General features: G+C 35.4%; 2 protein-coding genes across 5 annotated transcripts; both read left to right on the forward strand.

Moving 5' to 3' along the window:
- Window positions 1–20218: 20218 nt before the first annotated feature.
- On the forward strand, window positions 20219–135741 carry ITGAV (integrin subunit alpha V). 4 transcript variants are annotated; one of them, XM_072612595.1, is made up of 31 exons: window positions 20378–21005; window positions 40546–40673; window positions 67571–67662; window positions 75176–75290; window positions 82539–82600; window positions 91264–91309; window positions 95659–95784; window positions 99375–99419; window positions 101035–101078; window positions 101166–101222; window positions 104672–104724; window positions 105241–105443; window positions 109648–109839; window positions 111718–111763; window positions 112629–112736; window positions 115566–115624; window positions 116825–116979; window positions 118522–118659; window positions 119432–119499; window positions 120291–120438; window positions 120937–121029; window positions 125104–125183; window positions 125748–125828; window positions 126512–126617; window positions 127214–127372; window positions 128621–128734; window positions 132957–133070; window positions 133169–133276; window positions 134116–134238; window positions 134684–134756; window positions 134854–135741. In XM_072612595.1, the coding sequence occupies exons 1-31, from the start codon at window positions 20773–20775 to the stop codon at window positions 134868–134870; spliced, it is 3186 nt and encodes a 1061-aa protein (XP_072468696.1). In that variant the 5' UTR covers window positions 20378–20772; the 3' UTR covers window positions 134871–135741. The 4 variants fall into 4 exon arrangements, with proteins under 4 accessions (XP_072468698.1, XP_072468696.1, XP_072468697.1 ...); XM_072612597.1 differs by having other exon boundaries at window positions 20219–20415; window positions 134684–134913; XM_072612596.1 differs by lacking the exon at window positions 134684–134756.
- A 27322-nt stretch (window positions 135742–163063) lies between these two features.
- Window positions 163064–251780, forward strand: FAM171B (family with sequence similarity 171 member B). The gene is made up of 8 exons (XM_072612598.1): window positions 163064–163541; window positions 235303–235536; window positions 238547–238639; window positions 240993–241151; window positions 244914–245084; window positions 246302–246418; window positions 249908–250031; window positions 250339–251780. Exons 1-8 carry the CDS (start codon window positions 163310–163312, stop codon window positions 251687–251689), a joined length of 2481 nt encoding a protein of 826 aa, XP_072468699.1. The 5' UTR covers window positions 163064–163309; the 3' UTR covers window positions 251690–251780.
- Window positions 251781–288358: the final 36578 nt, after the last annotated feature.

Raw genomic sequence — 288358 nt, forward strand, 5'->3', positions numbered from 1 at the left:
TAAATAAAAAAACTTTTCTGCAAAAGCCAGCTAAAGTAATACTTTATTAGGCTTTTGCAGAATATTTCAATTTTAGTATAACATTTTCCTTATCTCAGTACCTAACTTTAAAAGGCAATTCGATTCCATTCAATTAGTGTTTATTAAGCATCAGGCACTGAAATGGGCACAGGGTATATAAAGACAAAAATTAAATAGTCTATGCCCTCAAGGAACTTACATTATATTGGATGGAAATAACATGTAACCAGATGAGCAAATAGAAAATAAATACAAAATAATTTTATTTTGTGAAGAACATTAACAACTGAGGGAACCAGGGAATTCTTTTTGTAGGAAGTGAATTGTACCCTGAAAAGAGGTAGTGATCCCAGGAGGGAAAAGGAAAAGTTTGTTCAAATGCTGAAAGATGAAAGTTACAGTGTCATGTTTGGGGAGCCAATTTAGCTTTAACATAGAGTACATGAGGGAGAGTAATGTCAAATAAATCTAGAACAGGCCTGTACAACGTATAGCCTGTGGGTTGCTTATGGCCGGCCAAAGGATTTCAGACAGTCAGTGAAAAATGTAGAGGATATAAAATAAAGTAAAGATGTAATGAGTACTTTGTCTATGCCCTGCTTAATTTCGCCTTCCACTAGACTGTTTTGCTCATCACGTAACTTGGTAGATGGGTTGTCATTGCACACTCTCTTCTGTTTGTCATGAGATCCATGGCAGCCACCCATCATCAGTCTATCTCTAGTCTGAGAGGAATGAGAATTGTATATTTTTGCTGTGTTTTCAGTCATTACTGGCACTGAACAGGGACAAAGTGAGTTCAGCCTCACGCCAACACAGCTGACACCTGCTATGTGATGAATGGCAATAATGAGAGGGCATCTTCCCCTCCCTCACCGTGTGACTGTCCTGCAAGTTACATGAGCGTTTGGTGCTCTCTTCAAGGTCAGGCACTCAGTTCAATATTTCTTTGTATGTGAGCAGTTGCTGTGGAGACTTTTGGGGGGTGACTTTCTAAAATGGGGATAATAAGAAACAGAAGATCAAATCAGAACATTGAGTGTTTAATCTGGAGTGGACAAATAGATATTTGTTTACTTACATGAGAAACAAAATATTGTGCCTCATTTCCTGAGAAGTAATACCCATTCTGAAGGAATATGATCTTCACCATTTCAAATCAAAACATCTTGATTTAAGCAGATTGGACACCACTGAAAAACAAGAGTCCAATTTGTTGGAAAATCTCAGCGGGGAACAATGGTTTTTCAAGAAAGTAAACTCAGAAAATGAGGCAGATTAGTTTTCAGATTCCTAAAGAAATTGCTGCTGCTAGGAAGCCTTTTGCTGAAGGTGACTTCATAAAGAAATATTTGCTGATTACAGCTTCTGGATTATGTCCCAATTTTTAAAAAGCGTTTTTGAGAAATAGTTTAATCAATTAATTATACCTTTGCGTGGAAAGTAAGTTACTAAAATCCTCTTTGTAGTCTGAAGATATTTAGCCTATTTTAATTTTGGCCCCTACCTACTGCCAAGTTGTGTAGGTCTGATCTGAAAAGATAGGTTGGCTCTGGACTGTAAAGGACTTTAAAGAAGAAAAAAAATGACTATTTCATCTCAGAGGATACCATCAAATCTTATAGGGATGGGAACCTGCAGCCTGAAGCCCATATGTGACCCTCTATGTCCTCAAGTGCAGTCCTTTGACTGAATCCAAACTTCACAGAACAAATCCCCTTAATAGGATTTGTTCTGTAAAACTTGGACTCAGTCAAAAGGCTGCACCCAAGGACCTAGAAGGCCATATGTGGCCTGGAGGTCTCAGGTTGCCCAACCCTGTTAATAGAACAAATGAATGACATGGCAAGACAAATAGAGATGCCCCAGATAGAAATTATGCTAAATAAAGACTAGTTCAAAGAACTGTGGATGGTTAAGCAGTGGGGATAATGATAATCAACATTCCCATAGTTCTTTAAGGGTTCTAAAATGTTCTTCATACATTACCCATTTATTTATCATGACACTTGTGTGGGACAGGGACTGAAGGGATCATTGCCCTCATTTTACAGATAAAGAAACATAGGTCAGACAAATTAAGTAATCTGCCCAAGATCACACAGAGAGGACAACTCAAAGACAAGATTCAAGCTCAGAGCTCCCCTGACTCCCTGTTCAGGGGACAATACCTCTTCTAGGATCTTGGAAGAACCCAAATCCATAGACTCCAGAAGTATCTCTACAAACAGCATACACAAAAGCCTGAAGCTTGGAACAATGCCCTGCCGTTCCTCAAGGTGAACAGAGCCCAACTTTTACATAAAATTCAAATTCAAGAAATAAGCTGGGAAAATGAGCAAACAACAACAACAAAAAGAACCTGATCACAAAAATCCACTGTGGTGACAGGGAAGATCAAGTCACAAATTCAAAAGAAGACAACAACATGAAAACAGTTACAAGCAAAGCCTTAAAGAAAAATTGCAGCGTGGACACAGCCCCAACAAGAATTCATGGAAGAGTTAAAGATAGGGCAAAAAAAATTTTTTAATCAAATAAAAGTGATAGAAGAAAAATTCAGAAAATAAATGTGAGTGATGCAAGCAAGTTATGAAAAGTGAATTAACAGCTTAGTATGACAGGCACAAAAATACTAAAGAAAATAATACTTTGAAAAAGCAGAATTTGTCAAATGGTGGAAGAGGCACAAAGTTTCATGGAAGAAAATAGCTCCTTAAAAAGCAGAATTGGTCAAATAGTGAAAGATGTACAAAAGTTTACTGAAGAAAATAATTCTTTAAAATTAGTTATACAAATGAAAGCTAATGACTTTATGAGATATAAAGAAACAATAAAACAAAGCCAAAGGAGTAAAAACAAAAAAAGAAAAATGTGGAGGAATTTACCGGAAAAACAACTAACCTAGAAATAGTCTGAGGAGTGATAATTTAAGAATAATTGGACTATGGAAAACCATGATAGAAAAAGAGCCCAGACATCACATTTCAAGAAATTACAAAAGATTGCCCAATATCTTAGAATCAGAGTACAAAATAAAAATTGAAAGTTTATGCTGATCATCCCCTGAAAGAAATCTTAAAATGAAAACTCCTAGGAATATTACAGCCAAATTCCAGAGGTCCTTGGTCAAGGAGAAAACACTGAATCCGTTCATAAAAAAAAAACAACAACAGCTTTCAAATACCATAGAGCCATAAATAGGATTACACAAAATTTAATATCTACCATGAGTGAAAAAGGAACAAAAACTTGGCATATGATATTCTGGAGCTAGTCTTACAACCAAGAATCACCTACTCAGTAGAACTGAGATGATATGTAATGTTAAAGAACTTTATCATCATTAGGGCACTTAGAAGGAGTCTATATAAAGGGCACAGGTGTGAGTTATGTATGTTGGGATGATCTCAAAAAACTGGAGAGGTGAGAAAGAGGGATGGACTTAGAGAAAGAGGAAGGAAGAGGTAGAATGGGGAAAATTATCTCATGCAAGGAAGAGTTTTTATAGTGGAGAGGAAAATAGTGAAGGGGGAGTGGTCAACACTTGAATCTCAGTCTTCTCCAAAATAGTTCCAATAGAGAAGAATATTTATACACACTCACTTGAGTATGGAAATCTATCTTATCTAACAGGGAAGTAGAAGGGGAGATGGAAAAGATAAAGGGAGAAGGTGATAAAAAGGAAAGCAGAGTAAGGGAGGCAGTGGTTGGAAGTAAAACAGACTTTTGAGGAAAGACGCAATAAAAGGTGAGAGAGAAAGAAGGATAGAGGACAAATAGGATGGAGGGAGTTATATAGTTAGTAATCATAACTGTGAAAGTGAATGGGATGAATTCATCCATAAAGCAGAAGCAGACAGCAAAGTAGATTTAAAACCATACTCTTAAAATGTTTTGTTTTGCTTGAAGGACACACACACGCGCACACACACACACACACACACACACACACACACACACAAAGGTAAAGGGATGAAGTAGATCCTACTATACTTCAGCTGAAGTAAAAAGTCATTGGCAACAATCATGATCTCAGACAAAACAAAAGCAGGAATAGACAATTAAAATAAATAATCAGGGAAACTGCATTTTACTGAAAGGTACCATAGACAATGAAATAGTACCAATACTAAACATGTATGTACCAAATGGCATAGCATCCAAATTCTTAAAGGAAAAGTTAAATGGCTTATAGGAGGAAATAAACAGTAAAACTATGTTAGTGGGAGACTTCAATTTTCCCCTCAGAACTAGATAATTCTAAACATAAAAATAAACAAGAACATAAGGAGATGAGTAGAATTTTATGAAAGTTAGCTATGACAAACCTCTGAAGAAAATTGAATGAGAATAAAAGAGAGTATGTTTTTTTTTTCCCCTCTTAATTGCACATTGCACTTCCACAAAAACTGACTCTATATGAGGGCATAAAACCTCATAATGAAATGGGGAAAATCAGAAATACAACCATTTTTGACCATAATACAATAAAAATTGCATTCAATAAAGGGCTTGGAAGCACAGATTAATAATTAATTGTAAACTAAATAATCTAATCCTAAAGAATGAATGGGTCAAAGAATAAATCATAGAAATAGTTAATAATTTCACTAATGTTAATTACAACAATGAAACAACATATCAAAATTTGTGGGACACAGCCAAAACAATACTTAGGGGAAATTTTATATCTCTAAATGCTTAATAAAAGCAGAGAAAGAGCAAATCAATGAATCATGTATGCAACTAAAAACACTAGAAAAATAAGAAACTTATAATCCCCAATTAAACACAAAACAGAAATCCTAAAAATCAAAGGAGAGATTAATAAAATTAAAAGTAAGAAAATAAAACAACCTTGAACTAATAAATTAAACTAAACTATTGACTAATTTGCTTTAAAAAAAAAAAAGATGGAAGAAAACCACATTACCAGTACAAAAATGAAAAAAACTGAATGAACCAGCAATGAAGATGAAAATATTCCTAACTATTGAAGATATCTCAAAGTGGCATGGGCTGTTTTGGGAGGTACTATGTTTCCCCTTACTAAAGGTCCTTATGTGAAAGCTAGATGATTACTTCTCAGGTATACTGTAGGGGGAATTCTTGGTCAGGTTTGGATGGTTTCTGAGGTCTCTTTCAAATTTCAGCTTCTATACAAAGAAATAGTACTTAATACTTCAAAATTATGCAAAGAAATGCGGTTAAATAGTACATTCCTTTTTGTTTCTTTTCTTCCTTCCTTTTTTAAAAAACTACTTCCTTTGTAGCTTTTAGAAATTATTTATGCTCATGTTTTTAAAACGAGGTTCAGTGAATTAGTTATCTATGTAGTGTTCTTTCAGCGCATAAGCTGGTTGGCCCAGTGTCATATTTTCCCCCTAACATTTAGTTTAAACTTTTTTATGCTTGCTATTCAGGTTTCTAGGAACATGGGAGGAATTTCCCATCTTCTAATAGCATATGATTAACCACTGTTGTGAAAGTATAAATCACTTTACCTGGTAAATGATAATTTATAACATTTCTTCAGTTCATTCCTTAATTTTTTTATTGGTTTCAGTTTTTATCATGATAAGCAGTGAATAATCAACACATGATAATTCAGCCTGGTGGAGTAGAAAGAATATTGGAATAGGAGTCAGTCCTGGTTTTGTCACTATCTTCTCTCTCTGCATTTCAGTTTCCCTGTCTGTAGAGATAATAATATTAGCCTTATTTATATCTTATGGTGGTAGGGAGGTTCGAATGATTCTTTTGAGTGGTATAAAGTACTGTACAAATTACCTTATTGCTGTAAGAGAGATGATAACTTAGTAGTTGATTATCTAAGCTCTTTGTTTTTCTTCATCTGCTTTTCAGAATTTGACCAGACATTAGTATCATTATAAAAGAGAAAGGAAAGCTGAAACTCAAACTAATTCTTTTCTTTCTTGTTAGTAGATTGATCAAAAATTATAATGCAATGACTACACATGTATAATCTATATCAAACTGCTTGCTTTCTAAGGGAGGGAGGAACGGAGAGATTTTGGAACTCAAAGTGTTAAAAATAAATGTTAAAAATTGTTTTTACATGAAACTGGGGGAAAATAAAATATTAAACAAAAGTTAAAAAAATGTACTGCAAGTAATATTTTCAAGAAAGGATGGTGGTTCCAGAAGCAATGAAAATGATGGTTAGAGCATAGAAAAAGGTGACTGACTAGTGAAGAATCATGGGAAAGGAGCAGGCGATGCTGACACATAAGCAACATGTTGAGATTTTCTCAATAGGCAGCAATTTATTTCTTCTCAAAATATTATTTTTTTCAGCAGGTATGCAAAAGCAAAACTTAAGGTAAATACACAAAATGTAAATTGTAGATTCAGATTTTTGTAGAAAGGAACAATTTAAGCAAAAAATCCACTTGATCATGTTCTCAGTATTTCCCCCATCTTTAAGGTATTTTTCAGTCATGTACCACATCCTCATTCCACTTGATCACAACCTCGTGTTTATGACATTAATGTTACCAAAGAAAAACCTGATTCATCAGTTCAGCACTCTGACTTGAGTACATGATCAAACACCAAGTGGAAGGAGTGAATTTAGCTGAAAAGTTCATGTGTATTAGAAAAATAGACAGACAATAGGAAACATTTTTGTTTAGTTCTCTCTGTTGCTTCTCCTTCCTGACCCTCATTTGTTGGAAAAGCAAGAAGTCTTCTATTTCTTCTTTATGATGCATTTGGTTTTTATGAAGCATATCTATTTTCCTCTTCCTATAAGTATTTGCATTTCTATCAAACTGAGTCTGCTTTAGACAACTGGAAGGAAGCAGACTCATAAAAGTTTCTCCAAAATCCCTTAATTATATTTATAATACATAATATAATAATAATATATAATATAATATAGTATATACTGTCAACTCAATAATTTTTTCAAAGTTTTTTCTTAATATCTCAGTAAGTTTACTTTTCAAATATGTGGGTTGGTTTGGGGTTTTTTTTTTAAAGTCAGAGGGATTAGTATTTCTCTGGAAATGAATGCAAATTGTCCAAACAGCTGAATGGATCTTATTGGATGAAACAATTCATTTTGCAATCCTGATTTATATTTTTACATAGGTCCCTCCCTGGCATTGAATGGACTCCCTGTGGTGAATTTATGTCAAGCATGAACAAGTTACACAGGATGAAAAAGTATGGATGGATATAATGTTTCATTAGATAGTGTTCTCACATCAATGAGATCACAGACCCTTTGACATATGAAAACCTATGCATAAAACAGTAGGCTGTGTGACAAAATCATAATAACAACAATGTAACATTTATGTAGTGCTTAGTATGTGCCAGGGACTCTAAGCGCTTTATAATTATTATCTCTTTGGATACTCACAACAACCCTGGGAGGCAGATGCTATTATTATCCTCATTTTATAGATGAAGAAACTGAGGCAAGAAGAGATTAAGTGATTTTTCCCAGAGTCACACAGCTAGTAAGTGCCTGAAGCTGGATATGAACTCAGGTCTTCCTGAGGACATTATCCACTGTGCCACCTAGCTCAATTTAATCCAGCAAACATTTACACACACGCACATGCATACATACACACACACACACACACAGATACACGACACTATGCTGGATGCAAAGACAAAAACAGAACTTCCTCTTTTTCAAGGAACTTAAATTCACTGGAAGCATGTTAAGACGTGAACATGAGTCCAGGTCTAGAACTATAACCTTTCGAGGGTAGATCAGGAATGGTCCATGAGGAAGGTGGCATCTGAACTGTGTTGTGAAGGAAACTTGGAATTCTAAGATATGGAGGTGAGCAGGGAGTACATTTCAGACTTACACAGAGTGGGAAATGGATGTCATATATAGAAGAATATTAGTAGTACACTGTGACTAGAACAGGAGGAAGGTGAGCTAAATGAAAGAGGTAAGGGAAAGCCAGATTTTAGCAAGATTTAAATTTCAAGCTTAGGAGTTCTGTTCTGTTTTGTTCTTTTTTACCTGAGAGCCAAAAGAGAAAGGCATAGAAGATTTTTGAGCTGAGAAGTGACACGACTGGATCTGTGTTTTAGGAATATAAATTTAGTAGCTGTGCAGAGAACATATTGGATAGGGGAAAGACTGGAATCAGGGAGATCAAATAGGGGGCCATTGCAACAGTGTAGGTGAGAGGTGGTGAGGACTTATGCTAGGGTGAAGGCTATATGACAAAAGAATAAGGGATGAATGAGAGAGCTGTTATGGGGATCACCAAAATTTGCTTATTGCTTGAATGAGGTAAAGGAGAAGGAAGAGTCAAGGATGACTCCCAGGTAGTTATTATTGTTATAGCTAATAACAATAATAATGATAGCTCACATTTAGCTGGTGCTTTAAGGTTTACAAAGTATTTTACAGATGTTTCATTGTTGCTAGCAATAACCCTGAGTGGGTAGGTGCTAGTATTATCCCTTTCTTATCTATGAAAAACCTGAAGTGAAGTGAGTTTACATGTGTCTGAGGCAGGATTTAAATGCAGATATTTCTGATTCCAAATTGTGTGATCTATTCAACACACCATCTTGCCTTTTATTTTATATGTGCAATTACATACATACATGTGTGTGCATGTGTGTATAGACATATACAGGGTCTAAGACTGGGGACATTTTATATTATATACACACATATACACATTAATCAATATATGTATATATTGATATATGCATATATATAAACATACATATAACACTTTCTTATGTGTATATATAAACATATTTATATGTAAATATGTATTAAGGCTCACTGTTTAGATCATTTTGGAAATATGAGGCACATCTTTGTTTCTATGTAGTCTAGTAGTAAGCAATACGAAGTGGACAATCTTATTTTCCATAATAATGTTCATTGCCACTATTATCATTTGAAGCAGATTATTTTTATTTTAAACATCTGGGAGTTTTTCATCCTAAACAATGTTAAATTTTTTATTTATCTCTTAGAGCAGTTTTGTAGGGTCAAATTCTAAGTAGTTACAGTTGCCTGGCATGACCTCTGCCTTCCCTCCTTTATTTTCTTATCCATGCCAGAGGAGGATCTTTCTTTGTCACCACTATTACCCTTATCTCCTACATTATTTCTGCTTGACCACTTTCCCTCTCTCTTGAGATTTCCTAGGCAACCTCTTTTGATATATTGTTTGACCTCTCAATCTGGCTCAGTGCTAGAGTGTTGGTCCATATGTAGAGAATCAAGAGCTAAGGAAATTGTCCTCAGGAACAAATGTTGCTGTTTTATTCATATTAGGGTCTGACTGGAATTTATAATACTCCAAGATCCACATCTGTGTTCTTCACATCTGGCTAGCTTGTAGAATAATGTGCTCAAGATACTTTTGATGCTTTTTCATTCATTCAACATCCTAGATGCATTTATTAAGGTGAGCTATTTCCAGGGAGGAAGTTATGTTTTTGCCTACAATACTGGGACTAAACTATGTTTGTTTAACTCATTTTGTTTAAACATTAAAGCCAAAGAGGTAATAAATATGGGATGATGCTGATTTAAAAGTGCACTATGCTTTCCTCAGGAGGACAGATAAACACTGCATTAACTTCATGAGGTTACTGGGTCTGTCTGGCCAAAGTCTATAATCCTTTAAAGTATACATTTGTTCTCCTTCAGTTCAGCATTACTAAGTCCTCTAATGGCCTGAGAAGGACAATTCAGCATTCTAATCTTACTAAAACTCCAACCTAGGCTTGGATTATTAGGATAATTGATCCATTGTTTGCTTGTAGAATTGCTGGTTTTGTTGAAAATTTCTTGATATGTAGGGCCAATCAACAGAAAAGAAAATGTTAGGAAACATGACCTAAAACAATTCATTTATCTACAATGCTTTAAGGTTTACAAATCCCTTATGGCAATCCTGTCAGATAAGTAGTACCAATGTTGGAATATTCATTTAGCAGGTAAGGAAATGCAGGATTTCAGAAGTTAAATGACTTGCCTAGAACACACAGTTAACTAGGACCTAAGGTGAGGACTCCACTTAGTTTTCCAATTCCAACTCTAACCTGATGTTTCTTACACTACGGTACCAAAAAGGTAGGGTTTTGTTATATAGGGAATGACTCTTCCTTTTAAACTTTTAACAAACCCTTCCTGAGGATAATGGTTTATAATTTTGTCAAGCACAAAGCTGTTGAGTTTATGCTTTTCTTGATATTCTTTCTAAAATGTACATGGGTATGTATGTAGAGGGGCTATACATATAAATGTGTCCATAGGTACATGTACAGTTCTGTGATACGCTGCCACATGGTACTCTCACCATTTCTCTCACTCCTAAAAGGAAATCAGATGGGGGTCTTAAGTTGGATTGAAGACTTTCAGGATGCAGAAGTAGAGAATCAAAGCTAAAGAAATTATGTCCTGAGGAATAAATGTTGCTGGGTTATTCTCAACAGGATCCGACCAGAATTTGTAATACTCCAAGGTCCACATCTATCTTCTTCATGTCTATCTAGTTTGTAGAAGAGTGAGCTCAAGATATTTTTGTTGTTTATTCATTCATTCAACATCTTAGGTGCATTTATTAGGTAATTGTTATGGGCAAAGATCTGTGGTTATAAAAAGAATATGAAACATTTCTTGCCTTCAAGGAACTAACATTCTACTAGGAGGAAAATAAGTTTTAAGTGGACAAATACAAAATATATTCAAAATAAGGTCTGAGGTTGGGGGGAGAGGAGTAACTATCTTCTGTTCATGTGGGGATCATTTAATTTGGAAAGGTGATAGGGGAAAAAGGGTGTAGTTCAGAAAGGAAGAACTTGACCGAGAGGAATGTTGTGCTCCTGTGATTACTTTTTGTTTATCTCCCAACAAATGGATCAGGGACCTCGGCTTGAACAACTTGACACAAAAGATAATTCTGTGTTCTGTGTGTTTGACTGGAAGGTTGATTGTAGCATACCTGGTGGAGTACTGTGCCTCTGTCCTGACCATTTAAGGAAAACAACTCAACGGAAGGACCTTGATATTTTAAAATGAATAAATAACTCTCTTATGGGCTACTTGTCAGAAAAAGCTCCTGACCCAATAGATCTTCCCACCCTCCTTTTCTCTATTCTCTTCCAATCTACCAAATATACCCTGAGTCTTTGATTTCTCCTCAGAGAATCCAAGAAGAGTAGGAAGGTGGATGGCAAACACTTGGCGTCTGAAGCATGTGAGGGCTTAGGCAAGCCTGAACATGGATTCTCTGGAGGTCATTTCTGCTTTATTTTTTCCTGAGTATAGGTGACCGAATGTGAGATTAATTTGTCCAGTCTCGGAAGCAATCTTGTGAATATAATAAGTCTGGAAATCCTAGGACCTTTGGTCAGAGAGAGAATTGACAAAGGGAGAGAATTTCAACCTATGGCTGGGTTTGCCAGTGGAGAGAAAACCGGTGGGGAAACCGTTTGGGACAGTGCCAAAGGGAAGTAAAATGAAATATCCTTATTCAACAGTTCTGCAAACTGCTTCATGTTCTGAAGTTTAAGTCTCAAACTCTTGAGAAGTATGACAGTATTTATAAATATTGTTTCTCATTTATGTTAAGCATTTTTTTATGGAAGTAGAGGAAATAAATACCTGTCCTAGACCTGATACCATGCCCAGCTCCTTTTGGACAAACTCTAAAAATAAGTTAAACTTAACCTTTTAATGATTTTCAACAAGAATCCAGGTTAGGGGATGTAAAATATCAAAGACAACGAGAACAGCCTGATTATTTTCTTTGGGGAACAGGCACCTCTAATTTCAACCCAGCCATGATTAAATCCAGAGTTGAGAAGAACTCCTTAGTGAACGGCTCTAGGGCGATCAGTGCTGTGGTTCTTGTACTTAAGGACTTAGTCAGATGGACTGATTCCAATCAACTTCATTACTTTTTGGTAGTTAGGTGGTCCATTAGATTGAACTCTAATCCTGGAGTCATATCACTATCATCATGTTCCTTCTCCTCCTCCTCTTCCTCATCATCTGGGGCTCATCTGAGTGTATTTACATTCTTTTTGAACTAAGCCTCCTTACTCTTTTAACAGATGAGTATGGACTATTTTACATATTTGCAGAAATCCATTGGAGAAAAGTGGGGTGTCTTGTGAGTTTCGGAGACACCAATAAAAATTTTTTTTCCATAAACACCATCTGAATGACCTTTTGTGATGTCATGGGATCAAACAGGGAAAATGTATGGGTTTAACCTATATATTTCAGTGAACTGTGGAAGTTTTTTTTTTTTTTTACCCAGGATATTTTGGTTTCTCATCTGAGGGTAAGGAGAAGACTTCTATTGAACTTTAGGTCCCTAATCCCTGTGGGGAGAGCCCCAGGGGTTCCTCTGGGACTACAGCTTCTCTGAGAGGGGAAGTTTGTTTTTATTTCCTTTTTTCCTATTTGCTTGGTTTGGAGGCCCTAAGAAAGACTAAGACCGCAGTTGCCTCTGATAAATTTTGTAACAAATTGTTTATTGAATTTGCACCACTTTGTACGTAGGAGGAGATTGCAATCTCGAGGCCTACCTGGTATTCTAGGCCTGGGCTCTCCCTAAAGACTGTCCCTTTTAGTAATGTCAAAGAACTATGCCATTTGAGATTTGAGATCATTTGAGATTATTCAATGCAAGGCACTGGGTGGATGCATTTGAAAGGACAATCTTTGAGTTTGAACAGGACTTCCAAAACACTTTACATAATTGGGATACATGGACAAATGTGTCAGTTGCTCCCTAGCCCTTTGATTTTAGCAAACATTTAACCAGTGGAAAAGTTTAACAATTAAAAAACTTCTGTTGAACACAGGGAACTGGTGGTGGGTGGGAATGCTATATGCTCACCCTCTCAAGATTCCTCTAGCAGTTCTGTACGCAGGCATTTGTGGATGATGTTCAAACCTCAGGTAATCTGACCTCCAAAGACAGGATAATTTTTTGCTTGTTTAAATGACTAGCTCATAGCTCCAGGGAAAATTACTTAAAATCTTAGGTTTGGGGTCATTTCTACAATCCCCTCCAAAGTAGGCATTAGAAAGGTACTTAATGTATAATGTGGATCAGGATAGCCACATTATATTTCCATGTAAAAGAAATATTAAGCACAAAAGATATACAAAGACACATTAACAAAAACTAAAATAAGTAGCACTGGTAACATAACTATTATACTTTCCCATGGGATTGATGATTAAAATATCAACACATGATGCAATTTGAGGGACTGCTAAGTAGGAATTTTACATTTTACCTTGGCTCACTACTGTCCTAACAGTCTCACCAGGTCCATTTCTTCTGGCAAACCCAGTCGTGGGTCAGCTCCTTTCCTTGGTCCAGTCAGCGCCAAATAAGAAACTAAAGTTCTACAAGCAATCTCTCAAATTTACATTGTTGGACATTTCATCTTGGGATCATCTGTTCCAGGGGTGTGCTGGTAATGTTTAACAACCATTTTTCTGGGGAAAAATGGTAAACATGCCCAAAAGACGATTTTAACAGTAATCTACAATATGAACATTTCCCCCCATCAATTTCTCAAATCTAGACAAACAAGAAAATATCAAGTCAAACGTGGTTTGTAGCATTGCCAATTTCAGAGGTGTAAATGCTCACATTGAAAACTTAATAATACTTACAGCTGGCTCCAGCACACCCCAGGCAATTCTATCACCTAAAAATATACCAAAGAAAGAAAATATAAAGAGGCAGCTAAGGAGCCCAAAGCCCAGACTCAGTCTTTCCTAAACTCACACAAGTCTTTAAGCTGTCGTGTACTTGCAATTCAATATTTCTCCCCAGGGTAGGGTGAAAATCACCAGATTTCTTCCCCTACCCCTCCAAGCATAGGCTTGAATATTTTTGACAAGATCTATAATCAGGAAGAGAAGAAGTAGAAAAAGATAAGTAATTTGCTTTGAAAGATCTCTCTTTGAGTCATCTATTCTTCCTGTTTAGTGACCAATAAAGGTTTTGCTTCATCATCTCAAAGTGAGAGCACTGTGGTGATAAGCTCTGTAGAGGCGCAGGCTCAGCACGCCATGGTGAGGGTGGAGTAAATCAATTTAACCCCCACTGTATGTGGGTATGCATTTGCATAATGTATAATGTGTATCAAATTGTATGTAAAATATATAAGTATATATATACACACATATATACTATTCTGAAGTCACATATTTAAAGCTGCATGAAACCTTAGATATCTAGTATATTTTACCTACCTACATTTTATACCTGAGAAAATTGAGTTCCAGAGAGTTTAAGTGACATGTGTAGTAAACAGATTCAGGTTTTAAAGCAAAATCCTCTGACTTCAAATGAAGTAATATTTCTACAGCATCATGCTGCTTCTCTCTATATAAAGATTCTCTCTGAATTTTTAACAGAATTAGGTCTACAATTGTGAGAATATTGTTGAGAATTTACATATACAAGTCAGGAAGTCAATTATCAGTTGCTATAGGAACCAAAACATAAACTTTTCTAGATTATTTGGATAGCATTTTGTAAAATCACTCATTGTAATTACATTTACAATGTAGAAAAATAATCACTACTTTGTGAAAGTAATTGGACTTCTGGTTCTAGTGCTTATAAATATTAGAATATTACAATGAATATGTATATCTTAGCATGTGACAACAAATTCTTCAGTAGAAACACAGGAAGTCAAGTATATGTTAGTAGGATCATAGCTCTAAGACTGAAAAATTACCTTAGGGATATATAAAAGAATCTTACAAATGAGGAAATTAAGGTTCAGAGAGTTTAAGGGTATAAAACTGTGACATTTTCAGCCTTGAGGAATCCAGAAATCCCAGTGTCTGAGTTATTCAGTGAAGGTTTCAGGATCTCTTAGGTTACCTTGGATCCATTACAGAGTAATCTGAAATCAGAAGATAAAATAAGAGAAGGAAGAGAATCAGAAAGGGGAGGCAGTATAGCCTAGTGAAGGGAGACTCACTATTGGATCTTAGGCAAGTTATTTAGCTTCTCAGTACAATTAGACAATTCTCTAAGACTTTAAGTTGTAGAGAAGGTTCTGACCTACATTGGTAAAGGGAGTTTCCCCAGAGCTCACACCAATGAAATTCTAAGTCTAGTCTCTAAATGTGTGTGTATGTGCGTATGTGTGTGTAGAATACATACATATATACACAAATATATATATATACAATTGCTGTACATATATAATATAGATACTTATTTGCTATGAAATAATTCATGTTAATATGCTTAAAACATTCATGTATCTATCTGCCCAACAAATATTTATTAATACTTATTTCAGTGCTCTGAGGTAAAAATAATTGTATAATGTTCAGATAATGTTCTAACTCTAAGGAATTTAAAACTTAGTTGGAGAGATAAGACTAATACACAAGAAATATTTAATCTTACTAATAACTAGAATTTATATAGTGTTTTAAGTTTGCAAGGCACTTTAGAAACATTATCTTATCCTCACAACAATTCTGGGAGGTAAATGTTATTATTATCCACATTTTACAGATGAGGAACTGAGGCAAACAGATGCTAAGTGACTTACCCAGGGTCACATAGTTGGTAAATGTCTGAGGTTGAGTATGAACTCAGGTCTTCCTGACTCCAGGTCCAGTGCTCTAGCCACTTCACCACATGGCTGCCTTAACATACAAAACCGAATAGTAGAGAGCATGGGGATTCATAGAAGGAAAAGATCAACGTGGTCACTTAAGGAAGGTTTCATAGAAGAGGGAACTGTTCAGAAGAGAGGATACAGCATGGAGAAAAGCAAAGAGTAAGGATGTACAAGGGACAAGAAGGAGACCAACCTGCTTGGAGCAAAGAATTCACACTGGAGTGTAGTAGGAGAGAAGTTCGGAGAGCTAGACTTAGGGGAGACTTTATGGAGGGTTTTGAATGTCACTGTTTTATTGAGCAAACAAAAATAAAGTCAATAAGAGATTTTCCACTTGAGACTGACATTATAAAAGTAGCATCAAAGGCATAGCTCATTCCCCACACCTCTTCTTAGCAAAGTTTTAGCTAGGTATATAGACCACATCATTTAAAAATATTTTCATTGACATTTTCTAGTTTTTTTATTATGGGCATTTTATTATCTCTGGGTGTTTTTTTTTACATCACCACAGTACTCTCTTCCCCCGCCCCTTCCCCAAGAACATCCCAGATGACAAAGAATATTTTTTTAAGAGAGAAAAAAAAGAGCACAATTGATTGACACATTGAAAAAGCACAAAAATGCAGTGGATAACACCTGTGGACCTCCTACCCCCATGAAGGAGTAGGTTGGGGGTGCCTTCTCTAGAGTACCATTTGATCTTTATAATTTTGTCACATTTATTTTTGATATTTTGGTGAGTCATTCTTTCCATTTACATTATTGTAACTACTGTCTATCTTGGATTTCATTGAAAAGTTTCTCTATTCTTCCAGGGCTTGATGTCATGATGTAAATGGCAAATAGAATCTTTTGGAGAGCTTCACCCTATGTAGGGAATTCTCTTCCATTGAGGCATTGTACAGGACATCTTCCATGAAGTGCTTTATGCCTTTGACAAAGGCATCTTCTGATTTTGTGCATCACTTCATTCATCAGATGATCAAAGAATAAAGTTATCCCTGTAATTGTCTCTATCAAGGAATATTACATGATGATAATGAAGACATGAAAGACGGAATAGAAATTTTAGGACTATATTCTATTTTAGTCTTTTTTGGGGGTAATCAACATACAATAAATTCTATAGTCTTTATCCCTGTTGGTTAATTGCATGATAAAAGGTAAGATAGGTTATAGAAAATCATTATAATTTCATAAAGGACAACCTTCACATACATACACATACAAACACACACATTTTTTAATAAGAGTTTTCAGGCTGACTTCATTGTATGCCTGTGGAACCTGAAGAGTATGCTAGCACCATGCCAGGAAATTGCATCTCTTCCATTTGAATGGTCTTAGAAAGACCACCTGAAGATCACCTGGCAAGATAAGGCATTACAAACTGAGGTCCTTTCTCAAGCTCAACAGCCAAGCATTGAAACTCTACTTCAGTAGAGTTCAGTAGGCTGGCCATGTTGTTCAAATGCCAAATGTATGTTTGCCTAAAAAAACCCAAAAAACTAAACCTATTTTATGGTGAAAGAAAATCATCTGCTGCTGAGTGAAGTAAGTAGAACCAGGAGAACAATGTATACAGTAACAGCAACATTGTGCGATAACCATCTTAGATAGACTTAATTCTTCTCAGCAGGCAATGATCTAAGACAATTGCAAAAGACTCATGATGGATAAATGCTATCCATATTCAGAGAAAGAACTATGGAGTCTGAATGCAGACTGAAGCATACTATTCTCTCTCTCTGTCTGTCTGTCCGTCTGTCTGTCTCTCGGTTTGTCCCTTATGTTTTGATTCTTCTAAAGTGGAAATGTATAATATGATTGTACATATATAGCCTATATCAGATTTCAAGCTGTCTTGGGGAGAGGGGAGAAGGAAAATTTGGAACTCACAATCTTATAAAAGTGAATGTTGAACACTAAATAAATAAATAAATGAAAACCCTTAAAGTGACAAAAAAAAAAATCACCTGCAAAGGCTTCTTTTTATAGTTTCATAAAGGATATCTTTCACATACAACCTTTTTTGTAATGAGTTTTTTAGAGATGAAGGAATAGGTATATGCTTCAGTAATTGCTGATGTCTTCTCAGTTACATTCTGGAGGGTTAATAGTACCTCTGATTTTTTATTATAATCCAAGAAAGATGCTTTATGGGACAACTCTGAGAAGACAAGTCTCTTAGTAATGAGTATTTCTATGCGTTGCAATGGTTGTTTCCATGAAGGCTGATACTACACTTAATGGCATTCAGTAGGAGAATGCATTTGACATTTCACCCCTTACCCTTTGAAGTACTGAAGAGTGTCAGGATATTGGTGAATGGTACAGATCAGTTTCATTCTATGTAACCTCATCATTTTTACTGTTAGGTTTGTATGTGGTTATCAGGAGTTGATGATTACTGCACTGAGAGCTGCAGAAGATGGAGTCAGTCTCCTACAGAATAACACATGATCAGTACCTTCAACAAAGATACAGTACCTTACATAAGAGATGTGCAAAATGCCATGTGAGATTCAAGGGGCTGGGATATCATTATCAATTTGGTAAGGTGTGCAACTGGAAGGGAAATCAGAAAAAGCTTTTAGGAAGAAGTGGGTGAGATTTTCAACAAGAAGAAATGCAAGGAGGAGAAGTGAGGGAATGACAGCCATAGGGTCAGTGATTACAGTGACACAACATGAATCACAAATATGTTCTCCAGTCCAGCTGAAGATTTGGACACACTCAAAGTATAATACTGGAAAGGTAGCAGTATACAAATGGATGGTAATGTGATTTTTGTTTTGATGAACACTATGAAGTAGCCTTAGCAAAACCTGTGATTGATTACTATATTAAGATAAGCCATTTAACTAGTGAATAAGCTTTCTAGTATATTTTCCCTATGAGCCTAAAACTGGAAAGTTCTCCTGGTAGTGAAATAGAATAACAACTAGCTAGCCCACACAGGTGATATTCAAAATCAACATTATTAGTTGTGCCCTACAAAGAACTAGCTCTACTGATCAGCAGAGTCACCTGTATATCACAGATATCCTATTTTGTAGTTAAGTTTATAAGTAAACTTTGGAAACTTCCTAGTTGTGTGACCTTGGGCAAGTCACTTAGTCTCAATTTGCCAGTGGAGAAGGAAATGGCAAGCCACTACACTCTCTTTGCCAAGAAAACTTCATGACAGAGGTCTACTGGGTCATAGAGTCCAACAAAACTGGAATGACTGAATGACAAAAATAAAACAAAAAACTTTGGAAAAAAGGAAAGGACATCAAGACTCTGAAGTTTGGGAGTTACAAGTTGCTTTGGATACATGTTTTTCCCTGCATGTATAACTCACAATCATGTGTGCTCTAAATTCATGTCACTTTTCTCTCCACCCACTGTACGGATTCTGTATGTATCTGTAGGAGGTTGATTTTGTTGGTAGGAGTGATTTGTCATTTGACCACCTTTGCTGAAGAATGTTTACATCAGGTGGGAAACCTGAGGTCTTTAGGCCACATGTGGCGCTCTAGGTCCTCAAGTGCAGTCCTTTGACTGAAATCAAACTTTATAGAATTTGTTCACATTAGTTCATAGAATCTGTTCTGGAGTTAACACCTATACAGTTCCTGGTACAAGTAAACGATAAATTTTTTGCATTTTGCTTAAAATAAAAGGAATGCTACATTTGGAAGCACAGTAGGTGATACTAGGAAAGATCCCTGGCTCTAGGGTGAGAGGATCTGGGTTTAAATTCCACTTCTGGTATTTATCTGTGTGACCTTGGACATGTCACAACCTCCCTAGGTCTCAGTTTTCTTCTTTTTAAATCGAAAGGATTGCATTAGATGGTCTTTGAGGTTCCATTCACAGGTTTGACATATGATCCTATGACCTAGGCTTGAACAGTCATATTACCAGAACAATATTGGGTAAGTTATAATCTCTCTGGACAAAATGTGGTGGATTGGAGTCTTACAAAGGTCTTTTTTAGCTCTATATCTTCTTTGTCAAACATTTAAAGCATACTGATGATCATAAGGCTACTTATGAAAAATAAGATAAATAAATTGATAGGATATAGCGTTGGTTGGGAAGGCAAAATTTCTTGTCTAGGTTATTAATCAAGTCTAGGTTATTACTCACACCTTTACAACTGCTAGCTTGTTTGTTTTACCCAAGTTCTCTTTATTGTAGCAAACTCTTCCGGATTTAAACACTAAACATCTAAAATGGTTTTATTTGTGAGTTTCTTGTCATCACACCTTCTGGGCTCTCGTGGTACAGAAAATCCAAGGAGGTGGATGAGCATCCTCAGCTCTTAAACACTAGGGGAAAAATGTGTTCACTAGGGTCATCTTGCCCTGCCACCACTCTGCTCTCCCCCCCACTTCCTTCCCAAAGCCCTCGCTTGTTGACCCTTCAAAGCTCGGAGAACAGCCGTTCTCCTCTCGTATCCCGTTTCCAGTTCCTCCTTTGGCAGCCGCGCAGCAGACGAAGGCCGGGCGAATTTGGAGTGCCCCAGCCAAAGCTTGGCTAGGTTAGAGAACACCCAGCGCTCGGCACGGAAGTTTGCAGGGCTCTTGCCAGTCGGATGACGGCCTTCCCTCCCTCCTCCACTTCCTCCTTCTCCCCGACATCTCAACCGCCCCCGAGCCATCAGCTCCTCCTCCTCTCCCTTCTCCGCCTCCTCTTCCCAGTCGAGGTTGCACTAAGGCCGGGATGTCCCTCTGTTCCCAGGTCAGTGCCCCGCCAGCAGCAGAGAGTTAAGCACCCGGCTCAGCTCTGGAAGGCCGAGGGAGACCGGATTAAGGGGGAGGGATTGTGGGAGGGAAAGAGGACGGGCGTGGAGAGCCGGCCAGAGCTCCAGCCCACGCAGCGATCCCAAGAGAAAATCGTCCCCAGCCGGGAGAGTCTCCCTCCCTAGCGGACGCCACAGCCGGCTCTGCTCTCCTCCCTCCCTTCCGTGGCTGGGCCGGTCAGAAACTTCGTCTCCGCTAACTTGCAGCAAGGGGCGCCGGTGGGCGCGGAGCAGCCGCGGCCGAGGAGGGGGTGGCTGGGGGCGCTAAGACAGGCGCCGAGCCGCGCACTTCAGAGATGGCCCCTTGGCTGGGGAGGAGGCGGCGGCGGCGGCTGCCGCTACTGCTTCTCCACCTCCGGCGCCGCTGCCTCCACCTCCTTCTCCTCGGCCTCCTGCTGCTACTGCTGCCGCCCCTGCCACCTCTCTGCGGCGCCTTCAACCTGGATGTGGATAGTCCTGCCGAGTATTCTGGCCCGGAGGGAAGTTACTTCGGCTTTGCGGTGGATTTCTTCTCCCCAGACCCTTCCTCGTAAGTGGCCGCAACTTAGCTGGGAGTCTTCCTTCCTTTTTTCCCCCCTTCTTTCTGCGCACTCTGCCTTGGCTTCTGAGCAGGTCTACGAATCCTGTCCCGACTCTTAGGGGTTGACGAGACCGTCTCCCACAAAGGGGGATGGGAGGTGAGTGTAGGTTAGATCTCCTGGCCCCAGCTTTTACACTGGAAAAAAAGTGAAAGTCCAACAAAGACTTTCTAGTTGGGCTCACCCTCTGCGCCCCTTCTTCCAGTTGGAGGGACTGGAATTACTTTCACACTCAATCCCCTTTTTCACTTCACCAGCCATCCCTCTCCTTTTTACTGTGTTCTCAGACCTGGGGTTCCGTGCTCTTTTCCCCTTCCCGTTTTTGCTTGCTAGGGTTCTTTTCTGGATTCTCTTTCTCTTTTCCATCCCTCTCCCACACTGTCAGGCGTCTCACAATGGCTACATTGTTACACTAAGTACGCGGTGCCTTATCTCTAGAACTCGCAGGGTTTTGCAGATTTGAGCTTGGGCAGATGTATTGAATACACAATTTGGAGTCATTGTTTTGAAAGAATGTGGCTACTTGTTGAACTTTCTCTCTCTGGGAATTTCCTGAATCTTCCGGGATTCGAGAATTTAATTTTGTTTCAGCTGTTCTAAATTCATCGTGACGAGATTTTAGGCGTTGTAACTGATATTATCAGTAGTTAATAAAAAAAAAAAAAACAACTTTCTTTTACAAATGCTTATTGATTGGTAGGAAAACCCTGCTCTGGATATTCGTCTGGAAGTACTGATTTTATAAGGACATACATTTTTTCATCCTTTAAATCTTTAAATCCAGTTTATAAACGGATAACTGTGTTTAGGATTCTTTCTGAAACTTTGTTAATTACATCAGACATTTTTATGTCCATTCGTTGTTTTCTCTCCTGAGAGTACTGCTTATGTTATTCCAGTAGGAATATTCATATTGAATTTTAATTTGCAAGAGATAATTTTAAATAGGTTTGAGGAAAGGCCTATTTTATTATTATAATATATTTGTAGCCGATTTGATGATGTTATGCATATTTTACCATAGCCTAATAATTAAGGTTCTTTTTCCCGTTGCCTATCATATTATTCAAAATAAAACAAAACACCTACTTTCCCTAAGTGCCACACTGGAGTCATTCCACTGAATGTAATTTATTTAATAAGAAATCTGTTCAGTAGACATTATAAAAACCTAGGTTTTTAAAAAGAAACAGAAAAAAAGAGTCTTGTCCTCTCTTCTGCTTTAGTTTCTTGTTTTATACCAGTTTTAATTAAATCTTTTTTGAGTTTGGAATACAGGTTACCTTTGCTAAATGACACAAATAACTTGGGCTAAATTGTGAAGCATGTTTGTATTCTTTGTTTCTACTTTCTCTTTTGATTCAATATTAGTCATCTTTATCTCTTATTTTTGTATCAAAAGATTTTCATATTTATCTCAATGGTGTAGTGTTTTATTGTTGCCAAGAGATTCCTCTTAGATTCACTTTGTATAGAAATTCCAAAAATTTAGAAAGTACGTAGTTATCTACTACTACTACACTGGAAACACTCTTTAAGTTAGAATTTAAATTCTCCAAAGGAATGGAGTATTTTGTAAATATTATTCTCTTGATTTTCTGGCAGGTCCTGCAAGGTAGGTGAAAAGATAGGAGAGGTTGATAAAACTTTGTGAGCTTTTGAAAACTTTTATTCCCATTTGAAATCTGGTAATGTTGAGCTGTTGACAACAATGACAATGTCCAGATATTTTAGCTGATATTTTAGCTGTTTGTTGAAATATTCTGCTTGCCACATGGATTCAAGGATCTTTAAACCTCCTTTCCAACTTTAAAGTTATGATCAGATGATTCTACTAAAGATGTCTTCAAGGGTGGAGTGAACTTGAATTTGATATATTTTTTGCTGATTGACTTACCTCTAAAATTGGCATGTTGTGAAGATCAAATGAGAAAGAATATAAGAATGCCTTGGGCCACTTTATAAACATCGTTGTACACACACCACACCTCCTAAGTCTTAAGAGAGAAAAAAATTACTATAAAATAATATACTCCTACAAATTATAATAAAAATTATTTCTTAATTTACTATTCAGCAGTGAAGTTTTAAAAAATACTTTTTCATTGAGTTAGCAGAGGGATGCTGCAGAATATTGTTACTGCTTTTACAAATTTACCGAATAAATGAACTAAATCTTGGGTAGTCTTAAAACTATTAACATGAAATAAAAACACATCTACCACCGGTGGGAATGGAGGAATAGAGATCCCATGTATTCCTAAAGTTTTTTTATCTCCAGAAAGAAAACAGACTGGATTAGTTAGGAAACTAAAAGGAACTATAATTCTGACCCCAATGCTTTATACTAAATTTTAATCCAAGCTCTACTGTTGTCTATTTGTAATACCCAACAAGTCACAGAATTATTCTCTGCTAGACTTTTGCGTTTGGTCATGATACTCGTGATGATATTTTGAAAGATATAGTCATAGAAATTGAAAATATAAGTACTAATGTAAAAACTTTTGAGAGAGCATAAAGGAGAAGGAAATTTTAAAACCTCATAGAGCTCTAGGAATAGATTCTGATATACAAATAAAGTTAATAAAAACAGTGATATAATTGAAAAAAATTATTGATGGAAGGAATTTTAAATTAAGTTGGTTTATATTTCATTTTCTTTAAAATTTGTGACTTTTAATATTAGATTGGTAAACAGTGTCAAACTTGTCCAATGTCAAAAGAGATGTGGCCATATGCTTGGTGCTAAGATATGTAAGAGCAAATAATTCTGCAATTTACCAAGTATATTCTTTGTGGGGATGACTATGTGATAGCAAGAGTTAGAAATTAAAAGTATTTTTTTCCTATTCAAACCTTCCACTTAGTGCTGCAATAAAACTAATAAAACAGTTGATAGAATTATAAAATCATACTTTTAGAGCTGAAAAGAAAAAAAAGAATATCTATATCATTCTATCTCTCTCTCTATATGTGTGTGTATTTAACCCTCAATTCTTAGTGCAGAATTTTGTACCTGGACAATGCTCAATTAATAGTTAATTTATTATTAATTTATTATTCCATTATACAGTACCCTAGAGCAGTTTTTTCTGTCTTCAGATTTTCTTGAATTTCTTTCCAAATATAGCATAAATAATCTGTAATAAGGCTATAGACAAGCAATCTTGGGTACTTGATCACCTTGAAGAATTTGGAGAGTAAACTGGAGAAAAGTTCTCTTTGGGGCAATGGGAAGAACTTTTTGATACCTTCTAGAGCCCAAAGAGAAGAATTACACTCTATGTTCTTATGGGTTAGTGTCAAATAAGGGAAAAGAAGGACTATGTAAGGCTTAATTCAGTTTGTGCCATGTAATTTCAGTAGTCAAACAGAGGAGTATATAGTAAAAGTCAAATGTTCTTTATATTTATAAGTGGAAGAGTCTGTAGGGATCATTTAGTATAACTTCTTAATTTCACAGATTATGAAACTATGGTTGAAACATCATGTTTATTGTACAGGATCACAGGTAGTCAGTAGCAGAGTTGGGGTTCAGACTTGGGTTCTCTGATTCCATATGCAGTATTCTCACCATATTATGTTTCTATTAAGCAATGCTTGTTTGAGGTAGCTCTTTGGATAGAGGGCTGAGTCTGTAGTCAGGAAGACCTGAGTTCAAATGTGGCCTCAGATACTTAGTAGCTGTTTGACCCTGGGCATGTCACTTAACTTCAGATTATCTAATCCAATGGAGAAGGAAATGGCAAACCACTATGTTATCTTTGCCAAGAAAATCTCATACTGGGTCATCAAGAGTCCGACAAGACTGAGCAACAACTAGTTGTTTACTTCATAGAGAGACTTTGGAGAGAGTAAAACTTGAAATCTTGACTCAGACATACATTAGCTGTGTGACCATGAGCCAGGCACTGAATCTCACAGTGCCCTAGTCAACTGTAAAGACTGAAATTAGTGAGGAGTTGCCATCTGCATTAGGAGGAAATTTCCAACAATATTAATTCATGAAATTAGGCTTTGTGATATATCATGGTGTAGCAGGTGTATATTTTATTCACTAAGCTGTGATAAAAAGAGGACAGATGACCTTTATCTAAAGCTAAGTCAGTAATATCTAACTATTTGATCAAGGGGTAACATTTCCTCTGAGATAAACTGCAACCCCCATAGCCTTTAGGAAATTTTTATACGTTGCTTTTGTTAAAAAAGAAAAATCTGTCACCTGTTGGCAAACTTTCTGGTGAAGGAGCTCTCACTATTAGCTAGGCAAATTCTTGGACAGTACATATTGTCTGGAACTTTGTCTCTCTTGATTAGTAGGACCTACTAAAGCTTCTCTTCTGCTGGGAATAGTGTTAAAGACTCCAGGGTCATTTTCATACCCTGTAAGAATTGGAGTGAGATTAAAATGACAAGAAATTGGTTGACAACATTTATTTTGTAAATTTTTGATTTGAAGCTGTAAAAACAAGTCCTTGTTGATGATTATTGACCCATAGTGCAGTTCCATCTATAATCAGATTATAAGGTGGGACAGGTATCATGGCTTCACATTTTTGTATGATCCTAAATTATAGGTTTAAAAATAAAGTTTGCTGGAACCACTCTGAGAATATAGGAAATTGTGAGTTATTTCTCTGCATAAAGCTTGTGTGTATGTTATATAGTTTGTAGGTTAGAGATCCTAACAATGCATCACAACTAGAGCGAGAGGTAATAAAATGCTAAGCAAAATAAAAATGCTGGCACAGCCCAACTGCATTGGAATGTTTTCACACTCATTAAAGAGATGACTAGGGAAAGCAACCTGGAATCTTTCATATTATATTACAGTGTGTTATATTTTTGACAGAAGACATCATGGTTGATGGTAAAGAAAACAGTATCAGACTTTACTGCTGGAGGCAAAACTTAGAGACGATTGAAGGTATAATTCCTTTGTTTTATAGGGAGAGTGTCAGAGATATAAAATGTTTTTTTTTTTAATTTTAAAAAGTGATGCTTTAAATCCTCTCCCTCTTGCAGCAAAGGAGACTAAACAAAAACCATTAGCCTCATGTGAAAATGTGTGCCTTGTTCCCCACCTATTGTCTACCTCTGTTGAGAAGCAGAAGGCATTTTTCACCATTAATCCCCTAAATTTATGATTTATTATAGCTCTGATTAGAGTGCTAATGTTTTTCTCAGTGTAGGCACTTAGGTGACCTCAGTGGATGTTACTGAGTTCAAATCTGGCCTTAGGTACTTAGTAGCTATGAAACCCTGGGCAAATAATTTCATTTCTTGTATAAATACACAGAAAATTTAACAATTGTATTATTAGGTTTTTTTAGCCATTATATTATTATGTTCATTACATAAATTATGAAAGTTTCTCTTTTAAGGTCCCACATCCTCTTAGTGCAGAGCCAGGACTAGAAATATAACCCTTGAGTTTCAGCCTAGTTCTTTTACTGTGCCATATTTACTCTTACCTGATTATTATGATCTATTTTGTTGGTAATTTGAAAAAAATCAAACTCTAGGCCTTTTAAATCTTTAATTTCCTATAAAATCTGTTGCTCAATATAATTTTACAGGGGCAGCCACACTTTTGTTCCCTACATTTGGTCCATGGTATATTCTAACTAGAGAACAAGGTTTACCTTGGCAGTTTAGGCCCCTTAGTAAATTTATTTTCTGGTCTAAAGTATCTATCTTATGGTATACTTTTTCTATATATAACATAATAATTTAATATATAATATAAACCTTGAAGGTATGTAAGGCTTAAATATCTACTTATAATCAACTTGGAGTTGGAAAGGACATTAGTGTTCCCTTGGTATCTAACATAGGCATACCAAAGAGAATAAGAAGTATGATGACTAAGTTTGCTAAAAGAAAATGCTAAATGGCAAGGTTGCTCAGTGGATAGAGCACTAGGTCAGGCGTCAGAAAGACCTAAGTTCAGATTTAGCCTCTGATACTTAATAACTATGTGATCTTGAACAACCTTGGTTTGCCTCAGTTGCCTCAACTGTAAAGTGGAAATAACAGCATCTATTTGGTGGTAGTGTTGTTGTGAGGATCAAATGAGACAGTTGTTAAAGCACTTAGCACAGTGTCTGGCACAAAGTCAGCACCATGTAAGTGCTACCTTCCCCAAATGTTAAATGCTGGCCAAGCGGGCCCTTATGTAGCTCCCATAATGATTTCGACTAGCATTAGTTTGCATTTTGAAGATATGGAGGTTGAAAGATTGTATGGATACATGTGTTTCTCTGCTATAAATAGGTGTCAGATGTATGTCAGGAGAGATGGAGAGACTTCAGAGGAAAATCCTTGTTTAGATATTCTATTATGTACTTGGTAAGTTTCTTTCTAGAGTAAACACTTACTTGACTTCAGTTTCAAAGAGTAAAGTTGTTGGCTTGTTTTCCATGCAACCAAGCAGCAGTAGGCTTTAGACAAAATTTATGCTAATCAAAGCGTACTTCAAACAGCTTTCAAATGCTCTTGCTATTTTGTATGTGATATAGAAACATTAAGTTTCTTTAAAGTTATATTTTGTCTAAAATGCAGTGGCTCGCTGAAGCATAAAATAATATTTCCCTGCCTAAATCACCTGTAAAAAGGGAAAATTCCAACATAGTATATTGTCATAGATTCAGAGCTGGAAAGGACCACAGTCTAGTTCAACCCTCCCTCATTTTACAGTTGAGGAAACTGAGGCATAGAGAAATTAAATGACTTGCCAAAGGTTGCACAGTTGCTGGAGGTGGATTTAAAGCCATATCCTCTGACTTCACTGCCTATGCTCTTTCCATTATACCACTCTGTCTTATATGTAAGTTTATAAATAACCTTCATTTTAGGAAGGGTTCAAAGTAAATAATCCTGTAACATGGACATTTGAGCTCTTTATTGATTTGGTGTTGTTAAAGTCTTGTTTTTATTCCTTTGGTAACATGGTGTGTGAGAGTATCTTGTACATTTATGACCATCCATAAAGCAAATATACTAAGATGGTTATCAGTGACAATTGCTACTGGTTTAGGCCTAAAATTTATAGAGCAATTTAGATGAGAAGACAACGTACAAGTATAACGTGCATCTGTCTGTTCCTGTGACATGATATTGTCTGTGTATAGGTATTTGTACGCTGTCTATGTGATCTCCTTGAGGACAATGACAGTTTTTGCCTTCTTTGTATCCTCAGCACAGTGCTTGGCACATAGTAGGTGCTTGATAAATGTTTGCTGTTATTTTTACTGATTTTTTTGTTAGCACTTTTTTGGGCCTCCAATAAAATCCCACTGCGATGTTTCACTGGTATGGAGATGACCCTGGCTTCTAGAACATCCAAATCTATATCTGAACACCTACAACATCTAAATATAATCTCTATCAGACCCTGCCAATCTGTAAAGACTTCAAATACAGACCCTTTGACAGGCTGTGTGACTCTGTTGTCCAAGGACCAACCCAGTTAACCAGAAGATAGGCCACTAGGTGATGAAATTTAAATCACAGTAAGTCATAAAATGGTCTTCTTAGTCCCAGTGGGATCTTAATGTGTGTTGGTACATGAAGTATCCACACTGACAAGATTTCAGAGATCTTCAGTCAATTAATCCACAAACTATTGTTAAACATCTCTATCAAATGCACTGAAAAGAGAAAGACAAATGTTAGTAGTCTCTGCCCTCAAGAAACTTTAGTCTCACTTGGAGGAGAAAACATATATAAGTCCATAAGTATAAAGAAATTTGGGAATTTGGCTCTGACAAGTGACAGGATCAGAAAAAGCTCCATGGAGAAAGTAGTGCTTGAACTTGTAGAAAACTACAGATTCTAAGAAATGGAATTAGGGAATGAGTATGTTCTAAGCATGGAGAATAGCCAGGGAAAAGGCACAAGGCAGGAGATGGGTAAGAAGGTGAGTTTGATTGGGTTATGGGATGGGGGAGTTAGAAAGTAAAAATACAGGACTCAGAATTCCTAACTCTGCTTCTTATTCTTTTCTCTCTGTTCAATTTTTTCTTCTTCTGGCATATACATAATTATTATCATTCTGCCTTTTAAAAAGATGTTGACCTTCTCTAGGTTTGTTGGTTAATAGAGTCAGCTAAACAGCTCAAACATACTTTATCTAGGATGTGCTACTACTGAATAATTTTGTTTATTTGCAGAGTTTGAAAAAAATGACTTTGTCATTTTTCAACAAACTTCCTATCCTTGGTAACAAAGTCACATTCCTAAAGGTTTTGCATTTAAAGAGGACCTTGGGATAGGAAACTGAGTAGATAGACATCCTGTTAGTTTTTGTATCCTCTTCTCTAATTCTCCCTCCCCTCTTTATTCTCCATTCCCATGGAGCGATGGCAGGCAGTTTGGTTACTCAGTTTCCTTCTTTTCCTGAAAATTCCCCAAGTACTGTTACCAAGAATCCTGACAATGACAGTAGTCATAAGGCATAGTAGAGTGCATAGTTATTAAAGGGAGGTAAGGCTGGTTTAAGGAAAGGGAGTGAATGGGGGGCTTCTGCCATTCTCACAGCCGTTGGAAGTTGTCTTTATTATACCTAACATCTACATGCCAAACTGCCACCATTGATGCTTATGAGTACTTGATGGTTGATAATTTTTTGCATTTTTTTTTGAAGTTCTATTTACTTATCAATCTCGTTCGATACTGTTCTTTTGGGAAGACCATATAAAGAAAGTCTCTTGCTTCAGCAACTTTTTAGCATTTGCAATCTCCTATTTCTTCAGAGAGTATTGATATTATTATTGGTTTTGTTATTAGATAGTTAGGATATTTGTACCAGACTACTGATGAGTGAGCGCGCGCACACACACACACACACACACACACACACACACAGTCACAGAGCAAGTTGTAATGGCAGAATTAGTACTAAATCTCAGACCTTCTGACCCTTAATCCTATTTTTTTTGAACAATGCTGCAGTTGCATATTTTTTATTTAAACTTTTGTGGTTACGCCAATTTATAGGCCTTAAATCACTCTGATTTAATGAGCAGGAGCATTCATTGGACATTGTGAGGAGTGGACCTTATACCCAGATTCCATAAAATTAAATTTGTGTTTGATTTTCTGGTACATTCAACAAGCACAGCTTGTGGTAGCCTGTTTTGATTTGCATTTCTCAGTACCCTCATATGTCACCATTGTTCAAAGAGCATTCATTCATTTAACACTTTTAGTGAGTACCCATTTTTGTGCAGGTCACTTTGATGGCTACCATTTCTTCATCTTTCTCATTTATTTATGCATAGAAATTTCCTTCCCTCTTTCAGTCCTGTATTTCTTTCTGGCTTCTTCAGTTCTTGGCCACATTATTTCATTTTCTCATCCATTCTTTCTCTTGACTTGTTGTAAAGCCTGTAAAAAAATATTTTCTTGAGTCTTAAATAAAAACGGCTTCTCAAAAGACCTGGTTGGCTTTTGGAGCCAATGAACGTTCTTCCTCACTGTTTGAACACTTAGCTTTTGGAAATCAATAATGTTCCAACATTTTAAAAACTCATTCTATTTTTAGCCAAGTTCCATCATTTCCTGCATCAGCTAAATAGGTCATGAGACTTCGCATGAAGGACTTTGGGAAAATGTTAATGATTCATGTTTGTGACCTAATTATCATAATTTCATGCTTGTCGTATGCTTTTTGGGTGCTTAAAAGCAGCAATGATGCCCTCACCTCACATGTAAGTAGTTCATGTTGTCAGAAAAGTTCTGTTTTCAATTGGATAATATCCTCTCTTGAACTTTTTCAGTCTTTGATGAACTCTTTGTTCCTAACAATTGTCCTATTCCTGTTGCTGTTCTCTCTGATATGTAGTAGCAAATAAAAAAGGTACCTAAAGCCAGAATTAAAGAAACTTTTTAAAGATGCTTTGTGTAAATCCAGTCACTTGAAGATTATTTAGATGTTAGAAAAATCTTATGTTTAGGGATTGGTCCTTTTGCTCTTACAGTTGCATATTTTGCAATAATCGCATGGGATTGTTTAAATGTGAGGGTCACCCGGAACTGCCTTGTAAACAAAGGCAGACATTTACTCAATTGAACTATCCATCCTGGACATCGTTACTTTGTTAAGAAGAACTCAAAGGCAAACATCTGGATTCAGACTTTTATTTTTCCACCTTATGAAAAAACTCTAAAAATTATTTCATATTACAACAAAACTAAGCATATGTGTAATATATGTTAGGGCTATATGGATAGAACTATAAATATCACTTTGCTAATGGAAGAATGATCCAATGTTTTCTTAAAATTATTTAGCCTTGGCAAACAAGTTAGTGAAAAATAGCTTTCTTTTCTAGTCTTAAAAGTATATAACACTTTTTTCAGACTTAGTGTGGAAGTTTTAAGATTATTGTAACCAAATTTCTTATCTCTTCTTAGGTGGGAATAAAGATTTATCTAAATTATGACTGTTAGTTACTCATTAATTGTACAACTGTCATGCTTTAGATAGAATACTAGCAATTGGGGAAATCAATCAATAAACCAACAAACATTTATAATGTGTCAGGAATTGTCTTAGCTCTGGGGAAACAAAAGCCATAACAAAGTCGTTCTGTCCTCAAGGAGCTTGAGTTCTATTTGAAGGGAACAGCATATAAGTACATAAAAGTTTTTGAGAGGGGAGATCAAGATAGGTTTCATGTAGAAGAAGGTGGTGGTTGACCTGTGCTTTGAAGGGAGCAAGGGCTTCCAACAGCTGGAGGTTGAGAGGAGGAGAGGGGAGGAGAAGAGGAAGACAGCTTGTGCAAAGAAATGAATATGGGAGGTGGAATGGTATGGACCAGGAACAGTAAGTAGACTAGCAATGATCAGTAATACACCTGGGAAAGTAAGTTGAATCCAGATTGTGAAGAGCTTTAAAGGCTAAGCAAAAGAGCTTGAATTTGACCCTAGAGGTAGTTAGGAGCTCCTGGAGCTTTTAGAGCAGGAGAATACATGAGCAGAATGGTATTTTAGGAATAGTGATTTAGCAGCTGTGTGGAAGATGGACTAGAGCGGGGAGAGAGTAGAAGTAAGGAGACCAATTAGGTTGATATTGTAACAGTCCAGGCAAGGTGATGAGAGCCTAAACTAGGATGTAAACACCATGTGAATGAAGTATAGAGAAAATGCTGGATTTGGAGTCAGAGGATATGGATTCAATTTCCTTATCTGCTGCTTACTTCCTGTATGACCTTGGACAGGTCACAACCTCCCTTGGCCTCAGTTTCTTTTTCTTTAAAAAGAGAGGTCTGGCCCTGATGGCCTCTAACTTCCCTGTGGGATGCTCCAATAACTTTCATCCTATCTGGGATGTAGGAAGTGTTAACACTGATAAGAACTGTATGCAAGGTTAGTTTCAGGCACAGTTGGTCAAGAAATCTTTTATGTAAATTATGTAAAATCTTTTATGTAAATGCAAGATTATTCATTCTGCAATTATAGGATCGAACTAAAGAGAGACTAAGAAATCATTGAGACCAACCCCTTCATTTTTACCGAGGTTCCAGATTTCCAGAGAGGTGAAGTGATTTTTTCCAACATCACAAAGCTTTCCATTAGAAAGATGGAGCATTTATTAAGTGCCTGCTATGTGTCAGGCCTTGTGGTAAGTGCTAGGAATACAAATACCAGCGAGCAGGACAGTTGCTATTCTCAAGAAATTTACATTCTTTTTTTTTTTCCAGGAGACAATCTATCAGTTCTCTGTATTGGCACTCCCCACTCTCCACGCCCTGTGTCCAAAGGTCTAGGCATCTTTCTTGTGTTATTTCTTGCATTATGATCTGGTTTTTTGACTTGTGATGTTCTTTTGGGAGACCTATATCTTAAGTTGTTTAGGTGAATCTTGTCTTTGAAATCAATGTTTTACTTTTATAAAGATCAAGTTTCTTTTAAGATTATTGCTTTTTCCTTCTTTTCCTTCAGATCATCCTTCAGCTTCTTCATATTTTAATTCCAAAGAATTGTTCACTCCTTTGATGAGATTTGCCATTGGTCATTCAAGCTTTTATATTTTGCTGATTATTTCTGCTGTGCAGGCCACTAATTATGTTTTCACAATTCTGATTCCTCTCTTGATGAAGCATTTGGGAGCCTCCTGTTCTGGTTCCATGCTCTTTTGAGAATCCATAAAATCCTGTCATCAGGTATTGCTTAATTTCCCTTTGTCTTTAAATATTTATTTAGAGATATCTGTTGTTTAGCCGATTTGGGAGCCATGTTCCCTTCTGTTGTTAAAATCTTTCCCTGCTGATTTATCTGTATGTGTTCATGGTTTTTAACTGACATTTCTTCTGATATATTTGGTAACTTCAGACTTTTTTTTCTTTATTTTTCTATCATTTACTTCCTGACTTCTTCCACTTTGAGAGCAGTTTTCTGGAGTGATGGACCTTAAAACTGTCTTAGCCTCCTCCTCTCCTAGCATTTCACTATTCATTGGCCTCGGTTTCTTTTCCAAGTGCTAAGATAGAGCTGGTGTCAGCTGGATGCTAGTTCTGTTTCCTTTAGGCCAGGTGGAACCCTACACATGCTGACACCCTGTCACTGTTTCCTCAGTTCTTTAGTACTGTGGCTGAACACTACTATGGTATAATGTGTTGCTGAATTGTAATCCTGAATAGGGCAAGCTTCCCACTTACTTCTACCTCTGCTTCTGTGCATTGGGTGGGAGTAAAAGAAGAGGGACAGAATTGGGTTCTATTACAAGAAGTGTTGCCCCCAGAGCCTGGGGGATGGTGGAGGAAGAGAGGGAGCTAGGCAAGCACTTTAGGGATTAGCCTTCTTTGTTGTTAATTCATCTGGTTGCTACATCCTTAGGATTCCTGGGGGCTTAAACCTTGTACAGCTGCAGCAGTTTTATCTGTTAGGTATAATTCTTATTTTGGAGAGGTTTAAGAGGTCCTCTGTGTGCCCTGGAAGTAGAAGTTTACATTCTAATGGGAAAACACAACACATAAAGGGGAGTTGGAAAAGGGAGATGGTGGCAACGGATAAGATGGTATAAAGATGGCCAGGAAGTGGGATGGAGGCTTGGATCTAGGCAAAATAAAGAGAAATTACCTATCACAGTCTGAGGTTGCATTGGTGGGAGGAGGGGAGAGATGAGTGATGCCAAATATAGACACCCTGGTGAGGAGATAGTGGGGAGATGACCAAAATGGAAGCATGGTTCTGGGAAAAAGGGGAAAGTTCATCTATCATTATGCCATGGATTCAACATTTGTATCCTGATGAGAAAGTTTTGAAGTCTCAAACTGTAAATATGTTTGCATACAACTTAAAAACTGTGCTGGGTTTTGGTTAGTGGCTTTGTCTTTGTTTTCTGTTTTTGTCCATTTTAAGATGAATAGGAATTTGAGTGTAGGAGGTGAATTCAAACTCAGAAGACTTCCAGTAACTTAATGATTCATGCAACTAACTATTAAGTATTCTTGATCAGTTTCTGACAAATTCTGCCCACTATGAATGCATTTAAAAGAGATGAATATAAAACAAAATTGGATTGATTCTGGTTTGTTTAGATCTTCCTTTTTTCAAGTGAATGTGCATAACAATTTTATATGCTTCCTTTGGTAAAAAGATTTAAGTGAATTATTTCTCTCTCTTTTTTTTTGGCATATAGAAAGTGGGCTTTCTCCATGAAAATTTCAGCTGAATTGACATTCCAATTTAGGTTGGTCAAATTCAAGTAAACAATTGTAGATAAATTTAGATAAAAGATAACTAGCGGGTCTGCTTTACAGTCAATACTTGCCTTTGATATAGTTTGCTTATATGTCCATGGGCACATTACTTAACCTGACAGTGTTCTAGGTAATGTTATAAGAGGATTACAGGTGTATTGTTGCTCTGATCCAATGGAGACATTTCTGTTTCTGGAGTTCCTCATACAGAAGAAATCACAAGTCCAGACACACACACCGCTTACACCAGCCCTACATTTTAAATCAGTTTTTAATACTTTAAATTATCTTTTTCAATCATTAAGCATTTATTTTTTCTTCTTCTCCCTAAAAATAATAAAGATATGCTTAGTCAGGCAAAACAAATTCCCATGCTGGATATATCCAAAACGTCATGTGTCATTCTGCTTATTTAGTCCATCAATTCTGTGCAAAGGCGGGAGGCATTGCCTATCATTGGGTCCTCTGGAATTCATGGTTGAGCACTGCAGTGATCAGAGTTTCTAAGTCATCCAAAATCTTTATTTTTGCAAAGTTGTTTGTAGCATGCAAAATATTCTCTTGGTTCACTTTGTATTATACCATTTCATACGAATCTTTCCAGGTTCTTTAAACCCTCCATCATTTCTTATAGAGTAATAGTACATTAATATACCATAATTGGTTCAGCCATTCCCCAATTGGTAGGCACCTCTATAGTTTCCAATTCTTAGCCATCACAACAAATGCTGCTATAAATAGATATGTAAGTATAAACATAGGACATAGTTCCAAACTGCACTCAAAAATGGTTATAACAAGTCACGGCTTCACTAACAGTGCATCAGGGTACCAGTTTTCCTTTAGTTCCTGTCAGCGTTTGTTATTTTCTATATTTTGTCAGTTTTGCTGATCAATTTTTTACTTTCCATTTCTCTAAATTATTAATGTTTTGGAACTTTTTTCATATGCTTTGGTTAACTTGGATTGCTTTCCTTTAAAATTGATTGTTTTGGCCATTTAACAAGGAGGTTGGTTCTTAGTCTTGCAAAATTGAATCTGTTCCATATAGATGATGGAATTGAGAACTTCATCAGAGAAATTTGTTTAAAAAAATCTCCCCAGGTCACTGCTTCCCTTAAAAAAATTTTAAAATGAAATTTATTTCAATAACATATTGTTTCCTTTCCAATCATTTGCTTATACAAAACCTTTTTTACTTTTATGTAATCAGAATTGTAAGTTTAATCTTTTGGGATCCTTTTTATCCCATGTTTGGTCATGAACGGTTCCCCTGCCCATAGATCTAAAAGGTAATTGTGTGCTTCCTCCTCTAATTTGTTTAAAATGTGACCTTTTATTTTTGGGTCAGGTATCCATTTGAAACTTATCTTGGTATATGGTGTGAGCTACTGATTTGAACCTAATTTTTGTCAAACTGATGTCCAGTTTTACAACCTTTTTTGTCAGATAGTGAATGGGGTCTTTGGATTTCTTCCAAACTAGGCTATAAAGGTTTATTTTTTTGCTTTTGCATGTTATGGCCCTAATCTGTTCCTCTAATTAATATTTCAGTACCAAACCATTTTGGGGCATTTAGGTAGTACAGTGTATAGAGTACAGGAACTGGTCAGAAAAATCCCACTTCGTGAATTCAAATCTGGCCTCAGACACTGTGTAACCCTGTGAAGTCACTTGACCTTGTTTGCCTCAATTCCTCATCTATAAAATGAACTGGAGAAGGAAATGGTAAACCACTATTGTATTCTTGCCAAGAAAACCCCAAATGGGCTCACAAAGAGTCAAATGTGCCTGAAAAACTAAACAGCAAAAAAATCATTTTGATGATAACTACTTTGTAGTATAGTTTGAAGTCTTTTTTTTCATCATTTCCCCTTTGAGATTCTTGACCTTTTCTTATTCTACATGAATAGTTATTATTTTTTCTAGTCCTAGCTCTCTCAAACAATGCTTTAGTAATTCTCTATGACAGGAATAAGTAAAATAATTTAGGTAATACTGTCATTGGTGTTATATTTCTTGTAAGCAGTTTTTAAATTGGAGACCAAATTGAAAATACTAACAAGGAAAATTTTTGGCTTCTCAGAAGTCTTCCTTGAATAAGTTTTCCTCAGATATAAAACTGACAATCCAGAAACTGACTATAATGAGAATAGCCTAAACCTATTATGTTAAGTGCATTTTTTTCTCTCAGCTGGCCTCTCTTCATATTTAAGTAGAAGTACCAGGTGAAGAGAAAAAAATTTTTTTTGATAAGTTAAACATCAGATGTTCTAAAAGTGAATATATGAGTGTTATTTAAACTTACAACAGTTTTCTGAATACAGAGGGTACTCACATGAATGATTTTTTGGCTTCTATTATGAATCTTTTCTGGTTAATTCAGAGCATCACTGCTTAAAAATGTTTCTTTTTTTTTAAAATTTATTTATTTTAAGTTTTCAACATTCATTTCCACAAAATTTTGAATTCCAAATTTTCTCCCCATCTCTCCCCTACTCCCACTCCAAAGTGCCGAGTATTCTAATTACCCCTACCACCAATCTGCCCTCCCTTATAACATCCCTCCCTTCCCTTATCTCCATCTTCTCTTTTGTCTTGTAGGGCAAGATAAATTTCTATATCCCATTACCTGTATTTCTTATTTCCCAGTTGTATGCAAGAACAGTACTCAACAATTGTTACTAAAACTTTGAGTTCCAACTTTTCCTCCTTCCTCCCTCCATCCCCATCCCTATCCCCATTGGGAAGGCAAGCAATTCAGTATAGGCCATATCTGTGTAGTTTTGCAAATGACTTCCATAATAGTCATGTTGTGTAAGACTAACTATATTTCCCTCCATCCTATCCTGCCTCCCATTTCTTCTATTCTCTCTTTTAACCTTGTCCCTCCCCAAGAGTGTTTTCATCAAGAATGCTTGAAAGTCCTCTATTTCATTGAAAGATCATTTTTTCCCCTGAAGTATTATACTCAGTTTTGCTGGGTAGGTGATTCTTAGTTTTAGTCCTAGTTCCTTTAACTTCTGGAATATCATATTACATACCCTTCGATTCTTTAATGTAGAAGCTGTTAGGTCTTGTGTTATTCTGATTGTATTTCCACAACACTCAAATTGTTTCTTTCTAGCTGCTTGCAATATTTTCTCCTTGACCTGGTAACTCTGGAATTTGGCCATAATGTTCCTAGGAGTTTCTCTTTTTGGATCTCGTTCAGGAGGTGATCGGTGGATTCTTTCAATATTTATTTTGCCCTCTGGTTCTAGAATATAAGGGCAGTTTTCCTTGATAATTTCATGAAAGATGATGTGTAGGCTCTTTTTTTTGATCATGGCTTTCAGGTAGTCCCGTAATTTTTAAATTGCCTCTCCTGGATCTATTTTCCAGATCAGTTGTTTTTCCAATGAGATATTTCACATTATCTTTTATTTTTTCATTTTTTTGGTTTTGTTTTGTGATTTCTTGGTTTCTCATAAAGTCATTGGCCTCCATTCTAATTTTTAAAGAACTGTTTTCTTCAATGAGCTTTTGAATCTCCTTTTCCATTTGGCTAATTCTGACTTTTAAAGCATCCTTCTCCTCATTGGCTTTTTGGACCTCTTTTGCCAGTTGAGTTAGCCTATTTTTCAAGGTGTTATTTTCTTCAGCATTTTTTTGGGTCTCCTTTAGCAAGTTGTTGACTTGCTTTTCATGATTTTCTTGCATCTCTCTCATTTCTTTTCCCAATTTTTCCTCCACCTCTCTTACTTGATTTTCAAAATCGTTTTTGAGCTCTCCCATGGCCTGAGACCATTGAATATTTATTTTGGATATTTGGGATACAGAAGCCTTGACTTTTATGTCTTTCCCTGATGGTAAGCATTGTTCTTCCTTATCTGAAAGGATGGGAAAAGATATCTGTTCACCAAGAAAATAACCTTCTATTGTCTTATTTTTTTTTCCTTTTGGCATTTTCCCAACCAGTTACTTGACTTTTGGGTCCCTTGTCAAGAGGAGGGTATACTTTGAGGACCTGCAAGTTCTCAGTTCCTCTAAGGTGGCACAATCAAGTGTGTACACTGGTCTGGGAGCAACAAAAAACTTTTATGCCCAGAATCTGTGTGTAGTAGAGTTTCCTCTCCACAACCACCTGGCCTCCAGTTTCACCAAGCCAGCACTGGAGGCTGAGATTCAGATAAGTTGCTCAATTCCCCCAGGGGCTATAGGCGGGGGGCAGGACACCATTCAGTGTGAGATAAAAATCAGCTGTTCAGTTCCCCCAGGAGTGTTACATGGTGCCACACAGGGTTGAGGTAAGGATCAGCTGCTTAGGTCCCCCAGGGGTTTTACAATCTAACAATGGATACAGGCTGCTGTGGGAGCTGCTACTGCCTGACGCAGCCTCTGCCACCGCTGCCGCTGCCTGTGGCCAGAGCTATGGGAAGACCCTGCTCCCTTCTTGGACAGTTGAACAAACCCCCTCACTGACCTTTGGTGCCTGTGGGTTGAGGGATCAGCAAAGTGCCGCTACTGCTGCTGGGAATTCCACCTCTGAGGCCTGCTTGGGTCCTCTTCTTGGCGCCATGCCGTGCAGCCAAGGCTGGGCTGGGCTCTGCTCTGAGTCCAGTGCAACAGACCTTTCCCATCAGCCTTTCAAGTCACCCTGGGCTGGAAATCTCCTCCAGTCTGTTGTTCTGTGGCTTCTGCTGCTCTAGAATTTGTTGAGAGTCTTTCTTTACAGGTATTTTATGGGCTATAGGGGAAGAGCTAGTGTATGTGCGTCTTTCTACTCTGCCATCTTGGCTCTGCCTCTAAAAACATGTTTCTTAACAAGTTATTTGACCATGATATTTCTAGGCATCAGCTTTCTCTTTGTAAAATTAGGCTCCAGAGTTAAAATCAGTGGTTGCTCCTCCATTTCTGTCATTTCTCACCCTTTTCTGACTTCTTCCTTTTCCGACTTCTTCTTTCACATATATCAAGCAAATTTGTTCTTGGTTCCTTTTGTTGAATTTTTCCTTTCCAGTTTGCACCCTGCTCTTTTGCAGGAGATTTGCACTTCCCAACCTTGCCTCTCACCCTCTTAGCTTGTTGCAGTTGTTTCTCAGTTCTCTTTTTTATCTCTTCGAATCTCCAATTTTGTATTTTTCAGGAAGCTTTCTTACGCTTAGGAAGGTAGTTTGAAAACTTTTGTTTTTCCTCAGAAAAGTATAAACCAGAATAATTTAATAAACATCTTTTAAAATCTTGAAATGAGTCTGAATCCATAATCAGTACAAATCTGTTAATTTTCAGCATGATAAAATAAATATTGTGTATGATATATTAGATATATATGCCATAGAATTCTAGCGAATAGAAGAAAAGGGCAATATTGCATTGTGATATAGTATCTAATCAGCAGAGTGTTGCAGTGTATAGAGCACTGGGCCTGGAGTCAAGAAGATCTGAATTCAAATCAGGCCTCAGATACTTACTAGCTGTGTGACCCTGGGCAAGTCACTTAACCCCTGTTTACCTCAATTCCTCATCTGTAAAATGGAGACAAACTGGAGAAGGAAATGGTGAACCACTCCAGTATCTGTCAAGAAAACCCCATGGACAAAAAGTCCATGGAGTCATGTGAGTTGGACATGACTAAACAACTGAATGACAAATAGCATCTATCAACATTTTGGTTACTCCACATTTAATATTTGATAAAGTTGTCAAAAGAATACTGCACATTTCATTATTAGAAAGCTTTATTATAATTTGTGGGATGTCAAGTCTTGAATCCTTCTGTGTGTGTGTTTTTTTAAAGGATGTTCCTTCTGGTTGGAGCTCCCAAAGCAAACACTACCCAACCGGGCATTGTAGAAGGAGGACAAGTGCTCAAGTGTAGCTGGTCTTCTAATCGAGTATGCCAGCCAGTGGAATTTGACTCAACAGGTAAATATGAGATAATTAACCCTCCATTTAATATAATTCAGCTGCTAGATTTTAGTAATTATCTTAAATTGAATAATTAATCCTTATAAATGGGAATTTTTCCCCTTGAATGTTTCTGAATTTTAAAGTGTATTAAAATACACTTTATTCTCCTATCCCAACTAATATCCTAGGAGGTTTTAAATGTTCAGGTGATAATTCTCACTGAACTTTGAAAAAATCTGAAAAAAATTCATGTTCCCATAGTATTTTTGGTCTCCATTCTGACCAAAGAGTAAGTCTATAGGCAGAGCAAAACATTATTTTGGATTCTGTGTCTGCCAATTTAAAGTATTCATTCATCAACTACTAGTAAAAACCAAGTTCCAACAGGTATGAATCTTTCAAAACTTGGTTTTGTGCTACCCAAACCAGTTAGACATCTTTTTATGTTACTCAAGAATATTTTTGTGATTAAAAAAGAAAGTTTTTAAGGCTTCAAAAATGTATGTCCTTCTTCTAGTCCAAAATTTTCTGGGAAATTGGAATTCTGTTGTTCTCATGACATCAGAGTATAATAATCCATTGGGACAAAGCTCAGTGCCATTATTGTGGAAGTGTAGAATAAGGTGGGGAGGGGGGATAGAAAAATGATAAGTAGTAAAGCTCAAATTTCACCTTTTCTTGGCACTTGTAAGCAGCAATGTTTGATGTAAAAGAGACATAGAAGTACAAACATGTAGGATTCAGTGTGCACTAGTAGGACTCAGTATATTAGAAAGCTTCATGAGCCTCAAACAAATATTGTAATATTTCTATGAGACTGGAATTTTAGTAATTAGTTGTCAAAGTCTATAATAGGATTCGATATGATTGTCAGCATCCAGCAAGAGGCCTAAGTAAAAAAGATAACCCATGTTTCTATTTGAAGATGATTCTTTCTAGCTCTAAAATTCTTTGTGTATATGAACTAGAATTTAGGAACTAAAAAGGACCATGTTAAAGAGAACACTGACTTTCCATTCAGAACATTTTGGTTCTAACCATAGAGTCAATATAAGTTGACCATAGATCACTAATTGATATTTTTATTCTATTTGGGTGTGTACTCACCTACAAAATTGTTTTCCACTAGTTTTGCTGTGGTTAGTGGAAAACACAGGAGATTTTTTTTTCCTCTACTTGAACCCATCTACATTAAATTCTTTTTTTCATATCTTGCTTTAGGCTAACAATCGGAAAAACCCAACTGTGAGTGAGTAGGCTAAGTTTTACAGCAAATGGGGAAACACCTGTGATTCAGAGTGTTACAGGTCGGAGCATGTGTGTCTGCCAGAAGAACATGTATACTTTTAAAATGAAGCACACCACATTTCAGTTTTGGCAGGCTGGACTTGTTCAGATATGTTTGTTTATTTGGCTTCAGAGATTACAGTGCAGCACACAGTAATATAGGGACTATTCTTTCAGGTATTTGGCCCAGTGTTCATTCAGTGAACTCACAGTTCAATGAAATGTGAATCTGGAAACAATCATATTTTAGTTTCTTTATGTTATATTTTCAAAATGTAGTTTCAGCAATTGAACATGTTAGTTGTTATGAGTTCTGAACCTGTTGGCAAGCAGGATTAAGTGCATTTGAAAATAAGTTTTTACTCCAGTGTTTGACAGTATCATGAAGTGATGGACCACTTCTCAGAATAGTACTTTTAAATGCCTAGAATCACAAAGGAAAATAACTATCAAAATAGTTTAAAAAAAAAAAAAAAGCCAAGTTGAATGATCGTAGGTTTAAGAACCCCTGATCTCGAAAGGATTAATTTTGTCCTTTCCTCTAAAATAAAGAAAAAAAAATCAAGTGAGCATGCAGAGCCAACTAGCAGTATGATCAGAAATTTTGAAACTTTGTGTATAGTTCGATATTACATAATGATTTTAAATCTAAACAGTTTTCAAAGACTGGTTTCTGACCTCTAAGAATTTATAACTCAAAGAAGAGAAGTAGAAAAAAAATGTATAACTACTAGATAGGATATTTCATCCCATGTAGACTTGAAAATTTTCTATTTCTAATATAGGAGAATGTTTATATTTAGTTTGTTGCCTTGCCTTGCATAATTAAGAAGAGCCTGGGTATAAGCGGAATAGAATTTTTAACAAGGCAGAGAAGTCACAAAACACTCAGAGTAGTGTGAAAGATGAAAGGAGACTTGGAGGCGTCAGACATTTAGGAGGAAGGGAAAAGAAACCATACATTAGCAATAAAGAATGTACATCTGTTGTGATGATCAACAGTTTTATGGATCAGTTTATCCTTTGAATGTTTACATGTGCCCAGATGTTAGACTTAAGTATAAATCCTAACTAAGCCATTTTCCCGCTGCTTGTCTGAGCACATTGCCATGCACTGTTGCTCAAGGAAAATGTACTTGGTGTTTTTGTTTTGACAATACATAACATTGTTTCTTGGACTTTTAAAAAGTTAGTTGAACACTAAATGATTTCCCCTCTTGATTTCAGAGACTTTTTATTTTTAAGTCTTGTAGGAACTTTATTTTAGTTTTAAGAACCATTATACATTTTCATTTTATTTTTGTATATACCAATCAACAAGCATTTAAAATATAAAAGTGATTTTTTCATACCAAAGTGGTTTTTCTTCATTGAAGTAACAATTTTATGCATTCCCCCCACTTCCATTTGAATAGTATTGTGTGGTAGGTTCCATTCCATATGAACTATTCATGAGATTTTGTCATAATCGTTAGGTAGTGATTACTACTTTTGGTGTTCTCTAACCCCCTCCCTCTTTAGGGTCCTCACTTCATGTTTCATATTTCAAGCCTTCTCTTTCCTTTTCCCATCCACCAGAGCTTATCTCTCATGTGTTCCAATACTTTTGAGACAAAGGTGGCAGTGGATTAATCAGAAAAATAAGTTGTATTGATGTGTTAGCTGACTGTTATCTTCTCTCTCAGGTAATTTAACCTGACTACAATGGACTTGTGGACTTATCAGTGTGAGTACTCTTTCTAGTACAGACTCCAATCCATTCATAGTTTCTCATTCTATGTGATTCTTGTTTATATCTTGCCACAAATTCTCAATAGAATGTCTACCTAAACTTTGAGAGCTTTCCTTTGGGTCTTCTGACATTCTATAGATAACACTGCAGGATGCAAGTTGACCATTGGTTATTCTTTCCTTCCTTTTATGAGCAACCCACCTCAATTCTGAACATATATTTATTTGACTGGGCACACATATTTCTATGCTTACCACAGAGGTAGCTCTTGATTACTCTTTGGGTCACCTGTGATTTTATTCTTCATGGACTGTAATCACCCCTGTAATTTTTTCAGCCAAAGAGAATGACTGTGTGAATAATAATGTTTTTTTAAATTAATATTATGCTGTATTATTTAATAACCAACATAACTTCATCATCCTTTTTCTCATTTTGTCAGACCACACATCTGAAAGGCTGGCAGTTTCTGAAAGGTGTGATCTAGTGATGTGATTGCTCCCAGCCCCCAAAGCATCTGCTCATTAACCAGCTTAGACTTGGCCACTCCCAAGTGGGACCCTCAGTTCTGTTTACCCCATAGACAGAACCACTTTGAGCCTAGGGCACAAGTCTCCTGTCCTTGCTTTCTAATCAAAGTTAAGGGTGATTTGGTCTTCATGGATAGACCAAATGGGAGAAACCTGATTTGGAGATGGCTTCTGTTTTTCTAGCCAAAATTGCTAGAATCAGCTGGGTCTTATAAAGCAACTAGCATTCCTTAAGTGTTAGAGAAGGGTATAATCAGCCACATCTGAAGGCCAGTCCACTTTTCCCAGCTGCAGACTAATCCTATCACCTGAGAATTAGTTCTCCCCCTGCCCTTCCCAAGATGAAATAATAGAGAGGAGCTGAGAACTCTTAACCCACCTCCTCATTAACATGTTTGCCAATTGAGATTGCCTTGCCTTTGGCAGGGGAGGTCCAAATGATGTACTGTCATGCCACTCAAAAGGAAGACTTACGTTTAAAAGGCCCTATTATCCCTCACTCTGGCTCTATCCCTCACTCCTTGAGAAAGAAATGACCCAATGTATAGGTTACTGCTATCCTAACTAATTGATCATTCTTGGAACTTTGTCTCAGAATTTCTATCACAACAATCATCTTTTATTATCAGATAACATACCCCTGTTAATAAAAGATATTGTGCTCAGAGAATTGCCTGAGTTTATACTTTTGTTGCATTTCATTCATGACAAGGTAATTAAAAGGAATTTATAGTTTCACAGATATAGTTCCACCTGCTCTCTGCTTGCTATTGTTTTACCTGTGGTAGAGATTTCTTGTCTGTGTACTTCCTGAAGTCTAGAAGTTCTTGGTAACTTCATAATCTTAAATATTGTTTCTACTTTCTCATGTGACACTTCAGATGCTGTGTGGTTAAGAGTCTATACTCAGAAGTTTTACTGTAATTGATAATAGTATAGAAATACTGGCAAATCTGTTCCATATGTTTGTTACCCTCTTTCTAATTTCATCTCCAAATAAGTAGGGATGATCTGGCATAATTGGGTCACATTAAAAATATTTTTTCTAATGAAATTTATTTATTTTCAGTTTTCAACATTCACTTCCACAAAATTTTGAATTTCAAGTTTTCTCCCCATCTCCACCCTCCTCACACTCTAGGATGGCATGTATTCTGATTATTCTTTTCTGCAGTCTGCCTTCCCTTCTATCACCACTCTACTACTCCCACCCCTTATCCCTTTCCCTTCTATTTTCCTGTAGGGCAAGATAGATTTCTGTACCCCATTGCCTATATATTTTATTTCTTAGGTGCATGTAAAAACAATTTTTAACATTCATTTTTGAAGCTTTGTGTTCCACATTCTCTTCCTTTCCCCCCTCCTACCCACCTTCATTGAGAAGGCAAACAATTCAATATTGGTTATACATGAGCAGTCATGCAAAACACTTTCACAACAGTCGTGTTGTGAAAGACTAACTCTATTTCCCTCTATCCTGTCCTGATCTCCATTTATTCTTTTCTTTCCTTTGAACTATCCCTCTATAAAAGTATTTGCTTCCAATTACCCCTTCCCCCAATCTGCCATCCCTTCTAGTGTCCCCCCTCTCTTATCCCCCTCACCCCTGCTTTCCTGTAGGGTAAGATAAACTTCTATACCCAATTGAGTGTGCATGTCATTCCCTCCTGAAGCCAAATCCAGTGAAAAGAAAGCTCACTTATTCCCTCTCACCTTCCCCCTCTTTCCCTCCATTGTAAAAGCTTGCTCTTATCTCTTTTATGAGATGATTTACTGCATTCTACCGCTCCCTTTCTTTTTCTCCATTCTCCATTTTTCTACATTCCTCTCAACACTTCATTTTCTTTTTTAGATATCATCCTTTCATATTCAGCTCACTCTGTGCCCTCAGTCTCTCTCTCCATATATATATACATACACATACATATATACATACATATACACACATATATACATTCATACACACACACACACACATTTATTCTTTCTGACTACCCTAATACTGAGAAAGGTTTCATGAGTTACAAATATCATCTTTCCGTGTAGGAATGTAAACAGTTCAAATTTAACAAGTCCCTTATGGTTTCTCTTTCTTGTTTACCTATTCATACTTCTCTTGATTCTTGCATTTGAAAGTCAGATTTTCTATTCAGCTCTGGTCTTTTCAACAAGAATGCTTCAAAGTCCTCTATTTCACTGAAATTCCATTTTTTCCCCTGAAGTATTATACTCAGTTTTTCTGGGTAGGTGATTCTTGGTTTTAATCCTACTTCCTTTGACCTCTGGAATATCATATTCCAAGCCCTCTGATCCTTTAGTGTAGAAGCTGCTTAATCTTATGTTATTCTGATTGTGTATCTACTGTACTGGAATTGTTTTTTTCTGGCTGCTTGTAATATTTTCTTCTTGACCTGGGAATTTTGAAATTTTGTTCCTAGGGGTTTTCCTTTTGGGATCTCTTTCAGGAGGTGATTGGTGGATTGTTTCCATTTCTATTTTACCCTCTGGTTCTAGAATATCAAGGCAGTTTTCCTTGATAATTTTTTAAAATTAATTAATTTGTTTTCAGTTTTCTACAATCACTTTCATATATTTTAGATTTTTTTCTCCCTCCCTCTTCTTCTTTCCCCTTCCTTCCTTGAGTTGGCATACAATCTTATATAGGTTCTACACATACATTCTTATTAAATACATTTTCACCTTAGTCATGTTGCATAGAAGAACTAAAATAGATGAGAGAAACCATGAAAAACAAAGCAAAACATAATACAAGAGAAAACGGTCTGCTTCATTCTGAGATACAGTTCCATAGTTCTTTTTCTGGATGTGGAAGGTACTTTGCCTCAAGAATCCAGTAGGAATTCTTTAGGTCCTTGCATTGCTATGAAGGTCTAAGTCTACCAGAAAAATTCCTTGCACACTGTGGTTGTTGCCGTGTACAAAGTTCTCCTGGTTCTGCTTCTTTCACTCAGCATCAGTTCATAGAAGTCCTTCCAGGCCTCTTTTTCCTTGATAATTTCTTGATAGATGATGTCTAGGCTCTTTTTTTTGATCATGGTTTTCAGGTAGGCCAATAATTTTAAAATTGTCTCTCCTGGATCTATTTTCCGGGTCAGTTATTTTTCCAATGAGATATACTTTAAATTGTCCTCTCTTTTATTCATTGTTTGGATTTTGTTTGATAATTTCTTAATGTCTCATAAAGTCATTGGCTTCATTTGTTCCATTCTAATTCTGAAGTTGTTATTTTCTTCAGTGAGTTTTTGGACCTGTTTTTCCATTTGGCTCATTCTACTTTTTAAGGCATTCTTTTCCACATTGACTTTTTGGATCTCTTTTGCCTTTTGAATTAGTCTAATTTTAAAGGTGTTATTTTCTTCAGCATTTTTTTGGGTCTCCTTTAGCTATCTGTTGACTCATTTTTCATGATTTTCTTGCATCACTCTCATTTTCCTTCCCAATTTTTCCTCTACTTCTCTTACTTGATTTTCAAAATCCTTTTTGAACTCTTCCATGGCCTAAGACCAATTAATATTTTCCTTGGAAGCTTTGGATTCAGGAGTTTTGACTTTGTTGTCTTCTTCTGGTTGTGTGTTTTGATCTTCCTCATCACCAGTAACATAAGAAAATGCCTTTTCACCGAGGAAGTAAGAATCTATAATTTGTTTTTTTACCTTGTTTGCTCATTTCCCCAGCCAATTACTTGACTTTTGAGCTCTTTTTTTAAGTGCAAGTCTCCAGAAGCAGTCACTGCTTTGGCAGTGGCTGCCACTGCTCTGGGACTGGGGCTAGGGCTGGGGCTGAGGCTGGAGCCAAGGCCAGGGGCCTGACCATGCTGACTTCTCAACTGAATGAGAGACCCTTCCCAATGACTTTGGCATTACTGGGTTGAGAAGTCTGGAAACCACTCCCACTGCCAGTGAGTCAGTTCATTAAGGTCTGCTCCAGCTCCATCTGTGCTGGTGTGGTCTACGGGGAACTGCATTCTGCTCCCAACCTGGTGTGATAGACCCTTCCTGTCAATCTTCCAGGTTGTCTTGGGCTTCAGTCTGTCATTTTGTGGCTTCTGCTGCCTTAGAATTTGTTGAGAGTCATTTTTTACAGTTTTACAGTTTTTTTGAGAGGTTTGTGGGGAGAGCTGTTTCTATTCTGCCATCATGGCTCCACCCCACTAGTGAATCTCATTAACAACTTTGCTGGCTTCTTTTTCCCCTCTTTCTTAAGTTCTTGGAGAGAGGCAATATTATTTGTAATCTTCTACCATCCTTCTGTAGTTTGACAGACTGTCCTGTGCTCTAAACCAGTGTTGCCCCAAGGCAAAGGTACCATAAGTTTCTCTCTTAAAATGCATAAATCTTTAAAGTGCTCTCAATGAGCAATCTAAATTATGGGAACTTAAGATATCATCTTTGTGAGATTTCCATGTGTTGGTCTCTCAGATCATACTGATAGGTGACATTCTCTTTACTCATAGAGCCAGGCCTATTCTTTCAAGGAAAGGGCTAGTTTAACTCTTTATAACATGCTGAGTTTCTTCAGTAGAGTATAAGAAAGAGGAGAAGAATGTAATGTTTTCATTTCATAGATAAGAAAGTGTAGGCCCAGGAAGAATCATTGACTTTCTCAGTGTTATCAGAGGCAATTAGTGCTTGGGGTATGTGTGGAAGACAGCTTTTTAATCTCCCAATCTAGTGATCATGCCCTCAAAACTAGATTTCTAGGAATATTTGCCTAAGGTTTGACTATTTGATTTTTAAATACAAGTGATCCGTTTAGTTTATGAATGCAGGGAAGAAAGGTAAACCAAACCAATGGTTAATATTAATCATTTCAGTGGTAGAAGTTTCTGGTTTTTGGTTTTTTTTTTACTTCTCTGAATTATAATTCATTAAAATACTCTTGCTAATTTTTCTTTTTCTTGATTTTGTCTTCTATTTTCATTAGTATATGTGATATTTTTTATGATAGTGTTTCTTGACCTTTGGTCCAGATTTTCTTAGATTTTGGAGATTCTGGAATGTGGATAACAAAAAAAAATTACATACTCATTTTCAGTAACTTCTAAGTGAAATTATTTATTAAAAATTATTCTGAAAATGAGTTCAGTGTTTCACCAGACAGCCAAAAAGATTTCTAAACACAAAAAATATTGACCCTACATTTAGAGAAAAGTTTGAGCCATAGGGTTCTTTAAAAACAGCAACAATAACTATATCTATAATCTGTAGAAAAATCCATCAAAGATTTACATAATAATGGAGTTTGAATGACAAAAGAGGATGAAGGACTGAGTGGAATGATTTTCTTTTTGGTATAATTTCTTATCCCCAACCCAATCCTGAATTTCCTTGCTGATTGGTTACCATTCCAGAGAAGGAATTTGGCAGAAAGGAAAAGCTGGAGAGGGTGATGTGGAAGGTGTGTGTAGGTTCTCAATTATGTGAAATGGACTGAAAATAAAGTCCTTTCTTAAAGGGCTAGGGATACTATTCTTTCTTTTCTGGCACTACAACTCAGTGGTCAGTTAGTACATCAACGAGCATTTATTAAATACTACTTTGTGCCAAGAACTCTGTTAAAAGCACTGAAGATGCAAATAAAGGTACTCCCAAGGAACTCACAGGTTTCCTCTTCTATGTTGCCACAATAATGCTAACTTATCCAATCTTTTTTTCTAAGGAAATTAATTCATTTAATGACCATTTAATCCTCATCATCAATGTGACCCCTGGGTTAAATTTTTTTCCTTTAATTTTGATTTATTTTTAACGTTGATTTTAAAACATTTTTGATCCCAAATTATCTCCTTCCTGCCCTTCTTTCCCCTTCCCATTGAGAAGGCAAACTGTATAATAGCAATTATACATCTGGAGTCATGCAAAACATATTTCCATATTAGCCATGTTGCAAAAACAAAATAAAACAAAAACAACAAGAAAATAAGGTAGAAAAAAAATCCTTCAATCTTCCCTCAGAATTCATTAGTTCTCTCTCTGGAGGTAGATAACATTTTTCATCGTGAGTCCTTTGAAATTGTCTTGGATCATTGTCTTCAGCAGTGTAGCTTCATCTTTCACAGTCGATCATCATTACGTATTGCTGTTACTGTGTACAATGTTCTGGTTCTGCTAACTTCACTTTTGCATGACTTCATGTAAGTCTTCCCAGGTTTTTCTGGAAACATCCTGTTTGTTATTTCTTATAGCACAGTAGTATTCCATCACAATCATATACCACAACTTGCTTATCTGTTCCCCAATTGATGGACATATCCACAGTTTGCCATCACAAAAAAGAACAACTATGATACTTTTGTATATATAGGTCATTTGCCCTTTTCTTTGATTTCTTTTGTGTAAAGTCATAGTAGAGATATTTCAGAACCTTTTGGGCATAGTTCCAAATTGTTTTCCAGAATGGTTGGAGCAGTTCACAATTCCTCCATAATGGACCTATTTTTCCACATCCCTTCCAGCATTTATTATTTTCATTTTCTGTCACGTTAGCCAATCTGATAGGTGTGAGGTGGCACCTCTGAGTTGTCTTAATTTGTATTTCTCCAATCAATTGTGATTTAGAACACTTTTAAAAATGTGACTATTGATAGCTTTGATCTCTTCTGAAAACTGCTTCTTCTTATGCTTTGACCATTTATGAGTTGTTAAATGTCTCGTAGTTTTGTAAATTTGGCTCAGTTTCCTACATATTTGACATATTAGATCTTAATCAGAGAGACTTGCTGTAAACTTCTATCCTTCTAATTTTGGCTGCATTTCCTCAATTTTGTCAGCTGGTGAGTGCTATCACCTTTTACGTCTAAATCATTTATCCATTTTTTTTCCAGGCATGATTAATTTATTAGGATGGCTAGCAAATACTATTAAATTGGATTCAAGAGTGCCCAGTAGTCAAGGATGAATCTGACAGAGTAACTTTTCCTTATAGTATTTACACAGTGACTCTACAGATACATATATTTTTTGGGGTTTTTTTTTTGGTAGTTTCTTTTTTTTAATTTAAATTTATTTATTTAAGTTTTCAACATTCATTTCCACAAAATTTTGGTTTCCAAATTTTCTCCCCATTTCTTCCCTCCCCTCACCCCAAAATGCCAAGCATTCTAATTGCCCCTATCACCAATCTGCCCTTCCTTCTATCATCCCTCCCTTCCCTTGTCCCCATCTTCTCTTTTGTCGTGTAGGGCAAGATAACTTTCTATAACCCTTTACCTGTATTTCTTATTTCCTAGTGGCAAGAACAATACTCAGCAGTTGTTCCTAAAACTGCTTTGAGTTCCAACTTCTCTTCATCCCTCCCTCCCCACCCATTCCTTTGGGAAGGCAAGCAATTCAATATAGGCCATATCTGTGTAGTTTTGCAAATGACTTCCATAATAGTCATGTTGTGTTAGACTAACTATATTTCCCTCCATCCTATCCTGTCCCCCATTGCTTCTATTCTCTCTTTGGATCCTGTCCCTCCCCAAGAGTGTTGACTTGTAATTGCTCCCTCCTCCCACTGCCCTCCCTTCCATCATCCCCCCCACCCTGCTTATCCCCTTCTCCCCCACTTTCCTGTATTGTAAGATAGGTTTTCATACCAAAATGAGTGTGCATTTTATTCCTTCCTTTAGTCGAATGTGATGACTTCATGTTTCATGGCTTCATGTTTCCTTTATCCATTTTGACCTTATTTTGATATACGATGTGAGATGTTGGTCGTTGCCTAATTTCTGCCAAACTGCTTTCCAGTTTTCCTAGCAGTTTTTGTCAACTGGTGAGTCTTGGCTACCAAAACTTGGATCTTTGGGCTTATCAAACACTAGATTACTGTGGTCACTTACTATTGTGTATTGTGTACCTAATATATTCCATGGATCTACAACTTTATTTCTTAGCCAATATCAAATTTATTTTGATGATTGTTGTTTTGTAATGTAGTTTGAAATCTGGTACTACTAGGGCATTTTGGCTTATATTGTTACAATAGATGGCTTGGTACTCTCCTCTCAATGTAAATGTAAGGGGTTTTTCTCAGTTCTCACATAACTTCACATATGCAGCTGCTAACTAGAGGTGGGGGACCCACAGAAGATTGCTCTATTAATAAAATAAAAAGGAAAAAATGATAAATGAGGAAAGACATGCAGAGAAGTTTAAGAAATTAAACAACTTCTCCAATATTTGTCAAGTTCATGATAGGGCCAGATATCTACTTAACAGTCCCAATTACTTATACCATAATGCTGTCAAATGTTTAATGAAGGAAGGAAGAAAAAGTCAAATGTGAAATATTCTAACAAATCAGAAAATCCTGAAATGGATCCAGGGCTTTAGATACTTTCATATGATCCACATTCTGTCATTTGTCCAGTATTCCCCTTCTTGTGCTTCATAGTAAGTGTTATTAATATTCTGCATGTTTTTCTTTTAGCATTTGTTTCACCCTAAGACAATGCTGTATTCTGTAAGGGACATTTTATATTAAATTTAATTTTAAAGCTGGACACAACTTTATTTTCAGCCAATTGGGAAGGCTTTTAAAAATCCTTCTAATATAAATATTTAGGGAAGTATTCATTTTTGTGACAGGTACTTCTTCCAGAGATGCCTGTTTCAAAGACTTTCAGTATGATCTGTAGTAATGTGAGGAACACTGATGCTTCCCATTCCTTTAATGGTCTGCTTTTTCATGTTATTCCTTAGGAATCTGACTTATGACACATTTGACAAATCAGCCAAGACAATGATGTGATAGGACGTGTAATGCTCTAGAAAAATGCCAGTGATAAGCCTGAACAATTTGAATGCTCCTGGATGTATGAACTAAAGTTTCTTTGTGTATTAAATATAAGCTCCAAGCTATAAGCACTGTGGGAACTTAAAACCTTATTTTTAAAGACATGTATGTCTTTTTTTTTTTTTTAATAGATAACAGCCTACACTGGTTTCCTTTTCTATAGCACTGAATAATCCAAAAGACTAAGTGATTGTAGAAAGGCCGTTATCTTTGACCTACAAATACAAGAGCATTAAAGCCATGATGAGCTGCTCCAGCTCTGTTCACTGGTGTGGAAAAGAAATGATTCAGAATGTGAACTGCAAAGCCAGCAGCCCTTTCTAACTTGGTGGTGTGTAGTCAGTAAGAACAGAGATTCATAGCAACTTTTTGTGAACATAAAAATAAGAGAACCTATTTTTTCCTCTTAGAGTCTATCTGTGCTGGCCCTGGAGTCAGGAAGATCTGAGTTCAAATCAGGCCTCACTTATAAGCTGTGTGACTCTGGACAAGTCACTTAACCCCAACTGCTTTAAGAAAAAAAGGATATATATATCTCTAAGTTCCTGAAGAATTTGGGAAGTGTAAGGAAAGGATAAAAAAAAAATAGAATTTTCTGACACCTTCTCCTTTGCCATTGCACTTCTAAGCTTTGGGACACATGACCTAAAGAAAAAAATATACAATTTGCAGCTTCTTCAGCAGATCCTTGATTTCTTGGTTTTGGGTCCTTTTCTCCTTCTTTGTGACTTTTGTCCATGCCTCTTGTAAGTTCATTACAGTGGGTCTACTCAGTCTGCTGCTAGTCTTCATCTAGTTTTCTTGAGGCTTGTTATTCAGTCATTTCAGTCGTGTCTGACTCTTTTTGACCCCATTTTGAGTTTTCTTGGCAAAGGTACTCGAGTGGTTTGCCATTTCCTTCTCCACTACATTTTGTAGTTGATAAACTGAGGCAAATGGGGTTGTGATTTGCCCAGGGTCATGCAACTAGTAAGTATCTGAGGTCAGATTTTTAGTTTGAGTTTTCCTGGCTCCAGGACCAGTGTTTTAGCCACAAGTTGGTTAGTTTATTGGGGCTATCACTTATCACTGTTTTCATTTCTCTCCCTGGAAAATCTCAGATAGTGTCATCACAACTCTGTAAGCTCTATCATGCTTTGAATTTCTGGTTAAGCCAGACTTTTGATATGATTATTAAAAATTCTTAAAGTGTCTCTGGCTCTCTCTTAAGCAGCAGTTCTAGTATATTTTAACTTTATAATTTTTTCTGGAATCAATAATTCTGGAATCAATCAATAGGCCAGGGATAAGTCCCAGAATTATTACCACTACTTAATACTGAGGAACTCTGGGAATATATAGATTAAAATAGCTGTTGAACTGTTGAACTTCTACCAGGTCTATGAGAATGCTAGATGAGAGATGAGTGACATTGATGCCTAGCTTTCCTGTGGTATGATCATATGAAGGTTGTGTGTTTGTGTGTGTGTGTGTTTTCCTTACCATGATGTTCCAGCAGTCATCACCATGAAATATGCCCGTGTCTTTGTGGGTTCCTCATCCTGCAAGATCTTTCTTCCCTTACAGGACCTTCCTCTGGTCAGTTCCTTAAACAACCTTCATTTAAAGGAAGTACCTGGTATCATCATGTTCGCTCCTTCATTCCTTACCATTTTCTACTCCTAATTCTCTGAATTTCCTTCTCCAACATCCCATCCACCCTGCTTTTAGCTTCCTTTTATGTGTGGTCTTTTCCCATTAGAATTTACTATCAAGCACCTTGATAGCAAAGACTTTTTTTGGCTTATATTTATATTCTCAGCACTTTTGAACAATACCTGATTCATAGAAAGTGATTAACACTGCTTGTTGACTTCACATATTAGCATCTTATTTCTATATTAATTTGATAAACAAAACTTAGAAATGTGAAAATCAAATAATATTGACATTTGATTAGAGAAAGTTATTACCATAATTATATTTTGGAATCCATGGAGATGTATTTCTTAAAGAACTTTCTTTTCACAAAGGTGATTTGCCAAATGAAAAAAAAAATTTTTTTTTGATCCCCAGAGTCACAAAGAACAGTAGGTTTAGTAATTTATACTGTAAAATCTTTCATAAAGATTGAACTCTAGTTGAGGCTTATATATGTCCTGCCTTTCTGCTAGTAAAGATTCTTTACAGCTGTGTTTCAAAATTCAAAAGAATTGACGTTAAGATTCACCAAGAACTTGTCAAATGGATAATTTTACTCTGGAGTCACAGTCCTTTTTATCTTCTTTTTAGTGACTGGATGAATAGGAAATTGGTGGTGGGGGTTACAGGGAGAAATAGATTCTTTTGAATTCACTGCAAGAAAGAAAGTGAATAAATCCAAATCTGTCTAATTTATTTTCACTTACCTCAAATTATAGGGAAATGATATATGTTCAAGAAGACTGAAAGGGTCTTTCATAACATTGCAGAGATGTAAATAGTCTTAATAGGGACCCTGTTTTCTTTATAAAGAGACAAATTATATTAAGAAAATGCTCTTAGAAGAAAAACCTGTTTAAGGAAGTATCTAAAAAGTGATTATGGCACTATGGTTAAAGGTACTAAACATGTGCTAAGTCTAATATGTATATTATGAATGACCTATTTTCTTTTGCTGGGCGAACTGGGGAGTGGCGTTGTTTTAAAAAGTCATGTAATGATTTTTTTTTTCCTGAACAAAAATGCGTCCAGTGACCCAGATCATCTCAACGTTGGCTGAAGTCATTCAGATTGTACACATGCATGCATTATGTAGTAATAAAAGGAAACCAAATGTTTTGCAATACTTATGACTTCCAGAGGACTACAGTATTAACTCTTGTAGTCTTTTCCCACTTAGCCTTAAGTTTCATTTAGTTTACAGAGAAGGTGAAGTTTTCTCATACTCTCAAAAGGTGTTCTTTGAGCTTTGGAAAAGAATAAGAAACTTTAGCCTCTGAGTGGCAGATTAAAAAGTCTAAACTGTCATGGTTGCTTTCTAGTCCCATGGTAGCCAGAGTTGTCACACAGTTACAATGCTTTAATAATTCAGCTTAGTTCACACACAGCATCAGTCCCGCACTTAATCAGTATTATCTGCTGCAGTGATGATAATGAATTCTAAAATCTAGTTCAATTGAAAAAAAAAGCTGCGAAGTCAATTGCCACTAACTCCACAGCTAATTAGCTTTAGGTTTCTCTGCCAAGAGTTTTTTTTTCTTTTTCTTTGTATCAGAAGTGATAATAGCTCTGTTGCTGGTGTTGTTCTTTAATTTTCATTATCCTAAAACCATTTTATTGTCAGTTCTCATTACTGTACCTGTTTCTTAAAAAAAAAAAACAAAACTAAAGAATGTTCTCCCCATTTCCTTTTCTTTTCATACATTGGAGAATGAGAGGTCTGTTTATAGCAGCAATGAAAAAATTGCTGATATTAGGATTTAAAAAAAAGAAAAACCTCACAAATCCAGGCCTCTTCTCATGTATTTTGTAATTTTTTTCTATGGAAAAAATAATTTTCCAGATTTTTCTTCTCTGTTGTAAAATACCTAATGTGAATGTGTCTAAATTTGACACAGAGCTATACTTATAGATTTAGAAGGTGGAAAAAGCTTTATGTTTTCTAAATAATCTATTTTAAGAACTCATATCAAAGAGAATTGGAAAGAATGGGGAGACCATTACCTTCTATTTCTTTTATGTCTTTTGGTTCTCTCTTTCAAAATGAGTGAACCTTTCAAACAATGAAGAGCTTTGTGTGAATGCCAGGTCCAGTACACTGGCAAGAGGTTCACTTTCGGTGACCCACTATTTTTCTTTTTCTCTTTTTTAAATTTTTTTTCAGAAGAGCCCATTATAGAGGAATGTGATGAATATTTGCAAATAACTCTCAAAAATACACTATATGTGATGAAGGCAATAGTGATCATAGAAAGAATTGGGCAGTACAAATAGACTTGGATAAAGACATATTGAAATATAGGTCTTAGAGAAAGAATACCCAAAACAGGTGAATAAGTGGTGAAGTGGGTCAATGAGCACAGCAGAAATGGGAGTATTTCATGCTGGTGTAGTAGGAAAACTGGATTTGGAGTTAGAGGATCTGGATGTGAATCTTATTTCTATTCCTACCTTTGTGACCTTGGGCAAGTCTTTAACTTCTCTTGTCCTCCGTTTTCTCATTTGTAAAATGAGTGCATTGAACTAAATGAGCTCTGGTGTTCCTTCCAGATCTAAACCCATGATTTTATGATCCCATCACTATTTGTCTAGGTGCCATGGGAATTAAACAAGAAAGATAAATAATCATCTGGAAAAATGAAGGACAGCTGCAGGGAGATGAGGCTTTAATTGGACTTTGTAAGGAAAGACTAAACGGAATTGTTTCAGTTTCTCAAATATAAATAAAATTCATCCTCCATTTTACTCTAGATACAATGAATTAATATGATGCCAGTCCCATAGTTGCCTTTTGATTGAATAAGTCATTTATATTCGACATTGGTTGGCTCTGTTAGTTTCAGAGTGAATTTGTTAAAATCATTAAATGTGTATTTGAACTTCTAGAAAGTAGCATATATATACATGTATATATATGTGTGTGTGTGTATACATATATATACGTATATATATATACATATATATGTGTGTGTGTATATATATATATATATATATATATATATATATGTATATATATATATATATATATGTTATAAGTTAATCCAAAAGGACCATCCCTATTCCACAGAATCATAATTTTGCTACTGTTTCCCAGGAGGTTTCTGTATAAAAAGGTAGAAACAGAAACTACATTTTTGTGAAAATGTCTTAAATTGTGTGTACTCAAGTAGATTAGCTCATAAACTCCATTTACCTCATAGATGTTTAAGGTTGCCTCAGTTTGCTTGCTCCCTTGGGACAGTAATTTGGTATAAATCTTTCCAAGAACAATTCATGTTGTATTTCTTATATTTTAGTCATGTTAGGAAAAAATCATTCCATCTGTTTTGAAGTAATACAGAATGGAAAGCAAGTCTTACAGGAGGAATATATTTGTGGTCTTTTCAAGCCAATAATGACAAAATATTTAGGGCTTTTTCTGTTTATTAAGTCATAACCATAAGCTCTGTAGCCAAGTACTTTGAGTAAAATATGGTAGTAAGAGCTTTTTACTAGATAAACTTTTAAAATTCAAGTAAATAAATGTTTTAGAATCCCTTAAAGATAGCATTATCATTTTTGACCACCATTAAAAATTGTTTCAGTGCACTAAGTGAAGTCCTAGGGGCCCTTAAAACCTGTTGAATTTGGAAATGGGCATTCCATGATATGGGGAAAAATGTGAATAGATTGAATTTAAATCAGTACTTCAACAAATATTGCTTAAGTGCCCACTATGTGCAAGGTAACATGTTATGGTTAATAGATTACCAGTCCTGGAGTCAAGAAGACCTGGGTTCAAGACCTGTTTATGACATATCCTATTTTTGTGACCAAAGGCAAGTTTGCTTTGTAGTGCCCATAAACTTCTTAAAGACAATAAGTAACAGATGGTGGCTAATTGATGTCAGTTGCAGGAGTTATTATACACAGGATTTTTCTTTGCCAATGAAATCATGAATCTTTAAATGCCACCTCCTTCTCACTTTCCCAAATGTGCAAAGCACTGAACTCATATCATATTAGTTTTTACATGCTCTACTTTGAGAAAGACTGCTAGCACAAAAGTAAAACTGCTGCCAGTACTCTGCATCATTGTTAAAATTGTAATTTTAAATTACAATTACATTCTTAAAATTCTGACTATAATTAAAAATTTCTAGATAGTTCATTCTAGAGATAGAAGGAGTCTATATTCTGAGGTGTATAATTTACAAGTGGTGAGTAGAGAGTCTAATGACTAGTTTATTACATATACCAAGTTGGCTAAAACACACATTTTAGATCTGAATTAGTCTGAGGGAATTGTTTTTGTTGACCCAGCCCCTAAATTTCTGAATGGACCTGAGATTGCCCATTGTTATGAGGAAAACCAGGAGTTTTGGTTATTTCTGGAGGTCAATACCTACTCAAAAAAGCCCAGTCGTCCCAGATCAAAGAAGGGCCCATAAGCCAAAATTGAGTAATGAACAGTGATTCAGCTCAGAGTGAAATGGTCTTAAACATAAATCAAATTACCTTTTTATTTTCTACCTCAGGCTATCTGCTAGATTGTCATTTACCACCAGAATCAAACTTAAGCACTGGGAAAATCTAGCTCTTGGCAATTATCACAGCATAAAATCTCAGAGCTTTCTAAAATGCTTGGGTAGTGTAAAATCTCTTCATTTTTAGATTCCATTGGTTAGGAATTTCTCTTGATTTGAATAGGGACAGAGCCAAAGTTTACATATACTTGGGAACCACTTCTGTCCAGTAAATAATTCTAGTTTAACAATGTAAACCAGATTCCATGAGGGTTGTTTAAATCACTCTACCTCTGGAAGTAGTCTCATTCTCAAGTAATGAAATGTTTTTGTCATTGACATTCTTGGCATATATCCCTAGTAATGGGTTGCTTTTCATTTATCACACAACGCCATTATTCTTGGCATAATGAACTTAAAAGTCAAGAAGACCTGAGTTTGAATCCTATCTTGGACATTTATTAGTTGTATAACCTTGGTCTTAACCGCTGTCTGCCCAGTTTGCTGAACAGTAAAATAGAGACAGTAATATCACCTATGTCTCAGGCTTCTTAGATGGATAAAATGAGATAGTATGTATAAAGTGGTTTGCAAACCTTAACATGCTGTGTAAACGTTAGTTATAACTATTATTGCCTGTCTTAGTTTGACTGTAAGGTCAGCTAGGATAGAAACCATCTCTTGATCATTTCTATATCCTCTGTTACACAATGCCTAGCACAAACAATGTACATAAAATGCTCACTTTGTAGGTGAATGAATAAATGAATGAATGAATATATTGCAACCCTAGTTTGAGTTATATTGTATAGATATGAAAACAATATGATTGTATTTCTTGTAGATAGTATATCATTCAGGTCTTACTGATTCAAATATCAGCATGATAGAATGAAAAGTGTGCTGGGCTGAGGAGAAACACATGCTAATCCTGGCTGTGCCATTACTTTGTGATCTGGAACAAATCATTCTAGTTCTTTTGGTCTCTTCTTGATCTGCAAATTAGGGGATTCGCTTTTTGCATTACAAAGGTCTCTTCCAGCTCTATAATGTGTGATTAATAACTTAGACTGACTTTTCTCATTCTACACCAATTCTTATTTAAGTTTTACTCAAGGTTAAAATCTTCCAAGTTTACCATAGTTAGTGTAAAAATATTTTTAGCCATATCTTAATGTGGGTAGACAGTGGGAAATTAATGGATCCTCATATAAAATAACTTGATTCTTCAAAACTGAATGGCTTTCATGCCTCTCTAGACATTTTGGATTTGGCTATCATGTACAGGCTGTGGTGCTCCCTCAGTCTCAAAACTTTCTTGAATTTAGTTCAACAGTTTTCCAGTTTTTACTGGGAAATGTAACATATGACTTTAGTTCAAAGTTGAATTTTATGATGGAATTTTATAGTGAGTATGGCAAGGAGTCCAACATATCACTATGCATATACCTGAGTGGAATAGAACACTGTCCTTTTTTCTTCTCTTTTTTCTTTTTTCTTCTCCTTTCATTGGAAAGAAGTCATCTGTTGCTATGATTTCAACTATAATTTAGAGGTTATAGTTTGCAGACTTTCAAGTCTGCAGATGACTTCAGTCTACTCTTTTTTTCTAGAGCTAGCTGGCTAAAGTCTGTTAGTTATATCTTAAATGATAGGATCATAGATTTATAGCTAGAAGGGAATTTAGAGGTTATCTGGTCCAGCCTCCTCATTTTACAGATGAAGAAACTGAGGTCCAGGGTGATTCAGTGGGAAAGGTCAACAGAGTTGTCTAGGATGGAACCAAGATTTGAACTCAGATTTTTCTCATTCCAGATCTATCATTCTTCATACAATATCATAAGCCTGTCCTCCTAGGAGTTCAAAGTCAGCATATCAAAAGCCAAATAAATCTTCCTCCCCTTCAGATTAGTTGCTCAGTCATTCTTGATTTCTGCATCATTCTCATTTTCCATATGCAACTGGTTGATGTAAGTCTTGTCTTTCTTTGCAGTACCTTTTCTTCCCCCAATTGTTCCCTCTTTTTCATTCTCACTGCCACCATCCTAATCCAAGCTCTTGTACTCTGTGAGGGAGGGAGGTTAAGTCAAAGACAGCTGTGAGCCACAGCATGATCACTAAGGGAGAACAGAAGGGTCCGACTGCAGTAGCTTTTATGGTCTTAGGAACGGCAGGGTGAGGAGGTAGCTCTTGACAAACGCTTGAGGAGTCCCATGCCAACTGACAGAGAAAGTATCACGGTAAAGTATTTCTGCTTTATTGTTTGTCCAATAAATTGTTAAGTACCAACAATGTATTTATAGCAACTGCCTTATTTTCGTAGTATAACGTTACAATGATATTACATTTCCAATAGGAAAACAAATCAAAGTACATGATTACCCGTGCAGTGAAACTAAAAGAGTTACTTAAGACTAACTTATAATGTTACTTAGAACTAGCATTGCAACTTTTTTTTTTTTTGAGATATGAGTGATTAAGATCAACTCTGTGTGTTTTGAGAGTTTCCCCAGACATATGCCAATTTTGGTCTGTCCCATGAGGCCAAACATGGCATAACATAATCCAGGGGAAAGAAAAGTCCCAGAAGGATTCCATATCAGTGGCATATTTTGGCCAAACTTGGCATAAGAAAACGTAAGGAGAGAAAGTCCCAGAAAAGGGATTCCATACCAGGAATATAGTTTGCTTTTTATCCCTCTACACGGGTATTTTGCCTATCCTGATGACTACATCAGCTGATTGTGAGAAAATTTTTACTGTGGTTACAAATGTGGCCATAGAAACTTACCATAAGCCACATGTGATTTCAATTTGATTTAGATTGCTACATTTGTCTCTCCCCCAAAGATGTCATCCAAGTAGATTTTGAGTGTGGGAAATGGAGGGATGACAATTATTGTATGTTTTTCTTAAACTGAGAAGAAATGTATCTACTCATGCACTTCCTGTGGAATACTATACTACTGTAAAATCAGTGATCAGTTACATGAATCATAGACTCTTTAGAACAGTGACTCTAAAGTTTTGTTTTTGGGGCCAAAAAATTAAAAATGATTGAAGGGTCCTAAGAACTTTTTTTTTATATGGGATATATCATTTAAATTAGATGAACTGATGGACTATATAACTTTTGTTTATTTAAAATAAAGATAAACTCGTTACATATATTTCTATGAAAAATATTTTCAAAATAAAAAAATTTAGTGAGAAGAATGGCATTGTTTTAAATATGTTTGCAATATCTCATTGATGTTTTTGCCTCTGTAGTCTCTCCTTCTGATTGGATGACTTATCTCAAAATTTCCATTTAAGGAAGGAGTACAGGGTAGCCGTGCTTCTCATTTCATTCCAGGTTGAAAACCAGACTTCCTCTCACATGGCCCAACTCTTCATTTTAAGCATCTTCACTTCAGCCCTGGAATTTATGCATTGGAAATATCCTCAGCCCCTTTGGGACCTTTCCTTCTGATTGGATAATGCCTTTCAGAACCTCCATTTAAGGAAGGTGCCCAAATCAGTCTCATTATTCTCCTAGTTGCACTCTGTACTTACCCTCTCTTTCCCCAATGCTGGGTACTTGTCTCTCCCCTTCCTCAACTTTTCAGTTTCCTTTTATTTATTTTATTTCAGCTTCATTTATTTATTTATTTATTTTTATTTATTTCAGCTTCTCCCCTTTTGGAATCTAACCTTCTTCTGTGTTTCTGTATACATGGTGTGCCAGGCCTAGAGGCCTGAGGGCTACCCGAGTCTTCCCTTACCTCACCTCCCGAGGTCTTCGGTTGGCCAAACCGGATGCTCGTATGAGAGAAAGGACGTTCCAGAGTCGAACAAGGGTTGAGCTTTATTTCAGGGTCTAGTTACAAGTGCATGGGAATTCTTCCTTAGGAGGGAAAGAGAAAGATCTCCCAAGGAGGCAAAGATCTTACAATAAGAGATTGGAAGTAGAAGTACAAGCGGGGAGAGAGGGGGAGGGGAGAGAGGAGAGAGGAAAAGCGGAGCCTTGTTGTCCTGTCCGCTCCGCGCCCCTCCGCCCAAGAGAGCTTTCAGGCTTCCCTGATCCTACTTAAGCTCTTCAGCAGCATAGTTTGCATCTGAATACCGTGCCTGTTAGGTAACTAGGTGTGCTCCAATCCAGGACAATCTCGAGGGCGGGGAGAGCTCTCTCCCATCATGTTTCTCACGGGAAGAGGCGGAAATACACGAGATAGCTCGGTTCACCTGGATTCCCAGCTGTTTCCTGGGGGGTCTCGTGAGAACTCTAAGATTTAGAAGTTCCCACCTTTACCCGCCCGAGACTGTCCACATGGAATTGAGCTTCCAACCCTAGCAATGGTGTGTGACAAATCAAAGGTAATAGAACAGGTCTGTTGAGGAATTTTGACCTGAAGGAAAAAGACCAATTGAATGCTGCGCACAAGGAGGAACTTAACTAGGCATTTTTCTGTTTAGAATTCAGAACAGGAAATTTAAAATGTTACTCAATAAATATAATAGATGCTCAAATTATATTTCAGTTCTATTTAACCTCCAGGCTCAGTGGACTTTGAGGTACAGTGTTTGGAGGTCATGCCTTTATGTTTACATGGGCTGTGAGCCTCAAAGTATTCTTACCCATTACTCACTGGCTTTTGAAATATTCTTACCTATTACTCACTGCCCGTGCATTTTCTTTTTTTATCTCACTTGTAACCGAAGACATCACCTTTCTTGTGATATTGGTCCTCTTCAAGAATGAAGGACTAACAACAATCTGTGAATAGTAGCAGCTGCCCATTAGGTACACAAGTGGCCAGTTCCAATTCCTCCCTCTCTCCTTCTTCTTCCTCTTTTCCTTCCTCTTCCTCTGTCCACAGAAGGAATCATTCCCTTTCCTGTGGGTGTTTTGCGCAAAGGAATATAAATATTGATGGCTGAAACCTTGCAAGATATCTTGGGGTTTATGGGCTGGATTGAATTTTTTCTCAACGCTATTTATTTATTGTCATTTTTAATGATTAAATCATTTTAATGATTTTAACCTAAATCACTTTAAGTCTCACTAATTGACCAACAGAAGGTCCCATTCCAAGCCCTTACTTGGTCATAGTTTGGGTTTTGATGACTCAGAGTGAGTGTAAATAGTAGTTGTTTCTGTTTTAGCCAGAAACCCTGGGGGTCTTCCCCTTCCAGAGTGATTGATTTTTTTTTTTTAATTAGGTGAAATAGGTCATTTTTTTTGCCTGATTTCTTACCTATCTTTAATCACTGAATGGGTATTGTCTCAGACAAACTGAGACCTGGGAAAATACCTTAGTTTTAAAAGGCCAAGGTCTCCTACTGCATCTGAGTACATCTCCAGTTATTCTGATCTGTATCTTGTCCCTGGAACCAGATGGCTCTGGAGGGGAGAGTGAGACTAGTAACTGTACATAGCCCCACCTCACTTAAATCTAGTTCACTATGTCTTGGATTCTCTTTGAATGAAGAACAAAAACAACCTCAACAATAATGCCAGTGTGGAAGTTCAGAGAGTTGAGGAATCAACAAGTCCTGTACCATTGTAACATCTCATGGAATGGCCTCAGAGTTTAATCTTTGGTTTCAACTGAATTCTACAATGTTGTAATCTAATCTGCATGGGAGAAAAATATGTACAAGAAGGACATAGCCTGGCCCACTCTCTTCTGGTTGTTTTGACCTTGGCATTGAATTTGAGTCATGGCCAGAGTGTATAGATCATAGAGTAATAATGTTACAGCTGGAATGATTCTGAGAGAATATCTAGTCCAACCTCTTCATTTGACAGATGAAATAACTAAGGGCCAGAATTATTGATATACTTGTCAAAAATGACACAGGTGACTAATGAAAAAGCCAAGACTAGAATTATATTTTTCTGACTTCTAATTCATTGATCTTTTTACCATATCACATTCTTTTTCTTATCATATTGTTCATGGGGTAGCGAGAGAGAGAGAAAGAGAGAGACAGAGAGAGAAATACTTAGACGCAAAAAACTCCTGAAAAGATGATAAAGTTCAGTTAAATTCACTTGTACTAGGTTGTATCATGGTATTTTTGGCTATCATCTGTAACTTACAAATCTTTTGTTATACTCTTCCATCTCATAGGTTCACCAGCAGCATCCATCCAATTGCTGGGGGCCTTCATCACTTTCTTCTGACATCTCAAGGATGCCTACCAATGCTTCTGGCTGCTCACCTGTCATCCCTCACTTGCTGTTTTCTTTTCCTATTTGTATAATTACTTGATTATATCTTTTACTCCTGTTCTTCAAAGTTTCTCATTGGTTATATGTTGTAGGCTACTCACAGTTACTGTGTACTTCTCTATTGCAGTCTATGAATTCATTTTTTTTATACGTAATTTTATTCTTCAGTATAATGTTGGTATTAGAAAAATTGACCTTTTCTTTCCTTGGTAACTGAGTGAAGGAATTTTCAATTTCCCAAAGATCCACTCTCTTCCTGTCCAACTCTGGGCCCAATCCAATATTTGTACCATTTATCCCAGATAGACATACTGATGGACAAAATCTATAGGTTGACCTTCCAAATACATGCTGAAATCTGGACAATAAACATTCTTTATCCATGTGGTCTATATGGTTGGTCAGGCCAAATTCCGTTGAGTGATGATGGATTTCTTCCAGGAGATTCTGCAGTGTTCTGAGGCTTGATTTAATCATCACAATGTTATTTGCAAACAAAAGTTATCTAGGGGACATCATCATCCATAGAAAATCTTTATTCTCCCTGGATTTTGCTAAATCTCCTCCATTCCAATATGACCTTCGTTGGCAAGTCTACATCTCCATATTTTGCCCTTTATCTGATATATATTATTAGAGGGTCATGGAACAGGGTTATTTCTTTTGTATATCTTCTAAGGAATCTTGTTTGACTTTAATGTGTGGATGGAAAACACTGTGTTGTAAGAGTCTGTAAAGCAAATCAGATCCTTTAGGTATTATAAGTCAATTTTTTTTGCTATGTGTTTGCCCATTTCTACCATCTTATTTTATATTTTGTCATTTAAGAAAAAAGAATTTGTATAATAGGATTTTTCTCCTTGCATAGCTAGCTCAGTCTAATACTGGTTTGGATATGTCAAAAATTTAAATCATGTTTCCTAACATATACACACACACACACACACATATAACTAATAGTGTGAATGAATGTTAGACTTTTATCCTGGCAGCAGTGTTACAGGGGGTTCATATTAATTGTAATTTTCATCATTTGTCATGGAGATAGATCATTCTTCAAAAATATTAGGCATGTTGTAGGGACTCATGTTGGTTAACAATCATTTCTGCACAAATATAGCACAGGGAAAATTGATATTTATAAAGGGAACATAGGATTCTTAAGAACTGGATGATTCTTAAGTGCTTTTGTGGTGGTGAAATTTGAAATAATTGAGGAAACAAAGGTTTGAGTTATGAGCATAGATTTATTAAGCAGCATATACCAATTACATAACAAATCTGAACCTGACCTCTTCAGCTTGGCATTGAACCCCTGAATACAGTGGGAAACAGATTTTTATTCATTAAAAGAAAACAATAATCAGGATAATAAAACAGAATTATAATTAGGTGATCCGATTTCTAATTAGAGGAAAGGTTAGGAACTTTCTGAGTTGAGAGGGGGAGGACAAATAGGTTCAGTTCCCTGAAATCAGAAAAAGAAGTGTCCCACTCTCTCTCCCCCCCATACCCCCCACCCAAGTATCTGTGTTCATTCAAAGGAACATGAAAACAGTAACTGATTGACCAGTATGGAGCTAGTTTTGAGATAAAGACATAGAGGTTGCTTGAGGTGTATAAATATGAGAAAATTCTTTGCATCAATCTTTGGCTCTGACTAGGTTTCTGGTCAGCAGTTTTCTAAGTCCTTAGTTAAAGGTCTCTAAACAACAGGTTGAGATGGTCTAGCTTTCCAGCCATACAGAACTAGGTTCAAACAATGCAGTAAAGTTTTCTTACAATTCCCATAATTAAATACAGTTTTCTGACAAGACAAATATTGAACTCGACTCATAATTGAATAGAAAGGGAACTGAGCTAGATCCAGAATTGAGTCATAAGAGGGAGTCAGTTTGGTTCACTCAGATCCCTCAATTTTCTCACCTTCCATTCAAAGATAGATTAAATGATGTTCACTATTAATCAAGTGTTAAGATATTATATTTTAATAATGCAAATCCAATTCTTAAAACATTGACAATCTATATGTGTATCTCTCTGTCAAATAAAATATTTGATTAACCATCACCATTTCCTTCTCATGCAAGATAAAAAAAAAGTTTGCTGCATTATTTAAAAATAATTTGGGGGGTTTCTTTCCTCCCAATTTTCTTCTTTAGGCAATAGAGATTATGCCAAGAATGATCCATTGGAGTTTAAGTCTCACCAGTGGTTTGGAGCTTCCGTGAGATCTAAACAGAATAAAATTTTGGTAAGTCCTTTAGACAATTTACCCAGTAGGTTAGTTAAGAAAATCTGCTGTGAAAACTACAGAAATTACGTGTATATGCCCCAGATATGTAAATGCAATGAGACAGTTGACTTAAAAAGAACTTAAAGTTTGACTTTTTTCTCCTTTTTCCTTCTCTGATCATTAGGAGGAAATTAAATGGCACAATGGATAAAAGTGCTAGACTTGGAGTCAGGAAGACCTGAGTTCAGATCTTCCCTCAGATACATATCTTTGTGACTCTATATAAGTCACTCAACCCTCTCCAACCTTGATTGTCTTCTCTGTAAAACAGGATAGTAATAGTGTCTACTTCTCAGATTCGTGAGGATAAAATAAGATAGTATTTTGAAGCTCTTGGCAAAAAGTGCTATCTAAATGCTAGTTATTGTTGTTATTTATTAAGATTACATTATTGTTGTTAATTTTCTCTTGGAGTTCTTTATATGTCTGTGTAAACTTCCTATTTAGCTTCAAGTATATGCCAGGTTTTTAGTTTAATGATATGAGCCACAGTGGAATGAAAGGATATGAAATAAGTAGGAATGGCATTTTTGATTAAACAGCAATTTTCATTGGACTCATTTTATAAAGAACTGTGTATTGAACATAGCTCTTTTGTGTTTGCCATGGGAAATTATAATCTAATGAAGGAAACAGAGCCAGTTCACACAATGCATATCTGACTTAGTTAATTTAAAATGATACTGCTAAGCTCCCATGTCTATGAATAGAATTGACTCCAAAATACACATATAGGCTCTTTCTTAAGTGTTTGGAAGCACAGACAATTTCACTCAATCAATAAGTATTTATTAAATGTTTACTGTGTTGTCAGCACTGGGCTAAGTCTTGGGGAATACAAAGAGAAAATAATTCCTTCCCTCAGGCAGCTAATATTATATATAAAGAGACAGTATCTGCCTATATAAGAGTATGTACACACACACACACACACACACACACACACACACAGACACACATGGCAGCTGGGTGGTGCAGTAGATAGAGTACTGGGCCTGGAATCAGGAAGACATCTTGCTGATTTCAAGTCTGGTCTCTGACACTAGCTGTGTGACCCTGGGCAGGTCATTTAACCCTGTTTGTTTCAGTTTTCTCATCTATAACATGAATTGGAAAAAGAAATAGCAGACCACTATAGTATCTCTGCCAAGAAAAACTCCAAATAAGGTCATGAACAGTTTGATACAACTGAAAAAAACTGAACAACAGTATAACTGCAACATATATGTGCATATGTGTATATTCATACACATGTATATACACATATACGTATATACATACACACACTCACATATATATAATCACAATATGGATGCAAATTAGTTTGGGAGAGAGTACACTAGAAAGGAAGGGGGACCATGGGGGAGAATGAGACAAGAAAACTTCATTGAAAGGTGGCACTTGAACTGAGTCTTGAAGGAAACTAGGAATTCCAAATGCTAGAAGTGAAAAGGAAATACTGTCTATGCATGAGAAACAGCCAATTCAAAAGCACAGTGGTAGCAGATATAGAAGCAGCAGTGTAGTACAGCAGGTATTCTAGTATGACTGTATCATAATATACATGAAGGCTAATAATGTATGAGAACTGGAAAGATAAGAAGGTGCCAAGTTAGAAAGATAAATGCCAAACATAGGAGTTTATATTTTGTCCAAGAGATGTCTTAGGGTTTCCAAAATAGGGAAATGACATGATTAGATGTGTACTTTAGGAAAATTTGTTTAGCAGTGTATGGAGGACATATGGATGTAGAGAAACTTTAGGTATGTTGGCCCAACAGGAGGCTTTGACCAGGTGAGAGGTGGTGGAGGCCTAAACTAGAGGGGTGTCCATACAAGTGTAGAGAGAAGGGATGCATGTGAGAGATGCTGTGGAGAAAGAAATGTGAAGATTTGGCAACAGGTTGAATATGTGAGGTAGATACGAGTGAGTAGTCAAAGGTCTCAGTGAGGTTTGAAACTGGATGACTTGCATGGATACAGATGCATCAGTGGAGTTTGGAAGTGGAATTTGCTGTGGACTAAAGAAAACTTTTGTGAGCCTAAAGACTTACATTTTGGAATTTAGAATTTTAATTACATTTTATTTAATTAAAAAATTTAAAAGTTAAATTAAAAAATTTAAAAGTTCTATCTCACATATTAGTTTAACCTACCACCTTTCATTAAAAGGATAAAAAAAGTGTGATTTTTTCCTCTCTTTTTGTCAAAGATTTTTATAAAACAGGTAAGTAACATAGCAAATAGAAAGAGAATCAAACAAAGCATCAAATCTCAGGTTTGCATGTAGTCATTTAAAGCTCTCAGTTTCCTCATTTGTGAAAAGAGGGAGTTGGACTAGATTATCTTTAAGACCCTTCCAGCTCAATGAAGCTTTGATATCTGTGTATATCTATGTCCATATACATACCTTTATGTATTTATACGCATGCACATATACACCCTAATGATCTATTTTGAAACAAATAAGGTTTGGGAGGTTGGGACAAGGAGACAAAACATATCTAATCAAGAAAGAATTTTCACAAGGGTAGAAAATATAATCATTTTCTACTGATGTTTACTATGATTCAATTCTTCATTCCTGTGACAGTTATTATGACTGGGAAGGAACCATGAAAATTTTGTAGGATGGTAAAAAGGATACCAAAGGGCTTTAAACTACTAATGAAATAAAACAGTTCCAGTTATTAGTAAAAGTGTTATTTGTAATAAAATTAGTCACATCTTTACTGTTCCAGGAAGACATATTAAGCATCCACTCCAGTAACTAAATTTAACTATCTGAAACTTTTCTCAGTCTTTGTTCAGGAACCACAAAAATTCTTTCAAACCTCTTCTGTCTTTACCTGCTGGTTTAGTAAACTTACAGAATCTCAAAGTTGGAAGGAACCTCAGAGTTCATCTGATTCATACTTGAAATAGCAAAGCCCTTTACAGTGTCCTTGCCAGTGATTATTTACCCTGTGCTGGAAGAACACCAAATACGGGCAATTCAGTGCTTCCTGAAGTAGTCCATCCTAGATTTAGACAGCTCTAATCATTAGAAAATTTTCCTTACATCTCTTCCATTCTGCAACTCCTATTCATTATTTTTTGTTATTTCTCAGAGTCAAGCATAAAAAGTCTTTTCTCATCTATACAGGGCAACCTTTCACATATTTGCAGCAAACTCTTACGTTCCCCCCAAATATTCTCTTCTTTGAGTTAAATATTCTCAGTGTATGATTTTTAGGGACAGTTAGGCGGTTCCACAGATAGGGTGCCTGGCTTGAAGTCAGGAAGACTCATCTTCTGAGTTTCCACTCTGGCCTCAAACTAGCTGTGTGACCCTGGGTGAGTCTCTTAACCCTAAAAAATGAGCTGGAGAAGGAAATGGCAAACCACTTCAGTATCTTTGCCAAGAAAACCCCAAATGGGGTCATGAAGAGTTGCTATTACTGAAGTGACTGAACAAACAATATGATTTTAAGCATGGTTTCTGGGGGTATATTATCATATCATACAAGGTTTTCAGGCCCCTCACCATGCTGGTCACTCTCTTTTGTACATACTCCAGTTTGTCAGTATCCTTCTTAAAATGTAACTCACAGTATGTAATGATCTGAATTTGCTTTGGCCTCAGCAGAGTACAGTGACATTATGTGTCACTGTTAATTCTCAGGATACTGTCCTTCCTTCCTTTACTTCTCCACTGATGCCTTTCTTAACCTATGTGTTTTATTTGGCCCAAGTGCCAATTTGCCTTCAAATAGACTTGTACCTATATGCCTTTTACAATTTAGAAGTTATTCAAAACTAGTCTTGTGACAGCCCTGTATCATCACTCAGTCATTCTGCAGTTTATTTTTATTCATCTTTTCACCATACTCCATTTCTTTTAAATCATTTGCTCTGGCTTTCTTTGAATTGCGTGCCAGTGGCCCAATTTAATATACCTTTAAAAAAATCTGAAAGTGTTTTTTATGATACACTACATTAGTATATTGTTATAATTATGCTATATTATTAGAATATATTTATAATATAATGTACTCCATAAGTCTTATGCTAAAATTACCCAGTTGATATGAAAGGAGAGAAAAGCTGGTTCTTTACAAAGAAAGTAAAGTTAATAAACATATTACTAATTTGACAAAAATGAGAGAGGAAAACCACATTACCAAGAAAATTTTTTAAAAGAACAAGATGTACTTATAATAGAAAACAAATAAAAAAAATTTTGAGAATTTACTATTAAGAACTATTGTAACAAAACAAAGAATTTTTTAAAAATGAATTGTTACCTTGAAAATATAAAGTACCGAATTACTAGAACATGGAATAGTTTTGTGTTTCTTCTTCATTGAAATGATGACATGACTTGCACTTGACTTTGTTTTGAGTGAGTGAGGGCTGTGCAGGGTCACCATCCTCACTTCTCCCCTGGAGCAATCTGAATACAGTAACCAGATATTCATCAGAATGACTGGAGATGACCCAGGATGCAATGGGAGACCTCAGAACATGGAATAGAGATCTTAAACAGCCAGATCTCAGAAAAAAATATTGAAAAAGACATGTAGGAGATCCAAAGAAAAAAATTCCTGGTCCCAGATAGATTTACAGATAAATTCTATTAAACATTTAAAGAGCAGTTAATGCCTGTTTTATGAAAGTAGTTCTCAAAAATTCAGAAAATACTTTAGTAATTTTTTTTATGAAACAAATACTGATACAAAAATTTTGAATAAAACTCAAGGGGAAAAAACTATAAGAACATAATCCAAACGTTATTCATTATTGCCACGTAAGATTTTTGTCAGAAGATACAAAAATAATTCAACAGTTAGAACAATTCTCATTATGACATTCAGAACAATATCTCAAACCACATGATTATATTAAGATGGATTGTTTTGAAAGTCTTTGATGAAGTATAGTACTCATTCATGAAAAGAAAATGATGTAAAACATGAAAATGTCATTTTAAGTATGATAAGATGTATATATCCAAAATGAAAGGCTAGAATTAGTTGTAAAGGATAAACACTTGAAGCTTTTTAGCAAATACAGGGAAAAAGCAAGACTACTCATCTTTCCTCTGTTGTTTGACATTATTCTAGAAATTCTAGCAAGAGGAGAAAGAAATTAAAGACTTAAACGTTGTTATAGAATAAACAAAATCATCCCTATTTGCGGATGACTTGATAGTAAATCCCGGAATATTTGTAAAGAACCTAAATGAAATAATTAATAACTTCAGTACAGTAGCAGCATCCAAAATAAATCTACAAAATCATTGCATTTCTGCATAGCAATTTTTAAAAAGCAGGAAGAAATAATAGGAAGGGAAATCTCATTCAAAATTTTGCAAAATATGTGAAGTCTTAGAGATACTCAAGACATATAAATGTGATTACAAAACATTCTTTAAAAAATGAAGAATGAATTAATAATTGAAGGAATAGTCATTGCTCATGGTTTGGTTGTGCTAGTATAAACATGATATTACTGTTGAAATCAATGACAGATTTATTGCTATACTAGTTAAGCCTTTTCTTAATTGCAGAAGTGATGAATTATGGATATGGTTTGTTTTGTTGCTCTCAGATCTGTTGTTTTAGTTGGTTTTACTGAATATTTTTTTCATTTTAAATCTTTGTTAAATCAGTTGAAGAAGGGAAGGGACACAATTATAAATTAATGAGGTGTAAAAAATGAAAAGTATTAGTAATAAAATGATAGAAGGGGAAAGTCTTTAATGTCTTTAAAATAAAACTGACTGAACATTTTTAAAAAGTCTGTTACCTCAGACTTTTAAAAATTCTGTCAGGAAACTCAAGTTTATTTTAAAGAAAATTTCTTTAACTTTCTAACAAACAAAATAAGTTATTTAATAATTCATCAAAGCTGTCATCACCCCAGGAAAGGGTGTCTATCCTATGTTCAACAGGGGAAAATAAAGTAATTCAGTGTTAGAAGCAATGGTAAATTTTAACATGTTTTCTTAGGTGAAAGAATCCTTAATTTTTGTAGTCTCTCTATACCACCTCTTTTAGCATTGGATTAATACCTAATGTGTTTTTTCCTTTCTATTATATGTGTTATATTATCTTACCCACATATGTTTAAGGCACTTCTCTGCCAAGGCTTCATTAAGGCATCTAACTAAAAGCTGCAGTTTATCTCTTCTGTCCTATGGTATTAGAGTCCTAGTGGTTGCTTAAGTTTGGACCCCAGACGGCCAATAGAACTGCTTCTACTTCCCCACATTATTTTTATTTCTTTTGAACTGGGATTTGGTTGGTGTAAGGAATTCCTGATATAGAAACTCTCTCCATTAGTGAAGATTGACAGTTTATTTGTAATTTCTAGTCCTAAAGTAACTAGGCTTATCTACAAAGAGGCTCACCCAGAGTTGTGCAGCTAGCATGTGTCAGTGGCAGACTTGAACTCTGGTTCTTTCTGACTCAAGGGCCACTCCTTCTATTCACTAAGCAATGAAAGCTCACTCTTATTTTCCTTATTAACTGAGGGAGCAGATTATCAATGGTTTTCATTATGACGGTTCTGTTTCAGTGCAGATTAAAATAAATTTTGTATTATAATCTTTCAGACTAAAGTGAAATGAACCAATGATCCACATGTGATATAGTATCTTTATCCCTTACTTAAAAAAAACAAACTTCAGTTTCATTTGTGTAGGCAACTCGTAGTGAACATCTTCCTGGATTTGTGGTCTCCCTGTACAAATAGTCTGGAAAAGTGGCTTGGGGACACTTAGAGTTTAAATGACTTGCCCAGTCATATAGCCAGTGGGAGAGGGGGGTGGTGGGACTTGAATCTAAGTCTTCCCAACTCCAAGATCAGATGCTTTATCATATTATGCCTTTTACATTTGCCAGTTGGTTATATTTTGCTAAAAAAAAAATTGGAAATCCAATAAATTGTTTCTAATAAATGAAATTACTCTTTTCTCTAGATGTCTCTGCCACATAAAATAATAATATAATATTTCTTACACACAATTCTGAAATAAACATCTCTGAAAACAAAAGAAAACAATTTCTTAGCCAACAAATTATTCTCAGAACCATTTAAAGGAGTCAGTTCATCATAGGGGGAAATTAATCAGTCTCTAAGTCAGTTAAGCCTATGGCTCTCCTTTGAGCAAAAAGCATTTAAAATTTTTTTTTGGAAATGAGTTCTGTTAACTTCTTTGAAGTGATATTTATTTGGACTAATTTATATGCTTTTCAATAAGGTATGAGAAAGGTACTTTTAAAAAATCTTTCTGCATTAAGCAAGCAAAATTTATTTATCAGATTCTCACATGTTCAACATGACCCTAAATGGTTTTAAGTTTTATTGTGGCTTTGCTTGCTTGATTTTAATAGGGTACAGTGATGTATAGAGAGATGAAATTTAGATGATTTAAAAGAAGTATTATTTACCAATATTCTGTTTATTTTGCTTATTTTGGCATCAGGCCTGTGCTCCATTGTATCATTGGAGGACTGAATTGAAACAAGAGAGGGAACCTGTTGGAACGTGCTTTCTACAAGATGGAACAAAGACTGTTGAGTATGCTCCCTGCCGGTCAAGTACGTAAAGAGACAAAATCTTCCCTTGTACTTTGCAACAACTTTTTAGAAAGGGATATAAAGCTTATTTTGTGAGAATTTGTGTATTTGCTCAAAATGGATTTGTTATAAAGACTGTGGCTAAATATGTTTTCCTGTGAGATCACAATGTCTGGATATAAATATAATCCTATTACTCTGGATACAGAGTACAAATCTGCCTGGCCTTCCCTTGAAGATTTTAGTTCTCACCCTCTAGAACAGTGGTTTGTTCATATAATTAGGTTATCTTGGAATCACATTTATAATCATCATCTCACCAAAAGTCTCATTAATTCCAGTTTGCCCTAATGAGTTCGGTATAGGAATTGCATATTGGTCACCTCTTAGAGTGACACCATGACCACATTTCTGAAGATTTAGCGTGGTATAGTGGTTAGGAGGCTAGCATTAGGACTTGGCTACATGGGTCTGCCTTATGGTGTGACCCTGGTCAAGTCACTTTTACTGCCCCCAAGAAACTCTCTGAGGCTGTAAGTTACAGATGAATTGTTATTCTGCATCTATGGAGAGTGCTTTCCTTGCAACAGCTTTGTGAGATAGTTTAATTAGCATTACTTGTGTTTTACAGAGAAGGACACAGCTCCAGCCAGATGAAGTGCCCTGCCTACTATTACACACATAGTAATTTTTAGAGGTGGGATTTTGAAGCTAGGTTTTCCGGGTCCAAGTGTGATATTCTTCGCATTGTATGACCCCTCTGATAACAGTGACATGAAGGAACATTGAAAGTCCGGCATATCTTTTAATAACAAAATAGTAACTGTTGGGTGAAATATTTCTTTATCATAAATTTTCTGATGCCAATTAGAAATAGGAATTCAACTTATATTCACACTTCAGATATTTCTAAGAAAACTTCTGTTGGGGCACCTAAATAGCACAGTAGATATAGCACTGATCTTGAGATCAGGAAGACCTTAGTTCAAATCTGAACTCAAGACATATATTGGTTATGTACCTCAGCTGTAAAATGGGAATCACGATAGCACCTTGTTGTGAGGATCAAATGAAATAATAATTGTAAGGAACTCAGCACACAGGAAGCACTATATGAATGTTAGCTATTATTATTTTTGTGGTTGCTGTAGTTCCCCAGTCTTTTTGTCTGTTTTCTTCCAACCAGCCTTGTCTTTAACTTCTTTTCCAAAAAGGGAACAACTATTCTGCTCAGCCTTTTTCATGAGGAAGAGTCTGGTATCTTCCTCTATCATGTATCACATTTCCTAAACAAGTGGTAAATACATTATTTCCCTAACTGAGGTGTCTACCCCCAATTAGGAAATCAGAGACTGTATTACAGAATGAGTCCTTAAGAATTAGTGTGAATAAATTGTGTTTCAAGGTTGATTTTTAAAAACAGTTTTCAAACTTGAAATTCTGTTTGTATCCTTCTGGTTTCTTTCTAGCTCTTTTTAGGATGCATTTTGCTTTCTAGATATACTATAATATTTAATGTAGGATATAGAATTGCTTTATTGGTAGAGGTTGAGCATCATAGAGGGCTGTCCTTAAAGCTAGGAAGACCCGTCTTCAGGCCCCATCTCTGATAAATACTGGCTGTGATTCTGGGTAAATCACTTCACCTTTCAGTGAACCAGGCCACTTTCTATAAGTTACAGAGGAGGTGCAGGCATGCACTGGTAAGGAACTTTCCTTGCCCAGAAATTCCCTATATCAATATTTATTTTACCCTCAGGTTCCAGAATATCAGGACAGTTTTCCTTGTTAATTTCTTGGAAGATGGTGTCTAGGCTCTTTTTTTGATCATGGCTTTCAGGTAGACCAATAATTTTTAAATTATCTCTCTTGGACCTATTATCCAGGTCAGTTGTTTTTCCAATGAGATATTTCACATTGTCTTCTATTTGTTTTTCTTTCTTTAGGTTTTGTTTTTAAATTTCTTGATTTCTCATGAAGTCATTAGCTTCCATCTGTTTTATTCTAATTTTTTAAAATGTATTTAAGTTTTTAGCATTCATTTCCACAAAATTTTGAGTTCCAAATTTTCTCCCCATTTCTCCCCTCCTCCCACCCCAAAATGCCTAGCATTCTAATTATCCCTATCACCAATCTGCCCTCCCTTCTAACATCCCTCCTTTCCCTTATCCCCATCTTCTCTTTTGTTCTGTAGGGCAAGATAAATTTCTATACCCCATTACCTGTATTTCTTATTTTTTACTTGTATGCAAGAACAATACTCAACAGTTGTTCCTAAAACTTTGAATTCCAACTTCTCTTCCTTCCTCTCTCCCCACCCATCCCTATTGGGAAGGCAAGCAATTCAATAGCAGGATTCTCTCTCCAGATTCTCCACCAGCTCCACTACACCAATCAGCACTCCTCCTTACCCCAGGGCCACTACTCAGGGCTGAGATCCAGATCAGCTGCTCAATTCCCCCAGGTCTTTAGGCCAGGGCTTCAACAATGGAAGCTGCTGCTACCTGGAGCTGGGTCTACACCTCTGCATTCCCTTCTCCCCCAGCTGAAAGAGCTTTGTCATTGACCTTTGAAGCCATCTTTGGCATTTGTGAGTTGAGGAATCTGGGACCTGTAGCTGCTGACGGTGGTGCCTTGAAGCCTGCTCTAGTCCTGTCCTTGCCACTGCGTGACCAAGGCTGGGCTGCGCTCCACTCTGCGCCTGATGTGATAGACCTTTCCTGTCGGCCTTCCACGGTGCCTTGGGCTGGAAATCTCTTTCATTCTGTCATTTTGTGGCTTCTTTAGACTCATTTTTTACAGGTATTTTATGGGCTGTGAGAGGAGAGCTTCTAGAGGTGCGTCCTTCTACTCCACCATCTTCAGAAATTCCCTATATCAATGAAATAATGGGTCTGGTCCCTATCTGAAGCCAAGTTTTAGATATAATTATTGTTTTTTAATTTTAATTTTTGGAATTTTCTGGAATTGATAACTTTAAGGTACAGTAAACTTTATTTATCCAGAGGTCTGTTTTCCATGAATTTCAGGTATTCAAAGTACTAATGATGAGTGTGAAAGTATATAAAAAGGCCTCTTAGATGTGAAAATTAACCACACAACCCATGTTTTAAGGTACATATGATACTTTATAGTCTCTAATATAAAAATTATTTATTCTTATTAACACAGTTTCTACAATCTTTATTGTGTTGTCCTAAGCCAATGGCAGATTAGAATGAGAAAATTGGAAGAACATTGTTCTTATAGGACAGGCACCTTGGTGACATTTAGGAGAGACAGCTGATTTTGACAGAAACAAAAAAGTATTAAAAGGAAATACTTGAACTGTAAAACAGACAATAATTGGGGGTCACTTAATGGAGGGGCAAAAAAAAAATCTGAACACTTCTGTAGCTCATAAAGACATTATCATCATCATCCAATCTGTCATTTGTAAAATATTTTAAGATCTGAAAGATGGTTTACCTGTATCATTTCATTTGATCTTCATAACAAACTTCTGAAATCAGTGCTTTTATTATCATCATAGTTTTACACAAGTAAACTGAGGTTCTTAGATATTAAGTGATTTGACCATGACAACATAGCTGGCAAGTATCAAATGCAGGATTTGAACTCTGGTCTTCCTGATTCCAAGTCAGTCTTCTATCCATTACACTACTGTGTACAGCATAATGACTGTTTGGAATGCTGATGAATGTCAAGAAAAAGTTAAGTTATGTTCAATGTTCTCTGCTCAAGAGGCCATTAATAAATTTTAGGAAGATTTCCATCTGAAAGTTAAAATAAAAGGAAAATATTCTAGTGCTGAAACAGAGTAAGCTTCAGTTTTCTGAAGTATTCTCATATGTGCAACATCAAAATCCATGATAATATAAAAATGAGTTATCACAACAGATACAACAACAAATAACAGATTGTTTACATATGAATGTTCTTTTTCTTTGTTCATTGTGGGTTAAAAAACTGATGATTGATGATAGACTACATTTTAGTTTAGATAACAAGCATTCATTGGCATTACCTGATTAGTTCTCTAACTTACTGTCAGGTCTTGTAAAATTTTCTTGGTAAAGACCATACTACAACTTTGAAAGGGGGTGGAGCTAATGGAGGCTTGGTTGAAGGAAATTGCCTAGACCATCAAAGGCCCACTGTAGATTCTCAAGGAATATTTGTTGACTGAAGTTGTTGAATGAATATGATTCAAAGGTGGCCTCCATATTTCTCTCTCTCTTTTTTTTTTTTTTATTGTTGAATAGAATGAAGGTTATCTCCTAAGACAGGATAGTAATAAAGAAAAGCTCTTTTTGAAAGAAAAAAATGTAAACCCAATTCAGATTTAAGTTTTTTAGTAGTAAAATTAATCCCAAAATTAAAACCTTCAGAATTCAAAGTAAATGCAAGAGTGCCTTGTATCAAGACCATACCTTAGTCTTCTCTGACCTGTATAACTTTAGATCATACATTCCAGTATGACTTAATTCCTGGGGCCAAAAGTGGTCCCTCATTCTACATTTTTGAGTGTAATCAACAAAAGAATTAGAATAGGAAGCAGGGGCTTTGGGTTCTAATCTGTTCTTTCACTGCCCACCTATGTGACTTTGTGCAACCTTCTTCCTCAGTGTGGCTAAAATATAGACTGTATGAGAGCATTAATGTGAATTCAGGCTAGAAAGAGAGGTTGGTACCAGACCATAGAGGTCTTTAAATGCCAGGCAAAAGAATATGTATTTTATACTATAGCATAAAAACAAATTAGGTTTCTGAAAGGAGGAAATGGTATAGTCAGATTGGTGCCTTAAGAAGATTATTTTGGCAACTGCATGCTGAAAGGATTGAAGAAGGAGAGTCTAGAAAGAGGGACTTCATCATCACCTCTCCAGACCACATTGGTGGTAAAATGAGTTGAAAGAAAGGGTTAAATGGAAGAGATGTCTCACAGGTTTAGTCAATAGAATTAGGCAAGTTATTGATGGCGGGCATCAAGAAGAAAAGGAAGACTGAAATATGATCCTGAGGTTGTGATTCTTTGTAACTGAGATGCTAGTGAGATTACCAAGAGAGACTGGGAGTTTTAGAGATGGAAAAGGGTTAGAAGAAAAAGATGATGCATTCAGTTTTAGACAGGTTGAATTTTAGGGTTTGGTGGAATACAAACTTCCAAGCAATAATAACTGTTCCAGAGTAGAATGATCATCAACTTTGGGTTGAAGATTAATGCAGAGGCTAATGTAGAGATTAATGTTAAGGCTAAAGGAGCACTTGTCAGCAGTGTTATTTAGAGAGGAGATTGTTGTATACATTAGATGAGATGGCCTCAGAGGCCGCTCAATTATTTAGTAAACAGTTGCAGAGAAAAGACTGGAACTCAGGAGAGCTAAAGGTCACATATATAGAGCATGCCCTTCTTCATAGATCAGTTTTGGTGACTGAATCTTGAAACAGATTTATAGCATTATCTTTCCAGCTCCATTGTTAAAAGCAAGACTTTTTTCTCTTTTTTTCCCTCTAAGCCTTTTCTGACGTATTAAGATTTATTTAGAAATTACATCATCTATGTCCTTTGAAGTAGTTGTTCATTCCCTTGATTGTTACATTATGTAGGGATCCAAATATATGTTGATGCTAGTTTAGTGAAATAATAAGAAAAAATTGAACATTAATCTTGAGTAGAGGTCAATCCAGAAAACTTTGTTAAAATATACAATTACTCAGCAACAACAACAAAACTCTTTAAAATGTTGGAAAGTAAATATTCTTGTTTAATATACACCTGCCAAGAAATCTGAAAAAGAAAGTATTGGGTTTTTTTTTGAAAGGCAGATTGTACAAACACTGCAGATTATCCCTACAGCTCAATAATCGAGAAAGAATGTCTTCACAAATAGCCTAAAATAGTCTTCTGATGCAACTGCAACAAAGGATATACAACGGTTGACTTGAGGTCACAGCAGAATTCCTTAGAATGATTCACCATGCTCTCTGGAAACCCTACAACTCCATGTTTTCCTAGTCCCTTTTTGGTCTGAAAAAATTTTTAAGTTGTAGTAGTATTATGCTCTTTCTTACTAAGATGAATGATACTGAGTAGCTCCCTAATATTAAAAATCAGTTAGGAATCTCTGAACATTTTTTGGTTATTTTTAGAATATATCCTGAATTAGACACCATACAATTAAGTTATGGTGTCAAGAATGTTTAAAGTTCAAGCTTTAGAAAAAGATGAAGTTTTGGTTTCGCATATATCAATACAGTGTGTGTTTGTGTATGTGTGTACATATTATATATATTACATATAAAACAGTAAAAGTGTTGTGTATTTGTTATTTAAATACATTGCTATTAAGGAAGAAAAGAAAATGAAAAGGAAAGGCAATAAACATATAGTATCTATTATCTCTCAGGCACTGTGCTAAATAATTTTTACTACTATTATTTCATTTATGAAGATACTTTAGTAACCAAAGTATAGTGTTCTCACTATATTTTTTGGTTTAGGACAGAAAAGACACCAGGAAAGTTTGGTTTTTTATAGACACTTATTGAGCATCTACTATGTGTAAGACACAAGAAAGCACTGAGGGAGATATAAAAATGTAAAATCACTTAATCTTCCTGGGCCTCAGGTTCCTTATCAGTAAAATAGGAGGGAGAAATAGCTAGCCTCTGAGGTCCCTTCCAGCTCTAGATTTATGATCCCTTGAAAGTATTTAATTATTAAGATGATCCCTCGTTAGCCCCTCAGAACTCATTTTGAGTCTTTTTTTACATTGGACTGTTCAGAAGATATTCATTTGCATACTGGATGACCATCTCCTGAAACTCTTGAATGTATGGTCTTTCTGCACCGGTAATAAATCTTTGGATGTATATCTTGGAGCTTTTCACAAGAAGTGTGAAGATATAATTGAAATTTTAAATACCTCCTTTCTGATATTTATGATGATTACATGGTTATGATTAATTATGATTAATTAAATAGTTCAATTAAGTGGCACAACAAGGTTAAGGGCGTGCGGGGGGGGGGGGTGTGGAAGGACAAAGAATCTTAGGTTTGTTTTTTTTTTTTTTTCAGTCCTGTCCCTGATTCATTGGTCCTTTGTTTTTCCTATTGATCTTTGTTTTTCCTATTGATAATAAAGCTCTAAGAAACTTGATGCCTCTTGTCTTTACTGGAATGCATTAATAAATCATTAACTCTTTAACCATGGCAGAGTTTGTTTTTCTTATTATATAACTTTTTTCCCCCTATTTTTACTTTAGGAAATATTGATGCTGATGGACAGGGATTTTGTCAAGGAGGATTCAGCATTGATTTTACAAAAGTAAGTTATTGATCCTTATTGAATATTAGATGAAATTAAAATCTGTCTTTCTACTTTATTATCCAAGGTCATGGGAAGACTAGACATACTGTGGATAATTAAAATGCACAGATAGTAATAAAAATATGTTGATCAATTGGTTTAACTTTAGTTATCTTCAATTCTTTAAGGTATTATTATATTATGGGATTAGAGATATAGGAATCTTTTGGTCAAGGATTGGCCTAGGCTACCTTGGCCACAACGACTGTTGAAGACTACATACAAAGTCATAAAATAGGCTTTGAACTATGTGGAAGGAGTACTTAAGTGGACAAAAATTACAGTTCCACCAAGTAGTAGAAAACTCATATTATTATTGTAATTATTAATAAAACAGTTAAATATCAAAATTTACAGATCTGAATTTCATTTCTTTTTCTTTCTCCTTCCCTCTATAGAATTAATGACAATAAGCAGTAAAATAAGTAAGCTATAGCAGAGGAAAACAAGAAAGGGGACAGGTTTTCCTATAGGGTCTGAATAAATATTCCCCTCAAAAACTGATAGGTGATGATTACTGTAAAAATTAATACTTGAATTTCAAATTGGGTAAATTACAAACTATTTTTAAAAGTTTAAGTCCAATTTTGTTTTGATGGGGACTTTCTTGATAACATTGTTAATGTATTATTAAATCATGATTAGAACAGAGTATAGTGAATTGTGATTTTTGCCATCTATTATGGGACATCATAGGAACACAGTGTTAGAGCTGGCAAAGCATCTCAGAGGTCATCTAGTCCAAACACCTCATGTTATAGGAAATTAAAGCCAAGAGCTGTGAAATGGCTTGTCCATGGTCTCACAGTCAGTCAATCTTCAATGTAGGATTTGAAATCAGGTTGAAGATTCCAGATCCCATGTTGTTTTGTTGGGTTTTTTTTGCACCATGTTGATTTTGAGAATCATTTGGTATCTAGTGAAAAATATAGATTATAACCAAAATAATTTAGCCTTTATATGTGTTGAGTTTCACTCACAGAGACCTGGGGCTTCACCCAAATGGTCCTGCATCCTGGTCAACCTCTCCATTTCTAGCTGAATCTCTTCTTATACTCCCTGACCTACTGAATCTAGTCAGGGAATCAGAATGCTCCTTGTTCCCATTGCCACTTTTGAGATTCTCCATTTGTTGCCATCACTTAGCAACCTCTTCTCCTTTAAGCATCACTGTTAGTAATCATTTTCACCCATACAAGTCACAGTGGCTATTGTTTATCAATTCCAAGGTCATTCTTCCTCCTACGTCAAGGAGTTTAAAACTTGGCTCACAGTCTTCCTCTCCTTCCCAACTTCTGCCATTTTACTAGGAAACTTCAGGATTCATGTTGATGAATCAAATGCCCTCAAATGCTCTAATTTCCTACTTTCTCAATCTCCTCAAATCCCATAAACTATTCCTCTTCTCCAGCTCAGCTGAGCCACACCCTGTATTTCAGCCTTACCCAGAAGTGTTTTAATTCCTTGATTAAAAACTCTGATATTCTTCTATCTGACCCTAAAATTCTGTTACTCTGTCTTTCCCTATACCTCACCTTTCTTAAACCTATTCTTTATACTCATTACAATCTCTAAATTTCAGTACTGTCAGTCAGTCAGACAAATATTTATCAAGCACTTTCTATGTGCCAGGCACCCGCTAAAGCTCTGGTGATGTAAAGAAAAGCAAAAGCACATTACTGTTCCTCAAGGAACTCCCATAGTTATGTATACATAAAATATATCAGTGTACATGGAAGGAAATTTCTAAGGGAAGAAACTAGTAGTGTTAGTTTTATGGAGGAAGAGGAAAGAACAAAGAACTCTTGAAGAGACTGGGTTTGGTCAGGACCTGGAAGGAAGGCCAAGTAAAGTTGAGAGAAAGAGCAGGCCAGGCATCAGGGACAGTCATTGAAAAGGCACAAAGTTGGGAGATGGAGAAGTAGACCAATGTAGCTGGATCGCAGGAGATTAAAGGGTAAGCAGACTAGAAAAGTAGGAATGGGCCAGATTTTGAAGGATTTTAAATGACAAATAGAAGATTTTATATTTGATCTTGGATGGAAAATGGAACCACTTGGAATTTTGTTCGTTGATTGTTGTCCTTCGTTCTCGAAGAGGACCAAAATAACATCACCATGATAAAATGAAATTTCAGTGTGTCTGACTGTGGCTGATCAGACCAACATGAGCTTGGATACTCTACCACAGGTTGGGCACTGATAGTTCATGTGAATATTTCAGGTCGATATTCCAAATTTGCACATCCTATGTTTACTTTGTGCTGTCTCAATTCTGCTTTGCTCATACAGCACAGCACCCTTTCTGATGTGGGCACACCATGCTGAGCAGTCCTGTACCAGTGTCTCCCATGTTGCACAATTCAGTCTAAAGTTCTTGAGTGTTCTTGTATTGCTTCTTCTGACCACCATGTGATTGGCTGCCCCATGTGAGTTCTCCATAAAATAGGCTTTTTGGCAAGAGTACATTTTGTACTCAAACAACATGACCAGCCCATTGGAGTTGCACTTTCTGGAACATAGTTTGAATACTTGGAAGTTCAGCTTGAGCAAGTATTTCAGTGTCTGGTACCTTATCCTCCCAAGTGATCCTCAGAATCTTCTTAAGACAGTTCATATCAAAGCAATTCAGTTTCCTGGCATGGGACTGGTAGACTGTCCATGTTTCACAGGCATACAATGAGATCAGCACAATGGCTCTGTACACCTTCAGTTTGGTAGTCAGTCTAATATGAGCTAGCTTTGGCAACGCATGCATCAACCTCATTGTCAAATGTGTACATCCCTGGAAAGTACACTACCAAGGTAAGTGAACTTATCTACAGCATTCAAAACTTCTCCATTTGTTGTAACTGATGGTTCCACGTATGGATGGTGTGGTGGTGGCTGATGGAGCACCTGTGTTTTCTTGGTCTTAATTATTAGGCCAAAATTAGTGCAGGCAGCAGAGAATTGATCCATGCTTTGCATCTCAGCTTCAGAGGCTGCATTGAGTGCACAATCATCTGCAAACAGAAAATCATGTACTAACACTTGCTCCACTTTGGTCTTGGCTTTTAGCCTTTTCAAATTTCAAATACCATCAGTATGGTAGTTGACCTTGATGCCGTTGGCTTCATCCTCATTGAAAGCAGTTGACAGCATAGCTGAAAACATCATGCTAAAAAGCATGGGAGCAAGCACAGTCCTGTTTCACTCCACTGGTGACTAGAAAGGCATGAGAGCATTGTCCACTATCCAGAACCTGGGCAAACATGCCATCATGAAATTGACATACAATACTGATGAACTTCTCTGAACAGTCAAATTTTGACATAATTTTCCATTAGTCCTCATGACCAACAGTGATTCATATGGAATTTGTGGAGTAGGTGGATGCCATGATCAGACCTGCGCTTAAGGTAAATCACTTTGGCACCTGAATGGAGGATGGATTGCAATGGAGAGAGACTTGAAGCAGTGAGGACAATCAGAATTTCATAGCAGTAGTCCAAGAATGAGCAGAAGAGTGTCTGTACCAGGGTAGTGACTGTGTGAGGGGAGCAGATGGGATATGTTATTAGAAATGATAAAAACTGAGGATGATACTGTCAAGTGAGCCTTGGTTGACCAGGAGAATGGTGGTGTTCTTTACAGTATGAAGAAAGTCGATACATTTTGCTTTGAACATGTTGAGTTTGAGATACCTAGGAGATATTAGTTTGATATGTCCAAAAGACAGTTGGTCAACATTAGTAGTCAAATTTCAAATTAGAAAATTGGAAGTTATTTTTTAAAATTTAAGTCAGATTTTGTTCTGGTGGGAGGCTTTCTTGGTAACATTGTTAATGTATTATTGAATCATGATTAGAAGAATTAATTAGTGCTATGGTGACAGCATAGCTTACCGAGAGGAACAAGTCTTATGCCTGACCAGCAGGCTGCTCGTCCTCCTGTGGAGCTCGCGAGTAAAAGAATGAGGCGGGAGAGCAGGTCATGAAGCAACTCCGATTTATTCAAGCAAGCACTCTGATTATATAGTCTCTGCCAGCTAGCCCAGTGAACCATGGTAACACACACACAAACAAACCCGAAGCTATAGTAATGAACACAAGCTGGAACTATAGTGACAAAAACAAACCAGGGGTGGGGCCGTCCCTTCCAGCGCCATCTTGTTCACCCTTCCCTGCACCGGACTCAGTTTACCTGATGTCCATCAGTGTGGCATCCCAGATGGTGTGGCGGTCAGCGCCCCTTACAACTCCCCCTTTTTGTTTTAGACCTGATGACCTTCATGGGTTTGTACATCTCTCAGCTTGAACTGATTTTTAGTAAGCATTCTCATTGTATCTTTTACAGTTCATAGGGCATATTTTAGACATGCTGGTATAAGACATATAACAATCAGGATAACAATACCTCCTGACAACAATGGACCTAGCCAATTAAACAATGAGGTGGAATGACCAAAAAGTTGCATCATGTCTGAAACAAAATTTTCAGGTATTAACTTTTTTGTCTCTTGAGTATGTATATCCAATGCCAATTTTTCCAACAGTTTCATTTCACTTGAAACATTGGTGAGTGTTAAACCGTGCAACTGAGCTCTTATTTCTTCCCAATTAAATTCAGTATCATTATACAATTTGTTCATCATGCAAAAATGACAATGAAGATGCTTACTGAAAATCAATTCAAGCTGAGAGATGTGCAAACCCATGAAGGTCATCAGGTCTAAAACAAAAAGGGGGAGTTGTAACGGGCGCTGACTGCCACACCATCTGGGACGCCACACTGATGGACATCAGGTAAACTGAGTCCGGTGCAGGGAAGGGTGAACAAGATGGCTCTGGAAGGGACGGCCCCACCCCTGGTTTGTTTTTGCACCCAAGTTTTATCAGCATTAATTAGAAAGGATTCCAAACTCCAACTTTCAATTGCTCCTGCCATTCATTTTCTCTTTGCATGCAAATTGGAACAAAACCAATTAGTTATCTAATCTTATTTATGTTACCTAATCTTAACCAGGCTGCCGTTGCTTTTACTCCTCCCTAATTGTTACTCCTCCCTAGAAGATGTTCCAAACCTTCTCTTCTATCCTCAAATTTCCTACCTTCCCTTCACTATCTTAACTGAGGAACTCCTCTTACCTTTGCTGAGAAAATTGAGGCCATTCAGTGTGACCTGCCTCTTCTGTTAATTTCATCCCCCCAAACATATCTCCTCTTTTCCTCTAGTCTGTTACTGAAGTGACCCTTCTCACCAGTGCCAACCAATGAGTTCTTAATCCCATCCCCTCCCATTTTTTGTAGGAGATTGCCTCTTTAATCATGCCCCATCTCTTGCTAATTTTAAACTCTTTTTATCTCCTGTTCCTTCTCTCCTGCCTTCTAACATGTGTCTTAACCCCCCCCCTCAAGAAACCCCCTAAAAACCTTCATACTCTGCTATCCACAAAGCTAAAATTCTTTTGTCCAAATTCTTGAAAAAAGCTGGCTTATACTAATTATTTGTTTGCTCTTGTCTCATTCTTCAAAACCCTTTTCGGTCTGACCTCTGATCTCTTTACTCAATTGAAACTGCTCTCTTTAAATTTACCAAATCATCTTTTAGTTGCTAAATCATGGGATCATAGATGTAGAGCTTGAAGGGACCTGTAGAAATTATGTAATGATTCCTCAGTCTCCTTTGCTGTTTCATTTTTTTAATTATTTTTTTCTCTTTTTTAATTTGTTTATTATTTTGTTTTCAGTGTTCTACAATCACTTCCATATAACTTAGATTTTTTCTTCCCTCCCTCCCCTTCCTCCTCCCTCCCTGACTTAGCATACAATTTTATATAGGTTCTACACATACATTCCTATTAAATACATTTTCACCTTAGTCATGTTGCTATTGCTATCACCATTAGTCAAGAAGAATTAAAATGAATGGGAGAAATCATAAAACAAACCAAAACGTAATACAAAAGAAAATGGTCTGCTACATTCTGCAATCAAATTCCATAGTTCTTTCTCTGGATGTGGAAGGCACTTTGCCTTAAAAGACCATTGGGAATATTTTAAGTCCTTGCATTGCAATGAAGTTTTAAGTTTACCAGAAAAAATCCTCATACATTGTGGTTGTTGCTGTGTTTAAAGTTCTCCTGTTTCTGCTGCTTTCACAGCATCAGTTCATATAAGTCTTTCCAGGCCTCTCTGAAGTCTTCCTGTTCATCATTTCTTATAGCACAATAGTATTCCATTACAATCATATACCACAATTTATTCAGTCATTCTCCAATTGATGGGCATCCCCTTGATTTCCAGTTTTTGGCCACCACAAAGAGTGCTGCTATAAATATTTTTGTACATGTGGGACTCTTTCCCATTTTTATGATCTCTTGGGGATACAGTCCTAGAAGCACTATTGCTGGGTCAAAGGGCATGCACATTTTTGTAGCTTTGGGCATAGTTCCAAATTGCTCTCCACAATGGCTGGATCAGCTCACAGCTCCACCAACAATGAATTAGTGTTCCAACTCTCCCACATCTTCTCCAACATTTACTCCTTTGCTGTTTCATTATCCATGATGCTCTCTAACTGTGTGTATACCCCAAAACTGTGCCCTAGGTCCTATTTTTCTACCTTTACACTCCCTCAATAACCTTATCAGTTTATATCTTACTGAGATCTCTCATTGGGGCTCAAGTCACATATCACCAATTGCCTATTGGACATTTCAGGTTGGGATATCTAAGAGACATGTCAGATTCAACATATCTAAAACAGAATTTTGCCCATTACACATAGACCTTTTTTTTTTTCTAATTTACTTATTTCTGTTGAGGTCACTACCATTCTTTCAATGACCCATGTTCATAAACCTCAGAAGTATCCATAACTCCTTCCCCCTACCGTATATATTCAGTCACTTGCCAAACTGTCATTTATGCCCTTGCTACTTTCCTTGGGGCATATAGAATGCTCAGGAAGGACTAGCACCTCTAATGTGAGGGCTTGTCAAGTCCTTTTCAGGGCTGCTCGTTCATCTTTGATGTTCACCTGATTTACCCAATTCTTACTTGGGGCTCCAAGAAGCTGTAGCTTGTGCAACAATCACACCCTGGTGTCAACAGTCATCCTAAACCAGGTTGAGGGTAACCAACATTTACACACATATATGAGTATATATGTGTATGTATGTATAAATATGTGTGTATGTATGTGTGTGTATATATATATATATATATACATACTGTATGTATAATTTTGTGCAAACCATGTAATTTTACAGTCTGAGGCAATTTTCTAAGACTATAAATTACATTGGTAAAGGAATTCTTCACCAAGACATCTCTATAGAACCAGACAAAAAACAAGGAAAGGAGAGACTTTTCTTAATTTTTTTTTAATTTATATATTGCCTCTTCTTTCTATCAGATTTTCAAGTGTTTTTTTTTTTTTTTTTAAATAAATTTCAGTGCAGTAATTCCTTCCCTGATAGGAACATATTGATTAAAAACAGGACAAGCAGGATATGAATTTTTTTTAGATTGCGAGAAAAGAGGATCTATGACAAGCCAAATTAATGAAAACCACAGACACCAGAGTCTTATGATCATTTTTTAAAAATGTAATAAAGTATTAGTATCTTATCCCTTTACTTACATTTCATTTAGAAAGGGAAATGTTTATACTGTTGCCTAAATTAGTTAAATAATCCATTCCCTATTCACTTGATATACCAATGCAATATTCATGTTCAAAAGTTTGTGTCCACACAAAATGAATAACTTTACATTAGTAAAATAATTAACTTTTAAGAAATTAGCTCATTTTTCTTTATGTTTATAGTACAACTAGAAATGTTCTTATTCCATAATACAGTAACTCTGATGCTCAATTTATTATTTTAAAATAGTTTCTAAAGCCAAGTATCACAAATTTTAAATTGGAGTCCACTTTACTAATATTGCCAGTTTCATCTACTCATACTGCTCTAACAGTGGTGTTCAATTGGAAGGAGAGGCACTTGGACTTTGGGGGTTGATTTGTCCCCAGTAAGCCATTAAGATTTATTTTTTCGGCTGAAATAGTAAATACTTTGTGTTTAATACCCTCAATTAATTTTCTGCAATTAGTAATGGTCACAGAGTAGGAAAAGACAAGTTAGCGGTAAATTATCTACAGTAAGTTCTGAAAAATTTGACCTTTAGCTTCTCCTCTAATTCTATCAGATGGTTGCCATAGACACCAAAAAATTTCCCTCCAATGTAGCATAAAGTTTCTTTGAGAGTTATCAGGATGAGAAATTTGCTGATGTAGTCACAAAGTTTGATAATCAGAGTATAATAATAGGAAAACCCCATGTTGGATTAATAGATACAGTCAAGGTAACAGAATCCATTTTTATATTGAAATATATATATACACTGGTATGCTATCCTTGATGTAGTGGGAAAAATAATAGGTAGAAAATGTTAAGAGAATATATTTTTCTTTTTTGTTTTTAAAATATATTTTTACTAACAATGATAGTTACCGAACCTGAGAGTATAATGTATTTTAATTTTAAAGTTATTTTAATTTTCCCAATATTTATTATTTTAATTTAAAACATATCTCTTTAAAAGAATATTTTTTCTGCATCATTTCCCTCAGGCAGACAGAGTACTTCTGGGAGGTCCTGGCAGTTTTTATTGGCAAGGTAGGTTAATTAAATTATCAATATCTGATAAAGACTCTTGCTAACTTATTTTGTCTCAGCAATATGTTTCCAGATTAACTTTGAGAAGAATTGAGAAATACTGTTTTTGTGACTCAACACTATTTCTTTCCTGATTTTTGAAAGATGAAAAAAGGGGCACATGTAATTTGAGAATTTATGATATGTGTTGTTTGTATAGCTGCTGCATGTGTTACAACTAAGTGATTAAATATACTGCTGTGGGGTTGCTCAAGATTAAAATTTAGCTTCTTAAAATCCATTTAAGTTAAATAACTTCTATCTTTTGGTGAAGTATAATATGTTGCTATGTGCTTAAATGCATATTCAATTTGCGATTTTGAATATTGAGTTTAAAATATTTTAAATGAAGTCATAGTTCTTTTAAATGAAAATTTTATTGCTAATCACTAAAATAAAATTTGATGTTCACTGGAGAAAAGAAAACATACATGAGAGGTATCTGCTTTCTTGAACTACCCCTGGATGGTCTCTTAAAATTATTATTGATATCTTTTATTTTTTATCACCTTTATATATGAATATTAACTCTCCTCCTCCTCCCCTAACCAGTAAGCCATTTCCTGTAACAGAGAAAAGGAAGAATAAAAAAAAGGAGTGAGGAGGGGAAACGAAGGTTTAGCAAAACTAACCAATACATCAGCTCAGTCTAGCCTAGCATATATACAATTTTAAATATCCATAATCCACTGACTTTTCAAAGAAGGGAGAGAGGAGCCTTTTTAAAGTCTCTTCTTTTGGGCCAAGATAGGTCACTTTAAGTACCCAGTGTTATTTCCTTTTCTTCTGTTGTTCTTTTCATTACATTAAAATGTTACAGACATTATTTTCCTGCTACTGTTTATTTTACTTTGTATCAGTTCACATATTTTACCACACTTCTTTGCATTCTTTCTATTCATTGTTTTTTACAGAGCTGCCCTATTCCATTATATATTAATTACCACAGATTTTTTTAGCCATTCCATAATCAAATGGATCTGTGTGATTTTTTAAAAGATACTATTTAGACAATTCATAATTTTTTTATCATTGGCTGTGGAACAAAATGGAAATAGAATTCTTATAAATGGATGTTTAAAAAAATAAAACAAATAGCTTATTTTCCAACTAGTGCTTAATATTTAACTTTTTTTTGCCTGCTTTGTTGTCTGCTTATAAAACATCAGGATTCTGTATGATTCATGGGTACGTTAATATCCTGATTTTGTCAGTATTTGGTAGAGTTGGAAACTGCCATACAGAAAATTATACAGATTCTGGATTTTGATCATACTAAGATGAGACTTTTTTTTTTTTTTTTAGTTATCAGTGTCTTCCTCTACATGAGACTTTGGGAAAGAATGAATTATAGAGATAAATTATACACTAGACAATGAACAAACATTTCTTTTAAAGAAACTAGGGGTTGTTGGCAGCATTTTGGTTTTGTAAAATTCTTAGTGCCTTCATGTGGCTATGAAGTAGTAGATCCTTTTTCTTTATATAACTTGCATTTGTTAAGAAAGACATAGATTGAACTTGTTGAGAAAGTTTTGGATTGGACTACTCAAGCTAAAGATGACCTTTAGATAAAAAGCATATGTTGTTAGATTGCAAGTCTACGAAATTTACATTCAAGGTATCTGGAACAGATTCTCAGATCATTACCCTGGAGGTATTCGTTTGTGGGTGGAATTTAGCCCAGGGTATGCAGGTAAATGTTTACCAACAAGCTCTCCAGAAAATGCAAGGCAGGCTTTTAAATTTAATCTCCATTTTTAGCATTTTCTCCATGACTTTCTTAAATCTAGACAGTCAACAAAACAGCAAATCAAGTCCTGATTTGTAGCATTTGTTGATTTTAGGGAGTATAAATGCTCACACTAACAATATTACGACTGACTTCAGTACACCCTGCTATAAACAGATCAATAATATGAATTTAAGATAACAAATTTATTAGAAAGGAATATACATATATACGTATGCATGCATGCATCCATCCAATGCATACATACATACACACAGGGTGTGTTCTGTGCTCTTTTCCTTGCTTTCTTCTCTTGATCACTGGAGGACCAAAGAAGTTGTTCTTTCTGTATTTAGAACCAATGACTGTTTTTCAACTTCAGTGGAATTGAGTTTTTCCATGAAAATAGCTTTGAGATTTCCAAATAGTATCTTCACATTTGTGTTGAGAAGTGAGTTACAAGTAGAAGCTGCTTATAATTCTGGAAGGATCCCCAGACTGCAATTTTTATTTGTTTAATCCATAAATAATACTCTGTACCACACCTCACCCCTAAATCCCTTTTTTGCTAGCTTTAGTAGATTTGTCCCAGTGACAACTTGTTATAGGTAAAGGGGAATAAAGAATAGATTAACTGTAGAAGAGCAAAACATGGAATAATTAAGGAAAAAAGGATGAGGAAGATGGATGGTGAATAGAGAGTCTAAAAAAAATGTAAGTCAGGGAATAGGAGGATGATAGTAGAGAACATCAACTACACTAGCGTATTTTCATTTGAATTTTTATAGATTAATTTTTATATTTCACCTGAAGGGAAAATGAAGCAATTAACGCAAATACAGAACTAAAACTTTGACAATTTTAAAAACCAAATAATGGAGTCTGCTAAATCTCTGAGCTTTCCAAATGGGATTTTAAAAAATTCATTCCCTTTCTCTCCTTCTTCCTCACCCCCACTCACTGCCTGCCTACATGAACAGACTGGCATGCTGTGGGAGAGGAGGAAACATCACATGGGTATGTCTGCGAGCCAAAACACTGTCAGGAAGATAGATTTTGAGCTTACCTATCAGAGTTGTGTATTAACCCTCCTTTTTGTGTGTGTGTGTGTGTGTGTGTGACATGACTGGTGATGTTTAAAAAATTGACTTAGATGAGTTATTCTGTTTGAATTTTTAAAAATAAAATGGAAGTATTTGAGTGATGTCTGTAGATGCATTTCTGCCCATTATAAATCTGAACTATGCTGAGGTCTCTAAAAAGATTTCTCAACTGTTGATGTAATGTTCAATGAAGTTTTTATTGTTAGCAACAGCAGTGTAAATAACATGGAGGTTAGGATTTAATAATGATTGCAATGACTCACTCTCTGAATGAGAGAATACTTTAGTAAAATGAAAGTCCCTGGTGCTTCAGAAAAATAAACAGAATTAATTTTAGACATGGTAGTAAAATATATGACTATTAAGGTTTAAGTTCTGCTATGAAAATCATCAGTAAACATTTAAGTGCCTACCATGTGCTAGACTCTGTGCTAAATGATATAGATTAAAAACAACAACAACAAAAAAACAAGACAGCCCCTGTCCTCAAGGGGCTCACATTCTTATGGAGGAGACAACAAGCAAACAAATAGAATATACAGGATAAAAAGGAAATCGCTAACAGATGGACCAAGTCACTAGAATTAAGAGAGTTTAGGAAAGTCTTCCTATAGGAGATTGGATAATAAAATGGTGATAAATGAAAATGATAATAAAGATAATGTTTACTGCCTTTAGCCTCATTGTTTTATCTTGAGCACGTTAGACAAACACAAAATTTTAATCTTTCTGAACTGTAGAACTCTGCCTTTAGCATTGAACAAATGGAGCAACTACTGATATTTCTAGGTTCTGACTATGGTGAATTAAGTGCCAGATTTTTTTGGTCTGGTCTCATTTATCTGTAGTCATATGTACTTGACTTGGGTATTCCATGAATACCCAAACTGTACAGACAAGAAAATTAATGTTTTCCACAGCATTTTGTGGCTATACATGTAAACACACTACACAAAATGAAATCAGTTAGTGAAAGAACTTATTTGAATTGAATGGCATTATAGAAATTTCCCTGCCACGCAACAACAAGAGAAAAAATCCTAGGGTTTTTTTTTTTTTTTAAGGTCTTGATTGAAGTGATAGAGGAATAGCCTGAAGAATCCTAGGTCCCTTTCCTTAAATGCCAATGTTATTCTGAAGCTGAACAAGTCCATGCACTTCCTTAAATGCCTAATTTATCTTCATGGAGATGTTTAGGAATTGGTAGATAGAATAAGAAATAATTTTGAATAGTGAAGAGATCTCATTAAACCTGTCTTCAGACTTCTTCTAGCTTGTTTTTCATGTGTGTAATTGAGGAATTGAACAGTTGGATTCTTGCTTAGGCATTCTAAGTAGTACTACAAACTAATATCCAATAATGACATTAGGAAAAAATTCCGAACAAGTAACCCTCCTCTGTCTTTTTTTTTTTTTTTAAGGTTCATAAGTGAAACTCTATTAGAAAGTCACAATGTTCTTTTTTTTTTTTTCAGGTCAGCTCATTTCTGATCAAGTGGCAGAAATTGTTTCTAAATATGACCCCCGTGTATACAGCATCAAATATAATAACCAGTTAGCAACTCGGACGGCTCAGGCTGTTTTTGATGACAGCTACTTAGGTAAATATTCTAAATAAATAATTCTATTTTTAAAAATTTATTTTATTTTTTCATTTGTGGAATAAAACAAGCATTTTGATAACATAGCATAGTAAAAAAGAGGATTACACAATAAACTGCAAATCTACTATGTACAAATTGCTATTTGTAAAAAATATACAACAAAGTATCATATAAATTTCTTTTTTCTTTTTTTTTTCTTTTTTCTTGCATCCTCTCCACCCTAGAGATAGCCATTACACATAAATAGGTGTGTGTGTGGGTGTGTGTGTGTAAACACACACATATATATGTAAAATTATTCTGTATGTACTTCTTTTCATCAGTTCTTTCTCTGCATACAAATAGCATCCTTTTTCCTGTGTCCTTTATAGTTCATTTGAAGTATTTATAATAGAATAACTTATTTGCTCAAAGTCATTTTTAATACAATATTGCTGCTACTGTATACAGTATCCTGTATACTTAGTTCTGCTCATTTCACTCTTCATTATTTCGTGCAAGTCTTTCCATGTTTTTATAAGATTATCAGGCTCTTCATTTCTTATAGTAGAGTTGTATACCATCACAGTTATATGCTGCAATTTGTTTGGCCATTCCCCAGTTGATGGGCATCCCCTCAATTTCCAGTTCTTCATCACTACAAAAAGAGCTGCTATGAACATTTTGGAATGTATAGGTTCTTTTTCTTTTTCCCTAATCATCTTTGGAAAAAGACCTAGTAGTGGTATGGCTGGGTCAAAAGGTATAGGTAATTTAATAACTTTTTAAGCATAATTACAGATTGCTCCAAAATGGTTGGATCAGTTCACAATTCCAGCAAAAGTGAATTAGTGTCCCAATTTTTCCACATCCCCTCCAGTATTATCTCTTCCTTCTTTGATCATTTTAGCCAATCTGGTAGGTGTAAAATGATATTTCAAGGTTATTTTAATCTGTACTTCTCTAATTAATAATGATTTGGAGCACTTTTTTCATGTGACTATAAATTGTTGTGATTCTTCATTGGAAAACTGCCTGTTCATATCTTTTGACCATTTATCAATTGGGGAATGACTCATATTCTTATAGACTTGACAAAGCTCTTTTTATATTTTTGATAAAAACCCTTTAAGTGAGAAACTATCTATACATTTTTTCTCAGTTTTCTGCTTTCCTTCTGATCTTGGCTATATTTGTTTTATTTGTACAAACACTTTTTAATTTAATGTAATTGAAATTACCTGTTTTACACCTAACTTTACTCTCTGTCTCTTGTTTATTCATAAATTGTTCACCTACCAAATAAAATCCTGTTTGAAGGAAAAAACCCACCTCATTCTTTTCTAATGCTGTATAACATATTCAGTGTTCTTTTTTGCTATTGAACTAAGAGTTAGCAGGGCAAAATGTAAAGAACTTTGGACTTGGAGTTAGGAGATAAGTGAGTTTAAATTCTAACAGTGACAGTAGCTGTTTGGCCATAAGCAAGTCATAAGATTATAGATTTAGACTCAGAAGGGACTTTATATGCCACTGAGTCAAACCTCTTCTGCTTTACAGATGAAGAACCTGAGACACAGAAAGATTAAGTTGCAACCAGGTTCAAATAGTTAGTGTTTGAGTTGGGATTTTAACTGGCATCTTATCTGACTTCTAATCCAGTTCCCTCCATACGATAAGATGCTGCCCCCTCCTTTAAGCCATTTAAGTTATCTGAATTCCATTTTTCTCATTTTATAAAATAGAAATCATAGAATCTAGATCTTGAATGAACCTTAATGATCATCTAATTAACTCCTGTCATTCTATGGTTAAGGAAACTGAGGCTCACGAAGGCTCAAGTGATTTAAGTAAGATAATGTAGACAGTGGGTGGTATCAGAGCTGGGGTGATGGCATTACTAGTTCTACATATAATTACTTTATGACTTTAGGTACAACATAAATATGACATATAATTACCATAAACATATTTGTAAAAGTTTGTTTTTTGAGCACTGAATAACATAGTGTGCTTCAAAGAACATTCAGTGTTGAGCTGGATGTCCTGGGTTTGAATCTGCACTGTGTGACCTTGGACTAGTTATTTAATCTCTCTAAGACTCAGCTGCTCCATCCTTATAAAAAGAATCAATAATATTTTTGCTGTCTACCTTACAGAATTATTAGAAAATATTCTGAAAAGTACAACATAAATATGAGCTGCTACTTTTCCATCAAATTCTTTTTGTCAGTATATTGATATTGTAGAGATTATCATCTTAGGTTTTCAGATGATATTGGTTTAAAACTTTTTTTTATTCCATTGACTATTAATTTTGGTTTAATAACAGTGCAGAAACTATATCACAAAAATGTGAAATATAAGTGATACTTATGAAATAAGTAATACAAGTAATAGTAATAATCATGAAATAAAATACTCATAATATTTGTGAAGTGAAATAAAAATGATAATTTATCACTGGCTTAAAGAGACCTGTATTTTTTCTGGTGTATGTGTGTGTATTTGTTATGATTCCGATGAGCTGGTGGAGATTTATCCTATTTAACTAGCTCTAATGCCGTTTCGTAGAGATAAACCTTGTAACAGAGGCTGCTAAGTGGCACAGTGTATAGAGCATTGGATCTGCTATCAGGAAGACATGAGTTCAAATTTCGCTCAGACACTTAGTGTCCAAGTGACCCTTACTTAAGGCATTCAACCTTTTTCTGCCTCATTTCTTCTGTGAAGCAACTACTTTTCAGGGTTATTGTGAGGATCAAAACACATAATATTTGTAAAGTACTTTGAAAATCTTATAACACTTTGTAATTATTATTTAAAATATTATCTAAGTAGTCAATAACATTAGATATTTATTGAGTGCCTACTATGTGCCAGGCACTATGTAATATGAAGAGGACTGAATTCTGCTTTGTTTTGCTGTATGAAATCTTGGAATGTTTAGAAATGATATCTAGTTTGAATTAAAAAAGAAAAACAAACCACTGAGTGAAATACATTATACTTCATGGCTTTTGTGGTCCCTGGTCAATTTCAGCAAATTGCATCTTTATGCCAATAATGAAATAAATTGTCTTCATTCCATACAAAGTTAGTGATTGTCTCTTCTTTCCTCTGATTAAGATATTTCCCCCTTTTAAAATTAGAGAATTTTTATTTTGAGGTAGAGCATACACACAGAATCAGATTATCTCTCATAACTTATATTCCTTAAAAAACTATCTATGAACCTGAAAAGATAAAACCAATAATTTACTGGGCAGAGAAAATCCGACTTATTGGCTCAATGACTCCCTTTCCTCTATCAGGATCAGTAACTACAAACTTGGTTTTGCTTGCAGTTTAAGCTCTATAAATAAAGTTAAGGTAGCCCATCAATACCCTATCAAAGTATTTAGTACAGTTGTCTTGCACACACACACACACACGCACACACACGCACACACATACACACATTTCTTATACATATATGCCAGATATGTACATTTTGCTATTCTGCTCATAATAATAATTTAAATTATTAGTGGAATTACTGAATTTTTAAAAGTTGTATCAACGTCCCAGAAAATCTTACAGTTTGTTACTTTTGGTTTTCTGTTTAGGCTACTCCGTGGCTGTTGGGGACTTCAATGATGATGGCATAGAAGGTATGTTTTATCTCTAAAAAATAAACATGGTTAAAGTCTTTAAGCATTCAGAGCATGTGATGGCTAAAGATTGTATTGGTGAAAATAGGTTTAGAAATATGATTATGGAATAAAACGATGCAAGAATGTACATTTTAGTATATTGAGGATAATTCTAGACCAGGCCTGCACAACCTGCAGCCCACAGGCTACTTACGACCCATGCCAAAGAGTCTGGGATGTCCCAAGAAAATGTAGAGGAAAACATCCTTTGTATGTAGAAGAAACCCTCTGGTGGGCCACAGGTTATATAGGCATGTTCTGGACTTTTAAAAATGTAGTCTAGATTTATTTTTCTCTACTCCTTCCTCAGATCATAATTCTCATCCCTCTATAGGCTCACGTAATACAGGATTTATGCCACCACTTACTCTGTTGCTTTTCTTAGGAATTTATAGTGGCATTCATTGTTCAGCACCTTAAATATGAACTACCCTGCTTAACATTTCAAGCTCTATTAACAGTCTTATATCTTCAACAAATACACACACACGCACACACACACACAGATCTACACTCATAAAACTTATTGTTATGTTTAGACTCTTAAAACATGCTCCTTGAATGGTGGGTACGATTTCCAAATGAGTACTGTATCAGAAATACACCAAAACGGATTCTGAAATGTCTTCTTATAGGCTAAGTCCTGACTAGAACAGACATCCTTTGCCATACAGGAATAACACTATGCTGCTACATGATATCAAACAGTTGGGGAAGACACAGGTAGACATGTTCTCCTGACTAGTTTTCTTTCAGGTTATAGAATTCAGGAACCACTATGCACATACATCTAGTTCAGAGAGGTTTTTTTTCTCTTAGAAAACCCAAACAATGAGCCCCTGCAATTTAAATGGGTCATACTTTTCAAACTATATAAACTGTCTATAATATGAAAGGTTTGCTGACCTAATGAAAGTTTCTAGCTTCCTCCTTCTTAAATACAACTGATAACATTTTCCCGCATGGCAGCTACTGCTCTCATCTGTCAAGGCTTCACTGCTGTCTGCAGCCTTAAAGCTGAATTAGCTGGCTATATTGGACCTTTCCATGATGTTAGCCATTGTACTGACTTTCTCTATACATTCCTCTCTTTTAGGCTAACTTTCTTAACATTATTGAATAATTTATTAATACCCCCACACACATACCTTTACATATATCACTGCCCTCATTTGTAATACCATTTTTTTCTAGTCCCCATCAGTCTTTCTTCACACTTATTCTCCAATGCCTTGAATTGCTAATTCCACCTAATTTGGAATACTCTCTACTCTGCATTTCTCTACTCAATTTTCTCTTTATTATTTTATATCCAAGTACATATTCTTTGTGTTATTATTATTTTATTTTTTCTTTTATTTTCAAGAGTTTTAGAAAGATTTGATCATGGGCTTTACTAATAACTGGTATATCTTTGGACACGAGTCCTTAACCACAGCAAGAAATCAACATAACATATTTTTGTTTCTGTTATTAAAAAACCCCAATAAAATGAAATATTTCCTAGTCTTCAGATTCCTGCTAATCATGAATTTATTTTTACTCAATAATTAAAGTCATTGTGTTTTTTCAGACTTTGTTTCTGGAGTCCCCAGAGCTGCAAGGACATTGGGAATGGTAGGAAAATTAAAATCTGTCCTTTGTAGAAGTTAGAGCATCTCACATTTTACCATATTTTCATAAAATTTCATTTATCTTAAACAGGTTTATATTTATGATGGAAAAAATATGTCTTCTTTGTATAATTTTACTGGAGAACAGGTAAGCCTCTTAAAATTGCTTTATATTTAATAGATAGCAAATTAATAAACTGTAAATATATGTGCATATATGTACATATAGTAGTAGTCAGACATATGTAAAACATGTTGTATGTTCTTAAAAATGTATGTTTCCAATTTTTATAATGAGTGCATAATATTCTGAATTTGGTAGTGAAGAACTTTTATTTTTAAAATCAGAATAATTAGTTTAAGAAGATCCTTTTGTAACTGTGATAGGAAAATATCATTCTTCTCTTGATTTATGTAGCAGTTTTTGACTCTTGATAGATACCTTTTAGTATAGTGTGACAATAAGCACCCCAACATACCCAGGGGGCCTGCTATTGTAGGTTCTTAGATTTGCATTCATAGAAGGAAAGGCAGCTTTTGAGGGATTAACAATCTTCTTTAATCAAACATATATATATCATTCACCATTAGAGAAAAATACAAGACCAATAGAGAGCTTTCCAATTGTCTGATCATTGCATACACACACAGTTACCAGAGAGGGAAGCACCGACATCTGGGTTTGCAAAGCAGAGGGGCTGCTTCGTAGTTTCCCAGAGTCTCATCTGGCACACCAACCTTCTTCCAAAACTAAGTCCCAAAGCACAACCTCCCCTCAGAGTATATATACTCTTTTCAGAGCCAGAGGGCATGACCTCTCATGACCCAATTCCTCATTAGAAAATTAACAAAAGGTGTGGGTCTTCCTGCAAATCTTCCCTAATCAAACTCCCCTTAATGGAGAGGCCCATTAATGGGTGGGGAAGATCTTCCCATTAAGAAGCAAAATTATATTAACAATAAGCAAAAAGGCATTATCAATACATATAGTTTGATAGAATACCTAGAATGGCCTGGTATGTACATATCTGCATATTGGGTAATACATACAAACTTTGCTTTGTCTGTTGTTCAAAACAAAACTTTTTACTTCAGTCAAAAGGAAATTTAATGTATCAAATTTCCTCTTTCTATATGAGACATTTTGAAGCAGTCTGTATTGTATACATTACAGAATCAGCAAATTAAATAATATTTAAAGAAAAGAATAGCAAAATAATAAAATAGAAAGTTTAATCAATACCTTTTCAAATAATTAAAAATATCCATTAACATTTATCAAAGAATCGCAAGCATTAAATACTTACTATATGCCCAATACTGTTTAAACTTTGACAAGATCAAGAAGGGCAAAAATGTTCTGTCATCTCAAGGAGCTTAAATTCTAATGAGGGAGAAAATGTAATTTAATAGGTAAATAAAAGATACATACATAGTAGATGGAAGGGGACCTTAGATAGGACCTCCTATGGAAGGTAGGTGTATAAGCTGAATTTTGAAGGAAGTCCCACATTCTAAAAGATAGAGGTGAAGAGGCACAGAATTTCATCGCTAAGGAACATCCAGTAGAGATATAGGAGATTGGAGATGAAAAATCAAGTATTATAAGCAGAGAACAGCCATTGTGTCAGTACACAATGTATTATAGAATTATAATTATATTATAGAATATTATAGATTATGTGGAGTAGTATAGAATATGTGGAGGAGAGTAAAGTATAAGAAGATTGGAAAGGTAGGAAGGCACTAAGATATAAATATACGTAAAGGATTTTGTATTTGATCTTGGAATAAGTAAGGAGCCACTGGATTTTTTTTGAGTAGGGTAGAAAGAGCTAAGCTTTATGAAAATCATTTGCAGCTTATTTGAGAATAAATTGGCTTGAAAAGAGAATTGAGTCAGGGAGACTAATTAAAAGGTCATTGTAGTATTCTAGGTAAGAGGTGATAAAGGTCTGAACTAGAGGGGTAGCTATGTGAATAGAGAAAAGGGGATATGCATACGTGATATTGTGAAGGTAGAAATTGCAAAAGCTGGCATATTGGGATACATTGGGCATATGAGAATGAGTTGTCAAGGATGGCACTGAAGTTTGTGAGCTTGGGTGACTGGTAGAATGGTGGTACTCTTGAAAGTAATAGAGTAATTCAGGAGAGGGAGTTTGGGTTGAATTTGAGATGCCTAGGGAATACCCAGCATGAAATGTCCAATATGTAGGCATCTAGGTGGCACAGTGGATGAAGTACTGGACTAGAATTAGGAAATCTTGATCTGATCTCAGACACTGTGTATCCCCTTAACCTTTATTTGCCTCAGTTTCCTCATCTGTAGAATGAGGGTAATAATAGCACCTACCTCCCAAGGTTGTTATAAGAATTGAATGAGATAATATTTGTAAAGTGCTTAGCACAGTACCTTATCTAGTGCTATAATAAGCACTATTTCAGTGTAAGCTACCATAAAGATCAATAGTCATAACAATAATAATTACTAATTTGCTTCCCCCCACCCAGTTAGAACCAGAATTTAGGAGGGAACTAATGCTGTATATAAATATAAGAATCATTTGCATAGAGATGATAATTGAATTCATATAAGCTGATGAACTCACCAAAAGAGGTAACACATGGATAAAGAAGGAGAGGGCCCAGGACAGAGTCATGCATAATACTTACAGTTAGTAGGCATGACATTCATTGATAAAGATCCAGCAAAGGAGACTGTGAAGGAGAAGTGAGACAGATAGGAGAAGGAAAACTAAGATGGAGTAGTATCACAAAATCCTAAAGAGAACATAAAGGAAAAATTCATTAATTATTGTTAAATTGTTGATTATCATTAAAACAATAATAATTTTTAGATTAGATAACTACATTCTTGGCCACTGAGAATGCCATTATACTAAATACTGTTGATACTAGCTTTATAGCAATCTAAGTGGAATTTGGAATTAATAAACCCCCTCTGTGGATTTGGGAGAGAGTGTCACTGGATAAAAGATTGAATCTAGTGGAATATAACCACAAAATAAACTAGCAAAGTGATTGATAAGGAGGAGCAAAATTTCCATCTCTCTTCAAAAGACAATTTATTTAAAATGCAATTTAAAAAAAGCTTTTTTATTCACTTTTCAATTTTCCAATAAGTGGCAATTGGCACTTTTTAATATGAGTTTATTTTAAGCATGAGGAATATCAGCTTCCAGAATTCCACTAAAAAGGAAGAGTATGTGAGTGTCTGAGTAATGGGAAAGAATGCAGGACAGGAAGGAAATCCACCACAGATGTAGTTAAATGGCAGTTCTTGATGATAAGACCTTTGTGAAAATGGCAGATTCTTGGAGTCATTTGAATGAAGTTTATTTAGGATTCTCTTGTTCTTACTATTGCAGACTTTAGGAAAACAAACAAGTACCTTATTACCAAATTATTGTTTCTTTTTAAAGGGTGATAATAGTGGAGGGAGACCATAAATATTTCAAAAATTTGAAGACATGTGAAAATATTTTTTGTCTGTTTGAAAAATAAAAGACAAAAATGGCATCTGTAAACCAGTTAGATGGAATTTTAACATATTATTTTCATCTTGTTATCCAGATGGCTGCATATTTTGGATTTTCTGTAGCTGCCACTGACATTAATGGGGATAAGTAAGTTTTTCTTTAAAAAAAATGTTTCCCTGAACTCTTTCATTGTTTATGAAGAGCTTTATTAAATCTAAATAAACTGGTTTAGAGTAATTTTTTTTTTACCCTCTTCTGTTTCTGTATACACTTTTCTCATGCAAATCTGTAAAACACACTTCATTTTAAAAATGTTTAATATGGTCCCATAATTTGTAATCCTAATTGGAGACAGATCTTTTGCTTTTCGTTAATGTTTCTAGTATCAAGAAATGAACTCATTGTACAAATGGTTTGCAGATGCTATACAAACTTAAAGGCAGACCTGAAGCTGAAATGATCACCCTAGAGATCACTTAATGTGTCTGTGTAGTTGTGAGAGATGCAAAAAGGACAGATAAGTTAGTGACAAGTAGAAAATTTGTTATTGACTAGCATATATATATATATATATATATATATATATATATATATATATATATATATATATATATATATATATATGCAAGACTTATATACATATTGAAAGACTGTTTTCTACAGTTATGCAGATGTATTTATTGGAGCTCCTCTCTTCATGGATCGGGGGTCTGATGGCAAACTTCAAGAAGTGGGTCAGGTCTCCATATGCCTGCAGCAAGCTTCAGGAGGTTTTCAGATCATAAAGCTGAATGGCTTTGAGATCTTTGCCAGATTTGGTAGTGCTATTGCCCCTCTGGGAGATCTTGACCAGGATGGCTTTAATGGTAAGACAGCATTTCATTAACTGTTGGCTGTTGACTTGCAATGCTTAAACAAAAAGTCATAGAGATCTTATACATGATAGTTGATGACAACAATTTTCTTTCCAAAGAGAGTTCAGCTTCGATGAATAATACATTATATTAGACAAAAACTCACTACTTTCTTCTTGTAAGTTATTCACTTTAAAAAACCAAAACATCAGTCTCTACTGAATTGTCATTTTTTTCAGGAATATACTGTCAGATTAATTCATTGATAACATCGTTATTGTTGCTACCTGTAGACATATACTCTATACTGTAGTTTGTGAGACTTCTGGTTGGTTTTAATGCTGCTATTATCAATGTCCTCTGTAAAAAGAGTGGAATATATATTCTGCTAAGCTATAGTGCCCTCTTGTGCTGAGTTAGCAGAAAATGTAAAATTGCCTGGGCTCAGGGAATCCCTCATGTTACATGTCCAAAAAATGGTCATCTAGCCTCTGTTGAAGACCTCCGAAGATGGGAAATGCATCACTTATTATGGGAGTTCATTCCATTTTTGGATAGCTCTAATTTTAAGCAAATAGATGACATAATGTAAAAGGCACTGGATTTAGAGTAGAGAAGAGGAGAGTTCAAATCCTGCCTTAGACACCATTTGTATGACCCCTAGCAAATCACTCAACATCTCTGCACCTCATTTTCCTCCTCTTTAAATGAGAAAATTGGGCTGAATTTTCTCTAAAGTCACTTCCAGCTCTAAATATATGATCCTATGATCATTTCCCTGATATAAAGCAAAAATTTGTCTCTGTAACTTCCACTCATTGTTCTTGAATCTCTTCTCTGGAACAAACAGACCAAGTGTACTTTCTTCTCCACATAACAGCTCTTCAAGTACTTAAAAACATTTTATGTCTCTCTTAATTCTTCTCTTTGGCAAAAATATGTGGCAGAATTCTTTGATTTTCCCCATGCACAGAAAGCATCAATAGTTGGAGGCAGCTGTTGGCTCAGTAGATAGAGCATGGGGCCTGGAGTTAGGAAGACCTGAGTTCAAATCCAGCCTCAGACATTTCCTTGTATGACCCTGGTCAAGTCACTTAACCTCTGATGACCTGAAAAAATAGATCCACTGGAGAAGAAAGTGGCAAATCACTCCAGTATCTTTATGAGGAAAACTCCCAATCAGGTCACAAAGAGTCTGACACAACTGAAATGACTGAACAAAAGTAAATAGCAGCGTTTCACCTTGGATGTATTGGAATACATTCCATGGAATGTAAGCTCCTTGAGGTCAGGAAGAGTTTCATTTTGTATATCCCAAGGACCCACCATATTTCTTTATACCTAGTAGGCACTTTATAGATGTATACTGAATTGAATTGCGTTGGAAATATTAATAGCATTTTTGTCCATACATCGAGGATGAAACAATATGTAAGAAACCAGTTACTTAAAAAAATAACATCCCAACAAAATAAGGCAAAAATCCCAAATATCTGAGTGAAAATACTTTAGAAAGTACTTCAGGGTTTTCTATCAGTTCATAAGGGAGTAAAGGTGAAGGAGTAGACTTTTTTTCTTAGCAGTAATAGTAACAGTGAAATATTTGTGTAGCAACCTAATGACAAATTGATCTGTCTGATCCTCCTTGTGATCTATTGATGTCCAGAAAAATAAAATCCACAAACTATTGCATTTTCAAACCCGAAGAGGTCAACACTACAATCACTCCCCATAGTTCAAGCATTTTTGGTGAAGTAAGAGAATCTTTTCCCCCCTTCCCTTCTCCACTTGTGTCATAACTTGATGGAAAGTCATTTGTTTGATATTTATTATATAATACCATCCTAATAAGTTAGTAACTGGGCAAAACTATTCAGATGTAAATTTTGCTCCCTAAAAACATACTGTCAAAGATATCACTACCAAGAAAATTTGGCATTTTAAAGTCTTGTAACAGAGGAGAGTGACTTTAAGGATTATATGCTCCTAACACTTTTAGAGAAAATTACTCAAACTGAGTTTATCACATGTTGGACAATGAGATGTTCATATGTATCAAGGACAAGATGCAGGTACTTGGAGACATCACAATCAGACATCAGACCAGTCTGCTGTTGCTAAACAAGGCATAAATACTGAGTATGGATATTACGGAAGGACACCAGAAACAAAATAGAAGTCAATCTCCTACCTTTGTACGAAAGCATAGCGTTAATATCTAAGTATATGGTGTGTAGCTGTAGTCAGAATTCTCGAGAAAGAGATAAAGGAGGTAGATGAATTTCTTTTGTGAGGAGAATCTTAATAATAACAGTAGCAGTAGCAGCAGCAGCAATAAAACTCAAGTTTAGAGAAAAAGAAAGATATGATCAATAAGTATGAAATCATGATAGAATGGATATGGACTTTTCTTTACCTAACTGCAGATGCTAGAATCTATCTAAATTTGATATCCAGTTATTTTTATCATCTTCCTGCATATGTGACAATTTTAAGGGTATGGTTATTACTGAAGCTTCAAAGAGGCATTTATGGGACAAATGAGGTAAGTACTTGTTTGGGTTAATAACTAATAAAATTACTATTAGAAACTTGAATAGATTGAGTGAAGTTTTAAATTTTATAATAGATAACACCAAAATTGAATATTGAAAGAAGATAGTAAATATAAAGCATAGTCCTAACCTTTGGAGGTTAACATCCAGAAGAATCGTGGTCTCCCAGAATATCCCTTAATGTCACTGTTAGAGCTAGAGTACCAGAATGAGCTGGTCTGACCCATTCTGGCCTTCCTTAATGTTAAATTCATAGTATAAATCGCTTCAAGTGGAATAGCTTCCTAGTATCTTTCATAATAAGATGGATAGAAATCCCCTCAAAATTCAGGCAACATCTTAAGGAAATTTAAGTTCTTTTTTTATTTGAAATTATCTGGAATGCAATCCTCCTCCTCCTCCTCTCATCTGCTTGACTGTTCTGTGACTCCTGCAGGAATCAGACTTGCTTTGTTTTTTTTCTATAACTGATAAAATTTTAGCGATAAGCTGAGGTCTTGACCATGAATTGCTATTATAAATGTGAAAGAAGATGCTATTAAATCTGATGAAATCCTAAATACATCTCAGTTTTGAGGGCAAGCCTTAAGGTGTGTATTTTAATTTAGTTTTTAATTACATGACTAATCTCAACATAACTCTGTGACTCCCTTTGACTTGGATATTCAGTGTTATTTGGACTATGCTTTTTATAAGGCAGATATATCTAAGGGATGCTGTTTGCTTTAAGAAACATAACCTCCCACATTGTTTTAAAGTTGATCTGGTCTGTAATGAAATTAAGAAACAGACATGCCATTAATTACCTGAATATTAGTTACATGGTCAGAGTGCCCAGGAGTTCAAGTTCATTAACAGATCTATGGAACAATTCACAAGGTAAAAGACTTTCTAAGCTAAGCTAAGAAGGATAATGGTGATCCCAGGAAAGCTTCAGAAGGCAGTCAATATAAATTCCTATTTCTTCATTTTGTACAGAAATTGAACTTGGAAAGATCAGGGTAATGCACAAAACCTGTCATATGTTCTATATTCACCTGTCCAATTCAGTGCAATTTAACAAGTATTTATTACATATTTTCTATATGCAAGGCACTGTGTTAGATGCATAGGATATAGAAACAATTCTCGCCTTCAAAGAACTTAATATTCTATGGAGGGAAGTAAATATACATTAATTCGAGGAAGAGAAAACACTAATATCCAGGACAGGTTCCTGGGGATCCCTGTCTGTGGGGTTTTGTTTTAGGTTCAGTCTTTAACTTGAAATCCTCTTGTGCCACCTTCATTTCTTGTTGCTTTTCTTGTTTTCAAAGATAACAGTTTCTGATAGCCAAAGTCAGGCATTAATTGTAAATATTATGATGCTTTAAATTACAAGAGCTGGAAAATACCTCTGTGCCACAGAACTGTCTCATTTCCATAAGTATATCCTGCTGAAACGTTTTTCTGGGCCATTCTGATCTCTAGTACTTAGAATCCAACGATATGTCTAAGGGATCTGGTTTGTTTCAATTTGTACTGAAGTATTGCCTTTGAAGAAACAATACTGCACTCAAGCTTTAATGCTGAATTTATCTATTGGAGTGATTTATGGGAATCCATAAGTCTTTTTCCTACAGATACTCAGACTTTCTAAAGTGTTCCCTTTTTATTCACAGATGTTGCAATTGCTGCCCCCTATGGGGGAGAAGAAAAACGAGGTATTGTTTATATCTACAATGGAAGAGCCACGGGCTTAAATTCAGTGCCATCTCAAATCCTAGAAGGACAGTGGGCTGCCCGGGCCATGCCACCAAGCTTTGGGTACTCATTGAAAGGAGCCACAGATATAGATCAAAATGGATACCCAGGTAAAACAGTGTACATATGTATGTTAAAATCAGTGTTTGCTATGTTGATTTATAGTAAAAATGAAATATCAAGCACTTACATTTAACTGATTTCCATATGATTTTTGTGAAGGGCAATAATGAAAGGTGTGGTATGAATAAATGCCTGGAAGTTAGGATGGCTGGATTCTAGCCTCAGTTTGTTACTAACTAGTCAAGTGGCTTTGAGCAAATCACTTCGTCTTTCTTGGCCTCAGTTTCTACAAAGTGAGGAGGTTGCATTAAATATTCTCCAAAAGCTTTTCCAACCCTAAAAATGTATGTTTATGAAAGTTTATGAAGCAGATCAGATTATCCTATACATATGTGTGCATTTAATGTGTGTGCATATATAAATGCGTGCATGTATAAATGTATATGTCTACATGGAAACCTTTATATATACATACACAGAATACATAGTTAGGAGCTATTATGAGAATTATGTACATGAAGTTATGCATATATAATTCTACTAAAGTATACAATTTTCATTTTTTCCTAGCTAGGATTGCAACAGAAGAGCATGTCTTTTGTAAAAAAATGTATATAATGGAGAACTTAATGTACTACAATAATTTTCTGAGTTCATTACATTTATACATTTACAGTAGATTTAACTTAGTAATATACATGTTCCTCTGTGGCTTACACATGAAAACAGGAAAGAATGTAATGCTATTGAAATATCTACTTTTTAAAATGGCAAAGAGAAGTCTTCTGGCCAGAGAGAAGCACAGACAAGCAGGACAGCTGTAAAAGCCATAGAATGAAGTTATTACATGTTTTTAAAAAAGCAAACTGTGCATAAAAGAAATCTGAAACTTCGTACGAAATCTTCCTTTTTTTGTTCTGATTATAATAATATGGACCATTTGTGTCTGACCTGTGGGCCTTCCAGGCTCATATTGGTCAGGATGGCTGTTAGACCATTTGACACACTGTACTTTGACCCCAATATACTGATGTTATTTTGGTCCTCTTTGAGAAAGAGGGATAACAACCAACCAAAATAATAATAATGATCATAATAATTACTATGGCTACAGTTTTTAAAGTTTGCCAAGTTTTTGTTTTTTTTTTTTCAGATATTATCTCATTTGATCCCCACTACAACTTTTGGATTTAAATGCTACTATTTTCACATTTTATAGACGAGAAAATGAAGACAGAGGTGAAATGACTTGCCCAGGGTCACACTGCTAATAAGTGTTTAAGACTAGAAGGTTCAAGTCTTCCTGACTCCAAATTCAGTGCTTTATCCATTGTGTCACCTAGCTGTTTTTCATGCACTTAATTATATGGAAAAAAAATCATTTTCTTTGGTGTTTGTTTAGTTTAATTAAAAAAAAAATTTTACATGTGTTATGACATTTGAATGCTTAAAATCATGATTTCAGTAAGGCAACTAGGGAACTGGAAATTAATTTTCCCTTTTACTACATAGAGCAAGGGGCATATATGGTATAACATAGCTCATGCTAAGGCTCTTGTTTTAGAAGTTTTGTTCCTAGAAACAGGTTATACAGACAGGTGATTATTTTTTTTCCTCCAAATAAATCTTTGATGTGGTAAAAATCACAGGTTCTATACTATTTTTCCCCTGTCTGCCATCTTCTAATCCCTACATTTTCCCCAGTTCCCCTTTAGATATAATGTTAAGACTCATTGTTGGGGAAAAAAACTTCTGAGAATTTTTGAGTCCTTATAAGAATGTAGGAATAGGAAATGCATAAACTTGACCAGAATTATAAATTAAAATAATCTGACAATAAATTTAGCCAGGGAAAATTTATTTTTTCTTTTTTATTAGTAAATTATAAATTTTTTAAAATAACATGGTCTTATTCTTTTTTTTAGATTTAATTGTAGGTGCTTTTGGTGTGGACCGAGCTGTTTTATATAGGTGAGCAAGGCTTCTGGAGCCTCTTTTAGGGAGCCATCCAGAGTCATTTGATAATTTTATAACTAAATATCAAGTAATATAGAACTTCAGCTTAATCCTGAGGGAGTATTGGTAATACTTGCTATCCAGTATTTCATTTCAGCTAAATGTTGGTCATTCTTATATGTTTATACTAAGTAAAACTGTAGTCATTAAAAAAAATATCATGCAATTCAGACCTTTACTGTTTGATTTTCAAAATTTTTACATTTATTTTCTTCTGTTTTTATCTCTGTATTTGGCTGTATCATTAAAAAATATTTCTACAAAAGGCAAGGAAATAAATTTCAAGTAGTTCTAATATAAATAATCTTGTTAGAGAAATTCAGTACTCATATCATTCATGTTCCTATTCTGTTACTGTACTATGATTTTTAATGTCTTATTACTATATTTTTTCCTTTTGCAATTTAGGACATTTTTTTCTTGCATCTGTACTTCATCAATTGCATATGTCCTAAGATGTCATCAGAAAAGCTTTTCCATATCTACTCTGCTTCATTAACATTTTCCATTTGTATTCCTTAGTAACTACACTTCTTTTTTGGGCTATGTTTACATATGCGTAGCAAACGAGCCTTAAGACTGAAATTTGGTCTCCTTGGTTTGTGATGGATAATCTTGATTTTGGGTATTATAAAAAAAAAATTGATGTTTACAGATACCAACTCTCTAGCTCCTATTTGGAGAAGAGACACCCTGAACTGAGCACATTTAAGAAATATAATCTACATAAATCTGTATCTAATCTGCTAAAATTTAGAAGTTTCTCCCAATTTATCTTATTTTCTTTTTTTCCCTTAAACTACGACTGTCACCACTACAGAGCCAGGCCAGTTATCACTGTAAATGCAGGCCTCGAAGTTTATCCCACCATTCTAAATCAAGATAATAAGGCCTGTCCACTCCCTGGCACAGATGTCAAAGTTTCCTGGTAAGAATGTTTGTTTAATAAAAGTGTTAACAGATATTTAATTCAGTAGGCATGTAAATGAGTTAAAATAGTTAATTGAAACACAAGGGAGGATAAATATAAAACACTTTTTATGGATGGGTTATATTTCAACTCCATATTACGACTAAAGAAATAATCTCCAAAGAAAACAATACTAAAGCTCTTGAATTACCAAACAACTTGATAAATAAAAGTAATAGCCTTTTCACAATTGCCCAGTTATACATGAAAGAGATGCAGTATAGTATAATTGATATTGTACGAGGCTTGGGGTTAGAAAGACTTGGGTTCAAGTTTTACTTTTGACATATAATAGCTATGTGGGCTTTTTGTTTATTTGTTTCAAAGACTTGCCCTCCCCATCCCACCCAGGCTGAGTGGAGAGGCTACTCATAGACTAGATCCTCCTACTGAATGACATTGATGCTTTGGCTTGATCTGTTTCCAACCTGGGCTGGTGTGCATCTCCTCAGGCTACCTAGTGGCCCCTTGCTTCTGGGGGCTCACTGTATTGATGTCACACTTACCCAGTCACTATTCCCACCTTGGCTTAGAATGCCTGAGCTTGAGAAATCTGCTAGCCACAGTCTCCCTGGCATCTGGGTTTACAGGCATATACAACCATGCACAGCACGTGCTACTTATCTTACCTGGGATCATGTGCTTAACCTCACAGTGTCCCAGGAAATCTTTAAGACTAATAGTTTCCCACAAGTTGCCAGTTTGCAACAGTGGATGAAATTTCAATACTTGGAGTTTCTTATGCTAATGAAATAACAAACCAAAGAAACAGAAGGAACAAGGAATAAAATCATAAAATTTTGCTTTTGTTTCTTCATGGTCCTCTAAATGTTTAGTGCATTTGAATTATTTGTCTTTCCTTTCCAACTTAACATACTAAGTAATGATTAAATAACCTAAGTTGGAATCATCTCTTTGAAGAAGCACTTAATATGTCTTAGGAGATAAAGCTTTGCTTCTTAGCTTCTTTATATCCTTTCAAATAAATAATACTACCTAACATTTATATAGTGGTTACTATGTGCCAGGCATCATGCTAAGTGCTTTACAATTATTGTCTCATCTGACCCTCACAATGCTTAGATTTTCCTCAAAAGCCCATTCTTTCTTGTTTCTTCCACATATTCAGATATCTCTAATATAAATTGGAGACAGCCAAAACACGAATTGAGTAATGAATGAAAGGTAGATGATTTGAAATTAAAAAGAAATATAAAGAAAAAACAACTATTGCATTACACTGAAGAATTCTATGCAAATAATTTTTTTTTGTAAATAGAATAACATCATCCTCATTGGTTTATATTATCATTTCAGAATTTCTTTATGTTCTTTTCTGGCAATCTTTAATTGGCATTGGCTCCAAACACGTTTAAAGGTCTTTGCCTTCCTCTCTACTCTCAGGAAGCTGCACAATGTTCTTCATCAGTGTGTCAAGTAACTGATGATTATAAACATGTATTTATGTGTTCCTGAGGAACTTGCTATTTAAAAGATCCTCTGATGCATCCCTTTGTTAAACGGAAACAGTCATTTTGTGATTTTGTTACAGCTGGGTCTGTCAAGAACTATGGCTGAGTTGGTGGCATGATGCTTAGTGAAATGCCTGGTTTGGGGAGGGAGGCAGTAATGAGTTTGTAGTTGTTTCTACTGTCAGGCAACACAACTGCAGCAGGAAGAAGCCAGTAACAGGAAAGGAATTGGGAGCAGAGATGGGAGACAGTGTATGAAGTACAAATTAGGTTAAAAAGAGAAAAAAACAACACATTAATGATGGGAGGCAGGGTTAAGAAGTGAGGTTCAGGGTTTAGTCCACAATGATTCAGAAGCAGAGAAAGTAACAAGACTAATTAATGAGTAAGAACATTTTTTATCTCAATTTCTACAGTTATCTAGGTATTTTTAGGCTCATCTGTATATGTTAGACCTTAATTTCCAGCTGTTCTTGAAGTCTAGATAGCCGGAGTTCTTAACCTGGTATCCATGTAGAGACTTTGGCAGGGGGAGGGGGGAGTCCATGATCTTGGATAGTAAAAAAATTTATATTTTCATTTAAATATGTTTTCTTTGTAATCTCATCTTTTAAAACTTTTGTTAACATTATTTTAAGAAGAGGTTAGAAGTCCACCGAACTGCCAAAGAACCCCTGCCTTATATAAAGAAAATTCCCAGGCATTGTTCTCTATGGCAAGAATTGACTTTAAAATAATGATTGATACTTCTTAATACAAGGGCAGCTAGATGGTCAGTGGAGTGTTGGATCTGAGGGTTAGGAAGACCTGAGTTTAGATCCAGCCTCATAGATTTACTATCTGTGTAACCTGGAGGAAGTCATTTAACCCCTGTCTGCCTTAGTTTTCTCTCTTATAAAATAGGGATAATAGTAGCACCTACCTCCCAGGATTGCTGTGAGGATATAAGGAGACAATCATTAAGCATTACATAAATACTGGCTATTATTATCAACAATAATACCCCTCAGGAAATTTACTCATTTTGTGAGCTCTCTGTCCTTTTATTAAGGGAATTTTTATGAGCTGTTCTGTTTCTTCTAAGGAGCAAATGAGAAAGAAGTGGACTTAATTGACTATAGGAAGAATTTGGGTTAAAAAGGACTCTAATTCTCTATTTTACTTATTAAAATTAATTTCAGGGTGTGTGTAAAGATGTCAGTTAAAACTTGTCATGTAAATTATGGATTAGAATTGTGAGATGGAAACACCTAAAAAGGATACGTCAGAACTTTTCACCGGGTTGGAAGGATTTAGAGTTTTCTTTTTCCCACAGTTTTAACGTGCGATTCTGCTTAAAGGCTGACGGCAAAGGGAGGCTTCCGGAGAAGTTGAGTAAGTTGTACTGCAAGGGAAAACTAGTTTGGCTATTTTGGTTATGGGGTATTTTATAATTGACAAGTACTAAATTAGCTGTTTGTAAAATTTAGAGAAACTCTCTGCACAGGCTTTTCTGTGCATTATATCTCCTATAAAACCCTCTTGCTTTAACACCTGTTTTTCTGTTAAGGGCCCCTGGAAACCCTTTGCAGAGTAGAGTGCCTTTGGGACTCATAAACTTCAAGCTTTACCACAAACCCTAACACTTCTCCTACTTTCTTGAAAAATAGAAATGTTTTGCCCATGAGAAAAAAAATAGGGGATATCACCTGTATGTCATACTGCTTAGTGATAACTTTTTTGTGATTTTTTTTGGAGTGGTAACTTTTCCCAGTGTTCTCAAAACAAAATTTATTTTCATTCAGTTAAATTGCAAGAATGTAAGGGAATGCTATGGATGAATAATTTATTGCCTGGTAGCCAACCTACTAGTTTTGAGCTTCTTGGTATATATAATATTAGATAACTATTCATTAAAGTTAATAATAATTGGAGTTCTGTCAATGTTTATGATAGAAGACTCAGTTCTGAACCTTATTCTGTTACTTCTATCAAGAACTTCCTTCTGCATGCCTGGGCCAACAAACCTGGCATCTCTTTTACATTGTTTGTCATGTTATCCCTCCAGGTGGAACAGTCAGATAGTGTCACCAGTATTTATCCATCTTATATAAGAAATTAATTTGCTGCAACACTTTGAGAAGTTTGGGGGTGGGCAGCATGGAATAGTGAGAAGAGTCAGGAAGACCTGATTTCAGGTCTCACCTCTGACATATACGGTTTCTCTGACCTTGAGAAAACCATGTAGTCTCTTAGGGCCCCAGTCAACACTCAGAGACTACAGACTGCAGAGGAGAAGCCTGTTTGTCTTAGGAGAGGGAATTGGTAACTCTTCATTGATGAAATTAGGGATCTGGTTAAAAAAAGCCCAACCATATCAATACATGAAGTGTTAGAGATTTATTTGCACTGAAACTTGGAATATTAGTTGCTTAATTTGAATATTATTTTTATGGGTTTTGAAGGCACTTTAAAAAGTTTGTTGTTTACTGGGAAATCTAAAGGAAAGTATGTGATATATTATTAAAGTAAGAAATTTTCTATATAAAATGACTGCTTCCTTTAAAAATACTTTTTATTTGTTGATTTTCATAGATTTCCAGGTTGAACTTCTTTTAGATAAACTAAAGCAGAAAGGAGCCATTAGAAGAGCCCTCTTTCTCCATAACAAGTCACCTGTACACTCAAAGAACATGAGTATTTCAAAGGGAGGTCAGATGCAGTGTGAAGAACTTACAGCATATCTACGGGTAAAAAAAATCAGCATCATTGTTCTTAGTATTTAGCAATATCTTATAGATGCTTTAGGTTACAGAATACTTTACATACATTCTCTCCTTGTTTTACTTTCTGACCCCTTTATTTAGTTTGATTGTAATAAGTTTTGAGATTTTTTTGTATTACAATAAATTTTTTTAAAAAGAAAAATAAACTGAAAGTAGGACTGTTTGCTGAATATTTTTCCTCTAGGTTAGGTAATAAGTGCTATATAAATGCTAGCTATTAGCTAGCATTATTGTTAATTATTAAATCAAGTTGTCCTTTCTGGGCATCTTACTCTTCCCTTGATGACAGAAATCTAAGAACTAGAAGAGATTTGGAGAACTTCCTCATCCAACTCATACTTAGCTATTAACGCCTGCTAGCAGCATCCCCAACAAGTGATACTTCAGCCTTTGTGTGATAGTCTCTAACAAAAACAGCAACCAAGAGGGAGGGAATATGCATTTATTAAGCTACTACTGTGTGCTAGGCATTGTGCTAAATGTTTTACAGATTCTATCACATTTGAGTCTTACAACCACTCTATGAAGTAGGAGCTATTATCATCCCCATTTTTACAGTTAAAGAAACTGAGGCAGATGTGAAGTGACATAGTTCTTGTCTGAGGCTGAATTTGATGTCAGGACTTCCTGACTTTAGATCTAGCATTTTTGTTCCTAACACCACCACCATTCAGGTGGGAGCCCTCATCTTGACTGGACTATTGAAGTAGTCTCCAAGCCTCAACTCTTACTTACTCTCAACCATCCTCTACTCTGCTGTCAAATCTGTCTCCTAACATACAAATACTATGTCAGTCCCCTATTCAGTAAAGTCCTATGCTTCCAGATTATCTCCAAAATCAAATGTAAAATCCTGTTTGACTTATACAGCCTTTTATAACTTGGCCCCTTCTACCTTTCCAGTTTTCTTATAGCTTGCTTCCTTCCACACACTCAGTGAACCAGTGAATTTTCAGTGTTCCTTGCACAAGACACCTCATCTTCTGACTCTTAGTATTTTCACTGGCTGGAGCAACTCCTGCCTAGGATACGTGCCCACCTCATCCCCACCTCCTGGCTTTCTTGACTTTCTCCAGATCCCAGTTAGAATCATAACCCCTGCAAGTAACTTTTCTTGCTGAATCCCCTTAATGCTAGCGCCTTACTTCTGAGATTATCTCCAATTTATCCTTATATGTCTTTTTTGGACATAGTTGTTGCCATGTTGTCTCATTAGACAACTTCTAAAGAGCAGAGATTATTTGTTTTGTTTTCCTTTGCCTTTAGGTCCCTGGCAGTTAGCACAGTGTCTATGTCTGGCACATAGTAGGTGCTTAATAAATTTTTGTTGAATTTTTTTGAACTTGAATTTGTTGAATTTCTCTGGCATTTGTTGTGGGATTATAGATACAATGGATGATGGCATAGTTAGAGACAAATTGGAAGTAAGTGAAATGTGCATCTGTGGGATTTCTTCTTGGAAGCTGGGGACGTTTCACTACTAACTAGAATCATTTTCATTTCCAGGATGAATCTGAATTCAGAGACAAGCTCACTCCAATTACTATTTTTATGGAATACCGATTAGATTACAAGACTGCAGCAGATGTGACTGGATTGCAACCCATTCTTAACCAGTTTACTCCTGCCAATATTAGTCGACAGGTACTATATTTGCTCAACCTTTTCTTAAAAGTACACATTAATTATTTTTTTTTTAGGCACTGGATCAAAACATACTAGGTCAAATTGTGTGTGTGTGTGTGTGTGTATGTGTGTGTGTGTATGTGTTCCTTCAGAAACACACAAGAGAAATTCAGTTTCTCTTGCATGCTTTCTTCTAGTTCATCTTTGTATATTGAAATGTTTGTGTTTGTTGATGATTAAGTTTACAATAAAAAAGAAAATTTAACCAAGATAAAGAAAAAGGAAAGTGGCTAAAGGAATCATATGAATTATGGATGAAATAAGGAAAATACTTGTCATAGAAGGTATTGAGAGAAAGAAACTTCTTGATAACTATTTGACTTTGATTAAGAGCTTCCCAAAATATTTTTTACTCAATAACATAAGCATGTTTTATCATCTATAAATAATGCCATTTAGAAGAGTTTTTTTTCTCCCAGGATTTTGATGGTTAATAGCTTTTCAAGAGATGTTTTGAATAATTTTGGAATAATTGAGTATTTACTTCCTTGTCAAATATTTCTGGCCCATTCTGCTTGTAGTACTTTATTTTGTAGGTAGCCTAGATTACCCTGACTTGCCTCTGCACCATGATCACATAACAGAGGAGGATAAAAAATGGTTTTCTTCCTGACTCTTCTCACTATTCCATGCCTCTCACTTAGAACAACATACTGCTTCCCACTCCCAAACCTCTCAAAGTGTTGCAGCAAATATTGTTTGCATATATAGATTGAATATTGTTTTTTAGGCTCACATTCTACTGGACTGTGGTGATGACAATGTGTGTAAACCCAAACTGGAAGTTTCTGTACATAGGTAAGTTTTATAGCTGTGTAAATACACGATCAATAAATACCATGAAACTATTTCTTAAGAAGTAATTTTGATAAAATTATGTTTCTTCTTTATGATTTGAGGGTTCCATGAACTTAATAAACCAGAGATAATAAATAACTGATATACCTGTGTGAAGTAATTATTATCATTATTTTAGAGATTCACAAATAGAAATAGTTTGAACTTCCAAAAAAATTTGAATTCTCTTATCACTTGAGTTAGAGAAAGTATTTAATTTATTTGTAGTAGTCTATAAGTTCACTGATAAAGTATATGATCGCTTAAATATATATATATGTATGTATATATATATATATATATATATATATACATACATATATATATATATGTCTGCCCAATCCTGGATAGAAAAAAAAATAAACCTAATCCCCTTTCCCTTCACTCCCTTCCAATTATTCTTTTTGGGGATATAGTTAAAATAGCCTGTGATCTACTAAAAGCAGGAAGGACAACATATATATCATGCGATGTGTTTTTGAATAGATGGTTATTAGGAGTTAGCTTTTGAACAAAAGAAAACAGAGGCGTTATTAATAAAAGTCTCAGAGGAGGCGATTTGCCAGTATTTTATGTCATTTATAGGGGAAAGTGCTAATGTTTCTACTTAGTATATAATGCCAGTGTTCTACTGAACTGCAAAATATTCTTAAGCCTTCTCAAATCATTTTTGAAATTATTAGTCCATGCACCTGTCTCTTGGTTTTGCCATACTCTTCTCATTTACTGCCTGGATTTGTATTCATTTCTAGTGATCAAAAGAAGATCTATATTGGTGATGACAACCCTCTGACACTGATTGTTAATGCCCAGAATCTAGGGGAAGGAGCCTATGAGGCTGAACTCATTGTGTCCATTCCACCCCAGGCAGATTTCATTGGTGGTGTCCGTAACAGTGAAGTAAGCTTCTAAATCAAGAACTCTTTTCTGATCATTGAAATGCACTGATAAGCCTGATTAACATTTATGAGTTATGCTCACAATGCAGTTACAAAGTAACCATACCTATTACCCAAGGACATATTTCTAGACAGTCAAGTCTTATCTATTATAATGATCTTCAAGTCCAGCACTCTGCAATCCTGAAATGATTTGCAATTTTTGACATCTTGCAGAAGCACTTGACCAAATAAATCAGTATCTGAACCATGCAAGCTTTTCCGTCAAACTGTGTGTTAACAGTTAAATAAGTGTTTCTGGATTCCCTAAAGACCTTAGAGTTACAAGATTCCATCCATGTGTAGTAGGAATATATTAATTTTTTCCATTAAATATTAACTTGATAATTAGTTAAAAACTTTAATATCTAAGTGCAAAGTTTCTTCAGAGAATTTTACAACCCTGTAATCTGTGCTTATGTTGAATATTTTGTCTCTAAGCCTCTTTGTCCTGTTGTAGACTTTATCAAGGCTCTCCTGTGCATTTAAGACAGAGAATCAAACACGCCAGGTGGTCTGTGACCTTGGAAATCCCATGAAGGCAGGAACTAAAGTAAGATAACTAGTTAAATTCGATTACATTCAGTTTATTTTTTTTTTCCTGAAGAGGGATCATTGTGGTTTTGTCAGCACTATAGTTGCCTGCAAGCAAAATGTTTTCAGAATGCCTCAGAGGCCTGGAAAAGTCACTTGGTGTAGTCCTGGAGTCTGTCAATAGTGTTAGTAAAGATTTGCCTGCTTTGTATTGGGCACTGTCCTCAGCACATGGGAAGTTTGGTAAGGGGCGGTGGGTTTGAAACCAGGTATAGAATATAATAGAAAATAAAAAATGTAAGTGGAAAGTTCTGCTCCCTGTGTAAAGGAAGACTTGAGGAGTTTATTGCTGTGTATGCTCCTTCCACCCTCCTCCCCCCACCCCAGCCTTCCACTCACAATGGAGAGGCAGCTGAGGGGATTGAGTAGGTATTGAGTATCAAATGACATCAGTCTCCATGATGATTAGATTTCAGGTGATGGGCTTATCCTGGAAAGACAGGATAGTTGTTGGAGTGTAAACCAAGCACAGCAGCAAATGAAGAGGGCTTTTACCCAGCTAATAAGTGTCCAAGGTGCCAGCTTTAAGTCCTAAACCTGACATTTATTAGCAGTATGAGCCTGGAAAAATCATTTAACCCCTCCATGTTTCAGAGATCTCCAGTGGGTTATAATATGCATAGGTAGAAGAAATTCTTAACCCAATTGAATCAAAGATTCTTCAAGCATTCACATATGCAAATGCATGATTGTTTATTTAGATAAGTTATTATTTCAGTCTTTTTTATTGGCTGAGTTTTGCTTATTTGAGACCAGAATTAGGTATACCACTGTTTACAAATTAGAATTCCACTATTTTTGCCTGCCCCTCTTCTCCCACTGGTAAGTTCCCCCTTGGAACCTTCCTTCCTTCCTTTCCTGCTCTGTTCCTGCTTTCCAGCTTCTTGATTTTGAAACCATGACATGAAGCTTTAAACTAGTGTTTTCATATCCTCCCCACTCCCACCCATTCAAGGCCCTTTTGTGTGTTGTCTTCTCCTATTGGAATATAAGCTCCTTTAGGGCAGGAATTGTGTTTTTTTCTTAAAATTGTGTTTGTGCTTAGCACTGTAAAGAGGAGAGGGTGGAACTTTTAACTTAATTCGTGTACCCCCCCAAAACTCATTCTAGCAGACATTACTGGATCTCAGTTTTGGAGATATCAAGTTTCTTTTTTGTACCCCTTGAAAATATAGATAGATAGATAGATAGATAGATAGATAGATAGATAGATAGATAGATATAGATATAGATATAGATATCTCTATATAGAGAGAGATATCTATCTATATAGATAGATAGATATGTACACATGGTTGCATAGAATATTAGAGTGGAAAAGGACATGGGAGATCATTTAGTATGAAGAAACTGAAGCCCAGAAAAGCGAAAGGAGTTGTACAAGAATGTACAGAAAGTTAGAGACAAACCAGAACTAGAATACAGATCTCCTTTCTCCAAACTAGATGCACTTTTCTTCATCCCATGTTGTGAATGCCCAAAGCAGACACTTTACTAGCTTCAGGACGAAAGATGAGTGAGTCAGGTTCAGTCCTTGACCCTGGAGCATAAAGGAATAAAAAATATATTTTAATCTTTTATTTTAATCCTTTAAAAGTAATTGCTCTGAATCATGTTATAGTGTGACTAAGATTTGCTGTTCCTCTGTTATTTGATCTAGTGAATCTCAGATTTTGGTAATTTAAGGAATAGGCCTGTTACGATATGGCATATGGCATGATCAGGAGAACATTTTTGTTACAAGGATAGCTTTTTTATGCCATAGAACAGCTTGGGATCATTAAAAGCACAGTTTCTTAAGTGCATTCCAACTCTCTCTCCTTCCTATTCAGTTCTGAGGCTAATCTGCCATCCATTTGCAGTGCCTGTCCAAGTACATGGATTGAGTTACCAACTCAGTAGATTATCGTTTTAGCCACTTGTCTTAGTTTGAATTGTAGGTATTTTTCATACAGTTAATTTTCATTTGTGGATTGTTAGGCCAATATCTTTTGAGTAAACATGGATTGTATTCCCTATAATATTCCAGAACTTGATTTGGAAACAAAGCGTCTGGAATGCTCTCTTTAGGAAATCCTTTTTCCTTCGCATTGTTCACATGACATCTTCCATGACAGACTCACCCTGGCGCTGCTAGGTAGCTTCATTTCTTCTTTTGGCATCAACAATCACATAGTCTTTAAACAATTATCTTGCAAACTTGGTTGTCATCTTACACTTACCCCACACATAGAGTCTGTTATCAGGTCTTGCTTTTTTATTTTGTGTGTGTGTGTGGTTGTTTGTTTTTGCCTTCACAACCACTTTCCAGTATGTCCCTTTCTCTCTACTCGCATGGTTTCTGCTTTGGTACAGGCCCTCATTCCCTCACATCTCTTCGGTTGTGGTCAGTTCTGGTTGATCTCCCTGCTTCAATTTCATCGCACTTCATTCCATTCCATCCCACTCTTCCGTTTTGCTGCCAAAGTGTTTTTCCTGCAGCTCAAGTCTAACCATATTATTTCCCTGTCAGTAAACTGTAGTGGCTTCTTGTTTCTTCCAGGATCAAATATAAAATCCTTTTTGGTTTTTAAAACCCTTCCCAGCTTCATACCTTCCTACCTTTTTAATGTTCTTTTTCTTTATTTCCCCGTCATGAACTCTACAAACTAGCAATACCAGACTGCTTGCTAATCTGTGAACATAATACTCTGTTCTTTCCCTCCATGCCTTTTAAATAGTTTTTCTCCAAGGCTGGAATGCCATTCCCTTATCATCTCTATCTCCTTACCTCCTTGGTCTTCTTCAAGACTCAGCCCAAATCCTACCTCTTGCAAGAGAACTTTCCAGGTTTCTCCCTCTTCCCCATACCTAGCCAGTAACTCCGTATTACCTTTCATAGATATGCTTATGGTTTTTTTATATAAATAGTTGTTTGCATGTTTTCTATCCCATTAAAGTCCTTGATGGCCCAGTGCTTAGCACTGCATCTGATTCATAGTGAGCAACTAATAGATACTTTTATTTATTAATAAATAACTCAGTTATTTGTTTATCCACTGACCTACTCTATGGATGCATTTATCATTGTGAATCTTAGAACACTTCTCTCTAAGTCAAATTACAAGTGAACCAAATTTTAATGGAGAAATTTGTATGTGAATAGGTGAATTGCCAGTTGTCAACAATGATCTATTTACTTAGACTCAAGAAGAATGTCATTCTTAGTAAAGGCTATCATTCAAGAAATAAAAAATCAAAACAGAAAGTTAGATGTTCATGTAACAAGTGATAACAGTAAATGGGTGTCTCAAGGACTATAATGCTTTACACAATGCCTGCCACATAGTAGGCACTTAATAAATGTTTGTGATTGATTGCACTGGCACCCATAGTATTAAACAGATGCTAAAGAAAGTCCCTATGGATTAGCACAGAAGAGTGGTGGGAGAAACTGGGCAAAACTTGATGCAGGTGTGGATGGGTTATAATCTGAAGTGATGGAGGAAGTGCCCATATTAATGAAACCTAGAATCATTGAAGATAGAACATCAAATGTTACAAATCCTTTCATGTGTCTTCCTATATATATATATATATATATATATATATATATATATATATATATATATATATATATATATATATATATATATATATATACATATATATATATAATGGAAATATAATGGTGGGGAAATAACATTGATTTAAAAAAAAGAATATCCTTGAACATTATTTTGGTTTATAAAACAACCTTATTTTCAAATTCAGATATTGAGTAGATGACTTTGAATTTGGCACACACTGCAAGAAAACTGCTGTGTTTGTCAGTTTGGTTTGTTTTTCTTTGTTATTAGGGAGATTTCTGGGGGCGGGGGGGTGTAGTAAATGGGGAATATTTTTTCAACAGATAGATTGTCAGATTTTTGGAAATTTGAGTTGAATCAACAAACAGCTATCAAAGCTTAATTTTAAAAAATATATCGGGTAGGAATTCTTACTAATTAGGAGCTAGCTCATTTTAATATCCTATCATTTTTTTCTTCCCTAGCTTTTAGCTGGTCTTCGTTTCAGTGTGCACCAACAATCAGAGATAGATACTTCTGTGAAGTTTGATTTACAGATCCAAAGGTATGAAAATAAAGATAGCAACTTCTTCCTATTTACCTAAAAATTTCACAGAAAACGTATGATTAAAAAACACTAAATTTTGCATGTTTATAGGTATTATACTATTTTGCTTTTAACATTCTTGAAAATAACATATAACTAATGGTAATAAATTTTCTGTGGGACTAAGTTTGATATTTATTTCAGTAAACATACACATTAGCATGCATCTAGCACATCATCTCATTATTTGGGCACTTAATAAAAATTTTGAATTTGTCTAATTAAATTAATGAATATTAATTTAGTTAATAAATATGTGTTTAGTTTTCTATGTATAGCCTTTAAAGATGTCTAGAAAGACAAGTCATTTTTAATCTTTGAAAAATATTGGAATTCATTGTTTTTATAGTTATTAATATGTATTTTAGAAATCACAGGTGCCCTTTATATTTTCTTGGCTCTATTTGAAATATGTTCATTTTTAATGAGTGATCTCAGAATACATCATGCCACTGAAAATTTATGATTACAAGTGTGCTCATTTCAGCACCTAACTGCTTTTTTCTTTTTCTTCCTTTTTAGCTCTAATCTATATGACAAAGTGAGTCCAATGATATCCTACCAAGTTGACCTCGCCATTTCCTCCGCTGTTGAGATAAGAGGGTCAGTAACTAAAAAAAATCTAATTCCTGAAATTGCTTTCACATTAGTTGTTAACCCTGTTCTATGAGATGATTTTCTAATTTCCCCTTTACTGAAGTCCTCACCTTTTAGAAAGAATCCATTCTAAGATAGCATATGTTAATTTTAGAATGTGCTTCATTGCTAAAAGTATCTGCTTAGTCACTCTTTTGGGAAAGTGGCAGGCACTAGCATGATAGCAGCAAGTATGACATAAATGTCTTTATTCTATTAAAATTATTTATGAATTCATATTTTCACTTAAAAGATTAATAAAGGGAAATTAGTTTCACATTTTTCCATTCATCCATTTTTGTACGAATCTTTCATTTTATTCAGTCTGTCTGCCAATAAATATTTATTAAACACTGTATGTGATGCACAGAGCTAATGCTGAGGACACAAAGGAAAGCACAAACTACACTTTGCCCTGAGGGAGCTCACAGTCTAATGAGGCAGATAATGTGCAAATAACTGTGTATATAAAAGATATATAGTGTACATGGAGGGAAATCTCAAAGCAAAGGTACACCCAATAGAGTTAGGGGAGGAAAGGATTGAGAAAGGTGTTTTTATTTGAAAATGTTAGGAGAGTTTTAAGAAGAAACTGGTGCTATGATTCTCATAATCTTAGTAAGTTTGAGTTTTCTTTGGTCATTGTTTAGAGTTTCAAGCCCTGATCATGTCTTCCTTCCTATTCCAAACTGGGAGCACAAGGAGAATCCACAGACTGAAGAGGATGTTGGGCCTGTTGTGCAACACATCTATGAGGTTTGCAATTATATGTGCACCTTAAAATATCATCAGTATTAGTGATTAATATATTATTAGTCCAGTAGGGAAAGAAAAAAATAACTTTCTTACTGCTTTTCAATTTCATACATTTGTCATCTTTACTTTAAAACAGTCATCACAGAATTCTTAGATTTTCTTTCTTACAAATTATTTCATTTTTTGTTAGTTGAAATAGTTCTGTATGATTTTAAAACTGGTTTCTAAAAGATATTCTTTTAAACCAATTTGTTTTACTCCAGCCAGATAAACATTATGGTATAGTGTAGAGATAGGTTTGGAATTAGGAAGACCTGGGTTTCAGTCTCTCTTCTGACACAGTTCTTTGGTCCCAGGCAAGTGTTCCAGGCACTCTCAAGATCCATGCGGAACAGTTATTGATCTGTATTAATAAGGGGCATTATCTCTACAGGCAATGTTCAAACTCTCCCTCCCCAAAACAACAAAAACAGAAAGCTTCTTAAAAGTTTCCACGAAAAGTGTTGAACTTTTAAATGATGTCAATAGTTATTTATGAAATACTAATCCCAAAGTAGATCTTTAACAGTAGCATTTAACTGTTCTTTCTTCCTTAGCTGAGAAACAATGGTCCAAGTTCATTCAGCAAGGCGATACTAAATCTTCAGTGGCCTTACAAGTATAACAACAATACTTTGCTATATATCCTTCATTATGAAGTTGATGGACCCATGAACTGTACTTCAGATATGGAGATTAATCCATTGAAAATTAAGGTAACATTGTTCAAACACATTTCTTGATTAGAGTGGAATTTTTTATAATTATTTATAACCACATAGAACAAATGCATGAAAATAATTTTAATGTACCAACTAACTCAGTAAAAATAGTTTTGTTCACCATTGATGCATTCTGGGTTGGGTTGTTTGTTCTCATAAATTGAGTAAAGTTGGACTTAAGGAAGCCCTAGGGAGTCATACTTTTTCAGATTGTCTAGGGCGCCTCAGGAAGTATTTATCAGTGACTCAGTCAGTGGCTTGTTTCCCACCACATACGCTAGGATTGATCCAAGGCCTCAGTATAATGTCAGCGATGTTGTATCTTTTGGATGAGATATAGAAATGAGCTCCTGGCAGTGTAGACTTTTGGTAACTTAGAAGAATTTCATTTTGAATAAAACTAATAGCAAGTTATTATGTGGTATCCTAAAAAGCAGAATGAGGGGGAGAAAGAAGAAAAGGGCTCTTAAGGTGAGTCCAAATGTAATATAGGTTGCACTGTGAAAATTCTGGACTTTATCAGGTCTTCCAGAAGCTTATATTTTTTCTAATGATAATAGAAAGAAAGATTTGATGAATGATCCATTTCTCATCTATGTCATCCTCCTCTTCATCATTATTACAGCCTAGGTCTCCCAGTCTCACCTAGGCTTAAACACAGTACTTATGGGCCTGATCTTTGACCTCCTCTATTTCTGATCGGGGCCAGTTGGGCCTTCTCTGAGTAATTTGGTGGCCCCCCTGCTACCTGAGGTGCATCATATTGATGCCAGACTTATTATGATAAGCTTGAGCCCTATAGTAGCTCTGAACTTCCCTGCTCAAATGATTCACTACTCTCAGATTTTTGGTAGCAGGGATTTCAGACCTGTGGCACCATTAGGGGCAGAGTCCTTATATCATGTCCTTATAGGCATAGTACATCCCATATTTTATTTTCTTTCCTGAATTTTGCCCTGTATCTAGTAGTGAATTCTCTTATCACAGTATGACATGATGCTACTTTTTTCATCCTTTTTGAGATCCTTTATAGGATTATAGGATGACAGTATTATTTAGATTTGGAAGGGACCTTAGAGGTTATCCAGAGCACTGTCTCAACTTAGAGATGAATAAACCAAAGCCCAGAGAGTCTGTTTCTTGCCTAGTGTTGCTCAGGTAGTACTGTGTCAAAATTTAAATGCAATATAAAATGTCATCGGTTATCACAATATCTCATCACAATTATTAATGCAATCCTAGATTTCAACTCCTCAGACAGATGAAAAGAATGAAACAAACATAGGACAAGGTGACCGGAGTCATCACATTACTAGGAGGGATTTACCTCCCAATGAAGGGGATGTACACACTTTGGTAAGTACTTTTGGAACTTTGCTGACTCCCTTTTACTTTCAGAAATACAAAATTATAGGCATAAAATCAAAGAAGACAGATATTTAAGTAATACAGTTGTGATCAAATGTATAAATGTAATATTCAGTCGTAAACATTGATTAAGCATCTGTTTATGTGCAAGGCATCATGTTAAGTGCTGTGGATATAAAGCTAGACAAGGACAGCCCCTGCCTTCGAGATGCTCACAGATGCTGTTAGGTCCTTACACTTTTCAGAGAGTCAATCAAATAGATTAACTTTCGACTCATTCTGATGCAGTAACATTTCCGGAATTCTGTAATACATATTGAATATTTCTATTCCTTTTCTTACAGCCCTTCTTAGCCACCTTCTTGGCTACAGTCTTTTGTTTAAGACCTGAGCACCATATTTCAGTGGGAGACTTACTGAAAAAAAAACAGACAATAGCAGGAGGTTACTAGGTGATGGGGACAAATAAGATAGGAGAGAGCACAGAAAAGGAGGTGGAGAATAAACATGACCTACCACAGCAGTTTTGTCCAGGTCTCACTCTATTCAACATCTTCCCCTCATCAAATAAATCCATAATATAAATACGATGCTGTGAATACATCTCTGAACCATACGCACTATAACTCTTGAGTGACCTGTTAATGTCACTATGACCATACTCACATTTTTTCTGTCACAATAATAATAATCTACCTGGCATTCAAATATTACTCACATTTTTATTGAAAAAACTCTAGATACATAATGGTATGTGTCCCCTTTCCATCTGATTGTTTATAGTGTATTATTGTCCTTAAATGTAACTGTGATTTTAGCCCTTATAATCCTTACATGAGCTCCTTACAAGAGCAGAAGGCTATTTCCTTGCTTCTGGCATTCTCTTTACATTTTGGGATAGCCTCCATTTAACAATTTTTACTGCCTTTCTAACTTAGCTGCTTAATATTAGAGACTCTGCCTTTTCCTTTGTGTCTATTCTAGTGTGCAATTGAAAGTCACTAGGGTGAGTGGAGGGTGGGAAGTGGGGCTTACAGCCATAAAGACTTGGATTCAAGTACTGCTGCTGACACATGCTTTCTGGGTAACTTTGTGCTTCTCCCTTAACCTCTTAGTTGTCTAGGCAGCTCACTAAGTCTGTTAGTTGCAGAAAAGTACTGGCCTATGTTGGTAGAAGGTATTTTCTCTCCTGGGAATTCCCTATCCCCCCCACCTAAAAAAAAAATCACAGGTCTAGTTCCAATCTTTGTAATATTAAGTATACAACAAGTGCTCAATATGTGTTTTTTGAAGTGAAGTGAATTTAATTGACAAAGAGACTTTTCTCTGTCAATCTATGTTGTAATTTTCAATCCAATAAATATTTCAGTGCAGTAAAGTTTACTAAGTGCTTAATATGTGCCAGACACTGTGCTAAGGTCTGGGGATATAGTGAATAAAAAGCATGTCCCTGCCCTCAACAAGCTTAGGGTCTAGGGGGATGTGGTGAGGCAATACACAAAAGGAGTCAGGAAAGCAGAGGGGAGTAGATTGGGGGTAGCTGGTGCATCTTGTTACCTGGAGTTGAAACCAGGCGGGGCAGTATATGCAGAACAAAGTAAGTCTAGTTTCTGCCTCTATAAAAAAAGGCATTGGGAAAAGTTTGGAATTCTACTCTCCAGCCCTCCAGTCAGAGCAAGGGGGAAGAGGAAACTAAGGGAGGTGGTATCAGTAAAGTCAATTTTAAACAAATTAGTGGGGGAAGGAGGAAGGGACAGTAACCTGCTGATGAGATTTACTCTTTAGGGGAAGTAAACTGGAGACAGAAGGGGAAGGCAAAAGTGTAATCATCAAAGTCCCCTTCTACTTTATTCGTCTCCCTTTCCAATTTAAATTTTAGTTGTTTAAATCACTTACCATCGGACACATTGCTAGTAAGTGTCGAGGCAGGATTTGACTACTTTCAGCCTCCAGTACATCTACTACGCCACTTAGTATAAAACTGACCAGTAACAAGATTTTTGAATTTAAATTCAAAATGTTTGTGTTTAATGATATTTGTAAACAACTAAAATTTTGTCGCTCAGTATAGTCACTGTTTGTCCATGCTTTACTCCAACCATTTATTTTTTTTACATTTTTCAAAATTTATATCTTGTTTTGGATTTGTATGCATACATTTTGTTTTCACACAACTGAAATTTGTCAAGAAACACTAGGTCGATCTTATTACAAAATAGTTTTCTGAAAACTGCTCAGTAAAGCCAATGGTACTTAAATCACTTTTTAAAATTAGTTTATTTGTTTTCAGTGTTCTACAATCACTTCCATGTATCTTAGATTTTTTTCCCCTCCCTCACCTTCCTTCCCCCCTACCTCCCCACTGCCTCTCTGAAATGGCATGCAATTTTGTATAGGTTCTATACATACATTCCTGTTAAATACATTTTCACCTTAGTCATGTTGCATAGAAAAATTAAAATGAATGGGAAAAAATCATAAAACAAAACAAAGTACAAAAGAAAATGGTCTGCTTCATTCTAAAATCAAATTCCATAGTTCTTTCTCTGGATGTGAAAGGCATTTTGCCTTAAAAGACCACTGGAACATTTTAAGTCCTTGCATTGCAATGAAGTACTAAGACTACCAGAAAAATTCCTTGCACATTGTGGTTGTTGTTGTGTACAAAGTTCTCCTGGTTCTGCTCCTTTCACAGCATCAGTTCATATAAGTCTTTCCAGGCTTCTCTGAAGTCTTTCTGTTCATCATTTCTTATAGCACAATAGTATTCCATTGCATTCATATACCACAGTTTATTCAGCCATTCCCCAGTTGATGGGTATCCCCTTGATTTCCAGTTTTTGGCCACCACAAAGAGAGCTGCTATAAATATTTTTGTTACATATGGGACCCTTTCCTGTTTTTATGATCTCTTGGGGAAATAGTCCTAGAAGCGATATTGCTGGGTCAAAGGGTATGCATATTTTTGTAGCCCTTTGGGCACAGTTCCAAATTGCTCTCCAGAATGGTTGGATCAGCTCACAGCTCCACCAACAATGAATTAGTGTTCCAGCTCTCCCACATCTTCTCCAACGTTTATCATCTTCCTGTTTTGTCATGTTAGCCAATCTGATAGGTGTGATGTAGTATCTCAGAGTTGTTTTGATTTGCATCTCTCTAATCAGTAGTGATTTAGAGCATTTTTTTAATGACTATAGATAGCTTTAATTTCTTCCTCTGAAAACTGCCTGTATCCTTTGACCATTTATCAATTGGGAAATGACTTGTATTCTTGTACATTTGACTCAGTTGTCTTAAATCATTTTTTTTTAACCAAGCTATTTCTGGTCACTGTTTTTTGTCTTTTTTTTTTTACATTTAAGTTTAATTTTTGGTATTTATTTAGTATTTTATTTTTCCCCAGTTACATGTACAACTGTATATTTGAATAGTGATGACAGGTTTTTATCCCAGCTATTGATAAAGATGTGAATGAGATGGGGTCATGTACAGATATTATGATATTCTGTTAAACACCTCCCTCCAGGTTGACATCTCTCTTTAAATCACTGAAAAACACTTTTTAGGAAGTGTTGTTCAATGAGGCCAAGTTGTGTCAAGCAGTTCATATGTATTAGACACTGTGCTAAGTACTGGGGATAGAAACAAAAACAATGTTATTGTACCTGACCTTGAGAAGTTTTCATTCTAATGGGAAAATACAACACATAAAAAGAATGAAATGTTGTGTGTGGGTGGGGGGAAGGTTGAATCCATCTACCTGTACTATTAGCCACAACCTGTTCTTTATGTTGTTCTCAAAAATTTCACAAGAGCTTGTTGAATGCCTTTCTGAAGTATTTCAAGATGGAGCTTACATATGATATATTTAAATGGACATAATGTACTTTTTGATTTTGCAGGGAGAAGTTTTTTTTTTGGTACAATAACTTGTATCATTAGAGAAATCTCTATAGGAAAGAGTTTGCCTTCTGATCAGTAGCCCACCTGTTTTAAGCAATATTCCACTATCTCTGACATGTGCACAAGCACATAACACACAGACACATGAATTATGTTTTTCTAGTTCATTATAATAGGATTTGTCCTACAGATAGAAAGAATGATGTGAATTTTAATCCTTGATTTTTCAGAATATTAAAGATTTGTTTTTTGTATGATGCTCAGGTGATATTTCCTTGAAAGCTCAACAACTTTGTTTTTTTGGCAGGGATGTGGGACTGCTGAATGCTTGAAGATTGTCTGCCAGGTTGGTCGCCTTGACAGGGGAAAGAGTGTGATCCTGTATGTAAAGTCTCTGCTGTGGACTGAGACGTTCATGAATGTGAGTAAAGAGAAAATGTTCGTGTTGACCCTACAAATTTTTCCAGACAAAAATTGTTTAATACCTAAGATATTATCTCAATATTGTTTTCCCCACAGAAGGAAAATCAGAACCATTCATACTCTCTGAAGTCATCAGCTTCATTCAGTATCATAGAATTTCCCTACAAGAATCTCCCTATTGATGACATCCATAACTCTACATTTGTAAGTAACTTGTATGAGGATGCATAGTCAATGTACACAATCTAAGTGACAGAAGAACTGTTTAAAATAAGAAATTGTCTTGACCATTTCAAATAATATGTATAAGTGTTTTCATAGGTTGCTAAGAATGATTTTTGTTATTCTTTCCTACCTCCAAGTAATAAAGCTTGACTCTTTACTTTACTAGCCTTTCTTACTTCAGAGTAATGTCCTACTGTAGCTTATAGTTTTGTGAATAAAATTATTGTGTGGACCAGAAGTCAACTACTTCAATAATAGCAAGCGACTGTAGCAAATTCTTTGACATTTTAAGTTTCCAACTAAAATGATAAAGAGCAATACAGCAACCTAAGACGAACTTTTATTAGCACCTGGGATCTCTTTCTGAGATGATTAAAATCTAATGTTTGGGATTGTGTGGGTACATATTGCTCTACAGTGAAACTGTATTTGCTACCACAATCTATTATACCCTAAGTCTAGTCTATTTCTTTCCAAGCCTACTAGTCTCTGTTGCAGAAAGAGGAAATCATGTTACATATATTTCTAATGATAGCAATTCACATTTGTACTTTAAGCAGCATCTTTCCCACCTCAAACCTGTGAAGTAGGTAATGCAAATATTATTATAACTATTTTATAAATGGGGAAACAGATTCAGAGAGATCAAATAACATTGATGTGGTTAAAGACCAAGAAAGTACCTATTTAGGACTTAAACCCTTCACTGGTGATTCCATGCCCAGAAGTTTTTCCACAACACTCTTTCTTTATTGAAAAGCCTGAAGCAAATCTTATGCCATTATTTTCTAATATTTGTTGCATTTTTTTCTCAATAGGTTACCACTAATATTACCTGGGGTATTCAGCCATCACCCATGCCTGTGCCTTTGTGGGTGATCATTTTGGCAGTTCTAGCTGGATTATTATTATTGGCTGTTCTGGTCTTTGTAATGTACAGGGTAAGTAATAGATATTGTGGAGGGGGAAGAGATGGGAATTTATAATGATAACATTTTAGTGAGGCAAAAGTCATATAATTTAAATTCCAGTAAATCAATCAACAAGTATTTACCAGGCCCTGGGTGCTAAGAGCTGGGCATAAAAAACAAAACAAAACCCCAAATCCTTGTTTTAAAAAAACTCATAGTCTGCTGGTGGGGAGAAGTTAGATATAATCAGAGGGAAAATACTACCATTAAGAGAGATCATGAAATGCATCTTCTAGAAGCATTTTTTAGAAAGTATGATTTTATCTGGGACTCGAATACAGGAGGTGAGGATGAAGAGGGCAAGAATTCAATAAATAGAGTACTTTTCAAACAAACAAATAAACTATATCTCTATTTTAAAATATAGTGCTTTTCTTGATCTTAGCAGTGATCTTGATTTTTCTTTAAATTATAGATGGGGTTTTTTAAACGAGTCAGGCCACCTCAGGAAGAACAGGAAAGAGAGCAGCTTCAACCTCATGAAAATGGTGAAGGGACTTCAGATGCTTAACAACTTTTTAATTTATGCTACATACTTAAACTTTAGAATTGCCAACTTCATTATGGATTTCAATTTCTCTCAAGGGACAAACACTCCATGACTGCACAGCTGATCACACCCTTTGGCATAGATGAGTAGCCCTAAACAACAAAATGAGACAGCCATCTCTTTCATTAACCGTGTTCTTAATCCAACTAGTAATGCACATGCACTGACATGTGTGGAAATTGTAAGTATTGTTTAGTGATTTTGATAATCAGATTTCAAGAGACTGTGCCCTGTTTGCACATCGGACTGATATTTCTTGAATTGCCACTTGGATTTAATGAAAATCTTAAAACCAGCAGCTTTTGTAGTTACTGTTTCTAACAACAGTTTTGTTTTTTTATTTTTCTCTTTAAGATAAGACTTTATTTGGGCCTTAGTGTCCTATTCTTTTGTACAGATTCATACTGTTAATAAACATTACACTACAGGTGATTTTTCAAGCTACAAATGGATGCATATAAACACAACTTACCAGATTATCTGAATTCCTTTTAGTATTTTACTGTGTATGTCACTCCATCAGTCATCTTTCTAGAGACCATAAATGAACTAGCTATAAATGTGTAGGTAGAATCACTAAAAATGTTTGAGACTTCTGTTTTCATTGTGTTTTAATTTTTTAAAAATTGCTCTTAAGAACAAACACTTTAGTCAGTCAATCTGTACGAATGAAAACATTAAATTTCTAATTGTAAACTTTTTTCCACAGTAATTGAATTTTAATAATTGCATTAAAATCACCTTCCTGAAAGTCATATAGGGACTCAAATCATTCCAAAATTACCTTTATTTCCATTTTTATAGCAAAATAATTTGGATGAACTCCTGATTAATCACATTTATGGATATTTAATTTTAATCGGCTTTTAGGAAGTAATCACAGCCTGTTTATAAATTAAAATAATATGCTCATTGTTGATGAAGCTGTTTATTGTTATTGTTATTCACGGTTTGGAGTCAGTCAATTTTGTAATTTGAGATTATTTATCTTCAAATGAATTTTCTTCGTATTTTGAAACTGACATGGAAAAAAAAATCTCAAGATAAATGGAAATGAGTTTACTTTGTTTTGAAGTTGCTCTTTCCTCCTTAGCAGAAAATTTTATTTGTAAAATAGAATCAATCTGTTTACAGATATTACTAATGTGAATTGTTTTCCTAGGCTTAAGATTAGTTATAAAGCAACCTTTAATTTTTCCTAATCTATAATAATTTATAAAGGCAATTTAAAAAATTTCCCATATAAAAATGCAAATAAGGCTAATTTTCCAGGCATATTACTGATAGCTGCATATGCAGGGAACTTATATTTTCAAATCCCTGTGGTGGTGAATCTTCCCTGAGATTTTGATGTGCTCACCATGCTTTAGGGTTTGAGTATAATGGTATCAGTTGACTCTGACTTTGCTGTTGCTCTCTGTAAGGACATTATGATGATGCAATTAGGATTAAGAAAGTTGAACACCATTTGTAAAGTTTGGTTTTCATTATGCAGTGTTAACATATTTCTCTTTCTTAAATCAGATATTTTTTTCCCTTAAGTTTCACAGGAATCCTCAAAGCAGTTCTTTTTTTTTTTTTTTTTTTTTTGTAATAAGTCTATGTACATGAAATGACGTTGGGTTATTTTCACAAAATCAAAGTACACGTAGGTGAGTTTATACAAATTATTTGTTTAGAGAAGTTCTTTACATAATTTTAACAAGCGTATTGTTTGGCAGAAGAATTTCAAATCAGATTATTTTTGGAGCAGTGACTTTTGCCAGCAATTTTGAAAGGGATCTTACATGTAGAGTAAATATTTTATGCTGTGAATGAACTTGATATTTTGTAAAGAAATTGTGATAAATATCCTAAGGCCTTGTCACCATGTAGCCATTTTGAATTTTACTGATACCCCTCAAACAACCACTTCAGCCATTTTCACGATTATATCATTTACTCCTACTGCATCTTTTATGTGGCAATCCATTTAAGTCTTTAAAGTCACAGAAATAATTAAATTAGACATGTTATGATCTGCTCTCTTTTTGGCCTGTGCCTGAAACTTAAGCACATTCTAGTACTGCAGAAGCAAACACTAGATGATCCATGAACACTGGAGACAGTAATGAAAAAAAAAAGTGAAATGATCCTTAAAGCAATAATGTGATTCATGAAAAAAATGGAGAAATGCCAAACCTGATAAAAAAAAATTGTATAACCTGTAATTTCTTTCTGAAGTAAATATTTGAAAAAGAATTTAAATATTGGTTTTTACTCTAAAGTATGATGTGAATGTATATAGCTTTTCATATAATAATCCTATAAAATATATACATTTGTGTTGCCAAAAAGGTACTATTTTGTTAATGGGTATTTGCAATTTTAGACTTATGTTTTTTAATTTGATTCTTAGAGATAGTATAATAATGAGTTTGAAAATCTTAATTGGCAACAAAGATACATTTAATATGATCTAAAAGGCCAAGAATTAGGTTTGTTTAAAAAGTGCTTTTTATAAGCAACTTTTGCTGATAGTCTTACCAGCTCACCTCTTCCTTTCCTTCACCCTCCTTTTTTTTCTTTTGTAAGTCAATAAGAGTATAACTTTGGTGACATTGTTCTAAGGAATTTTGAAACATAAGAAAAATAAAAATATTAATAGCCATTTTTCTTCAAAAAAGAATCATAATTCCTCTATTTTGAAACTTTTTAGCACACTGATTAAGGTAGCATTTGCTTTCAGAGGAAATGCATAAACTTTTAGAATATTAGCCTTTCAGAATTATTTCAGAGAATTACGAAATATTTTTACAAATTTATCCATTTCTTTTAAAAAGGACTTTGATGGCAGGGTTGTGATAAGTGCTGCATTTGCTAGTTTTCATAAATCAAATTGGTTTCTGTAGGCTGGTTTTTCTTCAGAAGGTACAAAATTTAATGCTAAGCAGATTATCACATGGCTGTTTTTCTTTTTCTAGCATCATACTCATTGGTAACCAATCATTAGCAATAATGGTGCCTTGTTTAAAGGTAATCTGTTACGTGTGGTAATCTTCTACATGTAAAAGACAGTTCCTCATGGAAAAGAAACAGAATTGAAAAATGTATACTAGAATGAAGAAACCCATTACTCATTCATAATTTTGTAGTGTACTTTTTCACTTGATGAAGTGATTTGAGGTAAGCCTTTACAGACTGCCACATGAGAGTATATACTAGGTACTGAAATTCTTTGGGATAGGTACTGAATCTTTTGCTTTATGTTCTCAAGTGCAATATAACAATTTAACAAGACTTGGGTAATTTCAGAGTTATTAATTTAATAGTCCTTAATCTAACAAAAGATTGTGTTCTTGACAGTCTGATTCTGCTGTTCTTATCAGGCAAAAGAACTTTGTCTTTATTCCATTCACAAAGTTGATTTTAGACTGCACTTAGGTATTATTTTCTAACCAGCCTAATGCATTAAAAATACTGTACTATTTAATAACTTGTATCCTGTAAAATAGATAGGAGCCATGAGTCTAGAGGTCCATCATCTGGGACATACTAAAGATCCTTTATTAAGTTCAGAGGGAGAAATAGCCTTCCTTCAATTTCAGTGGAAGTTTTACCTATGTTAAAGAAGTGCATAATTAGTATGTGGTTTTAAAGCATTTTATGGCAACTTAGAAAATACATGTATCAAGTTGAGTTGATACATAAAAACTGTAGAAAGCAATTTTCTTTGTTACTTACTCTGACCACCCATATTGGGTATGGCATGAAAATAAAACTTTTCATTTGCTAGCTCAGTGATTTGAGTTAGGTAAAAATTGATACAGTGCTCTGCAAAGTGTTTGCAAAGTATAACTATAGTAACTGTACAATAAGATTGGGCAAGGCATATGATGCCACTTCTGCTCCTGGTCTTTATATTTTCACTGTATCTTTTCTTTAAAAAAAAAAAAAAGTTTTTTTTGACACAGTGAGCCATCAGTAATACACTAAATGGTAACCTTGTGGCCATAAAGACAGAAGAAAGGAAAATAAAAACAAAAGCAATCTAATCTTAAAATATAGTCTTATAAAGTCAGTATACATGGAAATAATAGTGACTCTTAGATTTTAAGCAAAATATATAAGGAGTCTAAAAGGCAATATCACATTGACCTTTAAGAATAAGAATGGTTGTTATTGGCAAAACTATACACTTACCCTTTCATTTTATAGAAAGTTTTTGGCATCTATAATGTTAGTGCAATAAATGTTAGTAAATTTTTTTTTTTTTTGGACATAGCTGTTCAGTAATACAGGACTTAAGAAAAATCAGCTTATCCTTTGGAATTTTTTAAATATACCCACTGATCAAATATTTATAATTCAAGAAAGAATGGAATTAACAAAAATAACCCTATCAGTTTATCCTAGTACAAGTAAAATATACTGACAAGAGGTCTATGAGTTATAGTGCTGTATTTGGAAAAACTATTACTAATATTAACTCACAATGGGGCTAATATGATATCTGTTTCTTAATTAAGTTTTATCTCAGAGATCCTTTTTCCCCTCTGTGATAACGTTTATTTGTTGAAATGCACTCTGATTTTTTTCCAAATATATTTTAAGATGTTTAATGATGGTGTTCATGGGTAAATCCTATTGTAAAAATTCATTTTTCGTCCTGAAAATTTTGCAATAAAATACCTCTACATACAAAACCAAAGACTTTGATTTTTTTTGTGTGTGTATGTGTGAGACTTTGGTATATTTATACTGTTAAAGCTGTGATGGTGTGCTGTTAGCAATCTTCTTTAAAAGTTGTGAACTTCAGGAAGAATAGTACAATTTTAAAATACCATTTTAATTAGCACATATTTAATTCAATTTTCTCAAAGCATAGTAAACCTCAATTTTTGTTGTTGTTGAATTATTTCACTTGTGTTCAAATCTTCACACCTCATTTGGGATTTTCTTAGCAAAGATACTGATATTTGATATTTCTTTCTTTAGCTCATTTGTAAAGATGAGGAACTGAGACAAACAGGGTTAAGTAACTTGCCCAGGACCACACAGCTAGTAAGTGTCTGAACTCAGGAAAAGGAGTCTTACTGAGTACTCTATCCACCATACCACATAGCTGGCATTTAAATCTTAATTACTTAACGGTGATTGAAAAAAGCATTTTCATTAAGTCTTCTGTTTACATGACAGTTCACTTGTCTCCAAAAGTTCTTGAGAACGTATAAAGTTGGATCAAAATGTAAGAACTTGATGATGATTCCAAGAGACGTTGGGGAAATAAGAAAATAGTAAAACAACCATATTTCCAGTTTTATTCCTACCTCTTTAAATCACAACTTTTCTTGATATTTCAGCTAAAAGTGGAAGCCTTAGACTAAAAGTTAATTACTTGTCTTCCCCTAAGCGCAAAAGTAGAAAGCCCTAGAAATTAGAAAAAGTAGAAAGTAGAAACCCCTAACATGCTTTTCAGGTAATGAAGTTCAACTTTCTTGCCCTTTCCCAAATTGTGAGCCTTGTTGGCTGTAATTCAAATATGTAAAGATTTGCAGTGCCTTGTACATGAAAGGTTTTTTTTTTAAAAAAACATTCAATTTCAAATTGACTTCTAACGTATTTTTCTCTTGTCTGAAGGCTTCAGGAAAAAACAAATCTAAGATCTTCAGCTATAAAAGATCTAAAAACAGACCTTGACATGGTATATGCAAATCACTTTGTAGACCTTAACTTGCTATAGATAACATTTATATAATTCTTTAAGGTGTGAAGCACTTGGCATATATTATTTCATTTGATTCTTACAATGACCCTATATAGTTCTGCTACTCTCATTTTATAGTTGAGGAAACTAGGAGATGGTAAGTGACTTCGCCAGGGGTCCCATAGCTAGTGTTTGAGACATGATTCAAACTCAGGTAATTAATAGTAATAACTACAGCAACTAAACAGTGTTTACTGTGTGCCAGGCACTGTGTTAAGCACTTTATAATAATTATCTCATTTGGTCCTCACAACAACCTGGGGAATTAGGTGCTATTATCATCTCCATTTTATAGATGAGGAAACTTGAAGCAATTAGAGTTTAAATGATTTATCTGGGGTCACATGACCAGATTTGAAGTTAGGTCTTCGTAACTCCAAAGTTGAGCACTCTATCCATTGTATCACCTCGGTAACAACAATAATGTTATAAAATTAATTGCCCAATGAAAATACAGGTAATAGAAAATTTTATTTTATTAACTCACTTTCTTCTTTTTACAACTAATTTTTCACATTTAGTTCCTTTTAGGCAGGGACTATCTTTGCCTCATTTTGTATGCCCAGTGCTGAGCCCAGTGCCTGGCACATAGGCACTTAATAAATATTTATTGGTTGATTTGCTTATTGATATTTATTTCTTATTTACTACATAGTTTCAAATATTAAAGAAAATGAAAGAATACATGATATATATTTTTTCATCACAAATTCATAGAGTGTGTGTGTGTGTGTATGTGTGTGTGTGTTCATCCTTCATTGCCAAAGAAGACCATGCCATCAGAGAAATGATGACATGACTTGCACTTGACTGCTGAGTGAGGGAAGGCTGTGTAGGTCACCAGCCTCACTTCTCCTCCAGAGCCATCTGAATCCAGTGACCAGATACTCATCATGATGACTGGAGATGATGACCCAGGATGAGGCAATTGGGGTTAAGTGACTTGCCCAATGTCACACAGCTAGTGAGTGTCAAGTGTCTGAGGTGAGATTTGAACTCAGGTCCTCCTGACTCCAGTACTGGTGCTCTATACACTGCACTACCTAGCTGCTCCTAACAAATTCATAGTGTATTATACTAGATTTTCTAAGTAGCTGTAGATGTTTTATGAATATCCCAGTGTTTTGTACAAAGAAAAAGAATAAGCAACTATGTACCAACTGTATCAAAGAATATGCTTAGTATTTGCTAGAATGGGGAAAATCAACCTGAAATCAACTGCTGAGGAATGTACTTACTTCCCTGTATCTTTTTCCCTTCATTGAATTTAAATCCTCTCACTTTCAAATCTTCTTACTTTGCAAATGAAGATGAAAAAAATAACAACCCAAAAATGAAGACTAAATTAAACCTGAAAGTACCCTGGGAGTCACAACCAACCAAGATTTTTGATGACTTTTGTTAAAATTGTTTCTGGTTCTATTAACTAGTCTTTCAACTTAGAGTCACCCATAGTGGGTAGCTGAAAATGCACAAAGAAAAATCAGGAAATGACTAATGTTAAAGTAGCAGAAATACAATTTTATTTATAATTCTGAAAAGGTTACATGGATTATAAAATAAAATTACTTTCTACATATGCAAGATGTGCAAACTGGATAACCGGTCTATTAAATCACCTGTCTTTTTCCTTCTATTGATTGTCACGGGTCATTTTATCATTAGAATTTGTCAGTGCATTATGTTTAAATTTTATTTGTCCGTATTACCTAAGACCAAATTATCACAGCTCTTATGTGGCTGTTCTGGCTAAAACAAGGTCTGGAAAATATCCGTATAAGTTTATTCAATCACTTTCCTTAATCCCATGAGCATAGCAAACAAAGTTTCAGCTACACTGGAGAACCACTCCATTTGGAGGGGAAGAGGAAGTAATAGAAAGCCTGTATGTTGTTTAGATATCTCCATTAACAGGATATTTATAAATACTGAAACTTAGATTAAGTAAATGTTTTCAAATTATAATATATTTGGTATTTTCATACTTTGGATACTGCAGGAAGCGCCGAATTTGGAGTCAGAGGAGCAGGGTACAGAATTTAGGTTTGTTACTCAATTATTAGTAAATAATAAATTTGACCAGACTACTGTAATGGTAAGGGAATTTGAATATCTTCCCTGCCCCTTAATAAGGCCATGTGATGTGCTTTGAGGTCTGGCCCAGCCCACAACTTGAGTCGCATGGAGCCAGTGGTGGGAGGAGCCTTGCTGAAAAGGCGAAGCAGGAAGGGTACAGCAGAAAGAGAGAGTGAGGCAGAGCCGAGCAAGCTAGTGTGAGTGAGAGAGGAAGTGATTTTGCCTAAGGAAGCTTGTTTGTGGGGAGACCTGACAGAGGGAAGGCTTGAGGATGGCAGTGTTCCCTGCATATATGATGGATTTGGCTTTCTGGTATCTGACTAAATATTTTTGTGTAGTTTTTGAGGAAAAGAGTTTATGTTTTGTGAATTTACCTTGGAAATATGCATGCATGTCCACATGACTGCTGTGGGTATCACATTGGTGTTACAATGACTTAACCACTTTGGGCTAGTTTCCTTTGAAGGCCTTTGAGTGGATGCCTTATAAAGCCCCTGGAAGCTCCAAATCATGACTTCTAAGTAGTATATAATCACATCAAGAATGGAAGTTTGCATTTATGGATTTTTGCCACCAGATGGTGGTCATGCGTCCAGTCTTTGTTTCTTCTGAATACAACAGCATTTACTTGGTTTCATAGATTCCTAGATCTTCAGAGATGAAAGTGATTGCAGATTATTTGAATCCTTAATTTTATGTAAGTGAAGGCCCAGAGAAATGAAATAATATTCCTAAGTTTCCATACCTAACAATGAATGGAACCCAAACCGATGAAATGGAACCCGAACCCCAGTTTCTTGGCTTGCAGTCAAATGATTTGGTTAGCCAAACATGTCTATAGCACTTACTATGTTCCAGGTACTTAGCTTTGCAATGATCTCATTTGGTCCTCCTAACAATCTTAGGAGGGAGGTGCTATTATATCTATTTTATAAATGAGGAAACTGAGGCAAACTGAGATTAAGTGACTTGCCCAGGGTCACACAACTACTCCATGTGTAAGGCCAGATTTGAATGCAGATCTTCCTGATTCCAGAACTGGCACTCTATTCACCACACCACTTAGCTTCAACCTTTTTATTGAATAGCTGCTAGCCAATCCAAGTAATAATGGCTGTTATTTCCCTAAAAAGACCGTCGTTGTGTGTACCTAAGTGTCTTAGAAAAGATTCAGAAAGGAAAAACTATTTTTTTAACCAAATAAATGGAATTTCAAAATCAATTTAAAAAAATCATCATTAAGTGACACAACCAAATATTAAAGGGGATAAAATTTAGCTAAAATGTGGTCCCTGCCCTTAAATGGTTTACAACTAAGCAATGGGTAGCATAATTCACAATGATATGTTGTGATACACATGAACATTAAAAAATTTTTTTTTAAGTATTTAAAAACCAAACACAACCTACAACAAATTAAGATAAATCATTTATGAAATAATCTCATTCAGAGAAATATCTTAAAGAAACATACTACTACTTGAATAAGAACCTTTAATTTCCTAGTAGTTCTATCTTTTACATTGTCCTTTTTTTTAAATGTATAAGCAGAACTTGTTGAACAGTTTGTACTCAGACAACTACTCCAGATATTTACTTTCCTGAACTTTTCCACCTTACCTCTAGACTGGAAGAGGTAAGAGACACTGCTCTGCACTGAGAATATGATGAATTATCCATTTAGGTAGTGCAATGGATAGAGCACTAGGCCTGGAGTCAGGAAGACAGTTTAGAGTAGCAGTAAGTAGCAGACATTAGCTCTGTGATACCCAGTAAGTCACTTAAACTCTTGTTTGCCTCAGTTTCCTCATCTGTAAAATGGGGTTAATAATAGCATCTACCTCAGCATTGTTATGAGGATCAAGGTAGATAATAATTGTAAAGTACTTAATACATGTACCTAGCACATAGTAAACATTATATAAATATTAGCTTTTATTAGCTATATCTATCTAACTCTATGGGTCCAATCAGAACACTTTTAGGAAGTCTGTTCCTTTCTCAGCAAGTTCAGGATAGTTCCAAATATGGCATGAACTGTCTTTCTGCCTTTTCTTCCATATGGTATGTGTCCACACTGACAGCCTCACCACCCCAACCTCATTGAAGGGTATTAAATTTTGAAATTGTCAAAACAGGTAAAATGGATGATTTAGGATACTAATTCAGGATTGTAATACTTAGTCTATCCACCTGATAGTCTTTGTTCTTTCTATATGATCAACCTGCTTCCTTTTCTGACCATATGATGAAGAAGTTCTTTACTAAGCACCTACGATATGCCAGGTGGCATGCCTAGAGGCTCTTTATGTCACATTGCATTCAAGTTATATTTGGTAACATGTGGCAACCTGCTTACCCCCATCACATAGTTATTGTTCTTAAGATCACCCATAGGGGGTAGAGTCAAGCCAGGAAGTTGCCTGAGCTCTTCACAGTTTCCCTCAGAAACAATGTTAAATCAAGACTCTAAAAGAATTCTGGAGCAACAGAATCCACAAAAAGATGGAGTGAAACAATTTTCCAGCCCAAGATAACTTAGAAGGAGTTCAGGAAAGGTTTGTCTCACTTAAGTAAAAGGGAAGCACAGCCCAGTACAGGCTGGACAAGCCAGCAAGAGGCTCTTAGCCACAGCAAAGTTCAGTAACCAAGGTCCCACAGTCTGGGCTCAGCAGACTAATAACATAGCAGACCAGATGTGAGGGCTCCAGCCCCAGTGCAGCAGGCAAACTACCAGCCCTAGAACTCAGTGCACAACAGGTGTCACTAGACTGGTCCACCCTAGAGCAGTGGGCAGGCACTAGCTCCAGAGCCCAGGTCAGTGGCCAGACCCTTAGCTGCCAGTGCCCCCTGTACCCCAGGAGCAGAGCTCAGATTTTAAAAATGAGCAAAAACAAAAGAAAAGCCCTTGCCACAGAAAACTGCTAAGGTTACAGGGAGGATCAAAGCACAAACTCAGAAGAGGACACAATGTCAAAATCCCTACATGCGAATCCTCAAAAGGGAATATGAATTGGTTTCATGCCCAAAAGTCCTCTTGGAAGAAATCCAAAAGGATTTTAAAAAACGAGAAGTAGAAGAAAAATCGGGAAAAGAAATGAGAGTTATACAGGAGAATTATGAAAAAGAGTCAAAAGCTTGGAAAAGGAAGCACAAAAATTGACTGAAGAAAACAACTCTGTAATAAAAATACAATTGGTGAAATTGTAAAAAAAACAACAACAACAACAACAAAAAACCACTGAAGAAAACAACTCCTTTAAAAGTAGAATTGACCAACAGAAAATGAGGTACAAAAGCTGAAAAAAATAATTCCTCAAAATTAGGATTAGGCAAATGACTCTATAAGACATCAAGAATCATTTAAACACAATCAAAAGAATGAGGGAAAATAGATGTAAAATACCTCATTGGGAAAACAGACTTGGAAAAATAGATCCAGGAGAGATAATTTTAAAATTAGTGGACTGCCTGAAAGCCATGATAAAAAAGTGCCTGAACATCATCTTTCAAGAAATTATCAAGGAAAACTACCCTGATATCCTAGAACCTAGAATCAAATTCCAGAACTACCAGGTCAAGGAGAAAATATTGCAGGCAGCCAGAAAGAAAATTCAAATATCAAGGAGCCACAGGATTACACAGGACTTAGCAGTTTCTACATTAAAGAATCAGGGGGCCTGGAATATGATGTTCCAGAAGGCAAAGGAACTTGGATTACAATCAAGAATCAACTACCCAACAAAATTGAGCATAATCTTTCAGAGGAAAAGATGGGTATTTAATAAAATAGGGAACTTTCAAACTTTCCTGATGAAAAGACCAGAACTGAACAGAAAATTGGATCTTCAAATACAGGACTCAAGAGAAACACAAAAAGATAAACAGAAAAAAAAATTGGTTTTCAATAAGGTTAAACTGTTTACATTCCTGATAGGAAGATGATACTTGTAACTCTTAAGACCTGTGTCCCTATTAGGGCAGTTAGAAGGAGTATACACAGATAGAGGATGTGAGTATAAGTGGATTGTGATGTAATGATAAAAAAAATAAATAGTGAAAAAAAGGATTGTACTGGGAGAAGAGGAAAGGGAAAGGCAGAATGGGATACATTGTATTACATGAAAAGACATGAAAGACATTACAGTAGAGGGAAAGAAGGAAGAGGGTGAGCATGGTTTGAACCTTACTCTCATAGTATTTGACTCAAAGAGGGAATAACATACACTAGGGTAGATAAAAAAAATCTATCTTAATCTATAGAAAAGTAGGAGAAGAAGGGGAAAAGAAAAGGGAGAAGGAGTTGGTCAGGAGGGCAGATTGAAGGAGATGGTGGTCAGAAGCAAAGCACATTTGAGGAGGGAAAGGATGAAAGGAGATAAAGAAAGTAGTATAAATGGGAAAACTAGGATGGAGGGAAACACACGGTAATAATAACTGTGAATATGAATGGGATGAACTCTCCCATAAAATTGAAGTGGATAACAAAGTGGATTAAAAAACAGAAACCTACAATATGTTTACAACACGCACAGAGTAAAGGTAAAAGGTTGGAGCAGAATATATTATGCCTTAACTGAAGTAAAAAAAAAAAAAAAAAGCAGAGGTAGCAATCCTGATCTCAGACAAAACAAAAGCATGAATAGATCTAATTAAAAGAGACAAGGAAGGAAACTACATCTTGCTGAAAGGTATGATGACATAATATCAAAACTAAACATATATGCACCAAGTGGTATAATATCCAGATTCTTAGAGGAGTACTTGAATGAGTTGTAGGAAGAAACAGACACCAAAACTGAACTAGTTGGGGATCTCTACCTCCACTTCACAGAACTAGATAAATCTAACCACAAAATAAACAAAAAAAGAAGTTAAGGAGGTGAATAGAATTTTAGAAAAGTTAGATATGATAGACCTCTGGAAAAAAATGAATGGGGATAGAAAAGAATATACCCTTTCCTCAGCAGTACATGGGACCTACACAAAAATTGACCATGTATTAGGGCATAAAAATTTAACAATCCATTAGAGAAAGACAGAAATACTAAATGCATCCTTTTCAGATCATAATGCAATAAAAATTACATGTAATCAATGGCCATGATCAAATGACAAATAAAAACAATAATTTCATTAAAGAGAATTATAATAATAAATACCAAAATTGATGGGATGCAGCTAAAGCAGTACTTAGGAGAAATTTTTTTCTCTCTAAATGATTACACAAATAAACTAGACAAAAAACAGATCAATGAATTGGGCATGCAACTTTTAAGCTAGAAAAAGATCAAATAAAAAATCCCCAATTAAATGCCAAGTTACAAATTCTGAAAATCTAAGGAGAGATTAATAAAATTGAAAGTAAGTAAACTATTAAACTAATAAATAAACCTAGGAGCTGGTTTTATGAAAAAAACAAAACAAAATTGATAAACCTCTGGTTAATTTGATTAAAAAAAAAGAAAATCAAATTACCATTGTCAAAAATGAAAAGGGTGAATACATCACCAATGAAGAAGATATTAAAGCAATAACTAAGAATTATTTTGCTGAACTGTATGTCAGTAAATCTGTCAATCTAAGTGAAATGGATGAATATTTACCAAAATATAAATTGCCCAGATTAGCAGCAGATATAATAAAATAAATAACTTCATTTTTGAAAAAGAAATTGAACAAGCCATCAGTGAAGTCCCTAAGAAAAAGCTCTAGGGCCAGATGGATTTACAAGTGAATTCTACCAAACATTTAAAAAGAAATTAGTTTTAATACTATATTAACTATTTGGGAAAATAGGCAAAGAAGTAGTCCTACCAAATTCCTTTTCTGACACAAATGTGATGCTGATACCTAAACCAAGAAGAGTCAAAACAGAGAAATAAAATTATAGACCAATTTCCCTAATGAATATTGATGCAAAACTTTAAATAAAGCATTAGCAAAGATTTATCACAATTTGTCACAAGAATAATACAGTACAAACAGTGGGATTTATACCAGGAAGGTAGGGCTGGTTTAATATTAGGAAAACTATCAGCATAACTGACCATATCATTAACAAAACCAACAGAAATCACATGATTATCTCAAGAGATGCAGAAAAAGCTTTTGACAAAATACAGCACCCAATCCTATTAAAAACACTAGCAAGCATAGGAATAAATGAAGCTTTCTTTAAAATGATAAGTAGCATCTATCTAAAACAGACCTGCATAACATAAACCCGCCGAGGCTTGAAGCCTGCCAACGGAGCCTGCAGGCAATCTTGTTTTAAATCCTCTACATTTTTTGAGGGCCACCCAAAATCCTTTCATGGCCTGCAGGGTGTACAGGCCTGATCTAAAACCATCAGCAAGCCTTATCTGTAACAGGGATAAGCTAGAAGCCTTCTTAATAAAATCAAGGGGGCCAATTAATTATCCCCACTATATTCATTATTGTACTAGAAATGTTAGTTTTAGCAATAAGGAAAGTAAAAATAAATTAGAATAGGAAGCGAGGAAATAAAACTATCATTCTTTATGTATAATGGCATACTTAGAGAATCCTAGAGAATCAACTAAGAAACTCCTTGAAATTAGAACTTTAGCAAAGTCACAGGATATAAAAAACCCTAAGCTCAGCAGCAAGAGATAGAAAGAGAAATTCCATTTGAAATATGTGTAGACAATGTAAGACATTTGGGAATGTACATACCAATACAAACTCAGGAATTATATGACCATAATTGCAAAACACTTGAGATCTAATCAACTGGGAAAATACCAATTGCTCATGGGTAGGCTGAGATAATATAATAAAAATGATAATCCTCCCTAAATTAATTTACTTATTCAGTGCTATATCAATCAAACTACCAAAATTTATTTTATAGAGCTAGAAAAAATAACAAAAATGTTCACTGGAAAAACAAAAGGTCAAGAATATCAAGGGAATTATGAAAAAAATGCAAATGAAGTTGACCTCGCTGTACCAACCTAAAATTATATTTTAAAGCTACAATCATCAAAACTATTTGATATTGGCTAAGAAATAGAGTGATGGATCAATGGAATATATTAGGTACACAAGATGCAGTAGTAAATGACTACAGTAATCTACTGTTTGATAAACCCCAAAACTCCAGCTTCTGGAATAAGAACTCACCATGTGACAAAAACCTCTGGGAAAACAAAAATAGTATGGTAGAAAGTAGGCATAGGCCAATATCACACTCCATATATCAAGGTAAGGTCAAAATGGGTACATAATGGGTGATATAAGCAAATTAGCAGAGTAAGGAACAGTTTACCTGTCAGATCTATGGAAAAGGAAAAATGGATCATTTTGAGTATGTTAAATTAAAAAAGTTTTTGCAAAAAAAAAAACCCAATGCAACCAAGATTAGAAGGAAAGTAGAAAGATGGGAAATAATTTTTACAGCAGGTATTTCTAATAAAGGTCTTATTTCTCTATAGAGAACTGAATCTGATTTATAAGCATACAAGTCATTCCCTAATTGTCAAAGGACAGGAACAGGTAGTTTTCAGATGAAGAAATTAAAGCTATCTCTAGTCATGAAAAAATGCTCTAAATCACTATTGATTAGAGAAATGCAAATTAAAACAACTCTTATGTACCACCTCACATTTATCAGATTGGCTAATATGACAGAAGGAAAAATTGAGCTTCTAACATGTGGCAAACACTGTGTTGAGCAGCGGGGATACAAAAAAAGAAAAGACAACAGCCAATTCTTATCCTCAAAGAGTTCACAATATAATGGGAAAGATTAATGAATTAAAAAAAAAAATATGAAAAGCAGAAGAAGGGTCGAGAAGGAGGAAGCAGCTCATGGGCATGATGAAGTACTGCAGTTAAGTGGAAAATGAGGTGTTTATCCTGGCCCTCCTTCAACTGAGGATCTGGGTGGAGCTCTTGATATTTGTCTTCTATCCTCTCCAATTTGAGGAAGGGAGGTGCCCAAGGGGCAGAGGGTACTGAGGAGACACAAATTTCACAATTTATTTCATTTTGAAGGAAGATAAGTTTCTGGAGACAATGGAAACCTCTAATGGAGAATTCAGGTGAGAAGCAATAATTAAACCAAAGATATATTTACATTTAACTTTTCAAATTTCTTTTCATCATATGTATTACATATTACTCTTCTGCAAAGAGTAATAATTGCATCCAGTCTAATGTCATGAACATGGTTATTGTCTTTTGTTCTTGAAGAGGACCAAAGAATCCACCACTTATGTTGGGGGTTAAGTTAAAATGTTTCCTACTATGGCTGATCAGAGCAATATGAACTTGGATGGCTTCACCAAAGGTTGGGCACAAATAATTGTTCGTATGAACATTGGGAGTGGATATGTCTCTCAATTTGCACGCTCAAGTGAAATTCTCTTTTCAAGGTTACCAACAACTTTTTAACTGCAAATCTAATGGACTTTTTCTCAATCTTCATTCTATTTTACATCTCAATTGCTTTTGGCACAGTTGGCTACCTCCTCCTACTGAACATTCTCTCCTTCCTGGTCTCATGTGACACTATTCTCTCCTAATTCTCCTGTTACCTGTCTGTCAGCTACTTATTTGATATTTTTATTGGGTAATTCCATTAAGCATGTGTATCACTCCAGGCTCTGTCCTGTTTCCTTTCTTACCTACATATTTTTTCTTTTCTTACTGTTTCCATCAGTTCACAAGGGTCCTATTAATCATCTCTATTCATATGGTTCCAAAATTTATATATCCATTCCTAAACCTCTTCTGAAACTCCAATTCTGCATCATTAACTGACTAATAGATAGTTCTATCAGGATAACTCACAGGCATTTTAAATTTAACATGTCCAAAGTAGATGTCATTCTCTTTTCCCCAAAATTAAGTCCTCTTCTAAAGTTTCATCTTTCTCTTGAAGGCACCACCATACCATGGCAAGAAAGAAAATAATCTGCAACCAAGCTGATGATGAGTCTCTTTCAACTTAGCAAGGCTAGCTCTTGGTGAGCACAATTCAACCCTGATGCTATAACCACAGCCTTTTCAGCTTCATGTATGATATGCCAGAAGTTAAGTTGCACTGACCTAGATTTCAAGAATCCAGGGTCAACTTAGTTCTACAATAAAGCATTACTCCTTTGGATCATATCTAGTTACTTTGTCAAAAAAAGAAAAGAAATTATAATTGATTGATTTGTTCTCAATAAAATCATGCTGATTCTTAGGGCTCACTGATTTCCTTTCTAAATGCTCACTAACTATACCTTTAATAATAATTCTAGAGTTTTGCCAGGAAAAGAAGCCAAGTTCATTTGCATGACTTGCTGACTTCAACACCTCACCAGTTTTGAAAACAGAACATTTGGCTACCTCTAGTCTTAGGGAACTTCCCTGTTTCTTTCCTCCTTTCTCTCTTTCCCTCTCCCCCTTTATAAAGGACGTTGAGAAAATTCATTTAGGGTTGCCAGCAATTTCCCCAAAGATCTACACAATCCTCTAAACTTATAGTTTCACCCTAAGGATATGAAGCTTTCCTGAAAGAGAATTTTGCACTTAGGATTGTAAGAGTAGCAACCTCCTTCTTATAGGGTCTGTATTACCTGAACAGCTCATGCTACGAAAGCAAGATTTAGGCCTGCTCTTCTGCATTCTGACTTTGTTCTTTCTTCTCCTTCATCTCTGAAGTACAGAAGTTCTCATAATTTCTCAGGTCAAATGGTTCCTTCCAATTTCAGTCACATAGTTCTCCTTTAGGGAACTCCTGAGTGATTCTACAATTGCTATTTTTGTTGTTGAGTCATTTTTCAGTTGTATCTGACTCTTTGTGACCCCATTTGGGTTTTCTTGGCAAAGATACTGGAGCAATCTGCCATTTCCCTTTCCAGCTCATTTTTACATATGAGAAAACTGAGCAAAAAGGGTTAGGTGATTTGCTCAGGGTCACATAGCAAGTAAGTGTCTGAGGCTGGATTTGAACTCCAAGCCTAGTGCTCTATGTACTGTGGCATGTAGATACCTTTTCAACTGCTTTATCTAGAACCAAGAGGTTCTGTGGTTGTCTTTCTAGGGCTGCTATCTCTGAAGGTAAGAGGGATTCCCTGTGTGGCTCTGCTGAAAAATGGTATATAGACACCCCAAATAGATCAAAGTAAGAAAGTGTAGCACCAACATGATATTCACAGCACCAGTGACAGCCATGAATATCCTGGTACAATTCTGAATTGTGAAATACAACAGACTCTCCACATGGAAGACAGAACCAAAACATTTATTCAGACACCAGAAAGCCAAATCCATCATAGCCAAAAAAATCTATACACAATAACAATGCAGAGAACAACACCATCCCCAAGCCTTCCCCCTGCCAGGCTTCCCACAAACCAGCTCCATTAAACAAATCACAAGAAGGCTCCCTTAAACAAAGTCACAAAGCTTTCTCGGTCATGCTAGCCAGCTGCCTGCTTGCTTGCATCTCAGCTCTGACTGCTCTCTGACTAACTACCTCCCAGCTCTGTTCTAGCTCCACATCTTCCTGTTCCACCTTTCCCATTTTACCAGTTCAGCAAATTCCTCTCACCACAGGCTCCATTTGACTCAGACTTCCATGTGACCCAGGTGGGTCACATGGGCCTATTAATGAATGGGAAAGATCTTTCCATTTAAATTACCATTAAGTGTCCAAAAATATTTAGTAGGTCTTTTTGTTGTTCAAAGAACTGAAGACTAAAGGGTGCCTATCAATTAGGGAATGATTGACCAAATTATGTTAGATGAATATTATAGTAGAAGCAACATCTTAATTCCTACCCCCTGCATGTTTGAATATTTGCTTTCTCTTAAAAGTTATTGGAAATTCCTTTAGACTCAGGTCTCAGATCACTGATATCACTTCCTCAGTGCCTGAGTACAAAGGAGCCACAAGGTGCTGGAGGGACTTTCAGATGCTTGACTGGTGTATCATGATGAGAGATTTGCTCAGCTGAATCAATTCAAGGGGTTCTCAATGCCTATCTTCATTGAAATACTTCTCTTATTATGACTAAATAAATCTACTTTTGCTAACTGTCTCCTCATCTATGAGTATCTCAATTTGTCCCACTACTGAACCTAAACTACTACTAAGGGCATGGCCTGAGACAAGCTCAGGATGAACAAATGTAATGGGATATTATTATGTCATTGTTCTTGTTGTTCATACTTCATTTCTGAACAGGACCAATGACATCACAGGGTGATGTCTTGTGAGTGAATTGGATTTAATCAAGGCAGAGTTGCATGGAGTTGTCAGCTTCACACTCTTTCCCAGAATCATTGAAATCCAGTAGCAATACAAAAGTCAAAACAACTGGTGATGGCCCAGAGTTCAGTGGAACACTGTGGCATCTTTGATGTCTGACCAAGCTCTAAGTGATCCATAGCACCTGCTTCAGTCACCTTCTTGGCTGTTGGAACAAATTATTCTCATCTGCCCATTCAGTATAAGAAAAGATGAAAAAGAATGGATTGAAAGAAACTAAAGAAGACTTCTATTAACTGATGCAGCACCAAGTGAATGGTTTATATAAGGAAAACAAACTTACAAAGAAAATATCTTTGAAAGTTTTAAGAAGTCTAGTCAATACAAGGATCAACCATAATTATACAGCATTAATGATAATCCATATTTCTTCTCTTCTGACAGGTGATGAACTCAAGATGTAGAATAAGATATGGACATAGACAATGTGGGAATTTGTTTCTATTGACTATGCATATTTATTATAAAGGTGGTGGGCGGAGTCAAGATGGCAGAGTAACAGCATGGATTTGCTAGTGCTCTTCCCCCAAACCCAGCCAAATATCTGTAAAAATTGACTCTAAATTTCTGGAGCTGCCAAACTCATAGAATGATGGAATAAAGCAAATCTCCAGGCCAAGACAGCCTGGAAGTTTGCTGGGAAGTGTCTATCATGCCACACTGGAAGCAGAGCACAGTCCTCAGGGGGATTGAATCTTGGGCACATGTGGCAGTTTCCAGATTTCATGACCCAAAACACTGAGCACAAATTGGAATGTCAATGCAAAAACCTGTGGGACTTGTGTGAGAAATTAGAGTGATCTGGCCACAACCCTAGGTTGAAGAGGGGCAGGATGAGCCCTCAGAGGAGGAGCAGCATCAGGACCAGGAGCAGCAGCAGGGGCAGGAGCAGCTGCAGTGGCAGTGACTGTTTCTGGAGCAGTAGGCCCACAGAATGGGGGTGGAGTGGGATTGACTGGCTGACAGTCCACCTCCCCCCACCACTGGAAGGAGAGAGCTACCTTGGCAAAGAGCTCAAAAGTCAAATAAGTAGCTGGGAAAATGAGCAAAAACCAGAAAAAGAATCAGACTATATAATCTTACTTTGGTGATAAGGAAGACCAAAGTATACAAACAGGAGACAACAAAGTCAAAGCTCCTCCATCCAAAGAATCCAAGAAAAATATAAATTGGTATCAGGCTATGGAAGAGCTCAAAAAGGATTTTGAAAATCAAGTAAGAGAAGTAGAGCAAAAAATTGGGAAGAGAAATGAGAGTGATGCAAGAAAATCATAAAAAATGAGTCAACTACTTGTTAAAGGAGACCCAAAAAAATGCTGAAGAAAGTAACACTTTAAAAAATAGACTCACCCAAATGACAAAAGATATCCAAAAAGCCAATGAGGAGAAGAATGCCCTAAAACGCAGAACTGACCACATGGAAAAGGAAGTCCAAAAGTTCACTGAAGAAAATAATTCCTTAAAGATTATAATGGAGAAGATGGAAGCTAATGACTTTATGAAAAAATCTAGAAATTATAAAACAAAGCCAAAGGAAGGAAAAAATAGCAGACAATGTGAAATATCTCACTGGAAAAACAACTGACCTGGAAAATAGATCCAGGAGCAACAATTTAAAAATTATTGGACTACCTGAAAGCCATGATCAAAATGAGAACCTAGACATCATCTTTCAATAAATTATCAAGGAAAACTGTCCTGATATTCTAGAACCAAAGGGTAAAATAGATATTGAAAGAATCCACTGATTGCCTCCTGAGAGAGATCCCAAAAGGAAAACTCCTTGGAGTATTGTAGCCAAATTCCAGAGCTCCCAGGTCAAGAAAAAATATTGCAAGCAGCCAGAAAGAAACAATTTGAGTATTGTAGAAATACAATCAGGATAACACAAGATCTAGCAGCTTCTACACTGAGGGATTGCAGGGCTTGATATTCCAGAGGTCAAAGGAGCTAGGGTTAAAACCAAGAATCACCTACCCAGTAAAAATAAATATAATACTTCAGGTGGAAAATGGTCACTAAATGAAATAGAGAACTTTCAAGCATTCTTGTTGAAATGACCAGAGCTTAATAGAAAATGTGACTTTCAAACACAGGAATCAAGAGAAGCAAGAAAAGGTAAACAGGAAAGAAAAATCATAAGAGACTTACTAAAGTTGAATTGTTTACATTCCTACATGGAAAGATCATATTTGTAACTCTTGAGACTTTTCTCAGTATTTGGGTAGTTGGAGGGATTATACACACACACACACACATACACACACACACACACACACAGAATAGGAAGGGTTGAGATCTAAAAAAACAAAATCAAGGAGTGAGAGACAGGAATGTATTGGGAGGGGAAAGGTAGGAACAGATTGGGGCAAATTATCTCACATAAAAGAGGCAAGAAAAAGCTTTTCCAATGGAGGGGAAAAAAGGGGAGATGAGAGGGAAAGAGTGAACCTTACTCCCATTGTATTTGTCTGAAGGAGGGAATAACATGCACACTCAATTTGGTATCAAAATCTACCTTACACTACAGGGAAGTAGGGGGGAAGTGGATAAGGGGGGAGTAGGTGGAAGGGAATGTTAAAAGGGAGGGCAAATGAGAAGAGGGGGTAATTAGAAGTAAACATTTTTGAGAAGGGATAGAGTCAAAAAAGAGAATAGAATAAATGGGGAACAGGATAGGATGGAGGGAAATATAGTTGGCCTTTCACAAGGCTGTTATGAAAGTTTTTTGCATAACTACACATGTATAACTTATATTTAATTGCTTGCCTTCTCAGTGGGGATGGGTGGGGAGGGAGGAAGGGAGAGTAGTTGGAACTCAAAATTTTAAAGCCAAATATTAAAAATTGTTTTTACATGCAACTAGGAAATAAGATATACATGCAATGAGGTATAAAAATCTATCTTGCCCTACAAGAAAATAGAGGGGATGGGGATAAAAGAAGAGAGGGATGGATAGAAAGGAGGACAGATTGGAGGAAGTGGTAATCAGAATGCACACTGTCATGGGGTCGGCAAAGGGGAGAGATGGGGAGAAAATTTGGAACTCAAAATCTTGTGGAAGTGTCTTGAAAACTAAAAATCAATAAATAAATTTCAAAAAAGGTGATCATTTTCTTTTTTCAATTTGAGGGGAGGGAAGGAGAGAACAAATAGGCACAGGGAAGCAAAAAAAAAGGAAAGTCATTGACATTTTTTTAAATCATAGAGAACAGAAGGATAGAAACACAAAAAAAGATAATTTTGAAAGTTCACTGTTGAATTTGTTGTATATTTAAAAAGAAAATCAAGTTGTTCATGATAGGTATTTCATAGTTTAGTATACAATTTATTTTTATAAAAAACTACGCATATGGAAATGCTCATTTTATTTGATATTTAAGTTCAAAGTTAAAAAAAATGAAAAATGATCAGGCAAAGCTTATATGAATGATTTATTGATCAATTTTACCTAAAATTTTTCATTAAAAAGTTCTCATCATTACTGCCAAAAAGAAAGAGCAACCAACATATACCAAAATATTCATAGCAGTTCTCCTGGGGTTAGCAAAGAAGTAAGATAAAGTAGACACACATCAACTGGGGAATGGATAAAATTGATGGCATATGAATATAATGGAATGTTGCTTTTGTAATAAGAAGAGACAAACATGAGGAATTCAGAGAAGCATGGGGAGTTTTATATGAATTTATTTTTATTGTCAAATGAAATAAAACTAAAAGAACAATATACACAGTAAAGGAAGCTTTCCTGAATAACTGGAAAACCAAAAAAGATCTAAGAACTAGTAACAAACCATAGATCCTCTTCACAGTATATAAGTGGGAGGCTACTAAAGCCAACTTGTCAGATGTAATTACCATATAACATCTGGTTTTGTTTAATTGCTTTTCTTTGTTGCAAGGAGCTGGTGATGAGCAGTTATTTCCAGAAATGATTGTGATTTATAAATAAAAGATATCAGGAAAGAATTTTTAAAGGTCACTGAGAAATCATTAACAATGACATATATGCCAACTTTCCTATCTATGAAATTTTATTAGAATGATTAATACATGCCTCAAAAGAGCTTTCTTTATGAAGAAAGAAGAAGGGAGGATTCAGGCTTTCATAAGTGATATATCACAGAAGAACAAATTATTGCTATTATACAATTCCCTGAAAAGCATAGAGGATGCAAAATTCCATTGTGCTTATTGTTTAGCTAAAAAAACAATCCCCACTGGATTCGGTGGAGTAAAACACCATTTAAAAGGCTCTTCTTCAACAAGTTGTCTCTCGTGTATATCTCAAAATTCCAAAAGATTCTTTGGAAGATATGACAACAGAAAAACTCTTATTGGACAACCCTTTAATATTTAACTTCAGGTGAGGCATATGACATAGAGCTATATGAATATCAAAGATTTTCACTGCTGTAATAGAGATCTAGTTCAGAATCCAAAATAAGAGGGATTTTCTATATATGATGAAGTCTTTCCTCTGCTAGTGTTTGCAAATTATATTGTGCTGGTTTCATTAAGTAGAGCCTCTGAATGAGACATTCAAAAGAATTTGGCTGAGAATCCATTTTAGGAAAAATCATGTGGAGAAATGCTTATTGTCAAAATGTCATTCATATATCAATATGTTAAGTTCATATGAATGAACTGGGACACAGTGGACAGAGATCTAGGCTGAGAACCAGGAAGACTCATCTTCATGAATTCAAATCCAACTTCAGACACTTACTAGCTGCGTGACCTTGGCAAAGTCATTTTGCCAAGTAAACACTGTTTGCCTCAGTTTCTCGTCTGTAAAATGAGCTGGAGAAAGAAATGGCAAACTACTCCAGTATCTTTGCCAAGAAAACTCCAAATGGGGTAACAAAGAGTCAGATGTAAAAAGAAGTAAAGGTCAAGAATCTCAAAGTTAGTTATAAAAAAATGGGAAGGTGTAAAGTCTATCCACAGCAGCCACTATGGATACACACATATTTCCAGAGTAAATTTGCAAAATATAAACTCTATTCCTATTTAGTCAGATATCAGAAAGCCACATCCATCATAGTAACAAAGAAATCTATACACATTATCAATGCAGGTAACATAGCCATCCCCTAAGCCTTTCCTCTGTCAGGTCTCCCCACAAACAAGTCCTCTTAGGCAAAATCACTCCCTCACTCACACCAGATGCTCTGCTGTGCTCTGCCTCAGCTGTTTCTTCCAGCTCTGCCTCACTCTCTCTTTCTGCTGCACCCACAGCAAGCTCCTCCCACCACTGGCTTCATATGACTCAAGCTATGCACTGGACCAAAACTCAGAACAGGTCACTTGAGCTTATTAAGGGGAAGGGAAGATCTTCAACTTGTGTTATCATTTACAGAAGGAAGGTGAACTATCAGCACCAGATCTTAAATTATACTGCAAAACAGTAATTGAAATAATTTTATACTAATTTTTAAAAAAAGTCAAGCAACAGGACAGATTTGGTATACAACATAAGGAAACAACCCATTATCATTAAGTGCCTATTATGTGCCAGGCACTGTCATAGAATAGTGTGTAAGACTTTAAAGACTGTAAAAGTTTTGATCAACTCGATACTAAACCATGAATCCAAAGGAAGAAAGACAAAACACACTATTCATTCCGTGACAAACAGAACTTAAAATACAGAAAGAGACATAGATTTTCATCCATGGCTAGTGTGGAAATTTGTTTTGATGGTATATAAAGATACATAGTGAAAGATTTTTTTTAAAATTGATAAATGGGGGTATTAGGAAGGAAAGACTGATAAAAAATACTTTTTACTTTAAAAAAGTACAAAACAAATCCTTCAATATTTATCTATATATACCAGCAAAACAAATTCCTAAACTAGCCACGCATCAAAATTCATATCTTTCTATATTTTAAAATAAGATGAAATTATTTTTCTATACCTCTGTTGGGCTAATTAAATTTCTATAAATTAGAAAGCTGTTCTCTCTGCTATACCCTTTATTATACAGATGAGAAAACTGAAGTCAAGAGATATTAAGTGACTTGTCTGAGGCCAGTGAAATAAGTAGTAGAGCTGAGATTTAAACCCAAGTCTTCTGAAATGGTCTCCCTCCTCACCTGTGCGTTTTAGAATCCTTGGCTTCCTTCAAAACTCAGCTTGCAATCCACTTTTTTTTTTATTTTGCAGGAGACCCATAGCTGCTAATATCATCTGTCAAAAGTTTATCATCTATCTATGTTGTGTGAATCTCGTATATACCTATTTATACATGTAACCCCTAGAGACCGTCTTGGTATGCTCATGGTCTACTAAGGCAGACTTAAAAGACTCCAAGTATACTGTCATTCTGCCCTTGGAAGTATAGTTATGCAACATATGAATAGCTCATGCATATATATTATTACATACTTATAAAAAGAGTAACCAGTATAAAATAAAGATTCACAGTGTCATTTATTCTTTTTATGTTCTGATGTGAATATGAAAAAAGTCTTTTTTTTGCATTTAAATTCAAAATAAAAATCATTAAAAATTAAACTGGGGTATTAGGAAAGGCTTCATATAAAAGGCAGGATGAGAGTTGCACATGCACTTTCACACTAAAGAAATCACATATCCTTTGCAGATGAGAAAAATGAGGCTCAGAGATACAGACTGACGAGCAGAATTATATAAGTAACTATCAAAGCTTAGACTTAAACATGTCTATTCACTCAAAAACCTCATGGGTTTTCCACTCTACTACATCTACTCTTGATGTATAAAACTTTGTTTACCTCAATATGCCCATAATATGAACTTACTATATGCTGATACATAGGTAATGCTAGAGATAGGATGGAAAGTGAAGGGGACAGGGAAAGGGAAGTCTCTGAATTAGTAACTCCACTCTAAAACAGAATGTCAGTGTAATTAAACAGGAGGTGGACACCACACAGAGAGAAATGTATAGATCTTCTTGGCAAGCCTTCATTTCTTTCTGATCTGCCAGACAGTATTTTGGAATCATTTCCTCTTCCTCTCTTCTCCCCAGGAGCAGAGGTAACTTGGAAGAAAAAGCAACACAAGCAGCTTGGTATGACTAATGAGGGTTTGCTGCACTAGGCATATACCAGCTCAGCTCTTTATCCTCTTCTCCCCTCCCCCTTTCCCAAATAACCTCCTGCTTACACACAGGAGACAAAGCTCTTGTGGAACCAATGATGGCCAATTTCATTCATTTACATATATACGTGACAGGCAACATCTGCTCACCAAAAATATTTTGTGGTCTTGTTTCCTTCACAAAGCATTCTTTCCCACTCTTACCATGGACCCTACTTTCTACTCAGCTTCATCTGGATTCTAAACAAGTATATGATTTAAACTCTTCAAAGTGCAAATTTAGTAAGCTTGCTGAAGCCAACAGTATTTCCTTAGGGTATTTGCTCAGGCACAAATAGTGACAGTCTAGATTGGTATTTCACTGAGGAATAAATAAGTTCATTACCATATCAAAAAGGAAGAAAGTTCCACTGCTGGGAGAAAGAGAATTTTACCAACCAGTTTCACCAAAACATGGGCATGTTCAACTCTCAGGAAAGAGAAAAGAGTTCCATTTTAAAGCAGGTGGTGATGGTGGCTATAGGATATTCTGCAAAAATAGGGATGATAGGGCAGAAAAGATGAAGTGAATTTAACAATGGTCTGGGTACACCTAGTCTGTATTTTGCCTGGCATAACAATTAATAAAATACCTGTTCTGAAAGGAAGCTTCCTTTCAAGGATTACTTAAATTAAATGCATATCTCTTCCCACATCTCATTCACCATTATTAAGGAGGCAGATTTTTCTTTTCTTTTGTTTTGCTTTTTGTTTTTGACAGAGTAAATGACAATAATACAATCTAATCTACCTTCCAGCAAATATATATCCTCTGCTTCCAACCCCTGCTCTCATTAATCACATTGCAACTAAAATCTGATCATTTTATGTTCGGAGTATGCATGATTGAATTCTTCAAAGGATGCTCCTCCTTGGGGACTTATAGCAGCTCAGGCAGATAGATTTTCTCGTGGCCAGTTTATAAGTACCCTAAGGGACTCACTGTTCTAATAGTAGCCTCATGAGCCTTAAAGTAATGCTCTTTATGCTGGGTCTCAGCTTTTGCAATTTAAACCTCTAAAGGGTTTGCTGTCCAAACATAAATCTCTTTCTTGGGTTCCACATGAAGTTTATCTTTATAGTACCATATATTGGGAGTCTCAAAGAATCCCCAGCTCTCTTCAATTTAACTCGTCACTTCCTAAATGAAGAATATCTGGATTACTCCAGTTGTTACAGTTTACTCCCTTTCACCACATCCTCCTTCCCCCCATTCAGAAATTACTTTTGCATGTTTTTTGACTATATTTTAAATTTACTTTTTCTTTGCCTTTGTGTCCTAGCACATTGTATGCACTTAATAAATGCTCCTTGTTTGATTTCAGCAAAAGTTCAGAGATAGCTTGGCTACTCGTGCTCAAAACCTGAGGATAATACCTAGGAAGTGGGATGGAAGATATTACGGCTTCGAACTTCCCTCCCTCGCTCCCCCTCTCCTTTAGAAAGGGGAAGGAAGAAAAAAGAGGTGATTTTAACAGTAGATGGTGCCTGGGATAGAGATCCTTGACGCAATAATACTAACTCCAGTTAGAGCTAGTTGCCCAGCAGTTGGACTAGTATGAGGTTTTTAAACGGCCAGAATTCGTACCTTTCCTGGAATGGGGGAGGGGATGGTGATAGTAGTGGTGTAACCCAGTGCGTCTCTTCTCTGCTCAGTAACTCTGGGAACAGAGGTTTTTTATTTTATGTGGGTGGAGTCACGGGGCCTTTATCATTTCCAAGGATAACTCTTAGAGGCAAAAGCTTGCTTTTAAAAGAATGCCCCCCCCCTCCAAAAAAAGAATAAATTAAAAAAAAAAAAAGAATAGCCATAGCAGAAATCTACCCTGAGTCCTCCCCACTCAGTTCCTCGGAACTAACTCCCAATCCCAACCCTTTTTAGTCCTCCAGGGCGCGGCGAACAGTCCTCCCCCTCCTTCTCCTCTTCCCCCCCCCCTCCTCCTTCACCTTCCCATCTTCACCCACCCCCGTCACATGTGCGGAGCTCCGAGCGTTCTCCTCCCCTCCTCTCCCCTCCCCTTCCCTCCTCCTCTCCCTGCTCCGTGGTGCGCGTGTCTTGGTGTATGTGTGTGTGTGAGTGTGCGCCTGTGTATGTGTGTGTGAGCGGACTCCCGAGTGTCCGCGGGCCAGCGAGGCGGGGGAGGAGGCAGCCGGGCCACTGCCGCCGCCTCTGCTGCCTCTGCCGCCTCCGCCCCGAGAGCTGGCCCTCTGTCGCAATATGCCTCCGCTGCCCTCTGGCTTTTCGCCATGTCGAGGATTTGCGGGAGCTTTCCTTTCACTCTGCTCCTAGGTCTGGCCGCCGTGCTGCTGAAAGGGCGGCTGGTGCCCGCAGCCTCGAGAACCGAGCCCAGCCGCTCCGACCTGAGCCTGATCCAGCAGCAGCAACAGCGGCAGCAGCAGCAGCAGCAGCAGCAGCGGGAGGAGGAGGAGGAGGACAGGCCAGAGGTGCCGGGAGCATCCTCTACCCTGTCCAGTTCAGGTAGGGTCCTGAATGCCGGGTTTTCTTCCATCGCGTTCCTCCTGCTTGATTCAGGATGCTTCTTCGTTTCTTTAGCCAGCTCTATCTCCATCGCCCCATTTCCTGGTTCCCCTCTTTCTCCTTATTGCTCGTTCACATCCCGGATTTTCCCTTGTGGTTGACAAACATCCCTTCAGAGTCTGGCTTTTTTTTTAAGCGCATTGCACTGCAGTCTGGGGGTGCGGGGGAGGATAGCTGCCTTAACCAATCTTCCTCCGCCCTCCATCCCCGAATTCTCTCTGCCTCTCAAGAATGAATTCCTCTCTTCCCAAATCCCCCATCCTGACTCACGTACAGGCTTTACAAATCCTACCTTTCCTGTCCTAGAGGCATAGCAACCTTGCAAAAGATTAACCCTTCTATCCGATTCCCATCTAAAACAGGATCCTTACATTTAGGGCTGTACAGGCCAATCTTTCCTACTTGTAAGAACTTAAATGAGCTAGGCACTTGGTGGAGACGGGGAAAGAGGGTTACTTTGTTGTTATGGAGGTAAGGGGATTATGATTCTTACTATTTTTACATCCATTAATGCTCCACTTGTAAGCCCGGGGCAAAATTGCCCTTAGCAGTAACACGCACTTCCCTCTCCCCCATTCGGTCGATGAAATGCTGTCTTCCCAGGCTTCATTTTCAATGGAAACTGTTAGAAATTATGTTACAGTGGGGTTTTGTAGGTGATAATGTTCATGATGTTCATGATGTTTTGATTCACCACCTGCTATAAATGAGGGTTTCCAAGAGACAGAAACATGGTCCTGCTTTGAAAGAATCCTCAAAGCCTGCCACTCAGGTTTCCCACTAGAAAATTATGAAACATCCAGACTCTTAATTTGTTCTGTGCATACAATGAAATAGCCGTAAGTGTTCTATAAAGTGTAATATATCCAGTGCCATAATTGTTGATTATGGCTAGACTGGATAAAATTGTCTTAAAAGAAATGTGTTTGAGAGGATTTCCCACACTTTCTCCTTTCCACAACCCTTGTATCTGGGGATGGTACCAAAGCAATTGAAAAGATGTTCTGTGAACACGTTACTCGCAAAATTAAAGAGTCTTAAGATGGAAATATGATGACTATTCTGATATTCTTTATGAAGGGGAATATCTTTGAAAGCTTTCAAAAATAAGAAGCTATTTGTGAATGAAGAACTTATTGACAGTTTTTTCTTGTTCATAAATTATCCTTTTTTTGAATTGCGTAGTCGTTATTCAGTAAGTGGATTTTCACTAGTCCAGCTTATTTTAGCTGCAGGAATATGAACTGTTAAAACATTAAAATTATTGTATTTTTGTTGTACATATCTTTTGGGAAGGACTCACTAGAAAAATATATTTAGGAAAATATCACCAGTGCACCCTATGACAGTACTGGTGCATCCTATTTAAAAATGACAATTCTCAGGCACCAGGAAAATAATAACTGTTCAACAGATTGATGTCAGGGCCTTTATGGTTTTATCCAGAGGGGTTCTCTATCACACTAAAATTTAAAACTGTTGGTGAACAAAGGGTAATTCAACTGATGTCTTTCTTAATAGGAATACAGAGTCATCTAGCCTCATCAAAAGTATAGGGGAAAAATAAAGGCTTTACTATTTCTTTGATAAGATTTTGGCTACCTTTATGCTTAATATATTTGTGGTGTCTAGTATCTCATTAGACAATTGAAAGTATGGCTGCTGACTTTAGTAGTAACTTTTAAATATTAAATATCTTTGATATTGTGTTGCGGTTAAATTTATTTTTTTCTTCTCAAAAGCTCAGAAAGTATTTGGATGTGTTAGTTATAAAATAAGCTTATAGGTCTTGGATCTGTATTTTTAGTTAATAGCTATACATAATGCACAAAAAATTGAAAATTGATAGCTCTGGCTAGGTTCATTCATTAGATTATTTGTAAGTGATTCACAGATCTGCAGTTTTGTTTAACCTTCTTCACTTTATCACAATATTCTAATATTTGAATTTTAATTGAATATCAATATACTGTGCCCTTAGTTAACTATCACTGAATGTGATTTTTTTTTTGTTTCTGTGTTCATTTATTCATTCACTCTATGAACAAAGAATGTATCAAGTACCAACTTTGTACTCAGCACTGTTCTAAGCTCTTGAAAGAAGTAGAGAGATGGATAAAACAGATTTCCTGTATTCAAGTAACTTTTTGTGTTAATAGCATTAAGATCCATGCACAGATAAAATGCAAAATTAGAGTATAACATACATTAGAGTAGTACAAAGTGCCATGAGATCAGATGAGGTCTGAGAAAAACCACTTCTATCTGACAGGATCGTAGGAGGTGTCATGGAAGAAGCTGTATCTGAGCTGGGCTTGGAAGCTGAATAAGATATCAGTAAATGAAGATGAGTGTGGGAAAGAGAGGATATTTTCAGCCTAAGGAATAGCCTGAGTAAAGGCAAAGAAATAGGAAATGATGCGATAGTAAGTAGCTCAACTGGACAGAGTAAACAGTATGTGAGGAAGAATAATACAAGATGAGGCTGGAAAGATAGTTAAAACTAATAGCTTAATATTTTCATAGCACTTTTATGATATCCAAAATACTTCACATGTGTTATTTCATTTGATCCTCATGATATCCTTATTGTGAGTTAGGAAATCTATTATTATCTTCATTTTGTGGATGAGGAAACTGAAGCTCAGTGATCTTAATTGACTTGTTCAAGGTTATTTATCTAGTCTTGTCAGGCCTGCAGACTTGATGGTGTGGAGGCCCCAGTATTGTGCTTGGGTATAGGAGATTCAGTTTTCTAGGCTTATTCTACTACTCTAGGGTTACTCTATTACTCTGTTAGCAAGTAATTTTGCCCATCTTGGGCTCAGTTTTTTCACTCATAAAATGAGATAAACAGAATGTGTTATTTCTTAAGATTCTTCCGCTATAAAATATCTTGTTGTTTTAGAAAATGTGTTTTATTGATATATTGTTTTTATATAACCTTCATTTCCCAATATGGTCAATCCTCAACTTTCACAGGGATAATTTTCCTAGAAAATGGTGCAAAAGTAAAAAAATATGAATATTGAAACATTGAACCTATGGAAAATAGAGCTTCAGATTACTGCAGCCATCAAAAATTGTAATCTTTCACTGGGGATTATTGAAAATACACTTTTCTGCATATAATTATTTATAACAAAATATTGATTGTGATAACATACACTTTTCCTAGCAGTCACCATGAAATAACTAATAAAATGCAGTGCACAAAATAAAATTGGTAACATGCAAAACATTTTTTCTTGCTAGCAGTTCTCTAGGATTCCTGTATTCAATTCCTGTGACCTTATTGTGCTAATACTTTAATTTAAAAAAATTAATTTCAGACAATATTCACTTTTCATTTCACATGAAATTTTCAGGACCATAAATACTTTACTCCTTTTTGCAGGTAAAATCAATTGTTGATTTGTTAACATCAAACTTGGAGTGATAGTAGCTGTAGATATTTTAGCACAAAGTTTGCTTAACACTTTTATTTTCTCACCAAGCTGCATTACTGACTTTGCATGCTTGGGTTTTGAACCCAAAGGATTTGCACTACAATTTGGAGGTATAATTGTTACACCAGATTTTGAGCTTTAAAGGCAAATAATAAAAATATGTAATGAATGCATAGGGAGCTCTTTACATTAATAAGGAGAATAAGAACAGTGAAGTGCCCATTAGAATATCAGCTGTTCTACAAACTTGTGCACATCATGCCTCTCATTATAATGGGAAAGTGAAAATGAAGTTACTAATATAATCATGAAAGTTAAATGCAGGAATGTTGAAGATTTAATCCTTCCATTCCTTACTATTATAACAAGAAATAAAAAATAAAAAAAATTAAAAAAAAAGAAAGCAACAAAAAGTTCAGCAAAATTAACCAACATATTAATCAAATATACTCCACAGTTTCCCACCTCTGCAAAGAAGGAAGGGAGGAATAGTCTTATAGTCTCTTCTTCTGGGCCAAGATCAGTCATTATAATCAGTCAGTGTTTTGTTTTGGTTTTTATTGTTGTTATTCCCATTTTCATTGTTGTAATCAGTATATATATATTATTTTCCTAATTTTGATTACTTCATGTAAGTCTTCCTAGACTTGTTTTTCTTCCTATGCACTACTTCTTACAATGAAGTAATATTTCATTAACTTATTTTACCACATTTTGTGTAGCCACTCATCAGTTAATGGACATTTTTTCCAGTTGTTTTTTTTTTTTTGCTACTATAAAAAGTGCTGCTACAAATATTTTGGAATATATTTGGATCTTTATACCTTTGTTTTGATTGGGGCATATGTCTAGCTATGGGATCTCCTGGTCAAAAGGAAGGGGAGAGGTAGATAGGGAATGAATAATGATTTCTTTTTTTTTTTTTTTTATTAATTTTTAACATTTATTTTCACACAATTTTGGGTTACAAATTTTCTCCCCTTTTATCCCCTCCCCCCCCCAAACCCGAGCTTTCTAATTGCCCCTGTGACCTATCTGCTCTCTCCTCTATCCTCCCTCCCTGCCCTTGTCTCCGTCTTCTCTTTTGTCCTGTAGGACCAGATAGCTTTCTTGACCCCTTAACCTGTATTTCTTGTTACCCAGTGGTTAGAACATTACGTTTGGTCCTAACACTTTGAGTTCCAACCTCCTTAGCTCCCTCCCTCTCCACCCCTTCCCCTTGAAAGACAGACAATTCAATATAGGCCATATCTGTTTAGTTTTGCAAATGATTTCCATACTAGTTGTGTTGTATAGGACTAACTATATTTCCCTCCATCCTGTCCTGTCCCCTTTACTTCTATTTTCTTATGGTCCTTTCCCTCCCCATGAGTGTCGACCTCGTATTGCATTCTCCTCCCCATGCCCTCCCCTCCATCCTCCCCCCCACCCTGCTTGTGCCCCTGTCCCCCACTCTCCTGTATTATGAGATAGGTTTTCTTATCAAAATGAGTGTGCATTATATTCTTTCCTTTAGTGGAATGTGATGAGAGTAGACCTCATGTTTTTCTCTTGCCTCCCCTCTTTATCCCACCACTAATAAGTCTTTTGCTTGCCTCTTTTATGAGAGATAATTTGCCCCATATAACTTCTCCCTTTCTCCTCCCAATATTTCTCTCTCACTGCTTGATTTCATTTTTTTTTTAATATATGATCCCATCCTCTTCAATTCACTCTGTGCACTCTGTCTCTATGTGTGTGTGCGTGTGTGCATGTGTGTGTGTGTGTACTCCCCCCCAGTGCCCAGATACTGAAATGTTTCAAGAGTTATAAATATTGTCTTTCCATGTAGGAATGTAAACAGTTCAACTTTAGTAAGTCCCTTATGATTTCTCTTTGCTGTTCGCCTTTTCATGGTTCTCTTCATTCTTGTGTTAGAAAGTCAAATTTTCTTTCCAGCTCTGGTCTTTTCATCAGGAAAATTTGAAAGTCTTCTATTTCATTGAAAGACCATTTTTTCTCCTGAAGTATTATACTCAGTTTTGCTGGGTAGGTGATTCTTGGCTTCAGTCCTATTTCCTTTGACTTCTGGAATATCCTATTCCATTCCCTTCTATCCCTCAATGTAGAGGGTGCCAGATCTTGTGCTATCCTGATTGTATTTCCACAATACTTGAATTGTTTCTTTCTAGCTGCTTGCAATATTTTCTCTTTCACCTGGGAATTCTGAAATTTGGCCACAATGCTCCTAGGAGTTTCTCTTTTTGGATCTCTTTCATGCGGTGTTCTGCGGATTCCTTGAATATTTATTTTGCTTTCTGGTTCTAGAATCTCAGGGCAGTTTTCCTTGATAATTTCATGGAAGATGATGTCTAGGCTCTTCTTTTGATCATGGTTTTCAGGTAGTCCCAGAATATTTACATTGTCTCTCCTGATTCTATTTTCCAGGTCAGTTGTTTTTCCAATAAGATATTTCACATTATCTTCCATTTTTCGAATCTGCGCGGTATGTTCTGAGATATCTGTCTTTCTCGAAAAGTCCTTAGCGTCCATCCGTACCATTCCAGTTTTGAAAGATCTATTTTCTTCAGTGAGCTTTTGAATCTCCTTTTCCATTTGGTTAATTCTGCTTTTGAAAGCATTCTTCTCCTCATTGGCCCCTTGCACCTCCCTTGCCAGCTGAGTTAGGCTAGTTCTCAAGGTGCCAATTTCTTCAAGATTTTTTTGGTTCTCCTTTAGCAGGGAGCTGATCTGCTTTTCATGCTTCTCCCTCATCCCTCTCATTTCCCTTCCCAGTCTTTCCTCTACCTCTCTAACTTGATTTTCAAAATTCCTCTTGAGCTCTTCCATGGCCCGAGCCCATTGGGTGGGCTGGGACACAGAATCCTTGATTTCTGTGTCTTTGCCTGATGGCAAGCATTGTTCCTCCCCATCAGAAAGGAAGGGAGGAAGTGTCTTTTCTCCGGTAAAGTACCCTTCAATAGTTTTATTTCTTTTCCCTTTTCTTGACATTTTCTCCAACCAGTGGCCTGACCTCTGAATGTTCTCCTCACACCCACCACGCCTCCTGGTCCTCCCAGCCAGCATTTGGGGACTGCGATTCAAATGCCGCTTCCCGCCTTAGGATTTTTGGTGGGGGCAGGGCTGCTATTCAGTGTGAGAATTAAGTTCAGGTGGTCAGGGGCAGGGCCGCCTCTCAGGCACAGTTCCCTCTGGGGGTTTATGCACAGACCTTCCACAATGGATCCTGGCTCCCGCCCGCTTGGGGAGCCCCTGTCTGCAGCCGCCTCTCAGCTTCTATCTCCCCGGGGGGCCCGAGCCATGGGGGCACCCCACTCCCCTCTCAACCCGCCAAAGAGACTCTCTCACCCACCCCCGTCAGTCACCTGTTGGTGGGGGGGCCCGTGCCGCCGCTGAAGATCCCGCCTCCGGAGCCCTCTCAGATCTGTGCCTCTCGGATCCGCGGCCACCGCCGCAGGTCCGGGCTGGGCTCCGCGTCTGCAGCGCGACGGACCTTTTGCGAGAGGTTTGCAGGTCCCTCTGTGGGTGTGGGGACCCGCGTGGCCGCTGGAGATCCTGTCCCCGTAGCCCTCTCGGATCTCCTCCCCTCAGTGTCGCGGCCGCGGCAGGGCCGCACTCTGCTCCCCGTCCCGGCGCCCAGTCCGCGCGCGAAGGACCCCCCGCGAGAGGTCCGCAGGTCTCTCCCGAGCAGAAATCTCCCTCGCTCCAATACTCCGTGGTCTCTGGGTGCAGAATTCGCCCTGGCTTGGTCCCCTCTAGCCGTTCTGTGGTTTGTGTGTTTGGAGTTATGTGTATGTGCGTCTTTCTACTTCGCCATCTTGGCTCCGCCCCATGAATAATGATTTCTTAAATGCCTACTACGTACCCAGCACTATGCTAAAGAGTGTGAACATTTGAGTCATTGCTTGTCATCATGTCAGACTGTTTCTAGAATGGTTAAAACAATTCACAGAATAATTTATTTGTGTCCATCTTTTGTCAGCTGCTAATTTGAAGTTTTTATGTCCATTTTTCTTTTTGATATATAATTTATTTATCAGTTCTCAATATTCACTTCCACGAGAATTTGAATTCAAAATTTTCTCCCCATCTCTTCCCACCCCCTACCCCAGGACAGCATGCATCCCATCCATCCTTTCCTCCAGTCTCTCCTCCCCTCTATTACCCACCCTTCTTCCATCCCCTTCCCCTCTATATTCCTGTAGGGCAAAATAGATTTTCTATATTCCGTTGACTTCTATAGCTTAATTTCCATTTGCATGCTAAAGCAGTTTTTAACATTCATTCTTAAAGCTTTGAGTTCCATATTCTCTCCCTCCCTCCCCATCCATCCTCATTGAGAAAACAAGCAATTCAATATAGGTTATACATGTGTAACAATGCAAAGCACTTCTGTAATAGTTATGTTATAAGAGACTTACCACATTTCCCTCTGTCCTATACTGCCCTCCATTTATTCCATTCTCTCCCTTGATCTGTCCTCCCACAATAGTATTTGCATCTGATTATCCCTTTCCCCAATTTGCTGTCCCTTCTATTCTCTTCCTTCTCCTATCCTCGCCCCCCTTGCCTTCCTGCAGGGTAAAGTAGATTTCCATATCCAATTGATTCTGTGTTATTCCCTCCTTAAGTCAGATACCATGAGAATAAGGCTCAATTATTTCCTTTCATCTTCCTCCTCTTCCCCTCCATTGTTAAAGCTGTTTCTTCCCTCTTTCCTGTGAGATGGTTTGCTACATTCTGCCTCTCCCTTTCTCTCACTCCTAGTACATTCCATTCAACAGTAAATTTTATTTTTTTTAGATATTCTCCCTTCATATTCAGCTCACTCTGTGCCCTGTATGTGTGTGTACCTATGTACACATACCTATGTACCTATACATATATACCTATGTACATATACATACCTACACATATATAATATACACATACATACATACCCATACATACTTACATATATGTATATTTTCCCTCTAACTTCCCTAATACTGAGAAAAGTTTCATGATTTACTAATAACATCTTTCCATGTAGGAATGTAAGCAGTTCAACTTTAATGAGTTCCTCAACGCTTTTCTTTCCTCTTTGCCTTTTCATGTTTCTCTTGATTCTTATATTTGAAAGTCATATTGTCTATTCAGCTCTAGTCTTTTCAACAAGGATGCTTGGAAGTCCTCTATTTCATTGAAATTCCATTTTTCCCTCTGAAGTATTAGACTCAGTTTTTCTGGGTAGATGATTCTTGGTTTTAATCCTATGTGCTTTGACCTCTGGAATATCATAGTCCAAGCCCTTCGATCTCTTAGTGTAGAAGCTGTTAAATCCTGTGTTATTCTGATTGTATGTCCACAATACTGAAATTGTTTCTTTCCAGCTGCTTGTAATATTTTCTTCTTGACTGGAGAACTCTGGAATTTGGTTACAATATTCCTAGGAGTTTTCCTTTTGGGATCTATTTCAGGAGGTGAGTAATTCCATTTCTATTTCACCCTCTGGTTCTAGAATATCAGGGCAATTTTCTTTGATAATTTCTTGAAAGATGATGTCTAAGCCCTTTTTTTGATCATGGTTTTCAGGTAGACCAATGATTTTTAAATTATCTCTCCTGTGTCTATTTTCCAGGTCAGTTGTTTTTCTAATGAGATATTTCACAGTGTCTTCTATTTTTTCATTCTTTTGGTTTTGTTTTGTAATTTCTTGGTTTCTCATAAGTCATTAGCTTCCAACTGCTCCATTCTAATTTTTAAAGACCTGTTTTCTTCAGTGAGCTTTTGAACCTTCCTTTCCATTTGGCTAATTCTGCTTTTTAAAGCATTCTTCTCCTCATTGGCTTTTTGGACCTCTTTTGCCATTTGGGTTAGTCTGTTTTTAAAGGTGTTATTTTCTTCAGCATTCTTTGGGGTCTCCTTTAGTCAGTTGTTGACTTGTTTTTCATGATTTCCTTGCATCACTCTCATTTCTCTTCCCAATTTTTCCTCCTCCTCTCTTACTTGGTTTTTAAAATCCTTTTTGAGCTCTTCCATCTCCTGAGACCATTGCATATATTTTTTGGAGGTTTTGGATGTGGAAGCCTTGACTTTTATGTCTTCCTCTCATGGTATGCTTTGTTCTTCCTCATCCAAAAGGATAGAAAAAACACCTGTTCACCAAGAAAGTAACCTTCTATAGTTTTATATTTTCCCCCCTTTTGGGGCATTTTCCCAGCTAGTTACTTGACTTTTGAGTCCTTTGTCAAGTGGAGGATATACTCTGGGGACCTGTAGGTTCTCAGTTCCTCCAAGGTGGCACAATCAAGGGAAAGGAGTTTACTCCTCTCCTGGCCTGTGCTCTGTTCTGGGAGCAACCACAAGCACTCTTTTCTGCCCAGGAACTGCAAGTAGGATTTCCTCTCCAAAGTCACCACCAGTTCCACCAAAGCAGAGCTCCATCTCACCCCAGGACCTCCACTTAGGACTGAGACCCAGATTGGCTGTTTGATTCCCCCAGGGGGCTGCTGCTGCAGTGACTGTTGCCTCCCTGGGGTTGGGGTTAGGGTCGGACCTGGCTCCCCTCTCACCCGAGTGAAAGAGCTTTCTCACTGACCTTTGAAGCTGTCTTTGACATTTGTGGTTTGAGAAATATGGGAACAGCAGCTGCTGCCCATGATTCTGTGCTCTGAAGCTTGCTCCAGTCCTGTTCATACTGTGTGGTCGAGGCTGGGCTATACTCTGCTCTGAGCCCGGTGCAGTAAACCTTTCCTGTCAGTCTTCCAGGCTGTCTTAGGCTGGAAATCTCTTTCACTCTCATTTTGTGGCTTCTACTGCTGTAGAATTTGTTTAGAGTCATTTTTTTTGCTGGTATTTTATGGGCTATGGGGGGAGAGCTGGAGCAGGTCTGCCTTTCCACTCCACCATCGTGGCTTGCCTCCCCATTTTTCTTATAAAAGATTTTGATTCTTTCTACATCATGCTTCTCCTTCTGATTGTGAAATAGTTTGAATGTCAGGCTAAGAAATGCTAATGTTGCCATTGTTTCAGGGTATATTGAGTTCAAAACCAGATCATATCCAGGCAGAATAATGACAGAAAGGATAGACAGGATTGAGGATCAAGAAGTGATTAATAGTACTTTTATCTTTTTTACCTATAGTGGAGAAATTAGCTACTTAGTTTACAGTAAGTGTCATTAGTTAGTTTTCATGAAATACATTGAAACTATAAATATATGTGACTTTTTACTCTTCCAAAATATTGAGAAATAAAGGAATGGTAAGTAAAAAAAAAGTAGTTGGTATATTAGTGAATTATATATAAATAGTTGTAAATAGTTGATGAATAGCTAAGTTTCTAAAAGTAAACGCTTAGTTTCTATCTCATGACACTGTCTTAAAAGTAGTGTTACCGTTTTTAGTGTTGCCATGATGACTTTCTCTTCCTTTAAGAAGAGAGAGCAAGGAATAAGATGGGAAACTATCCTGCTTATTCATATTTGATCAGTTACTGAGCACTGCATTTCTTCCTTTGCACCATATCATAGTATTATTTTCTTCTACATACTCTATATTATTGTCATTTTTATAATCTGTATTTTCACTTCTTCATTGCCTTTATTCATGCTGTTCCCTGTGCTTATTATTTGTCACACCTATTTCAGTTCCTAGTCCTCCAAATACTACCACCTCCAAGAAACTTTTCCTTGTTCCTAATCAATAAATAAGTTTTCCCTCTTGGACCCTGGGTAGTATTTTAAAATTTTTCCTTAATGTACTTAGCATATATTATTTGTATCATAATTATTTACATATGTTATGTATCTGTCCCCTCCAACAAGGGAAGAAGACTAATTTATTCAAATTTTTTTTGTCTTCCTTATTACACTGGCCTTCACACAGTATGTAATTAATACATGTTTGTTGAGTTGAAATTATTTTCTCTGATTTGCAGAGCCCTGGTTTGTGTAATTATGCTAGCTTTTGGTGGAAATAAGTTTGAGGTGTTCAGGGCCAGCTTTGGGGCTGGTAGTAATTACCACAACCACATTCTGTTTACTCAGCTCCCCCAGAAAATTCAAAGGGTGGGGGGGTGAGAGAAGCAATAAGCCAAGATAACCTGGGGAAGTTCTGTTAGAGGTAAAGAGTAGCGTTTTCTTCATTGACCACATATAAGGAGAATAACCTAGAATTGGAGAGGCAGCATGGTATGAGAGAAAAGAACTGTATTTGAAGTCGGAGTCTGTGGACCCTAATGTCAGCCTAACTGTTGACTACCTATGTAACCTTAGGAAAGCCATATTGATTCTTTGAGCCTCATTTTCCTTATCCATAAAAGGAGAAGATTAGGCTAGATAATGTCTAAGGTCTCTCCCAATTCTAACTCTTTTTTATCTGGTATTATAATAAAGTAGTCTTGAAAATTAGGATTTTATGTGCTGTATACTGTTGATTATACATTTAATTAATACATTATGGGAAATTATTTTCATACATTATAATTCAGAAGAAAAATGACTTTATTTTGATTGTTAATTTTCCCACATTCCATGTTCTTTGCTAATTAAATATATTTTATATATACATCTCTCTGTTCACACCTTCCATCAAATTCCCCCCTCCCCGCCATATTAACCAAGTATGGGAATACATACTCAATGGTCACCCACCTCCACAAAGAAGGAAGGGAGTACTCTTATATTTTTATTTTCTCTTCCTCTGGTCCAAGGGCAGTCATTATAGTTATTCATGTTCAGTTTTAGTTTTTATTGTTGGGTTTTTTTTTCCATTTTCACTGTTGTAATCAGTATATAATCTTTGTTTTTCTAGTTTTAATTAGTTTACTTTTCAGTAGTTCGTGTGAGTCTTTTTAGACCTCTGTATGTTCTTCATACTCATTGTTTCTTATGGTGAGGTAGTATTCCATTAGATTACTGTAAATTTTGTTTACATTTTTTTACACATACACACACAAATGTGTGTGTGTTTAGGAAAGAATATATAATATGGGAAAATTAAAAATTAAAATGAAGTAATTTTTCTCTAATATATGAAAGTAATTTCCCATAATGTTTTTATAAAATGTATAAACCAATAGTATATAGCATATGCATGTTGTGCATGTGTGTGTGTATATATATATGTGTTATATATGTGTATGTCTATCTATCCATCTATGGTTTACCTTGTTACAGTGATATTATTAACATAAGCTCCTCAAGATAGAGATTTTTTTGACTTATTATCTACAAGTCTAACACAATAACTTACTCATAATAAGCATATGCTTGCAAAATTGAAGACATTTGCAGGGAAATTTTATTTTATTTCTAATTTTTGAACTTTATAGCAGCCAAAACTATTTATTTACTGTTTTTAAGACTTAAAGTTAGAAAAGTAGTACATTAGTAAAATTGTTAATTACTTAAAATAACTTAAATTACTTAATATTAGTAAAGTAGTAATTAGGAGAAAAAACCAAGTGATTACAGAAGAACACACAATATTATGAAAACAAGTAGAATTTTGAATGCTTTGTCCTAAGTATAAAGGATTTAAGGGGGATATTCTAATATAATAAAAACTCACATTAATGTGGCATTTTAAAGTATATAAACACATTCTATCAACCCTGTGAAATTAGCATAACTACTGCTATTCTCACTTTAGAGATAAGTAACTTGACTAAAATGATAATGTAAAATCCAGAACTTGAACCCATGAGTCTCCTGACTTCAGGTCAGCATTCATTCCACTATGCTATACTCCTGTTCATGATGATCTTTAATGTTATCACCACTTCCCTCTTTCCCTAAGACTATCATTACTACTTGTTATCTTGGGTTGCATCAGATATTTTACATACGCTGAGAGAAAAATACATTGAAAAACCTGTGAGGACTTGCTCAATTTGAGAAATACGCCTTTTCATAGTTAAACTTCAATGTTTTCAATATGTTTAACCTGCCCCTACCAAATGTTTTCACAGCAAAATACCTCCCAGGTATCTGAATACGAGACTTGTTTCTCTCTTAAGATTTCCTGAGGTTCTATGTGATTTTTTAATCACCATCATCATTGTTACTATGTGACCAGTTTTTAAAATCTACTTTTGCCCAAGTTCCTTGAGTTAAAAAATGTTTATAGTATTTTCCATCAGCTATTGTTGAAATGGGTGCTTTGGCAAACTAATTGATGTTAATAAAGTCCTTCAATGTTTGCAGAAAGCTGTGATTATTGCTGTGATTATTTGGGATATGAAAGATATGAAGGTGATCTCTAAACTGTCTTCCAGTTCTATATGTGATGATGCCAAGGATTTTTTTAGTACCTTGGAAATGTACTGTTGAATCTCCAATTTTCCAGATACACCCACCCACATCCACCCACCCACCCATCCACACACACACACACACACACACACACACACACACACACACACACACACACACACACACACACCCATATGCACACCCACACCCATACACAGAGTATTATTCACATTTGGCTAAGGCTAGTGCTGGTATATCAGATTTCATGTTATTTAAATCCGTATCTCTTTCTTTTTTGTAATATCAACTGGCAATTATTCTTGCATAGTAATTGATAATATATGTTTGTTGTAAATGCCAATTCTTTAGGACCTGGAGTGAGTGGATCTGATTGTCATTTCACATTGGGTACTATTAAGTAGTTATGAAATAGTCATTACAGAAATTAGCCAAATTCATATTGATGAACTAATACTTAATAAAAGTACCTCCTTTTTTGGTATTCCTCCCTCTTGAATCACTCAAATTTGATGTCTCTATAAAAATTTGAATGATTTAAAGATGTTTTTCTTCATGATGTAAGAAGCAAGTGAAATATTTGTAATGTACTTAGCATACTGCCTGGCATATGGTAGGTACTTAATAAATTTATTCCATCCACTCATATATACTTTTCAGTGGGTCTGTGACTTTATTGGTGTTGTACTTTTCCCTTTAGGGATATAGATTACAACTCATTCATTATTGTTTGTCTTGAATGACTCTTGTCCTTGTCTTCTGAAAGAGAGGGAAAAGGAATTCAACATGCTAGGGGCTTTCTTAAATTGTCTTGTAAGTGTGAGGACAGGAGCAGAGTATGTCTGTTTGTTTTCTCTGTATAGCTCTTGGTATATTGCTAAGCCTGAAGAATTCATCATCAAACGGCTACCCTACTAGTGATAATTGTCACTGTGCTTAGGTTGGAATTCAGAATGCAAACATAGTCTGTTGATAGTATAATCAAAATCTTTCTAGCAAAATTAGCCAGTTTTAGCTTGTACTTTATTGATGTAAGGTCATGAACCTAAAACCACTTTCTTTCCACAGTGAGGAATTGGAGTAGGACTTTATTGAAGCATTTATACACAGTAAAATAAAACATAATCTTCAAGTGATTACTAATTCATTTAATGATTTTAAAAATTAAAATAGCTTTATGCCAATATTTTGTCAGTATAGTCACCATTTATTATTAAGGTCACATTGTAAAAATTACATTCTATTTTAGGGAATATTTTTAAAAAGGATATACTAAAATATAGAATACTCATTTAACTTTGTAAATAAGTAATCCTAAATTTTCAACTAAGTTCTGTGTAGACTTTAGTTAACCAGAAGACCAGTTGATTGGCAGCTTTAACCCTGGGTAAATGTTATGGGAACATGTGGAATGTCCCTAGAGTCAAGAACAACTTCTAGGTTTAATAATCCTTTAGGATGATGGAGTTTCTTCCAAAATTTCTGCTTTGTATAAGGAGGGAGAACATTCGGTCAATTGTTATCTCCAAACTTTGTTTTTTCCTCTCCCCCTATTAGATTAGGCAAGTGAAACTTGAATTTGGATAAAGGATTGACATTTTTAGGAAATAGATGAATAGGTGAGTGGATGAGTTTCTAATTGATTAACTGTATTCAGGATATGAACCTTCTTTCTGGCAGAATCTTGCTTTTTTTTTTCTTTTGGTGACTCAGAGTTTTGCTTAGTATTTTGGAAGAGGGTAAGAATTAAGTTGTCATGTATTTCTGTATTGTTAAATGACCTTGTACTTTGAAATCTTTGAATATGCTGCGTATAGTTGCACTGTATTTTGCTTAAGTAAAATCGAGTCTGAGGCAATTACTAAGAGAGTAAAATGATACAATGAAAGGTAAATTTCTTTGGGAAGAATTTGTCATCGTGACTAATGAGTAGAATTGGCTTTAAATATGGATAAGTGTTTTAAAAACTTTTTTATTTTTTTATTATTTTTCAGTTGAAAGGATTTATTTTCTCTTCCTCCTATTTTCCTACAGTTGAGCAAAAGGAAAAGAAAACTTTCATGACCAATATGTATAATAAAAAAATATGTATGTGTCATTGTGCATTTTGAGTCCATTCCTTCTCTGTCAGAGGATTGGTAGCATTCTTCATCATTAGTCCTCGGGAAGTTTTGTTTGATGTTGTATCCATCAGACTTTTAAAGATTTTCAAAATTGTATTCCTCTCTGGGTTTTGCTCACTTTATTATGCACTATTTCTTACAAGTATTCTCAGTTTCCTCTGAAAGTGTTCATTTTGTCATTTCTTTTGGCTTAATAATATTTCATTACATTCATATACAATAATTTGTTTAGTCATTCCCTGATAGGTAGAATGCACTTCGCTTCCATAAATATTTTTGTACATATAGGTACCTTTCTTCTTTTCTTGATTTCCATGCAATATATTCTTACTAGGGATAATACTATGTCAAAGCGCATGTCCATATTAGTGTCTTTTTGAGTGTTTGAAGTATTTTCCAGAATGACTAGGTGAATTCACAGCTCCATCAATAGTACATTAGTGTGCCAGTTTTCATGTAGCTCTTCTAATATTTATCATTTTTTCTTTTGTCATCATTGCCAATCTTACAGATGTGAGGTAGAACTTCAGAGCTGCTTTAGTTTTCATTTGTCTAATTATTAGTGACTTGAAGAATTTTATATGTGGCTTTTGAGAACTTGGATTTTTACCTCAAAAAACTGCATGATCATATCAAATCAGAAAATATTTTTAAAGCTGTTATCACAATACCTGGTATGTAGTAGACAAAAAATGCTTGTTCCCTTTTCCTATTCACCTTTTGACCATTTGTCAATTGTAGAATGGCTCTTGTTCTTATAAATTTAAATTAGTTCTTTATTTTTATTATTTAATATTTTATTGTATTTTTTAAAAAATATTTCAAAATTGTATTTTTAAACATTCATTAAAAAATTGGATTCATATCCCCTCTCTCAAGTCCCTCCTTCATTCACTGAGAAGGCAAGCAATATGATACCTATTATACATGTGAAATCATACATGCCAAAGCCATGTTTCCAAAAAAAAGCAAGAAAAATAAAGTGAAAAACAGTATGCTTTAATCTGTACTTAATGTTTACCAGCTTTCTCTTTGGAAGTGGATAGCATTTTTTATTATGAGTCCTTTGGAATTTTCTTGGATCATCATATTGATCAGTATAGCTGAGTCTTTATGGTTAATGGTCCTTACAATACTGCTGTTACTGAATACATTGTTATGGATCTGCTCACTTCCCTTTGCATCAGCTCATGTAAGTCTTCCTAGGTTTTACTGAAACCAGCTCCTTTATCATTTCTTATATCACAGTAGAATGTGATTACTATCATATACCACAGTTCGTCCAGTCATTCCTCACTTACTGGACATCCCCTCATTTTCCAATTCTTTTCTGTGACAAAAAAGAACTACTATTAATACTTTTGTACATATAGTTCCTTTTCCTTTGATCTATTTGGGATACAGACCTTGTAGGGGTATTACTGGGTCAAATGGTGGGTATAGTTCCACATTATTCTCCAGAATTGTTGTACTAGTTCATACCTACCCCCCTACCCTACCCTGAGCTCATATGGGTCTGATCAGCCACAGTTGGACACACTGAAATTTCACTTCTTATGGTGATGTCATTTTGGTCCTCTTCAAAGATGAAGGACAACAACCAACCAATCAGCTAGTTCATAAATCACCAGCAGTGCATTACTGTGACTATTTTGCCACATCCCCTCCAGTGCTTGTAATTTCCCTTTTCTGTCACGTTAGCCAATCTGACGGGTGTGAGGTGGTACTTCAGAGTTTAAAAGATTTTTATTTCTCTAATTATTAGCAATTTAGAGTATTTCTTCATTTGATTAGTGAAGACGTTGATTTCTGCTTCAGCAAACTGTGTCATATCCTTTGACCATATATCAATTGGTAAATGACTTAATTATATAAATTTGACTCAATTTCCTGGATTTTTGAGAAATGAGACTTTTACCAGAGAAACTTGCAGTAAAATCCTCTTCCCCTCAGTTTCTTGCTGTCCTTCTAATTTGGGCTGCATTAGTTTTGCTTGTACAAACCCTTTTTAATTTCATGTAATCAAAATTATCTCTTTTACCTGTGGTGATCCTGTCTATCTGTTTGATCATAAATTCTTCCCATATACATAGATCTGAGAGGTAAATTTTTCTATGCTCCCCTAATTTGCTTATAATATCACCCTAAATATATCGAAATCATGTACCCCTTTTGACCTTATATTGGTATACTGTGTGAAATGTTGGTCTATGCCTATTTTCTGCTAGACTGCTTTCTAGTTTACTTAACAGGTTTTGTTAAATAGTGAGTTCTTGTGCCTAAAAGTTTGGATCATTGGGTTTATCAAATGCTAGATTACTCTTGTCATTTGTCACTGTGCATTGTGTACCTAATTGATTTCATCAACCATTCCATTTCTTATCCAATACATATTGTTTTGATAATGACTACTTTGTAATATAGTTTGAAATCTGGTACAACTGAGCCACCTTCCTTCATGTTTTTTTCATTGATTCCCTTGATGTTCTTGACCTTTTGTTCTTCCAGATGGATTTTGTTACGATTTTTTTCTAAATGCACAGAATAATTCTATAGTAATTTTATTGGCATAATGCTGAATAACTAAATTAATTTTGGTAGGACTATCATTTTTATTATATTGACCTACTGATGGTAAGTTCTTTATATACTTATATTGGAAATGAGACTTTTATTAGAGAAACTTGCTGTAAAGACTTTTTTTTAGGCAATTATTTGTTTCTTTTTAAATTTTAACTACAGTTATTCCTTCCACATCATGATGTTCCCCATCAGAGTTTCAGTATATCACAAATTGGCATAAAAAATTAAATGGGAATTTTTTGAGACTCTTGCAGCAGCTGCAGATGACATATGAAGTCCAGTCGACAACACAGGAAAAGTTTAGAAATTCAAATATGCATAAAATTTATGTATAGTAATTGTATAATATCAACATATTTTATCTTTTAATATCGTAACGATTCAGACTTTTTCTCTGGTATGAAGGAAGGGCCAAAAAACTTTGCATCAGTTTTCTAAATTGTTGGGATGCAATGCTGCTAACCCCTGCAATGTCTAAGGGATAACTGTATTGGTCTTGTTTATTTAAAATGTTATATAATTAAAATTATCTATTTTATCTCCTGTGATCCTCTTGAAATTTTCTGCTTTCAATAGATTGGAAAATATTTTCTTGTTGCTTCTCTAGTTTGATCAGGATGCCACCTTTTATGTTTAAGTAATGCATCAACTTTAGGACTTGGCATACAGTATAAGATGTTGGTATATACTTAATTTCTGTTAGAGTGCTTTGCAATTTTCTCAGTACTTTTTGTTGAATAGTGACTCCTTACCCTAGTATCTGTGAGACTTTGGATTCATCAAAATTTATTTTCAAACATTTTTGCTGAGATCTTGTTCCATGCTTATTTCATATATGCCTTCCCTTTTCCAGATAATAATTCCTTTTGAGAAAGAATAAAAAAAAGAGAAAGAGAAAAATGAAAAACAGTTAAGCAAAGCCAGCGTATTAAGTACAATGTTATATACACAGCATTTCACATCCATATTCTGGTATATCTGCAAAGAAGGGAGCAAGATGTTAAAAGTATTTTATAAATTTTTTGAAATCACAAATTTATAGCAAAAATACATACACTTAGGCCTGTGTTCCCATATGTGAGATGGGAATATTGTATATACATATATATAATATTCCATAAATAACTTTTATTTATATATAATTTTGCATGTACTATGTTGCCTTTTGAAAATTCCTTGTTTTATAGCAATTCACAAGATATCAAATATAATAACTAGTATTTTTGTGTTTTATTATTTTCAAAGTATTTAATATGTTATCTTATTTGATCTGTTAGTTTCTATGATTTTTCCTATTATGTACTTTGGGAAACTGAGCTGAGAGAGGTGAAGTGACTTGTCCAGAGACATTCAACTAGTATTTTTCCAGTCAGGTAACTCTAAAAGCAAGTTTATAGATAGATACTTGAAAAGCACATGTTTTTTCTTATTTACAATACACAATAGACATTTAGTACTTGTTTAAAAAGTTAAGTCAACAAATTAGTCTTATACTTTGAGTGTCCAAAGCAATAGATACTCATGTTAACTACAGGTCTTATAAGGAGTGGTTTTAAAATCCTTGAAAAATAGCACTTTGATGTGTTTTCATAGCTTATCAATAGTTGTATGCTAAATAAGAAGGCTGTCTTTTTTATGACGACATGGTTTTTAAAATTCTTGTTCTTTATCAGGGCAACATGTATCCTTTTCCCTCTCTGATTTTTGTTTTATAGGTGTTCCTTTACTCCAAGATTTCTTAGAATTGTAGTGCTTTTAGAATTTACTTTTAGAATGCTTTAAAGTAAAATTATGCACTTTTAGACATAGAAGGAACCATCAGAGATCATTTGTTCAATCTTTTGTTCAGTACTCTTCAGTGAAGAGTACTTTTGGTGATCCATCAAGTAAAATCTGCCTGTTTTCAAATGGACTCAGACTTTGGTATAGGTAACTGTAAAATTGTTAACCTGTTGGTCAATTAAAACTCAAGAGGGTTTTAACGATTTCCTTCATATATAGCATAAAAATGGTTAGATAAAGCTTCTTTGTATTCAAAATATTCTCTTGTTTGAAGTGGCAAGAGGATACATGTGTATCTAGTGTGTATGTATGAAATAAAGTTTGCTTCATTTTCTATTGTAAAGACTCAAGTAAAGGTAAAGAAAAAGAAATAGACTCAATTAAGAGTAAAACTACAAAACATAGCAAACTTTAAAAACTTCTTTGCCCAACTACACAGACTTTTAAGAGATAGGGCTGGAATCAGACCTCTTCTTTCATCAGTTTAGGGAAAACCATAGTGTAGAAACTCTTTCCTCCTGTGTAGCTAGGCTACGAGGATCTCTGTCTCTCTCCCTTTCTCTCTCAATCTCTCTATCTCTGTCTCTGTCTCTATCTTTCTCTGTCTCTCTCTTTCTCTCTGTGTCTTGCTTTAGTTCCACAAGTGGCTTAAGCAGGAAAGAAGAAATCACATATTGTTAAGTCAATAGAACTAGACAGTTGTAGAATATATTGGAGGCATCAAAGAATAGATTGAGGCAGTGTAACTCACTGTGAATTATGAGATGAAACAAAGTAATCTGATAGGCCATTAGGGGAGGGAAAAATATTCTCATAAGAAGGATTTTTTTCTTTCTTTTTCTCTACTACAGTGTTTTAAGGCTCTTGTTTATTCATCTGTCAGTAAAAAAAAATGATACCCTGTAATGGAAATCTATCTCAAGATGTCCAGAAGAAGACAGACAAATGACAGATTAGGTAAGGGGACAACAAAATTAATATAGGCTACAAACAGTGTAGAAGGATAAAATTGTGTAATTTAGTCATTTTGGAAGCTGTGGAACGTGTGCCAACTGTCTAGAGGACTTGACCCAAAAGATTTCTATTTAAAATAAAATTTAGTGTGGAAGTCTCAGAGTTGAGAGGATAATTCAGTCAATCACTCTTTAAATTTCTGGCTTTTCTTATGAATTTTCAAAAGCATGTCAGTAGGCACTTTTCGGTAAAATTCTAGGCTTGAGTTACTCCATATGCATTTAACACTTAGAGGATATCAGAAATTTCTGGGCAAACAATCATTGCCCAGAATCCTCTGGCAGTCAACCCATCCAATAATGTAATAGATTTAAGGTGGAATATATAACAAGGGCTGAAAGTGAGATACCATTTTCCCAGATAGTAATGTAAATGTCACCCTGAGCAGATGGGGTGGGAGGATATATCCCTAGTTCTTAACAGTCTCTAGAGAAGATTATATATCCCAAGCTTTTTCTTTAGTGCTTATAGAACACTAGCAGTTCTCCAGAAACAGCTTTGGGATTTTAACATCTTTGAGTCAGCATCATCTGGGTTTGATTTTAATTCCTTACTTATCCTCTTTCAACACTATTTCTGTGCTTCCTACTCTGTAAAATCTTAGTCATCTAGTCTTTCAGAAATAAAATTCCATTTAAAGCTCGTTGAAGACTTTAATTTTCTTTGTTGTTTAAAAAATAAATCTTCATAAATCTTCTGGTTTCAAATGGCAAAATGAAGGATTTCTTTGTTCTCGGGCCATGGTAGGTAACAGTTTTATTCTGAAAACTGCTGTGCTTTCAAGGGAGGAGAATATTCTTATTTCAGGAAATCTCCCCCCCGCCCTTTGAAATTCCATTCGGGGAATTGATTTTTACCATAATAGATTCTGACATCTCAAAGACAAATAACAGCATCTTGATTTACTAGACACATCATCTCCATCGCAATTTAGTCTTCCAATAATGCATTTTTTTGCCTATGCCTTTTGTAGTATAACATCTATTAAATATTTTGAACCTGAAAAATCCATACTTTTAATACTTAGTAAGCATTTTGTGCTAGATCTCAAAATATATAGCTCATTTAAAAGCAATAGCAGCAGAGTTCTTGGTACTTTGAAATAAAACTTCTAAGACATAAAATTGGACAACATTGCCATTTCTCTTTAAATACCTTGCATTATGGGCAGGTTGCTCCTTAGAAAGTAATAGCTAAAGCCATCAGTTTCTCTTTTTTTTTTGACTGACGAGATAGAGCAGATATCATGTGTGAAATCTTAAATATAGGACAGAATACATAGGAGCAACAAAATAGGCAAGATCTAATACAAGGGCATAGGTAAATAATGCTAAAGAAATAAACTTGAGCCAAGAATTTCTGGGAGAAACAGAATTTACTTAAGTGTAATGGAGAAGGGTGATGGGACAATCAGTACCACATAAAGGTTATATGAAAAAAAGATAAGTGAAATGGAGAAGTTACCACATTGATGGGTTGCTTGGGTAAAGGGAGAAAACAAAAATATTAATTAGTTTTTCATTGATTGGCTCTCAGTCTTTTTTCTTCCTCTCTAGTTTTCATGTGAAACAGTGAGTGAAGTGTACCAACAATAACACCAAAAAAAGTGGTGGTCAGAAGATGGGAATTCTGGCTCTGGTACTTAACTAATTGTGCATGAACTGTGAGACATTACCTCCCTGGCCCACAGCTTCCTTATGTGTAAAATGTGATACTACCCTCCTCAGAATATTATTCAGAGTACAAAATCAATAATAAATATTAAAATAATTTGTAAACTATCCTACACCATTAGAGCATATTTAAATCAATGCTATATTGTTGATTTTCTTGACAAAAATACTGGAGTGTTTTACCATTTTCTTCTCCAGCTCATTTTACGGATGAGGAGACTGAGGCAAACAGGTTCAGGTGTCTTGCCCAGACTCACACAGCTGAGACCAAATTTGAACTCTGGAAAATGAGTCTTGCTAGCTCAAGCCAGAACTCTATCCATTGCATCACCTAATTTCTCCAAGGAAAAAAATACTTTAAATCATTACTGCTTGTTATTCAGTCTTTTCAGGCATGTGCAACTCTTTGTGACTCCATAGTTGGGTAAAAATGCTAGAACAATTTTGCATTTCCTTCTCCAGCATATTCTACTGATGAGGAAACTGAGGCAAAAGGGGTTAAGTGACCTACCCAATGTCACACAGCTATTAGGTATCTGAGGCTGAATTTGAACTCAGGTCTCCCTAACTCTGGTCTTGGCACTCTTTCTACCGTGCCACCTAGCAACCTGACCAATTAGTAATATCCTCTTTTATATTTGTGTCCTTGAGAATTCTTAATGTTTGTTGGCCTTTTCTTCCATGTCAAAACACCCCAGTAACATCATTATTTGAAAACAATAATACACAATGTCCCAAAAGTCTTAGGGCAGTTTTGGTGCACTTAAAACTGCCCTAAGACTTTTGGGACGCCCTGTATTATTAAGCTTTAATAAGCTTAAAACTGCAGTGAGTCCCTGCATATGCCGCTTACTCCAGAGCCCTGAGTGAGGCCCCTACAATGAAACTTCTCCATTACAGAACATGTGAAGATGTGTCTTTCCACAAAGTGAAGGATGAATTTCCTTTGCAACACAGCCTTACTTGCCCTTATCAGTAAATCACTTGAATGCTTATCCTGTTTTGTCAGCATGCCACTTGTTGTTATGATATGTTAGTAATCCCTATAGCAGTATATACCTTTTATTTGTAAGAAAGCACTAGGACAATTGTATTTTGGCTGAATCATCACAGTTTCCTTGCCTTTTAAGCCTAAACATAATATTTTTAAAAAAGGAAAGAAAAGAAACTATTTTGAATACAACACAGACCAACTGTTATTTGATGTCTCATATAAACTTTCATTCTATTCCCATCTGTGCCAACCATCTTTCCAGCCAACCAGTCCCATAAACATACTGGGCTACCTCTCTCCCCCTCTGAAACCAAACAGTCTCTCCCATTGTCTACCACAAACCAGTGATTCTTTCTTACTTGGGTGTGATTGTGGCTAAGATATCTTAATTCAGACTATTCTTCAGAATGTTACTGCATGAAAGTAATGATTCCCAGATTTCCTTGCTAATTGAGTTAGTTTCTGAAAAGTAATAAATTATTCTTCGATATAGCGATTCATTGTACATTAGAATTAGAATATAGAAGTATATGAGATAATTTACCTCTCTCCTCTTCCTTTACTCATTATAAATTTGTATACACTTGCTCTCATATTTTTTTAGACATTATCTCAACATAGTCAACTCACTCACATGCCCTCTGTTTATGTATATTCCGTCTAATTGCTAATAATGTTAAAGCTCTTAAAAGTTACGAGTATCATCTTCCCATCTACGTATATAAACACTTTAACCTTATTGAATCACTTGTGGCTTCTCGTTCCTATTTTGCTTTATAGGATTCTCTTAAGTCTTGTATTTGGAAGTCATATTTTCTTTTCAGTTCTAGTCTTTTCATCAGGAATGCTTGAAAGTCCTCTATTTCATTAAATGCCAATTCCTCTCCCCCAAAGGATTATACTGTTTTGCTGGGTAGGTGATTCTTAGTTGAAATCCTAATTTCTTTGCCCAATGGAATATCATATTCCCAGGCCCTCTGATCCTTTAATGCTAAGTCTTGTGTTATCCTGACTGTGATTCCATGAAATTTAAATCATTTCTTTCTGGCTGTTTGCTATATTTCCTTCCTGATCTAGGGGCTCTGGAATTTGGCTATAATGTTTCTGGGAATTTTTATTTTGGAATCTCTTTCAGGAGGTTATTGCTGGATGCTTTCAATTTCTGTTTTGCCCTCTGGTTCTAGGATATCAGGGCAGCTTTCCTTAACAATGTCATGAAATATGATGCTTAGGATATTTCTTTGATCATTGCTTTCAGGTAGTCCAAAAATTCTTAAATTATTGCTCCTGGTTCTGTTTTCCAGGTCAGTTGTTTTTCCTCTTAAGTATTTCACATTTTCTTCTATTTTTCATTCTTTTGACTTTGTTTTATTGTTTCTTGATGTCTCCTGCAGTAATTAGATTCCATAGGTCCAATTCTGACTTTTAAGGAATTGTTTCCTTTGGTTAGCATTTGTAACTTCTTTTCCATTTGTTCAATTCTGCTTTTTTAAGGGGTTCTTTTCTTCAGTGAATTTCTGTACCTCTTTTTCTATTTTTCCAAATCTGCTTTTTAAAGCATTTCTTTTCTTCATTGGATTTTTGTACTTCATTTTCCATTTGACCTATACTGTTTTTTAAAGTGTTATTTTTCTTCAGGTTTTTTTTTTCCACTTCCTTTACCAAGCTATTGACTCTTTTTTCATGATTTTCCTGCATCATTCTCATTTCTTTTTCCAAATTTTCCTCTAATATAGAAATTCGTTTTGGGGGGGAAGCTGAGACCATGTCGCATGTTTCTTTGAAGCTTTGCATATAGCTGCTTTGACTTTTTTTGTCTTTTGAATTTGTGTTTTGATCTTCCCTGTCATCATAGTAACTTTCTATGTTCAGGTTCTTTTTTTGTTTGTTTGTTTGCTTATTTTCCACTCTATTTCTTGATTTTTAACTTTATGTTAAAATTGGGCTCTGTTCCTGAGGTGTTGGGGACATTGCCCTACACTTCAGGCTTTTTGTGTTGCTGTTTTCAGAGCTAGTCCTGGGGCTATGTAAGTTGTCAGTTCTTCTAAGGTGGTATGATCTAGGAAGAGGTGTGGGCATTGCTCTCCTGGCCTATGCTGTGGTCTATGAGTAGCCACAACCACTGTTTTCCACCCTAGAACTGTGACCAGAGTCACCCCTCCATTGTGGCTGCATGCCATAGTGTGCTACTATTTCTCTTTGCCCTGGGACTGCAAACCACAACAGTGTGTCAACAAGGCAAGAGTCTTGCATCTAATTCCACAAAAGGTTTCCCATATTCTCCTTCTGAATAGTTGTCTGATCCACTTACTGTCTGCTCCAGAAGCCAACACTGCGCATTCAGTCACCCTAAGGCTTGCTGCTGGCTTCTTTGGGCATGGTTTGTGCTGAACTGCACTCTGCTCTCACCCCAGTGAAACAGATCTTTCCTGTCAATTTTCTTTTTTTTTTTTTTTAATTTATTTGTTTTCAGTTTTCTACAATCACTTCCATAAGTCTTAGATTTTCTCTCCCTCCTTCCCACCTCTCTCTCCAAGATGGCATGTAATTTTATGTGGTTTCTATACATACATTCTTATTAAGCATATTTTCACATTACTCATGTTGCATAGAGAAATTAAAGTGAATAGGGGAAACCATGAGAAAAAACAAACCAAAACAAAACATAACACAAGAGAGAATATTCTCCTTTATTCTGTATTCCACTTCCATAGTTCTTTCTCTGGATGTGAATGGCATTTTACCTCGAGTCCTTTGGGAATGTTTTAGGTCCTTGCATTGCTGTGAAGGGCTAAGCCTAGCAGAAAAATTCCTCACACACTGTAGTTGTTACTATGTACAATATTCTCCTGGTTCTGTTAATTTTCTAAGTTGCCTGAGGCTGGGAAACTGTTTCACCTTGTCCTTTTGTTGCTACTCCAGAATTTATTTTGAGGCAGTATTTTAAAGTTATTTAAACAGTAGGTGTGGGGACAGGAAAGGCTTCATGTACAAGTTAGAGCTTGATCTGTGTCTAAAGAAGTAAAGAATCTTACAAAGTAGAGGGGAAGTATAAACCAAGGAAAAGTATAAGACATGCTGCTGCCATAAAACAGCTTAAGAACCTAGCACATACTGTGTTAGAGATAAAAAATGTCAATCCCTGGATTTATGGAATTTACATTTTACTGTGTGCGCGCGCGCGTGTGTGTGTGTGTGTACATGATAGATATCTTAAGTATCTTGTGTGAACTTTAGAGGTATTTTAAGTACTTGATGGAATGTAATGGGAAACAGGGACTAGGGTTTTTTGGTTCCATTTGGAATAACTAGAAACAATAGTAGAAAGATGATTTCATCCAGTGTACAAAAAAAAAATTTAGTTATTCAAACTGAACAAAGGTGGAGTAATGACTTATCTTGGAATGGATAGTGGACTCTTCTTCACTAGAGGTCTTTAGTCAAAGGCTGATGGACCACTCACTTGCAGATAATACATACAGAATGATTGTTTAAGTAGGGCTGAGCTTAGAGACCTCAGAGGCCCCCTTCTTTGAGAGTCTGTAATATTATCCCTCATATTTAAATTCAGTTTTTCCCCAGTGCAACTAGGATAGAGTGCAGTGGGATAGAATGCTGGCCTTGAAATCAGAAAGAATTGAATATAAATGTGGCTTCACACACGTGCTAACTATGTGACCTTGGGCAAGTCATATAATTTCTATATGCCTCAGTTTCCTCAAGTGCAAAATGGGGATAACAATAGCACTCATGCCACCAAGTTGTTGTAAGGATCAAATCAAGTAATATTTTTGAAGTACTTAACATAGTGCCTGGCATATGGTAGATGCTTAATAAATGTTTGTTTCCTTCCTTTCTTTTAGGCTCAGGTCAAGTTCCTTCTTGTCCTTGAATTATTCTTCATTCTTTTCAGCCATCAAAGAATGCTTTCTCTTCTGAATGCTGGTAGTATTTACTGTCTTTGCCAATTGTTTAGAGTGTAGCAAATGCTACCCTTGTAATGGGGTTTTGAGTTGACCACGATCTTGTGTAGCCTAGGTGGGGTGATTAGCATCTAGCCTTCTACTTGAATCATTACCATATTAATTCACATCATCTTGAGTTCTAACATAATCCAAGAGTATGGGTACTAAAATTTCATCTTTCTTATTGATTTATTAGCTGTGAACTCTCATCTCAGTTTCTTAAATTTATTTAATAAGTTGAATTAAAATTTTCCCCATAAGCAGTTCTTAATTTTCATATAAACCTATCTAAATGCCTGATCTCTTAGGTTTAAAAATATATCAAAGTTACTGCCTGTACAATTTATGAATAGTATGATAAATAATAACACAAAGGCATTAATAGTTATAACGTTTTAGCTATGCAAAAACTCACTGCTACTGTTGACTTCCCAGTTGTGGATACAGTCTCAACATTCAGGTCTCAAGATTGCAGCCAAAGTCTCTCAAGAATCCCCCTTTTATTTTTTCATAATATAAGAAGTAAACTAATTTCTCTTGGGAAATATTTTTTTTTATTCTGTCACAGCATTTCTATAGTGATAACAGGTAACTCTCTAAAATAGCAGTTAAAATTTTCTAATCTCCTTGAAGATTATACAAAAAATTTTCTTTATAATTTATTTTCATAAGATAGGACTTCGCAGTTCTATCAGGAAATATGTTTTTTTAAAAAAAACTTCTTTCTGTCATCTTAGTTTTTCTCAATCAGTGACAGTTAGCAGCCTTTCTAGAATCACAGTTAAACTGCAAACTTCAGGAATGGATGTTAAATTGTCAGTGCTCAATATTCTCAAACCTCTTATAATTACAGGATCTGTATCTATAATCTATGTGAGAGAAGTTATTGAAGCTGGTGTTTTACATATCTTTCCCCCTCCTTCTCTTGATGTATTACATCATGTATACCTCTCTATCTCTGTCTTCTGTCTGTCTATCTCTATCTGTCTCTGTCTCTCATCTTTTAATTAGAATGAAAACCTCGTAAGGATAAGGACTGTGTCTTTTTATATCACCAGTACCCCACATTCATATATTCTTTGGGTACTTATTGGTTTTATTATGTGGAAGAGACTGTGCTGTGTAGGAGACCTGGGAGATAGGGGTGGGAAGTTACAAAGATGAATAATGCAGAGCAGTTACTCTAAACTAAGGAGTGCATCTTACAGATAACAAGCAGTCATTAAAATTTTGGTGATGCTGAATTAACAAATGACATGATAGATCATTTTCATAGAAACATTCTATTGATACCTCCATAAAGTCCTGCTTGGATCACTGAATTTTGTAAGGCTGTGTTAGTGAAGTAAAGCTCTGGATAGTGTTACCATGCTGGAAAGGTTTTTACTCTTGCTCTAGCAACAAACTAAAGATACTGCCTGAAGATCATTACCAATAAGCTGGCAACATAGCAATCCATGAGATAAAAAAAAAATGAAGTCATTCCATAAGCATTTAAGTGCCTATTATGTGCCAGGATACTAAAAAGCAGAATTCTCAGATAAAACAAAAACCAGTCTCTTCTTTCAAGGAGCTCACAATCTAATTGGGAAGACAGTTTAAGAACAATTGTTTACAAATAAGATATGTATGTGTGAATTAGATGTAATCAACAGAGGAAAGGTATTAAAATTAAGGAGGATCAGAAAACTTTCTTGTAGGTGATAGATTTTTTGGCTGGGGCTTGAAGGAAGCACGGGAAGCACAGAGAGAATTCCAGGCATGAGGCACAACCAGTGAAAATGTCTGTAGTCAGAGCTGGAGTGTCTTATTTGAGGAATAGCATTCAGGTTACTGGATTCTAGAGTATGTGGGGGGCAAAGGTGTAAGGAGTAAGAAGATTGGAAAGGTAAGAAAGGGTCAGATTATGGAGGGCTTTGAAGGTCAGGCAGAGAATTTTATTTTTGGAAATGTTAGGGAAGTACTGAAGCTTATATTGAATGAGAGGGTGACATGGTCAGACCAATTTTGAATTAACAGGAAAATCAGTTTGACAGGTGAGTGAAAGATTAATTGTAAAAAGGAAAGATTTGACACAGGGAAACCAACTAGCAGCTTGAGATGATGAGGGCTCATACTAGGGTGATGTAAGTGTTAGAGAAGAGAAAGGGGCATATAATGAAGGTAGAATAAATAGGCCTTGGCAACACATAGGATATGAGGATTGAGAGAGTGATGAGTCAAGGATGTGACCTAGGTTGAGGATGGTGGTGCCCTCAGCAGTAATAGGAAAATTAGGAAGAAGGGAAGGCTTGATGGGATGTAACATTAATTAGATCTTCCCTGCCCATTAATAGGCCTCTAGTACTTTTGTTAATTTCTGTTGAGGCGCTGGATCAGAGGGTTCTGCTCTCTAGCTCTGAGGTGGAGAGGTTTTATTTTGGAGCTTAGTTTTTAGAAAAAGGTTTGTGTGCTAAATGAGACTCTGGGAAGCCACTAAAGAGCCCCCTGGCTTTGAAAACCTAGATGTTGGTGCTTCTCTCTCTGGTAACTATGTAAGTATTGCTTATGGTCAGACACTTAGAAGCCCTGTCTGTTGTTCTTTGTTTCTCTGTTTGTATTTTCTCTGAAGCTCCAGGTACTGACTTTTCCCTCTGTACTAAGTGAATGATATATGTGCTTGATTAAAGTGATTGTTGACCCCTTAAAAGTTGCTTTTCTTTTAGAAATGCATATCTAAGAATGTGTACAGCAGGCCCTCCTGTATATGCTGGAATCCTTGCTGATACATAGGAAAAGATAATGGTTCAGTTGAGTTTAAAGTATCTGTTGGAAATTCAGATTGATATGTCTAATAGGCAGTTGGAGAAGTGGGATAAAGTTAGGAGAGAAGTTAAGGCTGGATAAATAGATCACGGAATCATTAACATAAAGATGATAATTGAATCCATGACAGCTAATGAGATCACTAAGTAAAATAATATAGAGGGAAATGAGAAGAGGACTCAAGACAGAGCCTTTGAGAGACATCCATTGTTAATGCTAGAGGAAGATCTAAAAAAAAAAAAAACACAGAGAAGGAGAGGTCAGACAGATAAGAGGAAAGCCAGGAAAGAGTACCTAGAGAGAAAAGAATGTCATGGAGAAGATGGTGATTGACTTTGTCAGTCTGCAGAGTTCTAGAAAAATGAAGATTGAGAAAAGTTTATTACATTTGTCGAATTAAGAGGTCATTAGTAACTTTGAGAGAGTAGTCTCAGTTGAGCAATGATTTTAGAACAGATCACAGAGAGTTAAGAAGAGAGTGAGAGGAAAAGGAAGTGGTGGCACTGATAATAGACTTCTCTAGAAGTTTAGCAACAAAAAGGAGGAGAAATACGGTATGATAGCTAGTGATGATGGATGGATCTAGTGTTTCTTGAGGATAGGAGAGGTATAAGTTTGTTTGTAGGCAATCAGTAGTCAGAGAGAAATTAAAGATTAGTGAGAGAATAGGAATGATAAAGGGGGCAATCTGCTCAGTGTATGTATTTGTCCTTTGTTGCCGAAGAAGACCATGCCATCAGAGAAACGATGACATGACTGGCACTTGATTTTGTTTTCTTTGAGTGAGGGAGGGCTGTGCAGGTTACCCGCCTCACTTCTCCTCCAGAGCCATCTGAATCCAGTGACCAGATATTCATGAGGATGACTGGAGGTGACCCAGGATGAGGCAATTGGGGTTAAATGACTTGCCCAAGGTCACATAGCTAGAGAGTGTCAAGTATCTGAGGTAAGATTTGAACTCAGGTCCTCCTGACTCCTGCACTGGTGCTCTATCCACTGCACTACCTAGCTGCCCTAGTCTGCTGGATAAGATGGAATAGAATGATATACTTATGCATGCAGAAGGAGGGCTATCCTGGAAAGAAGTACCACTTCTTCAATGAGACAGGCATGGAGGAGTAAATAATGGCAGAAGGCATCTGAGTGATGTGAAACAAGGAAGGGGAAGATGGGTTGAGCTCTCAGCAAAGCATTTCATTGCTTACATCAAAATGTGAGGCAATTTGTTAAAAGGGTGAATGGAGGGTGAGCCATGGGACGTTTAAGGAAATTTGTAAAAGATACATTGGTGTGTGGGCTAGTCAATCTATTGAGCTGTAAAAGGACTGCTCTGCATCAGTGAGGACCCAGTTGAGATTATGGGGCACAGATATGTGGTGGACCCAGTCAGCATGGTTTTTTAATGACTTTCAGTCTCATGCAGCCCTTTTCACTTCTGCAGTGAGGATGACAGAACTGGGGGGAGGGAAAGAAAATGGAGAATGCCAGTAATCATAAAAATTTTTGATGATATATAAACATTAATTTAGCTCTTGGTACTTCAAATGTGATGTCCTTTTCCAGAGACCATTGAGTAGGTATATTATTACAGGAAGTGATTCATGTTAATCTTGACATTGTTTCTATAAATCAAAGTAGAAGACTGAAGGAAGCTACTGCTAAATGGAAAACTTCCTTGGAGAAGCAAATAAAGGGATTAACTTATGTGGTGGTAAAAAATCTGTGATAAAGAGAAACTGAGGCACAGTTATGGGTATGATAAATTTATTAGCAAGGCTAGCAATTGCTAGTAAATGGGATCTGTGGATCCTGTAATAGCCAAGGATACCTCTGAATGCCAGAGCAGCTTTTTTTTATGTAGTGATGTGATGAAAACTAAAGCAGGGCTGTAATTGGTATATATCAGAGGTAACGGTGGGCTTTTGGAGAAAGGGCAGGCTCACATTTGGTTTGACTCATAAGAGGGGATCTCTGGGACCCATGACAATGGAGAAAACACTGAGTTGAACAACATTCTCTGGAAACACTCTACACAGAGTGATTCAGTGCTAGGTTTATGACCAGGCAGAACATCTTAGGACCAGGTAGACTCATTCTCCCTCTCCACCCTCCTCGCTTCCTGGGTAAGACAGACTGAATCCAAACTGTAGCCCAGAGGAATAGGGAAGTTAAGCTCTTACCAGTTTTACTGCTGAAGTCTATACAGTTTAATCTATCTTTAATCCATAAGTACTGGTTCCAATTATTAGATACAATTCTCAATCAATAATTAAATGATACAAAATAAAGGGGTATCAATTTTCAATTTCACTCCTGTTGTTTTTTCCAAATGTATACAAAAGGCAACAAGAAACATTATTTAATAGTGTAGCCAACTATCTCATATTGCAGTGCTTATGAAGAGCAATAATAAAGGGACCACTATGAAGATAATTATAGCCTATGCATCAATATCTGTTATAGATAATATGAGCTGATGGAGTATTTTATGGAGACTTCAATAAAAGTCTTTAAATCAAGCTATTTCTTAATACTTGGTGACTTAATTCCAATGTGTACATAAGGGAGGAGCATGAAAAATATATTGGACACTGGTTTACAGAAAAAGAGAGGCCAAATATTTAGAGATTGTAGTGGTCTCATGCTTTTATTAAAGATAATTCAGAAAAAAATGTGGCCAAAAGCTTATGGATTATCAATAAAACTCTTCTTTGTATAGTCAATGAGAGAACTTAATATAGACTAAAAGCAATTGGTCTAAACCAAGCATATGTAGAAGTGATCCATGATGTAGGTGATGCAATTTTCTTAACATATTTGAAGGAGGAAGAACCAAGGAAATTAAAAGAATATCAGCAATTACTGACCCACATTCCTACTTTACCATATCTTTTGAATCTTTGTGAAAAAAATAAACTTCAAGGGTATCCTTGCTTAAGGCATGAGAATAGAACAGGATGCAAATGGTATTTTATAGCATACCTCATCTTTATAGTCACAGTGGACTAAAAGATTTCAGAGAACATAACATCCTACCGTTGTTGGTTGATTATAAAAAAAGGAAGCATTTTATTTGGTCAAGCAAATGTTGTCTTAAAGTCTGTCTTTCAACAAGGTATGTTCCATTAATGTTAAAATCACAAAAGATACCTTGAAAGAACTAACACAGCGCTAACTGTAATAGTGTATAATTACTTCTCTAATTATTGATATTAAGGTAGGCATGATACAGGGAGATATATGCTTGGTACCGGTATTTTCTATTGTCATGAAGGATATCCAAATGCAAGATGTATTCTTTGTAGATGATGAAGTTCTCCAGATGCTCCTTTTGGCAAATGGCATTCTGCTAATTGAATAAAGCCTTGAAATTTCACAAATCATCCTAAATGAGATCCATAATCATTCAAAAGATTAACCTAAGTGGATACAGAATGCCCATTTTCCTGATTATGATAAGTTGTTGGATAGCTAGTAAATTGAACTTATCTATCAGTGCATATACCTTCTACAGGCTAAAGAGAATTGAGTGAACTGAGGCTGGGTTTGACTAGGGAAAGAAGAGCAGACATTATCTTTGGGAAGTTCTACAAAGCTTTTAGTGACCCCAAATTTCCTTCCTGAACAAAGGCTTATTTTATTTTAAAAACATCATTATTCTGTATTGATACTGTATGAGTGGATGTTAAAGAATTCCATAATTTAGATAGTCAGATATCTAGACTAGATGGTTACATATGGTAGTCAGGAATTAGCTGCAGCATATTATTAATGAAGAAGTATTCAGGATATACAGAGGTTCTTGTACTGAGCTAGCATGATGTAAAAAACTAACATTGTATAAAAGTGGAAAACAATGTCATATAGGGAAAATGAGGGATCAGTGGAACAACTATGTGCTGCATGGGTAGCCACACAATGTCAAGAAATTTAGAGGAGCATGCCTAGCATATTGGGAGGGTCCCCTATGGGGACTTTTGGATGACATAAACAAAAGTCAAATAGGATGAGAAAGACTTGCAAGGTTTTGATATTTATCAATAGAGTTTGTATCTACTTTGATGAGATCATAGAGACATTACAGTATAGTATTGAATAAAAACAGTATCCTAAATTCATAGCCAGCACTCATAAGGTCTGGCAATAGTCTTTTAATTTCTTCAGGAACAGAGCATCTTTGACTTTTATGAGTTTAATCATTTATGCAATATATTTTCCACAATGAACAGTATTTTAAGGGGGTGAGGATTATAAGTTCCAACCCCTGATTCAGTTCCCTCAGACTGTAATGATCTGTTATGCTTCTTGTGAATTACCTCCAGGAAGACAAAATCCATATTCAGGAAAAACTGGTTCACTTAAGTTGTATCTAGAGAGTATCTTATGGTACTCTTAAAAACCTGGCTCCCTCTGGAAGACACAGACTACATCTTTATTCTTCTTTTTCAATTCTAGCACTCCAATACATGTTCTTCTTACCATGACTACAACATACTGGACTACGAGGAGTGGGGATATATCTTATTCTGTATTTATTTGCAGATTGTTCCTTTCCCACTGTGACTGAACATCCTTTCTTTGCAGTTTACTCCATCCATGTAGGTCACCTGATTCAGATCCTTGTCTCAGTTACATAGTGAACCCTCTTAATAAAGTTTAGTACCTCCCAAAGGTTTCATCTATCTCCCTACATCAACCTCTTCTTTCATACTTGGCTATCTTAAAATACATTTTAAAGTCCCGTATAGTGCCAACATGGTATTCACAGTGACTACAGTGGCCATGAATATCCTGGTGCAATTCTGAATCGCAAAATACAACAGACTCTCCACATGGAAGATAGAACCAAAACATTTATTCAGACCCCAGAAAGCCGAATCCATCATAGCAACAAAAATCTGTACACAATAGCAATGTAGAGGACAACACTATCTCCAAGCATTCTCTCTGCTAGGCTTCCCACAAACCAGATCCATTAAATAAATCACAAGCAGACTCTCTTAAACAAAATCACAAACAAGCTCGTTCACTCATGCTAGCCAGGTGCCTGCTTGCCTGCATCCTTCCTAGCTCCCACTGCTCTCATGACTAACTTCCTCTCAGCTTTGCTCTAGCTCTGCCTCTTCCTATTCCACTCTTCCTGCTCCAACCCTTTAGCAAACTCCTCCCTCCACAGACTCATGTGACAAAGACTTCCATGTGACCTGAGCAGGTCACATGGGCTTATTAATAAATGGGAAAGCTCTTTCCATTTAAGTGACCATTATATTCCCTTAAACACACTGACCTTCTAGGTCATCAACTTTCTGAACTCATTACCTACATCCTTACTCCATTTCAACCACTCATAGACATAGTCATATTTTAGATTTCTGATAACTATGCTATGTTCATGAGCTTGAACTCTGACATTTCTTTCTTTGATCATAACATCCTTCCATTTCTTCCTGCTTATTACTACTGTTATTCCCATGTCTTTCTTTAAAATAAAATTTTATCGATACTTTGACAGTATAGTTACAAATTGCTCCCACAAGAAAGTCTTCTTGTAATACAATAAAACATTTAAGTAAAACTATTAATACAGTGATATTATCTAAAGTAATTTAGATATTTCACATTTGCAATATTCTCACCTCTTTAAAAAATTAATAGAAATTACCTTCTCTCCCTCTCAACTTCCATCTCATTGGGAAAAAAAGAAAAATTTCTTATAACAGATATACACAGTCAATCAAAACAAATCCCTGAATGGTTGTAACCAAGTTATGAATATCTGCATGTATATATATGCATATATATGTATATATACACACAACACATGTACATATCTCATTCTGTACTCCAAATCTATCATGTCTATGTAATAGATAGTATGTTTCATCATTAGTCTTCTGGCATCATGAGTGGTCATTTGTTGATCATAATTCTGACAGTTTTCAAAGTTGTCTGTCTTTATAGGGTCTGTTGTTCTATGTAGTATTATCCTGGTTTTGCTGATTTTGCTATTCATCAGTTTATGAGTCATTATAATATTGATGCTATACTATAGTTTCCATTGTTCTTGTTTTTCTTACTTCACTCTGCATTGGAAATGCAAATGAAAGGAATTCTGAGATTCTATTTCACATGATTCAGGGTGGCAAAGATGCCAAAAAGGAAAATGGTAAATGTTGGAGAGATTGTGATAAAGGAGGCACATTGATACACTGTTGGTGGAATGACACCCATTCTAGAATGACAATTAGGATTTTATACAAAAAATTACTAAACAGTAGCTTTTGATACAGATATACCATGGCTAGACCTACATGCAAAAGAGATCAAAGAAAGAGGAGACAGTCCTTATTTGCAAAAAATATTTATAGTGGCTATATTTGTGGTGACAAAAACCTGGAAACTAAGGTGATGATTATCAGTTGAGGAATGACGGATTAAATTATAGTATATGAATGTGATAGATTGCATTTATATTGTAAAAAGTGAGGAAAAAGATCTTTTTAAAAGACACAGAAAGATCTATATGAACTGATGTAGAGTGAAATAAGCAGAATTCCTGTTTCTCATCTTTACAGTGAGCTCTGGTCCCTTCCTCCTTCCCTGTTCTTCAAATTTATCACCTGTGTTCTGGCCTCTCTTGTTTCCCTTTACAAATCTCCCTTCTTCCAGTCTTTCCACACTCTAGTGCATCTTCCATGCAAGTGCCAAAATAATATCTTAAAGCACAGGTTTGACCATTTCACTTCCTTGTTCAGAAATATTCAAACAATCTAGTGTGGAATTTAAAACCTTGAATAATCTGACCATGACTTACCTTTTCATACATATTTCATATTATTTTCCTCATACACTTTAGGTCCTAGCCAGAGTTGTCTACTAACAATTCCTTAAACTTGACATACTTAGTACAAGTGGGAAACCCATTTCTGGAATGCAACCTCTCCTCAATTTATCTAGGAGTGTCTGGTTTCATTTGAGGATCACTTCTTTCTGTGTGATGCCTTTGCTGATCACCCCACACTGTTAGTGCTTTTTGCCACTTAAAATCATATTGTATTTAATTATCTCTGCACATGTCATATCCTTCCTTTAGAATGGAAGTACCTTTGTGTTAGGGATGGTTTTATGTGTCTTTGTATCTCCAAAGTCTATCACATTGTTTTGTTTAAAGAAGTTTCTTAAAAGCTTGTTACATTGAATCTTACTGGAACTGAATTGAGCAGTGTATAATATCCCCAGAACAACATGTAGATTCTGTTCATCTTGAGTTATCATTGTTCCACTGAGATGGCATTTCTTCGAGTAGCAGCAATGAAGATCACCTCAGTAATGATAAAGTTCACATGCCAGAACTATGTACCAGGCTTGAACTTAAAGATCTGGTCAGTCCAGTAAGCATTTGTTAAGGGCCATGCATCTGCTACAGGAAGCCATGGGCAATGGTAGAGCATGAGGGAGGATGCTCTTGCACACATGTGAATGTACTTGAAAGTGTGATTTGAGCATCAACTTTAAGAGATGAGAAATGTCAGAAAAGCCAGATGAAGAAGCAGATAAGGAGCATTTAGAGAAGTAGATACAACATCGGGATCGACTGTCACTTTTATATTTGTCATGTCTAGCACAGTGCCTGGTACATAGGTGGTACTTAATAAATACATTTTCATTTACTTAGTTATATTCTCCACTACATGACAGCTTTTATATGGTATTTTTTTCCTAACTCTTCCCATGTTCATCTGTTCTCCCCACTTAGTTTTTTAGTTCTTAGCAAAGATCAAAAGGAGTATAGACTTTGAATTAGAAGAGATGTTATAGGTCATCAAGTGCACATGTCTTATTTTACATATTGAAACTGAAGACTAGCAAGGTTAAGTGACAAGGTCTCATAGATAGTAGGTGGCACAGGGATGATTAGAGCCCAAGTCCTTTGAATCTGAATCAAATGCTTTGCACACTACATTATGATTTCTCATTGATGACAATATTTATCTAATGTCTTATAGTTAGTTAACTGTCTTATAGTTTTTGTATGTGTGCGTGTCTGAAGTATCTGTCTGGTACAGCACTAGGCAATATAGCACATGTATAGTAAAAACAAAATGCAATGTATGTCTTATTAGAAATTTTGGAAATTAAAACAAGTTTATCTCTTCCACATTTGTCTTTTTTTTGAGGGGTAAAATTTTCTGAGGTTTAAATTACAGAGTAATTTAAATAGTAATATTTCTTGACTTCCTTTTGTTGGAGGTTTTATTATATTTTTTGTGACGTTCTTACAAAGTTGATAAAATTCATTAAGATGGTCTTATTGACATTTCTTCAGTTATCAGTCTGACTCTCAAGGAACAGATTTCAAACTATGAAAACAGGGACACTCAGAGCCTTCAGAAACAAGAAAGAACAACAAACCAGTTTTCCAGTCAGATTCTTTCCTTATTTCATTCTTTCTTTTGTTTCTAGTTTTATTGTTCATCTTTTAGACATCATTTTATAATTATTTTTGTCTATAATCACTCCAAAAATTCTTTCTCTCTTCTATGCAAAAGGAATGTTATAACATTGAGATTGTTTTCTTATACAGACGTGTTTTTCTCAAAATATTGCTTTGAGTGGCTGATGATAAAACTTTCAGGCTGGTAAAAATGAGATATAATTCTGTTTTACAAGTATGTGGCTTAAATTAATGTCTACAAAATATTTTAACCATCCTTTCTTCCTCATAGAAGGTAATAAGGAGCCTGAGAAATAAGCATTTTAAGCCTTTTATTTGTCATAGTTTATTCATCCTGGGCAACGTATTATTTATCAATCAGCAGTTGTCATATTAAATAAATGATCCTAAGGCTCTCTTAGAATACCACTGTACCAAATATAGTTTTCTCTCTCTCTTTTTTTAGTGATACAAAGTTGGAGAGTAAATAAACACCGTAGTTTTATTTTGGAATGCACATGTGTGAATTAAAACAAAAACTTAATGACAGAATTTAACATTCAGACAAATATTTTCTTTTAGGTTACATTCAGAATGTTATTAGTACCAAGACATTAGTCAAATATGTATATTCGTGAGGGATGTATTCCAAAAGCATTTAATATCTGTGATTTCACTTAATAGACAAGGCATTATTTACTTTAGGAGCTGGTATAGGGAAAAGAAAGGGAAGATAATCCAGTATTGAAAAGTCCCATTGAGTAAGCCTGACTGTGTTTTGATTTCTGTTTATATTCCTCTACTTTCCTTCTGACTCTCCCAAAAACCATACGTTTTTACAGTAAGTGACAGGTATCATCACTTATTGTAGAAGAAAATTACTATTTTCTTTATAAAACAGTGTAGAAAGAATACAGACTTTGGAGCAAGTAACAATAAGAAAAATGTATTTGAAAGCTTAAAAAAATCAAGTTACTCAAATGTGAGCATCAAGTTTTCACAAATTGATAGCTTTTATTTTATTGAGAAGGCAATTTAGCTTCTAAGAAGAATATTGGAAAACAGTAGTCTTTAATACTCTTTCTTACTTGTTCAAAATCTTAACATGTCCCGGAATGCTTTTAGCATACTAAATAGGCTAACTAAACCTGGCTGGAGTCCTTGTCTTTTAAAGGGTGATTTTTCTCCCTTAAGAGAAAAAGTGGAATGTTTTTAAACTTTTTTCCTTCTCCTCCCAGGCATTGTACTGTTTTCTTTTTGGTTAGTCCCGGCATTTGTGTGTGTGCGTGTGTGCATGTGTGTGTGTGTGTTTTATTCTCCAGTTCAGTGAATATCCTGGAATACAATCCTCAGAATATAATTGTGATTCAAAGCAGAATGTATTTTGTTTTACTTCTGTGTTTTATAGTTATCTTAAAGGAGTAGTAGATTAGAGCAGTCCTTTATAGAACTTTCTTTTTTATAGCAGAATGGGACATTGTCTTTCCAAGGGAATATTGCTAATTGGTTAAGATATTAATTAGATCTACTCTAGAAGATTGGAATATGAATTTCAGACCAGATTATACTCTAATGTAATTTTTATAAGTACTCTAATTGCTCTAGCTAGCATTTATATAGCACTTGCCTATATTATGTACAAAATCTTTAGGTGTTACTATTGTTCCCATTTTGCAGATGAGGAAACCCAGTCTGAAGAGGTTGTGGCTTCCTTACTGAGATGATTATCTGATATAGGATTTGAGTCTAGGCATTTTTGAGTCCCAGCTCAGCACTATTCACTACACCAATTGCCTCTAACACTTGTGTTAAAATCCTCTCAATTTCTCATTACAATGCAATAAGGGTAATTTAAGTAGCCATTCAAGCTGTCATTAAAAGATTGAATGGGAGTAGAAGAAAATTAGCAGAAGCTTCTTAAGAAATATTTGGCAGAGGCTCTTAACTGTTATTATCCCTATGGAAGGGAAATGGGATAAAGTTGAATTAGATTTTTAGTATGTATTGTTGGACATGGAACTTAATACTATCTCATTGTTCTTTATATTTATTACCTCATTTGATCCTCTGACAACCTTGTGAGTTAGGGGCAATTATTATTGCGGATGAGGAAACTGAAACCCTTAAAGATGAAGAGATTTACTCAAGGTTGTATAACTACAGTAGAACCTCAGTTTATGAGGAACCTGGTGTACGTATGCTTTGCTGAATGAGGAAAAATTTTTTGCAAAATTTGTCTTGTAGGATGAAAAAAACTTGCAGTACAGACATCGTGCTTGGACCTGAATGGCTGATGAATGGATGATGCTCAACTGGGGCAATGTTTTTTGGTTTGTTTGTTTTGTTTTGTTTGCAGAAGTGCAAAATTTTGTTGAAAAATACCACCTAAATAAGGCTGTAGCAATGAGGGCCATGAATATTTTTAACGATAATACAATGTCACATTTTGGTGACATTCTCAAAAAATGTCAAAAACAAGTGTTGTTAGATAGATTCCTAGTCAGAAGCAAACATGAAGAAAAAAATCAGTGAGTCAAAACATGAAAATGATTCTAAAAAATGAAAAATAAGTGAAGGCAGCAGTGTTAGTTTTACGTTTAGTGATAACATGAGAGAGAACACTCCTGACATTGAAATCCCTGATGTTCTCATAGAAGGATATTCTCCTTCCAAGCAATAACCCTTCCTCCTCCTCCTACTCCCTCTTGTCTCCCTCACACCAGCCATGACTTTTCTCAACTGTAAAGTGCAGGTTCATTTATTTTATTTTTGGTTTATATTGTGTACTAATCATTGCTGATGTATTTCAGGTGCATTAGGGACAAAAATCTTCCTTAAAATTATATTTTATAAATATAAATTATATATATTTGTATAATATCTATATAAATATATTTATACAAATTTATTATAAATATAAATTTTATATAAAATATAATTTATAAGATTATAAATAAATAAAATAAATATTTTTATATGAATATTTTTGAGGATGTGGTACCTATTATCTGAATTTACATTATTTCCTATGGGAAAATTCACTTTGCAATATGAACAGATCTCATGATGAACAGAATCTCAGAACGAATTAAATTTGTAAATTGAGTTTCTACTGTTATCTAAGGCAGGATTTGATTTGGGTCTTTCTGACTCCAGACACAGTGTTTTAGCTATTGCAATGGTGGTGTCAGACAAATAGAAACATACCGTCAGGATTGCGTTTTGACTTAGAACACTGCAAATTGACATCATCTGTGTTGTATTTTTATTTATTTTGTTAAACAATCTCCAGTTACATTTTAATCTGATTTGGGCTGCACTTGAGATCCTTGCTGGGGGAGAGTTTAACACCTCTGCACTACAACATACTGCTGTTCATTTAATCAAAGATCTGTGTTACAGACAGCTACACAAAGCGCTAAAATATATTCTGTGATCATTAAGATGCCCCAAATTTCTTGTTTGAAAATAAGAAATTCGGTTATATTAAAAAAAGAAAGAGCACTGGACTTGGAATCACACAGCTCAGATAATTAGGAGAACTAGCTGACTTAATTCCTCCTCTGTGAAATAAAGGGGTGGATTAGATTTCTAAGTAAGCCTGTCAAATCAGTCATTTTTTTTTCTTCCTGCCTTAAGCTTTCACTATTGAGCTTTGACTGGTGAGTAGGTAGATTGATTTGAGGGAGTAACAAATACTGAAAGGGTAGCTTTTATCAAGTGACCTAAAGGCGCTTAAGGGGAATACTTGACCTAAATATCGTACTTAACCTTAAGCAGCATCTGTCCTGTAGTGTCATTCCCTGGGCCCCGATACAGTTGCTGTCTTCTGGATGTTTATGGGCCCACTCTAAAAACAGGGGTCTTGTTTTAAAAGGTTTTGAGCTTGTAGATATCTGAGTGTTCCAAAACATTTTTGATCAAAGTCTTTGAGGAAGGGCATCTTGGTAGTGTTTTATTTATATAGAAATTGGGTGTGATCTAGATATGTAAATACTTTGGAATAGCCAAGGTGACTGAGTAGAGACTTCTTCCCTTGATTCAGAGGAGCTTCCCAGGAGTTCTTAACCTGGTGTCCATGGTCTCCCTAACTGGTTTGTAGATAGATGTCAAGAGGTTCAAGAACTTGGATGGAGAAAAAATGACATTTTAATTTTTTTCCAACCTCTATCTGAAATTTATCATTTGCTTGAGTTGTTCAAAAACATTCTAAGAGAGGTCCATAGCATAGGTTTCACTAGATTGTCACAGGGGTCCATGACAGAAAAAAACAGTTAGGAATCCTTGCTAGAGAGAGCTACTTGGGGAGCTCTGAAAGGCTGATTTGCCAGTAGTCAAAGTCAGAGGCAGAACTTGAACACATAGCCTCCTGACCCCAAGTCAGGTACTCTTTCATTAACACCTTCTTATAGTTAAGTACTTAGTTTATATAAGGGTGATTCCCCTAAACTCCTGTTTTGCTATAAATAATTGCCGTAAATTATTATTAATTAATCGGCAAAGCTCCGACTCAAAGATTCTTTCACTTCCTCTCTCTGTAAATTGGGCATAATAATTGTACTACGTCTTAGTTTCTAATATTAAATGAGAGACTATAGTAAAATACTTAGTTATTATAAACTGTTACATAACTGAATTATTCTTATTATAACACACTAAGTAGAAACAGCTGGAGCAGGTGGAGAGGAGTCAGGAAGACCTGAGTTCAAATCAGATTCAGTCACGTATTCTGTGTGATCCTAGGCAAGTCACAATCAGTCTGCTTCAGTTTTCTCAACAGTTAAATGAGGGTACTAATAACATTTACTTCATAAGGTTGTTGTGAGGATCAAATGAGATAATATTTGTAAATTTCCTGGCACATAGTAAGGAGCTTAATAAATGCACCCTTCCTTTCCCTTCCCTGGAGTATTCATTCTGACTTTCTATTGTGATGAATCACCAATGATTTCCCAAAATAATCTAGGAAACCCTTGCTGTAGTCGTTCAAAAGCTCTGTGTAGCATAAAGTTCAACATGCAATCTAAATATGTTTTTCCTTTTCAAATTTATATTCATAAGCAGTTCTTTCAGTGCATCAGCATTTCTCACTTAAATATATCTTCTCTTAAAAGTTTCTTATGCTTCTGAGGCAATATTAGCTTATCAGTAATTACAGAATTTAAGGTTCTGTCTGTAAATTGAATGGGATCCATAAGGAACTAAGTAACATTTTGTCACACACTTTAGCATTTTAATTTAAAAGATATATGCACACAGAAGTTTGGGCACATTTATTAAAACAGTTGAAATGTATCCAAAGTTTCTCACCCATTGAGGGAAATAGTATAAGGCTGGCACAATACAGTAGCCAAAAAGCTGTCAAGTCCAGCAGATGGCTCAGACTCATGCTTTTTTTAAAAAATGAATTTTGTACTTTATAAGGTACTTTTGAGCCAGATTCCCTTCCCTTCTCCCCACCGCTTCCCATAATATATTAAAATTGACAAATCATTCTGCATAAAAGCAGCAATAAATCTAATTTAAGCCTTCCAGCATCTCTGTACTTTTGTCCATTCTGTTCCTGATTCTTGGAACACATTCTTTCATATCTTCTCCTCTAACTTTTCCCTTCCCTCCTTTGCTTCATGATCTGAATCTGGTGACATTTCTTCCATGTAGTCTTTCCTGCTATTCCTTCCTGCACCTAAAACTCATGGTGAAAATAATTTCTCTCTCCTTAGATTTCTCATAACAGCACTTTGCCTCATCTTCTTCCTTGTGCTTAACACATTCTCCTTTGCATCATTACTAATTTATGCATGCTCTTTCCCCCATATTGGGTGGTCAGTTCCTTCAGACAATCATCTGTGCCCTTGATTATTGTGAATTTATTTTAAAATTCTGTTTCATATATTTATTCACCAAATATTTAGTAACTTAATTCTTACTGTATCGAGGAATTAAAAAATCTAACATTTAAAAATAAACTTTTCTTAATATCTTTTATTTTTACATTGCCTAAACCTACCTCCTCACCCCTGCCAGCCTCCCAAGGGGGGCAGGTAGGTCACACTGTAGATAGACCTCCACACCTGGGGTCAGGAAGATCTGAGTTCAAATGTGCCTACTCTGAGATACTTATTAGCTATGTGACCTTGGGCAAATCACTTAACCCTGTTTGTTTAGTTTCCTCATCTGTTAAATGAGCTAGAGGAGGATATGACAAACCACTCCAGTGTCTTTACCAAGAAACCCCAATTGGGGTCACAAAGAGTTGGAATGACTGAAGTGACTGACAACAACAATGATGACAACAGCTGCAAAAACAATGATGGCACAGTTACACATCCTACTCCATTCTCCCAGGGAACCATCCCTTATAACAAAGATTTTTTTTCTTAAAGAGTAAGAGGAAAAAACCAGAAGCAAAACCAATAATTGAAAAATGGCATTAAATGCAGCATTTTACACTCATTGACCCCATCTTTGCAAAGGAGGGGAGGTGTTTCTCTTCATCTGGGTTAACATTATTTTTTAAAAAAGATGTCACGATATTCAGTTTCAATTGTTTTGCAATTGTTGTTCCTTATATTTACATTGTTACATTTGTGCATATTTTTTCTTGGTCTGTTTATTTTAATTTGCAGAAGTTCCTACATGGGTTTCCCTGTTTCTCTGTATGCATCATACCCATTGTTTCTTAAAGCACAGCAGTAAGTAGTATTATATTATATTTATATGCCGCCATATTTTTAGTCATTCCCTGGTTAGTATGTATCTGCTTTGTTTATGGTTCTTTGCCACAATAAAGAGTGCTGGTAATAAATATTTAGGTGTATATGGAGCCTTTCTTTTTATCAGTGATGTCTTTGGGACTTTTTCCTAGCAGTGGAATCCCTGGGTCAAAGGGTGTGGCCATTTCATTCCACTTTCTTCAGATAATTACAAGTCATTTTCAGCAATGGCTGTACTACTTCACAGCTCTGTCAACAATGTATTTTGCATTTGGGGCATGTCTTTCCCTAACCTCTCTAATCTTGCAATTCTTTTTAGAACTGTTTGTTCACACACTTTAACCACTTTTTTAAAATTTGAGAATGGCTTTTGGTTATATACATATGTACATACATGAATGCACGCACACACATGTAACTATATTATGTACACATACGTATATATGGACATATATACGTGTGTGTGTGCGTATATATATATACGTATATACGTATATATATATACGCACACACACACATACACATGTATTTGTCAGCTACGTGTTTTGGATATCAAACCGTTGCCAGAAATGCTTGATAGAATTTTTTCTGCCCATTGCACTGTTTTCTTTCTTATCATAGAAGCATTAATTTTGTTTGTGTAAAAGCTTTTCAGTTTCATGTAATCAGAATTATTTATTTTTATCTTTTATAATTGCCTCCGTATCTCTTGTTTGGTTAAGAAAGAATTCATTCCTTACCCACAACTATGAAAGATATATGAATACTAGGTAGTAAAGTGTATGGAACATTGAATCTGGAGTCAGAAAGACTTTAGATGTCCTCAGAGACTCACTAGATGTGTAACCTTAGACAAGTCACTTATCTTCTGTCTGCCTCAATTTTCTCCTCTGTAAAATGGGGATAATAGTAGTACCAATCTCCCAGGGTTTCTGTGAGAATTGAATGAGATAATGTTTTTAAAACACTTTACAAACCTTAAGGTGCTATATAAATGCTATCTATTATGTGTGAGCTGTTTCTTTTCAAATTTTTTATGGTATGATCTTTAACATTCAGGTCATGTATTCCTTTTGAATTAATTGTGGAATATGGTGTAAGATGTCGGTCTAAGTCTAATTTATGCCAGACTGATTTACAGTTTTCCCAGGAGATCTTATCTAATAGGGAGTTCTTTGTTAGGTAATTTATGTTTTTTGGCTTATTGAACACACTGGTTTATTGTAGTCTATATTTCAGGTTCTTCCTTGTCTAGTCTACCACATGGAACTATTTTTCAATTTTAAAATTACTACCAAATGGTTTTGATGACTCCTTAATATAAAATCCACAATAGTCATAAAATATTTTGTTAGGTTTCCAGTGTTAACGTCAGTACAATATACCTTCCTGGGAAATAAGACTGAAAAGGTTCATAACACTCAAAGAAATCAAGGTGAAATTTCCTAGGATGCATTTCACTATAAAAATGCACATGATAATATTATAAGTAGGAGGTGAAATTTAATTATTGCCTGCTTTATTAGAAGTTTTTTTCTTTATGCTTAAAACAAGAAGTGATTATTGAATTGAATTCACTTTAAAAATGGAAAATAAAAGAAATGGATAAACCATTTGCTTAAAAATAAAGCCTTGGTGTTAAACTTAATTTTATAGTGATTGTGTAAATTAAATGCCCTGCTGAGAGGTTGTGTGCTATGTGCTTTGGAGAACTGATATTCTCATTCTGGGTGATTTTTCTGCTTACAGGTCAGTGTTCCCTTCCAATCCGTAATTAGATTTTAGATAAAAACAGCATTTTTCAAAGGAATCAGAGAAGCACAGAGAAAATGATGGTGGCTCATTCAGTTTAAATCCCCAAACACTCTCACAGCAGGGTAGTCTGATCAGCTTAACTGAAGAGCCAAAGAGCAATATGGTGCTGATAGTTTCCAGAAAACATGCTGAAGCATATGTCTGGCAGCTTCTAAATGAGTTCCATTTTCACTTCATTGATTTAAATACATTTTGTCTGCAAAGAGGATAGAGAGAGAGGCTTTCTATTTAATGGGCAAATGTTTCTATACTGAATTTTATTTTAAATTTTTATGGATAAAAATTGTCTGGGTAATATCTAATTCAAGTCAGCAAATTAATTCATTGTGCCTATGTTGTTACTTTTGTTGACAAATTAACTTTAACTGTTGTCCTTTTTAGTGGCTCCTAACTGTTTTTTTGAAACATGAACTAATTTGACAATTAATCTAAGAAACAAAAGTGTACACTTTGGAGAAATTTAACACTTTCTCAGGTTTAACAGTCACATTTGAAATGCTAACAGTGTAACAGGGACACTAACCTTTACATAGATGACAATATTTTAACACATTAAAACCCGTTAACCAGCATACCACTAGTCAGTACTCTCAATTAACCAGATATTTTTTTCCCCAGCATTTTTCAATGATAAAAGAGGCAAATGACAAGAAAACCAACATATATATATATATTATATATATATGCATATATATATAATATATATATATGAGATTTAAAAGTACATTCATTGAAAAATTATCTTCCAGCATATGTCTTGGAATTTATTTGATATCATGTCATTATAGCTCAGTTGCTTAGTTTTTGTACATCTTTAGCAGTCTTGTACAACATACAGCCTATTTTAGCTTGTGGTCTGCCAAAGAATTTTGGAAGGCCAGCCACCACACACTCTGTCCTATTTGTCATGTAACCCGCAGCAACCAACAATCATTAGTCTACCTCTAGTTAGTTACCTTTCCTTTGAAAATGAGCCACTGAAAACCTATCTGCAGCCCAGAGACGGTTAGCCTTTTTTATTTTTGGCCCCTACCTACTGCCAAGTTGTGCAGGTCTGATCTACAGTATCATATAGTTAGAACTGTTTATTGTTTGTCCATCATATATGCAAGACACTGTGTTTTATCAAAAACAGTAAATCATGTTCACTGTATTTTACTTCTTAAAGCCAAATAACTCTTTCTTCCCTGGGTGTATGAGAGGAAAGGAAAGATGGAGAGAGAGAGGCAGACAGACAGACAGACAAACTAACACTTGAAAAAAAGAGTATGTGTCTTTATCCCTATGTTAACAAGGCTGGAAGTGCAGGGACTTACATGGGCCCATCCCACTCTGATGTGCATAGAAGCTTTGACCTGCTCATTTCTAACATGGGCTGTTTGCTCTCTCTTTTGACAACGTGATGTTTCCTGTTCCCTTACCATGTTGGGTGATGGATTTTAGTCTGGACACCCAGTAAACCTAGTCTGGATTGCAGACTAGTTGCAGTTTAAGATCTACCAGCCCCCAAATACCACACACGTACCTTCCCACCCCATTACAAATCTACCCTAACATATTTTGGAAAGATTTTTGACAAAAGTTAAAACAAAATGGATTAATGGTTAACTGGAGCAATGGTGTCAAACTCAAACAGAAAGGGAGCAGTGCTTTGTACATAAGGGTCACTGTGGGTCATATATTGACTTAGTTTTGAAATGTAATATTATCTACATTTTATCTTATTTTGCTAAATATTTATTTCCCAAATACATTTTAATGTGATTTCAGTTTCACTAAGGAGTGTTGTAGGCCGCCCCACATTTGACACTGCTGAACTAGAGTATTCTATAGCTGAGCATTCTGGTTAAGTGATTTTTTATTTACCATGTTAACAACTGAGTGTCACCACAAGAATGGTTCAATAATTTTCTAATTGATTGTGGGATGAGGAATTCCACAGATAGCCACATATCTTTTGCATTTTCATTTCGTACAATTGAATTAGACCTATTCAGTCTCAGACTGATTTCTGTATTTCTTTTCAGCTCTTGTTAAGAATTAAAATGAATTTGTGGGATTTTTTTGCTACCTAATGAAATGTATTTTTCATCTTTTAAAAAAAATGACTGGTAAGAATGATTGTTGGCTACATTGCATACATTATTTGCTAGATCATCAATCATAACATTTCCATTTTAACCTCAGAGACAATAATAAAATTTAAGGTTATGACATCTAAAATTCAGGTTTCAAAAAAATTTTTTGAAGAGGTTTTAAATTTATTGATTTTCAGTTTTCAACATTCACTTCCACAAAATTTTGAATTTCAGATTTTCTCCCTGTCTTCCCCCTCCCCCCACTCCAGGACAGTGTATTCTTATTACCCTTTCCTCCAATTTTCCCTCCCTTTTATCACCACCACCCATCCCCTTCCCTTCTATTTTCCTGTAGGGCAAAATAGATTTCTGTACCCCATTACCTATATATCATTTCCTATTTTCATGCAAAAACAATTTTTAACATTCATTTTTAAAGCTTTGAGTTCCACATTCTCTCTCTTCCTCCCTCCCCATCCATCCTCATTGAGAAGGCAAGCAATTTGATATAGGTTATACATGTGTAGTCATGCAAAACACTTCCATAACAGTCATGTTGTAAAAGATGATTTTCCTATCTCTCCTGTCCCATTCTCCATGTATTCTCTCATTTGACCTGTCTCTCTACCAAAGGGTTTGCTTCCAATTACCCCTTCCCTAATCTGCCATCCCTTCTATTATCCTGCTGCTCTTATCCCCTTCCCTCCACTTTCCTGTAAGGTAAGATAAACTTCCATAGCCAATAGAGTGTGTATGTTATTCCCTCCTGAAGCCAATTCTGATGAAAGGAAGGTTCACTTATTCCCTCTCATCTTCTCCTTCTTCCCCTCGATTTTAAAAGCTTTTTCTTGGCTCTTTTATATGGGATGATTTAATACATTCCACCTCTTCCTTTCTCTTTCTCCTAGTACATTCCTCTCAACATTTAATTTTCTTTTTTAGATATCATCCCTTCATATTCAGCTCACCCAGTGCCCTCTGTCTCTCTCTCATACATACATATATTCCCTCCAACTATCCTAAAACTAGGAAAGGTTTCATGAGTTACAAATATTATATTTCTATGTAGGAATGCAAACAATTTAACTTTAGTAAGTCCCTTATGTTTTGTCTTTCTTGTTTGCCTTTTTATGCTTCCCTTAATTCTTGTATTTGAAAGTCAAATTTTCTATTCAGCTCTGGTTGTTTCAACAAGAATGCTTGGAAGTCCTCTATTTCATTGAAGTTCCATTTTTTCTCCTGAAATCTTATACTCAGTTTTGCAGAGTAGGTGATTCTTGGTTTTAATCCTACCTCTTTTGCTGTGTAGAATATCATATTCCAAGTCCTCTGATCCCTTAGTGTAGAAGCTGTTAGATCTTGTGTTTTCCTGATTATGTTTCTACAGTACTTGAATTGTTTCTTTCTGGCTGCTGTAATATATTCTCCTTGACCTGGGAACTTTGGAATTTGGCTACAATATTACTCAGAGATTGCCTCTTTCCAGAGGCAGTTGGTGGAATCTTTCAATTTCTGTTTTACCTTCTGATTCTAGAATATCAGGGCAGTTTTCCTTGATTATTTCTTGAAAAATGATTTCTAGGCTCTTTTTTTTGATCATAGCTTTTAAATAGTCCAATAATTTTTAAATTCTTTCTCCTGAAACTATTTTTCATGTTAGTGGCTTTTCCAATGAGATATTTCACATTGTCTTCTATTTCTTCATTCTTTTGGTTCTGTTTTATAATTTCTTGATTTCTGAAGCTTCCATTTGCTCCATTCTAATTTTGAAGGAATTATTTTCTTCAGTGAGTTTTTGGACCTCCTTTTTCATTTGGTCAATTCTGCTTTTTAAAGCGTTCTTCTCCTCATTGGCTTTTTGAACCTCTTTTGTCAATTGGGTTATTTTAATTTTAAAACTGTTATTAATCTGTCCTTGGACTGGGTTCAGAAATATGGAAACTACAGCAGCCACCAATGATTCAGTCCTCTAAGACCTACTGTAGCTCTGTATATGTGGCATGCCTAACTGTGCTCCACTTCCAGCCTGTTGTGATAGACCTTTCCTGTCGACTTTCCAGATTGTCTTGGGCTGGAAATTTGCTTTGGTCTGCCCTTTTGTGGCTTCTGCTGTTCTAGAATTTGTTTACAGTCATTTTTTTACAGGTTTTTTGAGGGATTTTAGGGGAAAGCTCTTTCAGGTCCCTACTTCTATTCCGCCATCTTGGTTCTGCCCCATATTATTTTTACTTTTTAACTTTGTATTTTTCTCATAGAATTATAGAACTGGAAGGAACTTTGGAAATCACATAGATTAATCCTCTCTTTCACTAATGAGTAAGTTGAAAACTAGCCAGGTTAAGTGATGTATCTAAGATCTCTCAGATATTTAGCACTAGATCAAAATCTAATAAGATATGATATACATGGCAGCTCTACTATGACTTGGCCAAATGGATATGATAAACTCCATTTGTGTGTTGGAAGAACATTTATATGATTATTGATGATTTTTAAAAGTATAAAAATAAAGGGAAAAAATAAGGAAAGAGAGAAAAAGGGAAAGAAAAATAAGTTGGGTTTTGGATTCTAGTTAAATTAGTCTGCTGGCTGTCCCACTCATATATACAGAGCTTAAATAGATGGGCATCTTTTGCCAGGAGAAGAGAATACTTGGGGGAAACATGATAGGTATCTTGAGAATTTCAAATAATTGAATAGCTGTCACCTTGAAACACTGTAATAAAACTCTGTGGAGAATATTGTCATTGTATTGTTAGGAGATAGACCTGCTTTTCTTGGTCCTGGTAATCAGAATTAGGAACAAGTACAAATTTAGGCTCAATGCAAACAAGAAACTTCTTAGCAGTTACTCTAACTCAAGATGGAATAGATTGCCTTGGGAGAAAGTAGATTCCCCTCACAAGAGGTCTTCAAAGATTGGTTGACCATTTGTCAGGCATGATATTAAGGGGATTCCTGTATATGTAAATGTTGGACTAGGTGGTCACTGCACTTCTTCCAGATCTTAGATTCTTTCATAATATTGTATGTTTCTGACATACTACTCTAGACTGCGAGAATCAGGAAAATTTGCATTATGTTTTCGATAAAGTAAGATCAGTAAAATAGGTAGGGTAAACTAATCATAGCTTTTGTTGAACTTCTAAATTCTCTCATTGATAAAACAAAATAATCATATACCCATTAAAATCAGGTACATAGAAAATGTGCTGTAAATAGCAGTATGGTTTGTTTTTGTTTTTGTTTTTTTTTTTTTTGGTCTTTTCTTGTACGTCAATGTTGGAAAGAACTATTCAGGAAAAATTTCTGGGCTAGGTAAAGAGAAGACGTATTCATTTTACCCTCAGGATGTATCCATGTGAATGGTCAGGCTCATAAAGTATTTGAAATTCTGTGATATAGAAAAGGAATTTAAACTTTTCTGTTTATTTCCAGAGGGCAGAACCAGGAGCTGTAGGAGGAATAAAAAAGAGAAATTTAGGCTTGACATCAGAAAATATTGATATAGATTAGTAAATTTCAACCTGTTTATTCCTTAAGGATCCATGAGTTCATTGATATTTGTGCCAAAAACTGATGTAGATCCCAACTTCTGTGTCTCAATATTCAGTCCTTGTCAACTTTTGGGGAAGGGTCTGGATGGGCCTATGACTTCCTTTTGTGTGGGGAATTCCACTGTAAATTTTTTTCCTTCAAAATCAGTCTGTAAGTCAATAATTTATCTGTTATGTAGTCTTAGAGAATTGCCTAAGACACTTTGGGAGTAACCTGTAGTCTATCATGTAACTTGCTCATGGTCACACTGCTAGCTTGTATCAGAGACAGACTTGAATTCAGTCCCTGCTCTCAGGTAGCTTACTATGTAATGGGGAGACAATATGCAAGTAACTATGTACCAAAAACAATATATCAGATAAATTGTAGATAATCAACAGAGGGAAGGCAGTAATAGCATTGTGAGGAATCAGGAAAGGCTTCTTGTAAAAGGTGACTTGAGCTGAGATTTAAAAGCAGCTAGGGAAGTCAAGGCAGGAGGACAGGAAATGAAAACACTTGGAGTGGGAATAGGGAGTGTCACATACAAAGTCAGGAGGCCATGGTTGCTGGATTGAAGAATATGGAGATGATAAAGCTGTAATTATAACAAGACTGGAAAAGTTGGAAGAGACCAGTTTTTGGAAGGCCTTGTAAGCCAGAGGGTTTTTTATTTGATTACTGTGACCTCCAGACATCAGCCCACCCCCAATCTAGAGTTTCTTTTATATATGTAATGTACATTTTGCAAATTATTATTATATTTTAAAAAGCTACACTTGACAAAAAATGACTAAAAAAGGCAACTCAGAAAATTTGAGGGAAAAATATTTTCCTCTCATACCAAATGTGATACTTATGTGAGATGAAAGTTAATGCATTTTTCTATATTTAAATTAATAAGGTGATTTTAGATATGGAAAGAATGCTAAAGATATCTTATCCATTTTAACTTATACTGAAGTCCCTTCTGTCCCCAGTGGATTCAAAGTTTCCTGACATTGAACTTTCCTGAGGTAATTGAGAGGGTGACTGTTCAGTAAATCTTAGGGTGTTTTTCAGAACCTAAATTTCCTACTTCCCTCTTTGCTGATTGTAGATAGAAGAGAGAGGAAAGTACACCCATCTAGCAAGCTGATAATGGGTAATTGGAGATTACTAGAGAGAATACAGTCAATAAAATGTACAGTAGAACCTCAGTTTATGAGTAATGTGGTTTATGTATGCTTCACTGGATGAGGAAAAATTTTTGCATAACTTGTCTTGAAGAACGAACAAGAATTTTCAGTGTGAACATCATGTTTGGACTTAACTGCTCACAAAGGGATGATGCTCAACTAGGGCAATAGTTTTTTATTTTTGCAAAAGTACCAAATTTTGTTGAAAAACATTACCCAAATAAGTCTGTAGAAATGAGGGCCACAAATATTTTTAGTGATAATACAATGTCACATTTTACTGACATTCTGAAAAAACATCAAAAACAAGTGTCATTAGATAGATTCCTCATCAGACACAAATGTATAGAAGAATTAATCAGTGAGTCAAAACATGAAAGTGATTCTAAAAAACAAAAAATAAGTGAAGGCAGTAGTGTTAGTCTTACTTTTAGTGAAAATAGCATAAGAGAGAATACTCCTGACATTGAAATCCCTGATGTTCTCATAGAAGGAGATTCTCCTTCTAAGCAATAACCCTTCCCTCTCCCTCTTGTCTCCCTCTCACCAGTCATGACTCTTCTCAAATGTAAAGTGCAGGTTGATTTATTTTATTTTTGGTTTATATTGTGTACTGTTCATTGCTGCTGTATTTCAGGTGCATTAGGGACAAAAAGCTTACTTAAAATTATAAATAATTATTTTCATATGAATATTTTTGAGGATGTGGTACCAATCATCTGACTTTGCATTATTTCCTATGGGAGAATTCACTTTGTAATACGAACAAATCTCATGATGAACAGAATCTTGGAATGAATCAAATTCATAAACTGAGGTTCTACTGTATTTAAAATTTCTGGCTAAAGGGTGGAGGCAGGGACTTTCCTGTGATCTTCCCTAAAGCCCTCCAAATACCTGTAAGAAATGACTCTAAACAAATTTTAGAGCTACAGAACTCACAAAATGACTGAATGAAACAAATACTCAGCCCAAGACAACCTGTAAAATTAATAGGACTGGTATATCTCACTGGGCTGGGAGCAGGGCACAATCCAGTGTGGGCTGAGCTGGCACATACAGTGCCAGAACAGGCCTCAGGGGACTGAATCTATGGCAGCTGTGGCAGTTTCTAGACTTCTCAACCCACAAATACCAAAAAGGTCAGTGGGAAAATTCTGTGGGACATAGGTGAGACGGGAGCACCTTTCTGGCCATGTAAACCCCAGCCCCACAGCAGTGGTGGTGGTGGTAGTGGCAGCAATGGCAGCAGTGGCAGCAGTGGCAGCAGCAGAGGCTGCTTCCAGAGCTCTGGGCCAACAGATGGTGGGGTACTGAGCAGCTGATACAAAATGCCTGAAATCTGGGACAGTATACCCACCCTGATCCCCCACACCCACTGGAAGCAGAGTTCTAACTTGACAAAGAGTTAGTAAGTCAAGTGTTTGCCTGGAAAGATGAGTAAACATTATAAAAAAACTGAGACTATAGAATTTTATTTTGGTGATGAGGAAGATCAGGGCATACAACCAGAGGAGGACAGCAGAGTCAAAGCTGTTACATCAAAAGGCTCCAAGAGGAAGATGAATTGGTGTCAGGCCATGAAGGAGCTCAAAAAGGGTTTTCAAAATTAAGTAAGAGAAGTAGAGCAAAAATTGGGAAGAGAAATGAGAGTGATACAAGAAAATCATGAAAATCAAGTCAACAGCTTGCTAAAGGAGACTCCCCCCCCAAAAAAAATACTGAAGAAAATAACACCTTAAAAATAGACTAACCCAAAAAGCAAAAGAAAATGAGAATACCTTAAAAAGCAGAATTAGCCATATTGAAAAGGAGGTCCAAAAGTTCGCTGAAGAAAATAATTCCTTCACAATTAGAATGGAGCAAATGGAAACTAATGATTTAATGAGAAATCAAGGAATTATAAAACAGAATCAAAAGAATGAAAAAAAACATAGAAGACAATATGAAATATCTCATTGGAAAAACCACTAACCTGGAAAATAGATCCAGAAAAGAGAATTTAAAAATTATTGGACTACTTAAAAGCCATGATCAAAAAATGAGCCTAGAAATGATCAAGGAAAACTGCCCTGATATTCTAGACTCATAGGGAAAAATAGAAATTGAAAGATTCCACTGATTGCCACTGGAAAGAGATACCCAAAGGGAAACTCCTAGGAATACTGCAGCCCAATTTCAGAGTTCCCAGGTCAATGAGAAAATATTATAAGCAGCCAGAAAGAAACAATTTGATTATTGTGGAAATACAAACAGGAATAGCAACTTCCACAGTAAGAGATCACAGGGCTTGAAATATGATATTTTGGAAGTCAGAGGAGGTAGGATTAAAACCAATAATCACCTACCTAGCAAAACTGAGTATAATCCTTCAGGGGAAAAAATGAACATTCAATAAAATAGAGGACTTTCAAGTATTCTTGCTGAAAAGACCAGAGCTGAGTAGAAAATTGACTCTCAAATACAAGAATCAAGAGAAGCATGAAAAAGTAAACAGGAAAAAGATATCATAAGAGACTTATTAAAGTTGAACTGTTTACATTCCTACATGGAAAGATGATATTTGTAACTCATGAGACCTTTCTCAATATTAGGGTAGTTGGAGGAAATAGATAGATAGATAGATAGATGATAGATGGATAGATAGATAGATAGAGGGCACAGGGTGAGTTGAGTATAAAGGAATGATATCTAAAAGATAAAATTAAGGGGTGAGAGGAATATATTGGGACAAAGAGAAAGGGAGAGATAGAATGGGGTAAATTATCTCACATAAAAAGGGCAAGGAAGAGGTTTTACAATGGAGGGGAAGAGGGTGGAGATGAGAAGGAATGAGTGAACCTTACTCTTATTGATTTGGCTTAAGGAGGGAATAATTACACACTCAATTGGGTATCTTACCCTATAGGAAAGTAGTAGGGAAGGGGATAATAGAGGAGATGATAGAAGGGAGGGCAGATTGGGGGAGGGAGTAATCAGAAGCAAACACTTTAGGAAAGGAGCAATGTCAAAGGAGAAAATAGAATAAGTGGGGGACAGGATAGAATGGAGGGAAATATAGTTAGTCTTTTACAATATAACTTTTATGGAGGTGTTTTGCATAACTACACATGTACAAACTATACTGAATCGCTTGCCTTCTCAATGGGGATGGGTGGGGAGGGAAGAAGGGAAAGAATTTGGAACTCAAAGTTTTAAAAAGAAATGTTAAAAAATTGTTTTTACATGCAACTGGGAAATAATATATATAGGCAATGGGGTATGGAAATCCGTCTTGCGCTTCAAGAAAATAAAGGGGAAAGAGATAAGAGGGGAGTTGATGAAAGAGAGGGCAGACTGGGGTAAGGAGTGATCAGAATGCACGACATCTCAGGCTGGTGGGAAGGGGAAAGATGGGGAGAAAATCTGGAATTCAATATCTTGTGGAAATGAATGTTGAAAACTAAAAATAAATAAATAAATTTAACTCTTAAAAAAAAATTCTGGCTAAAATGGGAAACTGTGGCCATCAATGGGTACCATAGTCTGAACATGTTCACTTTTTGGAAGCTTAGAAGCTGCTTAAATTGTGAAAGAAATTCTTTTGGCTGGAAGTTTTCTAAGTAGGTGTCCACGGTTGCTGCATTATATATAGTACTCCTAAAATACCATAGTTTTCACTTTTATTTAGAACTAAGTGAAATTATTTTTTACAAATGAATGCTAAAGTGCCATTTCAAGTAATTGAGATGTATTAGTTTCAGTTGTACACCATAATGTTTCATTTACATGCACCCAGAATTAAATAATTATAGCTTTTTTAAATCATAGGACAAAGCAGTAATTTGATTTAGGGTAATTTTTCTCATCTCATCATCAAAAATGTTTTTATTGACATCTTTTTGAAAAATTACATTAATAATTTCCCCTTCCCTCAACTAGATGAAGCCTTTCCTTGTACAGTACTAAAGAAAATCAATAAAGGGAAAAGAATTGATAAAGTGATTGTATCTCACAGTGGAGGCAACATTCTGCCCTATCATCTCTGACTTGTCTTCTGATAGGAGTAGAGTCAGTCAGCAAGAATTTATTAAGTGCCTCCTATAAGCCAGGCACTGTTATTAAGATGGAAGTATGCTTTATTATATAATATCCAGGTCCATGACTGACCATTTGAGCTTTTTATTAGTTATATTGGTCCATCCACACTCTCTTGTACTTATTTATTTATTTATGAAGGGGATGACTGATGTTAAGGGTGTGGCTATAGAGCAGAATAAGCTAACTGGCTCACACAGTGGTAGAACCAGTTTAGCTATGATAACAATAGCCCACAGTGAAAGTAATAAGTATATAATACTTTGAACATACTCATTTAGTACCATTAATTAAGGTACAGATCAATACTAATATTGTGACTGAGGATAGTGCATGCTATTCTTTGAAAAATTATTGATATTGGGAGGTGAAGTCAAGGGTGGATTTAGAGCTTAGCAACTTGGCTGCAGATCCCCCCTCCCCAAGCCATTTATATAACAACCTTAAAAAATGGACTACAATGAATTCTGAGAGGGAGATCCAAACTAAATGAATAATAATAATAGCTAACATTCATGAAGTGCTTATGATGGGGCCAACAATGTCAGAAGTGGTTTACAGTTATTATCTCATTTGATTCCCATAATAACTCTGCGAAGTAGGTGTTATTTATTATCCCCATTTGTGTGTTTGTCCTTCACTGCCAAAGAAGACCATGCCATCAGAGAAACAATGACATGATTTGCATTTGACTTTGTTTTGAGGGAGGGAGGGCTGTGCAGGTCACCAGCCTCACTTCTCCTCTAGAGCCATCTGAATCCAGTGATCAGGATGACTGGAGATGGCCCAGGATGAGGCAATTGGAGTTAAGTGACTTGCCGAAGGTCACAGCTAGTGAGTGTCAAGTATCTGAGGTAAGATTTGAACTCAGGTCCATGCTCTAAGCAGGCTCTCTTAAACAAAACCACAAACAATCACAAAATCACTCAAGCTACCCAGGAGCCTGCATCCTTCCCAGCTCTGACTGCTCTCAAGACTAATTTCCTCTCAGCTCTGCCTCTTTCTGCTTCACCCATTCAGCCAACTCCTCCCACCACAGTCTCGATATGACTTAATGGACCTATTAATGAATAGGAAAGATTTTCCAATTCAAAATTACCATTACACAGAGCTAGGTAAATCTAATCATAAAATAAACAAGAAAAAAGTTAAAAAGATGAATAGTATTTTAGGAAAGTTAGATATCAAAGACCTCTGGAGAATATTGAATATGAATAGAAAGGAGTTTTTTTCAGCTATGCATGGTAACTTCACAAAAATTGACCATGTATTAGGGCATAAAAATCTCACAGAAAAATGTGGAAAAGCAGAACTATTAAATGCATCTTTTTCTAAGCATAATGCAATAAAAATGCATTCCATAAAGGATCTTTGAAGCAAAGATGAAAAATTATTTGGAAACTAAATAACCTAATCCTTAATAATGAGTACATCAAAAAACAAATCATAGAAACATGACAACAGTGAAACTACATACTAGAATTGTGGAATATAGCCAGAACAATTTTTAAGGGAATATTTATATCTAAATGCTTACATTGATAAAAGAACAGTTCAGTGAATTTGGGTATGCAATTAAAAAGAAAACAAGAAAAACAGCAAATTAATACCTCCCCCCATTAAACATCAAAGTATAAATCCTGAAAATCAAATAAGAGATTAATATAATTGAAAAATTAACAAAGCATTGAACTAATAAAACTAGACGTTGGTTTTCTGGGAAAAATAATAAATATAAAAACAATTAACTAATTTGATTTTTAAAAAGAAAGAAGCAAACTAAATTTCCAGTTTCAAAAATGAAAAAGTGTGAATATACAACCAATGAAGATGAAATAAAACCAATTATTGGGAGCTATTTCCCCCAACTATATGCCAATAAAATGGACAATCCTAATGAGATGGGTGAATATTTACAAAAAACATGAATTACCCAGATTAACAGAATAGAAAATATCATACTCATGTAATCTTATCTTTAAAAAGTAAATCAAACAAGTCATAAATAAACTCCTTAAGAAAAAAAATCCCAGGACCAGATGGATTTACAGACTATAAAGAATGATGAATTCCAATGTGATGTAAACTGTTTGAAAAAAATAGGCAAAGAAGGACTCCTACTATTTTTTTTCCTATGGCACAAATTTGGTTTAGATATTTAATGGGGAACAAACAGAGAAAGAAAACTAAAACCCAAGTTCTTAATAAATATTGATGCAAACTTTTTACATGATATCCTATCAAGGAGATCACAATAATATCGCAAAAATCATATATTGTGACCAGGCTAGATTTATACTAGGAATGCAGAACTGGTTCCATAATTAGGAAAATTATAAGCATGATTGACAACAAAAACAACAAAAATCATATATTTATTTCAATAGAAGCATAAAAGGCTTTTAACAAAATACAACACCCATTCCTATCAAAAACATTAGGAAGCATAGGAATAAATGGAGCTTTTCTTAAAATAATTAGTGTCTAAAACTAAGAGCAAGCATTATTTGTTATAGGGATAACTGAAAAACCTTCCTGATAAGATTAGGATGTAATATTAATTGGATTTTCCCTGCCCATTACTAGGCCTCAAGTACCTTTTGTTAATTTTCTAATGAGGCACTGGTTGTCAAAGGCGGTGATGCCCTCTTGCTCTGAAAAGTGTATAAAATACTCTGAGGTGAGGTTTTACTTTGGGGCTTACTCTTTGGAAATGTTTGTTCGACCAGAGGAGACTGAGCAGCTACTAAGGAGCCTCCCCCAGCTTTGAAAGCCCAGATGTTGGTGCCCCTTCTCTGGTTGAATCTGTCTGTTGGTCTGTGTTGTATGTATTGCTTACAGTCAGACAGCTGGAAGCCCTGCTTGTTGATTATTGTTTCTTTGTATTTTCTCTGAAGCTGAGTTTTCCCCCTGAACTAAGTGAATGATATATGTACTTGATTAAAGTGATTGTTGACCCCTTCAAAGCTGCTTTGCTTTTAGAAAAGATCAAAGAACCTGTACAACAGGCCCTCTTGTGTACATCATAGTCCCTGCTGATACACAGGGGGTAAAGTAAGTGTGTCTATTATTTCTATAATTATTCAACATTGTATTAGGAAAACTCATTATGATAATAAAACAAAAAAAATAAGTAATAATCGTAGGCAATGAAGAAACAAAACTCACACTTTCTATATTTTACTTAGAGAACCCTAGAGAGTTCATTTTTAAAAAACTGGTTAAAACAATTAATAACAATCACAGTTGCAGAATATAAAATAAACCTACACAAAGTATCAATATTTCTATATAGTACCAACAATTTTGCAATAAGAAATAGAGAAATTCCATTTAAAATGAGTGCAGACTATATAAAATGCTTAGAAATCTGCCTGCCAAGACACACACATAAGAATTATATGAATATAGTTACAAACCACTTTTCATACCAATGAAAACATCTGAATAACTGGAAAAATATTAATTGTTAATAGATAGGGAAATTCATTATAATAAAAACAACAACATTACCCAAGTTAATTTAGTTATTCAGTGTCATTTCAATCAATCTACCAAAGAATGACTTTATACAACTAGAAAAATATAATAACCAAGTTCATCTGAAGAATCAAAAGGTCAAGAATATCAAAGAATCAGTGAAAAGAATGCTAAGTAATGGGGCTGGCAGTATCAGAGCTCATGTTATACTACAAAGCTGTAATCATCAAAACAATTTGGTATTGAATAAGAAATAGTAATAGTTGATCAGTGGATCAGATTAGGTACACAATAGACAGAGGCAAATGAACATAGTAACCTCGTGTTCCATAAGTTCAAAGATCTTAATTATAGGGACAAAAATTCACTATTTGACAAAATCTGTTAGGAAAACTGGAAAGTAGTCTGGCAGAAACTAGGCATAGACCAACATCTCACAAACCTACACCTAGATAAGTTCAAAATGGGTACATGATTTAGACATGAAGAATGATGTCATAAGCAAATTAGTGGTACATGGAATAAATTACCTACATATCTATGGGTAAGGGAAGAATTCATGACTGTACAAGATTGGTTCATGGAATATAAATTGGATAAGTTTTATTGCATTAAATAACGTGTGCGTGCATAGACAAAATCAATGTAGTCAAAACTAGAAGAAAAATAGGAAAGTGAAAAAAATCTTTGCAGCAAATTTCTTGGATAATGGTTCCAGTTCTCAAATATATAGGGAACTTAGGCTAATTTAGAAGAATAAGAGCCATTCCTTAATTGATAAATGGTCAAAGGATGTGAAGTCAGTTTTCAGAGGAAGACGTCAAAGCTATAAATAGCCATATGAAAAATGATCTAAATCACAATTGGTTAGAGAATTTCCAATTAAACAACTCTGAGGTACATCTCATATTCATCAAATTGGCTACGATGACAGAAAAGAAAAATGCCAGGTGCTAGAGGGATGTGGCAAAATAGTTACACTGGTGCACTCTTGTTGGTGGAGGTGTGAACTAGTCTAACTATTCTGGAGAGCAACTTGGAAATATATTCCAAAAGTTATAAAATTATTTTTACCCTTTGACCCAGAAATTCCACTACTCCAAAGAGATCAAAGAAAAAGAAAAAGGACTTGTTATATACAAAAGTAGGTAGAGCAGCTCTTTTAGTGATGACAGAAGATTGGAAACTGAGGAGATATCCTTTATGTGGGAAATGGCTGAACATTATGGTATATGAAGGTGATGTAATACTATTGTGCTATAAGAAATGATATAGGGGGTGTTTTCAGAAAAACCTGGTAAGCCGTATATAAAATGATGCAAAGTGAAGTGAACAAAATGAGAACAATCTACACAGTAACAAGCAGTATTATAATGACAGTCACCTGTGCAAGAGCAATATAATGATCCACTACAGTTACAAAGGACTCACTATAAAAAAAGCTGTCTACCTACACATAGAATGATTGGCAAAAAGAACAGACTGAAGCTTATTTTTTTTACTTTATTTTCCTTTTTCTTTTTTTAGGAGGAAGGTGAAATGGCTAATGCAGAAATATGTTTTGCATGACTTCATATGTGTAATGATTAAGGAATTTTTTGCCTTCTCAATGAGTGGAGGAGGCCTTGGAGGGAGGGAGAGAATTTGAAACTAAAAAAAAAAAATGAAATTAAATTTAAAAAGAAAAATTGTCTTTATCTCCTGTTTTTACATTGTCTTCATTATCCAATATATACTTCTTCTATCCTACTCTTAGAGAAAAAGAAAAAAATTAAGCAAAACTAAACAAAACCTCAACTAAGTTAAACATTATGGACAAAATTCTATATCCTTAAAACTTTACCCTTTAAGAGATGGGAGGGAAGGGTTATTCTCATAGCACTTCTTTGAATTAAAATTGGCTATTTGATTTTTCCTTATACTCATAAAATAATTGTTTTTTAACAATACTTTCATTTTCTAATGAATTCTAAACTCCAGGACTTGTCATTATAACAAAGAATAGCAAAGCAGAACCAAAATATTTGCCACATCTAAAAATATATTCCTCTTTCTCCACTTAGTCTACCACTTGAGCTGTGAGGGGAGAGGCATATTTCACTACTCATTTTCTGAAGTAAAAAATAGTCACTGAATGTATATCTTTCAGTGGTATTTTCCCTTAAATTTTTATAGTTATTCTGTAAATTTTTTTTTGTTTCTGCTTTCTGTATCAGTGCATTAAGTTTCTTCAAGATTCTCTGAGTTGATAATATTTGCTTTTTAAAAAAATGACAGAATTACATTTCACTATAGAAATCTAGCAGTGGATAGTCAGTCTTGAAGCCAGGAGGACTTGGTTCATGTTATATCTCTGACACATACTGACAATGAGTTCATGAGCTAGTCGTTGAATCTTTTAGTTCACTAATCAGTGTTCTAAGACTATAAATGTAAAGAAGGTACTGACCTGCTTTGGTGGAATGTTTCTTTACCTAGGAACTCTCTATGCCAATGAAGTCATAGTTACAGTCTCTGACCCTGTTTTTACATTCATGTATAATTTTTTTTGTTGCTCTATAATCAGTAGAATTCACTTTCAAGTATATTATTTGCTATGTCCATATGATTTTTGTCATTGTTGTTCAGTCATATCTAGCTCTTTGTGACCCCATTTGGGGTTTTCTTGGCAGAGTGATTTGACATTTCCTTCTCCAGCTCTTTTTACAGATGAGGAACTGAGGCAAACAGCATTCAGTGATTTGCCCAGGGACAGACAGCCAATAAGTGTCAGGCCAGATTTAAACTCACAAAAATAAAACTAGTCTAGGCATGGTACTGTATTCACTGTGCCATCTAGCTGCCCTGTCCATTTAATACAAAGGATATAAATAGGCATGGAAACATTAGTTAATATAGAATAATAGATATTGTGTCTTTAAAAGTAAAAATATTACTTCAATAATAATTATTAATAAAGGGAATTATTGTTTTTCCAAACTTGGTCTCTGATATGATTTATTATTTGATATTAATAGTACACAAATACATGCGTTACATAATCACTTCTCTAAAGCTTATGCAGTGCTATAATGTTATTTCTGCCATTATTTGGACTTAATGATTTCACATTAGTTTTATAAAACATTTCCTTTTTTCAGTTTCATGGCAGCCCGCTGAGAGTAGGGTGATCAGTTCATCATAGTGATTAATAAAGGGGAGTATTATATTTATAGTATAGTAGAAAGAAAGCTGACTTTATATTCAATCAGATTACTAGGTTGAATCTTCCATTGACTGCTTTAGGAAAGCCTTTACCCCACTGAGATTCATTTTCCTTCTCTATAAAATGAGGATATTAGATTAGATGATTTTTCAAGTCCCTTCCAAAGGTATTGAATATATTATGTTTCTCTTTGTATGCAGTTTTTTGTCACTATATTCTAATTTCACTCTTATATGAGAATGATGTTTCAACCAAGAACTGAAAGCTACTAAGATGTGAACTTCCTAAAATTAGGTTAAATATAATGTGTAGTGAATGTGGTTAATGATTATCAGAAACACAAGGGAAAGGGAGAAGGATGCACACATTTATTAAGTGCCTAAGTGCCAGCCATTACACTCAATGCTTTACAATTATTATTTCATTTAATCCTCACAACAATCTTGGGAAGTTTACCTTTGAGGAGACTGAGGTAGAGGTTAAATGACTTGCTTAGGGTCACACAGCTGGTAAGTGTCGGAGGCTAGATTTAAATTCAGATCTTCCTGCCTCTAGTTTCTGTGCTTTATCTACTGTACCATGTAGCTACTGAGGACAAATAAGTGGTGTTGGGAGAGGATAAGAAATCAGGGAGGTAAAGCCAGAAGGGTGCTTGTGAAGTGAGCCTAAATTATCATGAGTATGAAGAAATAGATTTCTGAGATCTTGAAGGAGAGTTATTTCATGTCAGTAGATCACTCTGAGAGACTAGGTTTCATGGATGGCATGAAGAAACTGAGATAAATAGTTTAATGATCCAGGCCTTTTATTAAATATCTGTGTGGATGTCCTTAGGCTATAAAGGCTCTATTTGTTATCCATTTCTTTATTTTGGTAAATCACTTTTAACAACAGGTTCCAGTGAAACAAAATGAGTGTTTCTCTCCCATGAAATTTTCCATTTTTGTGGCAAGGAAACAGCTTTTCCATATTTGCAATTTGTGTCCTGATTCTGCCCCTTGAATTTTTGCTTAGATTTGGCATAATCATAAAACTTAGAAACTAAGTAGATTGTTGAAGTTGTTTTATTTTTTTAAAAGCTCAAATTCCATTTTTTTCCTGATTATTGACAAATAAAAGGAATTTCGAGTACATGTACTCCAGTGATGAAAATCAGTTTTTCCCATGGCCCCTCCAACATTTATTTTCCTTTTTTTGTAGTGTTTGCCAATCTGATAGTTATGAGGTAGAATCAAAGAGTTGCTTTAATTTGTATTTATGTAGTTATTAGTGTTTTGGAGCTCTTTTCACATTGCAATAGGCAGCTTAGATTTCTTCCTTTGAGAACTGCTATTCTATGTCCTTTAACCATTTATCAATTGGGAATGAGTAACAAATTTGAATCTGTTCCTTATATGTCTTGGAAAAGAGTCCTGTATCAAAGGAAATTGTAGCAAAAAGTTTTTCTCCCATTATCTTTCTTCTCTACTGTTACTCCATTTGTCAAATAAAGTTAATTTTATGTAATCAGAATTGTCTATTTTGCCTTTGATGATCCTCCCTATCACTTGAACTCTTCCTCTATTCATAACTCTGTAACATAATTTATTTCTTACTCTTCTAATTTATTTGTGAATTGACTTTTTAATATGGAGGTGATGTAACCATTTGGAGATTACTGTGACATGTGATACGAGGTATTGATCTAAACCTATTTTCTGTCAGATTACTATCTGACAGTTTTTGTCCAATAGTGACCCCAGTAACTGTGATCTTTAGGTTATCAATCACTAATTGAGAAGGGTGGATTGCATCTATACGTTGTATTCCTACTTTCTTCCACTGATTGGCCTCCTTATTTTTTAACCAATACCAAATCATTCTGATACTTACTGCTTTGTAATATAGTTATAATATGGAACTTCTAGCCCCTTTACTTTTCAACTTTTCCCTCAAGATTCTTGATCTTTTATTCTTCCAGATGAATTATGTTATTATTTTTTCTACTTCTACAAAATAATTCTAATTGTGCAAAGTAAGTTTTTGGTATTTTGATTGGTCTTGCACTGAATAAAAAATAAATTTGAGTAGCATTATCACTTCAGTTTTATTGATTTGACCTGCCTACAAAAAATATTTCTCCAATTATTTAGGTCTATCTTTATTATCATAAATGTTGTTCTGTAGTTGTCAAATTCATATTGTCTCTTCATTATCTTGCTCTCCCAAGATAGTATCTCAAGAATTTTATATATCCCATAGTTATTTTAGAAGTGAATTTCTCTTTTATTCTTTTTCTGCTGGGTTTTGTTGGTGTTATATGAAAATGATGATTTGTGTGGATTTATTTTACATCCTTGCAACTTTACCAAAATTATTGTTTAATTTTTAGTTGACTTTCCAGGATTCTCTAAATAAACCATCATTTGATGTACAAAAAGCACATTTTTGTTTCTTCTTTGTTTGTGCTTATGTATTACTTCTTTTTCTTGTCTTATCACTGTAGCAAACTGATCACTTCCTAGTCCTGTACTAAATATTGGTAAGATAGTATTTCCTTGCTTTGCTTGGGTCATATATTTACGAGTACTACTTATTATGTAAAGGAAAAAATACATTATTGCTATATTTTTAGAGTTTTTAAAAAAGAAATAGGTGATTTATTTTGTTCAAAACTTATCTTCTACATTTGTTGATAAATCATGATTTTGATTCTTACGATTAATATAGTCAGCTATGTAGATAACTTTCTTAATATTGAACCAGCCCTTCATTATTGCTATCAAACTAGCCTGGTAATAGTGTGTAATCTTTGTGATAGTTTTGTGAGGCTGTAGCCTCTCGCCTAATTTTATTTACATTTTTTGCAATTATGTTCATTAGGGATGTTGGTCTATAGTTTTCTTTCTTTTTTAAACTCTCCCTGGTTTATGTATCAAGACCATATTTATGTCATAGAGGAAACTTGGTAGGAACCCTTTCTGTCTTTTTTTTGGTGAACACTTTGTGCAATATTGAAATGAATTTTTCTTTGTTTGCTAGACTTTACTATCTGGTCTTGGGATTTTTCTTTGGTAGTTCATTCATGGATTGTTCAATTCATTTTCCTGATATTAGGTTGTTTAAATTCTTTATATTTTGTTCTGTTAATCTCAGTATTTTATGTTTTTGTAAATTTTCATTCACCTAATTTGTTGGTTTTATTGACAATCAGTTGGGGAAATGAATTTCTAATATCATTTATTTCTTATTTGGTGGAATTTCCTCTTACATTTTTGATATTGGTAATGTAGTTTTCCTCTTATTTCTTTTAAAATCAAATTATCTAATGGCTTGTAAACTATCTAAATAGCTCCTAGATTAATTTATTAGTTCAATTTTAAAAATTCCATATTATTAATCTTTTCTTTGATTGTTGAGATTTCTATTTTAATGTTTAATTGAGTTTTTAATTTTTTTAGGCTTTTAAAAAATGTATCTCAAATGATTGATCTACTTTCTCTCTTTTTATTTTGATGAAAAAAATTAGATATAAATTTCTTCCTAAAGAGTGATTTGGTTGCATGCTCAGAGTTTGATATGTTTTTTCATTGATGTCATCTTAAATGAAATTATCTTCCTATTTTTTATTTTTTGATGCACCAATTCTTTACACTTAAATTATTTGGTCTCCACTTAACTTTTAATCCTTGTTTCAAGAACCTTTCATTGAATACAATTTTCCTTTACTGTGGGCAATAAATGATACATTTAATATTTCTGTTTTTTTGCCTTAGGTTGTGATGTTTGTAATATGTTCTACTACGTGGTAAATTTTTGTAAAGGAGCTAAGCACATCTGAGGCATCCTTTCTATTACCACTTAACAGAATTCTATCACCAGAAATCTGTTATATCTAATTTTTCTAAAATTGTATTCATATCCTTACCTTTTAAAATTTTTTGATTAGATAAACTGGGGCTGATAGCAGTACACTGAGGTCTTCCATCATTAAAATTTTATTTTATTCTTTCTGCAATTTACTTCCACACTGAAATTCAACTTTTTGCTAGATTGAAAAAGTAAGCACAGGCTTTTATTTTTGTTGTTCTTCATTTATTTCAATTGTGTCCAACTCTTCATGACCCCAGTTGGGGTTTTCTTGGCAAAGATACTGGAATGGTTTCCCTTTTCCTTCTCCAGCTCCTTTTATAGATAAAGAAACTGAGGCAAAGAGGATTAAGTGGTTTGCCCAGGGACATAAACAGCTAGTGTCTGAGGCTATATTTGAATTCAGGAACAGGAGTCTTCCTTGCTCAACGTCTGGTACTCTTATCCACTGAGCCACCTAGCTGCCCTGTGGCTTTTATACATAAGACAAACTATCCTGCAACTACAAAATTTTTTCCTAGAGAACACTGTTCTGCATAATATTTTCTTTTCTCCGTGAAAAGAATGAGAGCTGGGCTCTTTTTTCAAACTTGTTGGCTTATATGCTCCTCAGGACAGAAAGATAACTGTTTTTTGTTTTTTACATTAAAAACAACAATTCTCATACAATAAAATTTATCTACCTTATGCCAATAAAATATTTACAATAAGTAAGGTTGACTAAAAATTTACCAGTAGGATTTTCCTTAGTCAAAATTGTCAGTAATTTGTTTGTCTTATGCTTTTAAAGGAAAAAAAAGGTCAGTTCACTCTTACCCTATCACCATGGGGGAAAGAACATACCATGGGGGAAAGAACAGTGAATTTAATTGGAAACTGAGTTCAATTTATAAGGTGTATTTATTGATCACCTCCTTTGTGTCAGCTATTATGCTAGTCTTAGAATTTTTTTTTAGTTTTCAATATTCATTTCCACAAGATTTTGAGTTTAAAATTTTCTCTCCATCTCTCCCCTCCCCCATCCCAAAACACCATGCATTCTTATTAACCCTTTCCTCAACATACCCTCCCTTCTATCACACCCCTCCCTTCCCTTATCCCCATCTTCTCTCTTTTCTTGTAGGGCAAGATAGATTTCTATACCCCATTACCTGTATTTCTTATTTCCCAGTTACATGCACAAACAATTCTCTGCATTCGTTCCTAAAACTTTGAGTTCCAACTTCTCTTCCTTCCTCCCTCCCCACCCATCCCCACTGAGAAGGCAAGCAATTCGATATAGGATGTATATGTGTAGTTTTGCTAAAGACTTCCATAATAGTCATGTTGTAAAAGACTAACTATATTTCCCTCCATCCTATCCTGCCCCCCTATTTATTCTATTCTCTCTTTTGACCTTATCACTCCCCAAAAGTGTTAACTTCCCATTACCCCACTCCTCTCATATGCCCTCTCTTTTATCATCTCCCTCCCAATCCACTTATCCCCTTCTCCCCCACTTTCCTGTAGTATAAGATGGATTTTCATACCAAATTGAGTGTGCATGCTATTCTCTCCTTAAGCCAAATGTGATGGGGGTAAGCTTCACTTTTTCCTTCTCACCCCCACCTTTCCCTGAAACTCCATTGAAAAAGCTTTTTCTTAACTTTTTTATGAGAGATAATTTGTCCCATTCCATTTTCCCTTTCTTATTCCATTTTCCCTTTCTTATTCCAATATATTCCTCTCTCATCTCTTAATTTTTTTTTAAGATATCATCCCTTCCTATTCAACTCGCTCTGTGTCCTCTCTCTATCTGTGTGTGTGTGTGTGTGTGTGTGTGTGTGTGTGTGTGTGTGTGCAATCCCTCCAACTACCCAAATACTGAGAAAAGTTTCAGGAGTTACAAATATTATCATTCCATGTAGGAATGTAAATAGTTCAACATTAGTAAGTTCCTTATGATTTCTTTTTCCTGTTAACCTTTTCATGCTTTTCTTGATTCTTGTGTTTGAAAGTCAAATTTTCTATTCAGCTCTGGTCTTTTCATCAAGAAAGCTTGAAAGTCCTCTATTTCATTGAATCACCAGTTTTTTCTCTTGAAGTGTGATACTCAGTTTTGCTGGGTGGTTGATTAGTAGTAGAAGAAAGCTTCATTAGCCATGGTGCTAAGATGCATGTTGAAAAGAATGATGGAAAATGAATTTGTTGGCATTAGTCAGTGCTTACTTTATGACTTTTGCATCATAGGCAAACACAGCCTTACATTTCTCACCTTCAGGACCGGAAAGTTCCTTTTGGTCTTATGAAGAATATTACCAAATGCGTATTTAAAGGCCACAAACATAAATGAATATGTTTCTGTAGAGATATGCCCCATTCCTTGTTGGCAAGAATTGGAATTTACTTGGCTTAGTTTTGTGAAGTTCATTGAAATGCTGTAGAATTGCATGTTTTTGGAGAGAAAATACTGTTCTTTTCATATTTCTTTTTCTTTCCCTTTGAAAAGAGATTCCAGTTTAGACAAATATGTTTGTTAGGTTAAAAGAAATATATATTGTGGATAGACATAGGAGCAAGTATTTCATATTATACAAGTTAATTTTCTGTGCTAATGTGCAAGAAATGATTTTGGATAGTATTTTAAAACACACATATTCCAGTATAGAATATGTTTCAATACTAATATCTGGCTTCTTTTTCCTTTTAGTATCTCTGTTTTTACTGAAAGTCCATGTGAATGATATCATCAGTCGTCAGTACCTACGCCAAGCAGTTGTAGAAGTGTATGTGAACTACACAAAGACAAATTCCACAGTAACTGGAAACAATGGAGCAGTGTTAATAAAAGTTCCCTATAAATTAGGTGTCAGCTTGACTATCACAGCTTATAAAGATGGCTACCTGCTAACACCATTACCTTGGAAGACCAGAAGAATGCCAAGTAAGCCCTTTAAGAATATTGCTAATTAATTTTTTCCTCTTCTTTGAAAATCCATTTTATTCTTGTCAACTGAATATAACTCCACAAAGCTAACCTAAATAAGTCAGGACTGAATGCTCACCTAAAGCAAAACAAGAAGGATTTTTCCCCTGTATTATGGTTTTGTTTAAATGCTATTTTGAAAAAACTTTAAAATCTTTTAATAAAATTCATGTAAAAAAGCTTATAGTTGTAGATGCTAATTATAAGAAAGTGCATATTTAAGTAAATTCTCCATTTGGGGGCAATAAATGGTAATTTCTACTTTATTGGCATGCCTGGTGCAAGTTATTGATAAAATTGTTTAAAACAATGTATAAATGCCTTCCAGTTCTCCTCAATCAGTATAAATATTTGTACCCCTTCTTCAAGGCCTTTTTCATACACCTCTTCTATCAAGTTTTCTCTATGTGCTCTAACTTGTATTGATCTATTTCTATCTGCTCTAAACTCCTTCAGTATTTATAGTGTATGCCACACAATGTAGGGTATAATTATGTATTGTTTTTGATTGCTTATGAGTAATTGTGACATAATAGAGGGCCAACCTCAGAGACAAGAAACCATGGGTTTAAGTTTCATCTCTGGACATACATCAGCTGTGTGATCTTGGACCCTAGTTACTTACCTTTTCAGAGTTCTAGGTGACTCTCTAAGACTCCAAGTTACAGAGAAGGTGATAACTTACCTTAGTTGATTTTCTTCACCAGAGAGATCTGTGCCTGTGAAATCACAAATAAAATCCTTATGCTTATTCTCTAATTTCTAATGATTGTTTCACAAGAGTTAATTTTTTTCCTTCAACAAGATTATAAAATCCTCGAAGTCAAGTCAAGTCAACTAACATTTATTAAGCACTTACCATATGTAAGGTCCTCTGCTAAGCACTGAATATACAAAGACAAAAAAAAAAAACTTTTGGTTTTCAAGGAGGTTGCATTCTAATGAGAGAGACAACAGGGAAATAACTACATGTATACACAACACAAGAAACATCTTAGAAAAATTTTTTATATTTTATAGTACTAAGTACACTGTAATCATATAGTAAATAAATAAAATAAAAATAATGAAAAAAATTTATTTACTTAATTTAGATGTTATGGCTATTTAGATAGGTATTAATAAGACTAGGAAAGCTCCCTTTCTTTCTTAGGGCTGTATTCTGAATGGATAAAGCCAAAAATATAGCTGTTTATGGATACTTTTGAAACAAAAGCCATAGCACCCAACTTGAACTTAAGCTATATTTTCATCTCAGATAAGTTCAAAACAAAAACCAAACCACTTAACTTAAAGAGGCTGTTTCTTTTCTCAGCAACAATCAGGACAAGGAACAGATATTGAGTAGGATTGGGGAAATAAACCAAGTTGTATTGAGAATCTGCTATTTGCAGATTTTCACCAGATAACAGTTTAAGGATCAAAAGCTGTGTAGGACTTCACATTGACCAGAAACATCATAGAGTTGTGTTGTTATGACAAACAAAATTGAAATAATTAGAAAATAGCAGTGTATAATTAACCAATACACTTGTGTGTTATGGACTAAAAATCATTTATGTGATCCTTTAAGAGTCAACATATTGGGGTAGTAGATACAGTGCTGAATTTAGAATTAGAAAGAGTTACTGTAATCCTACTTCAGACACTTTCTCACTGTGTGACCCTGGACAAGTCACATAACCTCTCTGGGGCTCTATTTCCTCATCTGTGAAATGATGGGATTAGACTTGGTGATCTCTAAATTCCTTCCTAGTTCCTAATCTATGCTCTAAATATAGGATCAAGACTAGTTCAGTTATAACTAATGCCATTTCTACTTTTGACAAAAATGCTAAACATTGTCAGTGTAATGCCAGAGATGTAGTATATCTGAATCTCAGCAGAATGTTACATTTCCTGAGCTGTCCTTGTGGATAAACTAAATATACAGGCTAAATTATATCAGAACTGGTTGAATGATTGAACCTAAAGAAACAATTGAAGTCAACATGAAGGAAGGACTCTAGGAATCTTGTTTGTTTGTTTCAACATATCTGTGACTTGGGTGACTTGGGCAGCTAGATGGTACAGTGGGTAGAGTTCTGACCTGGAGTCAGGAAGACCTGAGTTAAAATTCATTCTTAAACAGCTATGAACTGTATGACTCAACACAAAGCACTTAATCTCTGCCTCAGTTTCCTCAAATGTAAAATGAACATCATAACAGCACTTACCTATCACTAGAAGTATAGAATACAGAGAGCTTTGACGTGCTGGTATATGGTTTGTGGATTAGGAAAAATACAGTATTATGTTCTGTTTTGGGTGCCACATTTTAGGAAGAATATTGACAATCTGAAGATTATGTAAAGGAGAGCATTTAGAATGATAAATGCCACAGGAAAATTGATTGAAAGAACTGGTAGGAAAAAATTAGGTGTGACATAATAGCCTTCCTCAAGTATTTGAAAGGAAATTATGTGCAAAATTGATTAGGCTTTGCTCTGCTTGGACCTTAAAGGACATCCAATCCAACCCCATCATTTTACAGTTAAAGATTCTGAGATAAAGAGAGGTTAAGTGAAGTGTCCAGGGTCACATAATTAATTACTGTTTGAGGTGTAAAGCTTGCAGCCAGTCTTCATGTTCCAAGCTCAGTACCTTATCCACACCACACAAGGAAGTCTTATTTCAAATAACATACCTTAAGTACTTTGAAATAAGTTTATATATCACAGCAAGTAAACTACTAAACTTCAGTAGACATTATCATAATGTCTACTCTGATTTTTTTCTTTATCTTCATCTTCCTTTTTCCCCTATCCATCATATTTTCCATTCTTGTTTTTCCTGACTTTACAGTTGCCTCACTTTCCTATCATGCAGTTGGGTTGTTCAACACTTTTCAGAGCTGTTGGAACAGAACTAAATTTGATGCAGCTTTGTCGCACTTAATAAAATATTCTAAATGTGTTACATTTCACAGTATATTCATCAGTGACACTTTCACTGTTCCCTCAAAGTCAAGCTAATATATGGCTATTTGAAGATACTGTTTTAGTTACTGGAAAATCATCTGGTAAGTACAAAACTCCTCAATCTATTATGTGAAGTGATTATTATTATGTAATTAAAATTCTTTATTAAGAAACTAGGTTAATTAGATCTAGGAAATCATCTAATGGAATAGACAGAGCTAGTACTAAGCATATTAACTGATAACTGCTCATTTAAAAAAGTCTGCATTTTGATGATAGTGTACATTTTATCATATGTGGAATAAATACTAAGTGGTTAATTGAAATTAACTCTATTCCTAAGGTGGCAAATGTTCACGATTGAGTGAATGAGTTAGGTATGTAAGATAGTCACACAGTAGAGTTCAATGGGAAATTTAGAAGCTTTAAAAATTGTTTCCATAACTTTTTTGTATGCCAAATAGTAAGCTGGCTATTTTGCCCTAAGTATATTGTCTCCCATCACCTCTGAATAAAGACATATCCTGACTTTTAAAACACTTTACTAAGGAATGCTATGTGTCTTCAAATGATCCTCTTGACTGAGTTATACTAGCTGCAAGTCCTCTCTCCACTATGTCTAGAGGCATAGGAGACCTTCCTTGCTGATGCTAGTGATGTCTGCAACTCTTTTTTCTTCCCTCCTTCTTTCTCCTCTAACTAGAGGTCATCAGGACCCCCAGGACAATGTTGTAGCTTATGCAGAAAACAGTCTCTTCTTCCACTGCTAAGCTTAGTTGGAAAGAGATGGGACTACACTTACAGGAAATTTGTTCCTAAGTATATGCCTGAATGGGTTTGCATGTAGAAACAATATGGCAGATGGTATTATGTCCTACAATAATGGTATTGGTCCATCTGTCTGTGAGTTAAATAGGCTTTTGTGAACTTTCTTAAAAGCCTAAACCCATATACGACACTGGTTCTAAGGTAAACTTTGTTCTGAGTTCCAAACGACTAACTTTCTAAATTGAATTTTGAAAATGTTATAACCTATACAGGTAAGGAATTATCAAGAAATTCATGAGTATTTTTAAAAAAATCGTATATACTGATGCTGATTATTTAGCCTTCTATCCAGTATTCTTAAAGGTCTGTGGTTTTGCATTGTGAGACAAGTCAAGAAAATGCATACCTATTGCTTTCTCAGTCATCATTTGAGTATGAAAATTATTAGTTTTTATCAAGGGCAAGAAATAGTCTTACAATAAACATACAGCTCTTTAATGCAAATACACATTTATCTAGTTAGATTATCCAGATTGGGTAGACTCAAAACCTTTAGGGTCTCTTCCAGTTTTCTTTACTACCCTTCAATACACATGCACATATTAGGACTTTCTGGAATAATTGAAGGTAACTTGCGGTTTGCTAGTGATTGAACCAGGAATTGGTATTTTATGAGTGCTGAGAACTCACAGTAGGGAAACAAACTCCTTCCAAGCAGATTGTCAACTTGTCTGTAGCTTATAGGCTTAGAGAATTATTTATCTGGCTATCTGTCTACATATAAGATGTATAGATGGGGTATATTTTGTAGATTTAGGAATTTATTTGGGTCAGGACCTGTGATTTTTATCAATATTCAATAACTCACAATCTGGGGACAACCCTTCACCAGTACAAATGGATGAATTTGTTACTTATAGTTTTAACCAGTTGCCTGGGACCCTGAGAAATTAAGTGACTTACCCCTGGTCACATAGCTACTTGTCAAAGGCAGAACTTGAAACTAAGTCTTCCTAGTTCCAAGGTCAATCCTCTCTTCCTTATACCACACTGCTTCTGAAGAAGAATAAAGCTTCTGCAGTGAAGTGACCTGAGAGTCAGGGAAGTTATAACCACAAAAGCCAACATGAGAGTAATCACTGATAGGTCATAAGTACAAGTCAGAGAGGCAATGTGCAGTAGTGGAGCCAAAAATAAAAATAACTTGGAGTCAAAAGATGTGGATTCAAGTACTGCCCTTAAAACATACTAGCTCTGGGACCATAGATTAGCTATTTCATCTCTCAGTACTCCCAGGTAGTTTTCGAAGATTATCAGCTACAGACAAGTTGACAATCTGCATGGGAAGAAGTTTTTACCCTCCCTACACTGTGAATTCTTAACATTGATGAAATTCCAATTCTTGGCCCAACAATACCCAAACTTCAAGGTTCTGTCATTCACTCCGGAAAGCATTGAGATGTACAGTTGAATTGAATTAGGAATTTAAAAAAATTGTTTCTCTATACCTCCTTTTAGAAGGCATTTGTTATTGCTTTCCTAATTTTACAAATAAGAAAATAATTTTTGGAGAAGAGTGATTTATAGTACAAACCCTAATCTATGTCGTTGTTTTACATTTGTTTGCAGCTCAATGGTTTGTTTACTTAATTTTACTGTTTTTTAAATAAAAAAATTATTTTCCAGATGCCAAATCTCAACCAAGTGTACAGTTTCCAAAGAGTTTAATTAAACTTCCCAGCAGCCATCATATTAGTAATGTCACGGGCTATCTTACTGTGCTACAACAGTTTCTGAAAGTAGACAACTTTCTTTACGCAACGGGAATTCTTCTTAATAAATCAGGTATTCAATGTTCTTCTTAGTCTTATAATTGGATTTAAATGTATTGTAAGGACATAAGCACATTCCCCTATACTTTTACATAAATGTAGAAATGTGGTACTTAGGTCCACATTTGAAGTAAAGTAATTGATATACCATTGAATCCCATATCTATTATCAAGATGTCTCTGTCAGCCTTTTATCTGAAAGTACAATTGGTTCCCTACAGTACTTGCTGTAATTACGTTTGAAATTAATATAAATTTCATTTCCAGTGTACTTTTTATGTCCAAAGAGCACTATAAGAAAGAACATGGATCTTTTTTCATTCTCAATTTAACTCCTCAGATAACACTACTTAGAAATTAATCTATACTTAGTGACTATATGTAGTCTGCAACATATTTCCAGTTAAAACTTGCACCCAAGAAATTTCATGCAAATAATTATTAGAAAACATGTATGACTGAAAAGGGAAGTGAGTTGATCTTGTAGTGTGAATGAGAGATAACAAATCAGCAGAAAAAGAGTACCTACTAAATATTAAAAGATTTTTAGGAGACTAAAATGGCAGAACTCTTCCAGCTGAACTCTCCCAACATTCCCCTCCAAACAACTTTAAAATAACACCTCAAATCAAATTTTGTAGTAGCAGAGCCAACAAAAGATTGGGGTGAAGCATTTTTCTAGCCTAAAACAACTTAGAAGATTGGCAATGGAAGTCTAGGACACCTGGCTGGAGACCTGCCTGGAGTACATGTAATGGCAGTACCACCAGCATAGGCCTTGGGGGAGACAGCAGCAGCTCTTAGTCCAGAGACAGTAAGAGGGTTGGACCCAGCTGGTTAGAAAGAGGTTACAGGCTGTCTATTGAAGGCACTGGGTACAACTGGAACTGATCGGCACTTCATTGCCCATAATCAGTTCTGGATTACAATCCCAGTGTACAAAGGAGCACTTGTGGTTGGTGACAAGGTAGTAGGGGCCCTGATCTCATTTCCAAGGCAGAGGATCACTAATGCTTGTGGCTTCAGGAGAATAGGCAATCTGGTCACAATTTCAAAATCAAGAGCAGTGCTAGTACTTTTGGCAGGGGATTTATTCTTCCTGAGTAAAGCAACTTTTTTTGTCATGGTAAAGAACTAGAAATTGAGGAGATACTAATCAATTAGGGAGTGGCTGAACAGGTTGTGTCATATGATTGTGATGGAGTTCTGTTGTGCCATAAGAAATGCCAAGGGTGCTGGTTTCAGAAAGAAATCATGAGAAAACCTTTATGGACTGGTGCATAGTGAAATGAGAAGAACTTGGAGATCATTGTGCACAGGAATAGCAATGTTGCGATGATAATCAGCTATGAAAGTCTTGACTAATATGATCAACAATGATCCAAGACAATTCTAAAGGACTCATGTCCATCTCCAGAGAGAGAACTGATGAACTGAGTGCAAACTGAAATATAATTTTCTTGTTTTATTTTTTATTGCTGTTTTTTTTTTTTTTTGCAGTATGGCTAATACAGAAATGTTTTCCATGATGTCACATGTATAATTGATATCACTTTAAAAACTTGCCTTCTTAGTGGATGTGGGGGGGTAGGAGAGAGGGATAGAATTTGAAACTCAAAATTTAAAAAGGAAAGAATGTTAAAATAATTAATTATTTTTAAAATGATGTTCATGAAGACCTCCAGCATTTTGGTTAAATCCTCAATGAAGTTCCTATGGAAATACATGGTCAGGAATCACATAGGATGAAAAGACACAAATAGGTTCCAGTCTACATTTATGGGGGAAAATAGCATTGTTGAGACCATGTATCTATAGGAATAATTTCAAACTTTGTAATTGTTACAATGACAGTAAATTCTCTTAAGGTGGTTAAATGTTTTGTTTATATGTAATTGAGATTCGTGGATTGGAATATTTTAGAGTAAATTGCAGTACAAATTTCTCTCACTAAAAGAAATCAAGTACTTGATTCTCTTGCATGCAGAGACATGTCAGCCAACATAAACTTGTTTTTAAAATCTTATAAAGAAGGGTGATGGATAATTATGAGAAGTATAATCTTGTAAAGCAGATAGAAATAGTGGAGAGTGAAAGCACTTAAAGTAACTTTGGCATGAGACTCAACTAAGTGAAAGCATCTCAAAGACATTTAAAGCAAAAAAAAAAAAGATGAAGAACAAACAGAAGAAAAATGAAAAAGCTTAGCAAAAGTTAATATAACAAACTGTTTTTACTAGGAAAGATAATATTCCACCATGCTTGAGCTCAAATGTGGCACTAACAGTGGCACTAAAGAGAATAAAGATGGTTAAATCAGATGTATAGACCAATTGAATTAGTGAAATGAAGAAATTAGTGGTGGAGGTAATGCAATCTTAAGGGAGTTTAGAAACGGCATGTAGAGTACCTGAAGGAGGTGAAGACACCAAGGACATGAGGGTCCTTAATACTAAATAAAGGCAAATGAATGAACATCACTATTTACTTGTTTGCTTACTTTTGTACACTTTAGAGAGATATTGCTGGATATGTAGCCTTTGTTTCCTTTCACTTTTCCCCCTTTGTGTACCTACTTTTCCTTTTTTTCCTCCTCTATTCTAAACTCCTTGCCACTGCTTTAGATTGGCTATAGCCTGAGAGTTGTGGTAAAGCAGTCTCCCTAGGATATGCTTCAGTGAGAGCATGAAACCACTGTCTAGATGTAGCCAAAATAGAAAAGGAGGGGCCACTTCCTAGAGCCAGATATCTGATTTTTCCAAATATTAAAATGTATGACAATGCCAGTAGACTATACAGCATTTTATATTTATTTTCATTTGTCTTTTTAAAAATCAAATTTACTTCATTATTGATTTTTTTCTGGTTTGTGATTGGTATTTTTCCTTATTTTCTATTATAGACAATTGTTATTGTTATGGACATTCAAAACTTCATGTTATTTCTCTCTTTTTGAGTCAAAGAGGCAAGAGTTGAGCTAAAAAAGGAAAATGCATTATTTTATGTTAGGAAACCGTTTTACATATGTTTTCTATGATTTTTAGTAAAGTGGTTAAAATTTAGAGTGTTCTGGCTCTGTGAGAAAGTAGAAGTTAATTTCTGTTTAATATAAATCTGTTTTCTGTATAAGGTGCCTCTGAATAGACATCTCTAATTATGCAGGTACTTGAAAATTTTCCCTTTTTCAATATTCATATTGAACAATTTATTTTTTAATATTTGAATTATATAGTGCTATTGTGTTTGACAGTGTGAGTGATCAAAGGATAATGAGGGAAAACTTATTTTCTCCTTGCTGTGTAGAACTAATATGTATCTTCCAAAGTTTTAAGAGGCATCATTATGCTAAAATATAGAAAAACCTCTGACAGCAGAATGTCACTAGTATAGTGGCAAATGTTTTATTAATCCCTTTTTAGAATTTAAAATCTCGGTATGTACCAGTATCAATTGTATGGATAATAAAATGGTCAAAGATGCAGTATGTAAGAGAGAGGTTCATCAGGTTTCAATATAACCCATTGTTCTTTTTTTTAAAATTACTGAATTTAGCAACTTAAGATTTAAATCTGAAATCATAATGTAAATATATATACATGCTTCTCTAATGAAAGGATAAAGATTGGATCCACATGTACTTATTTGGGATAAAAATGAAGTTTTTTAGCAAATTAGAAGGATCTAATGTTTTGATTCTTCACTATGCTTTTCCACATCCCCTTAACCCAGATTGTATGTTTGATTCTCTAAAGTAAAAAGTATTTTTTTCTTTTAGGTTTCAAAAGCATTGAATTGACTCCTCTTGCTGCAATATGTGTGAATATATATTCTGGTGGAAAAGAGCTAAATGTGGATGGTTCCATTCAAATTACTCTCCCCCTCCTAGACCCAAGCACTGCAAAGGCAGGGGATGCATTACCTGCTTGGACATTTGATATGAAAACTGGTATGTAGACTCTAGCGGTTAAGAAATATGAAGCACTGAATAGCTTTTAAAACAGGTTAGGCTATAGCATGACATTTCAGTAATATCAAAAATTTTATCTTATTTTCAGTACATTATGATAATTTTAGGCTGATGTAGTGTTTTGTAAATTGATTAGGGTATTAAGCAAATTATTTATTTCACAAAAACAGCTATTTATTATCTGTTTTTGCTAACTGCTGTCAACATGCAACATGATATCCAAGAAAAAACTTTTATTTTCCATATCTGTTCCCCCCTCAAAAAAAATAACCCTCCATTTCCCTCTGTCATTGAGTTTATGAAGAAAAAATATGCATATATATGCAGGTATATACACACATATATGTTTGTGTGTATACGTACATATATAATTTATATATAATTTTCCCTTTAATACAGCAAAGCCTCATTGTTTGTAGATGGCCTCAGAAAGATATCTCCTTAAGGAATTTATATAATTACCAGAATGAAACAAAATGGTTAATTTAAGATCTTTAGACAAATACCTTGAGTATTTATAGATATATACTCTGTAGCAACAGGACAAATCACCATCCACTCAAGGGATAGCTTATTGAGATTTTCAAAAAACAAAGATTGGCTGGTCTAACCATGACTAAACAGAGGTAGTTAAGTGACTTCTGTGCATAGAGCATGGAATTGGAGTCAGAAAGACCTAAGTTGAAATTTTGTCTCAGACACCTTCAAGCTCTTTGATCCTTTGGGCAAGTCACTTAACCTCCCTGTGCCTCAGTTTCATTTTCTGCAAAATAAGGGAGTTATATTTGATGACTTCTGAGATCTGTATTAGCTCCATAGCTATAATCTTCTGATGTCTAAATAGGGATAATTTAAATGCTACTTAGGTGATAAATTAGGATTTTTCTTGGGCATAACTAAAAGTCCCTGAAGCTTTTCCCCAAAGTCTTATTACCTTATCTGTCCAAGGGTAATTTCTTCAAATTAGAGGTTATACTCCCAATCTCTTGTTGTATAATTTCAATTTTTCAGGATATTCTTTGAAAAAATATTTTGATGTATTGAATTGACATGTACATAATCCCAGATATCAGAACATTTTTTTCTCTCAACCCTAGAATATCTGTAACTGTTGTATTTAGAAAGAGATGCTTTAAAGGTAAAAGGCTCTACATCTGGCTCCTGCCTAATTAGAGATTATTTGGTTTCTTTTCCAGGTGCTTGGGCAAATCGTGGCTTGGGAATGGTCAAGAAATTTAATGACCATTTAGTATGGACATATATAGCTCCACATTTGGGCTACTGGATTGCAGCACCACTTCCTGGAACCAAAGGTAATAGTTTAAAAAGTAAAGAGGAATTCATTGCTAACAAATCATTTGTTATAGTTGGTTGTTTCTTGTTAGGGAATCTTCATGAATAAACCACATTTCAAAGATTATTTGTTTGTATCCAGGAGAAACAAATATTATTTTAGATTGAACATAATCTGACAATATTCTCAGTGTAGTTTGTACATTAAAAGTCATCATGGTATGAGTAAAGGACATTGAATTGAAAGCAGACTTGAGTTCCACCCTTGGGTTGACTACTAACTAGCTGTCTGACCTCAATCAAATAGCTTATCATTAACAGAAAAAGTTATAAAACAGTAACAATGATACAGTCTCTGCTTAAAGAACTACAATAAGGGTACATTTGCTCCTCCTAAGGCTACTTGTTCCTCTTCTGGTCTGTCTTCTGTGGCATCTGCCTCAAGAAGATTTCACTTAGGTATGAATTTTAAAAGTAACATTCCTTCTCACATTCAAATATGCTTGTGTGACAAAAAGGAATGCAACAAATTTAAAAATTGCTAAAGTTAGGGAAAAAACCCAAGATTTTTCATTTGTCTCTAAAGCATTCTACCAGATAATTATTTTATAATCTGTTAGGTAGAGGGCTTTACTTGGGTCTTCTATAATGTTTTTTTGAAATAAAAATTCTGTCTTATTTTTACTCGTACTGTGTATTGACATTACTTCCAATAAAAAGAATAGAGAGGAAAAAGCACTAAGATAAAAGATTCAGCTCATTACAACTACGACATAATCTCTACTAAAAAAACTACCAAAAACAAAAACGTTGTTTTGTGAAGCCACTAGTTATCAGCCCAGTTGTTAAGATTTGTCCATAAACCTAATGTGATCAAAAGGGATATTCTTTCTTTTCATCATTTGAAGTCAGTATTTTCAAAAAGCTATTTAATCCAAACCCAGGAGGTGGTTCTCTTTGGTATTTATTCATGCAAAATAACATGAAAACTTCCCAGCTGTCTGACCATACACAAATCCTAATTTGCCAGTGTAATGAAATATTGATGAAAAGAGCTATTAATATTTCATTTGATATCACTACTAGTCCAGGGTCCAAGACATTTAATTTTTAATACAAGGACCATGAGGACAAATATGACACTAACTAAAAACAGATTTAAAATAATCAGTTTAAAGAAGATGAGGTTATGAATTATAGATGATATAGTATTATTGTGAAGTAGGTGAAAGTTCTATTTTAGTATTCATTTTTAAAATGTAGTTTCCAGCTTATCTGTAGTGGGATGATTTTGTGGGAGTTTAAGTACTATAAATAGAAGCAAAAGATTTCCTTTTAATTTATATTAAATTGTTTGTCATTTAAAAAAGTCATTTCTGTTAAGAAATTCAATAAACATTTATCAGATGCTCACTATGTGCAAATAGCTAGTAACAAGAGGATACCTAACATGTTCTCTCCGCGCCCCCCCCGCCCTGCCCCCCCCATGATTGAGACTTGTAAGAGAACTTAGAAATCAGCAAGTCCAGTTCCTTCCTTTTGTGGGTTGCCAGGATGTAGAGGACCAGAGGGGTGAACTGACTGGCTCAATATCATACATCTGGTAGGTGTCAGAGCCTCGATGTAAATGCTGACTCTCAAATTGGGACTTTTCCCCACTGTTCTATCCTATTTTCCTTCCACATTCAGCATACTCTAGTGAAAAAAACGGGACTCTGGCCATGATTCAGATACTAACCATGTGCATAATCTTAAGAAATTTACCAATGGTTTCATGTCCTTTCCCTTCTTTATGAAGTGAGGGCTTTTAATTGGATGTTATCTAAGGTCCCTTCTAATGCTGAGAGTATATGTCATGACACTTTTGGCATTCAAACCAATAATCGAACAGATAAAAATCAGTCCAATATTGGTATTAGTGCTCATGTGTTCAACATCACTTTAGCTGTTTTTATGCTGTATTAAATTATGCTGTATTAAATTTATGTATTTAAAAGTCAGTTGCCTTAAATTCTTTTGCCAGAATTAGAAATTTTCTTTAAACTGAAATAAGTATTAAACATAATAAACTAGACTAAAATAAGTTTCAAGAGTAGGTGGTCTTTTTTAGATAAAAATGTAATTTTAATAAGTAAATTTAGTAAGTATTGAGGCCACTTTTCAGTGGGGATTGGAGATAACTATTATAAGCATAAAATGAACATAAAATGTATTTTCATTTTTCTACTTACCCTCTTCTATCCTTTCTTTCTATATCCATTCCCTACCTTTTGCCTACTTTCCTCTTCATCATGCAAGCAGTTTCTGACTACTGTTTTCCTATCCTGGATTTTGGTCTAGAACACCTCTTCATCACTTCCTTAAATGTACTTGGGATCATATGGAGGCAGAATAGTTAGCCTTGATGCTATGGAAAAAATTGGGTCACTACTTCAATTTTGTAATTAAGAACACTGACAGATGAAAGGACAAGAGATGTGTTCCTTATAAGTGTCATATTTCTCCCTTCTCTCACCCCTAGATTTTGTTTAATCATAAATAAATTCACTCTTTTGTAACACTTGACCTAGATAAGCATTTGGAGTATGGAGGAGTTTATATGTCTTTAGCTTGGTTTGGATAAATACTGGTGACAGCAGTACAGTGGATAAAGTGCTGGGTCTAGTCAGGAAGATCTCAGTTTTAGTTCAGTCTCAGACACTTATTACCTGTGACTGGGCAAATCACTTAACCTCTGCCTGCCTCCATTTCCTTATTTGTACAATGGGAATCATAATAGCACGTACACACCAGGATTGTTGTGAGAATAAGAATGAGATAAAATTTGTAAAGCGCTTAGTATAGTGTGTGACAAATACTAAGTGCTTAATAAATGCTTGTTCCTTTCCTCCTTACTCTATGAAGAATCTCCCTCCTAAGGGATATTCTTTCTTTAGCACTTAGTATATTGCCTGGCAAATAGTAGGTGCTTAATAAAAAAAATTACTTATTGAGTGGTAATATGATGGTGTTGACCATGTCAAACTTGGTTAGCATTTGAGGTTTACTTATCTGCTCTGAGTAACCATTCTTAACCTTATCTGTGTACCCAGAGTGACTAGACCATACCTGATGAATTGACTTGAAAAACAAAGTGATTCATATCATTTTGTTTCCTTTCATAAGATCACTGAATGACAGTCATTTGTAGCTCTCTGTGAAGATGACACATCAGGGCAGTGGGTAGACAAAGCATTCCTGCTATGGGCTGATTCAATGAATGCATATTAAATATAACTGTAGTGCAATTTCTACACTGACACAGGCATGTCAATGCACTGTTTTGTTATTTTTCAACAACAGGGAATAAATGGAGATAGTGAAAGATTAAATAGAAAAGTTAGATGAGAATCTTTGTATCAGAAATGTTTAAAGTCACAGGAGATGGTTTAGTTGAGAAATTGGTACTATATGAGTTATTTGCTGTTAAAATAACTTTTGCATGAGTATATTTGTATTGAATATTTTAGGTTCACTTGTAAGTGAAGTCTCCAAGGATATTACTGCCTACCACACTGTATTTCTGACAGCCATATTGGGAGGTACAGTCGTCATTCTCATTGGCTTTTTTGCTGTGCTTCTTTGTTATTGCAGGTAAGAATAAAATTGACTGATGTGTGTGAGCATTAATAAACAACTAGAAAAAATTATTTTGAATAATTCTTTGCAAACTCTTCATTTTGTTTTTAGTATATTTGGTGGGTTAGTAAATGTGGACCTTTGGCAAAACCAGAAATATAATGAATACATTTTTTAATGAATGATTTTCTAATATATAATGGATAGGTTTCAAATGTGCTCAATTTTTAAAATAGATATTATTCTGAAGATTTTTATTTAAGTAACAGTTTGGCTTGCTTGCTTATTTCTAAATAATTATTTGTGTTTTCTTTCAAAATAGAGATAAATGTGGTGGATCACAAAAAAGGGAAAGAAATGCCACTAGACTTGAGGTACTTAAGAAGGACCAGACCACATCAACAAGTCACATAAACCATATAAGTTCAGTGAAGAGTTCATTAAAAACTGAGGACAGGTTACAGTTGTACCACTCTAAGAATTCCCCATACAGTCCTCACAAAAAGGATTCTACAAAGTCAGAACCTGAAGACAGAGTCTCTATGGTGAAAACTCGGGACAATTTTAAAATCTACAATGAAGAAGTTTCATTTCTGCCAGCCAATCAGAAAAGTCATTCAAGAAATTCAAGCCAGTCATTAGAGCACAATGCTGCATCCAGACAGACAGTGCAACCAAAACAAAGTAATAGCAATGTTTCTCCATCTACCGATACACAAGAGAAAAACAGGTATCTTTCAGTAAATGAAGAAATGTATGGGCTTTCTCATATACCCGAACAACTGATGCATATCTACAGCCAGCCAATTGCCATCCTTCAAACATCTGACCTTTTTCACTCTCCAGAACAATTGCATTCTGCTAAGTCAGCTACTTTGCCCAGAAAGGGACAGGTAGTCTATGGCCAACTGATGGAGCCAGTAAACCGAGAAAATTATACCCAGACATTACCCAAAATGCCAGTACATTCTCATTTGCAGCCTCCTGCCACAAGAGAGGAGAAAGTTACACCTGAAGTTCAACAAAGCTTACCATCCCAAACTTCGGACTGGAGTCGGTATTCTAATAGCTTATTAGAATCAGTCTCTGTTCCAGGGACACTGAATGAAGCTGTTGTAATGACTCCATTTTCATCTGAGCTTCAAGGCATTTCAGAGCAGACACTATTAGAGCTGTCCAAAGGAAAGCCCTCACCACACCCCAGAGCTTGGTTTGTTTCTCTGGATGGAAAGCCAATTGCTCAAGTGAGGCATTCTTTTATAGATCTGAAAAAGGGGAGAAGAACCCAAAGTAATGATACCAGTCTGGATTCTGGAGTGGACATGAATGAACATCACTCCAATCGAAAACTTGAGAGGGAGAAAACATTTATTAAAAGCATGCATCAACCTAAGATCCTCTATTTAGAAGATTTAGATCTCAGCAGCAGTGAAAGTGGAACCACTGTTTGTTCCCCTGAGGATCCAGCTTTAAGGCACATTCTAGATGGAGGGAGTGGGACGATCATGGAACAGCCTGTGGAAGAGTCATCAAGAAGAAAAAGCACAGCTGAAGATTTGGAAGCCAATATGTCCCCTACTAAAAAAAGAGGCAGAACCCCCTTGGCTAAAAAAGATAGTAAAACTAATATCTGGAAAAAAAGAGAGGAAAGGCCACTTATTCCCTTAAATTAACCCATTAAGATGCTTACTTTCTCTGACAGTTTCTGAGCTGTCTTAAGTCTTGTAAAATAGAAGATGAATTCTGTAAAGAGCAGCTGAGCTATTTCTTAGAAAGATATAGTTCAAGGTAAGAACTGCAGCTTTGACTTCAAAGGAGTAAACAATGTAAAATGTACAATACTAACTTGCTACTCAGAGAAAACCACTGAGGAAAGCTTTGTTGCCAATCTGTTTTATTTTCTAATTGTTTTCTTCTTTTGTTAGTGATGAGTTCGAGGAATTTCAAATTACAAAACAGCCTCAATGTATTTGTATTGCAGGCGTTTTGCTGAGGCTGACAAGTATGCGCTCCTAAAGCGATTCCCAAAATGTTGCCCTTTCCTGGAATGACATTTTAAAATAGTCCCTTCTGCAATCATTGCTTTCTTGTGAAATGCCCACAGTCTTATCACCTTGTTCTCTGCTTATGCTTTAAAATAACTTGATAGATGTTTTGGACTAATATTATTCTAGAGTTTAAAAGTGAAACAGGATTTTACTTTAGTGTGACTCACAGCATGTATAGTATATCATTCCTCAAAATAATCCCACCCCTAACTCACCTAAGTTGGGCCAGTAGTTACTTGATAGAATTTGCTTAGAGAAGAAAGTGCCCTGTATTCTGATAATTGAAAATAATAATTATGATTTTTTTTCTCTTGATGAGTGAATAGAGGCAAATGTCAAGGAATTTTCTTTTCATCCAACTCAAGGAGTTTCAAATTTTGTTTTCTTATAATATGTTTATTTCATCAAGGCTAAAGTCAGTTTCTGAAATAATGTATTATTTAAACTCCTTCGAACTCAGCCATAGTGAGGTTATCAAGTTATATTTCAATCAATGATAAACTTTTCATGAACACCATAAATTTGACTTAAAATTTCCTTTAAAAGAAGAAAATAACCTTTTGAAGTATTGTAAAAATACTAATATTCTCAGAGTGGGATATTGTATCTTGGCTAGCAGAAAAATGATGTAGTTTTCCATATGTTCTAAAAATATCTTCAAAATATTAGTTATGTATTCAAAAATTTTAAGTTATATATTCAAAAATTTTAAGTTGATATTCATCAAAGATGCTTAGAGAAAAATAAGAATTTCATAAAATTAGAGGAGTTTTCAAACTGAATCATCAAAAATCCCAAATACCTTTTTTTAAAAAAAAATTAAATTAGCATTGTAGAAGTAATATATCAATATGCCTTCCATTATTTGAAAGGATTTATCCTTCAGTGTGATAGAACAGCTGTTTTATAGCTAGCCCAAACTATCTTTTAATTCAGTTATCAACCATCATAAAATTAGATGTTCCATATCAAGTACCATAAACTGACCTCTTTGTTTTTCCATTTTCTGAGGAAATACAATATTTAGAATTCCCTTTCTTCGCACCAACAAAATAAAAAAGTATAGCAGAATGGCTAAAGACCTTTAATGAAATTATAGATTTAAATGAAATGGATAACATTAACTCATGTCTCAGAATGACATATTTCCAGATACATCTACACTCATGAAACAGCTTTCTGATAACAATTTTATTTTGATTTATTTGCCTGAATAACAAAGCTCTTGGCAGACATTTGGTATCTGTTTTTATCATAGATGTTAATTTTTCCAACCAATTCAAGAGGTAATTGCCTTGAATAATTCTTGAGCATAACTTTTGGAGTGGACTAATATGCACAATTAGTGAATGTTCATCATTTGTCACCCATTTCGAAGATGCATTGAAGTGGCTTAAATGGTTATGGCATGGAAAAGGTTAAGGAGTTAATACTATGGTGAAGTGCCTTTAATACAGATACATTTTATCAGAACGTAACAGTATCTTAAAAATGTACATTTTTTTTCCTGTTAGCCAAAATATCACCACTCAACTGGAAAGTTTCTTTCTTTTTTTAAGCTAATTTTTAAAAAGACAAAATCTAATGTTTCATGTTGGAACAGTGAATTTTCCATGTAGGTAATATTTAACTCTCCTTTCTCATTATCCCTATGCTTATTTTTTCTGATCTAATAAATGTTAACAGATTGTTCATGTTGGAATGAAGTTAAAAATTACACAGAAAAGATAGCACCTTTTCAATCATTTGAGCAAAATTATTTTTCCTCTTTTTTCAGCCAAAAAGTCCAATTTCCCATTTTAGCAACAGAATGTTGACTCAAAATATCAACAGAAGGCTGTCTAGGTGAACTCAACCCAGGGCCTGAGTTTCTTGAAAGGATCATACCAGGTAGACAGTCACTCAGATTGTTCATTTGTTTGAAAGGACAATGAGGAGAATTACCTCAAGGGCTTTTTTTGAAAGACTATCTGTTTTGGATGTGCATTTGTATTTTTTTTTTTTTGTATCCTGCACACTCTGGTCTGGGTTTGAATACTGGAAGTTTATTCTTTCTAAAGATCTTGGTGGTTTATTCCTTTTAGTGATAAAACTTTGTAATTTCTCATTTGAGAGCAATCCATACTTAACTATTAAAAAACAAACAACAACAAAAAAACCAAACCTGAAGCCATCTACCCTTTCTTACTCCAAATGAAAAAACGTCAATCCCACATGTGATACTTATAAGTTTCTTAAATTTTTAAATTGAAAATCTCCAGGGATTTTTGCAAATGTAAAACTAATGAATTTTGGTCACAAATTTATTAACATTTATGGAACCTTTGTACATAATTCAGATATATCTTTAAAAGTAAACTATCCCTCAATTAACTGATGGATTCATTTAATAAGCACAGTAATATGTATTGTTTTGATACATATTATGATCTTGAGCCTTTATAAAATATATTTTTACAACATTTTTGAAGTTGAATGGGGGATTAGGCCCTTTTTTTAATGCACAATAAAGCATGAAGCTCACCAAATTCTCAGAAAAAAAACCAGTTCCTTGCTTTGGCAATCATTTTCAAATCATTGTGTGTAATATAACCCCTCTTACAATATGCCTCATTATTACGTAGACTGAGACATGCCATGGGTCAAATAATGTTCCCTAAATCATAATTGTATCATATAGTAAAAGCCTGATATAACATGGTTTGGTTTACAGTTATCTCTGTTCATCCACACCAATGTTATAAGAAAGATTTCGCTGTCCTTCCATTTCAGACCTAGTATTGACGTTATGCATCCTGCTTTCTAAGTGTTTCTATCTTTTGTATTTTTATCAGAAGTGTCTTTTCACATTTCAGTGTATTTATTACAAATAATATGGTACTGACAGTAAAATGGTAACTCTGAAGATTTGTAAAATGTCAAGCAGTTCATTAAAGACAATAAAATAACCTGAAAATATTATAAACGCATAATTTTTTGTATGACCTCATAAGAAATGAAGGTAGTAATCTACACCCTCCCCAGCAGAAATAGCCACTACATCATTATATAACAGTTCGTACAAAATTTGCATAACATGTTACTACCATTATTTCTGCCCTATCCCTGTTTTCACCATTACCTAAAAAGTAAAATAAACTTTGTACTTCTCATTATCATTTAGTTACTAAATAAATTTGACTTCTCTGTATTTTTTCTTCCTCAAAATTTACATTTTATAAGTTGATTTTAACAGTTCCCTTCCTTTGAGATCCCTCTATAAAGGGGTTTGTTATCTGAAAAGGAGATTCATTTCACCAGGTACATATTAAAATTGCAGAAAGGTGGGATGTTAGATGAAATCATTAAGAGTGCCTTGGTTAAGCCCATGTGTATCTTGAAAGATCAGGCACTCAATGATATTTTCACATAGGAGGACCCAACTAATGTGTTCAGCTGAAGGTTTTAATTGGAGTGGTTCTCTAAGTAATTTTATGTCATATATGTAGGCATTGTCTCCATTTACTAACTAGATTACCATGAAGTCCTGGATCATGACCATGAAATTTGGTCAAATCTAAAATAGAGTTGTGAGCTAGTCAAATGGTAACCAGCTTTTGTTTAAAATAAATGGAAACTATGGTAAATAGCATAGCTACTTGAAGTCCCTATTGAGCATTTCCTAATAGGAATAAATTCTGTTCAGGCTGTATCTGAAAATGGAAAATGATCATAAATTTCTCCATGTGGTTCTTTTTGTTTCTAGACTTCTGATACATTGACATAAAGGGCACGTTAAAATAGGTTCTTTGCCTAGATTCCACAAACTTGTTCTTTTAATATTTTGATATAATTGCTTTTCCCTTGTAATCCTATGTATTTTATTTTATGTGTTTAAAAATGTGATTCTGAGAAGTGATTGATAGAAGTCATGTGAGCTTTCTTTAAGCTGCCTTACCAGAGGGACAGTATATCAACGAGGTACCATAACATTTGCATAAAAGAGATCTCCAGAGACCCAAGCCTACCATAATCATTATGGTCACACTGGAAACACAGTCCTGTTTGAATCTTCCTTACTTTTTATTTGATTATTATGTTTGCACAGTGTTGGGGGAGTATTTTAAAACTATCCCCCCAACATTGTGCAAATGACTAAAATTGTAATTGCATTAACTTTTTTTTAAACCAGATCTGTGATTTTTTTCTTCTTCTTTTTTTTTTTTTTTTGTATGGGAAACTCCTGATAAGGAAAATCTGCCAATAAAAATTTCCACTTGTTCTCCAACTGAAAGTCTTAGAGATTTGCCTGGAATTTAGTGATTTTCCCAGGGTAATTCAGCTACTGTGTGTTAGACCCTATTCTTTTTTTTTTTTTAATTTTATTTTTATTTTTTAATGTTTAACAATCACTGCCATACAATTGAGATTTTATCCCCCCCCCACTACCCCCTCCCTCCCCATGACTGCATACAATTCTGTATAGATTCTACATATACTTTCCTATTGAGTATATTTTCACTATAGTCATGCTATGTAGTCAGACTAAAATAAATGAAAGAAATCGTATAACAAATCAGAACATGATACACAAACACATACACATACACAAACATGATCTGCTACATTTTGTGAGTGACTTCCATATTTCTTTCTCTGAGTGTGGAAGGCATTTTGCCTTGAGAACCACCTTTGGGATTTTTTTCTTTTTTTATAAGAAGTTTTTGCATTATTACAAAAATCCAAGTCTACCAGAAAAAACTCTCACACACTGTGGTCGTTGCTGTGCACAAAATTCTCCTGGTTCTGCTCCTTTCACTCAGCATCAGGTCATATAAGTCCTTCCAGGCCTCTCTGAAGTCTTCTTGTTCATCATTTCTTATGGCACAATAGTACTCCATTACATTCATATACCATAATTTATTCAGCCATTCCCCAATTGATGGACATTCCCTTGACTTCCAGTTTTTGGCAACTACATAGAGTGCTGCTATAAATATTTTTGTACATGTGGGACCCTTTCCCATTTTTATGATCTCTTGGGGATATAGTCCTAGTAGCGATATTGCTGGGTCAAAGGGTATGCACATTTTTGTAGCCCTTTGGGCATAGTTCCAAATTGCTCTCCAGAATGGTTGGATGCGCTCGCAGCTCCACCAACAATGAATTAGTGTTCCAACTCTCCCACATCCTCTCCAGCATTTATCATTTTCTTGTTCTGTCATGTTTGCCAGTCTTATAGGCGTGATGTGGTACCTCAGAGTTGTTTTGATTTGCATCTCTCTAATCAATAGTGATTTAGAGCATTTTTTCATATGATTATAGATAGCTTTAATTTCTTCCTCTGAAAATTGCCTGTTCATATCCTTTGACCATTTATCAATTGGGGAATAGACCCTATTCTTGAACCCAGTCCTTATTGACTCACAGAACAACTTTATCCACTATTCCACACTACATCTTAAATACCTTGGCTATAGTAGCTCTCATGTGTACAGAAATGCTTTTGCACTGTCCTGCCACAGAAGACACAGCTATGTTCACCTTGCCAACCTTCTTTCTCCTTTGCCACCTGAATTTTGCTAATAGAGTATAACACCGACAAGAAAAAGGAGGCATGGTGAAAATCTTGTGTGCTTCCTCACAGAGTAAATAATAAGGCAGGCTATTTCTTGCATCTCTGCTGTAGTGCTTAGATCTCTGCTCTGCAGGCCTAATAACCTTAACAAGGGTGATCCAGCCTTGGGTAGATAGATTTTTAAGTGAGAAGAAATTTGTATCAGAATGCTAATTTAATAATTTACAATGGAAAATCTAACTATATGAAATATTATGATTTGTAATATAAAATATAAGTATAAGTAAAACACTATTCATGCCAACAAATCATTGTTTTTTCTGGATAGGAACTAAAATGAAAAGATTGTTTAGTATATATGGAATTGTAGCAAAGGATATGATCTTCAATAATCTTTTCATCTGCCCGAGGGAACCCTTCACCAAAAGGGATGGATCTGCATTATAAGCAGGCACTTACTCTCTGGACTTTGCTGGAAAACACTAATCAATTCTTATTCTAATCCTTTTTAGACTATATTGCCACCACCATTTGTTAGTACCTATTACGTCACCTTTTATCATTTCAACAGATTCCCATTACTTGCTTCCTAATATATTATGATTCCTAAGTTTTGATGTTATTTTACATTGGTTACATTTTAGGATAACTGTCATATGGTAAGGCAGCTGAATTGTATTATATTTTATTAAATGTTATATTAAATGTGAAGTTATAAAATTGTGTATCTTTCTCAGCACTTAGCACAGAGCTATTTACATAAAAGGTATTTAAATCAATAAGATCTCTAAATTTTATTATAGAAATATTCTTGTAGGCAGCTAATTCATATATAGATTCTTATTAATCCCTTTCAAGAAGATTGTTACTTTTTGTGTGAGTGTGTGAGTGTATGTTGTACAAATCTTAAGAATGAGATGTACAAAGGAGTTATGTTTTTCTATATTCATAGGATTCAAGAAGTAATGACCTTTGAAAATCAGGCATAAAAGTCTCAGTCTTCTCTCAATTATGGGTTATTAATACAAAAATATTTTTCTTCATATTATCATTTGAAAGTTCCTATTTCCGTTAAAACAGGGAGGGTATGATATAAATGGCTGTACTCAATCATAGATATAAAGGGACCCTAGAAATGATCTAGTCCAATAAGCTCATTTACAGATCAGACAACAGATATAGAAAGTTTAAGTGCCTCTAACTTCAAAGATGGGACTCTATTACAGAAGAATGTCTTAATTCGCTTTCTTTCTCTGTTGATCATACTTTCTAAATGAGTTTTAGAATAGTGTAATGAACATGTACTCATCCAATTTCTCCCAATGTCTAGACCAGCAACTGGAAAACGGTGAACATTTAATTGCAGATATCATGGCTCCCACTTGCAAATTGTTTTGTTTTTGTTTTAATTTGTGGTAATCTTCCTTTGGATGATTAGCAACTTCATCAGAATGAATATGTTGAGGTCACAGACTGGTTGAAATCCCTGTAGACGCTATTATAACCTTGTGCCAAGTATAGACTCTTTCAAAACAGACAAGGTAATCCTATCCCTAAGAGATCCCAGACTACTCAAAGTTGAGCAACTTCACCACAGACTGTATTAATCATCATAATTATAGCTTTCAGAGTAAGTTCATCAAAACAAAGTCTGTTCTCATGTACCACCTTTTTATTTCAAGAAAACACAATAATTTGTATATTTAAAATATAAAAATAAGGATAGGGTGAGTGATTTCATTGCTATGGTGAATTTCCAGGTGAGGACTGAAATCCTCATTTGCAGGTTAACATCTCTGCAACTTATTGTCTTAGTAAGGTTAATTAAGTTACCTAAGATCACACAGCCATCTTGTGTCAGGAGGGACTCAAACACAGATCTTCCTGACTTTGAGATTGACTCTCTATTCACCACACTATTCCAGTTCTATAATGTAAAAATAAGTAACAAGTCTGTAATTAGCCATTTTTGCAACCTTTTTGGCCTTAGAAATTATCTGATTGATTTTTGTAATAGGAAGGGACTTGATAACTCAGTGATATTTTATTGTGCTTTTAGATCCAAATTTATCATTCATCATTATTTAGCCCCACCCAAGTCAGAATAATTTTGAATTTTTCATAAATTACAAATTCATAGCACATAGGATACAAAAGGAGAATTCAATGAGGAAGAAAATAGGGAATTTTCTAGAGAGACCACTGTCAATGAAGTGGGAACTCATAAGCAAATTAAATTTTAAAAAGACAATATATGTATATGTACATACACACACACATATATACATACATACATATATGATGGAAGCATGGGCAGGCATTAGAGGATTAATACAAAACCATGTCACTGTCCTGCAAGAATTCCAATACTGCTAAAACTTGGAATGACCTGAAACTGGGAAGGGAGATGCAAGGATAGTAAAAATGGGATTGGTTTTTTGAAGAAGCAAAATGGCAGAAAATGTCAAAGAATGTTTAGGATTGCTACTTACTACATGATCAAGGAATGATGGAAAACAGTAGACAGAGCTGTCCATCTCTTCTTTGCTACCCCTTATCTTCTGTCTTAAGTAAAATGATTTTTGTACTTGAAAAGACAAAGCCAATTTGTTTTAATAGGTAGCTGATACAGTAAGAAGATTAAAAAAGAGAATTTACCTTGATGAGTTCAAGTCACCAAACCCAGGTGAACTGCAGTCTTAGGTATTAAAGATGATTAGGTGTGATTACTAAGGTAGGTTCCTAATTGATTGAATGGCCACACCTAGATAAAAGTTGTTATTGATTCCTTGTCAACTTGGAAGGAGGTCTTCAGTGAAGTGTCCCAGTGATCTATTTACACTTTGCTATTTAACATTTATCAATGCAGAAAGGCACAGATGGCATGCTTATCCAATCTGCATGTGACACAAATTTAGGAGATCATTAAAATACTAGACAGAGTAAGAGTTCAAATATGTCTTGACAGAGTTTGATATTTTTGAATGAGTCACATCTTATATAGTAAGGTGAAATTCAATAAAGATAAAGCCTTACACTTCGTTACTTCACAAGTACACAATGGGTAAGGCAGGACTGAATTTTTTTTTTTCTGGAAAAGATGGGGGCCTTAAGCAGACTGTAAACTCATTGTAAGTCATAACATATGATAACCAAGAAAGAATACAATTTTAGGCTACATTGAAAGGCAAGACTATAGAGATGATATTATAATCATTTATTGCCCTACAGTCATATATTTGGAATATATGGTTCTGTGTGATATGTTTTAGAAAATTTATTGATAAGCCAGAGAGCAAAGAACTGCAAGCTGAATGGTGAAAAACCTCAAGTTTATCTGACATGGTGTTTGGTTGGAAGAACTGGGATTTTATAGCCTATAGAAGAGAAAATTTATGGTTACAAGATAACTAAGTATTCAAAGAGGAAATAGATACTTGGCCTCAAACAGAGTGATATCTGAAGTTGAAAGGAGGAAATTTTTATCTCAAGATAAGGAAAAACTTCCTAATACTTAAAGCTTCATAAAAGTGAAATCTGAAAGTGGAATGGACTGTACAATGAAGCAGTGACTTCCCTTTCACTGGAGGTCTTAAAGCAAAAACTAGACCTATAAAGTCCTTTCCAACTCCCAGGCTTTGGGACTATTTAGGTGAATCTAGTGTCATAAAGGAATGATGGCTCTAACTGAAGTTATTGAAAATTACAAGCTTTGTTTTGGGATTTTTCTGGGAAGTGGTCAAATCAGGGGCTGGGGAAAAGGGAAGCACTACTTTTCTTACCAGGAATTATTTTTACATTGGGTGAACATTATAAGGGAGAAACAGTAGTAATCAAGTATTTATTTCTTAGTTTAAAAAATATGATTATCTCTAAAGGTCAGTGACATGAAATTTCCAATCAATGGACAGAAGGCTACAAAATCTGATTAATTTTAATTATTGATAAGAGTGTTCTTTAGGTATGGTTGCATTCAATTTTCTCAGAACTGTCACCTTGAAAATAATTCCTCAGTATATTTTGGGTGCATGTGTGTGTGTGTGTGTGTGTGTACATGCTTCATGTGCAAGTTGGGGTGGTGGTGGAAAGTGGATCAAAGAATCTAAAAGGGATCTGAAAAAATCAACTATCCTGTTATTTACAAATGAGGAAACTATGCAAATAGTAATAGTTTTAAGCCCAGGTGCTCTGGTGACAAAACCAGTGCTATTTCCCCTATATCGTGATTCCTTCGTCAGAAATTGTGTCAAAGATAAATAGCTAGGAGGAGAGAATTCTTACTGGGCTTTACTGGTAATCTTAGTCTCCACTGTCATCAGGAGAGGTGAGGATGTGCTACCACTCTGCTGCAATAACAATAAAAAATCCGGAGATGTTTTTGGTCAGCAATTGGGCTAGTCATTGAGAATAAATAATTTAGGGATCATACTGGTTTATAGTTTAGTACTGCTCAAAGGTGTATGAGATATCAAGTACTTCAAAGTGTTTTTTTTACTCTTAACTGTTTTTTCAGCAAGATAATATGGAATGTAGTAGTAATTAAGTGGAATAATTATTCTTGCTTTCTCCTCATGAAACATACTAGCTAGAAATCCATTACTATACTTTATTGAGTGTAGATTGATTTAGTGCTTTGCAATCATATCCATCAGATTTATATATATGTAACTTGAAGAATAGAGGGTTTTTCTTTTGAAAATGAGGTTAAATTTTGAGTCTACTCTCTCAGAACTTTATTTGTAATGTTGTTTGATGAGGCCTGGAACAACTCTGCTAATAAGGTTTTGATTTTTTTACCTTTAGTTGATTAACTAGATGTTTAGGGAAAATGAAATGATTGATTTCCAACTAGGAAGAAGTCTGGAATATACAGAATATCAAAAGATCTGACTGTAAATTTTGGTAAAATAATTTATTTGGTAAAATCATCATTAAAAAGTTTTGCTCCTATGGTTCTTACAGTATCACAGAGATTAGAATTGGAAAGGATTTAGAGATTATTTTATCCAAAGCCTTAATTTTACAAATGAGGAAACTGAGGCCCAGAAAGGTGAAGTGACTTTCCTAAAGTCACACAAAGGTTAAGTAGAGTAGGTTCTGTATTCAAAATATGGCATTCTTTCCAGATTTTGAGTGGGATCTTTGTGACAGTCAAGATTAAACAGAACTGAACAGAGGATGGTAACCATCAATTTCAGTAGTGCCAGTAGAAACCAGAAGAGGTCTCAGGGTCTAGCCAGTGCACTGGGCTATGGCAACTGAGGTCAGGGGTAGGTAGGGTAGTGAGTCAATAAGGCAAAGAATAAGCAGGCTGAGAGAGCAAAGGATTGAGGAACATCAAAACAGATGAGACAAAGGGTAGCCTCATAGCAAATAAAATGCAAGTTGCAGACTGATGGTGATCTATAGGAGTGACAGTTTGTCATGGGTCTTGTGGCTTGATCTCCTTTGGTTTATTTTTTTAGCTCTAAAACATGATGATTTCTCTCAGAGTAGTTATACAATGGATGACAATGTTCTAAAAATTGCATTTGCTATTATCCCTGGCAGCTGAGCCCAAAACATCCCATTGGGATCTATTATGATTTTTAAAGGATAATTTGTTTATGAGAATATTGAATTTAATGAGTCTTGGGGTAGCTTCATCTGAGTTTTATTTGCTTCAATAACTTTGACAGTGTGTATGTGTGTGTGTGTGTGTGTGTGTGTGTATGTCTGTGGCCTCCTGGTAATTTTCATCAAAACAAAAGATAGCTTGTCCTCTGTCTAGGCATCAGGAATTTAAAGGTTTAAATTGTCTGCAATATGCATATATGCAATATATACATTTATGTGTGTATATATATATATGTCTATGTAAGCATACACACATAAATGTACATACCCATGCATATGTATGCACACACACGCTCTGTCTATGAAATGAAAAACCTATTCCAGAAGCATAGGTATAATAGGTGGAGGGACCAAAGCTAATGCTCACCCCAGGGTGTGCCAACACACCCAGCTTATGCTTTATGCATGTCAATGTCTCGAAGACAGTGTGAAGGAAAGGCTCTAATTTTTTAGACATTGAAAGTTTATTCATGAGATTAGCTACCTTCTTATCACGTAATTTTACTGTTCCAATTTTGTGTATGATCAGACTCAGAGACAATGAACAATACTGAGTGTCAGAGTAGGTTGAAGCAAAAAGATGATCAATCTCAACCTGGATGAATATCAGAAATATCCATATTAGTGATACAGATAGATAAGTAAAGAAATGCTGACTTTAACAAATAACCACATTGGCCCTTTGACTAGGGATATGAATTGAAATCTCCCTTTGATTTATGCTAGCATTATTTAGCATTATCAAGTATGATGAAAAATTATTATAACTGAGCATGTTTCTCTTTAATTCAGGCAGTAATCCCTAGAGGAGTGTCTCATAAATGGGAATCAACCTTTGCCTTTCAAATTGTCTATAGATGAAACTTTGGTGACCTCATTGTTAAACATGGCATTGAAGACTCTTGCATTCACTCTAAGGGATTCTTTTTGTTTTGTGGGGTGAAAATGATTTACACTGACTTCATCAGTTTAAACAACCCTCCCCCCGCCCCGCCCCGCATTTCTTTGTATAATCAGCAATTAGAACACTGCCTGGCACTTAAATATTAGTTGAAGGCAAATATAAAAGGTCTGGGTTATTGCTCTTATTACTCAGATAAGTGGGAAAGGCAGAAACAAGGGAGGAATTTTGGCCAATCATTCAGTTTACTTTTCATGAAGATTTATCTTTTTAGAGGGTTTAATGAAAGTGGTGGAGCTTCTTGATCCCATTCAAACGATTTTTTAAAAAAAATCGTAACATGGAAAATATATAGGATAAAACCTAGCAGAAGGTAAAATGGTATAAAATAATAATATTAATGAAGGGATAAAATGTTCCCTAAAGGCTAAGAAGACCATTTGTCTGTGCTGAATGGATTCAAAGCTGTTAAGAGATGCCCCAGAGAGTCAGCGGAGACTGGATTTTCCATGAGGAGCAACTTTTTAAAGAGCTAAACTGAAGATTTACTCTAAGTAGGGAGTGCTTAGGCTCATGCTCCAGCCCAGAGCTTGAACATTATTTACCTGAGAAGAAAGCCTCTTTAGGCAGTACAAGCTTCATTACCAACCTCAAACCAAGGCAAAGCATAGAAGAAATACAAGAGAAATATTATTATATATTATATTATTATTATTATATTATATATATTATTAATCTGGGCTTGCATTGTACTTGGCCTTCACTTGTATTGGGGAAGATTACTATTTATTTTTGTTTTTCCAGAATCTGGGGTGTAATGTGGAATCATGGGAAGCTGCTTTTACAACAGAACTTTGATTCAAGTCCAGTGACCTTCTAGAAATCCACTCTCTTCCTTACACTGGAAAACCTCCTTCATTTCCCTTTCAGTAGTCAACCTGAGAGAAAGATAGATGGATGGATAGGAAGAAGAGAGGGCTGTTGGCTTGTATTGTAGAGGAAGAGAGGTAGCACACTCTAGATAACACACTAATGGCAATGATACACACTGTTTATTTTATAGAATCCTAGATTTCAGAGCTGGAAGGCAGTGAGAATTCATTTAGTACAATGATCTCATTTTACATGTCTGTCTATTCAGTCAACAAACATTTACTCTGTATCTACTATGTATCTGGCACTGAGGATATTACGCAAAAACAAAACAACACTTGCTGCTCTCAAGGAGCTCACAGTGCACTCAGGGAGACGACATGTAAACAATTAAGCACAAGCAAGATACAGGATAAATTTGAGATAATTAAAAAAAAAGGCACTAAAATCAAGGGGGATTAGAAGAGGCTTCCTGCAGAAAATTGGAAAAAGCCTAGAAGGGCAAGAGACAGATATGAGGTGGGAAAAGAGTCCCAGGGATATGAGAGTGCTAGTAAAAATTCCTACAATTGGGACTTGGAGTGTCTTGTTAGAGGAACAGAAAGATGCCAGTATCACTGGTTCACAGAGAGTATGGTGGTGAGGGGAAAGGAGAGGTGTAAGGTGTAAGAAGACAGCAGTTTTAGGAGGGAGACAAGTTATTGCAAGTCTCTTTCAAGGGACGAGGATTCATTCTTCTGTAATTTTTTAAGGATGAAAAATATCTAGGTATGTTTGAAAGTATCAGGAAAGTAATCAGTTGATAAATAGAGGTTAAAAATGAGGCTCTAATTTTGCCCTGTTCTCTAAGGACTCCTACAAATAGAGGGTTTATATTTGATCCTGGAGTGCCTCTGGAACATATTGAATGGGTGGCTTGTGTGACAAGGGTAAATCTGTACTTTAGGAACAGTAATTTAATACCTGAGTAAAAGATGGTCTGGAATGGGGAAAAAATTGGGGCAGGCCCATCAATAAGAAGGATATTGCTAATACTCTTGTTGAGAGGTGATGAGGGTCTGCATCAGGGTATTGGAACCATAAGAGGAGACAAAGGGATATATATTCAAGGGGTGTTATGTAAGTAGAATCAAGAAGAACTTGGCAACAGATAGGACATGGGGGAAGGGAGGGTGAGAGAGAATGAGGGTGGTGTCCCTGGTGACTGGGAAGGTGGCGGTGCCCTCAACAGTAATAGGAAAATTTGGAAGAATGGAGTGCTTGGGGGTGGGGTGGATTAATGAATTCAATTTAGAATATATTGACTTTAAGAAATCTGTTATACTTTTAGTTTGAGATTTCTAGTAGGAAGCTGTCGATATGAGATTTCTCTCCTGAGAAAAGTTATAGCTCAATCAGGAGATAAAAGTAGATTAAGCTTCAAAAAGGTCATGAAGGATGAAGATTTAGGTTTAGATTTAGCAATAAAGCAATCAGTTGTGGGAGAAACAGTGATCAAATGGGCAAGCTTCTAGGAGAAAGGGGATGAAAGGAGATAGGGCTAGTGACATAGGTAGAGAGTTTGGCCTTTGCAAGAAGGGCTATCTCTTCTGAGACTTGAGCAAAGAGGAAGAGAGTGAGAGTGATAATAAGGTGATCTGAAGTGTGGAATTGATTGGGAGGGAATTCATGATGGATGGTCCCTTTTTTTTCTCAGGAAGGTTGAGGTGAATTCCCCTAAGAGGAAGCAGGAAAGAAAAAAACAAGAATTTATTTAACACCTACTATATGCCAGGCATTATTCTAAGCGCTTTACAAACATTATCTCTTTTCATCATTGAAACAGTCCTAGGAAGTAAGTGTTGTTATTATCTCCTTTGTACAGTGCAAGGGAGATGGTAGTGCGAGTGCCTGGGGAAAAGGTTTGGAGCAACTGATCTGGAGAGCACATTGAGAGTTGATCAGGGAAACACAGTAAAAGGATTGTCATGTTGCACTGAGAGTCCAATATTCAACTTCTTTTTATCAACTGATTATTTCCCTGACATTTTCAAACATGCCTAGATATTCCTCATCCTTAAAAAAAAACTATTTCTCTCACTGTTGCATAGATCATGTGGTAATTTATGTGCTATGAACTTAACTTCATTATTTCTGGGATCAGGAGCTATTTTTGTGGCTTGCAGTAGCCCTCATTTTGTTGCTTGCCTACTTCCTAGGGAATATCCTTAGCAAGGTCTCTTTGTCTTCCTAAGCTAACATCACGATATAGAAAATTTTCATCTCTCGTGTTTCATCTTCTCCGTTGTCCCTGCTCAGTGCTTTTGCCATGAACTTTTGGCTGAGAGCATTCTGGAAAATATCCCACTAATTGAAATTATATGATATTTTCTATCTTTCTATTAATTACTATCCCGAATGAAAAATCCTACACTGTGGTGTTTTTAAATCAATATTTCTTTCTTTCCCCCTGTTTGCAAAAATTATCTTTTAGTGACTGTAATTTTGGAGATTAATGGCAATACATACAGAACTAATCTCTGTTGTTATCTTGTGGATTCTTTTTAAAAATGAAGGGAAACTTCCTTTCATGAATTCCTGAAATTAGGCATTCAGATTCCTCCTTCCCTTACCATTTTGGGAAAACACAAGTAAATTCTCAGACTCTCTCTCCATGATGTCTTCTAGGTCTGTTGCTTTTGCTTGTAAAATTTTAGAGTATTCTTATGACTGGGGTCCATAAGCTTCACCTGATTGCCGAAAGAGTCAATGACATAGAAAAAGATTAGGTGTCCCTACCCTGGGGATTGGTTTAGCTACATCCCAAAAGTTTTGCTGTGTTGTCTCATTTTGTGATTGTCTTTGATGATATTTCTATTGTTTCTATGATTTATTCTTGTATCTTGGTATTCTTGAGATTAAATTATGTGGTCTCCAATTAATTTTAATCCTTTTTTTTAAAAAAGCTCTTTATGGAATATAAGGTATTGCATTTTAATCAGTAAAATGTGTTTTAACATTTCTGTTACTCAATGTTTGTGAGGTTTTAAATGCTTTAATACCTGGTTAGTTTTTAAAATTTTTGAGAAATATTTAAAATTTTCTCTTGTCATGCAGTAATCACTAGAGAGCTGTCAGATCTAATATCCTGAAAGCTTATTTATTTCAGTCTTTATTCATTATCTTTTCATTAGATTTGTCAAAATTTGAAAGGGATAAATACAGGACCCCCATTACCATTTTACTGTTTCTCTATGTAATTAAATTACCTTTTCCTTTAAGAATTTAGTTGCTACTCTTTTCAGAGAATATGCAGTAGGTAAATATTGACATGAATTCATTGTTTATATTGGCTTCAAGCATGATGACTTTTAACCAGTTTGTCACTTTTTATCATGTTCATTTTTACTGTTGCCTTATTCATGAGTTTTATCTCTTGAGTTCATGTGAAGCATAATGTATTTTGCTCTAATTTCTAATTTGAACTCTGTGTGAATATTTATGTTTCAAGTATGTTTTTTTTTATAAATGACACATTATTGAATTCTATTGTTTAATCCATTCTGCTATTAAATATTATGGATTAGTTCATCTCTTTCACATTCAAAATTATGAACTGGGTATTTCCCTCTATCCCATTTTCTTGTAGTTTTTCTTCTTTTAGAGAAAGTGGTGAAAGAGTATGCTTAATACTAGTGATCTATAATTGAAGCGATCTATTTCTGATTGGCTGTCCTTGATCACATGTTTAAACTCTTTAGTTTTTCCATCTCAGTCTTTGTTCATGTTCTACTCTCCAACTTTGGAGTTTTTGTTTTATTGGGTTCTGCTTATGAGCAAACCCTCACTGACCCCACTCTTCAAATTACTCTCTTCCCTGTTCTTATTCCCACCTATTTCCTTGCTGAATTAAATATACTGTATACTAAACTTTTTGTTTATGTAGAAGCATATTTAACCTTCTTTTGTCCAGTTCAAATGAAAAATGATGTTCATACAATACCCCTTTCCTCCTCTTCTTCCTTTATGTTGACATATCCTAGATTTCCTATATTCATATTATGTGAGTTACTAAGTCTTCTTCCCTTCTGGTATATTCCTCTTTCCTTCCCTTTTCTTTCTTCTTTTAAGATCCTTAGAACAGAACAAAACCACTTCTAGTCCTTCTGTCTTTTGTATCTTCTTTTATGATCCTTGAAGACACGAGGATTCTGAAAGAACAGTTGTTTCTTCTAACAGTACTAAAAGGTTAGCACTTCATCATTGTATGGCCACTTCCAAATGCATATATATACACACACACACGTATATATGTATGTATGTGTGTGTGTATATATTTGTAAATTGTATACTCACATATAGATAGACAGCTGTTCTTTTCTAGTTTTCTCTTGGCTCCTGTTTTTATATTTATGAGATTCTTCCCAAGTCAAGTCTTTTCATCAGGAATCCTTGAAAATTCTTTATTCTATTCTAGTCTTTATTCTAGTCTACTCCCTACTGCTACCCCAACTGGCCAGGATTATACTCAATTTTGGAGGGTAAGTCATTCTTGGTTGTAAACCTTGAACTTTTTGCCTTTTGTAATACTGTATTACAAAATCTCCTATCTTTTATTGTGGTAGCTTTCAAATCTTTTGTGATTTTGACTGTGGTTTTTTTTGTTTTTGTTTTTGTTTTTTTGGTACTTGAACTCTTTCTTTCTGGCTACTTATTTTCTCTTTGATCTCTTTTTGCTCTGGATTTGGGCTCAATCACTCATGGACATTTAAATTTTGTTTTTTTTCCAAGATGTGACTGGTGAATGTGTTCCATTTTAATTTTGCCATCTAATTCTAATTGAACTGGGTAGTTTTTCATTTATAATTTCTTGAAAAATGTATCTGTTTTTTTTTCCCTTTTGGTCATGATTTTCAGGTAGTCTGATGATTCTTAGATTATGCTCTCCTTGACATGTTTTTCAGCTCAGTTGTTTTTGATAGTATGTGTTATATTTTCTTCTATGTTTTTTATTCTTTTGACCAAAAAAATCTCATGGCTTTTTCTCTGAGGTTCTAGACTTGTTGTAGAGTCTTCTAGGTTTACTTGTTAGACATCTCTCCATTCATGTTATATTTTCATTTTGTTCAGTGTTTTCTTCTGTTTACCCATACTTCCAACTGCAGTTTTTGAATTGGGACTTTATGATTATGATTGACTATGATTCTTCCCACATTTTTGTGTGGTCTGGGTCTTCTTTTATATGGTGGCCACCACAAGGTGCTGGCTTTTGCAATAATTCAAGGGTTCTGGGACAGGAATTCTGGGAAGATAATGGAGTAGGTCAGAAAACTTTTGACTCTATAAATTTCTTCCACAAAAAAGACAGAACATTGCTTCAAAGGGAATCAACAGAAATAAACAAAAGTCAAGATAAAGCACTTGTTTTTCAAAGACAATCTAAGAAGACCCCAGGAAAGACATGATCTCCAAGGACAGAGGATCAGTCCCAGTGAAGTGGAAACACCTGCAGGTGACCTCTGCATAATCAACAGACAATAAGCTCTGGGGGCAGCTGGGGTTGGGAGGAAGCTTCAGTCTTAGAAACTTCCACCTCATGGACAAAGTGTGTGTGTAGGGGGGTCTGATGACTAAGTAGAAGACTGAAGGATCTTCCATTATCAAGGAATGCCAAGCACAGCTGTGCTGACCAGACACATCCTGGGCTGGTCTGCCTCTAGGGGGGAGAAGGAGCTAGCATATACTTGGTGAGTGCTGTAGCAGAGAGGAAGGGACCCTGATGGCTGTGGGTGTTTGCAGGAGAACGGTCTCTCATTTCAGTTTCAGGGCAGAGAGGACAGCTATAGTGTGCAGTCACCAGGGGCACTGCATAGAGCAAGATCATTTGTGAGACAACATGACTGGAACCCTTAGCTATGGCTCAGGAGTGGAGAAGACAGCCCAAGGTTGAGCCCTGGGACAGACTTCAGAAAATAACTGTAAGAAGGACTTGAATCTTGGGGCATCATTCCCCATAACTTGGGACTAGAAACATTAATAGCTACTAAAACCAAAATAAAACAAAAAAAAATGAGTAAGAAAAAGCTAAAGATCTCAACCATAGATAGATACTATGGGGATGGAGAATATCTGGGTTCATGCTCAGAGGAAGATGATGGAGCTAAAAAAGCCACTCTCTTTTCAATGAGAAATGTCAAATGGTCCCAAGAAGAAAAAAAGTTCTTGGAAGAACTTAAAAAGGAATTTAAAAATCAAATAAAAGAGACTGAGGAAAAATTAGGGGAAAAAAAAAGATCAATCCAAGAAAATCATGAAAAAAAACAACTTGAAATAAAGAATCAAAAACTTAAGGAAGAAAATAATTCCTTGAAAACTAGAACTGGGCAGAGGGAAGCTAATGACATTCTAAGACACCAAGAAATCGTAAAATAAATCAAAAGAATGAGAAAATTGAAGAGAATGTAAAATATCTCATCAGAAAAACAACTGATCTGGAGAACAAATCAAGGAAAAAATATAAGAATAGTTAGACTACCTGAAAATTATGATTAAAAAAGAATCTTAATACAGTATCATAAGTAACTATCAAGGACAATTTACCCAGAAGTTCTAACAGAAGAAAGCAAAGCAGAAATAGAAAAAAAATGCACCAATCACCAGCTGAAAGAGATCCCTGGAGGAAAACTTACAGGAATATCATAGCCAAGTTTCAAAGTCTTCAGGTTAAGGAGAAAATATTGGAAGCAAAAAAAAAAAAACCAGACACATTTAAATACCATGGAACTACCATAAAGATTACACAAGACTTAGCACCTACTATGCTGAAGGATGTTGTGTCCAAGGGTAACTTACTCAACACAGTTAAGTATAATTCTGAATGAAAAAAAAAAATGGACATTTAATCAACTGAAAGAGTTTCAATTAAATATGATAAAAATAGCAGAACCTTAGGAAAATTTTGATAATACAACATCCAGGAGAAATATAAGGTAAACATCAAGGACCAATTATAAGGGATTCAACATGATCAAATTGTTTGTTTCTTTTATGTGAAAATATCAGTTCTTTTATAATTGTTATTTTTGTTTGGGTAGTTTGAAAGGCTTGGGCTGAGATGAGTATGATAGGGTGATTCTAAAAAAAAAATAAAACTGTAGGGAGATCAATAAAAAGGAGCAATTATCTCATACAAATGAGGCATAAAAACAAAAACTGATATGGTAGAATCTAGTAACTGGGAAGGCATGTAGTGCTGAAACCTTATTCTCACTGGGAATGGGTTAAAGAGAGAACAACATATAAATTTATAATGGCATAAAAGTCTTCTAAATTCAGAAAGAAATAAAAGGGCAATGGAATAGGATTGGAGGAGATAGAATAAGAGGGACTCTTGGAGAGGTGGGTAGGTAAAGGCATAAGAGGGCAAGGAAGTGGGTAGAAGTAAAGCAAAGGAGTAAGGAGGGATAGGAATAGGGTGAGAAGGATGGGAAGGAAATATAGGAAGGAGAAAAATGTACAAGTAATTATAGCTTAGAGTATGAATGGGATGAAGTTACCCATAAAATGAGAGATGATAGCAGAATAAAAATTTGAATTCAACAATAAAAATTAGAAATACACACAAAGACAAAATAAAGGTCAGGAGTAGAATTTTTATGCAAAAAAAGCAGGAGTAGTAATCATGATCTCAAAGTAAAAGCTAAAATAGATTTACTCAGAGAAAAATGGGAAAACTATAATATGTCAGTAATATTATTCAATATTGTTTTAGACCACTTAAAATTACTAGGTAATATAAGATACCTGAGAGTATACCTGCCAAAATAGACATAGGACCTATATGAACATAAGCATAAGACATAATAAAGTCAAATCTAAATACTATTGAAATAATGTTTATTGTTCACGTAAAGTCAATATAATTTTTTAAAATGACTTTACCTAACTAATCTATATAATGCCATTCCAATTAAGTTACTAAAAATTATCTTACTGAGTTAGAAAAAACAACAGTGAAGTTCACTTGGAAGAACAAAAGGTCAGGAACTTCCAAGAAATCAAAGGAAAAAAATGTAAAGGAAGAAAATTCAGTAGTATCAAACCATAAACTATATTGCAAGGCAAGAGCATTGTTGAAGTACAAAATGGATAATTTTCATTATTTTAAAATAAAATTTTCTTGTATAAATAAAACCTATGCACCCAAGAACAGAAAGAAATGCAAAAAAATTGGGAAAAATTTGTGATTGTGATTGAATTGGAATATTACTGTGGTGTAGAAAAGAAAATGATGAGCTGGGTGATTTAGAAAAAACATAGAGAGACTTGTATTTATGAAGGAAGATACTATCTACCTTCAGACAAACAGATGACAAGCAGAAATAAACATAGTATGGTCTTACATATATGTGTACAAGTGTATATGTGTATGTTTATAGATATCTATGTATATGTACATATATATGTATGTATGTGTGCATGTATGTGTCTATATCTATCTGTCTATCTATATCTCTGCACTTAATTGTAGCCTTCTTTGTGAGGAAGGAGGGGAAAAATAAAGTTAAAAAGTGCATAGCAAAGAACAAAAGAAAATCTATAAGGAAGCATAGAAAAACTGGATAGTTTTGAAAAAATGTCTAGTTTTTGTTATATAGGTTTTCTTGAAATGGAAACTCATTGTTTCATATTGAATCCTCTTAGGTTCTGTTGTTTACATGGCAATGCCTTTTTTTTCTTTTCTTATTTTGTATTTAAGTTTAAACTTTAAAAACGTAAAAAAAAGAAAGAATCCAGGGGTTTTGGCTCAGTTTGTATGCTGTGTGTTCAAAACCAAAGCTGCAGTGAAGTTTCACAATACAACATGGGCAAGCACTGACAGAAACACTTTGGGTTCATTATGCATTTGATTTTTAATTAATTTTTAGTCATTATGCATTCAGAAACCTTTTACTATTGCAAAATTTTTCATGACCCCATGGGGTTTAAGTTTAAGAAGCCCTGCTTTGTTCTACTTCTCTGTCACATGACTATCTTCTCTTTTTCATTTTCATGGGTTACCTTCTTGTTTTTCCTCTTACATGGTGAGAAAGTCATGTTCTCCAGGCCACTGGAACCCTAAAATAAAATGAGTAGTATAATAGCTCAACCATCATTATATTACCATTTTGACTGCTGATTGTGGCATTCTATCAATTCAATCCATTCATTCACCCAAAATAAACCAACCTCTACAATTACATTTTCCACCTGTAGTTTTTCCCTGCATTCACCTTATGCATTATAGTTCCTAGAGCTGATGAATACCTGAAAGAGGGCACACAAACTGACTTGGAGCATATTCTAGAAGCAGTCAAACTGGCTTACAAACTGATTTTCATTATACCACCCTTAGGAATCTCTGAGCATGGAAGACAAAATTTGGCTATTTACTCACCATTTCCTCATGTAATCAGCACACTGTCTTTAAAACTGATGGAAACAGTGGTGGTTCTTTTCCTTATCACTTAGTCATCTGCCAACTGCAGGCACACTCTATATTGACTCCTCATGAAATTCTTCTTCTTTGCTGTGAAAGCATTATATTAACGCCAAACCAGCTCTGTGCTCCTGCCCACCAGTGGTCATAGTGATAGGTCATAGGCATGAAGAATACGTTGTTTAGGATAATCTTAAAGGCAGAATTATCTTTAATATCTTTAGAATTGCTAGACATATGGGCCTGAAGACAGGACATCAGAATCAGTATCTCATATCTAACCCCTCAGCTGGTACAGGTTTTCCACCAATGCCATCACAACTAGTCATGATCTCAAGGTCCAGAAAGACCTACCTAGGAGAAGGATAGTACACAGGCCTTGTATCTGAGTCAAATGGAGCCTGAATACTACCATGTGGGTACATCAAAGACAGGTTGTGGTAGATATACAAGCCATTGCAATGAAAAGATTTAAGCTTCAGAGAATGAGGTTAAGTCAGACAAGGCATAAACTGCTTTGTATTTCCAACATTATAACTTCCATATGTCCTATAGATATTTTCTTGTAATTCCTCAATCAACCACCAAATCTTGCCTCTCTCCATATGCCTCTTGAAAAAAACTGAATTTTTTGTAATGCTCCCTGCTCAATTCAGACTCTGCTTCTTTTGTCTCAATCACTGGTATGTATTGATAATGCCTTGGACAGAATATAATAGGTAAAACAGATTCCAGGTCCTAGAATAAGCTGCTGCTGATACAAATAGTATTTTATAGAAACTTTTTTTTTTTTTACCAATTACTATCAAATGCCATTTCCAACTATAGTCTTTTCATTAACTCTATTTTATACTCCATTTTTAGATTAGTCTTCCTAAACATTAGGTTTGACCATATCATTCTCCTTTAATGGTCCACATTGCCTATTAGAATCTAAATTCTGCCTAGCCTTCTAGACCTTTCATGTTCTTGTGGCAGAGCACTTTGGTTGTCATCTGGAGAATTCACTGTCATAGTGAGAGAGATCACATGAGCAACAGAAATGTATCATAATGATAATGCATGACATAGGGAATAGATCTATAATTTCATTGGTATATCTCAGATAAGGAAAATATCTTTACTATTGCATGTTGGCTTGTTCTCTGCAACTTGTAGATTTAGAAAGGTGACTAGTGAACTGTGAAGTTAGATGATTTGTCCAGGGTCACACAGCCAATATATGATAAAAACAGAACTTGAACTCAGGTCTTCTTGGCTTTGAGGTTGGGTTGTTATTATAGCAAGATGTTAATTTTCTTTTCTGGACTTCTGGGAGCCAAAATGGCAGAGTAAGCAGTACTCTGTACTGCTCTCCCATATTCACCTCCAAAAACTATAATAGTACCCCAAAACAAATTCTGAACAGTGGAGCCAGAAAAAAGATAGGTGGAATGATCTTTTATACTGGGACAACTGGAAGATCAGCGAGAAAGGTTCATCTCACTCAGATAAAAAGAGAGAGCATTCCAAGACAGGAAGCATCTCAGCCAGCCAGCAGCAAGCCCCATCTCAGCAATCCTGAGCTCCAGTGAGGTGAAGCATGCAAATGTTAACACCAGAACCCTCCATGTGCCTTGGAGAAACATCATGTGTTTCAGTGTAGGACTGAGCAGGCAGGCATCCTCCAGGGACAGACCTCCATGTACTTCAGTGTAGACCCTACCTGGCTTCAGCACATGCCAGACATCACCACTAGGACCCCAGCTCAGCAACAGGTAAGCTGCTAGACCCCTACAGCCTCCTGAAGCACCCTCCATCCTACCCAGTCAACATAGCACCAGACACGAGGGTCCCCCATGGGCCTCAGGACAATGTCAGTGCAGTAGCAGGTAAACAGACAGAATCTTTATCCGCTGGCACAAAAAGCCTGAGGCAGAGCCCCTTCCTCGCTGGAGCAGAGATCAAATTTAAAAGAAAGGAAAAAGACCAAGCAAAAAAAAAAAAAAAGATGAGCAAGAAAAAAAAAAGAATCTGAACATAGAAAGTTATGGTGACAGGGAAGATCAAGACACAAACTCAGAAGAGAACAACCAAATCAAAACACTTGTGGGCACAACCCCAAAGAAAAACAGGAAGTTGTCTCAAGCCTAGAAACAACTCAGGGAAGAGCTCAAAAAAGAGCTTAAAAATCATAGAAGAGAGGTAAAGAAAAAAATGGGAAAAGAAATGAGACCAATGCAAGAATTTTGACAAAAAGACTCAACGTTGAACTTGGAAAGCTACTTAAAAAGCAGAATTGGCCACATGGAAAAGTAGATACAAAAATCTACTGAAGAAAACAACTCCTTACAGAGTACAACTGGTCTAATGGAAAAGGATATACCAAAGTTAACTGAGGAAAACAATACCTTGAAAGTTAGAATAATGAAGCAGAAGCTAATGACTCTGTGAGACATCATGAATCAATCAAACAAATTCAAAAGATGGAAAAAAATAGAAGAAAATGTAAAATACTTCATGGGAAAAACAACTTATCTAGAAAATAGATCCAGGAGAGACAATATCAGAGTCATTGGACTACCTGAAAGCCATAATCAAAAGAAGGACCTGGACTGCATGTTTCAAGAAATTACCAAGGAAAACTTCCCCAATGTCCTAGAACCAGTGGGCAAAATAAGCATTGAAGGAATCCACCAATCACCTCAGGAATGAGATCTCAAAATAAAAACCCCAAGGACCATTATAACCAAATTTCAGAATTATTAGGTCAAGGAAAAAACACCATAAGTGGTCAGAAAGAAACAATTCAAATATCAGGGAGTCACAATCAGGACCACACAGCACTTGGCAGCTACAAGATTAAAGGACTGGAGGTCATGGAACATAATATTCTGGAGGGCAAATGAGCTAGGACTACAACCAAGAATCACTTACCTGGCAAAATTAAGCATAATACATCTAGGGAAAAAGTGGTTATTGAAAGAAATAGAAAGATTTCAAGCCTTCATAAGGAGAAGACTAGAACTAAGCCAAAAATTGACTTCCAATATCAAGAGCCAAGAGAAGCATAAGAAGTAAAAAGGGAAAAGAAAACATAAGGAATTCAATAGAGCTAAACTGTTTACATCCCTACATGGGAAGATGATATTTGTAACTCTTAAAAATTATATTGCTAACAGTACAAATAGAAGAATATGCATAGACAGAGGGTATGGGTATATGGTGAATTTGAAGGAATGACATTAAAAAAGTAAGAGATGAGAAAATGAGGAGTACAATGGGTACAGAAGGAAGGGAGAGGTAGAATGGGATGAATATCTCATGTGAAGGGGAGAGAAAGATCTATTACAGTGGAGGGGAAGATAGGAGGCTGGGACATTGCTTGAACTTTTCTCCCATCAGTATTGGCTCAAAGAGGGAATATCTATCTTAGCCATTAGGGAAATATGAGGGGAGAAGATTAAGTAAAGGGGTAGGGTGGGGACTGACAGAAGGGAGGGCAGATCAGGGGAGGTGGAAGCAAAACACTGATAAGTTGGGAAAGGGTGAAAGGAGAGAGGACAAACAGGAGGAAGAACAGGATGGGGGGGGAACTACCCAGATAGCCATCACAACTGTGAATGTGCATCAGATGAACTCTCTCATAAAACAAAAGCAGATAGCAGAGTAGATAAAAAACCAGAATCTTATAATATGTTGTTTACAAGAAACACACTTGAAGAAGAGAGACATTCACAGATTAAAGTTTAGGGGCTGGAGCAGAATCTATTATGATTCAGCTGAATTAAAAAAAAAGCAACAACCGCAGAGGTAGCACTCCTGATCTTAGACAAAGTAAAAGGAAAAACAGACCCAATTAAAAGTTAAGGAAGGAATCTACATCTTGCTAAAAGTTACTCTAGACAATGAAATAATCAAATTAGAAGAGCAAGGAATAGTCTAAGTGTCAGATCTATGAGGAGGAGAATTCATGACTAAACAAGAGATAGCATTACAAAATGTAGAATAAATAATTTTGATGTTATTAAATTAAAAGACTTTTGTACAAACAAAATTAATGCAACCAAGATTAGAAGGAAAGCAGACAACTGGGAAACAATTTTTACAGCATGTCTCTGATAAAAGCCTCATTTCTCAAATATATAGAGAAATGAGTGAAATTTATAAGAATACAGGTGATTTCCTCACTTGATAAATGGTCAAAGAATATGAACAGAAAGTTTTCAGATGAAGAAATCAAAGCTATCGATAGATATATGAAGTGCTATAAATCACTTTTGATTAGAGAAATGCAAATTAAAACAGCTCTGAAATACCACCTCACACCAATCATATTGGGTAATATGAAAAAAAGGAAAATGATAAATGTTGGAGAGGATGTGGGAAAATTGGGACACTAACGTTGGGGTTGAGAACTGATCAACCAATCTGCAGAGCAATTTGGAACCCAAAGGGCAACCAAACTGTGCCTACCCTTTGATCTAGCAATACCATTACTAGGTCTGTATCCCAGAGATCATAAAAAAAAGGGAAAAGGACCTACATGTGCAAAAAATATTTATAGCAGTTCTATTTGTGGTGGGAAAATATTGGAAATTGAGGGGATACACACCATTTGGGGAATGGCTGAACAAGCTGTGGTATACAAATGTAATGGGATACTATTGTGCAATAAGAAATGATGAGTGAGCACATTTCAGAAAAACCTGTACATTAAGATTAATACAAACTGATGCAGAGTAAAATGAGCAGAATCAGAAAAAAATGCACACACTGTATCAGCAACATCATGTGATGATCACCTATGAATGACTCAGCTTTTTTCAGAAATACAGTGATCCAACACAAGTACAAAGTACTTAGGAAGGAAAATGATATCCATATCCAGACAAAGAACTGATGGACTCTGAATGCAGATTGAAGCATATTTTTTTCACTTGTTTTATTCTTTCTCAAAATTTTTCCTTTTAATCTGTTTCTTCCACAATTATGATGAATATGGAAATATATTTTATATGGTAGCGTATGTATAAACCATATCAAACGGCCTACCATTTTCAGAAGGGGGGGGAAGGTAAGAAGAGAGGGAAAAAAATTTGGAACTCAAAATCTTGTAAAAATGAATGCTAAAAATTTCTTGATATGTAGTTGTAGGAAAAATACTATTTAAGCAAAAAAAAAATTCTTTTCTGTTGCAGCAAATTTGTAATGTTTCTATTTGTAGGTATCCCTCATTTCACTTTTGAGAGTAACATCACTTTGATAGACCAAAATGAAGTTTTTACTTGACCTCAAATGTCAGAATCATGGAATCTTTTTGTGAATGGTAGAATAAAAACTCTTTTAGAAAAATTATGGATTATGCTTTATGGAAGCCTCTTAACAGAAAATGAAGATTTGCCTTCAGTAAATCTAGACTCTGCTTTAGGGGGGATGTTATGTATTATCTGGAAAGTTAGCAATTAGATTCAGTCAGCTCTCTACTACTCTCATATTTCAATATATCTGTGATCTCCTTTAAGTGAATACTACCTCCAATAACACACAGGAAGAGGTATGGACCTGACCATCCTGTATGATTCTTGTCAATCATATATATATATATGTATATATATATAATCATTTAAGTTTCTATGAAAAATGAAGAAAGCATAGTACTATTAACAACAAAAAGCCTTTATAAAATCAGAGAAAATTAAAGAATCCTGTCAAATATCAGTTTAGAATTGTGAAGATTCCTTGAAAGATATCCTCCTTATAGAAAAAGGAAAGCTAACCTTTATTGCAGTGTAAGAAGAGCTACTTAAGTGAGTCTCATCAGGCTTAATGGAATTTTATAGCAAAATTCCCATACAGTACATTAAAAATTTACTCCTACAAAGAACCTTGGCCATTATTTTTCTCCTCATGCAATTTTCTGAGTTCTTCAATTATGTAATACTTCCTTATTGATAACTGAGGCTTTTTGGCTCCTGCTATGTAAAGAATAGTCACTTTTATACAATGCTGTATTTGTTTAGAAAAAATGATGGCATTGGAAAAACCATTAAATGATCCATGGCATAATTTTAAAAAGGCTTTAAAAATAAATGAAGTGCTAATTATTACGAAAATCTTTTTTTGGAAAAAGTATGACTTAAGTAGTAGTCAAGTAAATCATTCTTCCATCTTGCTGACTCAAAAGTATATGAAATTTATTTTGTGAAATTAAACTATTTCATGCAAGTTCAATAGCATTTCAAAGTTAGTTACAATAGAACTATTCATTTCTTCTAGAAATTACATACATTATATAAGATCATTATTGACATGTCATTCTATTTTGGTACTTCTTGGTATTACATTTTGATATGTCAGTAGAACATATTTAGCCCATCATGTACATTTATGAAAGAAATGAAGTTCTCAAGAAATAACATCTTGGATTTTTCTTCACTGCCCTGTTTGAACTATAAGAATGATGCAGTAATATGTGCATGTTAAGCTGGAGATGCATATCTTAGGCACAGATTTTTAAATGGGAGGTTTTCCAGTTCTTTCTCACAGTATGAAAATTTCCAAGGATTCACAAATCTTGAAAAAGTATTTAATTTATGAAGACAGATGAACATGTATCAGACCAATTCATTAAAAACTCTGAAATTAAATCTTTGAAAACACTGAGAGATGCCAAATGCTCATTTATGATATGAATCACTTTCCCCAGTCTTTGTTGGAAAAATGCATGAGTATAACCTTAAAGTGTATAGTCACTCATTTACTAGTAATTTCATTTTAATGTGAAATATTTTATAACTTTCTTTATAACACACTAAAAAGACAGTAGCTTTTCCCTACAGTCTTCACTTGCCAAAAAAAAAAAATTATTCCATCAGTTTTTAATCCTCTAATTGTTATTGGAAAGGTTCTTGTATACATGCCTCTCTGAATATTTCATTACAATGGCTTCTTTCAATAAAATATTTATGCCAACATTCACATGCAAAAACACACTGAAAATTTGTGTTATGATATCATAGCATAAAGTCACCTAACATTTGATAGTGATTTTGTAGATTTACATTAGCTGGTCTCTTTTTTTTTTCTTTTGAATAACAGTTTACCTTTACAAAGTGTTTTAAGGTTTGCCAAGATCTTTACATAGTTAATCTCATCTGATCCTCAAACAACTCTGTGAGGTATGTGCAAATACTATCTTCATTTTACAGAGGAGGAAACTAAAACTGAGAAAAGTTGTGACTTTCCCAAGGTAACATAGTGTCTTCAGGTCTGCATTCTTTCAACTCTACCATCCAGCTGCCTTGAAGAATTAGTTTTTTAAAAGAATTTGCTTTATTTAGTATTTGAAAAAAAGAATCAGGTGAAAAACTCACTGAAATTAAAACCACATAATTATGTAAAAGGATAATTGAATGAAGAGGTATTTCAGAAATCCTCTTCTTTCAAACTGCTTTTTGGAGATTATAACTTACCTTGGCAACCCTTTGACAGCCCCATCAGCAGATATTAACCACCTTATCACTTCAATTAACTGTACTGATAGTGCATTTTTCCTTATTGTTAATGTAATTTTACTTCTTAGTGGGAAGATCTTTCCTATCCATTAACAGGCCCATGTGATCTGCCTAAGTCACATGGAACAGAAAGAGGTGGAGCTAGAGCAGAGCTCAGAAGAAGTTGGTCAGACTGGTCAGAGCTGGGAAAGAAAGCAGGCAGCTGGGGCAGCAACTAGCCTGAGTGACAGAGCTTGTTTGTGATTTGTTTAAGGGAGCTGGTTTGTGGGAAGCCCAACAGAGGGAAGGCTTGGGGATGGTGGTGCCCCTTGCATTGTTATCATATATGGATTTCTTGGTTACGATGATGGATTTGGCTTTCTGGTGTCTGCATAAATGTTTTGGTTCTGTCTTCCATGTGGAGACTCTGTTATATTCAGAACTGTGCTAGCATAATCATAGTTGCTGTAGGCTCTGTGAATATCACATTGGCACTACACCAACTTCCCTTTTTCTCAATAACCTTTTACTTTGTTTTACCAATTTGTTTTACTTCCCTTGCCTTATTTTATTCTTCTGGAATCCCTTTCATATTTCTTTGGTTCTTCTACAGCCTGAGCCCTGTTCCTTTAGATGGAACATTTCTCCTCTTTCAGTCTTTCTTCAGTTTTTCCTCATTTCCCCCAAGTTCTAGTGCCCCAGTATCTGACTTTACAATTCCCCAAATCCTCCAAAATCAGTTTCATAATTTTCGTTTTCAACTTCTTCAGCTTCTTGTGGCAGTCATCTGTAACCTCTGTACATTTGCATAAGCAATCCTCCAAGACTGGAATAAAGTCCTTCCTTACCTCCAGCCCTCAATATCATTATCTTCCTTCTTTGTTCTGCTTAGATGCCATCTGTTCCTTAAAGACTTTCCTAATTAGCCCAATTTATACTTTCTCCCTCTTCAGTTTACCAGGTATTTATCTGTGCAGCTGTAGTAGTTTCTTCATCCAGTCCTCACCAGAAGTAGAAGACTAACTCCTAGAGAGAACTATTTCTCTTTTCATCTTTATGTACCCTGCACCCAAAAATAGATAGGAAAGCTTGTTTGTTGAATGCCAATAGATGAAAGAAAGAGTGGAGAACTAGAATGAGCTCTAGACAAAATTTTGAAAGCCTTAGTATGTTCCCCCACTTTTTTTTATTAATAAGGGAGAGTTTGGAGGGAAATATAATCTATTCAAATTTGGACATGCTGAGTTTAGGATGACTATAGAACATTGAATCTGAGATGTCTAAAAGATAGTTATAGGTGTGAGACTGGAGATCAGAAGAGGAATCAAAGTCTGGGAAAAAAGGAAAAAAGGAATCATCAGCAAAAAGATGGCAATTTTATCTATGGGAGTTGATCAAATAAAATAGTATAAAAGAAGAGAAGGCACAGGACAGAGCCTTGGGAGGATGGTGAGACCTGGGTAGAGATCCAGCAGAAGAAACTGAATGCTTAGAGAGGTAGTTAGAGGATCAGGAGAAAGCAGTGTCACAAAAAGTAAGATAAGGTGGCATTTTTTATTCAACATGAGAAACAAAACAAAAAACCAACATCTGGGTTTTCAAAAGAGAGGTGTGAGGGATAGCTACCCAGAATCTCGCGTGGCACACAGACCTTCTTCCAATCCCCCACAGCAAAACCTCACCTCAGAGTAGATATTCACTTTTCAGAGCCAGAGAGGCATGACTCTCATGACACAGTGCCTCATTAATTAAAAAAGGTGTGGGAGTTCCTACAAAACAAACCTCCCCTAATCAAGCTACCCTTCATGGGCTCCAGGTGAGGCCTATTAATGGGCTGGGAAAGTCTTTAACTTTAATTAACATTACAACTTTTTTTTTCTTTTTAATGTTTTTTTTTTCCTGTTGGTTGTTTCTTCTTTCACAACACGACTAATAGGGAAATATGCCTTACGTGTTTGCCCATATATAACCTTTTAAAAGTCTTACATTTTTAGGGTGGGGGAAGAGTGGAAGGGAGAAAATTTGGAACTCGAAATTTTTTTTAAAAATGTAGAAAATTGTCTTTACATGTAATGAGAAATAATAAAATGCTATTAAAATTATTCCCACATAAAAATAATCCAAAAATATTGACTGCATGACACAAATAAAAAATAATGAACTTAACAATAAAAAAGAGCATTTTCACACACAGAGCAGAGTGTAAAAAGAGGATTTTAGAAGAGGGCATGAATATCCATTTTGTATTGCTTGCTTTGTTTTTCAGAGGATATAATAATTTTAACACACTACTTTTGAAATTATCCTTTTTGCTTGTGATTCCTTTTGAAATTCTTTCTCTTTTCGCCTGTGCATTTTCAACACACAGTACAGTGGCCCTCTTTTTAAAAAATTACTATTGCTAACCCCTTCTTCTTGACATTCTTCCCCACCCCACCACAAATATTAAAAACTGAAAGAGAAGGTGAAAAAAACCAAAACCTTGTAAAAAATTACAAATAATCAAGTAAAACAAATCTATAGGTTGGTCATATCCAAATGTGAGCATCTCTGCACGTTGGTCCCTCACTTCTCTGTCAGGAGGTGGGTAATATGCTTCATCATAGCTATGCTGGAGACATGGCTGATCATTGCACTGATCAAAGTTCTTGAGCCTTTTAAGGTTATTTTTCTTTGCAATGTTTCTCTCATATAAAATGTTCTTATGTTTCTGCTCACTTTATCCTGTATCGGTTCATATGACTCAGGATTCTATGAAATCATTTCATTATCTTGTGGAGTGATAATATTCCAGTACATTAATATACCACAATTTGTTCCGCTATTCCCCCAAGTGCCAAAAGGAAATCAACGGTCCTCCCTTAGATTCTTGTTCTTTGCTTTTTTCCCCTCCCCTGTTTTTCTATGATTTTTTGCTTTAAATAATTTAAACATTAACTAAATAATTCAATTATTAATAATTTATAAAGAATAAATAACAAAATAATATATAAAAATAAAATGATATAAAAAATAAAATAGTTTAATAATTAAACATTAATTAAATAATTTAAACATCACTGTGATTTTCCCCTGCATCTCTCCTCTCCTTTTGCCCCTTCCAGAGAGCCCAGCTCCAATAATAGTATTTTTTTTAAAGACAAAAAAGGGGGAAAAAGGGGATCAGTTCATTTAGAAAGTCTCAAAATGTTTGCAGTGCACATTTGTGGACCTACCACCTCTGCAAAGGCCTGGGCTGGAATTATCTTTTTTTTCTTTCAATTCATGTGAATTGCTAATTTATGGAATTATTAAATGGAGCAGGCATGCCAAGAAGGCATCAGGAAGTAATGTTTTAATCACACTTTAATAAGACAAAGAAGGAATAGGGAAAATGGCAAAGTATAGAGAAAAATGGTGCAAGTGGGGTACAGAGGCAGATGGCATGAAAATGCGGAAGGGTTAGTAGGGAAAGGCAGGCAGCATGGGGAAGTATGAGTATGAGAAGAGGCACAGAGAGTCACTCACATAACCATGGATTAGAGTTAGGAGCACTCAAACAGCATGGACCTTTTGGAGATGGAGGAATACCAGATCAGGTCAGGAGTTTGGGGTCTCATTTTTACATGGTTTTGGTGAGGGACAGACTACGTCTTATTTGTGCCAATCTGGGGTTAGTTCATTAACATATCCACATCATCTTAAAGTCACTAGCAACATTTGGTGTTCTGCTAGTCTTACTGTGGATGCCTAGAACTTATCTAAGGCGTACAGCCCATAGGACCAAAAGTTCCTGACAGCCTACCTCTCTTCCCCTGATTTAGTGCATAGTCTTAGGATACATATTGGATAAAGTTTGCAAATTATGCTCCTTTGATCTATGGGAGAGTCTGCTAGTGATTTCTAGGCTTACCAATGCAGTCTTACTTCTTTCTATTACGACTTTATACTGGCTACTTAGAAACTTACTACTTTAACTAGAAAGGTGGGAGTAGTGGTGTTTAGGGGGAGCAGAACAGATACAATTTTAACATACCACATTTGTTCTTTTTAATTTTGCAGCATTCACCTTTTTTAATGGTTGTTCTGTCTATGCTGTTGTAATTATTGGGTGTATTGTTTTCTTGGCTTTATTTACTCCTTTCTACATCAGTTAATGTACATCTTTCTGTGCTTCTTTGTTCACATTCATAATTATTTTTTACAGCACAGTAATATTTCATTTACTCCTCATCTTCTCCCCTTAACTTCTCTTCTGAATCAGTAAATTTGTTTAGCTTGTTCCTATTCCCTGCCTGGTTCCTATTCCCTTTTACCTCCCAATAGCCCCCACCCTTGCTTTTTTTTTTCCTGTTCAGTTTGATGTATTTCCACAGCAAAATGGGGGTGTGTGTTCAGCCTTCCTTTGTCCATTTCACAGGAGATCCATCTGATGCTCACTTTTCCCATCCTTTCCTCTACGTCTGTATATTCTCATTCACGCCAATTATGAGAAAAAAACTAGTTCAACCCCCGTACTTTTTTTGTACCAGTGGCTTTCTCTTTTCACCTTTTAATTTTTTCATGTTCTTAAAACATTCAGAACAGAAATAATTCAGCTTTCAGGATGTTTTTCTTATTTAATTTCCTCTATGCCATTTGACCATTTTAAGATTCTTAAAGGATATTTATTCCTTCTCCCTCATTAGAATGTTAGCACTACATCATCCTATAGTTCCTTTCAATTGCTTCAGTAAATTTAACTATCTAGGCTTTTCTAGACTCTTGTGGTTGCAGTTCAAATCTCCTATTTAGGTGTGGCCTTTTCATCAGAAATGCTTGAAAGTTCTATATAAAAAGTTCTACATTCTACTTTCCCCCTGTAAGATTATACTCAGATGTACATGGTATGTTATTTTTGGTTATAAATTTCACAGTTTTTTTGTCTTTTGGATTACTATTTTCCAAGATTTACTTTTTTGTTAAACAGTAGAAGATATCAGGTCTTGTGTAATAATGTAGTTTCCTGATGCTTGAACTTTCTTTTTAGATGCTTGGTGTATTTTTGTTTTGATGTGTGAACACTGGGTTTTGGCTATTTTTTTTTTTTGCCATTCTTGGCATTTTTCATTCTGTAGTTTTTGTTACGAAGGTGATCAGTGGATTCTCTCTTTGCTCTCCAATTCTGACAGATCTGGCATTTTAAAGATTTAAAAATCTTTAAAAATATATAGTAAAGGCTAGAATTTTTCTCATTACAATAATACTTGTAGAATGCTGAAAGAAACAAAAAACAACCTGATTTTTATTTTAAAGAATCACTGAAGGGTAAATTATATAGAAAATTCTAGTTTTTTCAAAAAAAAGGAATGGTTCTAAAAATTTTTTATTTCAAGGCAGAAACTGCAGTTCTAGTATTTGGAGATAAATTCAATCTGGAAAACATTACCTAGTTTGAGATCTATAAAGATTAAGATAAATATCAATCCTATATAAAATTAGCAACAAATGACAGAAAAATAAAATATGTTCGTGAAAATGATCAATGTGAGTGCTTTTAAAATCTTTTATTAAATCTAAAATGAGGTAAAGATTGAAATAAAAATGCAGTCCATCATTAATGGTGCTTCCAGAAAACAAACTCAGTGCCATTCATATATGCAAAATTAAACTATATGTAGGTAAGGTTTTTTTCTTGGTATGAATTTTCTGATGTTGAAAAAGGCATGTATTTTGCTCTAAGTCATAACCTATACAAGACATTTAGTTTGTTTTCTAGGATGATCATCATATGTTGGAACTTGAGAGGGTTTCCCCACACACATGACATTTAAAAAATTTCTCACCACTATGAACACTCTGCTTTTGACAAAGATGTGGGTGGTAACTGAAGGCTTTTCTACATTTCTAAGACTTCTCACCAGTATGAATTCTCTGATATGCATGTGTGATATAACTCTAATGTGATATAGCCTTCTCATTTCTTCCATTCTTGCTGCCTCTGGACAGAGAGCTTTGCATGTTATATGCATACCTGGAAGTTTCTAGTGGTGCTGGGGGGCTAATTTGCTTTGGTATTAGTGAACTCCCTTTCTTTTTGAGCTAGGGCTTCTGGCTGACTTCTTGTACAGTTATAGAGTGAAAGAAATCACCATAGTTTCTCCTATGGATTCCTAGATCATTATTCAGTCTGGTACAAAGTTCAAGTTTTGCTGGAATAGTTACGTAGGAACTGGGCAGCCTTCATTCACTCAGACAACCACCTTGGCTAGAAATCAGGATGTGCATTTTCTAAACTCTTTTCTGGGACCAGCGGATGGCATTATAATCATACAGATTTAATCTTGTTTTTATTATGCTTTCATTATGTATACTTACTTTCCTGGTTCTGCTTATCTTACTTTTACTTTTTTTAAAATTCATATGTCTTTCCATACTTTTCTGAATGTTTAACATT

This window comes from Notamacropus eugenii, chromosome 5, assembly GCF_028372415.1.
Source record: "Notamacropus eugenii isolate mMacEug1 chromosome 5, mMacEug1.pri_v2, whole genome shotgun sequence".
Lineage (NCBI taxonomy): Eukaryota > Metazoa > Chordata > Mammalia > Diprotodontia > Macropodidae > Notamacropus > Notamacropus eugenii.

Bases quoted from the DNA above. Each gene is read 5' to 3' on its own strand.
- ITGAV (XM_072612594.1), top strand. From the start codon at position 20,773: ATGGCCCCTTGGCTGGGGAGGAGGCGGCGGCGGCGGCTGCCGCTACTG. The intron at 95,785-99,374 runs GTAAATATTCTA...TTTTCTGTTTAG, and splicing joins TTTTGATGACAGCTACTTAG to GCTACTCCGTGGCTGTTGGG. The intron at 119,500-120,290 runs GTAAGTTTTATA...ATTCATTTCTAG, and splicing joins CTGGAAGTTTCTGTACATAG to TGATCAAAAGAAGATCTATA.
- FAM171B (XM_072612598.1), top strand. From the start codon at position 163,310: ATGTCGAGGATTTGCGGGAGCTTTCCTTTCACTCTGCTCCTAGGTCTG. The intron at 163,542-235,302 runs GTAGGGTCCTGA...TTTTCCTTTTAG, and splicing joins CTCTACCCTGTCCAGTTCAG to TATCTCTGTTTTTACTGAAA. The intron at 250,032-250,338 runs GTAAGAATAAAA...CTTTCAAAATAG, and splicing joins GTGCTTCTTTGTTATTGCAG to AGATAAATGTGGTGGATCAC.